This window comes from Mesoplodon densirostris, chromosome 9, assembly GCF_025265405.1.
Source record: "Mesoplodon densirostris isolate mMesDen1 chromosome 9, mMesDen1 primary haplotype, whole genome shotgun sequence".
Lineage (NCBI taxonomy): Eukaryota > Metazoa > Chordata > Mammalia > Artiodactyla > Ziphiidae > Mesoplodon > Mesoplodon densirostris.
The window spans coordinates 7199512-7438155 of NC_082669.1; the positions used below are offsets into that span (position 1 = coordinate 7199512).

General features: G+C 50.2%; 1 protein-coding gene across 4 annotated transcripts; it reads left to right on the forward strand.

Moving 5' to 3' along the window:
* Positions 1-29256: 29256 nt before the first annotated feature.
* GRB10 (growth factor receptor bound protein 10) lies at positions 29257-217779 on the forward strand. Of its 4 annotated transcripts, none has more exons than XM_060108876.1 (19): positions 29257-29273; positions 29841-29916; positions 63393-63548; positions 95723-95820; positions 127628-127718; positions 151000-151201; positions 155319-155460; positions 179334-179490; positions 184978-185093; positions 186124-186192; positions 187789-187926; positions 189312-189422; positions 191131-191229; positions 206243-206320; positions 207287-207403; positions 208220-208286; positions 208499-208586; positions 214911-215004; positions 217276-217779. In XM_060108876.1, the coding sequence occupies exons 4-19, from the start codon at positions 95770-95772 to the stop codon at positions 217420-217422; spliced, it is 1767 nt and encodes a 588-aa protein (XP_059964859.1). In that variant the 5' UTR covers positions 29257-29273; positions 29841-29916; positions 63393-63548; positions 95723-95769; the 3' UTR covers positions 217423-217779. The 4 variants fall into 4 exon arrangements, with proteins under 4 accessions (XP_059964859.1, XP_059964860.1, XP_059964858.1 ...); XM_060108877.1 differs by lacking the exons at positions 29257-29273; positions 29841-29916 and adding exons at positions 30031-30143; positions 91817-91907; XM_060108875.1 differs by lacking the exons at positions 29257-29273; positions 29841-29916 and adding an exon at positions 30031-30143.
* Positions 217780-238644: the final 20865 nt, after the last annotated feature.

Genomic DNA, 238644 nt, shown 5'->3' on the forward strand with positions numbered 1-238644 from the left:
ACCCTGGGTTGTTTCCTGGACCAGAAAAAAGATATTAGTGGGAGGCGTTTTGAAATGTAAATAAGGCTGTAGATTCTTAGTCGTGTTGCATCTGTGTTAATTTCATGATTTTGATAAGCGGTCTGTGGTTCTATAAGGTTTAGGGAAGCTCAGTGAAAAGCATATGGGAATTCTCGATATGATTTTTGGCAACTTTACTGTAAGTCTGTGTTTATTTCAAAATGCGAAGTTGAAATTAATGAAATTGTATGAATTGGTATAAAGAAGGAGGAGGAGGAGGAGGAGTAAGAAAGACCAGTTTGCAAATGTGTTTCCAGAGCAGCAGCCAGGTCCGGAGGACTCTGTCATAGCTCCCGGTGGTGGGTGGAGAAGACCGCCCTCTGCCTACAACAACCTACCCACTGAGGAGAGAAGGACGGGACTGAGAAACAGGTACATCAGGAGTACTTAGCCTGGGCTTCCCTGGTGGCGCAGTGGTTGGGAGTCCGCCTGCCGATGCAGGGGACACGGGTTCGTGCCCCGGTCCGGGAGGATCCCACATGCCGCGGAGAGGCTGGGCCCGTGAGCCATGGCCGCTGAGCCTGCACGTCTGGAGCCTGTGCTCCACAATGGGAGAGGCCACAACGGTGAGAGGCCCGCGTACCGCAAAAAAAAAAAAAAGAAGTACTTAGTCTGGTACAGGACTGTAAGTTCTCTGGTTAAGTCAGCGCCAAGTCTTCTTCCTTATTTCTCTCTAGACTGAAACTCCAGGGTGACACGGTGGGTATGACAGTCACCCAAATAGGCATGTTTGAACCCCCAAACACTGGTGCTATTGGCAGGCTTGAGCAAATGCACTAGTTGGGGAGTTTGTCCAGGGAAGGCTATACATTCCTGCCTGGAGGAAAGCCTGCCTGCGGGCACCACAACCACAACAGCAGCAGGTATGTGGACAGGTGAGCTCATGGCACACCTCCCGGCTGCCTGTGGCTTATTTGGTGCACACAGTGTCCGAGTACCCAAGTGAGAGAGGGAAGTGCTGAAAGTATCAATAGCTTGGCAGGGGCATGGGGTCATGTACAAGGTCACTGCTGATGGACATTTGAAATTGAGGAAAGGATTTCGGCTTCAGGCTAAGATGGAATAGCAGGGGCAAGATTTGCCCTCCCACCTGAAACAAGTAAGAGAATGGACAAGACACACGAAACAGTGGTTTTCCAACACTGGACATCAGGCAGCACGAGACAGGAATCCCAAAGTGGGGAAGGAAGGAGGTGAGCTCCATGGTGGCTGCAGGACCCTCCCTGGAGATCTTCCAGGGGTCAGCGCAGGGAGGGCATCCTCAGGCCAAGCCCAACAGTCCCCCTGAGAGGAGGGGCAGGGGCACCAGGGCAGTTACAGTGCACAGAACGCAGAACCAGAGAGGAGAGTCTGCAGAGAGGGAGGGCAGCTCTGAAGATCAGTTCCTATACACCAGTCAGAACACATGGATAGAAACTGAACCAAAGCTGGAACCACCCAGAGCTGCAGAGGAAACAACACCTCCCGTTGGCACAGAAGCAGGGATAGTTCCTGTTCCCACAAGTCAGAGGGGGACACGTCTTGGGTAGAGTACCCAGAAGATGTCTCAAAAATAAAGCAGCATGAGCTCTAGATAAAGGTTGCTTTGGACCTAACCAAGCTTTCAAGCAAGTCTCAAAAGTATCAAACTCGTTCCAAGTAATTTAATGGCATCACAGAACACAGACTGAAAACGTTTACAGGAATAAAAAAAATATGGAGAACACAAAACCAATATGTAATTCACAATATCTGCATCCAATCAAAAATTATTACTCACACAAAGGATCCTAAAGATACATCCCAAGATGATGATAAAAATCAATTAGTAGAAACAGACCTGTAATGACACAGACAATGTAATTAGTATACAAAACCATTAAAAGAGTTAATAGTTACTAAAACTCATTCTATGTGTTCAAGAAAGTAGAACAAGATTGAGCATGTTAAGGAGAGACATAGAAGATATTTTAAAGAATCAAATCCAATTCTGGAGATGAGAAAACTCTGGAGAGGATTAGACACCACAGAAAAGAAGGCTCATGAATCTGAAAACACAGCAAGAGGACCTATCCAAAATGAAACACAGAGGTGGAGAAAACAGGGAAAGAGCACCCATGAGCTGTAGGACAACGCCACAGGTCTAATGTGTGCATGACTGAAGTCAGTGAAAGGGTGGAGAGGGGGCCGAGGGGAGAAAAAATATTTGAAGAACAAAGGGCTGAACATTTTTCCAAATCTGGTGGAAACTATTGATATAAAACCATAGACCCAAGAGCCTCAAAGAACCCCAAACAAGAAACATGAAGAAAATTATGCTAAGGCATATGTACAAATTAATAAACAGAATCATTAATTGAAATGGAGTCGGGGGGTGGGAAGGGAAAGCCCTCATGCCCCATGATGACAGCAGAGCCCAGCAGGAAGAAGAGAGACTCGTCTTACTGCCTGGCAAGAGCATGGCCAACAAGAGACGGTCACAACACAGCCAATGAGAAGCCTCTCTACTTGGAACTCTTATTTCCTCCAGTGGACTCTATTGACCACAGCCATCCCACCCCCCTCTTCCCCCCTTTTAAAGAGCTCTCCTCTCCTTGCTATGGGGGGACTTGAATGTGTCTCATGACAGTTGTAGATTCCAAATTGCAATTCTTTGTTGATCCTCCAAAAAACCATTTTTCTGGAGAAATAACTGGCAGTCTATCCGATGTAGATGGACATTTTGTGGCTCCTACAGGGATCCAGAGAAGACTGCTGACCGTTCCGAGGCTGGTGAGGGAACAGGTGCATTACCCACATTGAGTCCATTGGTGCTCCCTGCTTTTCTCACCAACCCGGGGGTTTAAAGGTAAGTGTTTTCCCTGAATCTGAGCTTCTGCCCTGGTTGCATTTTGAAGCTCTCCAGGTTTTATCTGGAATCTATTTTTAAATGTTTTTCCTTTCTAGATCAAGGCCTTGTTCCGTATAAGAGTACTCATTGGCACTTGGCCCTGACTCCTCTGAAAACGGGCCATTCCAAGTGGAACTGGCTAGCCTCACCCCATTCCTTTGGGAAGAGGGTCTGATTCATTGGAACTGCACAGATAAGCCTTTGGCCTGACTCCTTCAGGATTGGGCTACCTCGTTAGAGCTGAGCTGAGCATCCTTCAGCCTGGCTCTTTTGGGAGCAGACTCTTCCCTTAGAACTCACTGGTATTAGGTCTAGGGTTGTTTGAGCTGTTTAAGCTGTTTCAGCTGGTTAGACTGTTTTGGAAATTGTTCTTTTACTCTAGAGAAAAACCCTGAGAAATGGGACCCCAGTTATCTAAATATTTTAAGGGCATCCACACACACACAGGAACCCCAGCTGATTTTACACTTAAAAACTGTGGTCCTTCCTCATATGCATTTGTAACTAAACATATTGACTTAACCAAACACAATTCAGAACATCAACAGCCATTATGGGGAACTTTTGAAATCCCTAAACATCTCTTAAAACTGGATAACCATAGCTCTAAAATTTCCAAAATTGAATGGAATATCTATTTTGATTGGTATTTTGAGGTTTCCAAATGTTATCAGGAGCCTAAAATTGCCTCTCTGCAAAATAAGATTTAAAGATTAACTGAGGCATTTTGGTTGCTTCCATGTTTTAGCTATTGTGAATAGCTGCTATGAACATTGGGGTGCATGTGTCTTTTACTTATTTTTTTATTTTATTTTATATTTTTTTGCGGTACACGGGCCTCTCACTGTTGTGGCCTCTCCCGTTGCGGAGCACAGGCTCTGGACGTGCAGGCCCAGCAGCCATGACTCACGGGTCCAGCCGCTCCGCTACATGTGGGATCTTCCTGGACCGGGGCATGAACCTGTGTCCCCTGCATCAGCAGGCGGACTCTCAACCACTGCGCCACCAGGGGAGCCCACATGTGTCTTTTAGAATTAGAGTTTTCTCAGGGTATATGCCCAGGAGTGGGATTGCTGGATCATATGGTAACTCTATGTTTAGTTTTCTGAGGAACCTCCATACTGTTCTCCTTAGTGGCTGCACCAATTTACACTCCTGCCAACAGTGTAGGGTTCCCTTTTCTCCACACCCTCTCCAGCATTTATTGTTTGCAGACCTTTTAATGATGGCCATTCTGACTGGTGTGAGGTGATACCTCATTATAGTTTCAATTTGCATTTCTCTAATAATTAGTGATATAGAGCATCTTCTCATGACCTATTGACCATCTGTAATTCTTCTTTGGAGAAATGTCTATTTAGGTCTTCTGCCCATTATTGGATTGGGTTGTTTTTTTTTTTTTTTTTTGACATTAAGCTGTATGAGCTGTTTGTATATTTTGGAAATTAATCCCTTGTCAGTAGCATTATTTGCAAATATTTTCCCCAGTCCATAGTTTGTCTTTTCATTTCATTTATGGTTTCTGTTGCTGTGCAAAAGCTTTTAAGACATGGAAGCAACCTAAATGTCCAATAACAGATGAAAGGATGAAGAAGATGTGGTGTGTATACACACACACACACACACGCACACGCACACACAATGGAATACTACTCAGCCATAAAAAAGGATGAAATAATGCCATTTGAAGCAACATGGATGGACCTAGAGATTATCATACTAAGTGAAGTAAGTCAGTTAGAGAAAGACAAATACATATGATATCACTTATATGTGAAATCTAAAAAAATGATACAAATGAACTTATTTACAAAACAGAAATAGACTCACAGACATATAAAACAAATTTATGATTACCAAAGGGGAAAGGGGGATAAGGAATAAATTAGGGATTTGGGATTAACAGATACACATTACCATATATAAAATAGATAAACAACAAGGACCTACTGTATAGCACAGGGAACTATATTCAATGTAATAACCTGTAATGAAAAAGAATCTGAAAATGTACAAATAAATAAATAAATAAATAAATAAACAAATAAATATTTATACAGATTAACTGAGGCAAGCAAATGATTAAAGAAAGATAAGGTGGCATCTGAAGCCTCAGGTTCCTCTTGCCTGGCTCCTTTGTCTCAGACTCCATCTCCAGTACCATCTTCCTCCTTCCCTTCTATGCCTCCTACACCTACACTATACTCTCAATTGCCCGACACTAATTCTCTTGCCGAACTTCCTTTCTTCTCTGGAACTCTCCCCACCCCCTTTTCTTCTGAACTTGTCAGAACCTGTCCCTTTAAAGTTAAGCCTTCTGAGGACCCAGAGGCTAAACCCTTAATTTCTTACATTCCCTGGACTAAAACAGAACTGTGAGCCATAGTCAAAGTTTTTCCCAAAGTAACCAGAAATCCTCATTGATTTGCTGAAGAATTTAATATAGTCATTCAAACTTAACAACTTGATTTCTATGACTTATATCTGCTGGTGTACATGCTTGTCAGTGAAGGCCAGGCCCAGCATTGGATAAAAACCACTAACTGGAAAAGTCCTGAAAGGTCTCTAGGATTACAACCGGGAGACCAGCCCACTAACTTATTATACGATCAGGCTCAGGCAATTGCTAGCTGACTTCACTCAGCAATCCCTGGAGATTTTCTAAAACCTCTTGATTGGAACAAAATTCAGTCTTGTGTACAAAAATCTGATGAACCTGTTCATGACTATTATAATCAACTTCAGATTGTTTTTAAGGAAAATTCTAGGGAGTTCCCTGGGGGTCTAGCGGTTAAGATTCCACACTTCCACTGCAGGGGGCACGGGTTCAATCCCTGTTCAGGGAACTAAGATCCCGCGTGCAGTGTGGCCAAAAAAAAAAAAAAAAAAAAAAAAAAAGGAAAGAAAAAGAAAAAGAAAAAGAAAATTCTGGTCTTCCTTCAGATGTTGATCTCACCTGCATAGCTTTTTAACTCTGTGTTTATTAATGGGTTGAACCAAGACCTCTTCACTCTCATAAAAATGACCAGGATGGAAAGGGAAACCATGTCCTCTCCAGGTTTGGTTAATCTGGCAAACCAGCTCTCTCACTCCAGACGAGTCATCTCGAAGGAAGGCCACCGAAGTTCTTAACCTTCAACTCCCTCAAATGAAGGATCCTAAACAAAACTAAAACCCTCCTAGTTTCTGCTATTATTGTAAAGAGCCAGGACATTGGAAAAAAGATGGTTACAAATCTAAACTCTTCAGGTGCCTTCAGCCCTCTAACCAGCCTTTTTCCCAAGTCCTCCCAGTTTTCAAAGATGGGGCTCTGAAGAGCTATGGGAGCTCTTTCTAATCCTGCCTCTTTTTTGAGAAACACTTCTCCAGGTGAGGGATGAATCTCTTCCAGTCCTAACTGACACGAGAGCCACACCCTCAGGGCTCCACCCCACTACTGTAAAGCAGCCCCTGCATCAGAGCACTCAAACAGCTCAAGTCGTGGGGAATCTCCATTGAACCCCAAGAGGTTCCTGTCTCTGAATCTGTTCCTTTTTGTGTAGACGCTTTGAGAGATACACATCCTTTTCTCCTTCGTTCCTCCACCCCTACCCATTTATTAGGCCAAGACTTCTTAGAGAAATATCATGCTAGAATGTATTTCTCCCCAAAGGGGGAAATGATTCTAGAATTTGACAGTAGTCATCAAAGTAACCCACCCCGTGAATTAAATGACACTTTGACATCCTTTATTTCCTCTGTCTCTCATAGTACTAGAGCTAATTCTGGAAGCACTTTATCATTGGTCCCTGTTGAGTCAGCTACCACCCTCCTTATGGACAAATATCAAACTGATGTTGGCAAAATTTAAGTTTAATGCCTTAAAGAGTTTGATGAACCCACCTGCCTTGGGTATCCCAATTATCATATTCCCTTTTTCCTTTTTGTATATGAAAAGGAAGGGAATCCCTTCAGTCCTCACCCAAAACAGGGGGACTGGCCACCATCGACCCATAGGGTATAATAGCCAGCAAAAGGACCCTGTGGCATGGGGATACCCCCTTGCCTTAGAGCCATTATGACCACTGCCTTTTTGGTTAAGGCCACCAAGAAAACCACTGTGAGACCCCCTTAACGATCTTTGTACCTCATGCAATAGAAGCCCTCCTGAATTCTCATCACCCTCAGCATCTCTGTCATCAGCCTCAATTCCTATGAAATCTTTCTGTCAATTGCTCCTCACATAACTCTTTTACATTATAACATAATAACATTGAGTTCTAATAACATTAACCCGGCTGCTCTTTTCCCCTCCATCACTTACGAAGTCCCTCATGGCTTGGCACTGACGGACTACCTCCTGACTCCTCATAATGATCTGCAGGAAATTCCTCTGGGTAATGCCGACTTCTCTTGGTTTCACTGATGGCTCTTATTTAAAAGGTGACGATGGCAAATACTGGGCTGGGTATGCAATTGCAATCCCTTTGGATGTTGTTGAGGCAGCGTTGTTACCTATGGCTACTTCAGCCATCAGGCTGAATCGTACACTCTTACGTGGGCTTGTACTTTATTTAGCAACAAAACTGCTAATATTTACACTGATAGTAGACACACTTTCAGAGTATCTCATGATTTTGGAATGTTGTGTAAGCAACGTGGCTTCCTTACTTCAGTGGAAATAAAATTTAAAATGGTCCCTGTGTTCAGAAATTGGATGTAATACTCTTACCTGACACTTTACCTGTTATTAACATTCCAGGGCATTCTAAACTTGACTCTCTGAGAGCTAAGGGAAATTACTTTGCTAATACTTCTGCGAGGAATATTGCCCTTACAGGGGCCAAGAGCAGCCAAACCTCTATCATGGTCCAAAGGGATATTTCCCCAAATGATAACTTAGAAAAACTGGTTAAAGGAGCCCAAAAACTGGCCTCAGGAAAGAGAAAACACGATTGGAAATTCAGCAATTGTTGGTACAATAAAAAGAGAAAGCTCTGGTTCAGACTAAATAACAACACACTTCTACAGGAGTATCTAAAATTCCCATTCCTCACCACTGTATTTTGCATTAAATCATTAGTCTACTGAAAAAATGATAGTCATCATGTATCAATACTGGTGAGAAACATTAACAAGGCTACAAAATGTGCCTACCTCACTGGTCTCACTTGTCCACCATACAAGCCAGGGAAGCCTATACTGTTCCTGGAGATTTTAAACTGCCTAATGGACCAGTTGAGGTCTGGCAAATGGATTTCACCAGCTTCCTCCATCTCATGGATATAAATATGTTTAGTCATGGTCTGTATGTCTTCTCACTGGACTGAAACTTTCCCTTGCAGACAGGCTACTGCCTTTTCTGTGGCTAAAGTCCTTTTGGGTGGCTTGCTGTGGTTGCAGACCCCAAATTGCAACTCTTTGTTCATCTCAAGTAAACCCATTTATGTTGTAGAAATAACTGTAGTCTATTTGTTTCAGGTCAACAGACATCATAATCAAATTGCTTAAAACCAATAATAAAGAAATCTTAAATGCAGCAAGAGAAGAAAGAACACATCACATACAGGCAAAGCAGACTGTAGACTCTTGCCAGAAACACGCAGAAGTAAATCAGACAGAGAAAGACAAACACAGGCAGATTTCGTTTTTTTGTGCTTCACTTTACTGTGTTTCACAAATATTGCATTTTTTACAAATTAAAGCTTTGTGGCAACCCTGCAACCTTGCACTGAGCAAGTCTATGGGCACCATTTTTCCAACAGAAGATTCACAGTACAAAAAAATGTCCTTCCTTCAGGCAGAAGGAAAATGACACCAAATGGAAATCTGTGTCTACACATCGGTATAAAGGATATCAGACGCAACTGTGTGGGTAAACAAAAGATCTCTTTTTCTGGTTTTTAAACAGTCTTTAAAATATAATTGACTGTTTAAATCACTCCAAATACAGATGTCTTGTGGGGTTCATAACACATGTAGATGTAAAAGGCATGACAATGATGCCCAGAGGCCAGGAGAGGAGCTGGAGAGCCCTGGGGGCAGGTTCGTAGAGTGACACGAGAGGTACCCCACCACCTCATACCCACGTCCTCCTGCCCTTGGACTTGGGGAGCTAGTTGGAAATCCTGGTTTCCTTCTGAGCTTTGAGAGACTATGGGAAGGTCCGCTAACGTTTCTGAACCTTGTTTTTTTCTTCTATCAAAAAGGGATAGAGATGTTTGTCATTGCTATTCATGTGGTTCACAAGAATTTTAGAAATTCAGAATCTCGGGTCCTACCCCAAACCTACTGAACCAGAATTTTCATTTTAACAAGCTTCTCATATGACTCATACACAACAAAGAATCAACGCGGGAGGACCCAGTTGGTGGAGAACAGAAGCAAGCACATTCTTTACATGAACACGCTGCTTCCCTGGACAGTGATACTCCTGCCAGAACACAGGCCCCCAGGCATGCAGCCTGCACTAATGGCCAATGGCCAGCATGATTTCAAGACCAACCGATGATGTCAGAGCCAGTTTTAGACTTTGCTAACAGGCCCTGTAGGTGAGAGGGAAGTGCCGGTTGTGTGTACCACAACTACAGCAGAGGAAAGTGCTGGTGGTGACCAGTGGTCACCTGTGTCCTGCCAGGTCCCACTGTCCCACTGGAATGCCAGTCAAGGCCTTGATGGATGCTTGGCATCATGCGTGTCAAAAGCTCTTTGGTGGACAGTTTTTTGCCTATCTTCTTGTAAACCTGTGGACAGCAACTTCTGTAAATGTATCTGAATGTTTGTCCCCTCATTAGCAGGAGAGTGGATTTCCTGGCAGGGGATCAGGGCAGGGCCTTCCTCTCTGTGGGGGGAGCAAAAGGGGAGGCACCGGCTTCTCTTCTCAGGAGGTACCAGGTCCTTCTCTTGTTTGGGGCCACTGAGTACAGCCCCATAGGGTCTGGAACTTGGCAGTGAGGTGCTGCAAGGCCACAGGTGGGTATTTAAGCATCTCTGTTTCTTTCTGTAGCACAAGACAGAGGCCAGTCCTGTTGTCTTTCCCATCTTGAGAGAAGGACAAGTGGCCCCTGGTCAACTGAGGGCTTAGGCTCAGGGCCAAGGGTTGTGAGTTTCTTAGTAAGTGTATGTGTGGCGGGGGGGACCTGGTCTGGGGTTCCCACTCCCTTATCCTCCTTGAGGTGTAGACAGGCAATCTGGCTCTGGTAGCCAGTTGGAAGTGAGCTCTTTGCAGTTGGATATTTATTCATGTTGTCATCTTCTCAGCCACTGGTTATGGTTCCCTTGCTTCTACAATGAGGGGTCCAATTCCACAGTTTGGGGTGGGGTTCAAGAATCTATTTTTATGGGGGGATCAAGATGGCAGAGTAAGAGGACATGGAGCTCACCTCCCCTCACAAACACATCCAAAATACATCTACACATGGAATAATTCTCACAGAAACCTAACTGGAAACTGGCAGAATGACTCCTGTACAAGCAAGACTGTAAGACAGGTGCACGTAATCTGGTAGAAAGCGCAGAAAAGCATCAAGTCAAGACCTGTGTCCTTGGTAGGGGACCCAGACGAAAAGGGAGATTCCATGGGTGGAGATGCTCCCTGGGGAGTGAATGGCTCAAGCCACAGACTGGACACCCAAGCCCTGTGGTCCTACATGGGGGAGACAAGCCCCCTTGGCTGGTTGGAGGACCACGGGGACAGATAGAAGGGCTGTGGGGAGCCTGGATTCCACTTGTGAGGAGCGGGCATGCTGGCTGACCCCAGAGGCAGGGTGGAGAGAGGTCTGCTCTAGTGGCTGCTGGGTTTAGTGGGTTTAGGTCTGCGCTAGTGGCTGCTTCTGTGACCACCTCGCTGTGTGCCTCAGCCCAAGCCAAGCAAATGCTCTGGCCTACCTCATTCCCCGTCGCAGCATGGCACTGGACCTGGGGCAGCCAGGACAGGGGAAAAGACTCAACAGTGGGACGCAAGGTGACCCAGTCCCAGGATGGAGCCTGGGTGTTGGTGGCCATTGTCAGGTGCAGCCCCAGAAGCTGCCCAGACCTCTGACAGCGGCCCCTGCAACACAGATATGTACGGAGAGTCCATGCAGGTCCCACTTGCCCGGGAGTGTGGTGTCACAACAGGGGGAGAGTGGAAGAGGCTGGGGGCACTGATCAGCTGTGAGGGACAAGGGGGACTTGCACCTGAGGCTGCATCTGAGCGTTGCCTTGGGCTCCTACACAGGGAGTGCATCAGACCTCCGTCTGTGCACGGGCCACACTTGCTTCAACACTCCTCTGGGGCAAAGGTCCTGGTGCAGGAAGAGAGGGAACACGCACACTTCAAAGGAACAGAGCCAGCCTGTGCCTGACCCTCAGGGTTTCTGCTCCAGCAACTTGGGATCAGACCCTGCCCCTGAAAGGGCGGTGACAGCCACTGAGGAGAGAGGGAGTTCCACCTCACACCTGGCTCTAGCTCTAGCCCCTTCATCCCCAACCCCATCCCCTACCAAGGTGAGAGTGGCCAGCTCACCCCGAGGAAGAACATGACTGATGTCCAGGTCAAATCCAGCCCTCCCACCAAAGGCTCTGGGCACATGCAATCTGTATAGGCACACTTCCCCATGAACACACCCCTTCAAGACCGCAATAGGTAACGGTTTCACCTAAATTCATAAAGGCAGAGAGAGTTAAACAAAATGAGGAGACAAAGGAAATAGTCTCACGGGAAAGAGAAAGAGAAAAGATAACCCCTGAAAAAATAAATAATGAAGCAGAAATAAACAATTTACAAGGTAAAGAATTTAAAACTTGGCTAATAAAAATGTTAACTGACCGCTGAGCCTGCGCGTCCAGAGCCTGTGCTCCGCAACGGGAGAGGCCACAACAGTGAGCGGCCCGCGTACCGCAAAAAAAAAAAAAAAAAAAAAAAAAAAGTTAACTGAATTAGGGAAAAGAATTGATGCAAACACTGAACACTTTAGGAAGGACCTAGAAAATATTTTTAAAAAGACCCAATTAGAAATATAAAAAAGACTCCATAAGAAATGAAGAATTCAATAGCTGAAGCAAAAGACACACTGGAAGGAATGAAGAGCAGAATAAATGATACAGAAGGATGCATGAGTGACTGGAAGCTACAATAATGGAAATCACCCAATCAGAACAGCAGACAGAAAGATAAATTTTAAAAATTGAAAGCAATTTAAGAGATCTCTGAGAAAACATTCAGCACGCCAATATTCGCGTGCTAGGGGTCCAAGAAGAAGGGAGAAACCAGCACAAAGATTAAAGACAAAAAATTGTAAGAGCAACTGTAACTACAGTAAACAGTTAAGGGATAAACGTGAAGATGTGAAAAATAATTTCTTTGTATCATCTTCAGAACACTTCCAAATTCATTCTACAAGGCTACCATTACCCTGATACCAAAACCAGACAAAGTACCAAAAATATGAAATGATAGGCCAATACTTTTGATGAATACAGATACAAAAATCCTCAACAAAATATTAGCAAACCAAATCCAATAATATTTAAAAGGATCATAAACCATGATCAAGTTGGATTTATTCCAACTGATCTGATGGTTCAATATCTGCATATCAATCTTTGTGATACACCACCTTAACAAAAGGAAAGATAAAAGTCACATAATCATCTCAATAGAAGCAGAAGAAACATCTGACAAAATTCAACATCTCCTTCATGATAAAAACTCTCATCAAAGTGGGTACAGAGGGAACATATCTCAACCTAAAAAAGGCCATTTATGACAAACCCACAGCTAACATCATACTCAGTGGTGAAAAGTTGAAAGCCTTCCCTCAGGAAAATTCAGAAACAAGACAAGGGTGCCCACTTCACCACTTTTATTTAACATTGTATTGGAAGTCCTACCCACAGCCATCAGACAAGAAAAATAAATAAAAGGCAACCAAAATGGAGGGAAGAAGTAAAGCTGTCACTATTTACAGACAACGTGATACTCTATATAGAAAACCCTAAAGTCTACACCAAAAAACTACTAGAACTCATAAATGAATCAGCAAGGTTGCAGGATACAAGATTAACATAGAGAAACCTGTTGCATTTCTATACACCAGTAATGAATTATCAGAAACAGTAATTTTAAAAATCCCATTTAAAACTGCATCAAAAAGAATAAAACACCTAGGAATAAACTTGACCAAGGAGTGCAAGACCCATACTCTGAAAACTATAAAACACTGATGAAGGAAACCGAAGATGATACAAAGAAATTGAAAGATGTCCCATGCTCTTGGACTGGAACAATTAATATTGTTAAAATGGCCATACTGCCCAAAGGAATCTACAGATTTAATGCAATCCCTATCAAAATGCTCATGACATTTTTCACAGGACTAGAACATATAATCCTAAAATTCATATGGAACCATAAAAGACCCTGAATTGCCAAAGCAATCTTGAGAAAAAAGAACAAAGCTGGATGTATCACCCTCCAAAATTCACCCTTTACCTACAAAGCCACAGTAATCAAAACAGCATGGTAGGCCCAAAAACAGACACATAGATCAATGGAACAGGATAGACAGCCCAGAAATAAACTCACACACCTATGGTCAATTAATCTACAACAAAGGAGGCAAGAATATACAATGGAGAAAAGACGGTCTTTTCAATAAGTGGTGCTGGGAAAACTGTACAGCTACATGTAAAGGAATGAAATTAGAACGATTTCCTCACACCATACACAAAAATAAACTCAAAATGGATTAAAGACCTGAAACCATAAAACTCCTAGAAGAGAATATAGGTAGAACATTCTTTGACATAAATTGTAGCAAATTTTTTTGATCTGTCTCCTAATGCAAAAGAAATAAAAGCAAAAATAAACAAATGGAACCGAATTAAACTTAAAAGCTCTTGCACAGCATAGGAAACCATTGACAAAATGTAAAGACAACCTACAGAATGAGAGAAAATATTTGCAAATGATATGACAAACAAAGAGTTAATATCCAAACTATATAAACAGTTCATACAGCTCAATATAAAAAAAAAACAAACAACCCAATCAAAAAATGGGCAGAAGACCTGATTAGACACTTTTTCAAAGATGACATATGGATGACCAACAGGCACATGGAAAGATGCTCAGCATCTATAATTATTAGAGAAATGCAAACAAAACAACAAGGAAATACCACCTCACACCTGTCAGAATGGCTATCATCAAAAAGCTGATAAATAACAAATGTTGGCGAGGATGTGGAGAAATTGAAACCCTCCTACAGGACTTCCCTGGTGCTGCAGTGGTTAAGAATCCACCTGCCAATGCAGGGGACATGGATTCGAGCCCTGGTCTGGGAAGATTCCACATGACGCAGAGCAACTAAGCCTGTGTGCCACAACTACTGAGCCTGCACTCTAGAGCCTGTGAGCCACAACTACTGAGCCTGCGTGCCACAACTGCTGAAGCCCACACACCTAGAGCCCATGCTCTGCAACAAGAGAAGCCACCGCAATGAGAAGCCCACGTACTGCAACGAAGAGTAGCTCCCGCTCACTGCAACAAAGACCCAACACAGACAAAAATAAAATGTAAATAAATTAATTAATTTAAAGAAAAAAAGAAACCCTTCTACACTGTTGGTGGGAATGTAAATTGGTGTAGTCACTATGGAAAACAATATGGAGTTTCCTCAAAAAAAATGAAACTAGAACTACCATATGATCTAGGAATTCCATTCCTGGGTATATGTCCAGAAAAAAACGAAAATACTCATTTGAAAAGATACATGCATCCAAATGTTCATAGCAACACTATTCACAATAGCCAAGACCCAGAAGCAACCCAAGTGCCCATCCACAGATGAATGGATAAAGAAGGAGTGGTACGTATATACAATGGAATATTACTCAGCCATAAAAAAGAATGAAATAATGCCATTTGCAGCAACATGGATGGACCTAGAGAATATTATACTTAGTGAAGTAAGTCAGACAGAGAAAGGCAAACACTGTATGATAACACTTAGATGTAGAATCTAAAAAATAATACAAACAGATGTGTATAGCAAAATAGAAACAGACTCACAGACATAGAAAACAAGCCAGTGGTTAGCAGTGGGGAGAAGGAAAGGAGGAGGGGAAGTTAGGGGTACGGGATTAAGAGATACAAACTACTATGTATAAAGTAGATAAGCAACAAGGATCTATTGTATAACACAGGGAATTATAGCCATTCTCTTATAATAACTTTAATGGAGTATAATCTGTAAAAATACTGAATCACTATGCCATACACCCGAACCTAACATAATATTGTAAATAATATATGCTTCATTAAAAAAGAACCTATTTTTCACTACTGCCCCAGGTCATATTCACTATCAAGGAAATTGGTGAAATATTTTGTGGAACATTTGAGTCCCACAAAACAAAACCTACAGCTCCTTTTGAAGTCTGGGGAGAGCCGCCATGAGACTCCTGGAGGGCTCCTTAGAGAAAGGTCACTGCCCTGTCCCCAGTCAGGAGGTTCGGGCAGGGCCCAGGCTCCCAAGCACTGCTGATCTTGCTGATCGGAAATCTCACTTTGAAAACACCGACTTAGGCAGTACTTCGCAGCTTACAAAGCCCTTTCACGCATCCTATCTCACTGGACCCAAGCTACTGAAGAATTGCTAAGTCAAAGCTGCTTGGATTTCAGGAGTCCCGTGAGTCACATTGGGGAATTGGGACACAGCTGACAGGGCCAGGACCTCGAAGAGATTTTAACTGAACTCATCTTTGCTCCAGGCACTGGTCACCATTGGTTCAGAGAAGTTAAGTCACTTGTCCAAGGTTGACCAGCTCGAAAGGAGAAGTCAGATTTGAACCCAGGCAGTGGCACTGCCTTTCCTACACATGACAAGAAAATACTTGGTGTTCAGAAATACGTGTGATATGAAGCCTAGGTACCGGATCCTGGGTTAGCCCACTTCCTCTGGTTTTATAGAACGGAGGCTCAGTCAGTGCACTGACCCACACTGGGAAGCCGCCTCACGTCCCCCCCCCTCCGTGTGTCAGCAGGGACTCCTTTCCCTGGGGTACCTTGGCCTCCCAGCAAATCTCCATTTTCCTCTGCCCATCACTTGGCTTCTACGGCTGATTCACGTATGATCCCATGGCCTTGTCTGGCTGTCACCTCGCTGTGAACCGGGTCAGTGGATCCTTATTTCCCAAACAGATGCCCTCAGACGGGAACTGGAGGTGGGTGCTCAGTCGTGCTAGGCTACCTCATCAGTCACCCCTAGCCTCTGATTGGCTACTGGGAGTCAGGTGACCATCTGGGGCCACCCAGCTGGGCAGGGGAGAGAGGCGTGGCCTCATCTCAGGAATCAGAGCCCACGGCGTGAGCAGTGTCTGTCCACTAAATGAGTTAGCATGATGTTGACCTAAGAAAGATGTCGAGAGATGCCAAGAGTATCTAGTTACAGCTAAATCACACAGGTTTCCGCTAAGCCATCTTCTGCTTGCCACAGCACCTTGGGCCGTTTCCGTAGAGCTGGGCACGGGAGAGGCTCCCAGGGACTCTGCCCAGGTAGGGGGGCTGAGGGGCCAGCACCCCAGGCTGAGTGCTGTCACCCGGAGTCATGTCCTCTGGGGCCGAGACAGACTGCACAGCACACCTAAGGTTTTTAAATGGGTGTAAGTGTGGTTTAAATAAATGTCAGAGGCGGTTTTACTCAACAGAATCTGTAGCAGGAAATGCACTGAGCACCCAGGAGGTGAGGGCTGCAGGGAGCCAGCTGACATCTCCTCCCCTCAGCAGTAGCTCCATCAACGGGGGGTCTGGAGAGTGGTCCCATTCTTCTCATCCATCAGGACATCTGTGACACGGAGCTGCTCATGGAATCAATGCCACGGCAGCAGCTCGTTTCAGCAAAACGCACGTGAGCCCTACTCTACGCTGGACACAGAAAGCACAGGTGTAAACAGTGAGAGGAACCAAGGGGTCCCTGTGGTCTGATGGACAGAAAGCAAGGATCCACTGGTAAGAGTACAAACAAGGGGGCCCAGAGCTTTGGAGTCAAGATCCGGAGCGTCTGTATGGAGTCTTCCCGCCTCTAAGCCAGTGGTTCCCTAAGGCCAGCATGCCAGGCTTGCCCACCCTCAGGGTCTGATCCAGTCGGCCCGGGTGAGGCCCAGAATCTGCATTTCTAACAGGCTTGCGGGAGGTGTAGACACTTCTGGCCAGGGGACTACACTCAGAGCTCTGCTCGGCGTACCTGCGGCGGATCCCTCTGCGTCTTGCCAGGCAACTGAGGAGGCAGGGACGGTGCTCCAGGCCGTGAGAAGAACGTGGGGAGCAGGTCGGGTCCCCCGACTCGTAATGGCAAGTTCCATACTGGACCTGCCGAGACAGGTCTGTGGGTTGAGACCGTGAGTCAGCTGAGGACATGCGGCCCTGCAGTCATCGGCCAGTGGGTGAAAAAGGGAAGTCGTGGAGGCGGATGGGAGACTCCGAGAAAAGGAGGATGGAGATGGCCAACGAACACAAGAGAAGATGCTCAACACCGCTAATGATTAGAGAAATGCAAACCCAAACTACAGTGAGGTATCACCTCATTCTAGTCAGAATGGGCATCATCAGAAAATCCACAAACGATAAATGCTGGAGAGGGTGGGGAGAAAAGGGAACCCTCCTGCACTGTTGGGGGGAATGTAAGTTGGTGCAGCCACTGTGGAGAACTGGATGGAGGTTCCTCAGAAAACTAAACATGGAGTTACCATATGATCCTGGAGTCCCACTCCTGGGCATAAACCAGAGAAAACTCTCATTCAAAAAGATACATGCACCCCAGTGTTCATAGCAGTACTATTTACAATAGTCAAGACAAGGAGGGCTTCCCTGGTGGCGCAGTGGTTGAGAGTCCGCCTGCCGATGCAGGGGACACGGGTTTGTGCCCCGGTCCGGGAAGATCCCACATGCCGTGGAGCGGCTGGGCCCGTGAGCCATGGCCGCTGAGCCTGCGCGTCCGGAGCCTGTGCTCCGCAACGGGAGAGGCCACAGCAGTGAGAGGCCCACGTACCGCAAAAAAAAAAAAAAAAAAAAAAAAAGACAAGGAAGCAACCTAAATGTCCATCAACAGAGGAATGGATAAAGAAGATGTGGTACCTATATACAGTGGAATATTACTCAGCCATAAAAAGGAACAAAATAGCGCCATTTGCAGAGACATGGACGGACCTAGAGACTGTCATACAGAGTGAAGTAAGTCAGACAAAGACAAATATCATATAATATCACTTATATGTGGAATCTAGAAAAATAGTCCAGATAAACTTATTCGCAAAGCAGAAATACAGACACAGATGTAGAGAGGAAACTTATGATTATCAAGGGGGGAAGGAGGGTGGGATGAGTTGGGAGATTGGGATTGACATATATACACTATTGATACTATGTATAAAATAGATAACTAATGAGAACCTACTGTAGAGCACAGGGACCTTTACTCAGTGCTCTGTGGTGACCTAAATGGGAAGGAAATCCAGAAAAGAGCAGATATATGTATACGTACAACTGATTCACTTTGCTGTAGAGCAGAAAGTAACACAACACTGTAAAGCAACTAGACTCCAATAAAAATTAATTTAAAGAGAAGAAGAAAAGAAAAGGAGGACGGATGCCCGGAGGGCCAGACCACCTCATGCTCCTGTTCTCCCCTGTTCTCCCCACCTGTGTGCTATTACTCCCCCCAGGTTCCAGGTGGGGAAAGGGGGCCGAGGAAGTGCCCCAGCAAGCGCCAGAGCAGGACGGCACCTGCTTCAGGTGTGGCTGATCGGAGCATCCCCGAGGTGCCTTGCAGGTAACAGTTCTAATGAACGCACTGACCCAGAACACGCCCTGGGTCGGGACCTAGCTGGGGACTCTAGATGCTTTATCTAATCAAGTTTATCCCACTGTAAGTGAGCCCGCCTTATGTCTGAGGACACCGAGACTCAGTGCGATTGGGTGAGCTGCCCAAGGCCCCAATTAAGTGAAATCTGTGCTTTTCACCATAACAGGTCTGGGTGGCTTTTCTGGAAGAAGAAGCTGTCCTCTGTGTTGTTGGAATGGGCACATCGTGCTCGAAAGACCCTAACGTGGGTTCAGCGACAGAGCCAACTCTTGGGTTGGGTGGGGGCCCTGTGTAGGTGTCTTTGAAGTTAGTGAGGGCATTTGGCATGCTCTGGGACATGTGATTTGGATGCCAGCAACAGATGTGGGTGACCTTATTCCCTAGAAAGTGCCCCAAAGCAAAGTGTTATTGTGCGTCCTCTATATCTTGTTCAAAGACGATACAAATAGAGCATAGCAGAATGCCAAGGGCATCTTCTGGAAGCACCCAGGCTCTGTTGTAGCCAGAGTTCTCCCACGGGACCTGGGGGATAAGGTGACAGCCCTGAGTCTCAGGAGAGTGCTGGTCCTTTTCCAGCCCGGCCGGCGTGTGCAGCTTCCCGCGCAATCCCTGGGCAGGGAGTGCGCTCCGTAGGTGATGTGATCCTGGAGCCCTGCCTTATGCGTGAAGGGCTGGAGTGGCCTTGCTGCCAGGACAGAAGAGCAGAGGCTTCTGGGCAGAAAGGTGCCGCTGTGTGGCTGCTTCTCTTTAGTGGGTGTCTTCTCTATCCGTCACGGTGCTTTAAGCTGCAAAGAAAAACAGCAGTCGGAAATCTCCACGGTGAGGACGTGCACTGGCTCTTGGAACCAGAAGCCCAGGGCTGGGTGGTCTAAGACGACTTCACGGGCTGCGTTCCCTCCGCTGCTCTACTGGGAGGTCCACGGGCGGGCTTCGTCCTCAGCCAGCCCCCTGGAGCCAGGAGGGCTGCCAGAGCAATGGGGGCGCCCTGCTTTCCTGTTTACAGCCCATGGCCCACAGAGAAAGGACCCCATGTGGTTCTGTCTAAAGGGCCACCTGAAGAGGCCCCACGGGGGAGCTCAGGACACAGGCCTCGCGTAGATGTGTATCCAGGTTTTCTGGCCTTGGGGCATCTGCATTTTACCGCCCACAGCTCTTGACCCCCCAACTCACTCCCTGCTGGACCGAAGCCCTGTCTTGTCCTTGGCAGGGCACTGAGGACCTGCCATGGACTTCTGCCAGTGACCGCACCTGGCAGCCCCCTCCATCCCCTTGCCCTACGATGGATGCTCACATGCCACCTGGCATCTCATCATCAGGAGGGTCACCTGCTTGCAAGAGTCCTACCCCCTGTGGACTTCCGGGGCTGCTGCCTGGCTGTATTCACTCCGGCCGCCTTCCGTCTTCTCTAGGGATGGCTCCTCCCACTACCTATTTCTGGGTCTGGCCACCTGTGGGTGCCTCTGGTCTCAGAGGGTCAGACTTCTCAAGCTAGCATCCAAGCCAAGTCCTCAAACTCCCTAAAAGCTGGGGGTGGGGGGAGCTTTGCAGGTCAAAATCCCGCATTTGAATAAAAAAAGATGTCATATCTTCCTCCACACTGGACTCAGGGCCACAAAGAAATGAGATCACGTTGTGTGATCCCCAACACAGATGAGAGCCCCTTTCCTGAAGGGGGAGGAGTTCACTATATTGAAATCTCATGGCAGGATTTTGCCCCAAGAAATCTCACTAGTCACACAGTTAAATAACCCATTATGTGGAAAATAATAAAATGATGAGAAATGACAGTGGACACAGCTGGGGAAGGTGGACAGGGGAGGGACTTGGGTGAGACAAGGATGGCTTTCAACCCTAGCGCTGTCATTTACTGGCTAGGTGACCTTGAGAAGTCAGCTAGCTTCCCTGAGTCAGCTCTCCGGACTATAAAATCGGGAGGATAGTGCATGGGAATGTATATTGGTGCGGCCACCATGGGAAACAGTATGGAGGTTCCTTACACAGCTAGAAATAGAGGTATCTTATGATCCAGCAATCCCATTCCTGGGCATATATCCAGAGAAACTCTAATTCTAAAAGATACACGCACCCTAATATTCATAGCAGCACTATCTACAATAGCCAAGACATGGAAGCAACCTAAATGTCCATCAACAGGTGAATGGATAAAGAAGATGTGGTACATATATACTATGGAATATTACTCAGCCATAAAAAAGAATGAAATAATGCCACTTGCAGCAACATGGATGGACCCAGAGATTATTATACTAAGTGAAGTAGGTCAGAAAGAGAAAAACAAATACTATATGATATCGCTTATACGTGGAATCTAAAAACATAATACAAGTGAACTTATTTACAAAACAGAAACAGACTCACAGACATAGAAAACAAACTTATGGTTACCAAAGGGGAAAGGTTGGGGTGGGGAGGGATAAATTAGGAGTTTGGGTTTAACAGATGCAAGCTACTATATAAAACAGATAAACAACAAGGACCTACTGTATAGCACAGGGAACTATATTCAATATCTTGTAATAAACCATAATGGAAAAGAATATGAAAAAGAATATATAGAGAGATATATGTTTAACTAGATCACTTTGCTGTACACGTGAAACATTGTGAATCAACTACACTTCAATAGAAAAAAATAGCACCGTAAAGCACTAAATAAACACTTAATAAATGTGAAAAAAAAAGATTGGAAGGATAATACTTACCTCAAAATGTATTGCTAGGATTCACTGAACTAGGTATATATATATAACGCGTGGTGTACAGTGTGAGGTACGCCTCACAGCTCTCGCCTGCCTGGGGTGAGGCAGCCGCTTAAGAGACGGGGCTTGTTTTGAGGACAAGGAAAAGGAGGAGAAGGTGAAATAAAAGGTAAAGGGAAGAAGAAGAGGAAATACTGAGTTGCTCCTGGAAAAATCTATCATCGAGTCCCTCAATCTTTAAACCTTATGAGTTCTAAACAATAACGGTCCTGGGGGACACTTACCTCTGCACAAAGAAGAAAGACTTTGCACGTTCTCATGAAACACGATTCTCCTCTGTGCAGCTGACACCTTCACACGTGCCCATCAGAAGCACCGGCCCCAGGATAGACGCCCACACTCCCCTGATCCCCGTCCACCTGGACAGGGTTTCTTCTTCAACAACGAGGGCTGGTTGAGGGATGCTTATCGGCTACATCTCCAGGATTAGTTGTTCTATTTTCTGTGAGTCTCACACCACTTGCTGGCCGATTAATCCTCCTAAAGAATGTACGCTGACTAACTGAAGGGGTTTCTGGTTTTAGCAATTTAAACATTAAGATGCTGCCTTAGGGCTTCCCTGGTGGCGCAGTGGTTAAGAATCCGCCTGCCAATGGAGGGGACACGGGCTCGAGCCCTGGTCTGGGAAGATCCCACATGCCACGGAGTAACTAAGCCCGCGAGCCGCAACTACTGCACCTGTGCTCTAGAGCCCGCGAGCCACAGCTACTGAGCCCACGAGCCACAACTACTGAAGCCCGCGCGCTTAGAGCCCGTGCTCCGCAGCAAGAGAAGCCACCGCAGTGAGAAGCCCGCGCACCGCGACGAAGAGTAGCCCCCGCTCACCACAACTAGAGAGAGCCCGTGTGCAGCAATGAAGACCCAACGCAGCCAAAAATAAAATAAATAAATTTATTTAAAAAAAAAGATGCTGCCTTAAAATCACCGTCACTACCCTTCTCACACAGCACACCAGCTACGCTTGTGAATACAAAATCTTCTGTCGCTCTAGATCAATGTCACCAATTCAATAGTTCTGTCCTTATTTTAGATTCTCCTATCAGCTCTTGAACGTTGGTTATTAAAACCATAAAGTGTACTGGGCTGAAAATATATTTCCTTCAGGAAAGTTTGTGCACTATTATTGGTTCATTAACGTCTCATTGAGTCAACGGGCTGACTTGACTTTTGTTTTAAGTAGTTGAAAAGGAGCTCCTGACTTAGAAGCACGAGCTGGCGTACTTGGGGATTCAGAATTGTATGTCATCCCCCAGAGCCTAATTCCCAGGACGCTGCTTCTGCAGGAGGTGGGGTCTTGGCTTTCCCCTACCACAAGGGCCACGCCCTTTTGTCTAGAGGTGGCTGGCTGTCCATTTACCAGCCACCCTTCTGAACCTTCTTTCTTGTTAGGTTAAAGGTGCCCGATGCTCACCATTTTTTTTTTTTTTTTTTTTTTTTGCGGTACGCGGGCCTCTCACTCTTGTGCCCTTTCCCGTTGCGGAGCACAGGCTCCGGACGCGCAGGCTCAGCAGCCATGGCTCAGGGGCCCAGCCACTCCGCAGAATGTGGGATCTTCCCGGACCGGGGCACGAACCCGTGTCCCCTGCATCGGCAGGTGGACTCTCAACCACTGCGCCACCAGGGAAGCCCCCGATGCTCACCTTTTTACCTTTTGCTGCTAGGGCATGGGCCCGAGACCATATTCTGGCCACATGAGAAGAAATCTCCTGGAGCCTTCTGGAAGGAGGCAAGGGAGGAGAAGTGTCCCCGTCCTGCTTGTGAACACAGCTATAAGGGGCACGAATGTCCGGAGCTAGACCTCTACACCTAAGGCACCGTGACCTCTACATCAAGGGTGACCAGGGCCTGGGTCATGGATGACGGTGGCAGGCCCTGCCCTGTTCCCTGCAGCCCAGAGCATCTTGAGGGGCACGGCATGCTTTCAGCTAAGATGGAGATGACTCAGAATGAGCACGGGAGGTGGGGTGCAAAGGCTCCCTGTCCACGCCAGCCACAGGCCACGCTGAGGGAGCAGCAGAGACGCCCTCCCTGCGAGCCGGGCACTGTGCTCACTGCTGCCCGCGGTCTCCACAGCCTCATCCAAGCCTAGAGCCACCAGAGGGGCTGCCTGAGAAACTCAGCCTGGAAGAAATGTGTGGCTCACGGGAGGGCATCTACGGCTTTCTCAAAGTCCACAGCCACGAGACACCGATAGAAGTAGGATTCCCAGGCAGCTCGGTGGACCGCGGCTTTCCGCTCTCCCCGGCGGCAGGACCATGGCCTTGGCAAAGAAGCAAAGCAGCCCGGCGGGGGGGAACCTGCATGCCCCGCAGCCAGGCTGGGTGGCTCCAGAAACGGCTGCCACGTGGGAACAGGGACCGCTTTTGCTGGCTGTGCTGAGTTTTCAAGGGAAGCTAAGACTGTGATTTTAGGCAAAAGATCCAGGCTTTCAACCCTATTCTAAACATTTTAAGCACAGTAGAGACCACCCCCTTTCTCTCTCCTCCCAAGCCCACCAGAAACGCATTGACCATAGTCAGCTCATGCTCTGCTGCCTGTGGGAGTTTCCTGCACTTCCTCTCCCTCCCCAGCTCCCTCTTCCGCTCTGCCAGGAACCTCCAGTCCCACCCACGGCCTTCAAATGCCTGCCTCCAAGAGAACCTCTGGTCCTCTCCATCACAGGCCACCAGCAGAAGCCCCCCACCAGCAGAAGCCCCCCAGCTGGTCTCCTGGCACCACAGTGAAGCCAGGTCGGGCCAGGACACAGCTGGGATCCTCCGAGTCTTGCAAGTCACCCAGTGGAGCAGGTAGACATCTGCGTGCAAAACCAAACCAAACCTTGACCCTCACCTCACGTCATCTATAAAAGTTAACTCATACTGGATTACAGAGCTAAATGTAGACCTTAAAAACTGTAAAACTTCTAGGAGAAAACATAGGAGAAACTTGTTGCAATCCTGGGTTAGGGAAGAATTTCTTAGATGGGATACAAAAAAAAATGCAAAAGGATAAATTGATAAATTTTAACCCACAAAATGAAAAACTTCTGTTCTTTGAAAGATACTGTTAAAAAATGAAAAAGTCTGGGAGAATATATTTGCAAAACACATATCTGCTAAAGTACAGGTATGCAGAATATATAAAGAATGTTCAGAACTCAATGATAAGAAAACAAGCTGTAAAAAAAAAACCGGCCAGAGATCTAAACTTCAGAAAAGAATGTATATGTATAGCAAGTAAGCACATGAAAAAGTGCTCCATGTTATTTGCCGTGAGGAAAACGTGAATTAAAATCAGAATGAGACATCATTACATACCAGCCAGGATGGCTAAAATTAAAAAGGCTGACAACACCAAGTGCTGATCAAGACACAGAACAACTGAAACACATGTTTTTTGGTGCACATGCAAATGGCACAGTCAGCTTGAAAACGGCCTGGCAATTTCTTACAAAGTTAAACACATTTCATTTGACCCCGAGATCTCGCTCCTGCTTACGCTCCCCAAAAAACCCACGTAGCCTTTTTATCCATAATTATCCCAAACTGGGACTAGCCCAAACGTCCATCAGCTAGTGAATGGATGAACAAATTGAGGAACATCCATACACGGAATAGTAATCAGCATTGAAAAGGAACAAGCTGTTGATTCACGGATCGACATGGATGAATCCAAAGGCTGCATACTGTGTGATTCCATTCATGTGACAATCTTGAAAAGGCAAATCATTAGGACAGAAAGCAGCTCAGTGGCTTCGGGGTGTGGGGAAGGGGCACGAGGGAACCTTTGCGGGAGATGAAATTGTTTTACATCTTCACCGATGTCATGGTAACACAACCGTACACCTTTACAAAACGCTGCAAAATATGAATTTTTCTGAAGGCAAATTAAATCTCAAAAAAAACCAGACTTAAGAAACATCCTTCAGGTGACTACCTGGTTGTAAAGTCATCTGATTCAAGCTTCCTCAGGAAAAGGAGAGTTTTATATATTAAGACATCATAAGGAAAATGGGTTTCATGGAAATTGGACACAAGAGGTACAGGAGCCCAGGCTCAGGGAGACAGGAGAAAGAGGGCGTGTGTCTGGGGCTGACTTTCAGCCTCTCCCTTCACAGACTGAGCCTGGAGCAGTCAGTTGTTCCTCACCTGGTCTCCGGGGCCAGACCCCCTGCGGATCCCAGGTGCAGACATCTGGCTGGCCCGTCCGTCCTTCCGTCCTTCCACCCACCAGCAAACACACACCTTGGGCCAAGTGTCATCAATTGCTGTGTAGGGACCAAAGAAGGGTGTGGGTATTGGGGGACTATGGACAGTTCCACATCGGGGGAGACTGTGCTGGTGGACCCCAAACAGGCAGATCGGACCCTCCCACCACCTTTGGGATAAAGTAGAAACGCCGGAGCATGACGGAGAAGTCCCTCCTTATCTTTGCATCCTGGTGTCTCGTCAAGCCCCCTGATGCCCTCGTTTGCTCTGGCCCGGTATTTTATGATGAGATGCAACTACTTGGTAAGTTCTTGCTTGGCTCTGGTAGGCCCGGAAGTCTCCCTCCATTTGAGAGGACTTTTCTTTGGGTCCCGCTTTGTGGAACTGACCATCTTGGATACTCCGGGACTCGCTGGGGCACTGCGGCCTCTAGGAAGCCCTCCTGGAATGCTGCCAGGCTCCCCACCTCTGTATGCCAGGGGCAGCCTGTATTTCTTATCCTGACTGCGGGTGGGTGGGTCCCGCCCCCACCAGTCCTTATCGCTGACCACCGGTTTCCAGCACTGCCTTCCTGGTGCACCCGCCTGTGTCCAGTGGGGCCGTAGGCCTGGCCTCCCCCCGCAGGAGTGGGAGTGAGGTCAGGCCACTCTGGCCAGAGCATTTCACTGTCAGGGTGCCATTCACCTCCTTCTCTTTTCCTTCATCAGGGCTGTTGGCAATGTTTGAGCCGGAGCCCAGGCCCCAGGGCGCAGCATTCCCGTCCTCCGTTCTTTTGCTCTGCTGATGCATTCACTTGCAGGATGTTGCTTCCCAGTGGTGGATGACATTTCCCCAGAGCGCCCACTGGGCGCCAGGCACTCCCCCTGCTGGGATGGCGCTAGTGAGCAGTTTCTAGTTATCCTTGTCCCGTGCCCACCGTCAACAGGGGAGAAGGTATTCATCAATTCATTCCTAATTATAATTAGTCTATCAAATTCTCGACTTCCAGCTGAAGGAACGTCTAGCACATCCTCGGATAATTGGATTCCTCACGATCACGAAATCCCATTTTCTGTCCTGACACCTCACTGCTGCCAGTGCTTTTCCCTAAGTGAAGCTCTTGAGCCCAAAGCCACACCGCCTGGCTGGTTCTCCAGGATAATTTGCATCCTGCGTGGCTGTACTGCACGGTGGCAGCTTCCATCCTACTGAACAGGAGAACGCGGCCCCGGGGGCATTTAGAATCTGCAGCAGGGGAAGGCACTAAGCTGCAGTCTGCCCACAGGATCGGCTGGCCCGGATCGCCACACAGGGGACAGCTGCAGCTTCTACAGCCACAACCAGAGTGACAAGTTCATGAACTTGGATCATGTAGTGGTGCTGAGTGGGCCCTGCCCAGAAGGATCACGCAAGGTCTATGCGGAGCTGGGCAATGTGGGGACTGAGGGCCTGTCCTAGGAATTCTGGGGATTGCTGTTACCACGAAAACACTTGAGGACATTTATTTCCATCGCTTCTCCGTGAAGAGTAATGTTTGAAAACCCATGCGTTTTCAGACAGCTAAATCCGATACCTGACCCTACAGTGGAGGATCTTGGGATGGAGGGGAAAGAAATACTATAAAAGACATAGTCAGACCAACTGGCAAAACTGGAATATGGACCAAGAATAGATACACATATTTTATCAATATAAAGCTACGAATTTGGTAACTGTACTGTGATTACGTAAGATAACATCCCTACTCACTCATAGGAAAGACATATCAAAATATACAGGGGTGAGGGGTTATAATAGGGTATGGAACTTACCTACAAATGATTCAGGAAAAAATGGCTATGTATAAAGTGCTTTTCAAATATCTATTAAAGCCCGCTGAGTATCAGGCTTTCCGGCTGGTGCAGGTTCTCCTTGCTAATTGGAGCCTTTGGCAAAGCTGTTAAGAGTCAAAGCTCATACAACTTTCGAGAAGTGGCCCAACTCTTTTTTCCTCTTCTTTAATTTGCTCTGGATCCTTTGTCTACAGCAGGAGTCTTTATGCTCAGTTTGGTTCTTCCAGGAACTAAGCTCCTTCACATTAGTGTATCTAGATTTTCATCCTGGGGGTTTTCTGAACTTGGACCAGTGGGGAGATATTTTCTGGAGGCTTATTTCAGTTACAAGAAAGGATGAACTTTCATGGATAAATCAGGCCAAAGGTGGGAAAAACAAGAGCTATAAAAAGTGCCCTAAAGGGTTTTGGCAGAATCCTTATTCTGCACTTACCAGCTACTTGACCTTCCGCAAGTTATCTAACCTCTGGGAGATTTGGTTTCCTAGTCTGTGCAGTGGGCATCTCCTAGTGACAAGTTCAGAGGGTTAAATAAGAGGATTAATGAAAGTTGGGCACAAAAGGCATGCTGAGTAAAGGTAAGCTATTCCTGCAGCTGCTTTTATAACATCAAATCCCAGAAAGACATAATTATTATTATCCTATTTGTATTATAATTTTGATTCGGTAGAGAGGTTAATAATCATATTAATGACAATGGCTTCCACGAATTCAGGGGTTCCTTCTTACCAGTCCCTTTATGTTGCAAGTAACACCTCATTTAACCCCCAGGACATCACTCGGAGGCGGGCTTATTAGCCCATTTCAAAGATAAGGACTTTGAGGCCCGGTGGCATTAAGAAAATATGCAGGGCCTCCCACTCCACCCGCGCTCCGGTGCTGGAACTCAGATGGGAAAACCGTGGCTACGAGAGAGTCTAGGCTCCAGACCCGGCTGGCGGCGAGCGGACACTCGAGCCCAGGTTTCCCGGTCCCGGGAGGGACCGCAGCCCACGGCACAGCCCGTGCAGCCACCTCTCCTCCGTCCTGTCCTCTCGCTGCGCCCGGGACGAAGGATCGAGGCCGCACAGTTCCTTCCTGAGTTTCAAAGAAAGCGCTTGCAAATTGCCTTCCAGGACAGGTCCGATGTGTGTTTCGCGGACGCCCCAGCCTGGGTGGTCGGGGTCCCGCGTCCGGGGGTCCCGGGGGCGGGACGAGGCGTCCCGGCGCCCCCGCCCGGCTGCGGGTCCCCAGCTCCCCGCGCCGGCCCCCGGCAGCAGCAGCGGCCTCCGGGAGCTCCGGCCCCGCGCCCCCCGCGCCCCGCCCTGCGCCCAGGCCGCGGCCCCGCCCGCGCTGGCGCCCCCGAGCGGTCCGGGCGGCGGCGGCGGCGGGAGGAGGAGCAGGAAAAGCGACCGGGGGAGGAGGCGGAGGCGGAGGCGGAGGCGGCGGAGGCGGAGGCTGAGGCGGCGGCGGCGGCAGCGGCGGCGGCGGGCGGGGCCGGGCGGGTTTAAAGCCCATCGAGGGGGTGGGGAGGCCGGGAGGAGGCAGGGAGGGACGCGAGCGGCGCGCCGCGGCGGGCTGGGCGCTCGGAGGCCGCGGAGCCCCGCGCGGAGCCCAAAGTTTGCGCGCGGTCCCCGGGCGGCGGCGCGCGGGGGCCGGGACCGCCCTGCGCGCCGCCCTCGCCCCGCGGGACCCGCGCCGCCCCGGCCGCGCCGAGGGTCGCGGGCGGCCAGGCGGAGGCGGCCGGGAGCGGCGCCGCGGCAGGTACGGAGTTGGGCGGCTAGCGCGGCGCCAAGTTACTTTGTGGCCGGCCGGCGGGCGGGCGGCAGCCCCGGCGTCATTGTCTGTGCGCGGGCCGCCCGGGCCGGGGACGCCGGGCGCCGCGGGGGCGCGGCGGGCGGAAGGGCGTCGCCTCGGGCCGGGGTCTGCGGCGCGCGAGGGCGGGGACCGGGCGCGGCGCGCGACGTCGGCGACCCCTGGGAGCCGGGGAGCCCGGGCGGCGCCCGCTGGAGCCCTCCTGTCCGACGCCGGCGGCTCGCGGGCCGGACCGGGACTGGGGCGGGGGTGGGGGCCGCGTCGCCGGGCGGTCAGGGCCAAGGCCGCGCTCCCGGGCCGCCCGGAGAGTGAGCGCCGCGCGCCCCTGCAGCCCCCGGTGCGCCCGCTCCCGGGCGGTGGGGCCGGACCCTCCCGAGCCGGAGCGCGCCCGGGCCTGGGATCTTTCCCTCTGGTTCTGCCGGTGACCCCGCTGCCCGGGCCTAACCCCAAGTCGAGGGCGCGCGGGTTAGCGGCCCTCCAGCCGGGGAAATGTGATAAGAGCCGTGCTGTTCACAGAAGGCAGTTTCTGATGCAACTCTCGGCCTCTGCGATCTCCTCTCCTCACGCCTGCCTGGCGACGGCCCTCGAGCATGTGCGTTATGGAAATGAGGGTATTCTCCACTTTTTATTGTGTTCGTCTTGTCTTGGGGTTGGAAGAAACGCCAACTTTCTGTCGTTTGCATTGACGAGGCGGTGGGTCACGTAGGGGAGCCACAGGTGACTAGGCTCGGGCCCGGACCTTTTCGGCTGCTTTCTTGCAAACGTGGTCCCCAGCTTCATTCAAGAGATGCGAAGAAAAGACCCAAACAAGTAGCGCTCGTGAGTAAACACGCGTTATTGCACAACTTTCTCTCTGCTGCTGTTTACGAGGCCAGGCCCAGGACACTTTGTTTCTGAAAATGCTGATTCAGCCGTTTGGAGCCCCCGAGTTTCAGAAATGGTTCTCTCTCTAACGTTTCGCTGAGTTTTACTAGGAACACATGTTGTTAGCACGGCAACAGGCGTTGACTGGGGTTTACAGCCCCAAGCGGGACGGTTTTCACAAGAGTTGACCTAGAGTTCCCTTCGTGCTCTCCAGGAGGGAAAATGGATAGGATCTAGGTTTCTGTAGCAAAAGAAATTCAGATTTCTGGCGATGGTGGTGTCTTTTACGGTAGTATTTAATTAGGGAGAAAGCTCTGAAACCCATGTGTTTCCAGGAATGATGGTAGAGGACTGCGTTTTTCGGTTAAAAATCAGAACTCTAGGGTTACTGCATGTAATATTTGAGTTTTACTGAGGGCCCTTGAAAGAGAAGGACCACACAGGCCAATCCCAGGATTACAGGCAGAGAATTTGAGGACAGAGAGAGTCACACACCCAGCAAGCTGCTTGCGAAATTGAAAACTGTAGCGAGGGATACTTCTGTAGCATTTCACATTTTGCGAGACACGTTCAAACCCTAACTGCTGTTAATCCTCTGCAGCCTCCTGCTACCCATTTTACAGGCATGGAAACTGAGGCTCATGAGATTAATTGGCATGCCCAGGGTCACGGGGCCAGCAAGTGCCAGAGTTATCACCAGAGCCTAAGCTTTGTTGTTGTTGTTGTTGTTGTTTTTTAAGCTCTGTTAGGTTCATCCTTCTGTACAGGTGCATCTGCCTCTAAAAGAGAAACGGCCCTTCCCCGTGCCCGTCACACACCCAGAGAACCAGGAGGCTCTGTTACCATTCCCGGGGCTCCCAGCCTTCCAGATTTTTGCCCTATCACCAGGATATTATCAATGCCTTCTTTTGTCCACTCACTTTTTGTGCTTAAATCCACATTTATTTTGGGAGGAAACTTTGATACCCACGAACTAATGAGTCTGAAACAGTAGTTACGTTTATTGTAATTAAAATCATGTTTTAATAAAAGCTGTGTCCCGCTAAAGTCATGTATTGCGTATTGCCCATGGTCTCCGCTGCTTTGGGGGCAGCATTGGACTGGGCAAAATGCCTTTCACTGTGGTCCAGGAACGCGGAGCTGGGCATGTTCGTGCCAGCTACTCGTCCGGGGGCTTGTAGGGTGGTGGCTGCCAGGATCGGAACCTAGGGCAGCCCTGGCCCAGTTACAGTGACCGTCTCTGTGGCCACTGACCCTCAAACGCGAGAGAGGAACAAAGCCAGACTCCTAAGAGCTCTTCCCCGAACTTTTGATTTGGATGATGAGGCTGGTCTAAGACGTTCCAACATATAGAAACCAGACTCCTGCTTGAACAAAGCTGTCTACCGTGCCTTCACCTTCATCTGACAGCTTTAGAAATTCTAGGTTGGTGTATTTGATAAAACCTAATGCTTTCAAGGCGACATAATTTAAGAAACTTATTTCCTTGGGGTTCTGTCCAACTCTTAACCACAGGGGAAGAGAACCATGCACAGCGGCTGGCTGGCCTGCCTCTCAGAACTGTGAGACTGCCCGCAGGGAATTCTGTCCTGCTTCATGGGGAGAAGCGTGTGCGTTTGCAGCTCGGGGTGTGATCCCTGTGTCTGTTTCTCAGGCCGTTAAACCAAGGTGGAATCGTGTGGGCCCATAAGGAGAAAACATTTGCTATGCCTTTCTTTTAAGTAATCAGTCATATGTTCAGAATTTAACTAAAACTTTTCCTGCCAATTGAGAATTTATTTCACCTGTCTTTACTTTTTGCTTAACTGTGGATGTATGGGAGATTATGGAAGACGTTAGGGCAATCAAGCGGCTTGGTTGGCAAGGCTTGGCAAACTGGTGTTTTGGGGATCTGGGAACCTCCTACAAGGCCCGTGTGCTAACTTTAGTGTTTATAACTGATCACACCCATTCAGGCGCTGGCTGGTGTTTACTTTGTGTTGGTGTTTTATGGCACATTTCTGGGGAGCTGTCCGTCCCCCCACCGTCTCCGTCCAGCGTCCGCGCTCCTGGTGACCATGGATCTTGTTAGGTGTAAGGAGATGAAAGCAGGTGAAGCTTAAAATCACCAGGCTGCTGGCTTTTCTTTAATAATGTAAGGCACGGTATGACTGTTTCTTGAGCTGGCAACAAGAAAAGCCATGTCCCAGAGTTATCAAAAATCGTCCCAGAGGTAGAAGTGAGTGCTTGTGACTTCCCGCTTTGGGGATATACCAACGCCAGAAAGCTGCCCCTTTCTGCTCGTGTAGTGGGAGAGGTGGGCTTGAGAATGAGAGAAGCCTTGCTTGCCCAAGTGCTCTTTTGTCCATTTGTGAAAGGGATGGGTGTTGAGGTGGAAATAGCTTCTCTGCCCCTTAAGTCAGAGTCTTGCTTTAGAATCCCTGCCCGGAATGCATGGGATGAACTTGGTGGGTAATGACTGGATGTCACTGGGAAAACTAGGATATTGTGCCTAGTTTTTCCACCCTTGAATTTACATATGGATTGGGGGGAGATTAGAAGACTGTTTTGATTGTCACAAATTGCAGTGCCTGAAAATATTCGTGAAGCTGATTGTCTTTAAAAAAAAAAAAAAAAAAAAGACATCTTGCTCCCTTTTGCTTTGCCCGGGTAGACGCCTGGTTCTTCTGTTTACTAGCTGGGTGAGCGGGTTGACTAAGCTTATTGGTAAAATGAGAGTCACGGGTGCTGACCTGTAGGGAGGGTGGGGTGCCTTTGGGATCGTGTGTACCTTGGCATGTGGCACGTGTGAGGGCTCAGAGACACTGCTTCTGTGACACTGAGCCTGTCTCAGAGCAGCTCGTTGGCTTGGTTTTGCTGCTTCCTGTGAACGTGCAAGGTCTGTCTAGTAATCGGATGGGAGACTCTGCTTTTTTTGTAGTTTTGTCTCTGCACCCGTTAGCTGTGCAAAACCTTGTGGCACTGACTGAAACTGGCTTTGAGCGCCAGTCACTGGGAGCGAGAAGCCTCTCCTGGCTGCTGAGCAGCCGACAGTTTGAACTGCCCGCGGGTAGGATGCTAGGCGCAGAGGCGGACAAGTGGGATGGAGACCTCGCCTGGCCGCAGACCACGGGGAAGAGCAGGCGTCAAAAACTGGTTCTTTGTGACCAGGAGCAAGACATGGGCAGTGGCTGAGCTGCACGGGCTCAGACCGGCTGTGGCGCTGGGCGTCTGCGTGGAGACCGCTCGGTGCAGGCACGTGGGGACGCACGGCATCTGTCTCCAGAACCCCGGGGTCTGGAGTCTGCAGAGACGCTTAGCGCAGCTGGGACTGAAATGCACGTGGACTGCCGGTCCTGACGGGCTGCCTTTGCCCCGGGGAGCAGCTCCTGCACCCTGTCCGAGGGCTGTGTGCTGGGCAGCCCTGCCGCTCCCTGAAGTCCGGCTGGGTTTTCGGGCCGGGTCAGTGGGCCCGGGCCCCAGCGGCTGCAGTCTCGCCTAGTAACATGGGCTCAGAAAGCACCTGGCACGGGAGGAGGTGGCTGTGTCTGTCCTTCTTCGCTGTGTTACTGTCGCCACAACTAAAAGCCAGGTGGGCAGCTGGGACCCTCCATTGTCTTCGCGCTGCCCCCGGAACTGCCCGGCGGCCTCCCGTCCGGCCCTGTCTGTGAGCCCTCCGGTGTCTCACTCTGTAAGACCCCTGTCAGGTGGGCGCCAACAGGGAGGGGTCTTCAGCTAGCCTGGGTCACACTTGAGATGCTTCTCAGAGGAGAGAGACACCGAGTACTCACTTCTCCAGCCAGCTGCGCCTTTGGTTTCCTTATTGTTTTGTTTTTTTTTTTGGGAAACTTTCATCCCTGGGAGTGTCTTCTTCCAACCTTTTATGAGTTGCAAACATCCTTTAATCTAAAGACTTTTATTATGCCCCATATCTAATAGTAATCTTAGGGTTCCCTGCTCCAAGAAACTCCTCGTGACCAAAACGCTACTGTGAAGTGAGGGACATTTAAATCCAGGAGTTTGTATGGCAACATCATGCATGTGGGGGGGCTCCCCTGGCCCGAGGGTGATGCCTGCGCTAGAGCCAGGACCCTGCTTAGGAATCTTCCCGTGGGCTGGGAGGCTGAGCTGGGTGATGTCCTGCATGCACCAGCACAGTCTGCTACCCAAGGGCCTCCAAGCTGCTCGTTCTGGAAGGCCGCTGTGCTCCTCTGAACTGTGTAGATCTCACGGAGACCCCTCCAGGATGTTTCTAGATAAAGGAGTGCATGAGACCTTCATGGCATCTCCCTAGCGGAGGAGGGGGAAGGCAGGACAGCCTCTTGCTCCCGAGTCGGGCCGCTCCTTAACTGCAGGCACGTCGTGGCCCTTCTCCCCGCCGCGGGGCCTGCAGGGCCGCGGTGCACACGGCCAGCCTGTGTCCTGTCCTCCTCTCCCCAGGCGGGGCCCCGTCTTCTGCTTTCCTGGCCTTCCCGAGCAAGTTCCGTCCGTTTGAGGGGTCACTGGCTTTCTAATCCCTCAACACCCAGGGCAGACTTTGGAAATTTAGTTTGTTTAATCAGTGATAAATGTCCATAGTTTACAGAGTCCGTTCCCCAGAAGTAACCAGGCTTGGCAGCCGACCTTTTCTGTATTCGCCTCCATGTTTCTAAGCAGACGTATGTACCATGTATTGTCGTTCCTTGTTACCTCCCTTGCTGCCTCTCCACCCTCGCAGACCCCGGCTCCCCTCGGGATTCTTTGACGTCCCTGCTTAGAGGGCGAGGACGCCGACCTGTCCCACATCATCCTGACCTGTACTTCCTGTCTCCCATCGTCTCTATGGTGAGATTGGCTGGACCGGCGCGCAGTGCTGACGCCATGGCAACAGCCCTAAACACTGCTGGTGGAGCCAGGTAGTGTGCTGTGATCACTTTCTCTGTCTTGCAGGACGTCTTGCTTTCTTCTGGAGTTGTATTTGCATTTGCTTAGTAGTTTAGGTACTTATCACTCTTGACCCCCACCTCCACTCCAAGCTGACACAGGTGTGCAAATATTCTCTCAGACACCGTAGTTATCCAGCCAGTTGTGTCTTTGGGAAGCAGCCTCTTGTGTGCCTTTCGTCCCCAGGTGCCTGGCTGCCCTCCAGGCTCCCTGCTCAGCTTTATCCCGGCCGCTTCCTCCTCCCTCATCCTGAGCAGGCCCTTTGTTCTTTTCCTGGCTCTCATGATTCCTCTTTCCTGGTTTCTTCCCACAATTTGATGGAGACCATTCCATAATAGCTTCCAAAAAAGAGGTGCATGCAAGTTTTTTGAGACCTCGCGTGTCTGAAAATGTCCTTATTGTACTCTCCACTCCTCAGTGTTTTTTCTTTTTCCTTCTTTTTTTTTTCATGTCTGGAAGCTTGTAGGATTTTCTCTTTGTGCCTTTATTCAGAAATCCCTTGTAGATGTGCCTGGTTGGGTGTCTACGTCTATCGTGCAGGGTACATCAAGAGCCCCTTCAAGCTGGAAACTCAGATCCTTGGGGCTGGGACCTGTTTTTGAATTAATTCTTTCATTTCTTTTTTTCCCCCATCTTCCTCTTCTTTCTTTCTAGGATTGCTTTTATATGGGTGTCAGCTGCCCAGACTGGTTCTCTAATTACCTTTTGTCTCCTATCTGAATCTGTTGTGTTCTTTTAGGTTGTGGAGTATATCACCTAGACTTTTTAACCTTTTTACTGGATTTTAAATTTCTGTTTTCATTTTTAATTTCTAAGGACCTCTTTATTTCTTTTTTGATGAGTATTTGTATGTCGACTTTAATTTTTGGAGCAGTTTTAGATCCACTGCAAAACTGAGCAGAAAATGGAGAGATTTAACCCCCTGCCCTTAAGCCTGTCCACTGTCAACACCCTCCACCACAATGGGACGTTTGGTACAGTCAGTGAGTCTATAACACAGCACCGTTACCCTGAATAATTATTCTTCTTTTAATGGCGCAATATTCTGATTTCATAGATGCATTATATTTTTAAACCTCTTTCTGGATATATTAGTTACCTGTTTTTTTTTTTTTTTTTTCCTTACATAGTTTCTTCTCTCCAATTTTTACGTTATTTATTTTCCTGCACGTTTGGGCCTGGCGTACCCAGAAAGCAGAGCCTATGGCAGGCAAGAACTTGCGGGTGTGTTTTATGTTTTATTTGGACGTGCAGGGCTAGGGAGGCAGCGGTGAGGGAAGGGGGTCCCTGGGGCTGGTCCCCAGGCGGCTGCCTGGGCAAGTGAGAGGAGTCCGTGGTCCATATTGTGATTCCCCAGACGGTCCTGGGGGTGGCAGGGGGGAGGGGAAGAGCTTCCAGTCGGTGCTCATTCCCTCCATGGAGCCCTGGGCGCGAGCCTGCAGGTGCTGGGTGCAGGCCACGTGGGCAGGCCGTCCCAGGCCTTGGGGCTTGTCGCGCCTGAGCCCCAGTGGTCGCCCCAGCAGTGGCCAGACAGAGACCCAGACAGGCGAGGCTGATGGGGTGGTGTCTGACCCATTGCGCTTGTCCCTCATCTTTCGGACTCAAGGCTTTGCTTAGATGTCTGGGGCCCTGCTGTGCCGTCCACGTTCAGAGGCGTCCCTGGGAGGCTGATGGTGGGCCTCGGGGTACGGCTGTCTGGTTGCCCCATTGTGTGGGGAGCCCCCGGTGCTCCAGTCTTGGGTCTTTTCTCCTCGGAAGGGGCCAGACTGTCTGAAGAAGCCTCTTTTCATGCCCACGATTTGGGCCTGGGAGCCCTGGAGCCGTCAGCCGTCCCATCAGAATCAGCAGCACTGACCACCTGTGCTCAGTGTGGTACCAGGGGCCACAGCCCTGTTGCTGCTTCAGGAGAGAAACCCACTTGCTGGTGGTGAGAGCGGGGCACCCGAGGGGTCCAGCCGAGCCTTGGACTTTCTGTGAACCCTCTTGCTTCCTTGCTCCTGACGCTTGGGCCTTGTGCTGTGTGGGGCTCCGTCTCCTCTTCTGGCCTGGCGTTCAGCGCACGCCATCCAGCCTTTATGCCTTTTAAAAGACTCCCTTTGGAGGCCCTCTGTTCCCAAACCAGAGGCTGCGGGGCGCGTGTGACCAGGCCAAGGAGCTCATGTCCAGGTTGAGAGCAGCGGGGTGGGGGAGGCCGGCACACCTAAGCCACCACCTCGAGGAGCAGCAGACAGACCTCAGGTCTGGATCCCGAAGGAGAGCTGGGTCTCCACTGGCAGTGCCTGGCTCTGGGACCGTAGGAGAGTTAATCTCTGAGCGCGGTGATTTCCTCTGGATCCTCGGGGTTGCGTCCTGTGCCTCGGTTCCCTCCGTACCATGTCCACCTCCCGCAGAGGCCAGGCCGGGCTGGTGGCCTTGCACCTGGGGTTGGATACCCTGTCTCAGCTGCTCTCAGAACTGGCCTCCATGGCTGTCATTTGATTGACTTTAAAATATTAAAGTAACGTGGCCCTGCTCCCCGTGGAGCCCTTCCTCCCCGTGGAGCCCCTCCTCTGGCCACTTTGTCCTGGGAGCTGCACATTGGTGGCTCCTCTGTGCGTCTGAACATGGCACCTCGATGCCACTGCCCCCCCCAGCCCAGTCCCCCGCTCCCCAGTCCCCGTACCTGTGAACGCGGTTCAGCCTCCAAGTTCACTGTTCTGAGTGCCATCCAGCCCTTCCCGCCATGCACCTCGGGAGGGAGGACTGTGGTATCCTTACTAGCTCGGTCGCCTTGTGCAAGTCATTTACTCCAAGCCTTCTTTTTTCCTTCGTTTGTTTCAGGGTTGTGTTCACATTTGTGTATATATAGTTGTATGTGTGTGATGAATTTAAAGTGACTAGCACAGTGCCTGCTGCACAGGCAGTACTGTTATTTCCTTTGTATTGTTTTAAATGGAGCCCCGCTTTCTGCATGACATCCAATAGCTTTGCACTTGCGGCTTTAAGAAATAGCCTTTCCCTTCCTTGCTGTTCTTGCTCGGACATTTTGGGGAGGGCTATGAGAGGATTCTGACCCTGGAAAACCAGAACCGGCTGGCCTTGGTGGGCACACGACACCCCGCCCCCAGGTGAGGGGAGCGAGTGGAGTGCCCAGTCACGTGTCTGACTGATGTTGCGTCTGAGATCCCCCCCACCCGGGGCTCTGCATGGTTTCACGGGTGGGTCAGGAGGATTTCGGCACCTGACAGTGGCCAGTGCGTCCTTGTCCATCAGGGCGGAGGTAGCCCTGGGGGTTGTGGGTGGGATAACGGAGGGAGGAAGGGGTCCTTTGGAATTGCCCTGAGAACCAGGGATCCAGGGGATGCGGGGCCTTGGGGCACGGCCTTGTCACGTGGGGCTTGGTCCTGGGGTTCCTGTCGGGCGCCTCGACCAGGCTGTGTCTGCCCCGTCCTTAGAAGTGCCGGCCTCTGGCAGTGGAGGAGTGCGGTCCTAGGACGGGGGCCGGGGTTCGGCCGCAGGGCCCTGTGTGCACGTCATGGGGTGATGGGGTGAGTCCTGTCGGGCACGTTTGGGAGGCAGGGTGGTGCCCACTCTTGCGGGGTTGGCTTTCCCCCTTCTCCGCGTTAGAGCACATTAGGCTGTGTCTAGGGGTGCTCGGGACCCCAGGATCCGTTTTTCTATTCTGAGCCGCGCGGACCCTGGTCGCGCTCCGGCCCTGCGCACTGCGCCCGACTCCTTAGTACCGGAGCCCTGGCTGCGGGAGCGCAGCGACCCCGTGCGGCGGCTCCAGCACAACCCGTAGCGGGCCGGAGTCCAGCCCACGGTGGGCTCTGTTCCGGTCCACGCCCCGGCCGGGAGGGGCCAGCCCGGGGTCACCCGCACAGGCCCTGGCGGTCAGCGGCGCACCTCCTCGCTGCGCCTTTTGGTGACGGAGGGTCTCCGAGGGGCGCGCGTTCTTGGAAGAGCGACTCCTGGACGGGTCTCAGGCCGTGCCACCGCCGGAATCCAGGCTCCCACGGCCTGTGTGGACGTTAGCCAGGGGACGGTGTTATGTAACCATTTGTAATCTTCATTGTTTAATGTGTAACAAGTAGTAACTGCACCCAGATAAGCCCGTGCACTATCTCTTAGCCGAGTGGAGGGCAGTGGGTGTGGGAACCAGCTGGGGAAACGAACAGATGGGGCTTCTGGGAGGATGGGACTTTTTTCTCTGCTGAAAATGGGATGCCAAGGCCTGGCTGGGCTTCTTTTTTTCTTTTTTTTTTTTAAACATCTTTATGGAAGTATAATTGCTTTACAATCCTGTGTTAGTTTCTGCTGTATAACAGTGAATCAGCTATACATATACATATATCCCCATATCCCCTCCCTCTTGCGTCTCCCCCCCACCCTCCCTATCCCACCCCTCTAGGTGGTCACAAAGCACCCAGCTGATCTCCCTGTGTTATGCGGCTGCTTCCCACTAGCTCTCTGTTTTACATTTGGTAGGGTATATATGTCCATGCCTGGCTGGACTTCCTTTAACCTCGATGGCGGGTGTTATCTGGCATCAAAGCCTCGGATAAACACATCTGGTCGGGTTGCGGCTTTGCTCGTGAGCCTACGCTCTCATTGGGGGGCACCTCTTGGACCATTAAGGTCAAGTGAGGCAGATGTCGGGGAGACCTCCCCCTCTTGATGGGGTCCAACTGATTGCTTCAGACGCAGGTGGGACTTCCTTGCCCGCCCACTTCAGAAAACAATCAGATCACCTGTTAACACGTGGATTGTCCCTTTGATCAGCTGCCATCTGTCGGTTGGTGGCAGGAGTCCCCGCCAGGGTGTTGATCGAGGTCTCACTGGAGGCACCGCGCACAGGTAGCTATTGCCCTGCTGTCTGTGCTGCCAAAGGCCTCCCTCCCGGTGAGCGAGCAGGAAGCGGGCGCCTTTGCTCTTTGGTCTCTGTAAGGATGAAAGGCCACCAGCGACCGATCAGGGATTTTGATGATGCCCCAAAGTGCTGAGCTTCAGGTCCAGTTAGAAGTGGCCCCCTGGGGACCAGGCCACTGCCTTGACTCTGGTGCACGTCTCTGCTCCTGGGCCTTCAGTGGCGTCTGCGGGGCTGTCCCTGTGTGCAGTGGAAGCAGGTCATGACCCCTCTTTAGCTGGGACCCACGAGCTCCATGTGTTGGGTGGGGATGCAGGTGGCTTTTGGGGATTTTGCTTTCCTCTGGTACTCCAGAGCATCGGGTGGCGAAGACCCACAGAAGAACACTTACTTAACATTTGGGGTACTCGGCTACCATATGCTGAGGTGCGTTCTCCTTGTGGGGTGCCGTGGGCGTCAGGGTGAAGCAGGGACCACGGGTACTGCCCTGGAGGGTTGCTCAGGATGTGCACTCGCTGCTGAAACGTGCACTCGATAGAATTAATGGGCCTTCCACTATCTGTTCGTTTTCACTGGGGGTTCGAGGAATTCCTGAATGGAATTTCCTTGGCTGCGTCTGGGAGCTGGCTTCTGAGTGCAGTGCTGCTGGCACCGTGGCTGTTGGTCTGTCTGTCAATCACATTTGGCGCCAGTGGCCATGGAAGACCCAGTGGAGGGTCTGTTCTCAGGTTGGGAGAGGGTTTTGAAGACTGCTCCAGATGGCTGAGGACCTGCTCCATCCATCCTTGGACAGGTGCTGGAGGAGCCTGTCTGCCTCCTTCGTCTGGGCCCGCCCCACTTAGCCTGAAAGCGGGGCCTCCTCTGGAGGAAGGGGAACCGCAGCAGAGGGGGTGGCGTGCATTCACCCAGCAAAAGAAGTGATATAAATAAGCTTCAAGGATATATTGTGCAGCGCAGGGAATATAGCCAATATTTTATAGTAAGTATACGTGGAGAATAATCTATAAAGATGTTGAATCACTGTGTTGTACACCTGAAACTAATAAAATATGGTAAATCAAGTATACCTCAATTAAAAAAAAAAGTGATGTGTGTTTTTCACTTATTTTCCTGGAGGGCACTGGCAAATTTCGGTATGGACACAGGTTAGATATTAACAGTGTCTGAAAACAGCACTTCTTCAACTTCAGTATACCCCGAATCTCCTGGGGATGCTGTTAAATGCAGGTTCCAGTTCAGTGAGGTGGGTGGGGCCTGACCACCCACATCTCTGTCCAGCTCCCAGGCCGCACACCTGCCGCTGGTCAGGGCCTTGTTTTGTGTACTAAAGTCGATGCATTTCCTCTCCCTTTATCTTCAGTTTCTTTTTCTCTAGAAATTCTCTGAAAAGGACACTTTACCTTCCTTGTAAGAGCTGTTATTACTGATGCTATTACTTTAGTCTGAGAATTTTGCTGAGAACTTTTAGTGATTAGCTCTACGTTGTTCTATGTGGCATTCTGTTTTGTTTTATTTATTTTGTGCCCTTTTTAAGATGAACTTAAACAGTTTTTAATATAATTTGTAAAGGTTACACTCCATTTACAATTATTACAAAGTATTGGCTATGTTCCCCATGTTGTACAATACACCTTACACCCAGTAGGTTGTACCTCCCCCTCTCCCCACCCCTGTATTGCCCCTTTCCCCCCACAGGTAGCCACTGGCTTGTTCTCTGTATCTGTGAGTCTTCTTCCCTTGTTATATTCACTAGTTTGTTGTATTTGTTAGATTTCACGGATAAGTGATATCAAACAGTATTTGTCTTTCTCTGTCTGACTCATTTCACTTAGCATAATACCCTCCAAGTCCTTCCATGTTGCTGCAAATGCCACTATATCCTTTTTTATGGCTGAGTAGTATTCCACTTATACGTGGCATTTGTGAATGTGTCCATACTTTATTCCATTTGTAAATATGGGCACAGAGTCCTGCTTTGACATTTACTTGGGTTGCCATGGGTTTTATTCCGTGGTTTCTCTTTTGTTGATGATGAGAGAGAACTTTGAGAAAGGTTTGCAGCCTTTTGGATCTTGAATGGTCTAGACGCCCTGCCTGCTTTCATTTAGGAATGTAGGATTTGTGGCCCCACTGTGGCCTTACTGCTGTTGAGGCCCTGCTTAGCACCTTGACATCTCAGCATCAGGTGAAAACGCCGGGTGACCTCAAGTGGTGGAGAGAGACAAGTTCTGGGTCCCTAGGAGACTCCCTGTCCAGTCTTCTGTCAGCCTGAGCTTTGCCCTCTACTGGATCCCGGGGCCAGGTGGTCTTTCCCATTAGGGGAGGTGGCCTTACAGCAGCTTCGGTCTTACTTGCATCTGTGAGCCTGTGTTCTCTGTGTCAGGCTCCACTCTGCAGTGTCATCTCTTCTACCTTTTGAAAACTTCTGCCACCAACATCCTTACTTCGATAATGGGCCCTTGGGGATTTGTGTGTTCTTGCCCCCTCGTTGGTCAACACGTGCATTGAAGGACCCCCTGGGGCTTTGGACTTCGCTCCTTTGTCATCTTTTATCAGACATTGTGGTGATGTTGAACAACTTAGTGCTTCTTGAAGGTGAACACGTGCCACAAGAGCTAATATTCTTGGCCAAACAGCCAGACTCTTTTCCGCAGGGGCTGCACCATTCTGCATTCCCATCAGCTGTGCACAAGTGTTTCGATTTCTCCCAACTCCACACTAATACTCGGTAATTTCCAATTTTTCTTTGTCATTTTCCTTCCTCCCTCCCTCCCTCCCTCCCTTCCTTCCTTATAGCTGTCCTAATAGGTATGAAGTGGTATCTCAGTGTGGTCTAGATTTTCTTCTTCAGTTGTAGGCACTCTCCGTCTATCCTGGATATTAATCCCTATCAGATATTTGACTTGTAACTATTTTGTCCCTTTCTGTGGGTTATCTTTTCACTCTCTTGTCTTATAGTACACAAAAGTTTGTAATTTTGATGAGGTTCAATTTATCTATTTTTTAAAATTATTTTTGGAGTATAGTTGATTTACAATGTTGTGTTAGTTTCTGCTGTACAGCAAAGTGAATCAGTTATACATATATCCACTCTTTTTTAGACGGTTCTCATATAGGTTATTACAGAGTGTTGAGTAGAGTTCCCTGTACTATACAGTAGCTTCTTATTAGTTATCTATTTTATATATGTGTGTATATGTCAATCCCAACCTTCCAATTTATTCCTCCCTCCCTCCCCCCTTGGTAACTATACATTTGTTTTCTACATCTGTGACTCAGAATATTTCTGTTTTGTAGATAGGTTCATTTGTACCATTTTTTTAGATTCCACATATAAACGATGACATAAGATATTATCTTTGTCTGACTGACTTCACTCAGTATGACAATCTTTAGGTCCATCCATGTCACTGAAAATGGCATTATTTCCTTCTTTTCTATGGCCGAGTAATATATACATTGTATATATGTGCCACATCTTCTTTATCCATTCATCTGTTGATGGACACTTAGGTTGCTTCCATGTCCTGGCTATTGTAAATAGTGCTGCAGTGAAGTACACGTATCTTTTTTTTTTTTTTTTTTTTTCACGGTACGCGGGCCTCTCACTGCTGTGGCCTCTCCCGTTGCGGAGCACAGGCTCCGGACGCGCAGGCTCAGCGGCCATGGCTCACGGGCCCAGCCGCTCCACGGCATGTGGGATCTTCCCAGACCGGGGCACGAACCCGTGTCCCCTGCATCGGCAGGCGGACTCTCAACCAGTGCGCCACCAGGGAAGCCCCACGTATCTTTTTGAATTATGATTTTCTCTGGATATATGCCCAGGAGTGGGATCATATGGTAGCTCTATTTTTAGTTTTTTAAGGAACCTCCATACAGTTCTCCATAGTGGGTGCACCAGTTTACATTCCCACCAACGGTGTAAGAGGGTTCCCTTTTCTCCACACCCTCTTCAGCATTTATTGTTTCTAGATTTTTTTGATGATGGCCGTTCTGACCTGTGTGAGGTGATACCTCATTGTAGTTTTTTTATTTTTTTAATTCATTTATTTTTTTTTTATTATTTTTGGCTGTGTTGGGTCTTCATTGCTGCACGTGGGCTCTCTCTGGTTGTGGTGAGCAGGGGCTACTCTTCGTTGCGGTGCGTGTGCTTCTCATTGCAGTGGCTTCTCTTTGTGGAGCATGGGCTCTAGGCACGCAGGCTTCAGTAGTTGTGGCTCGCTGGCTCTAGAGCGCAAGCTCAGTAGTTGTGGCGCACGGGCTTAGTTGCTCCGCTGCATGTGGGATTTTCCCGGACCAGGGCTCGAACCCACGTCCCCTGCATTGGCAGGCAATTCTTAACCACTGCGCCACCAGGGGAGTCCCTCACTGTAGTTTTGATTTGCATTTCTCTAATAATTAGTGACGATCGTCTCTTCATGTGCTTTTTAGCCATCTGTATGGCGTCTTTGGAGAAATGTCTATCTAGATCTTCTGCCCATTTTTTTGACTGGGTTGTTTGTTTCTTTGGTATTGAGCTGCATGAGCTGCTTTGTATATTATGGAGATTAATCCCTTGTCGGTTGATTCGTTGGCAAATACTTTCTCCCATTCTGTGGGTGGTCTTTTCATTTTGTTTATGGTTTCCTTTGCTTTGCAAAAGCCTTTAAATTTAATTAGGTCTCATTTGTTTATGTTTGTTTTTATTTCCATTCCTCTAGACCAAAAACGATCTTGCTGCGATTTCTGTCAGAGAGTGTTCTTCCTGTTGTGCCCTTTACTTTTTTTTTTGCGGTATGCGGGCCTCTCACTGTTGTGGCCTCCCCCGTTGCGGAGCACAGGCTCCGGACGCGCAGGCTCAGCGGCCATGGCTCACGGGCCCAGCCGCTCCGCGGCATATGGGATCCTCCCAGACCGGGGCACGAACCCGTATCCCCTGCATCGGCAGGCGGACTCTCAACCACTTGCGCCACCAGGGAGGCCCGTGCCCTTTACTTTTGGTGTCGTATCCATGAAGTCATTTCTAAATCCAGTGTCACGAAGATCTTCCCCTCTGTGTTCTAAGAGTTCTAGTTTTAGCTCTTATGTTTAGGTCTGATCCACTTTGAGTTAGTTTTTGTTTATGGGTAATGTAAGGGTTTACTTCATTTTGTTGCATGTGGATATCCAGTTTCCCCAGAATCATTTGTTGAAAATACTGTCCTTTCCCCATTGAATGGTTTTGGCATCTTGTTGAAAGTTTACCCACCATATGTGTGAGGGTTTATTTCTGGGCTCTCTGTTCTATTCCATTAGTCTATGTTTGTTCTCATGCCAATACTACACTGTCTTGATTACTTGGTAGTAAGTTCTGAAATCAGGAAATGTGAGTTTTTTTGTTCTTCTTTTTCAAGATTGTTTTGGCTATTCAGGGTCCCTTGAGAACCCATATAAATTTTAGGATGGCTTTTTCTATTTCTGTAAAAATGCCAGTGGGATTTTGATAGGGATTGCTTTGAGTCTGTAGATTGTTTTAACATTTGATATTTGATCTTGAGTTTTCCAGTCCATGATTTAGAGATGTCTCTTCTTATTTATGTCTTCTTTACATTCATATAGAAATGTTTTATAGTTTTTCAGTGTACAAGTGTTTTGCCTCTTGGTTTAAATTTACTCTTAATTATTTTATTATTCTTGATGCTCTTGTAAATGAAATTGTTTTCTTAATTTCCTTTTCAGATTGCTCATTGCTGGGACATAGAAACGTAACTGATTTTTGCATGTTGATTTTCTATTCTGTAAATTTGATATATTTATTAACTAATACTTTCCTGTGAGTATGTGTCATTTTTAAGGTTTTCGACATATAAGATTATGTCATCTGCAAACAAATAATGTTAGTTCTTCCTTTCCATTTTGGATACCTTTTATTTCTTTTTCTTGCCTGCTCTGGCTAGAACTTCTAATACTATGTTAAATAGAAGTGTTGGACGTGGACATCCTTGTCTTGTTCCGGATCTTAGAAGAAAACTTTCACTCTTTCACCACTGAGTATGATGTTGGCTGTGGGTTTTCATATATGAAAAGCTTCTTCTGTGGCTGAACGTATGGTCTGTCCTTGAGGAGGTTCCATGTACACTTCGGAAAAATGTGTATTCTCCTGTGGTTCGGGGGAGTGTTCCGTGTGCGTCTGTGATGTTCAGGTTTACAGGTTTTCAGGTTCTCTGTTTCTTGCTGACCTGTCTGGTTGTTGCCTCCATTACTGAGAGTGGAGCGTCACAGTCTCCAGCTAGTAGTATTGTACGTCAGTCTGTTTCTCCCTTCAGGTGTGTCAGTGTTTACTTCATATATTTTGAGGCTCTTTTCTCAATGTATAATGTCCTCCTTTGTCTTCTTTAGTAGTTTTGACTTACAGTATATTTTGTTTGATGTTGGTATAGTGACCCCAGGTTTCTCTCTCTCTTTTTTTAAGATTAACATGTAATATCTTTTCCTATCTTTTTACTTTCAACCTGATTGTGTCTTTAGATCTAAAGTGAGTCTCAGCATATGGCTGGATTATGTGGGGTTTTTTTTTTTTCTTTCTGCATTCTGTCAATATCTGCCTTTTGACTGGAAGGTTTAATCTATTTACATTTAAAGTCATTACTGATAAGGAAGAACATCTGCCATTTTTCCATTTTTTGGTTTGTGCATCTCTTATAGCTTTCTTTTTTTTCTTTATTTCTCTAGAATCCATTCTTCTTAGAATGATCCTTATGTTTTAAGAAAGACTGCTAAGGTGTGAACAGTCAGAGAGTAAATTACATCTAGGAGAACGTTTTACAAAACACCCAAACTTGAGTTGGTTTTTATGGGGCCCTTGCTATCTGGTCCCAGTGCCACGGGGCTGGGGTGATGGAGAGGTGTCTGCAGAACTCCAGAGCTGCTGGGCCGAGATCCCGTGCTGCTGTTTGGGAAGGAACAGAACGAGAACTTGACTGGCTGGGGGTGGATTCCTTCGTCTGCGTCGCTCTGAGTTTACAGGGTTGCATGTAATCCTCAGGACAACCCTGCAAGGGAGAGAGAGAGAGAGTCTTCCTTCTGCAGATGGGGAAATGGGAGCCCTCACAGTCAGATGCCTTGTTCAGGGTCAAGCGAGCCTCAGTGGGAGAGTTAGAATTGCCCTCTCAGGTCTTTGGATGCCAACTCCCTCATTCTCTGTATCCCCGGATGCCACCACGGAAGGAGGAGGTGGTGTGTTTCCACCAACGAATGCATAGGGATGTGTGTGGCAGTGTAACCTAGCAGGACCCCATGGGGCCTTCCCGGGACAGGCCCCTCCCCCACATCCTCCGCTTTAGCCCCTCTCTGAATTTCCTAGATAATAGTATTTGATGCACATTTCCTGAGTTTTGCAGATGTGAAAACTATCCCCACCCAATGGAAGAACTCCTTGATGACCATGAGCACAGAGTCCCCGGCCTCCTGGAGCCTCAGGACGGATAACGTGCAGCCCTGTGACCTTGCCCTATTCCCTCACCATCAGCCAGTCAGAGAATCATGTGCAGGCTGATCACATACCCTACGACCCGCCCCTCGCTTTGCCGAAACCCTCTGGGGAGCTCGAGGCTTTTCGGGGCGTGAGCCACCACGTCTCCCTGCGTGGCCCTGCGGTAAACCTTCCCCTGCCCCAAACTCCGACGTTTCCGTTGCTTGGCCTCGCTGTGCGTCGGGCACACAAACTTGCATTAACAGTAAAAGGAACGACCGTGTCCAAGATGCGTCGTATTCTTTGCTCTCAGGAGGTGTAAACATTAAAGGAAAACGTAAGTAAATTCACTGCACAGTGCCTGACACACAGCAGGTCTTCGTTCATTTCCCTTTCCCTTGGGGAATTTTTCAGGAAAGATTCTGTGTTCTTGAGAAGCCCGGGACTCTTGGGTTCAGGATGGTCTAGGAGCTATTAAATCTAGAGGCAGGGGTGCGTTTTGCCCTGTATTGTTACGTAACATCGTTTCACCTTTGTTTCCAGGCCAGGTGGCCACCTCGTAGCTTTGCATGTTGCAGCAAAGGCCTCGGGTTTTGAGGCCTTATGGAGGCTGGCACCCCTCTCGCCCCACTACGCTCACAGTTGTGTCCTTTCTTTATTTCTCACAACACTGGAGATCGTTGGGGGTGATTCCGAGGGTGAAGGAGGCCTCCTGCGTGGACCTCCATCCCCGAGGCAATCTCACTTAGGCTCCGGTACGTTAGTGCTGGCTTTCAGGGCCCACAGATGCCATTTGAGTTCATTGGACTTTTTAAAGCCTGGCAGGGTCACTTGGGGCCTTCCCGAGGTGAGGACGTGCACGCAGGCACTGGTCCTCTTGGGTCTGTGCAGGGTAGGACTCCTGAGGCTGGAGATAACAGGTATTACAGAGGCTCTTGCCCTATTTAGAAGAGTCAATCTCATGTTCTCAGGTCAGCAATAGATCCTCTTTCCCCTTCTTAAGCGGGGTGCAGCCCCGGGAGTGGTAATCCTCCCACGGGAGCCCGGAGGGGGGAGACACCGTGGTCCCAGGGCTGTGGGCTCCCTGGTCGGGGGAAGGAAGCGCCCCCGGGATCAGCGCTGTTGGGGACGGAGCTGCCCTGCACTCTGGGTCTGCACCCGGCTTCCCGGGGGAGGGGAGGGCCCCGCCCGGCCTGCGGCTGTTCTAGAACTCCGCTTGAAAACTGGAAATACTGGACGTGTGACATTTCCCTCTGCTGCAGCCCATTTGGTGGCTTATTTGGGGTGGGGGTGGGGGAGGGACGAAGGTGCTGCGTGACTCAGAGCCTTGCATCTTGCCGGAATCAGCAAGGGACCAGCCACAGTCAGAGGGGATGAGCCGGGTCCCCCTGTGCACCTGGAGTACAGTGCCCTCCACACGGGTTCTGGCTGGGGACTCTTTACAGGGCCACGTCCGGGGTGCGGAATTCTGAAGTTCAGTCTCATTTCGATGAGAAGGGAGGAGGAAGTCTCTGTGGTCTTGTCCCATGAGAGACAGGCTCTCTCTGCAGAGCCGGGGGCCTCAGCATTGGGGTGGGACTGTCCCCCTGTGGGCAGGGCCTGGCCTGGGCGTGGTGGCTGCTTTCAGGAACGCTTGATGCTCTTACAGGTGACAGAAGACCTCGAAGAGCTTCTGTTCACGTGGCCCTGTGTGTTGCTGTTTATCATTTTAGAAATGAAGATAGAAATTTAAAAAATATTGTTCTATAAAAAGAATAATAAACTCACCATATGTAAACCTAAGCAACATCTTTTAAGAAAAAATAACTATGTTTTTCAAACAACAGAAGTTTAATGAAACTGACAGCATTTGACATTTTGTAAATCCCTTTCCCGTCTGGCAGGGGGTCCTGGGATCAGCTCTGCATCAGTCACATGTCATGTGGCCTCCAGGAAGCTCTGGGATGCAGTCGGGAGAGACCAAGAGGGAAGGGACCGGTCGCATCGTGCTGTCTTGCAGGAGGTTTTGTAACAGGCTCAAGCTGCTGGGGTCCCCGCCCCCTGGGGAAGGTGGAGGAGTGCCCGGCAGGGACACCAGCAGTCCCTTTGATTGGTTGCTTGTTTCTGTTGTGTCACCTGTAGGTCAGAGAGGCCTGAAGCCTCCAGGTCCAGAGTTATTGAGGCCACATAAAGGGGAGCCTGGGTCTTCAGTCTCCTGGCATTCTCAGGCTCTTTGGGGGGTTAAATTAAGTATGGATGCCAAGTGGAAGTGATGGTGCCAGGAGCCACGTGTCAGCCGAGGTGACCTGCGCCGCTCAGATGGGTCTGGGGAGTGGGTGCGGGCGTCAGCCTCCACGGGGTGGCAGGAAGCTTTGCACGACGGTCCAGGCTGCGAAGCGCGGGCAGTTCCGACGTCAGGTCCAGCTGCGTTTGCTGAGCGCATCCTGCCCGCGTGTCACCCGGTGTGGGCTGCCCTGTCCTAGGTCACGGTTACAGGTGGGGAGTCTAAAGAGTCTCAGGTGCCTCCAAGAGCACTTTGGGGCCAAGGAAATTTCACCAGCAGAGACCAGGAAGGCAGAGGAGGGTGGCGCTTTTTATCGGATGCGGGAAGCGCGCGCTGTGATGAAGCACAGGGCCCGGCGTTCTCTTCCTCCTGCCCCCTTCCTGCTGGGGGATCTGAAGGCCCGGGATGCCCGCAGCCTGGGGGGCGTGAAGGGCCCCCATGTGCTGCTTGGAGACCTCAGAACCTGTGGGGTGAGGGTAGGAGCCACGGGCCAGGGCCTGAGCGCCTGCAGGGTTGGGGGCAGGGCAGCCTTGGCCACGGGGCCTGTTTTTCCTCTCTTGGGTTGAGCTGTTTTTTTATATATATTGAAAATTATTTGTTGGTTTTTTTTTTTTACAACTTTATTGGAGTATAATTGCTTCACAATGGTTATTAGTTTCTGCTTTATAACAAAGTGAATCAGTTATACATATACATCTGTTCCCATATCTCTTCCCTCTTGCGTCTCCCTCCCTCCCACCCTCCCTATCCCACTGTTTCTACTCACAACACTTCTGACACCAAATGTCAGGTTTTGTCCTCCTGACGTCAGTTCTCTGACTCTCCGGGCCCCAGTTAGGTGTCCTACAACTCAGCTCAGCTCTGACACCGTCTGCCTGGAGGGAGAATTGGATCTCATAGGTTAAAGGGCCTGAAACTACCCCCGGGGGATTGTAAGGGATACAGCTGGGGAACAGCCAAACGCGAGCAATGCATGAGGTGAGGTATGGGGGTGGGGTGCACCCCTCCCAGCCCCCCAACGTGTTCACCAACTGGGGATCTCCCCGATCCCTGTCCTTGAGAGGTTTCAGTGGAGGTTCCAGTCGGCAGGTATGATTGATTATCTCATTGGCCGTTGAATGAATTAAGTTCATTGAGGCTGAGATTAATTCAGTCTCCAGCCCCTCTCCCCAACTGGAGGTCATAGGATGAGGCTGCAAGTTCCAACCCTCGAACTATGCCTCCGCCTTTCGTGACCAGCCCCGATCCTGAAGCTGTTTAGGGGCCCCCAGCTGCCTGTCACCTCATCAGCGTACAAAAGACACTCACCACTCTGGAGATCCCCGGAGTTTCAGGGGCTGAGACCAGATGCTCGTTTATTCCTTTAGTATCCAGGTAACCTGTGAGAGCCTCAGAGCACATCCTCGGGGTGTCGACACCCAGTGAGCTTGGGAAGCGTGGAGGGGAGGGCAAGGGCCGGGAGGAGCCCGGGATCTGCATTTGCACAGAAGCCTGTTCCAGCAGCTAACGCGAGTGGTTTTGGTCACAATGAGAGATTCCTTCTGGAGTCTTGATACTGTCTTTCCTCCCATGAAGCCCCCTGTATGGCGCGATGGCTGATCTTTTCTGAGCATTTGGCATCACGGCCACGGCAGACAATAGAATTCTAACAAGGTTTAGTAATCTTCCTAGGAGACCCTTTGAAGTTAGTCTGTTGTGACTATTTTCATAGTTCACATCGCCGGGAGAAAGAGAATGAGATGCAGAGTGTGAATTTTGATGCTGGAATAGAAGTCTGAATTAGCTTTGCAGTGGGAGAGCCGGCCTCAGCCCTCAGACTCTGTGCACGTGAGGAACAGTAAATATTCTGAGGTGCACTCACCTGAATGCAGAGGTGGGCTTCAGCGTGATGTGCTTGGGACGCCAGGCCCCCAGTCGCCATCTCACTGGTGGATAAGCTCCCCCCCTTCCCTTTGCCTCTGTTCCGAGGGGCAGACTTTCCCAGACAGGAAGTGGGGACCTGATCTTTGGTCAGCGATGTGTGAATGGCCAGGATTCCTAAAGAAGTTAGCGCTTGTTTAGGGCTGGTCCCCGTGGGGATTATCCACAGCTGAGGGTCCCCTGCTGGATACCTGAGAACAAGTTCATTTAGAAGGTGTTTCAGCCCGTGAGTGCTGTGTTTGCAGAATTGATAAAGGCAACCATCGGCACGTGTGCCGCAAGCTGTTTCTCTTCCCACGTTATTGTGCCAGGGTCTTGACGGTGATTTGGCCACACACCTGTATCTTGCATGGATCGCCCTAAAAACAAGGTTAGGGACCATATTCTGATGGTTCTGTAACTCTCAGTGCTAAGGTTGAGAACATAGCCCTCCATACACGTTGGGGGAGTTGGATTCAGGAGAATTCAGGAGAAAAATCACGAATTTCAGGGCCCAGGGCGCACGTGAAAAGGTGGATAAGGAAGCTGGCACCAAGCGTTCGGCGGTCGGCTGTGAACTCCTGGGTTGATGAGAGACGGGGTGGTGCGCCGTCTTTGACAGAACTGGCATAGAACTGGCATAGCTCTTCCTTCAGGGGAATCGATTCTAAACAGATCTATTTGGGGGTCGAGGCAGCAATGTGAGTCTTCACCCTTTCTACACAAATGACTGCAGCCGGGTAAGGACAGAATTAACTGCCTGAGCTAGGATTTCCAGCCCCCGCCCCCCCCCCCAACATTGGCTTTTCGTGCTACAGACCGTTCGTACTATTGCAGGTTGTCTCCTTCACTTGCGTGAAGGGGAAGGGCCCCAGCTTCACTCCGTGCCTGCGTGGTCCTGGCACAGCCATTCCTAAGTCGCCGGGAGCAAGTGCCGGGCGAGGAGAGGATGCAGGCTGGGCGTGTGTGATGTGGCCGCCGTGGCTGCAGTTTGACCCCAAACCCTTTTTGACCCCAATAAACCCTCACTCCACAGGTGCGTGTCTGAGGCCCTCGTCACACAGGGCAGGGGCCTGAGGTTCAGAATGCCCCAGGGATTCTGCTGCTCACGGGCCAGTCTCCCCAGTCGCAGGCACACGGAACGGGGTCACTGGTACGTGACAAGGATGCAGAACGTGGATGGACAAGGATGGAAAGGTGCAGGAGGGCCAGGAGGGTCTGCTCTGCCCGGTGCCCCCGTTGGTCAAGGCTGCAGCCTCGCCGCAGGCTACATTGTGAACAGGTTGATGACTTGACCTGAGGACCGGGCCGGAGCAGGGTGGTCAGGCCCCATCGGGGTGAGCTCACCGGTAGGTAGGATCTGGGAGATGACTTTGATAGAACCGTGCACGAGCTGTTCCTGGGGGCCTGAGCCGTGCCTCGGCGTGGCCGAGGGCTGCGGGGTCAGCGGGAGGGGCTGTTTGTGGTGACCGCCACGCCGTGACGTCCATGGTACCGGTGGACGTGGACCCAGAAGACCGGAGGCCGGCTCACGTGCCAGGCCAGAACATTCTGCTTGCCGGGGAACGGCCCGAGTGTCCCGAGTGAGGGGCCCCATGGGAGAGGAGAGCCTGTGGCCCGTGGGCGGTGCCTGGGGGAGCCTGGGCCAGGGCGAGGGCTGGGGAGCAGCAGCTGTGCTGGGGGACGTGGGCAGGGTGTGTCCCCTGCCTGGTCTGGGGGTCTGCTGTGGCAGCGCTGGGGCTTAAACAACACCCCCCCCCACAGCGTTGGAGGCTGGACGGCCAAGGTCACGGCACCGGCAGACGCGGTGTCTGGCGAGGGCCTCTTTCTGGTTTGCGGACGCTGTCTTCTCCGTCTCCTCCCGTGGCGGACGTGGCGGACGTACGGTACACGCCGGCTCTCTGGGCTCTTCTTTGCTTCCTTCTAGTTTTACTGAGATGTAATTGACATGCGGCACCGTAGACGCGTGAGGTGTAGCGCGTAATGATCTGGCCGACGGCCATCGTGAAATGACCACAACGTGTTTAGTGAACATCCAGTCGTCTCATATAAAGACAGAGTAAAAGGGAAAAAAAAGTACTTTTCCCTTATCATGAGAACCCTTAGGGTTTACTCTGTCAACCTTGTACATAACATGAGCAATGCTGATGTTGTTAACCATGTTGTAGGTTACATCTGGGCTCTTCCTCCAAGGGCCCTAATCCCATTATGGAGACCCCACCCTCATGACCTCATCTCACCCAGTGAACTCCCAAAGCCCCCCCCCCTCCTAACACCATCACATTGGAGGTTTGGGGTTCAACCATGTGGATTTGGGGGCACACAGCGATGCAACCAATAACAGCCTTTCGGGGGTCCCATTCCTGCCTGTACCATCCCTTCAGGATTCAGGTGTCCTTGTGGCTGGAGCATTGGGAGCTGGCTGGGCTGCGCTGTTTTCTGGCCACTGGGAGGGCGGACTGGCCAGTGGGAAGCTGCTGATGACAGGGCTGAGCAGGGACAAAGAGGACTCATCACACAGAGACAATGAGAAGTCATTAAGGATTCATGCTGTTAGATTTTATAAAAGTAGTAACAGTAGATGAAATTGTTAAACACGGTAGTTTCGAATATGCCTACAACTGGGTCAGTGTTCAGCCCCACCAGATCTGCCCAGCACGTGTAATAGTGCATTTCAGAGCCCCTGGTCATCGTTTGCCGAGCATTTCTGCTTTGGGTAAATCCTAGGTGTCTGTGATCCTTCCTCAAATCTCGACTTCTGAGCTGAGGGACCAGCTTGTAATACCTTATCCTGGAAACCTAGAACCCACAGTCATGACTTACTGCATGTACTGAACGATCCAGAGGAAGAAAAGATGTTTCTCTTTGAAAATAGAAAGTCTCAAGCTGGGGGGATAGTGGACTTCGGGGTGCACCCTGTGACTTGGCGAATGTTGATAACGGGCTGTTTGCAGAGTAGTGATAAAGCTTCCGAACCAGATTGACTCTGTTTCCTGTCAATTTATTCAGTGAGGAGGGGGGAAATCCTAACCAGCTGTTGGCCGAGCCTTCTTCATGTAAAACGATTGCTTGCCTGAACAATAAATCATGTGCTTTCTCCACGAGCTATAGCGTTTTCACTTACTTTCCTGTTATCCTGGGTTTTTTTTTTAACCTCTCAAGGGAAGAAAGAAAGTGCAAAAGAAAGAAAAAGAAAAGAAAATAGAGGCAAATACTTTGCATTTCTAGAAACAGCATGTACAGAGGACCCGAGGAAGCACGTAACAGCCTCATTGTTGGAGGGAGGGGTCAGGAATCCTCTGGAATTCCTAGAATGGGCGGGAGAAGCGCCGCCCGGAGCAGAGGGAGGGAGACCCGCTAGGAGAGCTGGGGTGCGGGGCAGGGAGCGAGGAGAACAGGCAGGACCACTGGTCTGAACCTTGACTACAGTTCTTCCTAGAAAGATCAATGTTAATTCTGCGTAAGGAATTCGCATTCCTCATTGTGAAAACTCCAACCCAGGAGTCTGCAGAGTAGTTTCTCTCGCTCTCTATTCCTCCTGGAGGCCTCGCGCCGGTCAGAGTTGTTCAGGGTTCTTCTGGGTCTTTTTCGGTCAAATTCCTGGACAGGCCCATGTATGTTTGTTACTTTCCTCCTTTTGACAGGAGCACTGCCTTAGCTCTTAGCCCTTTCCCTCCTGCACCTGCTAGTCACCCTTTGTCAAGTGCCGCCGCCTCTGCCTTGTGACTGTTTCATTCTCATCACAGGGTTGAGAAGTTGAGGCCTTGGAAGAGGCGGGCTGCTCTCCAGGGCTGAGCCAGGCCCTCGCTTTGTGGGGTTCGCCTACCAGCCCAGAGAATCCCTGCCCTGGAAGACCGTCACCAGGCTCCCACTGGGATGTGTTTTCATGTGCTCAACCAAGCTTTGAACCCTTGGCCTTTGCTGAGAGCTGAGGATGTTACAGTGTCCAGGACAGATGTGGTCCCCGGCTGCCGAGTGGCTCCTTGGTGGGGACACAGACGCAGTGTCAGTAGCAGGAAAGCAGCCCCAGCACCCCTGGATGTGTTTGCAGGACCAGCGGGGTCCCAGGGTGGAGAGGATGTGGGGAGGGTGTTACCAAACTGAACACAGGCCCGCTTGCCTGAGTGCAGCAAAACCCATCAACAGACAGTGGGTTGTGGTGAAGGAAAGGACAGCGTTTGTATTGCAGGCGCCAAGTAAGGAGAACGGGCAGCTCGCACTCAAAAGATCCTAACTCCCGGATGGCTTTCAGGGAACGCGTTTTCAAGGGCACCATTTGGGGTGAGGGTTGCAGCTTCTGATTCGTTGGTGGTGAGGTGACAGGAATCTTCAGCACCAGCCTTCTGGTTCCAGCCAGTCTGGGGTCTACGCTTGCTTTTGCTCAGCATGTACTCACCATCCTCCACCTGGGGGGTGAGGGAGGGTCTTAGTTTCTGCAGAACAACTCAAAGATACACATCAGATTGTTACGTTTATCTCTTGAGAAGGAGCTAGGATTCTGTTTTATTGATAAACTGTTGTCATTACTTTTCTCGCTGGACTGCTTTTCCTTTGTTTCTGTATCTCCTCCCTTCCCTAATTAGTAACTGCTTGAGTCTGCTCTTTGGAACACAGGGAAGCCCTAGGAGACTAAAGCTTTTTTCTACAAACAAGGAACAGGGACATAGAGGGGCTTTTGTACCCAGGAGGTACAAAAGGGGCTTTTGTACCCCCGAAGGGTCCTGCTCGGTTTCAGTCCCCCCTTTTCTTTCTTAAGTCCTCAATCTTGAGGGGAACAGGTGCACAGCAAGAAAGGGAATAACGTTTTGAATAGAGAGGTTAATCAATAACTTGGCAAGGGAATTTGGTTTTATTGGGACTCAGTTTCAAGGGGAGGAGGAAGAAAGGTGGGGTCACCCCTGACAGAGGACACAGGACCTGCAAGGGCCACGAGGAGGGGAGCGGCAGGACTTGGGGAGGCCCGTGGGCAGGGTGGATCTTGGGTCAGCGCTCCCTGGGAGCCTGAAGGGGACGCAGGGCCCCCGGGTCCGGGCTGGCGGCTGTTGGTGGGTGTTGGGGTGTGTCCGAAGCCCACTGCTAGCTTGAGAGGGCGTGAAGATGCAGCGGGTGCTGGGAGCCGGGTCCAGGTGAGATGGGCGTGGTGGCCTGGTGTTGGAAGGCAGTGGATGGATTTCAGATGCTTCTCCTGACAACATTAAGTGGCCTGGTGGGCTGCAGGGGCGGGAGGTGTGAGAGGACGGAAGGCCGGAGGCCCCCCGGGTTCTGCGCGCGTGCCTGGTGGGAGCCCTTGCTGGGAGCTGCAGGGGGTGGTATTGAGCAGGTGTGTCTGGGTGGTTTCCAGCTCTCCCGTGGCACATGTGCGGGTGAGGATCAGTTTCGAGAAGTGGGATTCCTGCTCCCAAGACTGAAGTTTAGGGGATGCTGCCCAGTTGTCCCCCCATAGCCTGTTCAGGGAACCCCACCTACGGCTCAGGAGAGCCCCCCTGCTCCCAGGCCATCCCCAGCTCTCGGGGATCATCCCAGTTTTAAAATTTTTCAGCAATCAGCTGCACCAAAATTTGTGGCTCATCTGTTGCTGTTATAATGTATGTTTCCATGGTTACCTGTGAAGTTGAGTGTGTTTCACGTGTGTACTTGGTGGATTGTTTGCTTCCGTCCTCGCCCTGTGCTTACGCTGGGCTGCTCATCCTATGTTATTTTAATAAACAAGAGATTCACTGGGTGCAGGTTGCTGCCCGCGTTGATGGTAGTTTCTCCTGAGCCTTTTTGCACGTCTTTGGACTTTGCACACAGGGTCTTCTGCTGTAAAGGAGCTGATTTCTCCTTCCTGGCCTCCCGGTGAAGAATCTGGCTTAAAAGCTCTTCCTCGCCCAGGTTTTGTAACATTATTCTTCCAGATTTCCTCTTAGGCTGTTTATCCTGTTTGCCGTTAATCCCTCAGGACTGGGGGCAGTGAGGACTCCCCTGGGTCCTGTTGAGTGTGGATGATCCTGGTTCTCATTCTTAGGATGTCATTCACCTCATCCAGACTCCTTCCTGGGCTCCAGACCTGTGTCTGCTGCTGCCTGTGGGTCACCGGCCAACTGGGGTGTCATTAGTTTCGGGGGGCGGTCCTGGTCTGCTGTTCACTGGCGGGGGAGTGGGCTTCCCTACCCAGAAAGTGGTGCGTTTCTACCTTCATGTCCTCCCGCAGGTGTCTCTCAGGTTCCTCAATCAGCCTTTTGCTTTCTTCCAAGGGTCTGGTGTGTATTTTTTCTTTTCTTTTTTTTTTAATTTTTATTTTATATTGGAGTCTAGTTGATGAACAGTGTTGTGTTAGTTTCAGGTGTACAACAAAGTGATTCAGTGATAGAAATAAATACATGTATCTATTCTTTTTCAAATTCTTTTCCCATTTAGGTTGTTACAGAGTATTGAGCAGCGTTCCCTGTGCTCTACAGTAGGGCTTTGTTGCTTATCCATTTTAAATATAGCAGCGTGCACACATCAGTCCTAAACTCCCAGTCTATCCCCCCTATCCTTCCCCCACCCCCGACCCCATAACCATAAGTTCGTTCTCTGTTTCTGTTTTGTAAGTTCGTTTGCATCATTTTTTTTAAACATTCCGCATGTAAGTGATATCCTGTGATATTTGTCTTTCTCTGTCTGACTTCCTTCGCTTAGTAGGTTAATCTCTGGGTCCATCCATGTGGCTGCAAATGGCATTATTTCATTATTTTTTTATGACTAATATTCCACTGTGTATATATGTATACTACATCTTCTTTATCCATTTCTCCGTTGATGGACCTTTAGGTTGCTTCCATGTCTTGGCTGTTGTACACAGCCCTGCAGTGAGCATTGGGGTGCATGTATCCTTTCGGACCATGGCTTTCTCCGGATGGTACATACTTCGTAAGTAGGTGGCTTCTGTTGCGTCTGTGGGTAACACTGTTCTCCCATTAGAAGTTCTCATTGTCTTGGAGCCTCATCCAGAAGAGCCGTGGACGTGTGGGCTCTGGGATCGCCACCTTATTAGATGCTCATGTGAGCGCTAACACTTTCCAGCCAGTTGTCCAACATTTTGTCTGTAAATAAAGCCAGGCTTACTATCTTTTTCTAGTCAACGTTTACACCGCATTTCTGTTCCTTACCTCGCTGTAGTGTCTGGAACCTCCGAACAGTTGTGGCTAATGCTGTAACCGTGGGCTTCCTGCCCTAATTTCATGGGGAGGGTGTTGGTGCCACTTCCTCGTGTTGGCCACCTGCCCGCAGGGGGTGCCTGTTATCAGGTTAAAAGGGCTCCTTGTTTTACGCCTCGTCACTGAAATCTCAGTTACCTGCAAGCAGGGTATCCCCTACGCCCACCCCCTCCAGTTATCCTCTATGCTTTGAATTTCAGGCTCTTCCTTTTGGCTGTTTTTTTCTCTAAAAGAAAAAAAACCCCAACTGTGCTCCAAACAATGGAATTGAAAGACACAAAATGAAGAGCAGCCTTACAAATAAGTGCAAAAGGTGTCTGTTCTCTATTCTTATCACACATGATATTTTATCCACAAGATACTAAAGCAGGTGGGGTGGATTCAAATACCTGTGGATATAAATCTCGGCTCTTCCGTGTGACCTAGGTGTGGGTACAACGTTGTCTCCTGGGCTTGGTTTCTCCATCCGTCAAATGGGGTGATAATTCCGCCTTAAAGAATTGACGATATTTAGTCACTCTTCGTTAAGAACCACTCATTTACCTGTGTCTCATTATGTGTCCCACATGTATTTACTCCTCATCTTTGGGAGCCTCTGACATGGGAGGTCAGGTATCTGATATGTATGCGGTGGTAGGTCAAGGGTCATGGCCATCTCTGCCGTCATCACAGTGTTACCTTCATCTTGGGTGACCTCGTCAGAGGAGTCAGGGAACAGGGGGAGCCCAGGGATTCCAGTGCCCCGGGTCCTGTGTGTGCCAGTAGTGGAAGCTTGGTGATTTGGACCCAGTCTCCAGTTAGGATAGCGTGTGCTGCTCTAATGAAATTGTAACACTCCTATTCATGAGCCCAGCCCTTTGTGATGGATGCTAGCACGGATTTCTCTGCCGGCACTGCACTGTTTTAATTACTTGTGCTTTACAGTGTCTTTCTCTGGGATGGGAGTACTTCTCCCTCAATGCTCTGTAATGGGCTGTCTTACCATTTATTTTGTCAGTTTTCATGACTTCAGATGGATACTGCCTTTCATTGACAAAATTAATTTTAACTTTTAAATTAATTACTTGGAAGAGAATCAGAATCTGTGATGCTTTTTATCTTCCCATTTAGGAACTTAGTATGTTTCCATTCACCCAGGCATTTTATTTCTCTCACGGAGGGGTGGTGATATTCTTTAGTTTATGTTATAGGGCTGTTCGAAGGACTGAACTAATGCACGCGTGTATACATGTCAGCTATGGAGAGTGAGTATTTTCCGTCTGTCATCTGGTCCGTTACCGTGTGTGTGTGTGTGTGTGTGTGTGTGTGTGTGTGTGTGTGTGTGTGTGTGTGTGTGTGTGTCCTGCCCCTCACTGCCCTGCGACTCTGGGCTAGTTCTGGGAGAAGTGTCCTGCCTTTTCCAGGGAGGCAGTCCCTTCATGCAGCTGCATTTCCATCCTGTGTGGCCTTGGGCAGGCTTCCTCTGGATAACCCATCTTTGGGGTTGCTTGGCGTCCCCTGGAAGCCCCATGGTGAGGACTGGTGGTAGGCCCCTTGCTTCTGCTTGACCCTGGACTTGAGCACCGGGTGGGGTCTGGGCCCATTCATATGTTTTGGATAAGTTTTGTCGGTGTTCGTGGTGGCGTCCAGTTGGGAAGCTCTTTCTGAGACCTGAGTGCCCCGTCCTGGGCCACGCTCTCCGTCCTCTGGAGCCCCGAGGGTCTGCTGGTGGACAGGCTACCGCAGGAGATGCCTTCCTGGCTGGGGCCAGGGTGTCACGGCTGAGCTGTCGCCAGACCTTTGCTGTGTGTCTGTGGTTTGAAAGCCTGATGTCGGCACTGGGGTGGGAACGTCCCTGTGTTTTAACTTCCTTGTGTTGCCAGCATCCTTCCTCCTCAACGTTCTTTCGTCTCTGCCCGGGAAGCATCTGTGGCATCGCTGGGATGCAGGTCCCGTCCCGGTGCACGTCCTCCGCTTTAACTGTGATTCTCCTTTAAGCTGAGCACAGGGTCTGGCAACAGCATTCTGAAACGTTCTAATTACTTACAGAACTTTGCCTTTTCTTCGATTCCCTTTCATTCATGTAGGTCTCCGTTTGTCTTCATAAGCGCCTTCTTACTCTGTGAAAACAGTGGCCTGTGAGATCAGTAAAATACTGAATTTAAGTTTTTTGATGAAAGGTATTCTCTCCCCTTTTGTGAGAGGCCCCAGACTTCATGCCAAACAGGCTGAATAGCCTCATCATGAAACTTGGGATTTGTTGAGTGTCTAAATAGTCACTGTTATGACTCTAAATATTTAGTGTGAGAAAGCTAGACAGAAGGAAAACTTTGTATTAACTCAGGAATTTCTGGAAGATATCAGAGCCACTCAACAGACATCAAGAGGTCCTTTGTTCCTGAAATATTTTCAAAGTAAGTTAAGACATTTCTTTTTGCCCAAGTTCGTATATTCTTTAAGATTTCAAGTTTATGTCGTGTGTGCCTGTGAAACTGCGTGAGAAGCGCTGTTTTGCCTGATCAGCAATCAGCGCCCAGAGAGTTCCATCACTTCTGTGGGTGTGGGTGCAGCCGGCCAGGTCCCCGCAGGACGCCTTTGGGGCTGTGCTTGGCGGGAGGTGTGGGAGGCGGAGGTCCCAGCTGTGGGTGCCGGATGGGGCCACGGGAACAGCCCCTAGAGGTTTGTTCCTGATGAGGTGCTATACCTCAGTAACTCTTTTCAGTTCATCAGGTTCAAGAATCACGTTGCCTTTTTTTTGTCTGCTGTAAAGTGCAATATCCACTTTCTTAAAAGTAGACAAAAATGGTTGAAGTGGTGAGCAGCTTGACAGGCAACTATATGTCATTTTTCTTTAATTGTGGATTAACTTATTTTGCCCATTATAAAAAATAAACCTCCCAAACGTATGTTGTCAGTTGGAAGGCGTAGGCCTGAAAGATGCTTTTGGAGCTGGTCCTGGGGTATTTGGATGGGCCTCCAGGCAAAGGTTAGTTCTCTGGAGACGAGGGAGACCTCTCAGAATGAGATGGTTAGAGGTGATGGCAGGCATGTATGATACACTGTTGTTATGTGACCTGGTGACCTTGCCGGACACACCAGCGCGTTGTCGTTCAAAGACCCTCACACCTGTGTGACCATGAGCCTTTTTTTTTTTTTTTTTGTAAAACTTGTGGTCAGCTTAGCTACTCGAATTTAGAGATGTTCCACTCGACATAAACCTTATAACACTTTCCAGACTTACAAAGTCTTGGAGGACCTTTCATTCAGTGCCTTTGCTTGTACAGGTGATATTCAGCTTTGAGCAGTCAAATAATCTTGTGTCAGGTGTCTCCCCTTTTGACCCTAAAAGGTCAGCATCACCTCTCAACATCAGCCTTTGCAACTTGCAGGTAGCTGACATGTTTAGCACCTGGCAGTGGGAGCCTTGTTTGACATGTCCTAGTCACGTTAACTAGCATTTGTCTCACTTTTACTATGTGTTGGATCCTAAGTCTTTACATGCATGCCTTCACTTCATCCTCATAAAAGCCCTGGAGGGATATACTATCTTGGTGCCGATTTTGTAGCCGGGAACCCTGAGGCTTAGGGAGTTCGGTGATCCACCCACAGGTCACCCGCTGAGATGGGGTGAGGTCAGGAGGCGGCCCAGGCTCTCTGGCTCCCATGCCTGATTCTTAGCCGGTGTGCCCAGCAGGACCTTCTGCAGTGGTTTTCTACATTCTGGACCCATGACGTCTTCCGTGTCAGGTCGGAGGCAGGGTGGGTTTTGCTTCCACTTGTTGAATGATCAGGGTTAGTTTGACTTCCCTGAGTGATGTGTTCTCCACCCAAGGACACCATATCACAAGCAGTGACCGTCTCAGATAAACAGGCACAGCGGTGCTCAGGACTCCCGTCCACGGAGCCTTTGCTCTGTGCCGATCTCCCTGCTAAGTCCTCGGGTGAGCGCGTTTCATTTGGGCTTGGGGAGGCTCAGCGGTGCTCCAGGGCCGTGAGCTAAAATCCTCCGGGTGGCGGGCTGTCTGCCCTCTGCCCTGTGGCGGTGCCTGGGTGAGCAGACACCCCCCTGCAGCAGGGCGAGCTTTTGTCTTGGTCTCCACTGTCTCCTCCACCCCTAGAACACTGCCTTGGCCCCCAGAAATAGCAGTTGGATCCTTGGATCGAAGGAAATAGACAGGATTCGAACTCCCTCCCTTGGAACATGCAGGGGCCACGTGCAGAGCCTTCCAGAACTGTGGGCCGGAACCTGGTCTGAGATGAGGATGGTCCCTGTGGGGTGGTGTGAGGGCTGCAGCCTGGGAGGACCTGGGAAGGACGTGGGCTGTGATCTGGGCCCTAAGCGTGCCTGACAGGTAAACTTGGCCTTGCAAGTGGGTGGAGGCCTGCCCGTTCCCTACCCGCCTGCTTCGGGGGGTAAGGGGGGGGTTGGAGGGGAAACTCGAGGGCAGTGACCTGGGACCAGTGGCCTCGCGTGGCTCTTCTGGCGTCTGTGGGCGTTTGTCCCTGCAGTCAGTTGACGGGGCATCTAGAAACCTGCTTCTTGTGGACTTCTTTCAAATCAAAGAGCCTGTCTTTTAGACGGTTTCCTCGAAAAAAAACAACTTCTGGAGGCCTTTTTAAAAACTTGTATTCCTGGGTGCAGGGCATATACAGTTCACATTTGTGCAAGTTCAGCGCATTCAGTGACAGCCTCTTTGCCTTTCAGCTTTGGAGCTGGGCACCATGCTGAGCCCGAGGAGGGGGCTGCGGGGGGTGATGGCCCCGTGACCGTGACCGTGACCAGCCGCCGCTTCTCACCTGGGTCCTCTCGGTCCAGCCAGGCGGCCACCAGACACCCAGAGCCCCAGAAAACCCCCGACAGGTAAGCTCTGTTTGGTTTCTTTGCAGGGGACGGGTCTGTTCACTGTTGATTAAGGGGAGATCGGTAAATGCATCTTATTGCATCAGTAAATGCAGGCAGAGGCATTTCACTAGGCGCTTCCTTTCAGGGTTTCTGCAGGGAGCCTCCCCCTGCTCTGTGGCTTCCCCCCTTTCCCGTCTTTGAGCTGAGGTGGGTGTGGGTGGGAGGTCTCGAGGGGGTTGGTCCAGGCCCTGCAGACCCCGCTCTGTGCCGCCTGCCCTTCTGCTCGCTCACTCCAGCCCCCTTGCTTTCCGCAAAGTGGGTGATGGTCTGCTCCCAGGTTATTCTGAGATGAGCCCTCGAGAGTTGGCAGCTGGTAGTTTTAGAGCTGGGCCAGAACAGAACCGGGATGAGGGCCGTACTCAGACTGTTTTCCAGCCCTGTGTTTGGGGGTCTGTCTACTTCTAGCATTGCACTGGGGGCACATATATCATGAAGGTCTCAGGCAGGTGCCGGCCCCCCTGCCCCCCTGCTTCCGGAGGTGGCCGCTCTGTGGACGGACCTTCTCTCTGAGCCCAGCCCGGGCGGCTGGATTCTTATGTTGCTGTTGGTGGGTCTGAGATGGTAGTTAGAGAACTGAGGCTGGAATGGTCTTCCAGCAAAGGCACCTGCGGGAGCCTTTGCTCCGGGGAGCATGGCGGCTACTGGAGAGTGTATCAGTCAGCTCAGCCGCCATAACAAATACCACATTCTGGCTCACAATCCTGGAGGCCAGAAGTCCAAACTCCAGGTGTGGGCAGGGCTGGTTTCTTCTGAGTTCTCTGTCCTGGGTGTGTGGATGGCCATCATCTCCCTGTGTCCTTACATCTCTTATAAGGACACCGGTCATATATGGGATCAGGGCCCCTGTGAAGACCGCGTTTTACCTTAATTACATCTTTAAAGATCCTGTCTTCAAGCACAGTCGCATTCTGAGGTCCCAGATGTTAGGACTTTTAACATGGTGCTTTTTGAATTTGCCCCCTGACAGAGGGGAACCGCAGACCAAGTGGCTGACGGGGCTGGGGAATTGGGGCCCACGGTGCTGGTGTGAAGGCTGTGGCTCTGTCCATCTTGCCTCCCTCTCCCTTTTTTTTTTTTTTTTTTTTTTTTTGTGGTACGCGGGCCTCTCACTGTTGTGGCCTCTCCCGCTGCGGAGCACAGGCTCCGGACGCACCCGCTCAGCAGCCATGGCTCACGGGCCCAGCCGCTCCGCGGCATGTGGGATCCTCCCAGACCGGGGCACGAACCCGTGTCCCCTGCATCGGCAGGCAGACTCTCAACCACTGCGCCACCAGGGAAGCCCTCTCCCTCTCCCTTTTGCATCTCATTTCTTCACCTCTCCCTTTCTGTTACCTGCCTTCTGACCTTTTACTCCCCTCGGGGTTTCCTTTACTGTCCACAGAGCAGAAAAGAAGGGTTTTTAATCCTTTGTGTTCACTGGCTTCATTCAGCAGATGCTTCCTGAAGAGTCAGCCTTATCTTAGAGGCTGAATAACATTGTACATAACCTGTTCCAAGTTCAAAAAGTGCACATGTGAACTTTCCGTGTTTCTCTCCAGATGGTGGTCAGGACAGTTGATTTTTTCCTGGGGTGTGACATTCTTAGTCAGTGAGGCTTCTCGAATTTCTCAAACTTTCATGGCCCTTGTGGTGAACAGCTTGTGCCTTCAGACAGGCTGCTTTTTGTGAAACAGGGGGCTTTACCCTCTTCTCCCAGCAGAGGTGAACAGAGGTCACAGAAGCGCCCAGTCTCCCAGGAGAATGAATTATAGTGAACACACGCGCTTCGTGGCTGATGACAGCGCCACCTCTTTGGTGTCCAAGGCCCAGGGTGCGGGTGCTGGCCACCGGGGGCTTTGTCTTGGCTCTGCGTGGACTGCATGGTGCGCAGGGAAGATCCCTGCGGCGTGGGGTCTGGGTGATGCTCTAGCGCTGGCTGTCTGCTGCTTTATGCTGCTTTCCCTTCATCTGTGACCCTGAGCCCTTCTGAGTGGTCCTGAGATGCCTGGAGGGTGGGGACTGTGTTTGTTTCTGGCGAGCCTTCACAGTGTCAGAGAGACACGTCTGAAAAAGGCCAGAAACACCCCTGAGCACCCTGAGACCCCACTTCTTGGAGCACCTGACCAGCCTACACCTCCTATCCTTCTTCTGGTCGGATCAGTCAAATGCAAAGACGTGAGCCTGTGGGTTCTGACGGCCTGGCCAGGGACCTCTCGGCATGGACACAACATTGAAATGAAGCCTCGTTTCACAGTTAATCCTGTTTGGGGCTTGAAATCTAATTATCAACGCAGTTTAAGCAGTGGTGTCTGCTGGTGTGGAAGGCATCGCGCGGGGCTTCTCTCGCTGACCCCCAAGGGTGGGGAGCTGCGTCTGTGGCCGCCCCGGTCCCCAGAGGGATCAACAGGTGCAGTGACTAAAGGGTGGCCCCAAAGATTGCCCTGGGGTGGGGAGTGGATTTCCAAAACTTTTTCAGCCCCAGAACACTTCCTTGAATTGGACTCTCTCCCCGCGTGAGTGTGCCCCTGTTTCTTCCCTGTGTCACCATGACACCTCTCGTGATGGGCTTCCCCAGGGATGAGAAAGTCTTCAACTTTTTAAAGCCAGTTTGTATTATTCTGTGGCTGCACACTGCACCCTTAGACCTGGCCAGACAGAGAGTTGGGGGGCAGGGTGGGCTCCACGCTCAGGCCATTGCTATTGGCCATCTGAAATGTGCATCTCCTCCAAGGCAGTGCCAGCCTCTGGGGGGCAGGGTGGAGCCCCTTGGCATCCTTGATGAGCCCCTGCAGTAAAGGGAGCACATTGGACCAAAGTTAGACTCTGCTTACCTGAGCACATTAAATAATGTGTTTGATTGAAACCACTAGTAGATTTGTTCTCACTTCCCTGACTTTTTTCTGCTCATTCTGTAAGTTCCTCGTTAGCACCCATGTGGTTGGTACCAGGTCTGACTAGGCGCCGGGGCCACCTTGGTGTGCAGACACGGAACACACCTTAGTAGCAAGACTCCATTAAGAACTCATGTTCTGGGGGCTTCCCTGGTGGCGCAGTGGTTAAGAATCCGCCTGCCAATACAGGGGACACAGGCTCGAACCCTGGTCTGGGAAGATCCCACATGCCGTGGAGCAACTAAGCCCGTGCGCCACAACTACCGAAGCCCGTGTGCCTCAACTACTGAAGCCCGCGCACCTAGAGCCCGTGCTGCGCAACAGGAGAAGCCACTGCAATGAGAAGCCTGTGCACCGCAACAAAGCGTAGCCCCTGCTCTCCACAACTAGAGCGAGCCGCGTGCAGCAACGAAGACCCAACGCAGCCAAAAATAAAATAAGTGAAAAGAAATAAATGTGTTCAAAACAAAACAAAACAGAACAACACTCACGTTCTGTTGGATCTGTGAGTTGGGTGGAACCTGGTCCCCTGGAGTGTCAGAAAGATGCTGCATCGCAAACTAAGAGGGTCCGAGAGGGACCATTTGGAGGCTAATTAGAGAAGTGGTTATTGTCACCACAGGCTTGTTACGCAGTGTCCGGCCAGGGCACCCAGCGCCTGGACGTAGCTGAGCCCACCATGGGAATCACGGGTCCGGGGGTGGTGACGTGGGGAGGGGGATCTGACGGCAGCAGGGTTCACGGCATGTCAGGAGACCCGCGTGATTTGGGGTCATGGGGTGCGATTTCCGTTTTCCCACCTCGTGTCCCAAAGAGGCTTCTGAGTGTTTCCTTCAGGGCTGCGGCCCCCTGGGACCCCGGCTTTGCCGTCCTCTGGCCCCATGTTTTGGTTGCTTGTTTTGTTCTCACTGGAGAACTTCTAGGGTTTGTCTTGGGTCAGAGCATCGCATCTCCAAGCTAGGCGTCCCTGCAGCGGCCCCGCCAAGGGCCCAGCCTCTGGTGAGCACCCTCCCGCCGTGGCCAGCAGAGGTGGTCCTGCCCCCAGCAGTGCGGACAGCAGGAGGGCGCCCCTCTCGGTGGCCCTATTGCCCTTGAGATGCAGTCAGAGGAGGGCTAGTTATTGTTGCAGTTATTTTAACTGATTTAGCAAGACAGGGTTTAGCCAAGGGTAGAAACCATTTCTCTGCCCATTTGCACTGATCAGTCATTCCTTCCCATTTACAGTATCGTTTACGCCAGAACATTCTCAGAATCTAACTAAAAATGGAATGGCCTCTGCCGTCCTCTTTTCAAGGGCAGAAAATCCCAGTGTGCCGTACCGCTGTTGCGGTCCTTGCGTCAGCTCACCGTGAACAGATCTTTAAGAGACTCTCGTGCACTTTGGCGTTGTGCTTTCTTTCCTTCCTTTCTCGGCATCCTCTTGTATTTTGGCTTCTGAATCAACACGCTCCCCTGACACTTGTATTTCTGCTTCTCTGTTTCCCATCCCTCATTTCTCCCGTTCACTGTGTGTCTGCTGTCTACACCGTACCCGTGTTCTTTGGAGCACCCATATTGTTTTCTTTCTGTCTCATTTTGGGTATTTAACCCCTCTTGCCCTGAGCTGGTGATGTTGCCTGTGCCTCTCCGCATCGCTGGGTTGAACCAGAGAGCAAGGCTCGCGAGGCGTCTCCGTGACCCTGCTCAGCCAGTGCAACCTTGCACGTGGCAGGATCTCAGTAAATGTCTGATTTGCTCTGTTGGGTCCAGATATGTTGGGGTCTTATCTTAGCACATTATTCTCTGATGGAAAGAATCTAAAAGTCGCTAAGATTGAAGGAAGAGAAATAATCAGTTTCTCCCTGCTTTGGAGTCGCCTGGAGATGTAGCCCTTCAGCTTGCTTTGTTTTCGAGAGTGTTTGTGATTCTCGTGGAAGCATGTTTATGAAAGCTGCTCTGAGGTCCTCCCAGGGCTGCTTCTCTCGACTGTCTTTTCTCACGTGAGTTGCAGTTACCCGTGTTCTTGGTACGACAGGTGGGTTTCACTCGTGTCCCGGGCACCCTGGGTTTCCGCGGGGTGACTGGAGCCTGTGTAACCTTGCCGGGGAGCTTCCCTGTTGACGTGCAGACACGGGCCTTGCAGGGTCTCAGGGCCCTGGGTGCCCCCTGCTGACCACGCCCCTCACCGCTCCTGGGTGTGAGTCCAGCTCCTCAGCCCCCCTGACGCCTCCCCAGAGCACCGCGCCCCTGGGCCCCCGAGAGCGGGTGCAGGTGCTCGGGTGCAACGCAGTTCCCAACGGACCCTGCTGGCCCAGAAGACGGGGAAGGGGGAAGAAATGCCAGTTGGCCCCTCCTCTCACCCCCTGTTCCCCTGGCGTGGGCAGGGCTGGAGGCAAAGCTGGCACTGCCCCTGCAGGGGAGTTGGGTGTCTGCTTCCTCCAGGTGGGAGGTAGATCAGCCTCTACCCGGCCGGCTGGCATCACGCAGAGGATCTGAGTGTGGCCGCCTGCTTCCTCCAAGCCAGGGCGGGGAGGGGAGGGCGGTTGGCTCCTGCCTCCTGCTGAGACGGGGGTGGGTGGGAGCACTTCTTTGCCCTGTGGTTGGAGTAGTGTGGGTGTCATTGAAAAGATTCTGGTTCTGGGGCTTCCCTGGTGGCGCAGTGGTTGAGAGCCCGCCTGCCGATGCAGGGGACGCGGGTTCGTGCCCCGGTCCGGGAAGATCCCACATGCCGCAGAGCGGCTGGGCCCGTGAGCCATGACCGCTGGGCCTGTGCGTCCGGAGCCTGAGCTCCGCAACGGGAGAGGCCACAGTAGTGAGAGGCCCGCGTACTGCAAAAAAAAAGAAAAGGTTCTGGTTCTGTTGGGCATCCTTTTCTAGGTTCTTTAGTGGTGGGAACAGGCTTTCTTGAAGCTTTTCTTTTTTAAAAAATATACATATAAATATATTCTTTTTCATATTCTTTTCTGTTATGGTTTTTTAAAAAATAAATTTATTTATTCGTTTATTTTTGGCTGCGTTGGGTCTTCATTGCTGTGCACGGGCTTTCTCTAGTTGTGGCGAGCGGGGGCTACCCTTCCTTGCGGTGCACAGGCTTCTCATTGTGTTGGCTTCTCTTGTTGCGGAGCATGGGCTTCAGTGGTTGTGGCACACAGGCTCAATAGTTGTGGCTCGTGAGCTCTAGAGCGCAGGCTCCATAGTTGTGGCACACGGGCTTAGTTGCTCCACGGCCTGTGGGCTCTTCCCAGACCAGGGCTTGAACCCGTGTCCCCTGCATTGGCAGGAGGATTCTTTTTTTTTTTTTGCTGTACGCGGGCCTCTCACTGCTGTGGCCTCTCCCGCTGCGGAGCACAGGCTCCGGACACACAGGCCCCGCGGCCATGGCTCGCGGGCCCAGCCGCTCCGCGGCATGTGGGATCCTCCGGGATCGGGGCACGAACCCGTGTCCCCTGCATCGGCAGGCGGACTCTCAACCACTGCACCACCAGGGAGGCCCGGCAGGAGGATTCTTAACCACTGCGCCACCAGGGAAGCCCTCCATTATGGTTTGTTCCAGGATATTGAATATAGTTCCCTGTGCTCTACAGTAGGACCTTGTTGTTTATCCATCCTATATATAATAGTTTGCATCTGCTCATCCCAAGCTCCCAATCCTTCCTTCCCCCACCCCCTCTCCCTCTTGGCAACCACAAATCTGTTCTCTATGTCTGTGGGTCTGTTTCTGTTTCGTGGATAAGTTCGTGTGTATCATATTTTAGATTCCACATATAAGCGATATCATATGATATTTGTCTTTTTCTGACTTACTTCACTTAGTATGACAATCTCTAGTCCATCCACGTTGCTGCAAATGGCATTATTTCATTCCTTTTTTATGGCTGAGTAATATTCCGTTGTATATATGTGCCACATCTTCTTTACCCATTCATCTGTCGATGGACATTTAGGTTGTTTCCATGTCTTGGCTACTGTAAATAGTGCTGCTGTGAACATAGGGGTGGATGTATCTTTTTGAATTAGTGTTTTGTCTTGGCACTTCTGTTGACTGAGCCTGTGGGTGGTTCCTGGCTGGAGACTCCTCACACGTGCTGTCCTGGGGGTGATAAAGAAGCCCAGGCCCTCACCGCTGGGCTCTTCCTCGTGTCCTGAGGCCCCCAGGCTGCTGTTCCCTCCACCCCTTGCAGACTTCCTCTGCTGGTAGCAGTGCTGTGTCCATCCTTTCTGGGATTGGATCTCTCCACTTTGGCTTTCAAGGTTTCCTCTTCAGAATCTCTTATCCCCACACAGTGGTTGAGTTTCAGGAGGAGGGTCAGAGATGAGTCATTGGCTGCTTGGGAGGTTCAGCTGAAAGATGAAGCTAAATGTCAGAATTCTGCCAATACCTGTTAGAAGCCCAGTGTTTGTAAAGTGGGCAGTTTTTAATCCTCAGGACTCAGACTGGAATAACGGCTGATAACTCATCAGGCTCGCATTTCTTTTCGAGCTGCGAGTTCATTGCTGCCGCCGTTCCCCGGCTCAAAGCCAGAAGCTATTTCTTGCCAGTGTTTCCGTTCATTAGAGTTGGGAGAAGACCTGATCGCCACTCAGGAAACCTCGGTGTCCTTATTTTGGCGACGACCAGTATAGCTACAAAGCAAGAGCTTCTCAAGACAACTCAACGTGTCCTCTAAAATATTAAGTATTGATAAATTGCTGAGAATGCTGGCTCTTTGAGTATTTAAGTGTAAGGTAACAGGCATTATTTCTTGAAGCTTCGTGCTTTTAAGCAGTGACAGTCAATGTCAAAGTTAAATTTGGGGCTTCCCTGATGGCGCAGTGGTTGAGAGTCCGCCTGCCGATGCAGGGGACATGGGTTCGTGCCCCGGTCCGGGAAGATCCCACGTGCCGTGGAGCGGCTGGGCCCGTGAGCCATGGCCGCTGAGCCTGCGCGTCCGGAGCCTGTGCTCCGCAACGGGAGAGGCCACAGCAGTGAGAGGCCCGCGTACCGCAAAATAGAAACAAAAGTTAAATTTGGACAAAGTGTGCTACAGGCAAAAAGCAGTTGATGTGTTATTTGCGATAAGTAATAGGGATCTAAACCCAGTGTTCTCAGCTCAGGTTCGGCCTCTCTGGGGCGCCCCTGATGTCACCGGACGTGGTGGAGTCATGCCTGGCCTGGTCCTTGCACTGTCCACAGATAGTGGGGGCTGCAGGCAGTAGATAGCCGTGCAGAGCATGTGCTCTATGCAGAGACCAGATGACAGTGACACAAAGGACCACAGCAGGAATACAGTGCCCTGTGCACACGTGTATCGGGGCTCTCGCGGGGGGTTCTGTAGCTTAACGCGTGGGGTCTTCACAGCAGCCTTTGAAGTGGGTATAAACTCTACCCATTTTATAGACGAGGACACCGAGGCACCAATAAAACTAGATACAGCCCATCCCCACTATTCACTGATCTCGTATTGCTAAAATGTATTTGTAACCGAAAACTGATACAATAGATGAGTTTGCATTTTCTAGAATGTTACATAAAGGCGACTGATTTATTTTGTCTGGCCTCTCTCACTCAGCATCATTATTTTGAGATGCATCTCTGTTGTAGCAAAAACGTGTTCCTTTTTATTGCTGAGCAGTGTTCCTTTGTGTGACTCCATCACAATGGTTTTATCCATCCACCTGTCAGTAGACCTTTGCACCGTTTCCGGGTCTTTTGCGGTTCCGATACAGCTGCACTCTTCACCGCGCGGGTCCTTCCTTCTGGGCGCGTAGGAGGCCCCGCCCTCCTTCCATCCTCCCTTCTGGACCTCGTCTCCTCCTGCCGAGGTCTGGGCTGTCTGGTTTGGGGCATGGCTGTGGGTCTGCCGGCTCGGTCGTCTGCCTTCTGGTCAGGGAGAGAGCAGGGGTAGGACTGGTCAGGAAGACGATGTCCAAGGCCGGCTGAGGCAGGGACGAGGCACCAAGACAGAGAGGTCCCCTCAGTTACAGCTCTAGACATGTGTGGACCTCCACCTCTCTCATTCTTTTTTTTTTTTAAATTTTATTTATTTATCTATTTATTTAATTTTGGCTGTGTTGGGTCTTCGTTGCTGCTCGTGGGCTTTTCTCTAGTTGCGATGAGCAGGGGCTACTCTTCGTTGCCGTGTGCGGGCTTCCCATTGCGGTGGCTTCTCTTATTGCGGAGCACAGGCTCTAGGCACGTGGGCTTCTGTAGTTGTGGCGCACGGGCTCAGTAGTTGTGGCTTGCAGTCTCTAGAGCGCAGGGTCAGTAGTTGTGGCGCACGTGCTTAGTTGCTCCACGGCATGTGGGATCTTCCTGGACCAGGACTCAAACCCATGTCCCCTGCGTTGGCAGGTGGACTCTTCACCACTGCACCACCAGGGAAGCCCCACCTCTCTAATTCTTGCCGAGTCTGACTGTAGTGTTAGGGGCCAAAGCACTGTGGATGCCCTGAATCGACCCTTATTTTGTTGACTTTACTCATGTTTCAGGTGGTTAGAGATGATTCCTGGGAGCATAGAGAACTTATCTTAGCTTTCTTTTCAGATAGCCCAGACTGTGGTCTGGGAGGGCCCGTCCCCATCAGCAGCAAATTATCACGGGACGGGACACGGAGGTCCGTGCAGGCAGAGTCTGCGGCCTGGAGAGATCCATCATCTCGGGTGTCTGCTGTCTTTGTCCTCCTAGGAAAGCGGCCAGCAACATTAGACTGGGGACTTGTGGGTCTTTGTGTTATAAAAACTTAGCCCTGGGCTTCCCTGGTGGCACAGTGGTTGAGAGTCCGCCTGCCGATGCAGGGGACACGGGTTCGTGCCCCTGTCTGGGAAGATCCCACGTGCCGCGGAGCGGCTGGGCCCGTGAGCCATGACTGCTGAGCCTGCGCGTCCGGAGCCTGTGCTCCGCAACGGGAGAGGCCACAGTAGTGAGAGGCCCGCGTACCGCAAAAAAAAAAAAACTTAGCCCTTCTGGCCTTGACAGTGGGCTTGACTTGGCTCCACATGTTGGGGAGTGGACCGACCCTAAGCCTGAGAACTACCTGTGTATTTCTGCCTGTGGTTGGTTATTTGGAATTAAGGCAAGCATACCCTAGCCCTGCTCGATGTCTCAATATCTCGACCTGTTTGTAACCATGGAAGCTTCTGCTGAACAGGGCTGCCCGGCAGTGGAGGCTTGAAGAAGAATGGCAGTGGGAACCTTCACGTGTGCACCTGCTCAGGTAGAAACGAGAAGAGACGCAGTAAGGAAGCTTCCTGTTTTTGATCTTTGGTCCTTATCCAATGATGGTCATGCATTCAGCTTTCCAAATAGGTTTGACATATGAGTGGTCAGAGCCACATTTCCCAAGATGTTGCTCATGGTCATCTTCGAAGTTTTGCAATGGCCTTTCTGCTGTGGTACCTCCTGGGGGAGCTTGGCTCCCTGGGTAGCAGAGGAGGGGGCTCCTTCTAGGGAGCTTCCCCATGGAGAGCGGCCACCGGCCTCCCGGGTAGTCTGCAGGCCAGACAGTCCAGCTGTTTTCCAGAAACAGATTTTCCTTTTTTTCTTCCTGCGAGTGGGGGAGCCGGGTGGCAATATTAGTCACAAGTCCCGGGGTCCACAGGCCTTTACAGTCCATTCTTAGTTGAAAGGAGGATTGGTTTATTTCAGGTTAGAGTCTCAATCAAAGGAAGATGGAGGAATGTAATCACATGCAATGAGGTTTGTGATAAGTACAAACTGATAAAAGAGCTCCATTTAAAGGCACTTCATGCTTTCAGAAATAACAGCACTGTGGCCCGAAGATGGGATGGAGGAGGGCAGAGGGAGCATTTCAAAGGTGCTGTTTCTTTGTACTGTTGAGGGCTATTTTGACGAATTACTCCTTAGACACACGAGTTGGTGTGTGAGGCCCAGAGGGCACATGATGGATTTGGGTGACTTCATCAGGAGAGTATTACTTTCTTAGCTATTGCAGTTCTTAGAACCAATGGAGGAAAATATTGCCTTGAAAATGACAGATCCTGCGAATTATGCGAACCCCAGAAGAAAAATTCCTTGTGCCTATTTTTAGTGACTCTGATAATGTGGGCGTGGCATGACCAGAGTAGATACAAATCTTTTTTTGTTTTGAAACAAAACAATTTAAAATTCCATTTCGTAATTATACAATAAAGGATTTTGTAATCCAAAGCCAAATTTCATACAAAATAGATGAATATGTTTGTCAATATCTAGAACGTTGGAGTTTGAAGAATTTTTAGCTTCATCTAGGTGGTAGAGTGTGAACCCATTCCACCTATTCTGAGGGAGAAAACAAGAGGTTTTTCAAATATGTATTTTAATTTAGCACTGCTTCCTAAAGCGGAAGTTGTGGTTTTGCAGGATGTTTTTGAAAGAAGTGCCCCAGCAGCTTTTCCCCTTTTGCCTTGTCCGTGAAAGCAGCATTGTTTGACCTCAGAGCCTGTGGCTGGAATGGATGCCGTTGTGTTTTCCCTGGACCGGCCTCGACCGTCGGTGCTCCATCCTCTGCCTGTCTACCTCTCCCCAGTTTCTTCCACTTGCCCAAACTCAACCCGCGCAGCCACCAGGCAGCCTTCCCTGCACACCGCAGTCCTTATTCGTGTCCATCCCGACCTCGTGGGATGATGTGCAGGTCGGCGTGTACCGTCCATGTCGCACCGCTGCCCGGGGCGCCTGCACAGGGCTCGGGGGCCGGGAAGCGTGTGGTGTCAAGTGTCTGCCGAGTGAGTCTGGGCAGGGGCCTGGGCAGGCTTCCTGGAGCCCTCGGGTGTCCCCTCCTGGTTGTGCACCCCCCGTCCCCCAGACACTGTGCTACTCCAGGCAGCCCCACCTGCCACCCGCCCACCTGCCTGCCCGGGACTTCGTTAACTACCCAGCTCCCCGGGACCTCCGAGGATGGGGAGGGCGATGTGTTTATTGTTAATGGGGGTCTGCTTCTGCCCTGCACCCCTCCCCCTGCACCCCCCCCCCCCTGCCCAGGTAGCAGGTTATTCACATCTGCACACAGAGGCCAGAGGACCTCTCCTGGGTCCTGTTTTCTGTGAGTTGGGTACATACATTTAGCTCATCTCTTGCAGATGAAACCCTTCGGATAAATTTTCCTCTAACATTTGGGGCTAGTTTGTATCTAAACTGGGAAGACTTTACCTGGGGTAAATATAGGCTGCGTTTTAAAATAGCTGGAAATGGTGTGAGGAAGCAGTGAGTGATCCGGTCTTTCACATGGATTTGAAGCGCAGGGCAGTGGTGGTGACAGCCCCGCCCCGTGTCAGCGGTCCGTCACTCAGGGTGGCACGACGGAGAGCGGGACCGGAATCTCCTCCGGGTCATGGGCGGGGGGCACGACTCTGCCCACTTGTCCTTGCTCTTCACAGGGCAGCATGCCCGCCGCCCATGTCCCTTTACCGTGAAAAGACCTCACAGTGGACTCAGTGGGTTTTATGCGAAGCCAAGTGGTGTTCTTTTCCTCCTGCACTCCTCTGAGGCTTTGATCCAGCAGAGCTGTTCTCCTGAGTAGAAGTGGGAAGGCATACTTCTCATACCTGGTCTGACCTCTTCTGTGGTCCTCTGGTCAGTCCTTCTCCCCGACCCTCCTCCGTGCCTTCCCCTCCTCCCCTCCCACGTCATCCCAGCGGAGGCTGGTGGGGATGCAGAGCCTATCTTGAGGACATCACTCTAACTCTGAGAGAGATGCGGGTCCCTGGAAGCGCGCCGAGAAGCCCAGCAGCAGGATGGTGTGCTTGGACCAGACACCGTCGGGGGAAGTGGTTGGCGTCTGGATCCATTGCAGGGGTTTGTGGAAGAAGGTGGAATCAGGGTGGCATCCCAGTCTGGCCGAGCAAGCAGACGGAGGCGTTTCTGCTGGGATGCAGAAGTGGTGACTGCCGGAGGACCGGGACTTTGACTTTGAACACTTGGGTCTGAGAGGCCGGCGCACAGCTGAGTGGTGGGGGGCAGGGCAGTTGTGTACGTGGCCGTAGAATTCAGGGCGAGTTGGCGGTGGAGGCCTGGCGAGAGCGCCCATGGCTTCCGATGGATTTACGGTGGTGAAGATGGGTGAGCCCAGGGAGGGAGGGAGGAGGTCTGAGCCATGGGTGCTGGAACCCCCGCTATTTAGAGGACTTGGGAGTCACCCGCTAAGGAGATGGGGGCAGGGGCCGGTGGGGGAGGAGGGCAGCAGTGGACGTGACCTCCTGGGGTCCCAGGAGGCAGGGGCTGCGGCGATGTGGGTGGGACCGGGGCCTGACCTGTTTCCCTGGCCCGGCAGAGCCCGTTCAGGAGCAGAGGTCTGGCAGGTGGATTTGGGAAAGCAAGGAGGAGAACGGGCCTGCAGGATAGAAAGGATAACCTTGGGGGTTCGGGGTTTTCCCACAGAGTAGAAACGTCCAAGCAGCATCCTGTTCGTGGCCACCACCCCGTGTACATCAACTCCCACAGGTACCCCGATGGCATGTGCGCACGTAAGTGGGGTCCGTGTACTTACACGCACACATACTGACCTGCGCACATGTCCCTAGAGCCAGGCATTTAGGTTGTTTCCAGCCATATTGGAATAAAAAAGTACCCCACCCTCCGCCCCCCGCCCCACCTGCCCCGCACCCAGTCCTTCCTAAAGCGGGAAAAGCACAGGCACACTTGTTGGCCCCTTGGCCTGAGGCCAGGAGCACAGAGGGGCGGGGGGCCTGGAGGGAGCAGCGGGCTGGCTGGCCCCCTGACCGCCCTGGAGGGGTTTACATTCTCTGCCCGGGGAGGGGGCGGGCATCAGGACATGTCGGGGGAGCTTCAGGGTACTAGAAGAACAGTCAGTGTGGCTGTCGTGGGAAACGTGAAGACCCAGGTTGAATGAAAGATCCCAAGTGCAGGGAGGTCCCTTGGTGGCTGACGTTTTCCTTTTTACTGCCTGGGAAAGGCCCTCCGAGCATCGTCCTGTGGCGTGGTCTCGGTTGTCTTGTGACCCGGCAGTGTGGACTCTTCCCTTAGTTCACTGGAATCTGGGTCCTTGGAATAGAAGAAAATAGATGCTTCCTCAGAGGGAGCAACGTCTCTCCCTCCGTGGGGAGTTAGCAAGTTACACCAAGAAGAAAACGTTGCAATTCTTTATCAGGGAAGACTTTTTATTCATTTATTTTTGGCTGCACTGGGTCTTCGTTGCTGTGCGTGGGCTCTCTCTAGTTGCGGCGAGCGGGGGCTACTCTTCATTCCGGTGCACGGGCTTCTCATTGCGGTGGCTTCTCTTGTTGCGGATCATGGGCTCTAGGCGTGTGGGCTTCAGTGGTTGTGGCTCGTGGGCTCAGTAGCTGTGGCTCGCGGGCTCTAGAGCACAGGCTCAGTAGCTGTGGCGCATGGGCTTAGTTGCTCTGCAGCATGTGGGATCTTCCTGGACCGGGGCTCGAACCCATGTCCCCTGCATCAGCAGGCGGACTCTCAACCACTGTGCCACCAGGAAAGCCCCTGAAGACTTTATTTTTTAATTAAAACTGATGTATTTAAAGTTAATTTATTTGGGTTATTTTGAAGCTATGGACACTTCCTGTAACTAAACTAGATACAATAAACCCAATCTAATCCCCTGCCCCGGGACCCTTAAGGCAACAAAAAGGCGCACATCTTCAAGAAGCTTAAAATTCCAAGGTTGCTTTTACCAGATCCAGCCTTAGGCAGTCAGAGCCCTGGAATTAGAGGGTCTCCTAGCAGCGTGACATTAAGTTAACCTAGATGGCGGTCACTGTTCAGTTGTGTGGTCGTGTAACCTGGTCACCTTTCACCTTGTGCTACTGGCCAAGAATAACATGAGAAGGTTTGCAGCCCTGACTGTGTATTCATCGCAGGCACTGTGGGTGGAAGATTACTTGAAGCTCCGGCCCTGGTCCCAGGGGAGGGATGCACAGTGGCCTCCTGGAGCATCTCCTCTTTTCCAGCCCCCGTGGCCTGATGGTCACCATTAGATGAACCCTTGTCATCTCCCATGGGAATGAGAGTGAACACCTAATAACACCACCCTGGAGAGTGACTTAGGATGTGTGAATCCTGGGTTTGCTGGATCGGCGTGTGGAGGACTCTGGAAGGGGGGAATACAGCTCAGAAATAGATCTTCCACAGGAGGATCACTTAGGGTCTCCAGGCTGAGCTGGGACTGAGAGCTCCCCCGAGACATTTCTAGGCCGAGACGACACCTCCCCGGCAAGCGCTTAGAAGGGCTTCACATGTCAGGGCTTTTTGCTAAGTGTGAACTGATGGAGCACTGAATTAAAAGACTTAAAAATAAGATTATTTGTTTGCCCCCAAATTGTCAAGGCGGTGGACAAGGCAGGGCTTGGGGGTAGGGTTAGACTGATGTATTGAAAGGGCCGTGACATCTAAGAGTAAGCTCAGCGTCTATGCTGGTCAGAACTGGCGGAATCATCCCAACACAGGACACGCTGCCAGTTGGCAGCATTACAGCTATTGTCCCCAGTGTCACTCGGGGTGGCCTTGTGTGCTGTGACCGGATTCCAGGCCCCTCTCTGAAATGCACTTCAGATCCTGAGCCCTGCACCTTTCTGCTCTGTAGACCAAGCAGAAGCAAGGCTTGCTCTTCTGACCCGTAGTTTATATGAATCTGATGCTATGACAGTCAAAAAAAAAAAATGATATACTTTGCTGGATTCGCTAACACTCATGGCAAAGTTTCAGAAGCTCGAGCTGCATCAGTTCTTTTAAGAATTAAAATACAGCTATCGGGCTCACTTATTTTGGGGGGTAGGTGATTCGGGGACTTAGTGCAACATTTTACGGGTCCAAAGGGCCTTGTGGGGGAAAGTAAGCCCCTGCCCCCAAGGGCAGCCCTGCTGCTGGCTGTCAGTACTCTCCTGAGAGGTCTCTGTTACCCCGGTGGCAGGAGTGCTGACCCTCTGTTTTCTCTTCTCTGCTCTGCGTCGCCCCCGATACCTTGGGGCACCTGCCTAGGGAACCATCTTGTTTATTTGTTTGTTATTTATTTTTAATTGCAGTATAGTTGATTTACAATGTTGTGTTAGTTTCAGGTGTACAGCAGAGTAATTCAGTTATATATATATATATATATATATATATTCTTTTTCAGATTCTTTTTCATTATAATTATAAGATATTGAATATAGTTCCCTGTGCTATACAATAGGTCCTTGTTGTTTATCTGTTTTATATACAGTAGTGTGTATCTGTTAATCCCAAACTCCTAATTTATCCCTCCCCGCCTCTCTTCCCATTGATAACCATAAGTTTGTTTTCTATATCTGTGAGTCTATTCCTGTTTTGTAAATAAGTTCGTTTGTACCTTTTTTCATATTCCACCTATAAGCGATATCATATGATGTTTGTCTTTCTCTGTCTGACTTACTTCATTTAGTATGATAATCTCTAGATCCATCCATGTTGCTGCAAAGGGCATTATTTCGTTCTTTTTAATGACTAATATTCCATTATATATATGTACCACATCTTCTTTATCCATTCATCCGTCGATGGACATTTAGGTTGCTTCCATGTTTCGGCTATTGTGAATAGTGCTGCAATGAACATTGGGGTGCATGCATCTTTCTGAAGTATGGTTTTCTCCAGATAAATGCCCAGAAGTAGTATTGCTGGATCATATGGTAGCTCTATTTTTAGTTTTTTGAGGAACCTCCATTCTGTTCTCCATAGTGGCTGTATCAGTTCACATTCCCACCAACAGTGTAGGAGGGTTCCCTTTTCTCCACACCCTCTCCAGCATTTATCGTTTGTAGGTTTTTTGATGATGGCCATTCTGACCAGTGTGAGGTGATACCTCATTGTAGTTTTGACTTGCATTTCTCTAATAATGAGTGATGTTGAACATCTTTTCATGAGCCTTTGGCCATCTGTATGTCTTCTTTGGAAAAATGTCTCTTTAGATCTTCTGCCCATTTTTTGATTGGGTTGTTTGTTTTTTGATATTGAGCTGTATGACTTGTTTGTATACTTTGGAGATTAATCCCTTGTAAGTCTCATCTTTGACAAATGCTTTCTCCCAGTCCGTAGGTTGTCTTTTCATTTGTTTATAGCTTCCTTGGCTGTGCAAAAGCTTTTAAGTGAAGAGCATTTTACTGCACCTTGTTTCTTGTTGCCACATTAGTATTTGTAATCCAAGCAGCTTACCTGCGAGGTTGTTTCCAGCATTTTGCCATCATGGGTAGCTCTGCGGTGCAGCCGCTCGTTTGCTCCCATGGGGCGTGTGGGTGCAGGTGCCCACGTCCGTCCTCAAGGCACCTGACGCTCTTCCAGCTCCAGCACTGGGCTCGGGGCTGGCTGGGAAGAGAGGGAAGCTCAGGCCTTTTATGAGATTCATTGAAAGAATGAAATTAAGAAGATCTGCTGCCACCATCTTCAGTATTTTGTAATTTAACGAGAGACCTCCGTCCAGAATCTGGGAAGTGTGCTTTAGATATAACCTCTTGGGGCTTTTTTTCAAGTTTTCTTTAGGAGAAAAGAAGTCTAGTCAGTGGTCTGTGTTTTATTATAGTGACAGTGCTTTCCTCTTAGGTGTTGATTGGGGGGATTTTGGAGTATATATATTTTGTAGAGTATGAAATCCAAGGGCTGTTTTATAGAGCATCCTGGGGTTTTCTGATGAAGTTTGAACCACTTTCTCAAAAATTACGGAATCAGGTTTATAGACGGTAAGGCCACATCTAAGTGTTCTGGTTCCCTCTGGTGTTAATGTCCCTTATTCCCACGTGAAGATTGTGCTTCTGGGACGGTGGGTGGTGTGGCTGGCAGTGGGGGTGGCATCTTGGTCGTGCCCCCTCCTTTTTTTTTTTTTTTTTTGTCTGTGCTGCGAGGCTTGCAGGATCTTAGTTCCCCGACCAGGGATTGAAACTGGGGCCACGGCAGTGAAAAGCACCGAGTCCTAACCACAGGACTGCCGGGGAAGTCCTTCCCCTTTTTGACTTAATTGATTTAGTCTCTTAATTTCTGTTTCCTGTTTTATAATTTTTTTTCTCGTTTTATAATTTTAATATGCAAAGATCTGTCCCTTGGAAGTTACCCAGAGGCAGTCAGTAATTTATAGTGATTCATGGACCTCAAGAATCAAGGATTATAAGTGATGATGTCAATAGTGAAAACAAAACATTAATGAATTAAAAAATATATATATATAAGAGAAGAGAAGTTCTTTTCAAAGGACCCCAATTTTAGATCTGTATGTAAGTTACCTACATTAAAAAAAATTTTTTTTTAACTTTTTATTTTATATTGGAGTGTAGTTGATTTACAATGTTGTGTTAGTTTCAGGTGTACAGCAAAGTGATTCAGTTATACACATACATGTATCTCTTCTTTTTCAAATTCTTTTCCCATTTAGGTTGTTACATAATACTGAGCAGAGTTCCTTGTGCTATACAGTAGGTCCTTGTTGGTTATTCATTTTAATTATAGCAGTGTGTACATGTCATTCCCAAACTATCTGGAGAAAAACATGGTCCGAAAAGATACGTGCACCCCAGTGTTCATTGCAGCACTATTTACAATAGTCAGGACATGGTAGCAACCTAAATGTCCATCGACAGAGGAATGGATAAAGAAGATGTGGTACATATGTGTATATTGTATACGATGGAGTATTACTCAGCCATTAAAAAGAATGAAATGATGCCATTTGCAGCAACATGGATGGACCTAGAGATTGTCATACTGAGTGAAGTAAGTCAGACAGAGAGAGTTAGGGAGTAACCCACATTTTAAATTATAATGGCTTTTCTTCTTGCCCCACCCTCCCTCCTCCGAGGTCCCCTGATCGTGCAGGGCAGGGTCCCCTAATGTTGGGGGGCACCCCATCCGTCCTTTGCTCTGACTCTCAGGCCCGCAGTGGTTCCCCGTCCATGAGGTCCTGTGTCACTGTGTGGCCCTGGGCAGGTCACCCAGCATCTCAGAGCCTGTGCCCTCATCTGCGACACCGGGATGGCCACACTCACAGGTGTCAGAATCGTCTAGGTTTCACTGCGCCCGTGTGGGTTTCACCTTGTCCAGGGCACACATTTACCCAAGGCAGGCGGGTGTCCTCCTTGTCTGTGCAGACGTGAGCGTGAGCAGGGCAGTGTGTGGTGTGCGTGCTGGTCCCCCGTGATTCTGTGTCCAGTGCTGTCCCCAGGTCTTCTGCCCTGTGCAGCCTGCCCATCCTCTGTGGCTGTCCTCCCTCCGTTGTCTCCTGACTTCATCCAGTGATGCCACCTTGTCTGAGCGTCGGCTTAGCAATCCCGTCTTGTGCCCGACGCACGACCTCCATGCCCGCACGCTCCTGCTGCAGAGGTAGGGACATGTCTCAAAAGTCCAGTGCCCTGGTTGAGGGTATGTATTGGCTTTATTCCCCGTGTGGTACAATGCATCCTTGTAGCTTACTTATTTTATACTCAGTAGTTTGTGTCTCTTAATCCCCTACCCCTACCTTGCCCCCTGACCCCACTGGTAACCACTAGTTCGTTCCCTGAATCTGTGAGTCTGCTTGTGTTTTGTTACAGTCACTAGCTTGTTGTGTTTTTTAGAGTCTAGGTGTAAGTGAGATCATACAGTTCAAATAGCATATTTCAAACAAGTCTCTCAAAGTGCTGAGACGTGCAGTCCTAGGTCCTGCTCGCACACATGGTCAGAGTTAGACCCTGGTCCCTAAGGACACACAGTTTGCAATGATGGGGTCATTCTTTTTTTTTTTTTTTTTTTTTTGCGGTACGCGGGCCTCTCACTGTTGTGGCCTCTCCGTTGCGGAGCACAGGCTCCGGACGCGCAGGCTCAGCGGCCATGGCTCACGAGCCCAGCCGCTCCGCGGCATGTGGGATCTTCCCGGACCGGGGCACGAACCCGTGTCCCCTGCATCGGCAGGCGGACTCCCAACCACTGCACCACCAGGGAAGCCCACTGGGGTCATTCTTTGCTGCAGGTAGTTCTGATGGCTGTTTAACCTGCCCCTTCCCCCTGCCCTTCCACCAATGCCTGATGGAGAAAGGTGAAAACTGGCCTTCTAAAAGGGATTCCTTCTATTTGCATAAGAAAACATAATAGATTTTTTTTTTTTCTTTTTTTTTCTTTTGCAGTACGCGGGCCTCTCACTGTTGTGGCCTCTCCCGTTGCGGAGCACAGGCTCCAGACGCGCAGGCTCAGCAGCCATGGCTCACGGGCCCAGCCGCTCCGCGGCACGTGGGATCCTCCCGGACCGGGGCACGAACCCGTGTCCCCTGCATCGGCAGGCGGACTCTCAACCACTGCGCCACCAGGGAAGCCCAAAACATAATAGATTTTTCAAAGGCAAAAACATACGGGGCACAAGCTTCCAGTTGGGAATTTAGCCCTTAGCGTTCAGTTATGGCCATTTTGAAAGCTGAGTGTATTTTTCACTTCAAACAGCTTCGTAGTTGTAGGGTCCCCCCCACCCAACCCCCAGAAAGAGAGGTGTGGTTCTTCAAAGCTTTGTGGCAGTTTTCTCCCATTTTTTCCCCTTGCCAACATCATAAAAAAAAAAAAGGAATAATAATTGTAAAAGAAAAAGATGAGAGCAGTGGTCCTCAACATCAGAAACGCCCAAGGAGCTTAAAACAACGCCCCTTCTCCCAATTCGAGATCTTGTTTTCACTGGTCTGGGGTCCAGCCCAGGTAATTGGAGTTTTAAAAACTCCCGGAATGGATTTGCTGTGCAGCCCAGTGGAGGGCGCCGGGTCGGCCCGAGTGTACCTCCTGACAGTCCTGAAAAACATGTTGCTTTGCAGGCCTCATTCCCAAAGTCTCTGATTTAGTAGGCCCAGGTCTGGGCTGACATTTGTATTTTAACAAGTTCCCAGGTGATACCTGTGCTGTCTGTTCATAATCTGAAAACCACAGGGCTGTTGGGTTCTGGTCAAGGGATTGGACTTGTGGACTGAGCTCTCTTACCTTCCTCAGTCCTTCCCATCTCACTGGCCCTGGGACCTTGACCATCCTGCGTCATTTCCTCTTGTAAACAGTGGGAATCATACACACACAAATCCATAGACGCAGTTAGCCCAGGGCCTGGTCCAAACAAGTACATGGTTTTCTTTATATTGGAAATATATAGGCGGAAGGAGGGTGGGTTTTACTCAATTTGATCATAAGATTTATTTTTTAGTTTCTTCTGATTTGGGTATATATTTCTAATGAAAGTTATAATTTCATTGAAATTACCAGATTTCTTTCTTTACTAATGCCCATAACATTACCGTATAATGAAAAAAAAATCATTATATTCGTTTTTTCATTAAAATTTTGTGTATTGGTGGGTTTTTAAATTGTATTTTAAAGAATTTTGTCTTTCATTATCTTTCTTGGATTTTCATAAATTTTGTCATGTTTTGCTTTCTGGTTTGTTTTTGACCAGATTTCCTTCCTTCTGGTTCAAGGCTGGATTCACATTGTTTATATAATTTCTTTTCTCCTCTGTAGACGGGGCAGGAGTCACGGCCGTGTTAGTTCTCCTGTCATTCCTCTTGCTTTGTGTTACCTCTCTCCACGAGAGATGGTGCTCATTGACCTAACTGTCCAGAGACCGTTATTGTATTAATTTTCTCCTTGGACCAGCTATTTAGGCCAGTGCTTGTTTTTAATTTTCAAGTGGCTGACTTGTTGCTTTTTACACATATGTCTTTAATTTCTAGCTGTGTTGTGTTTGGCTCTCGCTCAGGGCGGGTTGGCACGGTGGCCGGCTGTCCCTGTGTCCACCCTGGCACCCGTGGCATCGGGTCTGTGCCTTCATGGCACAGGGGAGAGGGGGCTCAGCACAGATGTTTCTTAGCTCAGAGATCTTTATGTGTTAGCAAGATGCGCTAATACTCTTTGCGGCTTGGTAGTTTTTAAAACCATTTCACAGGTGTTTGTAAATATTTGCACATGTGCACTTTTCATGCATATTCATTAATTCTGTCTCATCATTGCAGGGTGCTGTGCATTCTTTTTATCCCAGTTGGTTTCCTCCCTTTGCCCTCAGTGATGAGCACAAGTGTCCAACAACAAACGCTTTTTCTCACTTTCTCCTTGGAGGTCTTAGGGTTTTGGTTGGTTGGTTTGCTTTTAGTGTAAACTTTTTACTGAAGCATAGCACCCATTTTTATAATTCAAGATTCGTTTATAGTGTTGATTTGTTATTTGGAGGGTGAAGACCTAATACTGCTTTTGCTCATTAATAATTACACTTTTATCTGTGTGGATTAGTGTTTCTTTGTTTTAATGATGCTTTTCTATCATTGCCGCCACTGTTATTGTTGTGTTTGAGTGTGTGTTCTTGTATCTTTGCCTGTTCTGTCTCTGTCTCTCCCTTTTCTAGCTCTCTTTTTAAAGCTTTTCTATTTCACTTTGCTTTGGGTATTTTGTTTTACATCGGCATTTTTTTTTGTTGTTTGTTTTTGTTTTTTTGCGGTACGCGGGCCTCTCACTGCTGTGGCCTCTCCCGTTGCGGAGCACAGGCTCCGGACGCGCAGGCTCAGCGGCCATGGCTCACGGGCCCAGCCGCTCCATGGCATGTGGGATCTTCCCGGACTGGGGCATGAACCCGCATCCCCTGCATCAGCAGGCAGACTCTCAACCACTTGCGCCGCCAGGGAAGCCCATCGGCATATTTTGAATATGATTTTCAGAAGAAGGGAATTGGACAGTTGACATTTATTGCTCCATATGTCATCCATCTTCTGAACCAGTTTTTTCTGCTTTGAATGCTTCTTCATCTGCCTGTTTTCTATTTTCCCTTTGATGTTTCAAGTATTACTAGTTTATTTTTATCCTCTTATTATGATTGAAAAGACAAGTATTCTGCTTTCAATTCTGCAAGTGATTATCTTAAACTATCGTGAACATTGCAGTTATATTTTCCCTAGGAAGGGGCACGATCTCTGCCTTTTATGAAAGGCACAGATTTCTGTTTAACAAATGCTACAGGGATTCATTTTAAGATTTGAAACTTCTCTGTTCGATTTTAATTTTTTTGTTTTTTCTTTTAAAAATTCTTTGTTAATTTTTTCCAGTTTTATTGAGATATAATTGACGTACAAAACTGTATAAGTTTAAGTTGTGCAGTGTAATGATTTAAGTTTATTATGAAATGACCACAATATTTAATTTTTAAACTAAATCTTATTATTTAACCTGTCCACCAACAATTGTACTATTTAGTTTGATGCTATTATACATTATATGTTATACATTATTTATTATACACTGTATATTATACTGTGATACCGTTTAGCCTTATTAGTTGGTAGATGCTTCTTGAGACCCTACTACGTGCTGTCTGGGCGTGGCAGGCGTCAGGGCTGAGTTTTTGAATGAGGAGGGGTTTAGTAACTGCCCACAGTGAGCTTGGATTGATGTCCGGTGCTGGCTGTGGCTATGGCCAGAGACGACAGGACCATAAGCTCACAGTGTGTGCTGCAGGGTCAGAAGAGGCAGGCGTGTGGGTGCTGAGCACCTGAGGGTGCTGCAGGGTGGGCAGCATGTGCGGGGAGAGAAGAGAAAGAATGAAACAGACGCTCTGGGGAGCACAGAGAACGTTTCCTGGGGAAGTGGAGCGGAGTTTCCCAGCAGTATTAAATGCACATTCTGGATGTGTGGTTACCTGAAAACAGAAAGGGCCCGTTCACACAGTCTGGAATTCAGGGGGTCCTGGGCGTGGCTGGTTGCCTTAAGCAGAGGCGTCGTGTTTTTCTAGGAGTGGGTCAGAGATGGAGGTGGCCACAGGGACCAGTCTGGAAAAGGTGCCTGGAAAGCAGGGGGCAGTGTGGCGATGGACAGGCCAGTGGGCAGCAGCCTCCAGGCTGCAGGAGGACAGCCCATGAACCTGGAGGTAGGCGTGGACTGCAGGCCCCAGCCTGACCCCGTTTTCACACTGTGGGTTGCAGCCATGGTTGTTCCTGGAAATCAAGTCCGTAGGTCACGAAAAGCACCTTTAACGAGGAGAACAGAGCAGAGCGGGGGATGGATGGGGGCGGGCTGCGTGCAGCCTTCGCACTCGCCGAGCCGGGGTTGCGGGGAGGCTGCAGGAGCCACCCGGGCACCCGCCGCTTCCACCACAGTCAACCTTCTCATCAGGGCCCCCCTCACGGCGGGCGGAGCGCTGAAGAGCTGAAATCCACCCTGAGTGTCCTCTGTAGCTGGTGGTGACGTGAAAGGCACGAATAAGCACGTCATCTGCGTCAGCCTGAGTCCGCAGGGCTCCAGGGAGGAACGCCCCGTGTACTTTTCAAAAAAAGCGTTGTTGAGTGCAGGACTTTTCAAGTTTGTGACAATTGTACCGTTTTAATTGAGTACACATTGCCCTTCAAGTGGAAAAAACCCCACATAAACATGAAAAGAACAAAGCCATGTTCAAGTTCAGCTGCTGGGTCCAGAAGTGTAAATATTGACCGTGTTAAGAAAAATGTTGACTCTAGAATCAGCAAACTTTTGACTTTGCCTGAACTGTGTTTCTGAACTACAGTCCGTAAGGAAAACAGGGCAAACGTTCTGAAGAAGATTATTTACATTTTTATCACAAGTTCAAAACTCAGTTGAAATGGGACATACATTATTGAGATTGGAATTCACGCCCAGGAGGACTGAACCTTCAGAAGTAAAGGGACGTATGGAAACAAGACAGCAAGCGGACTTAGCGATGAGCCCCTTGAATCGAAGGAATGAAAAAGACAGTAGTGATTGGTACAATTTCTTCGTCCTTCTACGCGTGTTAATGAGAATGCCTTTTATCACCGTACATAGAAAGTTGCAATACTGACCTGCTTTGGAAACTGTTCCTCGGTATCTGTATGGAGCACACCATTTTTGTTAAATCCAGGGATGATTTAAAATTTAACCTCTTTAAAGTAGCACAGTGTATCATTACCTCTGTACTGTTGTAGGGCATTTAGAAGTAAGGTTTCCTCAGACTCACAGACATAGAGAACAGACTGGTGGTTGCTACAGGGGAGGGGGCTGGGAGAGGGAAATGGGTTGAGAGTTTGGGGTTAGCAGATGCCAACTGTTACATAGATAAACAACAAGGTCCTACTGTATATAGCACAGGGAAGTATATTCAATATCCTGTGATAAACCCTAATGGAAAAGTATATGAAATAGAATGTATATATGTATATAACTGAGTCACTTTGCTGTACAGCAGAAATTTAACACAATATTGTAAATCAACTATATTTCAATTAAAAAAAAGAAGTGAGGTTTTCTGTCCAGAGTGGGTACAGGTTTTTTAGTCTCCATGAGAACAGGATAATGATAGAGTTTTTAGTCTTTGTCAGGTATGGGTGGCAAATTATGAGATAATTTTTATGCAGGACTTGATGGATGGGTTCAATTTCACCTCCTAGACAAGTGGGTTACACAGAGTCACAGAACAGAGAAAGGGTCAAGATACATCAAAATGGAAAAGCTTGAATAAACAAAAGCTATATTTGGAATCACTGCTTTATGCGTCTCTGAGCTTTAGCATCCTAAGAAATTCTGCCAGCTCTCATGGTTGTATTATAAAAATTAGTGAAAGTTGTTAATTTTATTAAAGGAAGCTCACTGAATAGCCAACTTACCAATAATTTTTTTAAACATGCGGATAAAATACACAAAACATAAAATTTGCCATTTTAACCATTTTAAGTGTGCAGCTCAGTGGAATTATGTTCATAAAGCTGTGTAAACATCACTGCTATCTATTTCCAGAACTGCTTCATCATCCCAAATGGAAATTCTGTGCCCATTCAACAAACCCCCCACCTCCCAGACCCTGGTAACCTTTATTCTACTTTTTGTCTCTAAACTAGGTACCTCATACCAGTAAGATCATACAGTATTTGTCCTTTTGTGATTGGTTTATTTCACTTAGCATAGTGTCTTTAAGGTCCATCCATGTTGTAGCGTGTATCAAAATTCCATTCCTTTTCAAGGCTGAATAATAGCCATTGTTTGTTTATAGTACGTGTTGCTTATCCATTCATCTGTCAGTGGACACTTGGTTTAGTTCCACCTTTCGGCTATCGTAAACAGTGCAGCTATGAACACACGTATACAGGTACTTGTTTGAGTTCTTGCTTCCGATTCTTTTGGGTGTATACCCAGAAATAGAATTGCTGGAACTTGTGTTAATTCTGTGTTTAATTCTTTGAGGAATTGTCATGCCAGTTTTTATAGAGGCTGCACCTTACATCCTCACCAGTAGTGCAGAAGGGTTCCAGTTTCTCTGCATCCTCACCATACGTATTATTTTCCTGGTATCTCATTGTGATTCGATTTGCATTTCCCTAATGACTAGTGATATTGAGCGTCTTTTCATGCTTGTTGATCAGCTGTGTATCTTCTTTGGAGAAGTGTCAAGTCCTTTGCCCATTTTTGAATTTGGTTTTTTGCTTTTTTTGTTGTTGAGTTGCAGGAGTTCTTTATTTATTCCGGCTATTAAGCCCTTATCAGATATATGATTTGTAACTATTTTGTCCCTTTCTGTGGGTCTTTTCACTCTCTTGAGAGTGTCCTTTGATGCTCAAATTTTTTAAGTTTGATGAAGTTCAGTTTATATGTTTTTCTCTTTTGTTGCCTGTGTTTTTGGTGTCATATCCTGGAAATCATTGTCAAATCCAGTATCATGAAAAATTTTCCATATGTTTTATAGTTTTAACTCTACATTTAGGTCTTTAATCCATCTTTAATTAATTTTTGTTTGTAGGGTAAAGTAAGAGTCCAGCTTTATTCTTTTGCATGTGGATATCCAGTTTCCCAGAACCACTTGTCGAAAAGACTGTCCTGTTGCCCAGTGAATGGTCTTGGGACCTTTGTTAAATATCAGTCCGCCATGTGTGAGGGTTTATTTCTGGGCTCTCTGTTCTATTCCATTAGTCTACGTCTGTCCTTATGCCAATATCACACTGTCTTGATTACCATAGTCTTGTAGTAAGTTCTGAAATCAAGAAATGTGAGTCCTCCAACTTTGCTTTTCTTTTTCAAGATGTTTTTGGCTATTAGGGGTCCCATGAGAATCCTTATGAATTTTAGAAACATTATATCGATTTCTGCAAAAAATGCCAGTGGGTCTTTGATAGGGATTACATGGAATCTATAAATTGCTTTGGATAGTATTAATCATCTTAACAATATTAAATATTTCAACTCATGAATATATAATGTTTGCCTTATAGCTTATTTACGTTCTTATAGCAACATTTGGTAATTGGTGCACAAGTCTTTTGCTGCCTTGGTTAAATTTATTCTTTTTTTTTTTTCCTTTTTGTGGTACGCGGGCCTCTCACCGTTGTGGCCTTCTCCCGTTGCGGAGCACAGGCTCCGGACGCGCAGGCTCAGCGGCCATGACTCACGGACCCAGCCGCTCCGCGGCATGTGGGATCCTCCCGGACCGGGGCACGAACCCGTGTCCCCTGCATCGGCAGGTGGACTCTCAACCACTGCGCCACCAGGGAAGCCCCTACATTTATTTTTAATTATTATTTTTGATGCTATTTTGAATGGAGTTGTTTTCTTTTTTTTTGTTTTTTTGTTTGTTTTTTGGTGGTGTGCGGGCCTCTCACTGTTGTGGCCTCTCCCGTTGTGGAGCACAGGCTCCGGACGCACAGGCTCAGTGGCCATGGCTCACGGGCCCAGCCGCTCTGCGGCATGTGGGATCTTCCGGTACGTGGCATCTTCCCGGACGGGGGCACGAACCCATGTCCCCTGCATTGGCAGGCGGACTCTCAACTACTGTGCCACCAGGGAAGCCCCTGGAGTTGTTTTCTTAATTTCCTTTTCAGATTTTTCATTGTTAGTATTTGGAAACACACCTGATTTTTGCATGTTGACTTTTGTATCCTATAGATTTGATGAATTTATTTATTAAGCTCTAGGGTGTGTGTGTGTGTGTGTGTGTTTGTAAATTTTAGGGTTTTCTACACGTAGGATCATGTCATCTGTGAACAGAGATGACGTCAGTTCTTCTTTTCCCACGTGGATGTTGTTTATTTCATTTTCTTGCTCGATTCCTCTGGCTAGAACTTCCTGTACTTTGTTCAGTAGAAGTGGTGAAAGGAGCATCCTCACCTTCCTTGTTTGTGATCTTAGAGGGAAAAGCTTTCCATCTTTCATCATTGAATGTGATGTTAGCTTTGGGTTTGATATATCTTATTAGAGACCAATTAATCCAAACCTTTTGCTGTGTCTAACTATAGTTTTCTTTTCCCAAAGAACCTACTCAACAGGGCTTATGGGATATGTATTTTTCTGGCTGGGAAGCAATCACATCTGGCAAATATTGGCTCGGCCAAAAAGTTCATTCGGGATTTTCTGTAACAGCAGAAAAACCCGAGCGAACTTTTTGGCCAACCCAGTACTTTCAAAGGTGATATTTAGGTGATAAAACTGGCACATTTAAATCTTTTCGGCACTCTTAACCCCCATTAAATTTGCAGCTTCCAGGGGAAAATAACAGTACGTCTCCATATGTCGCCTACGCCCAGGAGTTCCTGAGAGCGTGCGAGATAGGGCAAGCAGGATGCACGGGTGAGCGGGGCACAGGGCCGTGACAGCAGGGGAGGTGGGGACGTGGGACAGCCTGATGGGAGGGGCACAGAGAGGGTCCTGAGGGGCCAGGAGGGCTGTCCTCTGTGCAGAAAGGAGGCGCCCGGAGGACACTGAGCCCTCCCCCAGGCCACTGGGAGTGAGGTGAAGGGGAGAAAAGCAGTGCCCCCAGGACAGCGCGGCCGCAGTGAGGGGGGAAGGCAGAAGGCGTGGTTTTGGGGTTTTTTTTTTGCGGTACGCGGGCCTCTCACTGCTGTGGCCTCTCCCGTTGCGGAGCACAGGCTCCGGACGCGCAGGCTCAGCGGCCACGGCTCACGGGCCCAGCCGCTCCGCGGCATGTGGGATCCTCCCGGACCGGGGCACGAACCCATGTCCCCTGCATCGGCAGGCGGACTGTCAACCACTGCGCCACCAGGGAAGCCCGGAGGTGTGTTTGTTGAAAGGGGTGGGGGTTGGGGAGGACGTGGCAGGTGCCGGGCAGTGGCCCATAGAATCGTCAGACCCACGCGGCCGTGTGTTTGCGGTGGGGAGGCCTACGGGGGCATCGTGGCCTGACCCTGGGATCTTACAGCTAGTGGTTGGGGTGTTATGTGTGTGTGTTCGGAGATTTATTTTAAGGAATTGGCTCCGGTGAGGGTGAGGCCGGCAAGTCTGGGATCCGTGAGCAGGAGTTTGCTACATCCTCGAGGCCAGATTCCTTCTCCTCCAGGAAACCTCCATCTTCGCTCTTAAGGCCTCCAGCTGATGGCACGAGGCCCACACCCACCGTGGAGGGGACTTGCTTCAAGTCCAGTGTCTGCAGATGTTTCCACTTCTACCGAATGCCTTCGGAGCAACCCCCCATTGGTGTCTGGTTAAGGGGCTGGGTGGTGGAGTGTGGACAGAAGGACACAGGAGACTAAACTGCCACGGGGGCGAGTGGCCTCAGGGCTGGAGGAGCCTGAAGGCCTGGGGGCTGCCGGTCCTGCGAAGGCTGCAGGGAGGCCACCAGCCTCACCAGTCCTGCCGTGGGGACAAAGCACCTCCGCCATCTCGTTACCATTGCCAGGTCTCTCCAGCCCAGCGGCCTCTCGCGGGCCGTCCTTGTGTTTCTGTGCTGGTGATTTAAAGAGTCCCAGAGACCTAGCAGAAGACGTAACTGAGTGACTGCAAATGCTTCTTCTTTTAGCTGTGAGGACAGTTTGGTAGTGTTTTAATAATTTTGGGTCTGTATTAGTTTTCCAGGACTCCCATTATAAAGTATCATAGACTAGACGGCTTAAACAACAGAAATTTATTTTCCCATAGCTCTGGAGGCCAGAAGTCTGAGGTCAAGGTGTGGGCAGGGCTGGTCCCTCCTGAGGCCTCTCTCCCGGGCGTGTGGATGGCCGTCTTCTCCCCGGGTCCTCACGTGGTCGTCCCTCTGTGTGTGTCTGTGTCTTCATCCCTTACGTGCGATCAGGACCCATGGTAATGTCTCATTTTGCCTTGATTACCGCTTTGAAGACCCTACCTTCAAATATGGCCACATTCGGAGGTCCTGGAGGTTAGGGCTTCAACATATGAGTTTGGGGCGGGGTGCGGGGGACACAGTTCAGCCCATAACTGGATCTGACCTTGATTATTTTCGCCATCATGCTTGGTGGAATTAGTATCCCTAATTTTATGCCCTACCGAAGTCTTTCAGTTTTCCTCTGGGAAGCTTCTGTGAGTCCTTTATTTCTGAGTTCTAGAACACGGAGCCTGTGATGTGAGTTGAGGGAGAACTCTGAAATGTGAAGAGCCCTGTCCCGTGACGATCTCTGGTCTTTCCCGGTCTGTCCTCTGCGTCCCGCATGTCACCTTGTGCCGTTGTGCTTTAGCTCATCTCCTCTGTGGGCTGTTTGCGGTGCTTCTGGAGTTTCTCTCCCGTGGATTTAGTGCCCTGCAGTGTTGGTTCTGCTGGAACCAGCATCGGTTCATCTTGTCCTGAGCAGGTCCTTGTCTGTAGTGTTTCTTCCAGTCCCCTTTTTCCTGGGTTTTCTATTCTTTCATTGAGAGAAGCAAACCATTTTCTCAATTTTTCTCATAGTAAAGCTACTTCAGGGAAATAAACCTTTACAGGCCCCGGAGGGTAAGATTGGGAAACACCTTCTCAGCTGTGTTTCCCGGTTCACGCATCATCGAGGCTCTGGTTACTGTTCACTGAAACGCAGCCTCGGGGGTGAGCCGTCCCCTTGGAGGGGACACTGGGCGCCTGCCTGTCCCCGTAGGGGCGGAGGGTGACCCTCCAGGTAGCCCTGGACGTGGCGGGTGGCCCTTGTTGCTGTCTGGGTTCCTCCCCTCCGACAGGGTGATGTTGGTGGCCCCCTGAGCCCCCTGTGTGAGCCCTGCCTGCGTGGACACAGGCCCTGAAGAGCCAGGCAGTGTCTCTCTGCCGGTGCTTCCTGAGAGGGAGGCTGGGGGCTGCCCTGGAGAGAGTTCTGTTCCCAGGGAGCACAGGGTTCATCTGTGGGGAGTGAGACCCAGAAGGGGCATCTGCAGCTCCGTGTGGCAGATGGAGGGACGGGTGTGAGCCCAGAGTGGACACTGACTGAGCTATCGTGGGTGGTGGTGATCGGTGAGGGGCAATTCAGGGGGGCTTCCTGGAGGAGGTGATCCCTGAGCTCAGTCCTACAGGGTAGCAGGACTTAGCTGCTGATAGTGTTGAGAACAAAGCCTATGGGTGCAGAGGCTGGAGAAAGCCTCGCATGCTCAGGAGTTATGAATTGCTCAGGACCGAGGGTCCAGGATGCCTCTGGGGTGGATTGTGACAGAGAATGTTAATGGCTGTTGCCACTGTGCCTGAGAATGTTCTTAATTCCGGTGATTTCTGAGAGAGAGGAATGGTGTGTGCGTGTGTGCGTGTGCGTGTGTGTGTGTGTGTAGCACACGAGGGGGCCCTTCATGACCACAGCACTGGTTCCTTTCTCTGCCTGGAATCCCCCCGCTGCGGTCCAGAGTGTGACTTCTAACCGTCTCCTGTCCTCGTGGAAAGACATCTCCTGGAGAAGGTCACATCATAGGTGGCCTCTTGTCTGTGAGTGTCAGGCGTGGCGTTTTTTTGTGTCCAGAAACAAAGGGGTGATGGGTCCCCAGTCCGGACCAGGATGCTGTGCGACCCACCCCTGCCCCCGTCCTCTGCATTTTGCGGGAGGTGGGGTTTGTTGGGTCGGCTCTGAAACTCTCACTGACTGCCTCGTACAGATCAGGTGTGTGGTTGTACCCCAGGAGATTCAGGAGGAAGACAGGACCTCCCTTCCCTGCCTGTCGGGGGCTCCTTGCAGGAGCTGAGTGTGCATCTTCGTGGAGCTGATGTCGCTCTAGCCCTCCCGGGAGTCCGCGGCGGGTCTTAACGTCCATTCCAGAGGCCCCGCCCATGAGTGCTGTTCCCAGGATGGTGCCTGTGGTGCGGCGTCCACCGACGGTGGTTCCTTCCAGGCTGTGGCTGGTGGGGGCGGCATGTGCACGCGTGGTGCTCAGAGGACGCCGGCCACGCCCCACCACCCCGCGGTGCTTCTCTGGACTCAGGCGGTCTGCGTTGCCCAAAGTCTCAGAAAGTCTTCGGGACGTTGACAACTGTGGATGGCCGTCCCCCTCGCCCCTCTGAGTGCCTCTGCCCCACGGGCCCTGTGACCACAGGTGGCTGCTCGAGGTTCTGGGGTTGGTGCCGGCCCCCTGGCGCCCCCAAAATCCGAGTGCTGTCCGGCGTCCCCTGTGCAGGCGCGTGGCCTGGGAGCCGCCGGCGAGCGGCGGGCTCTCCCTCTGGCCGGACTTCTCACGGTCTGTCTTCATTCCAGGTGCCGCGGCCCCGTCCACGCGATTTGAAGACGTCAGGAAGGAACCGATGGCTTTAGCGGGCGGCCCAGATTCCTTTCTGCACCATCCATACTACCAGGTATGAGTGAGTGTGGCAGCGGATTCTGGCAGTGGCCTGGCCAAGGGCCGGGGCACAAATGTAGCTCATCAGCTGACCACCCATCACTAGCAGGTCAAGGAGGAAGTGCTGAGTGGGGCTGTGGACGCGCCCTTCAGTGCAAAGACCAGGCACTTTCACATGGCCTTCCTTGCTTTGCTTGGAAGAGCTCATCATCACTGTGACCGCAGCATCCTTTTCTACAAGATTTGCATTGTAGTGCACACTTCCCTGCAGTGAAGCGGGCCCCGTGTTGTCCCCCGCTGGGCCCTGAAGCTCCAGATGGTGGGTGGGAAGGCTGGCGAATGTTGGGATTTCGAGCAGAGGCGTAGGGAGGAGAAGGTCCTCGGCCCCGCGGTGACCCGCCTGTCACAGGTGGAGCCCTTCCCACCCCTGTAGCATCAGGCAGGCGTTGTGGGACCGCAGGTTCACCTCCAGCCCTTCTGCATGGGCTGTTGGACGAGTTTCATCTGTAAGTGTCCTTTATCTCCTGGGGCAGGTTTTCGTTTGAGCTTTTTGCTTTACGGTGTAGACAGATGCGTTGGATCCTGAGATCTTTGGATTTGACAAGTGAATCTTGGTTTCTCCTTCTCGGCCTGTCAGCGTGTGAAGCACTTGAACCACCTCTCTCTCGGCCTCTGTTTTTCCAGCAGGAGTCTTAGGTTTTGAAGTCCCTTGATCTGATATTTGCACTTCTCTGAGCTTGCTTTTCTCTCCCTTCGTCTGTGACGTCTGTGCTTAGCTGCAGTGATGATAATTGGCCCGTAGCATAGGGGCTGCAGAGAGGGGTCTTTTTAATTTTTTTGGTGTCAGAGAGAAAGAGGTCTTGGAAGAAAGCCTGGAGATTAGGAATAGCATTCACTGTGATTACTGGATTTCAGACCAAGGCACAGTCAGTTTCAAGCGAGACAAGGGGGCTAAAGCCTTCGCAGAGCCATGAAGTTTGCTGGTGGCCCCCAGCCTGTTCAGTGGGTGAGCGTTCTCCAGGTCCTGCCCTCTGCCTCCTGTGTGATCATTCTCTGGGTCTTAAAGAGGCCGTGGTTGCCTTACCCTGTCGATTGAAACTCTGTGATGCCGCTATGGGTCATGGGTTCAGCTCTCACTTGACCGCTTAGCTTCGGCTGGTTGTCACCCCAGCCTGCCAGCCTTACACTTGGCACCAGTGCTCCCAGGGAACTGCAGGGAGAACCTTCCCCAGGGAAGTGTGTCTGTAAGTTAGCTGAGCAGCGTCCTCTTTGCTGGGCACAGAGTGAACCGTAAGGGCCAGATAGGACGTAGGGAAGGTTCCACCCCGAGGCCCTCTTAGCTCAACCCACTGGCATCTCAGATTTCCTCTGGTCCAGGCCGGGATGGCAGGAGTGCCAGCCATAGCCAGTGCCTGGCTTCGCGGACATGTCAGGTGTTTGTAGTCGCCGTCCCAGTTGCCCAAGGCTCTTCCCAGGAGCCAGGAGGCCGTGGACACACGGTGGGCCCTGCCAGCGGAGCCTGTCACCCCAGGAGGAAGGGCTCCGTCATGCCGTGCCGCGGCTTTTGCAGGCACTGTTGCACTCCTGCGGGAGTCCAGCAGGCGGGCTTGGCAGCTCTTACCCTCTGTTCCTGGAAAAATCAGCCGACAGTTCCAGAATTTCTCAGAACATGGGATGATTTACAATGCGTTCGGTCTTGAGTAATCTGCAGTTACAGCAAATAGATACATCTCCAAGTTTTTAGAGAGAAGAATTTCTTTGTAAGGTCGTCAGCCTGCAAATAATGTTCTCATTCTAGCTGCTCACTCATCGCTGTGGCTTGGATTAGGGTTCAGTCAGTGAGTCGCTGCTCAGTCGAGTTTGTTCTGGACATAGAAGCACCAGAAGGATTTTGTACATTTAATCACCCTGCTTCCTGCTTCAGGGTCAGAGGTAGCAGGTTGGTGGGGGGCACGGGGTGGGGGGCTGGGGGGGGTGTTGAACTACTTCACTGTTTGACTTAGGCTGTTCCTTTAAACTGTGATATTGTCCTGGTTCTGTGGCCTCGGGGGAAACCATGGGATGCCTCAGTGTCCCTGCTGGTGAACAAGGGTGCACGGTGTTGTCAGGGTGCCGTGGGGATTGGGAGAAGGGTGTGGAAGTTACCCGGCACTGGGCCAGCCTGGTCTCAATCGCCCACCCAGAGTCGTTCCCTGTAATTCCTTGTTTTTTTTTGTTATTTGTTTGTTTGTTTGTTTTGTTCTGTTCTGTTTCTTTTTGGCTGTGCGGTGCAGCTTGTGGGATCTTAGTTCTCCGACCAGGGATCGAACCCGGGCCCTCAGCTGTGAAAGTGTGGAGTCCTAACCGCTGGACCGCCAGGGAGTTCCTCCTTAATTCCTTGGATGTTGATTGAACCCCAGCCAGGTGCCACCTGCAGCGTGAGCGCTGGGTGGCAGCTCTTCTCCAGCCAGCTGCTTTCCTGGGGCTCCTGACTCCTAGTCGGGGAGAGGGTCATGGGGAAACTGGCACATGAGATAGTTGTGAGTAATGATCATGATTCTCAAGCAAAGAAAATCTGACAGTGGGAGAGAGAGAGGCCAGGAAGTCAGGGAGACCCCCACCCCCGGAGGGAGTGCCCAGAGCTGGGGGGCAGCACCCGGGCCGGGCTGGGACACAGCCTTTTCTGGGCCAGAGGCCAGCACACCTGGCCTGAAGAGCCAGGGAGGGGTCTGGATTTCAGTTACTTAGGAAGGAGAGGTCTTTGGGGGTTTATAAATAGAGGCCTACAGCCCACTGTCTGCAGTTCTCAAACCCCCAAAGCTATGAACCAAGAAGTTTCTTCATGGCTCACATCTTGCAGAATCTGACTCAACCTGTCGAACTGGGTCCCTCAGGTACATGGGGTTGGGGGGGGGCGCTCGGTGACTGGGCCGCCCTGGACCCTGGGTCATCTTTCTCAAGTCAAGAACATTTTTATTTCCTAGCCATATCCTCCAGGGTTCTGATTATGCACCTATTATGAGGTACATCTTGTTTCTTTATTATACATAAAATAACATTCGCTATCCTTCAGACACACACACACACACAGAAAATAAAAATGAGTTCAGGTACAGACATTTGAGTAAAGTGTTGAACTGTGATGTAGAAACGAGATGCTTGAATGTAGGTTTGAGATTCAAACCTGTAGGTTTGAAACTTGAGATCGGTTGGTAAGGTTCCTGTCAGTCCTTAAAGATCTTGGGGGAGAAGGTGTCCGACATCCCACTGACAAGAGGCAGTGGGTCTGAGATCCCGCGCGGCCCCTCGTGGCGTATGGAGAGGGGACGGCCCTCGGTGACAGCCTGCACACCCAGCCTCTTCGAGCCTAGCCTCCCCAAGAGAAGGCCGCTGTCCTGGCCTTCCTTGTGCAGGAGTGCAGTGGCTCCACCCTTGGCGTCGGTGACACTGACAAGAGTCTGGAGGGTATGTCCCACTACAGGAAAAAACAAGTGGATTGTTGAAGGCCGGCTCCGGAGACTGCAAACTGCTCTGGCCAAGCGAACCGGGCGACCTGAGGTAGACCTCAGGGGCCAGGGGAAGGCCTGGGCCGGAGGCGTGGCCTTCCTCGGATCATGGAGGAGACCAGTGGCGTGGAAGGAGAGGAAAAGGGGGAGACTGCAGCTGCCATCCGTGGCCGTGGGGGTCGAAGTGATGGAGAGGTTGATACCACAGCTTCTAGCATCCCAGAGCTGCAGCGCCAGAAAGGAAAACTCGGCAAGCGTCGACTCTTCTCTCACACAACGCGGCTTCGCTCATCCTCATCCCAGATGCTTCGGGCAGTCTCCTTGGGTTAGGACCGCTGCAGCCGCCGATCCTGGGTGTTGAGCTATTTGACTGGTATCTTTGTGGAAGGAACCGAGGGGAGCTTAGTTCCTGAGGATGTGATAACGCAGGGGACGGATTCCTTGAAGGTGGCAACACCCAGCCCAGCCTCCTTCCCTCTGAAGGGTGAGTTAGCTGGCTCCAGCACCTTTGCCACTTCTCTTACCCAGGCCCGAGGCCAACCTCGGGAAACTAAGCCTGGGTCTATGCAGTCTGGGCACCTGGAATCTCCTATCAAGGGTCCAGTTTCAGAACAGCCTCAGGCCCAGCTTCAGCCGGAGGCTCAGCCCCATCCTCATCTTCCGGCTCATGAATGCAGTTTTTTGTGAATTTAAATTTATTTCTACCTATATTTTTAGGACCAGTCTCATTTTTTTTTTTTTTTTCGGTACGCGGGCCTCTCACTGCTGTGGCCTCTCCCGCTGCGGAGCACAGGCTCCGGACGCGCAGGCTCAGCGGCCATGGCTCACAGGCCCAGCCGCTCCGCGGCACGTGGGATCCTCCCAGACCGGGGCACGAACCCGTGTCGCCTGCATCAGCAGGCGGACTCTCAACCACTGCGCCACCAGGGAAGCCCCAGTCTCATTCTTAATAAGGGGAAAAAAAAGTCTACAGAAAAAAAAACTCCTGTTTCTGCCATGTGAGGTTCCACAAGGTGCAGCTATAGAAAAGTGCTTGTCCGTTGAATAAAAACCACATTTGATAGAGGGGAAAAAAAGAAGATGACTGGCGAATCTTCAGATATTTAATCCAAATATTTATTTCTACTCTTATAGTTTTTCCCCTGATTTCTGATTTGAAGATGCATCCGCTTGTATTAGAATCAAGCGTCGTAGACACTGTGCTGGCGATCCTGCCCCTCTGCAGCTCCATTGGCCAGCACAGGGCGACACGGCAGCCGTCCTGCGACAGCCCCTCGTCCCCTACATCCGCGTCTGTAACTTCATAAACCCTGTCTCAGCCCCACGTCTCTGCAGGTTGCTTCCTTTGGCCCCATTTCAGTTGTGCATTCCTGAGCCTTCAGGCCAGGAGCCTCCCCTCGCAGGGCAGGGGTTGGCAAACCACAGCCTGGGGGCCAAATCCGGCCCCTGCCTGCTTTTGTAAATAAAGTTTTATTGGAACACAGCCATGTTCCTTCAGTTAACATCTCGTCTGTGGCTGCTTTGGGGCCTCACCAGCAGAGTTGAGCAGTGGCTGGCCCTCTGCAGACCACCTCCTGCTTTAGGACACCTGTTAGTGCAGTGAGTGTTCTGGGTGGACAGAGGCCTAAGTGGGCCTCCTTGTGTCCGCTTCTCTCCTCCCTCATCGTGGGGACAGCAGGGACAAGACTCGGGGACAAGACAAGACCCGTGAGACCTCATGCCAGTCGCACACAGCTTTGGGTCTTCGGTTGGGTTCACGTCTGGTTCCTCCATCTCAGCAGCGTCTGAAGGAGCTGGGTGCTCTCATCCCTTACGGTCTGGACTTGGGCTCATTCTTTGGAATCGAATTCCATTCCCAGAGTTGGTCACGGTCATTTATCTTTTAGCCAAAGAGCCGTCCTGTGGCTTCTCCGTTTCTCATCTTATTCACCCATACTTCGGCAGAGAGACATTTTCACTGGGCTTCGTTTTCTTCAAGAAATTTGTGGACAGTTCCTCCCACTCGTCATGGTAGGGGGAGACGGATGCCAAGATCACTTGAAACATCACTTATTTATTTTTATTTTTATCTTTTTATTGAAGTGTAGTTGACTTACAATGTTGAGTTAATTTATGCTGTACAGCAAAGTGACTCAGTTATACATATATATGCATTCTTTTTTTTTAAGTATTCTTTCCCATTACGGTTGATCACAGGATATTGAATATGGTTCCCTGTGCTGTACAGTAGGACCTTGTTGTTTATCCATTCTATATGTAATAGTTTGCATTTGCTAACCCCAGACTCCCAGTCCATCCCTCCCCCACCCCCTTCCCCCTTGGCAACCACAAGTCTGTTCTCTATGAGACATCACTTACTTTTATGAGACTCTTCCAGTGCATAGGATCTTCACCTGAAGCAGTTTCGCAAATCGTTCAAGATTATTTCTGAATTTAGTAACAACCACTATTTAATAGAGGTGTTTTGCACAGTGAAGCTGGCAATTGATGAATGCACTGAGAACACGTTCTTCGTGACTGGACGCCTTTTAGGTTCTCTGTACGTGCCTTGCTTACAGTGTCACTGTGAGAATGAAAGTCACTTATGTAGAGCCCCTGGCCTTGTCTTGGCACATAAACAAACCTCATTAAATGGGGACTGTTATTTTGATACATGACGTGAGCTGCTGATTTGTTAGAGTGTAGATTCTTTTTTAGCAGTAGAATTCGTAAGTGATTTTTTTGTGATGCCTCTGTCACTTCAAGGTTATAATCTTTTCAAGTCTTTGAAATCACTGTAGAAAATTCACTTCAAAAGGAGGGCTTCCCTGGTGACACAGGGGTTAAGAATCCGCCTACCAATGCAGGGGACACGGGTTTGAACTCTGGCCCGGGAGGATCCCATGTTCCGCGGAGCAACGAAGCCCATGCGCCACAACTGCTGAGCCTGCGCTCTAGAGCCTGCGAGCCACAACTGCTGAGCCCGTGTGCCACAACTACTGAAACCCACGTGCCTGGAGCCCGTGCTCCACAACAAGAGAAGCCACCGCAGTGAGAAGCCCGCGCACTGCAACGAAGAGTAGCCCCTGCTCACCGCAATGAGAGAAAGCCCACACGCAGCAACGAAGACCCAACGCAGACAAAAATAAATAATTAAAATAAAAATTAGAAAAAAGTAGATGATACTTGGTTTGGGTAAACATTTTCTCCCTGATGTGACAAACTGTAGTCATTTGGTTTTATTTATTGGAATCCTGGATGGTCAGTGATGTGTCAGGAAACAGTACATGAGTTTACATTTTCTGTCACTTGTGGAATCAGTTGAACGCCCTTTTCTTTAAACACTGGGCGTCACGTGGCTGATTTGTTCATTCCCTTCGTGTTCTGGGAATGATGGGCCGACCGTGGCTGGATGTTGGGATCAAGATGCAGGAGGAGGGAGCCCTGCCTTGGGAGACTCCCAGCCCTGGTGGGACAGACAAGCAGAGGAAACACAGACCATCAGCCTCAGCCGTGAGCTTGGTGAGGGGGGGGCCAGCGGGGACCCCACATCATTTCCTGATGGAACCTGTCGCTCCCCACTCAGTGGAGATCGGCTGGTGGGGAGAAGATTCAGCACTTCTGGGATCCTCAACTTGGGTTCTCCGATTTTACCCTCCACCAACCCTCAGAGTTGGGACCTTCATACCTTTGTGATACCCATTTTACAGGTGAGAAAACCAAGCCGCTAACTACGTGCTGGTTGGCATGCCAGGGACTTCACTTGGATTTCCTAAGTAGGAATCTTCCCACAACCCTTCATGTTCTCCCCTTTTTAGATGAGAATAGCAAGGCAGACCAAGCCCATTTCCCCTACCGGGTGCCAGGTGTGTTTTTCTTAACGTTTGTATTTGTGGAGGATGTGAGGGTTTACATTGTCGCGACCACATGGGTCCTGCTCTCCTCAGAGCCTTGCGATGAAGCATTGTGCTTGTGTCCTGGGATTCTGCACTCACGGAATTTCCTTGATCCTAAAGTGCCATGGGATAAAGGGTCAGTTTTAGTTTTATTTTATTTTATTTTTCTTTGCAGTACGCGGCCCTCTCACTGTTGTGGCCTCTCCCGTTGCGGAGCACAGGCTCCGGACGCGCAGGCTCAGCGTCCATGGCTCACAGGCCCAGCCGCTCCGCGGCATGTGGGATCTTCCTGGACCAGGGCACGAACCCATGTCCCCCTCATCGGCAGGTGGACTCTCAACCACTGTGCCACCAGGGAAGCCCCAGAAGGGTCAATTTTAATGACAACTTTTCATTCAAAATAAAGATTATCATGTATAATCCTTAAACGTGGATAGGTTGGAAAGTGTTTAAATTTCAAAATTGTTAAAATGGGGGCGTGTCTTAGAATCAGTGAAATACTACAAGTAAGTACATGTAAATGAAAATTTTAAAAGTATACATTTCTTATTAGAGAGGGAAAGACTTGCTCTATCCTGAATGCTTTTGTTTGTATTGACTAAATACTTCTGGAAGAGTGTGGGCTTGAGGTCTTGGATTTCTTCTGAAGTATCACAGTTATATTTATTGAGTTCCTTCTATGTGTTCTGTTCGTAGGTTAGGCATCTGTCTCTTTTAGGGGGACCAAGGCTTGCAGGTGCTGGTAACTCCCAGGTCACGCGGCTGGTACCCGGTAGCGCAGGCTGGGGCCTGTGGGCCGGGTCTCCCCATCCTGTCTCTTGGCTTCTCCTGGGCGCCCTGTGCTTGGCCGGGCAGGTGTGTGATGCCGGCCAGCAGACCGATCAGTCAATTGGGGACCAGACTTAATTAATGCTCTGTCCAGTAAGGTTTCATTGCTGCAGCGGGGGCAGGACTTGGGGCCAGCCGAGTGAGAGCGGGGGCAGGGAGAGGGCAGGATCCGCTTGTGGAATGGTGACTCGGGCCCTGGGTTCCTGGTGGGCTGCTCAGCGTCCTGGCGGCCTGGCTTCTGTTGACAGCCACTCCCCTGACTCATGTTTATTGCTGTCATGTGACAGGGCCTGCAGACCTGCGCTTGCCCTTTCTGGTGTCAGCTGAGTTCTGAGTGTCATCTACGTCATCCCTTGGGGCCTGGGCGGTCCTGCGTGGTCCGGCCGCTGGCCGTCGGGGCCCCTGTGCACCCTACCTTCTGCACACGTCCAGGCGGGCCCCCGGGTCTCAGGTTAACGCTCCCGCTTTGCAGGCAAGGAGGCCGGACCTTCTAAGGGAGGTGGGCGGGGCTCGTGGTTTGCCCGTCACAGACCTGAGCGCCACCTGCTGTGCTGTCCTCATCGTCTTCTGCCCACGCGACCTCCACGCTCAGCCCTGAGTTGTGTCTCACCTGGGCCCGGCCCGCGTGGAGGCTCTGCCGCGTTTCCCAGAAGCAGGGTGGCCCTGTTGGAAGCTGGGGTGCCCAGGGCTTGCCCGTGCCTTCGGCTCTGGGTTTGAAAGTGCGCTCTGGCTGTTGCGGGGAGACCCCGCTCCCCCCGTCTCCCCAGGGGTGTCCTTCCCGGGGCCACAGGTCAGAGGCTGTGCTTGTCTCCTGTTTGTGGGCCTGTTGGGTGGACGGCGGCTGGTGTGGGGGCCAAGGCTGCAGGCGCAGAGCCTCTGGGGTGATTTCTGTGCTCTCTGAAGACGGGGTCACGGGCGGGGCCCTGTCACCGTGTTGTAATACCTGATGATGGCCCGTCGTGCACGCGGTGGTCCTCTTAACGACTGGTTAGATTTGGAGATGAAGCAGGATGTGTCTTGGAGGTGATGGGGTGACGTGGCGCTTTCTTGGCTGCACTGGGCGCTGGAGAACTTCCTTTTCACTCGGCTGCAAAGGGATGAATAAGCTGGATCCTTTCTGCAGGTGTGCACTGGACGGGCAGCTGGAGGACAGGGGCAGGTCGTGATCACGCAGAAAATGTTTCGATGGACGGAAACTTCGCAGCTGCAACTGTTTTTCAAAAATGGTACATTTTTGGAGGAGGAGGACCTGAAAATGACTCCTTTTATTAAAGCATATGGAGTAATTTCAACACGAGCTTCTTGACTCTAATTTCCTGTTTAAGCGTTTGGTCTTTATAGTAGCAGCTAGGTTTCAGTGATATTCGGTGCCGTATTTAGCTCATACTGAGTCTCACAGTGGCCTGCCTGGGTCCTTGTACTGTTTCTGGCTACTTCTTCCTCTTTGGGCAAAGTGTCCTCGGCTCCCTGGGCCTCCCCTGCAGTTATTAACCCAGCAACGACCTTCATATACAGTAAACACTCACTTTGGCACTTTCCCCAGAACATGCTAAATACTTATGCATGTTCGAGGGAGACCATGAGAATGTGACCACTGGTCCTTTAAAAATTATTATTATTTTTTTTATTAACTAGGCAGAAATCAAAAGAAAAGTGTTTCTGAAGTTACTATAATTGAAGGCTACCATTATTATCAACATCTATGAGATTCTCCTCTAATTGATCTTTTTTTTTTTTTTGCGGTACGCAGGCCTCTCACTGCTGTGGCCTCTCCCGCTGCGGAGCACAGGCTCCGGACGCACAGGCTCAGCGGCCATGGCTCACGGGCCCAGCCGCGCCACAGCACGTGGGATCTTCCTGGACCGGGGCAGGAACCCGTGTCCCCTGCATCGGCAGGCAGACTCTCAACCACTGCGCCACCAGGGAAGCCCTCCTCTAATTGATCTTTAAGGAAAGGTCTTACTGAATTTTCTGTCACTGTGCTTTAGTTTTCTGGAAAGGTGGTGGACATCTGACATTTCTTTTTCTGGCCTTCAGCCTTTGGGGAGTTCTGGGCTTGCTGAGATGTAGGAAGTTCTGTGAAGGTTTTCAGTCCTGCCCTGGCTGCTGGAGGTGGGGAGGGGAAGGCTGTCTCCACCAGCTGCTTCCAGGTGCCTGGGAGCCCGCTCAGGAGAAAGGGACTGGGCTTAAAAAGCAAATTTTAAAAAACCGTAAAAGGAGCATAAGCTCGTAGGAAAAACACGTCATTATTTTTGGTAGAAACTTCCAAAGTAGGACGGAAATGTAAGAAGCTGCATCTGACATTTATTTCACAGGGAAAGCGGCATCTACTGTGGTTGTTAAGGATGGTCACGATCAAGATGAAGATATGGAACGCACTTTGCCCAGGCTGCTACCAGTACCTGGGCAGAGGTCCTTGGTCCATATTGCCCTTGACACCTGGGCCTTCCGCCCTCCAGTCTTTGCTCGAGGCCCCTTTTCAGAGAGCGAGGTCCTTTAAATCGCAGTTTCCTCTCCTGCTTACCCTGCTGCAGGCTAACCTTCTTTTATTATTCCACGGCCCCGTCCTCTTAAATTATAAATAAATAAATTGCATAGTATGTTTAGTGCTTACTATCTGTTTTCTGCAGACAAAAGGACGGGATCTCTGCTGTAAGCACTAATGTGCCCGCCTTATACTAGAAGCTTGGTGCGTTTATGTTGAATGGGTGAGTCTCTTTGAAGATCAGCTATATTTCTCTGATCCGTAGGTGACCCGGTGGTGGGGCACCCCCCCTCTGAAGCACTGTGATTGCTGGCCTGGTCACTGTGTCACCCTGGGGAGGATTCTCTCGTCCCGCGTGAGCCTAAAGACATTGATCACTAATTGTAGGCTTCTTTTCTTTGGTTTGGCAAGCTTTCTTGTACGGAGAGCTCTGAAAGGCAGTTTCTGCTTTCAGGGTTTCCAGGGCTGATCGTCAGGGTGGGTGTGTTATGTTTCGGGGTCCCAGTGGAGTGGGTGTTGATGCATTTACGAAAACTTCTTAAGGAGCAAGTTCTCGGACTGAACTAGGGGCACAGTGCGAGGACTGAGGGCGCAGTCTCGGGGTCCCTGGGCTTGTCCTCTGTCTCCCATCCTGGGGTGTGACATGTGCAGGACTCTCACGTCTTGGCTTCTCCCCGAGCCGGCGGTTCAGGGTGAGCTGTGGCACGGCCTGGGTTCGTATGCTGCTGTGGCCACACGGAGAGCGTGGGTGGACGTGGGGTTAGGAGGCTGGTCTCCGGGCTGGGGGCTGGTTAGAGTGTGGATTAGGAAGGGTCTGAGGCTTCCTCTTGTGTCTGGCGTAGGCACTGAGCTGAAGGGTGGCTGACTGGCCTTCACTAAAGTGTTTCTGGGTTTCCATTGCTGTATCTTCATGGGGGCTCTGCTACCCCAGACCACCCCAGCCCTCGGTGGGAGGGAGTTTCCCAGTGTGTCCTTGGAGATCAGACCTCGGGATGGAGGGAGGGCGGGGGAGGGGTGCAGCATCTGATCTGCTGTTGATCCCATTGGTGTATGTCTCCTCTCCAGAGGCTGGATCTGGTCACTGTGTATCTTTCATTTTTTTTTACTTATTAGGTCATGCTTTCCTTTCCCTTCCTGAACACGTGGAAAATATATATATTTTTTTAAAATAAATATTTATTTTATTTATTTATTTTTGGCTGCATTGGGTCTTTGTTGCTGTGCACAGGCTTTCTCTAGTTGCGGCGAGCGGGGGCTACTCTTCGTTGCAGTGTGGGCTTCTTGTTGCGGTGGCTTCTCTTGTTGCAGAGCACGGGCTCTAGGTGCACTGGCTTCAGTAGTTGTGGCGCGCGGGCTCAGTAGTTGTGGCGCGTGGGCTGATTTGCTCTGCGGCATGTGGGATCTTCCAGGGCCAGGGCTCAAACCCATGTCGCCTGCATTGACAGGCAGATTCTCAACCACGGCGCCACCAGAGAAGCCCACATGGAATATGTTTATCCCAGGTGTTTTAACACACCTGTCTTCTTGTTTTATTTTCTTTGACATTTCTAGGTCTGTTTCTCTTGGTTGATTTCTCTTATCATTATGGGTCTGATTTTCATTTCATGCCTGGCAGTTTTTGATTGGATGCTAGATGTGAATTTTACATGCTTGAGAGCTGGCTTTTTTTTCTTTTTCTTTTTGTGGGTGTTCCTTTAAATATTTGGGAGATTTGTTACAGGAACAGTTAGGCTTCTTGGAAACAGTTTGCTCCTTTTGAAGCCTGCTTTTAAACTTTGTGAGCTGGGCCTAGAACAACTTTAGATCTAGGCCTAATTTGCTCTCACTATTAAGGCAAGACCCTTCTGAGGACTCGATTCAGCGTCTCGTGTGTAAGGCGGTTTCCCACGTGGCTGCTATGAATGCAGCCTTCGTCCTGCCCTGTGCGAGCCCTGGGGCTTGTTCTGCCTGCTTCTTTCTGGTGGTTCTTTCCTGGCCTTGGTAGCTTCCTCGTGTGCCTGCACTAGGGCACCCCCTGCATGTCTCTAAGGCCCTCCTCCATGCCACATCCCCCTCTCTGCCCCAGCCTCCCTGAACTTTGAATTCCACCTCCTTAGAAGGACCCCCAGATGCTGCCTGAGACCCCTTCCTTGCACTGCAGATTGGAAACTCTCTGGAGCCCTCGATGGGGGGGCCCTGTAAGATCTCCCCGCATCTGTTTCCCCTCTCTCGGGAGTGCTGTCCTGTGCTGCCTGGTGTCCAGTGTATGAAAACCACTTCAATTTTTGGTTATTTAAGAAGAGAGGGTACATGCAATCCCTGGTATTCTATCTTGGCTGGAAGCACAGAAGTCCCCATAATATTATTTCAACCATGGTTCTAAATTAGCCTCAGAACATTTGTATGTAATATATAGAATGAGCTTTGGAGCTGAAAAGAAGTACAGAGGTCATGTGGTACAAAGACCTCACATCATAGATGATGAAACAGGCACAGTGAGTGCAGTTATTTGCTCAGGATCAGAGAGTTTGTCACAGCGGCGATTTATGTGTTTGGCTCGTGTCACAATAAGGTTTTTCATACGCGAAGGACACGATGCACAGCTTCTTGGAGCCCGTGCTGAGGTTGGGACCCCGAAGTCCCACAGGGGCAAGCAGACCTTCGACGGAGAACCGAGTGTGCTGTGCCCTGGGATCTGAGCTGCTGCTCTTTCCACGCCCCCCCCCCCCCCGCTTTTTTTTTTCCACGAAAGTGTAGTTGATTTACGATCTTGTGTTCGTTTCAGTTGTATGGCAAAGTGGTTTAGTTACACATGCTTTTATGTATATATATGTGTGTGTATATATATATATATATATATATATATATATATATATATATACTTTTTCAGATTCTTTTCCATTATAGATTATTACAAGATATTGAGTATAGTTCCCCGTGCTATACAGTAGGTCCTTGTTGCTTTGTCTTGGCCACTTGCTTTGCACAAAGCTCCAAGGAACATGGCCTCAAGGGAACATCACCTGACCTGTCAGCGATGGGGTGGGGGGACCCTTCACCATGCTTCTGGAAGCTCATACCTGCCCTCTGAGGAGCTATCACACCTGGTCCAGGTGCTGTGTGGGGACCCAGGTGGGATGCGCTGGGGACCCAGCTTCCCTCGGTCTGACTCCAGATTCTCGGCCGGGGGCTGCCGGTCACCCCTGGCCTCGTGCCCTCTGCTCGCCAGAGGGACGTGGAAACAAGGAAGAGCCACCCCGGGGTTACATCATATTAAACCCTGGGGCCCTTTCCTAGTCCACCAGGGCAGTGAGAACCCTTTCCAAGTTCTGAGATGGTTGTTGAGAAAGTTCAGGGAAGCGACGCCTGTCCTCACCCTGCTGACTGGGGGCAGGGAGTCCGGGGCCGGCGCTCTGCTGGGAGGGTGGCCCCGCCGCGGCTGATCCCTGAAGCACCCGGTGCCCGGTGCGTGCCTGCGGGGCTGGTAGACGCGGGGGTAGGGCTGGGGTGCCGCGGGAGCAAGCGGGGAGCTTTGTGCTGAAGGACCCCGGCTCTCCTAACCGACTGCCCTGTGTGCCCCACCGGGGGTGGTGTCTCAGGACTGGCTCCCCACTTTAGACGAGGAAGCTGAGGCTCGGGGTGTAGGGGGTTGTCGCCCGGCCAGTGCGCCTGGATGTTGAACCCCCCTCCCCGACTTCCACGCTGGGCTCTCATCAGCTTGTGCCTCTGCCTTGTCAGCCAGCCTCAGTACTCGGCCCTTTTCTGTTGAGGTCCTCGTGTAGCTGGGTGACCGGACTCCCTTCGCCTCCTGGAGGCATTCAGCCCGTGGCTGGCGTTTGGCCTGGTCCTTGAGGCTCCCTGAGACTCAGTGCGGGCAGTCCCCTTCTGTGATGGGGGAGGGTCCAGGGAGGGGGGACCAAGATCCACTTCCAGAAGGTGGAGTCCTGGTTGGCCAGAGTGCCCCGGGGACAGAGTCAGAGCACATTTGACTCCGTTCGGAAGTGTGCTGTTTGCTTCTCAGATTGCTCTGACACCCTGTGCTGCGTTTTGTCCAGGGTGCTTTAGAGGGCGGACGTCCTCTCGTTTCCCAGACAAGTCCCTCTAGAGCCTGAAGCTGACCCAGGCGCTGTGTGCTGGCCCAGCTGACAAGTGGACGTTGTGTTAGTCCATTAGTTGTATTAGTGGATGTTTGGTCTGTATTCATTTTCCTCTTCTCAAGGGAGGAGGGTCCCAGGGAGCACACCGAGCGGGCGGTGGGACGAGCGGGCCCTCCCGGCCTGTCTGCCTCTGCTGCTCACGCGTTTGTTCCGCTACCAGCGTCCCCTCCCCCGGCCGTCTCGTCGAGGGCTGCAGTGCGTGCCCAGCCGGGGGGCGGGGCCTTCGGTACTTGATGGGCCAGGCCACGCCCACAGCCGTGCTCCGTGCTTCGTCTGGGCTGAACCCCTGCTGTCCTGTCACGTGGGCTGAGTGACCAGGTCATTCGGAAAGGGCTGCCTCGCCCTGACTCACTGGTCCCTCCCGAGGGGGGAGAGAAGAGGCCAGGATGCAGACGGCCGGGTGTTGCTGAGAACCAGTGACCCAGCCGAGGGTTTTCTTCCGGGAGAGCCTGACGTATCTCACATGGCCTCTGGCTTCTAGTCTGCATCGAGAGAGTTCCGTGGGCCCCCGCGGGCAGCTGGTACACCCACGGCAGGGTTTGTGACGGGACCCACCAGCTCGGCTTAAGATCAGTAAGTTAGTAACGTGGGAAAACCTTCAACCTCGCAGGAAAGCAAGAACATGGAAGTAGAGTGAGTGGCACAGGGACCCCTGTGCTGTCGTTACTAAGCGGGCTGTTTGTGACGCCACGTTTCTGGTTAGTTACTACTTCACCGGCTTGAGATGTTTGGCTGCTTCTCTGAGCCACGGTAATTGTTTTGGCAGGAATTCCCACCTTTCCCTAGCTCCTAAGACACAGACCCCTTGTAAAAGTGTACGGTCGTGAGACTGGTGGTGTTTGCCGGCCACCGGCCTTCCCTTCCCACCTCCGAGTGACAGCTGCCCCGTCTGTGAAGCGAAACCTGGTCCTTTGCTGTTAGTCACCCGGCCCTCGTTTGAGTTGTACGCACTGTGTTACCCCCCCTTGTGTTAGTTACAGGTTAACTTACATCCATACTTAAGGACTGAGGTATAGTCAGAAGCCCACAAATACTGTAAGAGTTGCTTTTTCCTTTGAGGGCCAGAGAGGAGATGGGCGGGGTCCTGGATCAGGGTGTAGTCAGGTGGGCAGAGACCCACTGTGACTGATGTGAGGAGGGGGTTCACGGGGGGCAACTTCCTCTTTTGGGGAAAAGTTTCTTGTACTTAGAGATTGTCCATGTGTTTGCAAGTCAGAGTCCATAGCCTGTATTCATACAACATAACTAGAATGTATTCTTACCCTCACTCCTTGATCCGGGAGGGCTGGCGTGGTAAGTTTTCCTTTCTCTTGATGAAGTAAAATTCATATCTTATGGCAAGGGAAGAAAAATTTAAACATAAAGCTTCCTTTGCCCGTTTGGTCCTCGTCCCCCATGTTTAGTGTGGGTTGTGCATCTGCAGTAACCAGACCTCCTTAGGAGATGATACTCCTTCATCTCCTCAAGGGTCACTACTCTTTAGGAGATAACCTTCTTTCTTCATCTTGTGAGGGGCCGCGAAGACCCATGACCCACTACTCACTTCGTACGTGTAGATCTGGGTCGTGTACACTGTCAGTAACAGGCCATTTGACGGGTAACCCTTTGTCCAAAAACGTATGTAACCTTGCTTTGACCTCTGACAGGCGGCACAGTCCTCAGGGCTTTCTGAAGGACCGTCTCCCGGGTTACAGTCCTCAGGTTGGCTCAAATAAAAGTTTCCATTTCTTTCTTAGATCGACTGTTGATTAATTTTTTTGGTGGATACTCTCATCACAGGTTCCTGGACCCAGGTGAAGCCAAGTGTGTGATTTGGTTTTAGGGTTACTTGGGTGAATACCTCTTGTTGTCTGTGCTCTTCCATAGAATAAACAGGCTGAGTGTCACCTGGGGCAAAACATGGCTCTAGGTCATTTATTATGAGTGTTATTTCCATTGGGGGCAGGGGCTAATTTTGCAGACCTTGCACCTGGCAAAATGTGGAGTGCTGATACTGCAGATTTTGTCAAGTTCTCTGATGTTTCGGGACTTTGCGTGGTTGGTTAGTAGCGTAACAGCTTGTGTAGCACCCGTAGCTCAGTACTGGTGAGAATGCCTTCTCCTACGGGGTCACACAGTATCTAGCCATGGTGCTGGGGGCCAGTCCCCTTCCGTCTCGTCTGTAAGAATGGGGGTAAAACAGTACCCTGTGAAAGAAAGGATGGAAGTGAGAATGCATGTAATTGTGTAGCACCACGCCGGGTCTCCAGGATTGTAATAGAAACCTTCTGTTTCTGCATGTTTTTAACCCTTTCTTGACCCCCTTCACCCATTTCTCCCAGCCCTCACCCCCGTCTCTGGCAACCAGCAATCTGTTCTTTGTATCTATGAGCTTTATTTTTAAATTCTTTTTATTTTATTGAAGTATAGTTGATTTACAGTGTTGTGTTAATTTCTGCTGTACAGCAAAGTGATTCAGTTATACATATGCATACTCTTTTTTTATATTCTTTTCCATTATGGTTTATCACAGGATGTTGAACGTAGTTCCCTGTGCTATAGTATGTTTATCCATCCTATATATAATAGTTTACATCTGCTAATCTCAAACTCCCAGTCTTTCTTTTTTTAATTTTTTAGATTCCACTTACACGAGAGACCAAGAGATCAGATAGTATTTATCTTTCTCTGTCTGACCTATTTCACTTAGCATAATGCCCTCAAGGTCTACCCTGGTTGTCACAAATGGCAAGATTTTATTCCTTTTTATGTCTGGATAATATTCTGTTTATATGCCATATCTTCTTTATCCATTCATCCGTCAGTGGACATGTAGGTTGCTTCCGTATCTTGGTTATTGTAAAGAATGCTGCAGTGAACATGGGGGCGCATGTATCATTTCGAATTCGTGTTTTTGTTTTCTTTAGATACCCAGAAATAGAATTGCTGGATCATATGGTGGCTCTGTTTTTCATACTCTGAGGAGCCTCCATCCTGTTTTCCATAGTAGCTGTGCCCTTTTACATTGCTGTCAATGCACAGTTTCCTTTCACCACATCCTCTCCAACCCTTCTCGTTTCTTGTCTTTTTGATACTACATCCTGACAGGTGTACAGTGATCTCTCATTGCTTTGATTTGCATTTCCCTGATGATTAGTGATGTTGAGCATCTTTTCATGTGCCTGTTGGCCATCTGTGTATCTTCTTTGGGAAAATGTCTATTCAGGTTTTCTGCCCATTTTTTTAATAGGATTTTTTTTTTTTTTTTTTGGTATTGAGTTACATAAGTTCTTTATACATTTTGGGTGTTAGCCCCTTATATACAATTTGCAAATATTTTCTCCCATTTACTAGGGTGCCTTCTTATTTTGTTGATGGTTTCCTTTGCTGTACAAAAGCTTTTTAATATGATATAGTCCTACTTTTTACTTTTGCTTTTGTTTCTTTTGCTTTGGTGTCAGATTGAAAAAATCATCACCAAGACATCCTTAACATAAGTCAAGGGGCTTACCACCTATGTTTTCTTCTAGGAGTTTTATGATTTCACTTATGTTCAAGTCTTTAATCCATTTTGAGTTAATTTTTTGGTATGGTATAAGATAGTAGTTGAGTTTCATTCTTTTGCATGTAGCGGTCCAGCTTTCCCAACATCATTTATTGAAAAGACTATTCTTTCCCCATTGTATATTCTTGGCTTCTTTGTCATAAATAATTGACCATATATGTATGGGTTTATTTCTGGGCTCTCTATTCTGTTCCTTTGATCTATGTGTCTGTTTTTGTGCCATTATCATATTGTTTTAATTACTATAGCTTTGTAGTATACAGTTGTCCCTTGGTGTCCACGGACAATTGGTTCCAGGACCCCTCTCAGATACCAAAATCTGCAGATGCTTACGTGCCTTATATAAAATGGTGTAGTATTTGTGTATAACCTGTGCACATCCTTCCATATACTTTAAATGATCTCTAAATCACTTATAATACCCAGTACAATGTAAACACTATCTAAACCATTGGAAATACAACATAAATGTATTGCATTGCTGGTGTGCAGCAATTCAAGTTTGCTGTTTGGAATTTCCTGGAATTTTTTTTTCAAATATTTTCAATCCGCAGTTGGTTGAATTCTCACGTGTAGGACCCACGGATATGGAGAGCCAACTGTGGTTTGAAATCAGGGAACATGATGCCTCCAGCTTTGCTGTTCTTTCTCAAGACGGCTTTGGCTATTTGGGGTTTTCGTGGTTCCATACAAATTTTAAGACTATTTGTACTATTTCTTTGAAAAATGACATTGGAATTTTGATAGGGATTGCATTGAATCTGTAGATTGCTTTGGATAATATGGACAGTTTAACAATATTGGTTCCTCTAATCCATGAGCATGGAATATCTTCCATTTATGTGCATCTTCAGTTTCTCCCATTAATGTCTTATTGTTTTCAGTGTACAGGCCTTTCATCTCCTTGGTTAGATTTATTCTTAGGTACTTTATTCTTTTTGATGTAATTGTAAATGAGATTATTTTATTTCTCATTGTTAGTATATATAAATGCAATTGATTTTGTGTCCTGCAACTTTACTGAGTTCATTTATTATTAACTCTAACAGTTTTTTGATGGAGCCTGTAGGGTTTTCTATATACAATTTCATGGCATCTCCAAACAGTGAGTTTCACTTTTTGCTTTCCAATTTGGATAACTTTTACTTCTTTTTCTTGCCTAATTGCTCTGGCTACTGCTTCCAATACTATGTTGAATAAGAGTGGCAGGAGTAGGCATCCTTGTCTTGTTCCTGATCTTAGAGGAAATGCTTCCAGCTTTTCACCACTGAGTATGATGTTAGCTGTGGGCATATCATATATGACCTTTATTATGTTGAGGTATATTCCCTCTCTACCCACTTTGTTGAAAGTTTTTATCAAAAATGATACTGAATTTTGTCAAATGCTTTTTCTGCATCTGTTGAGATCATGATTTTTTAAGCCTTCATTTTGTTAATTTGGTGTATCATATTGACTGATCTGCATATGTTCAATCATCCTTGCATCCCTGGAATAAATCCCACTTGATCATGGTATAGGATCATTTTAATGTATTGTTGAATTTGGTTTGCTAATATTTTGTTGAGGATTTTTACATCTATGTTCATTAGGGATATTAGCTTATAATTTTCTTTTCTTGTGGCATCTTTGTTTGGTATTAGGGTAATGCTGTCCTTATAAAATGAGTTTGGAAGCGTTCCCTCCTCTTCTGTTTTTTGGAAGAATTTGAGAAGGATTGGTATTGATTCTTCTTGGAAAGTTTGGTAGCATCCACCAGTGAAGCCATCTGGTCCTGGACTTTGATTTGTTGGGAGGATTTTTGTTACTGATTAAATCTCCTTACTAGTAATAAGTTTGTTCAGGTTTTCTGTTTCATCATGATTCAGTCTTAGTAGGTTGTATGTTTCTAGATATTTATCCATTTCTTCTAGGTTGTCCAGTTTGTTGGTGTGTAATTGTTCATGGTAGATTCTTATGTTTCTTTGTATTTCTGTGATATCAGTTATAAAGTCTCCTTTTTCATTTCTGGTTTTATTTATTTATGTCCTCTTTTTGTCCTGCGGAGTCTAGCTAACGGTTTGTCAGTGTTGTTTATTTTTTTCAAAGAATGGGATCTTAGTTTCATTGATCTTCTCTATCGCCTTTTTAGTCTCCATTTCATTTATTTCTGTCCTAAATTTTATTTCCTCCCTTCTACTATCTTTGGGCTTTGTTTGTTCTTCTTTATCTAGTTCCTTGAGGTGTAAAGTTAGGTTGTTTACTTGAGACTTTTCTTGTTTCTTGAAGTAGGCCTGTGTCACTGTGAGCTTTCCTCTTAGAACTGCTTTTGCTGTATCGCACAAATTTTGGTTTGCTATATCCATTTTCATTTGTCTCAAGGTATTTTTTATTTTTTTATTTCTTCTTTGAACCATTGGCTGTTCAGTAGCATATTGTTTAATCTCCACTTATTTACCAGTTTTACAGTTTTCTTCATGTAATTAATTTCTAGTTTCATATTATCATGATCAGAAAATAGCACTTGATCTGATTTCTGTTGTAAATTTATTAAGACTTGTGTTATGGACTAACATAAGACCTAGCTTGGGAAATGTTCCATGGGTACTTGAGAAGATTGTGTATTCTGCTGCCTTCAGGTGGAATGTTCTGTACATATCTGTACAAGCCATGTATTCTAATGTATCTTTTAAGGCTGATGTTTCCTTATTGATTTTCTGTCTGGATGATCTAGTCATTGATGTAAGTGGGGTATTAAAGTCCCTACTATTACTGTATTGCTGCCTATTTCTCCTTTTAGGTCTAGTAATATTTGCTTTATATAGTTAGGCACTCCTGTGTTGAGTGCATAGATATTTACAAATGTTATATCGTCTTGTTGGGTTGACCTCTTTATCATTATGTGATGCCTTTCTTTGTCTCTTATTGCAGTCTTTGTTTCCAGGTCTTTTGTCTGATATAAGTATAGTTACTCCAGCTTTCTTTTGGTTTCCATTTGTATGAAATGTCTTTTTCCATCCCTTCACTTTCAGTCAGTGTGTGGTCTTATATGTGAATTAAGTCTCTTGTAGGCAGCCTATAGATTGGTCTTATATTTTTATCCATTCAGCCACCCCATGTCTTCTGATAGGAGGGTTTAGTCCATTTATATTTAAATTAATTATTGATAGGTGTGAATTTACCACCCTTTTTTTTTTCCGGGCTGTTTCTGTAGTTCCTCTCTGTTCTTTTCTTCTCTTCCTTTATGATTTATGACTTTCTTTAGTGCTTATATAATGCTTATATTCCTTTCTCTTTTTCTTTTGTATATTTTCTATATAGGTTTTTGCTCTGTGGTTACTGTGAGGCTTAATAAGTTGCATCTATAACAGTCTATTTTAAGTTGATAAGAACTTAAGTTTGATCCCATTCTAAATAAAGCTCAGCATTTTTACTCTCCCCCTCCACCACGTTTTATGTTTTTGATGTCATATTTTACATCTTTTGATCTTGTTATCCCTTAACTAATTATTTATAAGTGCCTAATTTATATCTATACTATATAATTACCTTTCAGTGAGATTTATTATTATTTCATACATTTTCTTGTCAACCCTACCCCAGCTCTTGGTCATCACTCAAACCTTTGTGCTTCTCTCTGGAGCCCATTGTATTTTTGATGTCTCCCAGTCATTGATGATGTACCACAACCTGTCAGTGTGTTTAAGGGGAGGATCTCAGCACCTCAATACAGGCTGCTTGGAAGCCAGACCCTCAGGCATTAGCTTTTAAAAGTGTATAAATATATACAGTCGTGTGGGGCCCCAAAAGTAAGCCCCGTTGGACAGACTATCTGATGGTGTCCCCTGGGTGGCCGTCATAAATACTGGGGCTCCATCTGCTCTCTGTGTAGTGCCCTAGGGTGCATCTTTGCACGAACCATCTCTCTGATTGCCAGAGTCCTGTGAATCCCAGGAATGCAGACCCTCTGGCCGCCAGAGCCAGGTGATCAGGTGGCATCCCCTGAGCAGCAACTGCTGAAACCAGGGCACCAGACCTGGAAACAGGGTACCTGTAGTATGTGAAGCTCCCCTCCAGGAATGCTGGTGCTCTGGAGTGCAGCAGAGAGAGGTTGTGAAGATGGCACCGACCTCTGAGCTGGGCTCTTGGGCAGATGAGTCCAAGCACGTGGGCCCTTCCAGATCACTGCAGTCCTGTGCATCTTGGGACATGAGCCCCTTTGGTTTTCAAAATTAGATGTTTTTTCAGGCTTGCCTCTCAGGTGCAGACCCTAAACATTGAGGTACTGATGTGGAGTTTGAACCTTTGCTCCTCGGGAGAAGCTCCAGATTTCGAGTTTTCTCCCAGCTGTGGGTCACTGAGCCAGAGGTGGGGTTTATGGCCAGGTCGTGTCCCAGCCCCTCCCTCCTGCCTTGATATGGTTTCCTTCTTGTTTGCCTGATGTGCGGGCATCACTCAGCCAGCCGTAGGCTTTTTAGGAGCAGACTGTTCCCTGTGTAGCTGTAGGGTCAGTGTGTCCGTAGGAACAGGTGAGTGCAGGATCTTCCTATGTCACCATCTTGAACTGGAATCTTCACATCCATTTTTAATAAAAATTAGTAATTGTCTGTGGCTCAGGGGAGGGTACATAAGGAATCTGGACCACACCTCCGCACCTGTATATGTTTGAAAGTTCTACAGTGAGACATACATGCCGTTGACAGAAGCGGGCTTTGGGCCATTTAGTTGCCTGTTCTTCACTAGGACAGCAGTCTCATAGCTTAGTGGATTTCCATTTTGATTTGTTTTACAGCTTTAACTGCACCTTGTGTGAAATGATAGAAGCCATGGCACTTGTATTTCCCATGTTGATTTTCAGAAGCGTTGGCTTGTTGTGCCTTAGCTGGGGGTCAGCAGTTTCTCCAGGCAGCAAGGTCAGGGGGCAGGAGGGCTACCTGGTGGGAGAGGCCTGGGGGAGGCCCAAGAGCTGCCGGGAGCTGGAGCGGGGATCCCTTGTCAGTATATCTTTTCCCTGCTCAGCAAAGGGGCAGCTGTCGGTAGGGCTGTGGGTGGCTGGGAGCCACTCTGGCTTTGTCTTAGCCGCCGCCTGGGGCTGCTGTCCTGGGACTGCCCGTTCCCCTACACCATTCTCGTGCACTGTTGGCTGGTTGGCGGGTTGGTTTTGGGTCCTGTAGTGTTTAAGTTTATTCACGTTAGATTTCTGCTTGTAGATTCTGATTGAGCATTCTCGCTTGTCGAGGACATTTCAGTTCCTCTTGTTCTGTTTTCTGTGGTGTCGATCTTTGCTCAACTTAGCAGGGTAACTAAGGGCACCTACTGTGTCTTTATTCAGGTCCCTGAGAGATTGTATACAGGCAGGTGTGAGGACAAATCCCTGGGATGCCCACTAGAGAGAGATCTTGTTTACGGACTTCTTGTCCCTGTTGCTTACTGACCATCACTGGACACCTGGTAGCGTTAGTCACTCGACAGACCCTTTGTTTACATCATTTTAACTTAATCATCCCAACCGACCTGTGAGGTCCCCATTCTGCCCCAAGGAAGCACAGAGATGCAGGAAGTTGCCCAATGTCACAGGACTAACCAGCAGGTGGGAAACTGGGATTTGATCCCAGAGTCTGGCCTCACCTGTTCATTCCCATTTGTTACCCGGCAGATGCTGTGCTGACTGTTACACTCCGGTCTCATCAAATTCTCCTAGCTGCTCTCTGAGGCATATGTGACCCCAGAACCACTCACCTGCCCAGTGAACGTTTTCTGGTCCCTGGAGCAGTGTTCTTCTTGAGCATCTTGTACTGTTCCACAGCAGCTTAGGCCAGGGTTTATTAGACGTGAGTGCCAGCTGACAGTTGGCCTCTTGCCTTTTCTGCGCCCAGGCTGCATTGTCAAGGTTTTTGCTGAAACACAGGTCGTTCTGCTGGCCTCCAGCAGGGGATGGTGTGTCCCAGGACAGCGTTCCGAGGCCTTGCTTCCATCCTGGGGCCTCCACCTTCACCGCCTCCCTGGGAAGCTGTCGGCGGTGAGGCTGGGGTCGGGCTGGGGGTGGGAGGAGGGGACAGTGTGGACGGTGCTCTAGGGGAGGAGGGGTGCACCCTCCTTACTTCTCACTTTAATTGAAGCAGGGCAGCGGGGTGAGGGGTAAGTGACCTCGGTCCTCTGGGCTGTCACAGAAAGCTCCAGAAGGGGGTGCCTTTTGGGCTGGACCTGGAGGATGAGCAGACGGTGTGTATGGAGGGCAGAGGATATTCCAGACAGTGAGGACTCCACAGAGAGCAGGAGGGGGAGGCACACGACTGTGGCCCCTGGAATGTCCCAGTGAGTGAATCAACTAAGGTAAGGAGCTCAGACTCCAGCTCAGACTCAGGACTGAGCAGGGCCCTGGAGTCTGCATTTCTCACTTGTTTTTCCAGGTGAGATGCGCATGATGCTCCGGGAATGACAGGGAGGGGCCCAAGCCCTGTCGCCAGGCCCCGTGGGGTCCTGACCCCAGCTTGAGGCACTTTTTAGATGTAATCTTTAAACCTGCAGGTTCCCCCCTGCAGCCCCTCCATGGGCAGAGGCCTCAGCAGTGGGCAGTGGGCGCTCCTGGGGGGCGAGGAGGACAGGTCCAGGGTGGGACTGGAGGGTCCAGAGGAGCTGGCCAGGTTGGTGCCCCAGCCTGGAGCCAGCAAGAGGCCCGAAGGAGCAAGCCTGGGGGCATTCATGTGACCCCAGAAGTGGGGCTCACTAAGGAACTTTCTAGAGGAATCGCACGGCCGTGCTGGAGAATCGGCCCATGTCTGGCCTCTCCTGCCTGCCCCTCCGCGCCCTGTGGCTCACCCCCCACCAGCTCCCAGGGCTCAGTGAGGCTTGAACGAGATCACTTAGCACGAGGTCACCCTGCAGGAGGAAGGTGTCTAGGCCTTGCTCGCTTCCGACTTTGGAAAATGTTTCTAAAGCACGTGGGTTTGGGGATCCAGCACTAAATGGTGAAGTGACCCATATGCAGCTTTAGTGAAGGGACTCCCAGCCTCCCACCTCTCCGAGGGGTAAACAGCACTGTGACCAAGGACTGTGCTTTAGAGAAGCATCGTCGGCCAGTGGCCACCTTCAGAGAAGAACCCTCGCCTTCCTCTGCAGGCCCTGGGCCTCCTGCAGACAAGGAGGCTGTGTAGTGCTGGCCCTGGGCCCCGGCCTGGCCACTCTGACCTCCTCACCCAAGAGGGAGGCCCACCGACCTGAGACGGGAGAACCCCCCCAGGCAGACCAAACTAGCCCTGGAGGAGACCAGGCCAGCCCAGCGAGAAGACGTTACCCTCGTTCCAGTTTGTAGTATTGTGCACTTCCTCTGCACTTGACCTTCCGGCACTGTGGGAGTTTCTGTTCTACGCCGCGGTGGTTAACTTCTCCCGCCCAGCGGCCTTCATGCTCTGGCTTTAGTTTACAAACACCATCATTTCCCACACTATTTCATTTCTCTTGGCTTTGCAAGAGAATAGAATTCTCGTCTGAAGCTTCTATATGCTGACTTCGACCTGGGAGTTTTATATACGAACAAATGAGGCAATTGTCGAGATTGTGTTCTTACTGCTGTAATTTGTCAGGCAAGCCCGTCAGATTTCGAACGGTACTTTAGGTGTAGAGTTTGCCGGATAAACTAGAACGTGCCAAGTTAAATTCAGATAAACCACAACATTTTTTTAGGATGAGCCCCATGCAACATTTGGGACATACACCAGAAAAACTATGAGTTGTTTGTCAGAAATTCAAGTTTCACTGAACGTTCTGTATTTTTAGTTGCTAAATCTGGTCACACTATTTAGACAAGGTTGCCTTAAATTAGGTTAGAAGGTTACTTGTCTTCTGAACAGAGGTCTCGGTGGGGTCTGCTGTGGACATCACTGAAAAGAGGTGTTCTCAGGAGGGCAGCATGTTGGGTGACTGGCTCTCAGGATGGCATGTGCACGGGAAACACCGAGGTGTTTGTTTACCTGTCAGGCCACGCCCAGCCCCAGAAACGCCTTGAGCAGGGCCTCGGGTCAGCTGGACCCCCAAACCCTTTGAAATATGTGGGGTATCACAGCTTCTTGGTTTATACTTTCGATGCTTGTGTGGTCTGATTTCAGTCAGATGGTCCACTCCCAACATTCGTGTTAGTAATGGGTAGTAATTACTTAAATATAAGGAAATATTCCAGATGAGAAGTTTAAATAATCTAAGCAGACTTTTGTTACCAAACGCAGGTCCATGTGCCCGACGCACAGTGAGGCCAAACTACACTGAAATATTGGAGTTTGGAGCAGAGAGGTTTATTGCAGGTCCACGCAAGGAGGTGGGTGGCTTATGCCCCCCAAAAACCCCGAACTACCCTAAAGGGTTTCAGCAAAGCATTTGTAAAGGCCAGGTGAGGGAGGGGCATGGTTGGTTTAGTTTATCTGGCGTTAGATAGTTTATCAGGGTTAGTTTATCTGGCAGGCTTCTTGGTGTCAGGATCCTTTGATCTTGCAGCTGTCCACATATGTCAGTTCACAATGTTCCTGTAAACCTTCAGCAAGGTGAATGTTACTCTCTGTTCTGCAACTTTTTATTTCTATATGAATGGAAAAGTGTTATATCCTTAAGGGTCAGAGCCTTGAGAATGGGCTGTCCTGTATATTTCAGGCTCTAGGCAACATTCTTAACTGGAAGCAAAAGCAATAGAGGACAAAGGTTAAAGTCAAAGAAACAGATCCAACATGGAGTCAGATTTGTTCTTCCCTATGACACTTTGATGCTACTTGTTTAGAAGAAAGTGGCTGAGGAACTCAGGTAAAAGCAGCAAAGGGGGAAACGTATGCTGATGATAAAGGCTCCCAGCAGCAGGGAGCATGGGAACCTGGGAGCTAGCCCAGGAAGGAGCAGGTCTGTGGCACCAATGAGGAACGTAGACCCCTGTGTGCGTGGATTGTAACGTGTGATGTGAAAGTGACCTTCCAGACCAGGCACGAGGGTGATAAGTGGGCCTGCGTGGACTGGCCAGTTTTTGGCCTCACCTCTTCCTGCCCTCCAAAATAGACGGCAGAGGGATGAAAGAGGATGCCCCCAGTCGGGGAAGAAGCCAGGACAACACCTAAATGGATGCTTCAGTGTAAGATAATGAGCCCCAAAGAAAAGTTCAATAAACTTGACTGCATTGACTTAAACTCTGAGAATCAAAACATAGAGTTAAATCTCAGACAAGGTGGGAAAAGTATTTGCTACAAAGAGGACCAACCTTTGTTTCTTAGCACATAAAGAGCTCATCCTGGGAGATTAAGAAACAGACCGACATTTCTGGGGAGTCCAGGGCCTCAGGGCTGGTGCCCTCCCAGCGGTCCCGCAGGCGGCGTGCAGCCCATTTGACAGATTTTGCCAACTGACTCAGCGAGTCCAGACGCTGGTCCCAAACCCTCAGCTGGGTGATGGGGGCTGAGGTTCCTTCACAGAGGCTCCTGGGAGCCCTTGCACTGGTCCAGCTGGCCTGTCAAAAAAAGGGTAGTCCAAAAGGAGAAACACAAAGGCCTGATAAGCATATGAAAAAAATGTCCAACTTCAGGATTTAAGACCTGCTTGTGAAAACCACAGGATTAGGCCACTGCCTGCCTCTGGGCCTGACTGGCAAGATAAAAATTCCAGAACAGTCACCATCACAGTGTTAGCTGCCTGGGGTGCTGGGGAGAGGGCAGGTCTCTGTTTCAGGTGGAAGCAGGGTGAGCGAGAGCTTGGCAGCGTGAGTCTAGACTCAAAACAAAGCACCTAACTCTTGACCTAGACCGTCTGCCTCTGGGGATCCTAAGCGAATAATCAGAAATGTGGACAAGGTTTTATGCACACAAGTATTTGTTTGATTGTATTTATGTTATCTGAAATTTGCAAATGGCTGAAAGTGTTTCCCAGAGTAGTTTAGAATCTGTAAAAATGATATTTACCAAGGTTTTAAAATAACCTCTTGTGATGTAAATTGGGGAAAAACCACAAAGTTGTTTATACCATGTGATTTCCGCAGTGTCCAGCTATGCATAGTAAAGCTGCAAAGTCCAGGAGAATGCTACCTTACCCCGCTGTCATGGGATTTAGGCTAATTTTTGTGTCTGCTTTGTAGTTCCAAAATTTTATATGGGTGGTTTTAAGATGTAGAAAAGAAGGAAAAAATATTTCTCTCAGATGGTAAAGAGCCGATTGGATGGAGAAACACTGGGCTGTGGAGGTGCTGAAAATAGGTGGGGTGACCCCGGACGGGGAGACTGCTGAACCTCTTGGGCTGGGGGACCACCCTGTACTCTAACCTTGACCGCCCAGCCCCGCCTCAGCACCTTGCGGGCGGGGGAGGGGGGCAGTCTGAGTGGCACCACTCTTGCCTCCCAGACGCCATGTTCTCCAAACTAATCCCTCTCCTCTCTCCCAATCAAAACCTTACTTTCCTCTCCCGTTGCGGAGCACAGGCTCCGGACGCGCAGGCTCAGCGGCCATGGCTCACGGGCCCAGCCTCTCCGCGGCATGTGGGATCTTCCCGGACCGGGGCACGAACCCGTGTCCCCTGCATCGGCAGGCGGACTCTCAACCACTGCGCCACCAGGGAAGCCCTAAACCTTACTTTCTTAACAAAACTCTACGTTCGCCAGTTGGGTATTAATGAAAGAAATCGTGTTACACAGCTACTTAATGGGGTACGCTAGAATGATGAAAGGGTTGATGGGGAACGTTTGTCGCCATGGAAAATTTCAGAAAGCTACGTTAAATATAACAGTAGGTGTCATGACTGTGATTCCGTTTTTTATCAGAATCATTTGTAACCCCCATGTGATTCAAATAAAACGTATACGCTATCCATAAATAATTCAAACATTGCATCTGTACACACTCTCCGTGTGTGCATTTTTTTTTTCTCTGAAAGAACAGCCCAGAAACTGCTGATAGGATAACATCCTTGGGTGAGAGAAGAGAGGTTCATTTTCACTTTTGTCTTTATAGTTTTCTTTAGCGTCTAGAATTTCCTAACTAGCAAGCATTATGTCTGTGATTAAAAAAGCCAAAAGAGGGCTTCCCTGGTGGCGCAGTGGTTGAGAGTCCGCCTGCCGATGCAGGGGACACGGGTTCGTGCCCCGGTCCAGGAGGATCCCACATGCCGCGGAGTGGCTGGGCCCGTGAGCCATGGCCGCTGAGCCTGTGTGTCCGGAGCCTGTGCTCCGCAACGGGAGAGGCCACAACAGTGAGAGGCCCGCGTACCGCAAAAAGAAAATAAATAAATAAATAAATAAATAAGCCAAAAGAGAGCTATTCCTTTTGAAGGGGGAGTGCAGAGAGAGAGAAGCAGGTGAAAATCTCTCCCTTACCAGAGGTCTTCGTTCAGTGTTCCCAGGTTTTCTGGAGGAAGGTGTGAAGGCGGCTGTGCTCCCCGGAGAGCAAGCATCTTCTCTCCCTTCTGGACTCTCTCTGTGCAGCTCCCCACTCTGCCCTCCCTCTTGGGAGTGGCCCCAGCGGAGTGTGGACCAGACCCACCCCTGTGGGCACACAGTGGGGTTATCACCCATCCTCTCCTACACCCGGGCAGGCCAAGACTCTGGATGCAGAAGCCACTGGCCAGGGGGTGGGGGGACCACTCAGGCCATAAAGTGTCTTGTCAGAATAATGTGCTTTTCTGGAGTTTCTTGTGTGAGCAGCTTGGGCTGGAAGGCACTTGGGTTCTGGAGCCCAGCTGTCTGGGGTCCAGTCCCAGGGCTGCCCCTGACCACGGGGTGATAGTGGGTGGATGCTCCTTCCCTGCCTCAGCTTCCTCATCTATGAAATGGGAGTTCGCTGGCAGCATAAGCTCCACGCCATGCCGGCACCCAGGGTGTGGTGGGGGGGGACTTTGCACGTGCAGAGCTTTGTGGTACAAGGATGCTGAAGGTAGCTACTTGTACTGGTGTCCATTTTTATTAATATTAATAGATTTTCCATGCAGATCTTATACTTTCTGACACAGTTCTAAAACCTTTCCAATTACAGAGGCAGTATATGTGCATTTATAAAAATTACAAAAGCTTCTTAAATCTACCAGAGAAGTCTGTCATCTCTCCACCCCAAGTTAATCACTGCTAATACTTTATTTTAAGCATGTAAATATTTCACAGGCCCATTTTCTTTGTCCATGTTTTAATGTATCTTTCATTGACTTGATTATAATCCCATGAAGATGTTTTTCTGGAGTTGTGGGTTTGGTTTTTTGTGTGTGTGTGTGTGTGTGTGGTACGCGGGCCTCTCACTGTTGTGGCCTCTCCCGTTGCGGAGCACAGGCTCCGGACGCGCAGGCTCAGCAGCCATGGCTCACGGGCCCAGCCGCTCCGCAGCATGTGGGATCCTCCCGGACCGGGGCTCGAACCCGTGTCCCCTGCATTGGCAGGCAGACTCTCAACCAATGCGCCACCAGGGAAGCCCTGGAGTTGTGGGCTTGGTTTTAATGTTGCTGTTTTAACTTTTGCCAAAAATTTTTCTCACCTGAGGTCTAAAAAATGCCACTGAATATACACACTACTATGTATAAAATAGGTAACCAGCAAAGACCTGCTGTACAGCACAGGGAACTCTACTCAGCGTTCTGTAATAACCTACAAGGGGAAAGAATCTGTAAAACAATGAATGTATGTATATATATATACTGAATCACTGTGCTGTACACCTGAAACTAACACAATATTGTAAATCAACTAGACTCCAATAAAATTAGAAAAAAAAAAGAAAGAGAAAAAATAGAAATAGAAACAAAATACAATAGAGAGGGTAAAAAAAAACTAAAAAATTATTCTTTGAAAATATCAATAAAATGTATTTCCCATCAATCAGTGAAACAAATCAAGAAACATCCCACCAGCAACCAGTAACAGGAAAATTAGTGACATCTCTTCAGATAGTAAAATAAAATCAGAGGATGTTATGAATAATATGCCAATAAATTTGGAATTTTAGATTAGACAAGCGCCTATAAAAATATAACTTATTAAAACTGATATAGGAAAATTTTAATCTGAATAAATCTATACTATTAGGAAAATTTCTTTTTGCAGTGCCACTGAGCTCTGGACACTCTGTGGAGGGTCCAGTTATAAAACAGTCGCTGGGCATTTCCTTGCCAGGTAACAGACCACCTAGGGCTTGATCACCAGTAATTGTTACAGAAGATGCCTGTGCTCCATGGAATGCTAATTCTTTACATTCATGGCTTAAACCCTGCAGTTGACAGTAATTCTTTTTGAATTGCTATTCAGGGAAAGCAATTTAAGCCAAAAAGAAGGAGTCACTTTTTCTTCCAGCTCCCTAGCCAGCAGGCTGTCCCTTTTTATGATGAACTTTCCTTTTACTGCGTATTTTAAACGACTGTCGTTCAAAACTAAAAAAGTAAATAAATTGAGAAAGTAAGAAATGGAGGAAGAAAGAAAAGAAATGCTGGGGGCGGGTGGATGTGACCCCTGTGAAGTGCTTCTTTTGACCAGAGCCTTTCCGCACCTGTCTTTCCAGGACCAGGTGGAACAGACATCTCCTCGCCGTCCTGGAAATCTGGCAGGACCCGGCTTCCCAGCGCCGCCTGACCGGCTGGCGAATCACCAAGGTAAGGACGGAGTCACAAAAGCTCCCTGACACAGATGCCCTGACTCTCTCACTACAGCTTTGCAGCGATGCTAGGCTTTGTATTCTAAGAAACTGTTCCTGACTCTGCTATAAGAAGATGCTGACCTTAGCTCTTCTCTTCCCCTTTAAGGAAAATAAATTCTATAAAAGAGAGAAATACTCGGTTATGACATCTTCCTATAGTTTCTTTCAATGAACCAACTTCAGTGAGCAAAACTTCCAAATAGATTTCATGTGAATTTTCCCAGGATTCAACTTCAAGGCAACCTTAGAGGCCCCTCCATGGTGGGACCCTCTTGATTTTGGTGTTTTTATTTGCACTTAAGCTAGTTTTGCGTGTAGGTACCCTTGGCAGTTCTCTACTTTCCTAGGATTCCTTCTGTTTCTTCTGGTTAATTTCTGACGGGATCACCGTGGGGAAGAAGGGAATGTCTTAAATGGTTACAAGGTCTGGTAACTTAGGTCTAATAAACCCCAGCTTTCATGTAGGACAGGACTTAGGAAGAGAATTGGTCTGGTCATGAGGTGGGACAGGAAAAGCACACATGGCTGGTGGTGGAGAGTTTAAGTATCAGAAATTGGAGGGTTCCGAGCTGGTAGGAATTCGAATAATCAGATTTTCTTAATTGCCTAAGGAGAAAGAGGATGACATTTAGCAAAAATAAAGTCTGGGAGCTGGCCATGAAGTCAGAAGGATGTTTTCTCGAGCATTAGAAGATTTATAAAAGCTGTCGGGATTTCCTGTGTCAAGCGTAATTTTAGGTGCCCTTTTAGAAAGCTCTCACGCAAAGTGATGTGAGGGGAGTGCCAATTTGATCACATCGGCTTTGAAACTCAGGGAAGTCTTAACTTATTACATTTCACTGCTTACAGTGAGTGACCTGGGGTCTGCGTGTCTCGGCAGCTGCGGCTGGGCCCGAGGGAGTGAGCGGACGTGACTCCAGGCTGAACTCAGCTCCCCAGACAGTTCAGGCTTTTAAGCCATCATGACATTGACCACCTTTCCCTCTAGTCATCAGTAATTCTGCACACACGGCACATAAAACAGGCAAATCAAAAGGACTCAGCCTGGCCCTGACACGGGACGGAGATGCCCCCAGAGCAGTGAGCAGTGCTGACTCCCGTGCCCACCAGGCTGCAGGTCCCAAAGCCACCACCGACGGCAGCGGTTCAGGTCCCAGGGAATAGTAGGGGCCGAGCTCCTGCAGCTCGCTGGGAGCTGGCGTGGGGCACGCCCCCTCCTGAAAGACCCTGGAAAACAGTGCATGTGGACCTACGGCCAGGCAGCTGGCATGGCCCTGCAGCACTGCAGCCTTCCCTGAGGAGGTCCCTGAGCGTCCCAGTACCCCACCCAGCACACGGGAGGGTGGGCAGGGGGCGCACAAGCACAGCCCAGCCCAGGTACCACTGCACGCCGGTGTTCCCGGCACGGGAAGCAGTCTGCTACTAGGCAGCGCCGCTCCCGGGATCGAGAGATTGCCACTTTACACGTGCAGATAAGTGGCTTTGTAATGCCCTGGAGATGAAAACAAGAATAACATCCACCAGAGAGGACAAGAAACTCTGAAACACAATGGGAAGAAATGAAGCAAGAAGGGGGGGTGTGAGAGAGAGTCCCTGAGAAGTTTTGGAAATGAGATGAATAGCCATTGGCATTTCCAAAATGCTGAATTTGGTCTAAAGAGAATGGATGAGCTGGAGCCACCTCCCTCTAGCCCAGAGTCACGGGAAAACGTGGACGGGCCATTGGACACGGTCATTTAGACGTGCATGAGGACAGGAGAGTGGAGGGAATGGGGGTGGGGTGTGAAGAGATGCTGGCCAAGAACGGGCCAGAAATGAGAAGACGGAGCCCCCCGACTGCACTCAGAGAACTAAGGGGAAAAATGACGGTTCATCCACATCTAAAAGCATTTAGCATTATTCCAGAAAATGGAAAACAAGGGAAAATCCAAAGGGAAGCAGCAGATTTCACAACCCAGGAATGGCCACTGGATGGATGGCCGACTTGGGCCCAGGAGGAGACAGAAGACAATGCAGGAGATTTGTAAGGTGTTGAGGGAAAAAGAACTGTCCGCCTAAGATTTTATACCAACATCTTGTGAAGGCAAAACAGAGCTTTCAGATGAAGGTTGAGACAGTTTATTACTGGCAGTCCTCACTAAAAGAATGAGTAAAAGTTGTACTTCCAGAAGAAGAAATGTGGGTGGCGAGGAAGGCCTGGAGCGTGAAAAGAGTAACGGGCCGAGAAAGAAATGCTGTGTCGTAAGTTGAATTCTATGTGAATTGTTAGAACTAGGTTAAACTAAAACTTTGGTGAATTAGCCATTGGGAATGAGTGTTAAATGTGTGATGGAATCATAATAAGACCCTAGTTAGGATAAAAGGAATGTAAAATGACTTGAGACTACATTAGAAAAAAAGATAGTTATGTATTTTAAAATATTAGGTGCAACTAAAATATTGACTGTAATTACTCAAAGAATATGTGTATAGTCTGTAGTTTCTAACCTAGCAGAAAAAAATATAAGGGAATCTACAGTTTATAAAAACAACCAACATCAAGCAGAAAAGGATGAAAAACCAGATGTGAACAAAAAAGGATGTCAAACAGGAAATATAAAATACGAGGATTATTATTTATATATAATTATGGTATATAATTATAGTATTATTTATATATAATTATAGTAGTGTTATTGTATTATTTATATATAATACTGTTAGGATATCTCTAATAGTATTAACAGGTTCAAATTAGTAGAAATACGTAGAACCCTGCACCCAACAGACAGACACTTGATTCTTCTCTAAAATCCATATAACTTTTTAAAAAGTTGACCATATATGGAAAGTTGAACTGAATTGTAAACATTCTGTTTCATGCATGCCACGGTCTTTGACCCAGTGTGATTAAATCAGAAGTCAACAGAAAAAGTTCAAAACAAAACATGTAAACATATTGTGGAAACATTACAAAACCTCCTTACTTCACTCATGGTTAGGAGATCACAATGAAAATATCAGTCGTTTAGAACTGAATGAAAACGGCACGTACTACAGTTTGGAAATTATAAAATGCTGCAAAATGGTATTCAAGACTAAATTTCTAATCTTTAAAAGGAGGAAAAATTGAAATTAGAAGAATGAAAATGGAATAACTCTAAGGAATGTAAAGGAAGTCATTATAAAAGTTAAGATCAGAAATCATTGAAATGATGAAGAAAATATCAGTAGACAGAAACAGAACTAAAGCCGGTGTTTCCTAAAATCTACCAAAATCACAGACGCTCAGGAGGAGGAAGGACGTGCAAGAAAATCATATGAAGAGCACGTCACAGATAAAAGAGTGTCGTGAAATGAGAAAACCATGAACAACTTTATGCCAATAAATGTGAATGTATGAGGGAAATGGATAATTAATGTATTGCAAAAATATACAGACAAAATTGCAACACCAAATGCTGGAGAGCCTGTGGAGCAACAGGAAGTCTAATCATTGCTGGTGGGGATACAAAATGGTGCAGCCACTTTGGAAGATGGTTTGATAGTTTCTTACAAAACTAACCATCCTCTTACCATAGGAGACAGCCATTCATGTTCCTTGGTATTTGCTCAAATGAGTTTTGAAAATTTATGTCCACCTGAAAACTTGCACACAGATATTTATAGCAGCTTCAATCATAATTGCCAAAAGGTGGAAGCGACCAAGGTGTCCTTCAGTAGGTGATGGGTAAATAAACTGTGGTGTAATATTATTCAGTGTTAGAGAGAAATGAGCTATCAAGCCATGACAGGACACAGAAAATCTTAAATGCATATTACTAAGTAAAAGAACCAGTTTGAAAAGGCTACATACTGTATGAGTCCTACTGTATGACATTCTGGAGAAGGGAAAGCTATGGAGACAGAGGCAACAGTGGGGAAAGATGAACAGGCAGAACAGAGAGGGTTTTAGGGCAGTGAAAATACCATGTGTGATGTTAGAATGCTCGACGTCACTACGGATACGTTTGTCCAAACCCATGGAATGTACCAAGTTTCACCAAAGGTGAACCCTAAAGTCTGCTGTGGACTTTGTGTGATTTTGATGTGTCAGTGTTGGTTCATCCTTGGTAAAAAGAAAACAATGTACCATTCTAGTGAGTGATGGTGCTCGTGGGCAGCTATGCATATGTAGGGAGTACAGGATAAATGGGAAACTCTGCAACCCCCTCTCAATTTTGTTGTATACCAAAAACTGCTCTAAAAAAAAGGCTTTAAAAAAAAAAAAACAAAAAAAACCTGATTGCATCTGAAAGAAGAAATAGCCTAGAGATTACCTAAGAAAACCAAGAATGTTTTTCTTCTGTGCCATGTGAATTAAACATTATGTGACCTGATGGAAAATATAGCTCTGTGAGTACAGACAGCACTCAAAAGTTTTAGGTGGAGAATCCTGAAGGAATAAAGAATAGTTGAAAGGGAGAAACGAAACATAGTTGACACTGGGAGAAATACCAAATTTTAATAAAGAACTCTGGCAGAATGGAGTCAGAAAATAATACCACCTCCTCAGAGATGCTCAGGGAATTCTGCAAATGAGTGTCATGGAGCCTTCAAAAAACAAATAATTTCTCTTTTTATGCCAGTGGCTGGAGAGAGAGAGGAGAAAAGCTCCCCCACTCATTTTATAACGTTCTGTAGTTTTGTAAGAGACAGTCCAAGAAAGCCAAGTACAGGCCTATTTCACATTTTAACATACAACCAAAAAGTCTGTGGAAAGCACTGAGGAATCACATTTAACAGTTTATCTTAAATAAAACACGGAACAAACAAATGTTATGACCAAATTGGATTTATTATAATAATGCAAGGATGCTTTCCCATCATTAGACTATGAACACATTTAACACGTGAAAAGATTAAAGGAAAGAAAATGGTCATTGGACCGGAGACAGTTATTTAATACAGTTCTCCACTCATATAACACAAAACAAACAGTAACAACCAAACTCTTACTCAACCAGTACAGATCTTCCTTGACTTACATGCCTATAAACTGATTGCAATTTGATAATATCGTTAAGTCAAAAATGCATTTAATACACCTAACTCACTATAGCTTGGCCTTGCCCACCTTAAATGTTTTCAGAATGGTTTCATTAGCCTACAGTTGGGCAAAATCTAACACAAACCTATTTTACAATAAAATGTCGACTATCTCTCGTAATCTATTGAATGCTGTACTGAAGTGGAAGGCAGAATGGTGGTCTGGGTCCAGACTGGTTGCAAGTGTATCAGTGGTTTGCCCCCGTGAGCTGGGCTGCTTGCTCGGACCCTGAGGCTCCCTGCCCAGCGTCACGAGAGAGGATCGGACAGCATGTCACGAACCCGGGAAACGATCAAAATGCAAACTTCGAAGTACGATTCCTACTGAATGCGAATCACGTTCTCACCATGTTAAAGTCAAAAAATCCTAAGTGGAAGTACCATTAAGTCAGGGACTGTCTGTAGTAAAAAGAAACCTCTGTAACCGGTTGAAAGTCTGTTTGTTGAAGATACACAGCATCCAGCATCCACGGTGGAGAAGTATGAGAGTCATGTCCGTGAAAGTCAGGAATGACACAGAAAGGCCTGCTGTGACAAGAGGTCTTCACCAGTGTCGTAAAACAAACACAGAACCAGAAATGCAGACACCAAAAGGAAGAAATGGAATTGGTGCCTCTCTGCAAATACTATCTTACAGAAAAACCCGAACAAACTTTTTGGCCAACCCAATAGTATCCAAATAGAAAATTCATTTAAAGTAAATGAGTTCTGCAAGATGGTAGATAGGTGAGATCAACAGACAAAATGTAAAAATACCTTGTGCAACGGTAGAAAACAATCAGGAAGTGTAATGCAAATAGAAATCCCACCTACATAATTACAAAAATGATAAGGTATTCTAGAAATAAATTCAACTAGATTACTTGACGTTCTAAGATGTTTTTCAAGGACATAAAAAAGACCTATATAAGTGGAGAGTTATCCTGTGATCACAAATGAGAAGACTTAAATAGTGAAGATGGTAATGTCTTCCCGAGTTTATGTTTAAATTGAATGCAGTTGCGAGCAAGTTTCGAAGCGTTTGGTGTGACCTGATAGATGGTTCCTACCTCTAATGTGGATGTGTGAAAACTCCATAACAGCAAAGAGAAATTTGAAGATGAGCAAAGCATACGTAGGCAGGAAGGGGTGATTTGCACCATCAGGTAGCAAGGCTGCTTATGAGACCTTACAGTTAGGAAAGCATGTTGTTGATTCAAGGACAGACAAATAGACATCCCATAGAGACCCACACAGTTACGGAAACTCAGTACAGCACAGAGAAGTTGTGGTAGAGCCCTGAGGACAGGGGGCCCGTGACTCCTCCAGGGGTGGTGGGCATGGAGGTTGGGGGGAAAACTGGATCCCTACCACGTATGATCCACAGCCATCGATTCTAGGGGGGCAAACTGGATCCCTACCATATGTGATCCACAACCATCAATTTCAGGTGAGTGACTGACTAAAAGTGGAAAACAAAATGTTTTTTTATTTTGTCTAATAATAAGAATTAGTGATTTCAAGATCTGTGAGTCTGTTTCTGTTTTGTGAATAAGCTCATTTGTATCATTTTTTATTAGATTCCACATATAAGTGATATCATATGACATTTGTCTTTCTCTGTCTGACTTGCTTCACTTAGTATGATCATCTCTAGGTCCATCCATGTTGCTGCAAATGGCATGATTTCATCCTTTTTCATGGCTGAGTAATATTCCATTGTATATATGTACCACATCTTTATCCATTCATCTATCGATGGACATTTACACAGATCTTGAAATCAAACTTACGGTTACCAAAGGGGAAACGTGGGGGGAAGGGATAAATTAGGAGATTGGGGTTGTCATATACACACTGCTATATATAAAATAGATAACTAATAAGGAGCTACTGTATATCACAGGGAACTCTACTCAATATTCTCTAGTAACCTAGGGAAAAGAATCTGAAAAATCATGGAAATATGTATGTGTATAACTGAATCACTGTACTGTACACCAGAAACTAACACAACATTGTAAATCAACTATACTCCAATAAAAATTTTAAAAAAAAAGAATTAGTGAGTAGTGAGAATCTTCATACACTCAGGCTGAGAAAAGACTTCCTAAGTAAGACTTAGCACAACCATAAAGGAAAGATGTTTGAGTCCATAACACACAAATTGCTGTACAAACCTAACAGCATCTAAAACACTGACAGGCACACTTTGGCCTGGGAAAAATATTTGCAGTGCGTATAACGTGCAAAGTATTAGTATCCTCAGTTTACTGTGAAAAATCCTATACATGAGAGAAACAATCAAATAGAAAAACTGGCAAAAAGCAGGAGCAGGCAGTTTGCAAAAGAGGCAAGCATGCTGTGTGTATGTGATGCTGCACGGTCATTTCACATGGAAACGTGGAAGTGGCTGGTCTGCGGCTGGAGGGAGCCCTGTGCTCCCAGGTCTGTGACGTGGGGCAGAAAAGCGCAGGTCTCTCTCTCTTTCAAGTGCATCCAGGTCCCGCATGCTCAGCCTTCCTTTGGCGCCCCTGCGGCCCCGCGTGTCCCTGTGCCTGTTTGTGTGCGTGGGCTGGGCTTTGCGGCGCCCAGCTGTGCAGCACAGAGGCCAGTGCCTTCCCGAGCCGGGGTCTGCACAGCCTGCAGGAGCCTGCAGCCTGTCCTGCCCATGGTGGAGGGGGCCCTCCTGCAGCCTGTCCTGCCCGCGGTGGAGGGGGCCCTCCTGCAGCCTGTCCTGCCCGCGGTGGAGGGGGCCCTCCTGCAGCCTGTCCTGCCCGCGGTGGAGGGGGCCCTCCTGCAGCCTGTCCTGCCCGCGGTGGAGGGGGCCCTCCTGCAGCCTGTCCTGCTCGCGGTGGAGGGGGCCCTCCTGCAGCCTCTCCTGCCCGCGGTTGTGGGGGGGGCCCTCCTGCAGCCTGTCCTGCCCGCGGTGGGGGGGGGCCCTCCTGCAGCCTGTCCTGCCCGCGGTGGTGGGGGGGGGCCCTCCTGCAGCCTGTCCTGCCCGCGGTGGAGGGGGCCCTCCTGCAGCCCTGAGCCATCCCTCCTCTCCTTACCACCTCCGCGCCGAAGTTCTTCCTAACGAGACAGCTGGGGATTCGGGACAGCACTTGACAGGGACACAGCGCTGTTCTTTCTTGCTTCCTTAATCTGCAAGGCATCCAGGTGCTCCAGCTCTCGGCCTTAGGTGTCTGCGAGGTGTTTGATCTGGTCCTTTGCAAGGGACCTGATGTTTAGAATAAAAGATCTGCCATGACGTTCCTTGACCCGTTCCTTCTCTCTGCAAAGAGGATTGAATGCCCTGGTTTCTGTTAGCTCGTTCCTACACTAAGCAGCTTCTTTTTGTGTGACGGTTGTTAAAAACGCTTCAGACATTTCCTAGCAGCGATCTGCAAAAGGGATGTGTCTTCTTTGGAAAGCGGGAGGTTTTGCAATAGCTGGAATTAATTACCCTTGATAGTATTTTAAAAATATATTTTTTTAATGAGGGTAAAATATATATACCATAAAATTTACCATTTTAACCATTTTTAAGTGTGTTTCAATAGCATTCAGTACATTCACGGTGTTGTACAATTCTCACCACTATCTATTTGAAAAATGTTTTATCATCCCAAACAGAAACTCTGTACCCATTAAGCAAGAATTCCCCCAGCTCCTGGTAACCTCTCTTCTACTGTCTTCTGTCTCTGTGAGTTTGCCTTTTCTAGGTACCTCGTGTGCGTGGACTCATACACTATTTGTCCCTTTGTGCCTGGCTTGGTTTACTTGGTATAGTGTTTTGAAGGTTCATCTTGGTTGTAGCACGTATGAGAGTTTCATTCTTTTGGTAGCTGAATTATGTTTTGTTGTCTGTAGACCACATTTGTTTATCACTTCATCTGTCCGTCTACCCTGTCTGCCTTCACCTTTTGGCTGTTGTGACTAATGCTGCAATGAACACGGGTGTGCACATACCTGTTTGAGTCTCTGCTTTCAGTTCCTCTGGGCATATACTTAGGAGTGGAATTGATTACTAGTATGGGAATTCAATGCTTAGCTTTTTCTTGACAATATTTTTTGAGATGTGAGGTTTCAGAGAATTGTGGTTTTTGGAAGTTCGGCCTTTTCTCGTTTTAAACAACTTGTGTCTGATTGTTATTCTTGCTCAGCACTGAAGCTGAGTGGTCCAGCCCTCTCCTGCTCTACTCAGAAGACCACAACTGAGCAGAGATGCCCCGAGGAGCGGAGAGGTTTGAAATCCACACAGGAAAGTCCCTGCACATGAGCTGGGACTGTGTTCCCTCTGGAGACGGGGCCATGTGTGCACACAGCCAAGCCTCCTGAGATGTGATCAAAGCATCGCCCACGATCCCTGGGGTTGTGAAGCCCAGAAATGGAGTCAGTCCCCAGTTCAGAAGGAGACTCGGAAACCCAGCAACTCAGCTCCCTGAATCGAGGGATGCCTTCCGGGCTCCAGCCTCCCATCGTCCTGTCACCCCGTCACAGATCTTTTCTGCTTTGGTTGCTTCTCTTGGTTTTCTTTAGACCAAAAATTTTGGTTATTAGGGTGCAGTTTTAATGTGCACAATTGTATTTGGTGGAGTGCTTTTTTTCCCCTAGGAACCTATACATCAAAGCTACCTTCTAAGTGTTCCTTTATGTATTGTATTTTTCCCCTTTCTCCTGAGATGATACATGTCTTGAGGGCAGGAACCATGTCTTCCTCATCTCGAAGGTTCTGCTATAGTGCCTTGTCCATAGTTGGGTTTTATAGAGATTTGTTTAACAGATTTCTGAACTCACGTGCCATATATATACCTGTGGGTTCCAGAAAGGGCCTGAGGTCCTGCCTCTGCCTTCCATGGGTTCGGATGATTCCAGGCGAGCAAAGACAAGACCAGTTAGCAGAGCCCTTCCCTTCTTGCGGTGCCACTGATGAGGTGTCCGGAACACTTGGATGAGGGGGCGATCCATGAGAAAGTGTAAGTCAGCTGAGAAGATGAGGTTGCTTTCTTTAAAATTATTTAAAAAAAATTTTTTAATAGCCAGAGTAAAATAAAATGTATTCTTTTTTTTTTTTTTTGCGGTACGCGGGCCTCTCACCGTTGTGGCCTCTCCCGTTGTGGAGCACAGGCTCCGGACGCGCAGGCTCAGTGGCCATGGCTCACAGGCCCAGCCACTCTGCGGCATGTGGGATCTTCCTGGACCGGGGCACGAACCTGTGTCCCCTGCATCGGCAGGTGGACTCTCAACCGCCACGCCACCAGGGAAGCCCTGTATTCTTTAACTGAGGCCTAGTTGATTTACCATGTTGTGTTCATGTAAGATGAGGTTGCTTTTGAACCGAGCTTGCGTCCTGGCTCATGGATACCCTTTTACCCAGTTCACCCTTTACTGTATGATGGAGAACATCTCCAATGCTTTACTTACCCCCCCCCCCCCCGCCACACACACACACGCGTAACTTTTATTTTCTTACTATCATTTCCTTATAGTGAAACTAGCCTGTCTTCCAAAGGTCATGTTCAGAAAGAAAAGCTCGGCCAAATCCTGAATCGTCATGAGTATCAGCCTCTGGTCGGGTGTTGCTGCCGGAGCTGATGTCGTTTTGATTCCCTTTGCCCCTTCCCTGTGCCTGAACACCTCTGACTGGGTTAAGATGCAGAAAAGCCCTTAAGGGTGCTCCTGCAGCATCCTTTCAAGGGATGATATCATAGCCCGTCAGAAAGGTGTCATGCCCTCTGTTTCTTCCATGTGTACCTGACTTCCCTGTTATAAAAATAGGTTCTTCACCTGCTAAGAACTTGTGTTTCATATCTTAACTCACCGAATGCACTTAATTGTCCTGAGGTGGGCACTGTCATGACCCCATATTTACAGGGAAGGAAATTGAGGCACAGGCATTAGAAAAGTCACCCCCCAAAGGAGTGGCGGGGCTGGGCCCGAACCCAGCTGGGCCGGGGGCTCTGGCATCTGCACTTCTCACCACCTTGCTGCTCTCTGCCTCGGGGTTCCTCCTCCGTCCTCATCGGAGTCCATGCATATCTTCCTTTCTTTTTGACTACTCACATTTTTCAGGTCCTCAAACTGAGATTTTGTTGGCTGTAGCGACTGGATTTTCCTTGTTCTTGAAAGCAGCCAAGTGGGTAGGGTCCACGGTCCCCATCCCCCATCCTGGACGGTGGTCTCCTTTCTGTTACACTTCTTCCAGCTTTCCACTGGGACAATCCTTTGTGTCCATAAGGAAGAGGTAACGGAAAGGCATCAAGGCGCCAGCTCTCACGCTTGTCTTTCCCAGCGTCAGGCAAGCGGCGGACCTCGCCCTTCCTGGTTCTCACGTGGAGCAGGATTGAAACACCCGCCGTCATCCTGTGTCATTTCTCAAGTCTCGGCTGTTCCGGGCCTTCGCTTCCCTGAGGCTCTGGCAGCTCACATCACTCTTGCCTGTTTCCTCTGAGCGGATAATTGGACTCCACTCATGTTTCTTGTTTTCTCTGGCTGTCGGGATGCCCGCCCTCCACTAGAGGCTTTATCCCCACAAGGCCTTCTGTGCTGGGGCCTTTGCTTTTCATGCTCTTCGCTGTCGTTGTCCTGTTTCTCTGATTCATTTCATTCGTTCAACAAATATCTGTTGTTTGTCCAGGCCACACCAGGCGTGGGGCCCAGGCCCTAGGGATGCAACAGGAAGCAGTGGGTCCTTTTTAATTTATTGGTCCCATAACACATGGACCTTTTTGCCCAAGGAGCTATCAATCTCTTTTAGAAGCGACGGGGCACAACGTAGATATAATTCCTTCATTATTAAGATCCGTGATGAATGAATATCTTTAGATTGCTCTTAGGCAGGAAACTAGAATATCCTAGCTCCTGAAATCTAACAATATATGTCTTCCTTTATATTACACTTTATCTAAATTACTTTATTTTTTTTAACTGCAATGAACCAGCCATTTCAGGTAAAAAAAAGTTTTTTTTGGAATGAGTTATTTTTCTTTTGTAATTTTAAGGTCTATCCCCAAAGGGAGATCTCAGGCTAGAGATTTTCCTTTAGGAAAAGTGACCCTCCGATCTTCGGGACACAGCGTACCGCTGCCTTCAGAAGCGCTTCAGCAAGGTTACAGCACCACTTGTTCACGTGTCTAACATTCGCTCACGTTTCTGAACCCCAGTGCGCGTTCATCTGTCTCCAGGAAGGCCCTCAAAGATCTCAGCTCCTTACCTGGGGGCAGGCCCTGCAGGTACATGACGAGTTGACCCTTTCGGAGGATCCTGGGAAGAGCAGGTGTTTCCGCAGAATTAAGTAACCGGGCGCCGGCCCCGGAGCCAGGAGCCTGCCTGGTGGTTCCCACCGCCCTTTGCTGCTCCCTTAGAACTGGGCCCCTGCCAGGGGCGGGTAGCCAACACTTGCTCAACCCTGGGCCCCGTTCTGACTGAGAGAGACTTTAATAACAGTCCTGACCTTTTCAGGAGTGGAGGCAGGGACTAGAGGAGATGGGGGCACAGGTTGTTAATCCTTCCACGTCCAAGGGTACATCTGAGATATATTTTGAAAAAGAATCCCAGTGGACTCCATCTGCTTGTGTGTCAGATGGCTAAAAGCACCTTTGCCTCACGAATGCTTCCTGTTTGGGGGGCTCAGCGTAGTGAGCCCCAGGGGCTGCTGACGCAAGGCCAGCTAGAGGTCTGGGTCATAGGGAGATGGTTTCCACCTTCCTTGCAGCTAATGGACTGACTCTCCGTGACACCCGTTGCTGTGTTTTCTCACTGATCGTGCCCTCTGGCTCTGCACTGTGTGGCTGCCGGTGCCTGTGCATCCTGAATGGACACAGAATCCTTCTGTGGTCCCTGCGACCTTGGGGGTAGCCAGGTGGGCCTGACGTGGTCAGGGGTGCTCACAGGGACAGCCGGAGGCCTGGCCTGCCAGGTGATGCTTCCTGCAGGAGACCCCTGGGCCTCAGACAGTCCTCCATCCCTGCTGGAATTAGAACCTCTGGCATTTATTCACTTGGTGGCCTGGGTGTGACTTGTCCGGTGGGCCTTTTTCCAGGGAACTAACAGACAGGGGACTCAGCAGCCCCAAGAGAGTTTGGGAACTCTGCCTGGCTGTCTGACCTTCTGGAAAATTCTACAGCTTGATTTATGGAGGCTGGTGGCTCCATTTTCCACATACTCAGCTGACATTTACTGACCACCTACTGTGTGCCAGCTGTGAAGTTAGGTAGGGAGGAAGAGGCCCAAGCCTCTGGAAACGCACGGTTAATGACAAAGAACGATGTGTACATAAACTAAAGTTTAGTGAGAAAAACTGGGGAAACTTAAAATTATAATTATACCAGGGAGGCAGGATGTCCACCCTTGGAGTTGGCTTTGACCTCCATCTTCATCTTGGGAGAGCTGAGTCACCCTGTGTCTTGGCTTTTTTATCTGAAATCTTAAAAATGCCTACTTGGCTGGTTTGGTAGGAAGATTAGAAACTGCTTGACCTACAAGATAGGCCTGGCATAAGACCCGGTGCCAGAAACGGTTGCTACTGTGTGTCTTCATCATTAATAAATGCAATGTTACGTATGTAGAGAGGGTGGAAATCAAAACACTCTCTCATGGACCCAGCACGTGCAGCCTCTCCCTCTGGGCTTTGCTCCTTCAGAATCCGGGTCCATCGAGGCCCAGATTCTGAGAAAGACTGTCATGGGTTTTCCTTCTGCTGGGGTGTTATTCAGAAGGTGCCGCTTATATGTGTGCTGTTCTTTCCCTTGCTTGACGAATCCTTTTCATAAGAATCGTAAGCCCTTGCTTAGGAACTCTGTTCATTCTTGACCCGACTCTGGAGATTTGGATTCAGAATGAATCCAAGCGAGTCCCAGGAACCTGTTTTCACAAGCGAGCCTCCCAGGGGGTCCTGCTCATCAGACAGATTCCCGAGGGAGGGAGGGATGGGTCTCCCATCATCCCAGCCCCACTGGCCCCCTCCTGAACGTTGCATCTTTCCACTTCAGCCCGATTTCCATCACATCCTGCAAAGACAGCTCCTCCCTCCTGGGCATTGCAGTTCCGGGAGAAATGTGCCATTTCTTGGAATTGCCTGGTACGTTCTCCTGGAAGGAGTTTCCCCATCCTGATGCCTGAGAAATTGGGCTCTTCGTAGAGCTGAGTGCCCTCTGCTTCATCGCCTTGCCTTACATAACAGATCTTGTAAAGTCCTCGTCTTTTGCCAGGTCCTGAGCACAGCCGTCCTGGGAGAGTGTCTGTCCTGTAGGATCCTTTTCTGGTTTGGGCAGTTCATTAACTCTACCAAGGCTGTTGCCGTCTGAGGACACAAAGTGTCCTCTGTGCGACTTCTGCTGCCCACGTGCCCCTAACCTCTCCTGTAAGACGCTCAGTTGGGGTTGAGGTCCCCCCTTTCCGCGAGGGGTCCGGTCTCTATTTAGAATATCTCCATCTCCTCCTCTCGTACACTGGAGTGGGTTTTAGCTTCTTCACAGAGGGAATTATTTTCCCAGAGGTGGTGGAAGAAGTTTCACCTCCTTCCTTGCACCTTTGCCTTTAGCACCATAATCCTTTTCCGGAGTGTGATGCCTAGGACTTCATTACCTTTAGGTGGTGGGGTTCTTTTCTCTTTTGTGAATGTCTGTATTTCCAGTAGCTGGACCAATGTCAGAGAGATAGTTGGTGTTCAGTCAGTATCTGTTGAATGAAGAAAAACATGGGTTACATGAAGGAATTTTACATTTATGGAGGTAAATACACAGAATCACGGAGAGTTAATGTTGAATGGGGTAGTGAAGATAATTTACCTTTAAAAAACTTGCCTGTTTGCAATCACAGTGCCCGTGAGTGACAGGCTTTTGGCCTGTGTCCTGGATCTTCCCTGTTCAACTGCAGTGTTCTTGGATATATATTTCTAAGATTAATGGAAAATGGGAACCTTCCAGAATGACAAGTTATTTGCCTAGTTTCTTGCACCCAGGTTTCTGCCCTGATTTATGATGCAATAGAAGAATTGGGAATCAAAATCAGAAGGTTGAGGAGAAAAAAGATTAAATTGCTAAGGATGACTTGAGAAAGCGGCAATGAATCTTTTGCCCCTTTTGAGCGATGTTTTGTATGTTTCTGTTCTCCCCGCTCCTCCAAGCTGTCCTCTAATTGTACAAATAGAGATTACACAACAGAGTCTGTAGTTTTTTCTGCAATTTGTAGCTCGGATCCTTGGTCCTTGGTTGGCAGTTTTTAACTTTTTGTGCGTGGAAAATTGTGCTCCAAGGTGCAGAAAACAAACGGTCTTAAAGACCTGAAAGAAACTTATGTGATATCCAGGTCTTTCCTGGCAACAGTGTGACAGGATAAAACTCCAAGAAAGGGGGAAACTTATGCTCTTTTCTCTTGTGCCAGTTCTTGAATTTCAGTGAATGGGATCACTGAGTGGAATGCGTAGCTTTCCTCGTTTTCCTTATTTGTTTTTTGGATAGAATTATTCTTCAGCTCTCTCTCAAGACGTAGATTGAACAAGTACCTCTCACGGGAATCAGAGTCCAGAGTGATTCATCATTCCTCACTGTTCTGCTTGTCTGCTGTGGTGGTGGGGCTGGGCTCCTCGGGCTGCTAGGATGTCTGCATTTGACTCTGATCTGCCCGGGAGGTCGTGCCGCGTCCTGCCCTCCGTGTGTTGCAGCCTCCTGGGCTGTCCCAGACCTGGTGGTGACACCCTCAGCTTCCTCCCTGAGGGTCACTGCAGTCAGCATCCGGGCCCTTCCAGCTGCTCCGGGGAGACGGGGGAAGGGCGGTTGGCAGGGCTGGGAGAGGATGCCGGCTGCCTGGGTTTCTGCGGGTCCGTTCGTTCAGCCTCCGCTGACGGCCAGGCCCTGCACAAGCCGTCGAAACATGAACCCCTTACGGGAGGATGCACACAGGTGTGGTCGAATACCTACCTGTTGCCTTCCACGGCGTTGGTGCAGAAGCATACACGTGTGTACTAAAAGTTCGTGTTCGCTGGGAAGAGGAATTCATGTCTCGTGTAACTCGGGAGTCCTGGGCCTTCACGAGCCAGTCTGCCTGGGTGTCCTTGGCCGGTCACCCAAGAAGCCAGCCCCAAGGGTCCCCCCGTGGCCCTCAGCCTCCACGGCCTAGGCACCTCCTGAATCTTGTTTTACCTCTTGTCTAGGTTCTTGCACCCATTGCTTTTCTGGGAAGGACCCTTGACTCTTTTCCACACTAAACTCCTGTCCCCACTTGTCACCCTGGACCACCTGCACTGACCCCAGGAGCCCAACCCTGGGATGACTGACAGGAGTGACGTCTATACTGTTTCTTTCTGCTGGTGGAGGGAGCCACACGTGTGCAGGCAGAGAGCAGTGGCGGGGGGCTGGTGCTCGTGCTGGGGATGATTGAGGACCCCAGGTGTGCAGACTCTGCGGGGGGCACCTGTCCGCCAGAGGGATGGGGCTTGAGGCCGACGGGTGGGCAGGGCGTCCCCTGGAGTGGGCTCCGGGGAGGGTGGGGCAGCCCAGGACGCCCTGCCCGTGAGGTCCAAGCCCGTGGCATTGGTTCCAGGCAGGCAGGTTTAGGGTTGAGGGCTTCTTAAAGGCACCCAAGTAGATGAGCCAGGAGAGGACCTTACGTGAATGTACTTGAGGATGTTAAACATTCCAGTTTAAAAAAATGCTCTCACTATTATTATTATTTTTTTAATTGTGGTACAACAACCCTAACATAAAATGCACAAACCTCTAAGCAGTGCCCACAGCCTTTCTCATCTGTGTGGTTGTAGACAAGGGTTTGCGTCTAAATCCTGTCGTGATTGTGCTCAGTCACAGCTGTAGACCCTTAAGCAGTCATACGGGGTGGTGCTTCTTTAGACAGAACATGTAGACCCAGATGTGGCCCTGAGGAGCACAGGTTGCAGATGTCGTGAAGGCAGAACGTCAGTGCTCTGCGTACTCTGTGTTATCGACAGGGCTGCCTGGTAGGATGCTGGTTCTGTTACTTGCTGTGGGATATGCTCCAGGGAGGGGTTCTGGATGCAGTTCCTAAAGAACAGAAGGAAGTACCAGAGCCGTCCAGGAACTGGACACACGACTAACTGAACACACACGTGCCCTGTCTGAGGGCACAGTCCTGCATCTGGATTAGCAGAAGGAAAGGCATTCCAAGAAAAATCATCACGCTACCAGCCATTGACACAAAGCAAGGCACAGATTGCCCAGAATCAGCAGATTGGGAGGGTTGTTTGAATGTTCACTTTGTCTATCTGGATTGGTCCCAGGGTGTGTGTGTGTATTTGGCCAGTTTCATGTCACCAGCTGACCCTGACTGTGCTCTGGGCGGTGGTTCCACCCACACATGGCCTGTGGGTCCTGGGAGCAGGGCGGGTGGGGGGGGGGTCCTCTGAGCACCACAGCTGCCGAAAAAGTGTAGGCAGCACTTTTTCAAATGTATATATGGTCCTAATGAAAACAAAAACCAAAACACGGAAATTCTTACAGGTTGCTTAATTAATCATTTTGTTGACCTGTATTTCTCAACTTAATAGACATTGAACTTGGCAATTACTGTTGTCTGTGGTGGTAGACGGGAAAGGACGCTAGTTTTCCCGCATGTTGGGAGAACATTTCTCTTGTAAACATGGAAAACATCAGGAGTTGTGAATCTCTCCAATGCTGTGTATGTACTTCTGTGCATATGCCAGACAGACTAATTCTGAGGGTTTTTATGTCCTGCCTGCCCAGGTAACCACTGAAATAAAGCATTGGTTTTGTTTGTTTGTTTAATGACAGGATTTGGGGGTTGCATTTGTGTTTTTATTTGGGGTTGGGGTTAGGCGATTTGCTTTTATATTGGCTGAGTATCTTTAAATATCATGAATCAGAACAGAAAAGACTACTCTAATGGTGTAATACTTCATTTTCTTATTCTGCTTACTTATGTCCAAGCACCTCTACATACTAAAAATTAAATACACGTGACTAGAATACATGAGGATTGAAGATGAACTGGTGTGCTGCAAAAAGGTATTTCAGTAGCGTGTTGAGTTATATTCGTACAAGGTTTTAACTGCTTAGAGAGGTCAACAAAAAAAGCTTGCCCAGGGAACATGGTTTAGGTTGAAAGTGCTTTTGCAGGCTCGGCCTTTAGTTCCTGTCCAGGTAGAAATGTGTGAGAACTTTGGCCTTTGCACACGTGCTGGGGAATTTTCAGGTCTTGTGCTGTCAAGAAAACTCCCTGAATACTTTTGTTCTTAGAATTACTCCAAGCAATTCTCCCACCCCAGCTAGCTGTCCTACAATTTAGTTCAATTCTGATGCTACGTACCTGGTTTGATCATTTATTGGAGCAGCCCACAGAACTCAGCAAGACGGTTTACTCACTAGATTACCAGTTTGTTGTCAAGGGTACAACTCAAGAACAGCCAGACAAAGAGATGCAGAGGGCAAGGTACCCGGGGAGGCGGAGTGGAGCTTCCTGCCCTCGGGGTCACCCTCCCAGCACCCGCACCTGCTCACCGACCTGGAAGCTCTCAAGGCCCAGTCTTTTAGGGTTTATAGAGGCTTCATCATACAGGCATGATGGATGAAATCACTGGCCATTTGCAGTTGGCCTCCCTGGAGCTCGGGGGTGGGGCTCAAAGTCCCAGCCTCTGATCACACCGCTGGTTCCCCTGGCAGCCGGTCTCTATCAAGTGCTTATCTGGGGGCTTTCCAGAAATCACCTCATTCCCATAAATTCAGACCCAGTCGCAAGGGGCTTGTTATGATGAACAAAACACACTTCTTTCACCTTTACTGGTAGCTCGGGAGCTATTTCAGGAACAGCAACAGAAAAGGGCCAGATATTATAACGAAGATGGTCCCCTTAACTCGTGTCAGGAAGTGACAAGGATTTTAGGAGCCCTGTGCCAGGGGCCATGGAGGAAGATGAAAATATATACTTGTTCTCTTACCACAGCCTTACAAATGCCATCTATTTTTTTCTTCTCAGGGACAAATCTCCTCTTACTTAAGACTTTATCACCCTCTAGGGTTTGAGCCTTGTAAGGAAGTCGGTGTCCTGCCCTGCCAGCTGTCTGTTACTTCAGCGTGCGCCTCATACGTGAAAATGGGGGGAGACGGGGGAGAGGCTTCCGTGGGTCCGTAAAGAAAGGACAGGAAGGATGCATCTGGCGCACACGTGGTGCAAGTAGCGTTTCTTTAAGGTGCCAAAATAGTTTCATAAAGCGGATCCGGTGTCATCTTTACTATCTAATTAAAGAAGCCACTAGAGGGCGCCGTGAACCAAGCAGGGGGCAGTGGAGCTAGTGGGGTCCGGCGCTGGGGGCGGGGTGCCAGTCAGGCCCTCCTGTGACTCACTCTCTCTTCTCTGCCTGTAGCCTGCCCTCTTCCTGGCTTGGCTTCTGGAAGACATTCTCCCGGATTAATCCAAACATGAATGTGTTTCACTGAATTTGTCCTCATTTTAGACCTCAGCAAGCCTCCTTTGCTAAAGATGACAGTGAGACCAGATACACCTGTGATTTGGGGATCCTATGAACGACTCAGGCGTTTGGGACACAAGTCTCTGACCACCTTAGGACTGGGTTATTTAAGGAAGGAAAATAACTATTAATAACTTGATTTACAACCGTGTTGTTTGACCTACATTTGTCCAGTAAATATACCCTCCCAAATCTGTCTGGAGTGGAACGTCACGTATAGAATTGTTTCCCTTCCCCCTTGCAAGGACTCCTTTCAGAGGTACCGGCTCACGGCAGATACTTTGGCCTCAAGGTAGCAGCTATAGACACTTAAACTTAACAGTCCTTTCCAGAAGCCTCTGCTTTGTTAATGCCCTGGTGTTTGATTCTGCCACTTGCACGACGCTGCAGGGAGGCTTCCTCACATGGGTGAGCACCGATCCACGTGGATTCGTGCAGACGGCCACACGTGTAGGAGAGACACAGGGCAGCCTTGCTCCACAGTGGACTGGCTCATGGAACATTTGAAACAACTGAATGTCATTCCAGCAAAATCTCAGTGTAGTAATCTTTTTTAAAGTGCCATTGCACGTGGAGAAGCATCCTCTTTAGAATCAACCCTTTAAAACCCTGGTTAGGAAGATTTAATTATCAGTCTTTTTTTTTTTTTTTGCAGTACACAGGCCTCTCACTGTTGTGGCCTCTCCCGTTGCGGAGCACAGGCTCCGGACGCGCAGGCTCAGCGGCCATGGCTCACGGGCCCAGCCGCTTCGCGGCATGTGGGATCTTCCCGGACCGGGGCACGAACCCGTGTCCCCTGCATCGGCAGGCGGACTCTCAACCACTGCGCCACCAGGGGAGCCCCTAATTATCAGTCTTCATTAGAATTTAACAAAGTTTAAGTAAAATCAGACAATGCTAAGTGATGTTATTATCCAAACAGACAAAATGCTAACTGACCCCCCAGGAAGTTTTTTAAGTTTCTCCTAGATTAGGATATTTTAGTCTCTATTCTTGCCCTAAGGGCTGTGGAAAATAGGCAAGTTTGAAACATGCCAATGTAGTGGTTGGAGTTGATTTATGAAAATTCTAACCTACCAAGTGAATGTTAAATGACTAACGTGGCTCTAACAGGTTCACCATTAAATGTATTAGCGTAGAAAGTGATTTTATCAATAACCCACCTCAGAGGAGCGTTAAAGTACTTCAGGGTGTGCATTGCACCTACAGCTTTTACCTTTATATTTACCAGCTTACGTCCAGTTTGCCTTTGTATTTACTTTGAATGATGTCAGAATCACTCTGTGTTCCTGAAAGCACAGTGACCTGAGTGCAGCGCGGGGTGGCCCAGGAAGGACCTGGCTGGCGGGAGAAGGAACAGAAAGAAAAGGACAGGAGACACAGAGGCCTGCCCCCGTGGGCACAGCCAAGGGCTTTCAGAGGTGCGTAGGGAAGAAATGACTGGAAGGAAAATCCACCTGAGGCGATAGGACCTTTTATTTTCTTGGCTGAAATCTGTCAGAGAGCGAGAGCGAGAGCGAGAGCGCTATTCCTGTTTGGTTTCTAAAGCCGGGGGAAAGCCAGGAAGACAGTGGCCTTTGTGTTCTGCAAATGTTAATGTTAATCAAGTTAATTAAGTTTACTTAATACTGGACAACGCGGAACCTGAGCGGTAGCAGCATCTTTCGGCTCCTTCTCCCCCCGAGACCTGGAGGTGCGGGGCTCTGCCCTCTCCCCCGTTGCCGGGGTCTCTGCACAACACCGCCCCCCAGACACCCCGCGTCTTCCCGGGTTCCGCCCCACCCACCCTGCCTGGGCCTCTGTCCTTGGCTCCAGCAGGACTGCACTCTCATCGCTGCGATTTCAGCAGCCGCCCGTCCTTCTCCACCTCCCCCCTCCCCCCCCCCACCCCGGGCCATCCGTGTGTCTGTCTGTCCATCCTCCTCAGGGCCTGCCTGCAGACTGTAACGTCTCTCGTCTGGTCCAGACGCTCCCCAGACCTCTCTTTTGGGCACCACTGCCTGGAGGGTAAAGGGGCCTTGGGGGAGGGGTGTTCTGGGGTCTTCCTGCCTCTTCCTGGATCTCTCCGTACCTGCACTCCACCCCCCGCACCCGACCAGAGACTCCCTGATCCTAAACACTGCCGCGACCCGCCCCCTGCCCCCTGCGGCTTCCGAGCCTTCTCCGCTGGCTTTTGTTGTTCTTCTGTTTTGTTTCCTTCTGCCTCTTGAGACAGGGAGGCTGAACAAAGCAGAGGCATCGGAGACACTTGTGGGGGGAGCGGGAGGGGCAGGGAGGTCAGTGTTCCAGAAAGTTCCGTGAGCTCACTGAGGGAGTGCGTACCTGGTGAGCTCACGTTGGCAGCTGCAAAACTTGTTTTCAGATGCCAGGTTCTCTGCTGACTGCTGGTGTGACCTGGGGCCAGTTACCTGACTACCCTGGACCGACTTCCTTGGCTGTTAAACCAGGTTAATAGGCATCACTCTGCATTGTTTTGTCAGGAATAAATGAAATAGAGCAAATAAATAACATCGACCAAGTGTGTGCCTTGCGCCAGGCTCTATTACAGAGAAGGTGGGGACTCACTGATTGCTCACGCCCACCTGCTGGCCTGGCACCCCTGTGAGCTCCAGCGAAAGCTGCAGACCCGGAGGGATGGAGACCCGGGCCTGTGGCTTGGACCCCGAACCGGCAGGCGCAGGACAGGGGTGGGTGGGGGCGGGAAGCAGGTGCTCTCCTGCCCGTCAGGGGCCGCTCACCCCGGGTGGGGCGAGGCCTGGCTGTCTTGGGCGCTAAGCTCTGGTTTGTCCCCTGGGTGTCCCCTGGGCTCCGGGAGAGCAGATAGACTGAATTGGGTGACACGTGACCTACTCGTGAGAGGCAGCCTCAGTCGCGTCGGCCGTGTTGTGAGAAAGGGACGGATCTCCAGAACTGAGCCCACGGGAGGTGCCTGTGTGTGTGTTTGGGGCTGGCTATTGTGAGGAGTCAACTCGCACAGTCATGAGTCCACGTCCACGTCTGCGGGGCCGCAGGCTGCAGACCCGGGAACGGCTGCCGCCCCCCTTCCCGGGGCCCCCGTTGTTCCCGTCTCTCTTGGACTCTCGTCCAAGAATAGCTTCACGGAAACATCTAGAATGGTGGTTGACCGGCTTCAGCCACACCGACACATAAACCTACCCATCTCTCTGGCATTTCCTGTCCTCTCTCTGCCTCGGCCTCGGGCCTTCTCGTGTGAAGGCAGCCTCCCTCTGGCTCGTGGGCACCCAGCGGCCTGCAGGTGTGGATCTCACCAGCAGCAACCCTCGGGGTTGCCGTCTGCCGCGGCTGCGGCCCATCTCGTGGCCTTCGCAGACGAGTGAGGCTGGGATCAGGGTCGGGTGCTGCTCCGTTCCTGTCTCTCTGCTTCTCTTCTGGAATTTCGGGGAAGGGAGAAGGCCTGACTGGCCTCCTTAGGGCTCCTTGGGCCCCTGCGATGGGCCAGCTGAGGTCAGGGCTCAGGCTGTGCGTGGCCCCCTGCACCCCAGCAGATGCCCTGAGAGGGTCTCCCGTACAGATGGGAAAGGCAGATGGGCTGTGATGACTGGATTGCTTCTGGAGTATCGACAGATAGCAATACATAGGACACAGATGGTTCCTCATAGAAATGGGTGCTTGTTTCAGTTACCATCCTCCACCCTCACGTCGTATTCAAGACGGTGTGAGTCTTGGAACCTGGCCACGGCCCCTCGCTGCTGCTGACGTTTGTCTTTCTCTCCCTTTCGACGCACAGAGGACGACGTGGACCTGGAGACGCTGGTGAACGACATGGATGCATCCCTGGAGAGCCTGTGCGCGGCCGCGGAGACGGCGCCCCTCCTGCATAATGGCCAGCATCCCCGCGGCCGGCCCCCCGGAGCAAGGCCCCTGCAGGGGCAGGTGGCCCCGCGGCAGAGGCTGCAACGGTCCCAGCCCATGCACATCCTCGCCGTCAGGTGGGCCCTGGCCTCCCCCTCAGGAGCGAGGGGTGGGTCTCGGGGCCACGGTGCCGGGCTCAGCTTGGTGGGCGCCTTCCTTCCCCCTGTCTAGCAGGGCCACCGGGGTACCTGCTGGTACCTGGTTCAGTTCAGGGCACTTATATGATATGAGCACCTGCTCTGTGCCAGGTTGGTGGGATGTGCAGAAACCCCGTCAGAGGAGACCGCCCTGGAATAAATGAGCGGATGGCTAGGCAGTCCACGGAGGGCTCCCCGGCCTCACTGCCCAGAGTGGGGCTGGGGACCAGGGGCTGGTCAGAAACGTGCAGCCTCAGACACCGGATCCCGTTCCCCCGGGGGCCAGGTGGAGGAGGCTCAGCCTCCGTGGAGAGGCCGGGAGTAGGGGAGGGCTCCCTGGAGGAAGCAGACCTCTGAACTGGGTGTTGAAGGGTGAGAGGAGCTGAAGGATGGGGGAAGGGACTTCGTGAGCAGGAGAGATGAGCCCTGGTGTCGGAAGTGGCCGGATCCCCTTTTTTACGGCTGAGTGTGTGTATGCACGAGCCACGTGTACGTAGCACATTTTCTCCATCCGTTCACCCATTGCCGGACAGCACGGACAGTGTGCTGAGTAAATAGGACCCACGGAGAAGGACAGTGACTACGTGATTCCACTTCCACGAGGAACCTGAAAGCGTCAGGAGCATGGAGGCGGGGAGTGGAGAGGGTTGCTGGGGGCCGGGGGCCGGATGGGAGGGTCAGTTTAACCTGGTGGACGAGGCCTGCCGGCGTGCCGTGCAGCGTGGCCCGAGTTGGCTGCGCTGCGTGTTGAGGACCTTGCTACAGGGCCAGGGCTCGTGTGACGTGTTCTCATCACGCACACGCACACAAAATAACAATAATAAATAAGTGAGGAGGGTGGGCGTGAACAGTGGAGGATGTTTACGGCCAGACTGTGGTGACGGGTCACAGCGTGTTCTTCTCGCTAAGCTCGTCCAGTTGTGGACGTTGAATACGCACGGCTTTGTGTGTCTGTCAGACCTCCACACAGAGGGTTAGAAAAGAGATCCCAACAGGTAGGGCCAGATCCAGAGGCCTTTGGGAGCCGCTCCAAGGGGAGAGACGGGGGGAGGGTTTGAGCAGGTGAGTGAGGCTTGGATTTGGTTTCGGTGGGTCGTTCTGGCAGCCTGGGGTCGGGGTGGGGGCATTTGGAAGCTGTTTCAGGGACCAGCCTGGAGTGGCACTGTCCTGACCGGGGATGGAGGGTGGATGGGACTTGCCGGCTCGTGGATTTGGGGGGTGGGGGACAGGGTGTGGGGGCACTTCGGCTCTATCTCTGCCTGGGGGTGGGGGAAGTCGGGGCAGTGGTTGTGAATGGCGGCGATGGGAGACCTTCTGGGTGGAGGCCTTTGTGAAATCCAGCAGACGGGCTCTCTGCGGTCCCCACGCCGGGCCCGCGTTGGCTCTGGCAGGTTTTCAGGTGAGGGAGGCTGAGGGGGTGACCGACACCTGCCTCCCTGGGCTTTCTTGGCGGAGGGTGTGCAGTGTGCTGTGGCTGGGACGTCTGTCGGGCTGGAGCGTCTTCTTGGGAATCTCCTTTCCTTGTGGGGATGGAGTGTTCGCTGTGCTTCTGGAAACTTCTGTGAGCCTTCTTTCCAGCCTGACATCCTATGTCTCCTGCAGCCAGATGACCCTCTTGCCAGCTCTGCCTTGGGGGGTGGGGACCGAGTGTCTGCAGGTGGGGTGCAGCAGCCGCGGTGGCCTGGGGTCACTGCTTCTCGGCATCCCGCCCTTTGTCACATCCATCCTCCAGTGTATGTACCACTTTGCTCCCTAGACCGTCACCCCTGTGTTCTGAGCTCCTGCAAGCTTCTCTGGGTCTGGAGTGTGTTGGCCACCCATCCGTGGTGGCCTCGGGGAGGCCCCGTGGGGATGGAATGGCAGCCGCAGTGACGGTGCATGAGGCTGGACCAGGCAGAGAACGGGGGTGCAGGAAGGCCTGGTTCCCTGCCAGTTAGTTGTCCAGGACCCTTGAGTCTGGAGTCCTGGCCGTACTTGTCCCTCTGCCCAGGGGCTGCGGGTACTGAATCCGGGGTTTGATGGGCAGAGGGCAGGAGGCTCGCTGCCTCCAGAGAGCGGACACCGGTCCCGGGCCCAGCCTCTTCTCAGAGACGTTCTCTCACGTTGTCATATCGTTTCTCATCTTCAGGTGCGTTTAAAAAAAATGGGACAACCAATATAGGATCCCCAAAGACTCATTTTGTAAATGGGTCTGCTGAGGATTTCCTGTGTTTGCTGAGCACCTCCTGTGTATAAGTCTGTTGGGTCCTCATATAGTAGCTGATGGAACGGTCACTGCAGCCTTACTAGGTGCTGGCGTGGTGACCCTCAGTTCCCAGGTAAGGAAACAGGCACTGGGGGTGGTGACTTGGCCCATACCTGGTGAGTGGGGACCCCAGATGCAGACCCAGGTGAGGGGCCCAAGGAGCAGGTCTGCCCTGCCGAGGACTCCCCAGAGATTGTCCCACGTCTGAAGAGAGCAGGTTCAGAGCAGCAACTGGACCAGTAGAGGGGCGACAGGTGAAGGGGGCGTGCTCGCACCTGGACAGGTGGAGGAGTGTGGCCCCACCCTCCCGGTCCCTGACCCCGCCTCCCGTGTCTCTTGTGGAGGGAAGTTCCCTTTGGCCACGGGCCTCTCCCATGGGGCTCTTCGGCTTTGTCTGATATACCTTCGTTTGGCTTTGGGTGATACTTGTGAACTGCTAAAAGCACTTTGTTTTTCAGTGTTTAAAATAATGTATTGAAATTTGCACAGCGTAGATGAGTCACTTCACAGTGTGTGTTGGGTGGTGGGTAGGACACTCCCAGGGCTGTGCAGCACCCCCCTCACCCTGTCTAGTTCCTGAGCACCCCCACCTACAGCCAGAGGAACCTCCCACCCACTGAGCAGCCCCCCCCCGCTTTCCCCTCCCCACAGACCTTGGCAACCATCCATCTGTGTTCTGTGCTGTGGATTGATCTGGTCTGCATGTTTCTGACAAATGGAATCCTATCATCTGTGACCTTCTGTGTCTGGCCTCTTTCAATTAGCACCTTTTTTTTTAAAAAAGATTTTATTTTTCAGAGCCGTTTTGGGTTCATAGCAAACTCGAGAGGCAGGTGCAGAGGTTTCCCACGTGCTCCCCACCGCCTCCATCAACACCCCGCCGGGGCGGCACCCTTGTTGTAACCGATGACCCGCAGCACCATCGTTAAAACCCAGAGCCCCTGCTGCACACTGGGGCTGGGTCGTGATGGTGTGTGTTCTGTGGTTTGGACACGTGTGTGATGACGTGCATCCAGCCTCATAGTATTGTATGGAGTCATTTCACTGCCCTAAACACCAGGACTTTTAAAATGCTCAAGACTGCCTCCTAAATAGAGAAGCTTTGTGAACTTCTGTGAAGCTAGGATATCAGAAAGTCAGCCTCTTGTGCAGTAATTCAGAAGAAAGTCAAACATTCTCCGGTGAGTCACTGCTTAGCAGTCCTTTGGGGCCAGGAGGTCCCATGGCTGCACCTCCTCCCCTCTCGCTGTTTGACAAAGGACTCATGCGTCCCCTGGGTTTTCTGTTACCAGGAGGCTGTTACGGAGTGGGGTCTGTTAACAGTCCAAGTAAGCTCCTGGGCACGTGGCCCAGCGGTTATAGGAAGGGCCCTCCTCTCTTTCCTCTCTGTCTTATGTCTGCAGGACTTGCACATCTTGCACATCTGAAACCCTATCCCCACTGGACAGTGGCCCCCTGTCCCCGACCCCGGCCCTGCACTCTGTTTCTGTCTCTGGGTGTGACCGCTGCAGGTGCCCCGCGGCAGTACCGTCCTCTCGGTTCATCCGTGTCGTAGCTCGAGTCAGAGCCCCCTTCCCCGTGCAGGCTGAGTGATGCCCCGCTGCATGTTCACACCACACGCTGTCATCGTGCCTGGGACAGTGGGCCATTGGTTGCTCCCACCTTTGGACGGTTGTGAGCCGTGCGGTGTGGACACAGGTGTCCAGACGTTCATCCAAGTCCCTCCCTCGGGTTTCCAGGCCGATTCCCAGACGTGGGACGCCTGGGTCCTGAGCGGACGGCGGCTTCTGACGGGCGTTGTCTCTCCTGCAGGCGCCTGCACCAGGGGGACCAGCAGTTGAGGACGTCGTCTCTGCCGGCCATCCCCAACCCCTTCCCCGAGCTCTGCGGCCCCGGGAGCCCCCCTGCGCTCACGCCGGGCTCCGTACCTCCCGGCCCAGCGGCCGCGAAGCAGGTAAGCCACCCCTGGTTGGAGCGCCAGGCTGCCCGCGTGCGGAGTTAGGACAGACGAGCTGGCTCGCGGCCGTGGGAAGGAGGGAGGGAAACCGGGGGGTCTTTTCTCTTTGCTCCTGTCGCTACCAGCCTTGCTGCCTGGCAAGGCTTCTCACTTCACTGGCCAAAATGCCACTTAGGAATGATTTAGGAACAGCATTTAGGGTGTTTTAGATGTTTATATGTTATGGAAAGAGTCTTATAAACATGGTAAAAGAATAATACTGCTGATCATTTGATGCTGAAAGATGAATTTTAGTTCTCTGAAAAAAATGTCACCACCGTCATCTTTGTCTGGATCGATGAGGCATTAAACCCGGGCTTCCCCCGGGCACCTGGATGAGAGGGTAATTGACCAGTGTGTAACGGTCCTGACTTGGAATAGGATGTGCTCAGGGCAGAAGGATCTTGACTTGACCCAGAAGGTGACAGCCAACTTTTAAACCAGCAGTTCCTGCCTTAAAGTAAGACCGTGAGGTGCCTGTGATGCACACATTGTCCCCAGGGGAGGAGGCCGGCAGAGCGTCACTGAGTCATCCGTGGTCCAATCGCCAGTCATCCCCTTGTCAGAAGGGTGGGCTGGCAGTTCCGTCCCTCCTGGCTGGCAGGGCCTGGCCCGGGGTGGGCTGCAGGCTTGGGAGGGGGACCCGGTGATGTCCACAGTGGGGTGTAGCTGGTGGGGGTTCCTGGTGTGGGCGGTGGAGCTGGTGGGGTTCCCGGTGTGGGCGGTGGAGCTGGTGGGGGTCCCGGTGTGGGCGGTGGAGCTGGTGGGGGTCCCGGTGTGGGCGGTGGAGCTGGTGGGTGTTCCGGTGTGGGCGGTGGAGCTGGTGGGGGTCCCGGTGTGGGCGGTGGAGCTGGGGGGGGTCCCGGTGTGGGCGGTGGAGCTGGGGGGGGTCCCGGTGTGGGCGGTGGAGCTGGGGGGGGGTCCCGGTGTGGGCGGTGGAGCTGGTGGGGGTCCCGGTGTGGGCGGTGGAGCTGGTGGGGGTCCCGGTGTGGGCGGTGGAGCTGGTGGGGGTTCCTGGTGTGGGCGGTGGAGCTGGTGGGGGTCCCGGTGTGGGCGGTGGAGCTGGTGGGGGTTCCGGTGTGGGCGGTGGAGCTGGTGGGGTCCCGGTGTGGGCGGTGGAGCTGGTGTGTGTTCCAGTGTGGCTGGTGGAGCTGGGGGGGGTCCTGGTGTGGGCGGTGGAGCTGGGGGGGGTCCCGGTGTGGGCGGTGGAGCTGGGGGGGGGTCCCGGTGTGGGCGGTGGAGCTGGGAGGGGTCCCGGTGTGGGCGGTGGAGCTGGTGGGGGTCCCGGTGTGGGCGGTGGAGCTGGTGGGGGTTCCTGGTGTGGGCGGTGGAGCTGGTGGGGGTCCCGGTGTGGGCGGTGGAGCTGGCCCCTCTGATCTTAAGCCACTAAACTGGGTCTTCCTGGGCCCTTGGCGTTCTTCCTTTTCAGTGAGTGTATCTCAGAAGCCTCCTTGCCTTTTCTGGCAGAGCCACTGTCCTCTGCACTTTTCCACCCTTGCTGTCCTCAACATCCTCTTTCTCTGCATACCCGTCCCCTGCACCACGCGGGGTCTGCACTCTTATGGCGGAGTCGCTTCTCCCGAGGCTCGCCCGCCCCCGAGAGCTGCTGCCTTCTGACCTCATGCCTCGCAAGCGGGCTGCGCAGTCTCCGTGTCAGCACTCGGAGGTGAGGTCAGGGTCCCTTTCCGCGGCCAGCGCCTGCCGGGCTACAGCCCTCATCACATGCCTGCAGTCCGTCTGGGATGTCTGCCTGCCTGGTGACCTTCTGCTTCAAATCAGGGTCTAGACAAGCTGTCTGTGGGTTGGGCACCGAGGTTGTTTACAGCATTACCCGTCCTAAAATAAGCCCATGAACATATTATCCGGCTCTCGCGGCGGCTGGCAAGAAACCCGGCCTCCACCCCGTGGACTGTACAACTCTGTAAGCAGAATCAGGAAACCCAGGGATTTTGCCTGCTGTTTTTCTTGGGATCAGAGCTAGTTCCCCCACAAGAACGTTGCATTGGTGCCTGAATTTCTGTCACCAAGATTCCCCCGCCCTCTGGGACCAGTGACCAGGAAGGATGTTCCACAGTTAGCCCTAGGCGTACAAACTTCGTGGTTTTTGTTGTTTGCTAACTGGCTCAAAGGGATGTTTCTTGACCACACTGGGTTCTGAGCTCCTGAATGCATGTTTTGTTGGTGCTGCTGGTAGCGATGCCTGGCAGCCTCAAAGCTGCCCGTCCGGTCTCAGTGACTGTGACGGGGGCGGGGGCCCCTCCTTTGCCACTTACCTGAGGGCAAGAGAAACCTGCTCTTCCTGCAAAGTCAGAGGAAGCAGTGGGAACAGCGTCCAGTCAGGAGCTCTGGCAGGGAATAAACATGGACACAGTGTGCTGGACACATGGGGCCCACCTAATGCCGCCTCGTGCACTGGAAGGACGAGGCCAAGTGGGAAAGAGGAAAGCGTAAGCCGTCTGGAAGGAACTGGGCGCAGGGGGGCATCGGAAGCCTCTGTATTCACTAGTCAGGGCGGTGGAAGGCGTGAAAGATTCAAGCAGCCACTTGAAAGGAAGAACCCTTGTTGCCCAAAGTGGTCTAGATCCCCTCAGATGAGTCAGGGCCTCCTCCACTGTGCTCTGGTTTTCTTTCTCTGTGACCACTTGACAGCTGCTCAGTGGGCAGGTGTGGTCAGGCATGGGCAGGCGTGAGCCGGAGTGGGCAGGAGTGGGCAGTTGTGAGTGGGTGTGAGCAGGAGTTGGCAGGTGTGAGCAGGAGTCATCAGGTGTGGGTGGGAGTGGGCAGGTGTGAGAGGGAGTGGTCAGGTGTGAGCGGGAGTGGTCAGGAGTCGGCAGGTGTGAGCAGCTGTGGGCAGGTGTGAGTTTGCAGCCGCTGTGATGTGATGTGACGGTGCCATCCGTCTTCCCGCGTCCTCCACATGAGGCATCCAGAGGGTGCAGATGCCTCTGGGCAGGCCATGCCAAGTCTGCCTTGGGTTTGTGTCCACCCTGTGGCCATGTCCTTGCCAAATGCTATGGGAGAGGCATCCTGGGCTCGTTTGAGCCTACCAAGTCTGCGTGGTCTGGGTGACCTGTGGGCTGCACGCCTGTGTCCCTGGAGAATTCCTCTGTTCAAGCCCTGACCCCACTGTGATGGCCTTAGGTTCGGGCCTAGGGAGGTGGGTGGGTTTAAATGAGGTGATGGGGTGGGGTGCCCGTGGTGGGATTAGTGCCCTCAGAAGAGCGCAGAAGAGACCAAAGCTCTTCCACACCTGTGAGGACACGGCAAGAACACGGCTGCAGACAAGTCAGCAAGGGTCCTCTCCAGAACCCGACCTTGTGGGACTTTGACCCTGGACTCCCAGCTTCCAGAACCATGAGAAGTAAGCGTCTGTTTGAGCCACGAGCCTGAGCTCTTATATTATGGGAGACTGGGCCATGGGGCTGGGAATAGCTGCGTTTTGTACAAGCATCCTGGTTCTCCAGCTTAAACCCAGCGTGGGAGAATGGAATGGTGGGGGACACTGTGCTGACCTTTGCCCACCTTGCCCTTGACCTTCTCAGGCCTCCCGCACTCTGCATCCGCCCACCCCTGGAGCTGGGGTCCTGCCTCTGCCACCGAGTGGGTCCCGGCTGTCACCTTTGGCACCCGCCCTGCCTCCTCCTCTGTGGGTCCCCCTGGAGGGGTGGGTGGTCACTGGCCTTGTGTGAGGTCCAAGGGTCTCTCTCTTAGACACGGGCTTCTTGGGTTTCCTGTTTCTTTTATTGTATTATATGAATTTTAAAACAGCCACATTTGGTTCATTTGATAATTTTTTTTTTTTTTTGCGGTACGCGGGCCTCTCACTGTTGTGGCCTCTCCCGTTGCGGAGCACAGGCTCCAGACGCGCAGGCTCAGCGGCCATGGCTCACGGGCCCAGCCGCTCCGCGGCATGTGGGATCTTCCCGGACCGGGGCACGAAATCGTATCCCCTGCATCGGCAGGCGGACTCTCAACCACTGCGCCACCAGGGAAGCCCCATATCTTTTTAAATATAAATTCTTTAAACTTGGGATCCTTTGTGACAGCATTGAGTATCTCTTGGTATCTGTAGCTGTCAGGAGTGCTGGAAAAGTGGGCACTTACATTATCTATGTCCTTCACGGGAAGAATCCCCATACTTTTACCAGAAATCTAAGTGTGTGTCTTGACCAGCGTGGGCGTCTGTGATCAGGTCCTGCTGCAGAATCGGGCCGGGGCAGTGCACAGTCTCAGAAAGGGCTGCCTAGTTTGCTGGATCAAGAAAAATGAGTTCCCTTGGCAAACTAATCTGCTGTTGCTTTGACTTGAAATGTCTTTAGGAAAATGAACTTTTGGCCTGATTACCCTCCCCGACGGTTCCGACATGAATGCACATGATTAAACCCCCTCATTTCCGACGGACACAGTTCATCCCTGTGCAGAAGGTGTCGTGTGCGTGGAGCGTGAACACCTTTGCTTTAGTAAAAGCCTGTGGACGGTCACAGAGGGACTTTGCTTCCATTCTGTGGTCTCTATAAATATGTCATTTTTTGTCAGTTTAAGATAAAGTGTTTCATGAAATCACAAGGTTGAAAAGCATCTGTCAGACTTTTGGGTCTTGTTTGAAGGGGTTCCGTGCTTTGGTGAAATCCCTGCCACCTGCTGGGTCCAAGCTGAGTCCGTGCCTTTCCAGGATCACAAAGAACGCTAACTAGAACCTTCCACATATGTGTCCCCGCGGCTGGCTGTGGCCTTTCTGTGTCTCTGTGCTGCTCCCGGCCGGCCTGCCCGTGCCCTGGCCCAATGGGGCAGTCCCGTTGTAACCCTTCCTGTGTGGCCCAGTGCCTGCATGGAGTCTGGCCTCCTCTTTCTCTCCATAGCTTTTCTATCTTTCTTTTCTTGGCCTCTCACCTCGCTGTCTTAGGAAGCATGATGGAAAAGCAATTTGAGTAATAAAAAATGTTTAAAGAAACATTGGAAGAAACACTGGAGGAAACCAAGTGCAGGCGTTTTGAGTGTCTTCAGAGAGAGACTTCAGTTAACATCCACCCACATCCCCTCCTTTCACTGCTGTGCAGCCAAGTCTCGGCATTTCTAGGAAAAGAGAACACAGAGGTGACCCCGTTTAGAAAGGTTCTGGGTGAACGACCTCTGCTGGCAAATTTATTTTAGAACCCAATGCTCATGATGAGTGCAGTTTATTTTCTCCTCACCCCAGAATAGCTTCCTCGTTGTAATCCCACTGCAGAGATGCTCGTGAATCAAAGCAGCAGTATTTCTCGCTGCCCTCTTTCTGGAATCCTGGATTCTTGGGGTTCATTTGTATCAGGAAACCCTGCACAGACACAGATGGAAGTGTCACGTGTAGCGGCTCCATGGGGACGGCAGGGGGTGACAGCCGCCCCGCGGTGGGGACGTCACCCCCTCGAGGCGGCGACAGTGCTGTTGTGACGGGACCTTGGATGTTAGGGCCACTGGCTTCGTGCAGACCACGGTCAGTGACAGGGACAGAGACAGTGCCATCCCCATTCCGGTCCCTGGCTCTCTTTTTTTCTTTCATATTCTTTTCCATTAGGGTTTACCACAGGACATTGAAGAGAGTTCCCTGTGCTCTGCAGTTGGACCTTCTTGTTTCTCCATCCTGTAGAGAAAAGCTTACATCAAAGCAGGTAGAACTACATAAATGTTTTTGTTTGTTGAATATCCGGCAAGTGTTTTGTGTGCCTCTTCTCCGTGGTCTTTGCAAAGAGCATTCGTAATTGCTGAAAACCCTGTTAACGAGTGTGTATTTGGGCCACACTCGGACCCTTGGCCGTGGCTGGCTCTTTGCGTGGGTTCCAGTTGGCTGTGCTGTAGGTATCGCTTCCCAGAGCCACTGCGAGGTAGATAGGTTGTGTCACGTTTTCAGTGCTTTCCTGGAAGCCAGCTTTCTAGCCACAGCCCGTGCGTGTCGCTGTGTGTGTGCGAAGGCCGCTTTACTGTCGTCACCCGGTTCAGGGGCGCGTGAGTTTCAGAACTTCTGAGCGCTGATCCCTCACCTGTGGCCTCTGCGAGGTAGATAGGTTTTGTCACGTTTTCAGTGCTTTCCTGGAAGCCAGCTTCCTAGCCACAGCCCGTGCGTGTCGCTGTGTGTGTGCGAAGGCCGCTTTACTGTCATCACCCGGTTCAGGGGCGCGTGAGTTTCAGAACTTCTGAGCGCTGATCCCTCACCAGCGGCCTCCCACATTCTCTCTGTGACAGTGGCCTGGGGGCCCCCGTGGCGGCACACGCTGGCTGTGGAAACCTGCTGTCCCCCAGCTGGGGTGGCCCTCCCTACGCAGGTGGGCAGCTGCTGGCTGCAGGGACCGCAGGGGCCGGGGTTGTGGTAGGGACAAGAAGGAACCGCCTGTCCTGTCCGTCCTATCCGTCCTGTCCTGTCCATCCTGTCCTGTCCGTCCTGTCCTGCCCTGTCCTGTCCCAGTGGTTGAACATGCCGCGTCTCGGGCCTTCAGACCCTACGGCAGCCTTAGCCCGTCTCTGGCTGTTCTGCGGCGCTTTCCAGGAGTATAGATAGCAGTGTGTGGCCTTGCAGCGCCCACAGAATGGAGGAGGAGACGCTTCGGGTCCATGTGCTGTGAGGAAGGCCCCCTGTGCTGGTCTCCGTGCAGTGCTGTGGGGGTGGATCACTGCGTGGACCTAGGTGTGGAGAACGGGATCAGATGATCCCGTCCTGACTCAGGCCGCTGGGCTCGGGTGCACCTCGTCTCCTCAGCCCTGCAGCACAGCCCCCCTTACCTCCCCGACATGGTCTCCAGTCTGGGAGGATGGCCCCAGGAGGGAGCATCTGAGTGACAGTGACCGGCAGGGTCCCGAGCACCCGTCTCCAAACCCCGCACCTGGAGGCTGGCTGCTGCCCGCCTTGTCCCCGGTACGGGGCCAGCAAGGAAATGAAGCCTCCGCCGCCTGTGTCCATCTCACGGGCCCGCTGCCCGGTGCGATTTGAGCGGCTTCCCCATGTGGACACTGCCCTTGGGGGCCCAGGAACTGGTGGGAGAGACAAGTGCCGGCCAGTCCTCGGGGGCATGGAATCGCCAGCAGGTCAGACGTGGGGCATTCCAGCTGCGGGAAAGGCACCAGCCAGCCAACCAGCAGGGACTGGAGGACGATGAGCCGTTCGTTGGGTTGGAAGCAGAGAGTGTTCCAGAAATAGGGAGGGAAGCCGGTCGGGAAGGACACGGGGTGGACTGGGGACCCTGGGCTCAGGGCCTGGAGGTGTGGTGAGGACCCATCTCTGCAAAGCTAACCTGCCAGGCGTCGCTACAGTAAGGCAAGGCACGTTTGCTTTTTTGTTTTTTTATTGAAGTACAGTTGATGTAGAATTTTGTGTTCATTACTGGTGTGCAGCAAAGTGATTCAGCTCTATACGTATATACATTCTTTTTCATGTTCTTTTCCATGAGGGTGTATCACAGGATGTTGAATAGAGTTCCCTGGGCTCTGCGGTAGGACCCTGTTGTGTATCCATCCTGTATGTAATCGTTTGCACCTGCTCACCCCAAACTCCCAGCCCTTCCCTCCCTCAACCACCTCCCCCCACCGGCATCCTTAAAAAGTCCACAGGTTGCGTTTTTATGGGCTGGACAGGCAGGCGTGGGGACAGCCAGGTAGGCTGCGGACACAGCAGGAGCTGAGATGGGTGGGTGTGGGTGTGGGTGCTGGATGGATCTGAGCAGGTCAGCAGCGCCCGGCGATTTCTTGCCCTCCTGTAGCTTCCGTGTCTCTCTGACAGCGTGAAGCTCTGCTGCCCTCCTTTAAACATATGTTCACCCCTGGCCTCGGGTCTTAGTTCCTGAATTCCATTCTCAGAGGGGGCAGGGCCGCCTAGGAGATGCTTGAAGCGTGGCGGGGGCCCGTCACCAGGACCCAGGAGCCACTCGAAGAGCAAAGGCAAGGGAGTAACAGGGTTGTGGAGAGACCGGCAGGGGTCACCTTACCAGTCAAGGGTCCCCAGATGACATCACCGGAATGGGGCATCCCGAGAAGGACACGACCCACTTCTGTGGCGCCGGCAGGACCGAGGACCTTCCGCCAAATGTCAGGACTCCTCAAAGGTGTTGAGGTCATGGAAGACCCCAGAATGCAAAACCACCGGGACAGCCAAATCTGAGGACCTGTCCAGCTGACGGAGACCAAGGAGACCCAGCAGCTGAGGGCGGCCTGTGGGCCCGGCTGGGATCCTGAATCAGCTAACGGTAGGGTATTGATGTGGTTTCCTGATGTCCATCCTTGAACTGTGTTTCCCTCATAATGGCAAACGGCTCCTATAGACACTGAAGTTGTTACCCTAGGTGGACTGTTTCTGTCAGAGACCAGAACAGCTACGCACCTGCTGTGACCAAGACCCTGGTGGCATCCTGGGGCCCCTCTGCCCAGAGGGCCAGGTCTCAGGTACCTGACAGCGGCCTACAGAACTAGCCAGCTGTGTGCTCTTGTTTTCTCTGTCGTAGATACTAGGCCACTTTCACAGGTGGAGCGTTGGTTTTAATCTAGTTTTATATTGTCTTAGCCACCAAATCAGCCAGAACCCCGATCTGCAACTAGGAGTGCGCGTAAGATTCACAAAATTTGAAATACAAACTCCTACCTCAGAATTCCAGAGGAGGCGGGGGCCCTCTAAGGGGTGACTTACGCAGAACCCCGAGGTAAAGCAGTCAGGGCAAGGACAGCCTCAGAGGGCCTGGGGTCTCCGGCAGCGAGGGGCCATCCGTGGGTCCCAGGCTGCTGAGAGGTTGAGTTCTATGTGAACCTAGAAGAGGCCCTCTGGGCCTCTGGGTGCGACTGGTTTCCTCCTGCAAAAGGGTGGTTTTGACCTTATAAAGCTGCTGTCGTGAAATCCACGTGATTTTGATTTAACAGCGGAGACTTCCGTGCTCTGGAGCAGGTACCCAGAGAGAGACCCCAGCACCTACGAGCATCAGACATCATAAGCAGGACATCATGATCTAATTCATTGTGCTGCAGTTTATCAGCTATTTGGAGGAAGAGCTGACTTAAGGTCTTACAGTTTATCGCGTGTTGTTATGGACGGAATTGTACCCCCCTCCGCAATTCAGCTGTGGAAGTCCCAAAGCCCCCAGGACCTCAGGCTGTGACTCTGTTTGGAAATGGAGTAGTTGCAGGTGTCATTTGTTAAGTTTAGATACAGTCATGCTGGAGTAGGTGGGCCAACCTGGTAGGACTGGTGTCCTCATAGAGAGGGCACATTTGGACCCACACAGGGAGAAAGCCCTAAAGGTGCAGGCAGCGATCGGGGTGATGCTTATATGCCAGAGGCAGCCAGCAGACCCCCAGGAGCTGGGAGGGACGCGTAGAATGGAGTCCCCCTCACAGCTCTCGAAAGGGACCAGCCCTGGGATCACGGACACCCTGTCTCTGACTTCCAGTGTCCAGAACTGGACACATCCAGAATCGCGGGACATTGCACTTCTGTTGGTTAAGCCACCCCGTTTGTGTACACGTAGACTGAAGTAAGTTCTAGGTGGCGTAAACTGTTAATAAAAATTCAGCGGCCGGTGGCAGCTCCCTGGGCTTGGGACCCGGGATTGGACTTTGGGTCTTTATTCTGGTTCATCCCAGAGCCCTCCACCTCCATGGGAGATAAAGCCTGCGCTGAAGTGAGAGCACTGGAGGCTGGCTTCCCTCCCCTGCAGGTCTTCACGCGGGTGCGGTCCCTCCCCCTCGTCCCCATCCTTCCAGAGAAGCTGGTCCGTTCAGGAAGACCAGACAGTTGGCAAAGTGTGGGCACTGAAAGCGGAAGTAGGAGTTGGGATTGCAGCAAGCGTGACCTGTTACCACATCATCTGTGCTCAACCAGGGGCCAAACAAGCAAAAAGGAAATAGTTTTAAATTATAAAAGTGATAAATGAAAAAAAGTAATACATGCTCGTAGTAAAAGCAAAAAGTGAAACTTCAATAGCACAGGAAGGTTTATGATAAAAAGTAAGGTTCCCTTTCTCTCGGTTCCCAACTCTTGTCTCGTGCTGCAGACGTGAGCGGTGTGGACGGACGTTGTCTATCTTGTCCAGAATTTACCTGCGTTATCGCATTTTCCCCAAAAGCTTCATGGTGTGCGTCGCGTGGGGACGATAGTTGGTTTAACCAAACCCTCTTTGGACACACACTGTTATTGTGTGCAGTTCTTTCTTATTGTAAACAAAGCTGAAATGGATGTTCTTGTACATAGGTCTCTGGTCACTTAATGGTGGAGAGCTGGGTGCATAGATAGATACATAGATGATAGATAGATAGATAGGTGGATGATAGATAGGTGATAGGTAGATATAGACTAGATAGATAGATAGATAGATAGATAGATAGGTGGTAGGTAGATAGAGACAGACTAGATAGATAGATAGGTAGATATTCTCAGCATTGTAACTGCTGGTTAAAGGATTTGTGTGTTTATGGCTATGTATGCGTGTGTGTATGAAGTTCCTTTTGACACCTGTCGTCTAAGTGCCGTGTACCCCATACAGTACAGTGTAGAGGCACTGGAGCCTGGCTGACCCCGCGTTCGAAGAGCACAGCAACCCGGGATGGGTGTCTTGTGTCTCATTCCCCTGGCCCCCGAGTGCCAGCAAAGTCACTCCCCCAGTGATGAAGCAGGCTCATTTTCATTGGCTGTGTCTGCAGCTTCTAGAAACTCTGTAAGGTATTTACTGAGCCCATCTGGTAGCAGAGGGTCAGACCTGCAGGGAGGTTTGCGGAGGGCATTTGCTCACGAGTCGCCCTGGAAACCTCTGAGTTGGAGACTCCAGCGGCCGGAAGGCGGGGTAAGGTGCGCGCTGTCACGTTCAGGTACTTACTCTGTTTGGTGTTGGACTTTCCGAGCTCGCATTTGGTAGAACCTGGTGCTTTCCTAGTTTTTGAGGAGTTGTGCCTGACTGTGGTGTTTGGCCTACATTTCTCCCCTCCGGATCCGTGGTCTAATGTGAGCAGAACTGAGAAGCCCTGCTTATCCGACAGACAGACAGACAGATGGCGCGGCAGGCTCGGGGTCCGGCTGTCGCCCTCAGCAAGGGGTTTTGCTTCCGTTTGTAGATTTTAGTTCTGAAAGTGCACCAAACGGAGATGCTCACTGATACCAGTGAATAAGTTCTGCTTTTTAAGAGAATTCTCAGTAATTCCTGTCACAAACCCTTGGTCGTGGTCAGTATTTTTGAATCATATTGAATGTCTCACCATAGTGGTAGATAAGCTTACTTTCCCAAAGAGAAGGTGTTATGGGCAGTACAAAGGTTATTAGTATAAACTGCATTCCTGGCAGATGTATCTTGGAGAACTGGGATTTTGAGAGGGAAAGACTCTATCTACAGATACCTGTTCTTGACTCTAGTAATAGAATAAAAAGGTAGCCCTATGTGGCAGCCCCGTCTGAGATTTGTACGGCACTCACTGTCTGCGTTGTCCGGACCCAGAGGAAGTTCTGGAGGCTGTTGCCCTTTCGTAATCTAGCAACTCAGGACTCTCTCAGCTCCTTGAATTTCCCTTTTTTCTAAACTTCCAGTAAATCTGCCAGTCTCCCCAGGTTTCCTGTGTTCTTTGCATCTGTGCCCCCCGCCCCCCGCCCCTCCCAGCAGCATCAGCACAGTGGTGGGGCTTTAGCAGGTGGGACACCTGTGTTGGCTGGGTGGGCGCTGGCATGTCCTGCCCTTGCGGATGGAGAGCTGATGCTTCGGGGCACAGCTGCAGGCCCCTCTGCCCCCACAGAACCGTTAAGGCCTTCCCTGCCCCTGTCTCAAGCCAGACGTTCGCTGAAACTGGATGCCAGTACGTACATCACGCAGTCTGAGATAAAGATAGTACATTGGCCTGAGGGCAGACCCATGATACTCGATGCGGTGCAGACGGTCTGGGGGCAGTGCTTTGACGGGTGGCCTGTCCTCTGCCGTTACACGACAGAGGGACAGGCAGTGGCAGGGGGGTGCCGTGTCACCGCCCTGTCTGGTGGTCCCGTCGTGCAGCCACCTCGCAGAGTGCAGGCGTGCACGTGGGCCCTCCCCGGGCAGGGCCAGCTGCGCACCTGTGTGGGCCTGACCTCCCCAAACGCCGTCTTTGCGTTTCGGACATTTTACTGACTCCAGCCGTGATTGAGCTGCCTGGTGCCTGCGGATTTGGGATCTTAAGAGCCCTGCACAGTGAAGACAGAGGCTTGATGGAGAAGGTGGAGGGGCCTCCTGATAAAGGGAGCAACCAAGCAGGAGTCCCCTCATGTCATCTTTGTGACCTCGCCTCTGTGGGTGATAGGACACCGGTGAGATGCTGAGTGACAGAGGGGACCCCCGTGTCGTTATTTTCGCACAATGTGTCCTTTAAACTTTTACACTGAAATAACTTCAGACCTATAGAGCAGTTGCAGTAATGATACAAAGACCTGTCCTACATCCTTTACTCGGATTACCTGGTGGCTAACACGCTGCCCCATTTTAAATCGTTTTCCCTGGTCCCATATGCGTGTATGTAGACACACATCTGTATGCACATGTGTATAACTAGTGTGTGCTACGCTCCCTGTAATACAGCAGTTTCCAAAATCGGGGCATGCAGGGATCCAGACCTTATTCACAGTTCATTAGTTGTTCTGCTAATGTGTCTTATGGCTTCTTTTTTTCTGGTTCATGAACCAACACAGGAGCACCCTCTGCACTGGTTTTAAGGTCTCCCATTCCCTTTCGCATGGGGACACTTCCTGGCTGCTCCGCGTCCTTCGTCACGTAAGCGGTTACCGGAGCCCCCTCTTTGGTTTGTGGGGCGTTTCCTTGGGGCCCCGTCAGGTTGTACGTGGCGGAGAGGCCACAGACCAGCTGCGTCCTTCTCGGGGCAGGAGTCCAGGACGCTGCGGTGCTGGTTTCCCCATCATCACCCATGTGGATGTTTACTGCCCACGTCTGTTACGTTCCTCCACTGTGAAGGTGCCATCATTCCCTTGGTAATTGAAAAGTACTTTAAAGGAAGGTGACTTGAAACCAGGTTAATATGCTTCCTCCCTCCGACTTCCACTGACTGGTTTTGTCACGTGTGGGTGATCCTGTCTGGCGATTCCGACTCTCATTCTGCATCTGTGAGTTGGCCTTGGGCAGTGAGGAAGAGGAGCCCTCTCTCCCAGTTATTTACCTGTGTGTTCCGTTATTTGTCAGTAAGGACACATTATTATTTGATTACAGCCATCGCTTTGACGCTCACATTGTCCCAGTGGGGCTGGTTCCTATTTCCTTGTGACACACCCTCGTCAAAGTACTACGTTGCTTCCTAGCACGAGATTCCCCTTGCTGTGCACTCAGCACGTTTGACGTCTGGGCCTGGGGAGTCCTTTGATGTGAAGCCATCTTGTGCCCTGGAGGGTGCTGAGCAGCATCCGTGGCCTCTGCCCACGGACAGCGGTAGTCTCTCTCTCTCTCTCTCTCTCTCTCTCTCTCTCTCTCTCTCTCTCTCTCTCTCTCTCTTTCTGTCTCTCACACACACACACACACACACACACACAGTTGTGACAAGCAGAAATAAATGTCTCAGGCGTTGCCAAATGTCCCTCAAGGGGCAAAATCCACCCCTACCCTGACCCCCCATCAGGAACCACCGAGGGAGTGAAGGGTGCTGCCTTCTCTACCCAGAGGTACTGGGTTCGATTCTTCAGACGGATTAGGCAGGAAAAGGTTTCAAATATGCTTGATTTCCTCTGGCAGCACAAGGCTAAAGGGTCCGAAGGCATGTTTAGCTTTTGTTGATGAAGAATTTAGAGCCTGCACAAAAGTAGAATAGTGGGGTGAACACCGCGTACCCCCCAGCCAGACCCCACAACTGTGAAGCCACATCCCCCATATACCGTGTTGACGCAGATTCCAGCCATCATGTCATTTACCTATAAATTTTTTAGCATGTTTCTGTAAAAGATTGACACTTTTTTTTTTTTTTTTTTTTGCTGTACGCGGGCCCCTCACTGTTGTGGCCTCTCCCATTGCGGAGCACAGGCTCCGGACGCGCAGGCTCAGCGGCCATGGCTCACGGGCCCAGCCACTCCGCGTCATGTGGGATCTTCCCGGACCGGGGCAAGAACCCGTGTCGCCTGCATCGGCAAGCGGACTCTCAACCACTGCGCCACCAGGGAAGCCCGACACTTTTTTTTTTAACAGGACCATTAATACCGTTGAGACACCCACTTCCTTAATCTCATTTAAAAAAATTCCATATTCAAACAGGAATTGCATTTACACTGCACGTTTGCAGCCCTAGTGCCGTGAGTTCCCCTGGAAGACATTGCCCAGAAGACAAAGCCTAACCCAGGAAGGGCTTGGCTTTGGGAGTTTGCTCCCACTGAGGGCTCTATCTGGATGGAAAGACCCCGCCTGTGCTGCCCTGCAGGCTTCAGCCCGAATTCATGTTGCAGGGGTACCTGCCCACCGGAAGCTGCCACCTGCCACCGGCAGAGCCGTAGATGGACCCAAGTTATCAGGTCTCTTAGGGGTCATCTGGTCAACCCCTGCTGTAGGTGGACAGCTCTCCACGGCCCCCACCCCACCAGGATGGACAGGCCGTGATGGGGGCCTCTCTTTCTGAGGACCATCCCTGCCTCTCGTTGGGGGCTTCAGCTGCTTGAAATACAAAGCAGACTCCTCTAATACCTGGCTTTTCAACTACATACTAAGGCCAGCAACAGCTAAAAGCCCCATAGAAGTCTTGGAGCGGAAGCCCAGGGTGAGCTTCCTGCCAAGTGCTCCCTCTTCCTGGGTGACGCCGCAGGGGTCTTGGTCCTGCAGTGCATGGGGAGGGGGTCTTTTAAGGCACATGATGCCCGCAGGAGGAGGAGACAAGTGGAGTGTGTCTGGAATGATCATCTGCGGAGCGTTTGCTGTGGGACGGGACTTGCATGCATTTCTCTGAGTGACACTCACCGTCAGCCTGTGTGACAGTCCCTCCCTGTCACATAGGCTGGGGATTGAGGGTTGTCGAAGGGCAGAGCAGGTAACTCGTGCAGCGACTGGCGAGCAGGAGCTTGAACCCAGGGCCGGCAGGCTCCGTAATGGATGCACTTGGACAATGGCTAGGGGCGCCCTGGGACATCCGGGAGATTGGGGCCAGCACGGAGAGTGTGCTTGGTGAGTTCTTGCTAAGTGGGAGGCTGGAGGTTTGGGGATACCCAGAGGATGCCCGTGGGTCCACCGTGCCCCTGAAATCCTGTTTTAAGGAATAGAACGCATTCTGCCAAACACCCGGCATCCCCATTCTTGGAAACGTTTCCCTTATTAGAGGTGGCACTTTAGGAAAGTTGACATCTGGCCATTTATCCTGAGAAAATAATTCAACCCACACACCGAGGCTCATGTACAAAGGTGTGCCAGGGAGCACTTGAGGAGAATGAAAGTCTAGAAGCCGCCGGAAGGCAGCATGACGTTCATGTTGATACAACATGACATGTGAAGAAATCCCTCGCAGGCATTAAAGCACCAGAGAGACTTAAAGACCCGGTGGATGTTTATGGTGTAACGTGAAGCTCCTCGGCCTGATTGCAAAACCGCGTCTGCCGTCTGAGCCCAGTCATGGCAGTGCATCTATTTATAAACACCTGTGCAAGAGAATACTGGAAGGGCACACTCCAGAGCTGTAACGGCAAATCCGGGAGTTGTCAGTGATTGTCAAGTTCTTTCCTTTGTCCCTTAGGCATTTTCCAAATGTGTTACAATGAAAACCTGTAAGAAAAAATGAATGTATCTGTGTACCCTTGAACAGCTTGGGTTTGATTTGGGCTGTGTGCCCTGAGTCTGGCCCGTGAGTGCCAGGCAGTGAGGGTGTCCACAGAGGGGCTCCGGATCCGCAGTTGACGTTCAGGAACTACTGTGAGTTCTTTCTAGAACTTTAACTCCTTTGGAAAGGATTGCGAGGACTTAAAATATCTTTATCAGTAATTCTTTCTGAAACATGAAATCAATCGATTATAACTCAGATGCTTATTTCTTTTAAGTCAGTTTGGGTCCCTGTAATGGAACAGGATGCTACTGATATTCTTCACTATGGTGAATAGAACCACGTACTTACGTGGAGCAACTTCAGTTATCATTCCCTGTGGCTCAGAAGAACATCACTGATTTAGACCAGAACTGGAAAAAAATGGGTAGAATTACCTTCTTTTCACTACAGTGAACCCATCCCGGCCCTGCCCTAGCCTGAAGTACATCTAATTTCATCCATACTTGCTCGGCCTGCCCCGTTTGGGGGCTTCAGGGCCCCCCAGAACCAACAGCCTCGTGCAGCTCCTGGGAAGCGTCTTGCTGACAGAAAGGCGAACAGCAGATGCCCTGGTTCAGACCTGGGCCCCCATGGGCCCATCTCCTCCATCTGGGCGAGCTGTTTTGCTCTCCCGAGGCTTCCACCCCGCGCCTGGTCAGGAGATGGTTCCACCAGCCTTGGAGGGCGTGAACTTGGGGCTCTGGGGTGGCCACTGGGCTCTCTCGCCACGTGCCTGGGCTCAGCTGGCTTTCCTGCTTTCCCTCCCCATGACCCCGGCGGGACCAGGAGCCCCTCAGCCCTTCCCACCTCCCGTCTTCCACAGCCTTGCCTCCCTCTATATATATATATGTATATATATATATATGTATATATATACATATATATATATGTATATATATATATATATATATATATACATATATATATATATATATATTCCCATCTTTATTGGAGTATAATTGCTTTACAATGGTGTGTTAGTTTCTGCTGTATAACAAAGTGAATCAGCTATACATACACATATATCCCCATATCCCCTCCCGCTTGCGTCTCCCTCCCTCCCACCCTCCCTATCCCACCCCTCTAGGTGGTCACAAAGCACCGAGCTGATCTCTCTGTGCTATGCGGCTGCTTCCCACTAGCTCTCTATTTTACATTTGGTAGTGTATATATGTCCATGCCACTCTCTCACTTCCTCCCAGCCTCCCCTTTCCCCCTGTGTCCTCAAGTCCCTTTTGATATTTTTTTTAAATTGAAGTATAGTTAATTCACAGTGTTGTGTCAGGTATACACGAAACTGATTCACTTCTACATATGTGTGTGTGTGTGTATATATATATATATACACATACATATATGTATGTATATATGTGTGTTTGTATATATATCCTTTTTCAGATTGTTTTCCATTATAGTTTATTACAACATATTGAATATAGTTCCCTGTGCTATATAATAGGACCTTGTTGTTTATATATAGTACTTTGTATCTGCTAATCTGAAACTCCTAATTAATCCACCCCTCCCTTTCCCCTTTGATAACCATAAGTTCTCTGTGTCTGTGAGTCTGTTTCTGATTCGTAGATAAGTTCACTTGTGTCATATTTTAGATTCAACATATATATAAGTGATGTCATATGATATTTGTCTTTCTCTGTCTGGCTTACTTCACTTAGTATGGTAATCTCTAGGCCCATCCATGTTGCTGCAAATGGCATTATTTCATTCTTTTTAATGGCTGAGTAATATTCCACTGTATATATGAACCACATCTTCTTTATCCATTCATCTGTCGTTGGACATCTAGGTTGCTTCCATGTCTTGGCTATTGTAAATAGTGCTATTATGAACATTGGGGTGCGGGTATCCTTTCAGACCATGTTTTTCTCCAGATATATGCCCGGGAATGGGATTGCAGGTTCATATGGTAGTGCTGTTTTTAGTTTCTTAAGGAACCTTCATACTGTTCTCCATAATGGCTGTACCAATTTACATTCCCACCAACAGTGTAGGAGGGTTTCCTTTTCTCCACATCCTTTCTAGCATTTATGATTTGTAGACTTTTTGATGATGGCCATTCTGACTGGTATAAGGTGGTACCTCATTGTAGTTTTGACTCGTGTTTCTCTAATAATTAGCCGTGTGGAACACCTTTTCATGTGCCTCCCTTTCGATATTGACCCTACCACCGTGGACGCCCCCTCATGGCCCTTGGATACAGCCTGGCTTCTTCCTAAGTGTTTACCCCCAGCATTTACAGGGGGCTTCGGGAGTTACTGAAAAGCCCAGCTTACATCCTCACTTAGAAAAATGCATTTAAACAGGACCCAGGGAGCTTTGGAACTAAGAAGTAAGTTGGATGACGAAGAGCTGAGACAAAGCCGCTCGAACGCCCCGGCTCAGACCCTGCAGACCCTCTGGGTTTCTCTGCAGGGTTGGGGGCCCTCTGCTCTGCTCAGCCCAGGCACCGGGAGGCTGTTGTCCCCTTCGGGACATCCTGCACCTGGGACAGGTCTGGGGCAAAGGGCTGAGAATCCTCCATTTGCTGTTTTCACGGGTTGATCTCAGCCAAAGTCAAGTCTGTGGAATTCAGACAAGATCCCAAGCCTGCACGTGCCCAGCAGGGAGTGTCCGGGGCCCGAAGCAGGAGTGCGGGTGACAGCTGGGAGGAGGCCGCAGCGTCCGTCCGCCCGCTGGGGACCACGACCGTGGATACGACGTACCTTCAACCCTAACCGTTCTTAAACTCCCTCCTGCAAGTTTGCCAAGTTGCAGGCTTCTACTGCCCTCTCCGTACGATGAATGCATAAAAGGCGTCAGCAGAGCTCCAGGAGGGGCTGAATCTTCTGTTACCACTTCGGGGCTTTTCAGACGGGCCCTGGTGCCAAGCCAGTCAGAGGGCCAGGTAGCCTGCCTCCCGCTGCTCACCCTGAAACGAAAGGACCTCAGGCGGGTGGCATAATTATGCCCTCTTTAATATTACTTCTTTATTTTTACCATTATCATTTTATCATTTATACAACAAAAGCAGTACGGTCAAGGAATTTATTACAAATTTCAGAATCAGAATTGTGCCATGCAGATGGCATATGTTCTCATATTTTATAAGTATTTAAGTGGCTGTGGCCTTCAACTTGATTTGGTCTTTTCTTTGTTTCTTTTTTAATTTTTATTTTATATTAGAGTGGAGTTGATTTACGATGTTGTGTTAGTTTCAGGTGTACTAACAAAGTGATTCAGTTATACATATACATACACAATACGTCCCCTACATACAAACCTTCAGGTTGTAAGCTTTCAAAGATGCGAACGTGCATTTGCATGTCCAGTCATGTAAGTTAGTTCACGTGTCTGGTATACGTTGTCACGTGCGTGCATCCTCTACAGGGGGTTGTGCGTTCGTGTACTTTACTGTACAGTCCTGTATAACAGAGTACAGTAGTACAGTGTCTTCATTTCAAGCTAGATCTGCACGTGGACGACTTCATTGAACTCCTTGCTGTGCACCATGAGGAGGTTACTAATGAAGACCTGATGGAATCGGAGGCCCAGAGGAAGAACAAACAGAAACAAGAGGAAGAAGAAGTAACTGAAGAACGGAAGAGGTTCACGACGCACGAAACGGCAAGGGGGTTTTCTTTATCTGAGGAGGCGCTGTTAGTTTCTGAGGCACAGGACCCGAACGTTGAACGGTACGCAAAGGTTGCAGCCGTTCAGAATGCAATCCAGGGCTACCGTGTCATCTATGATGAGAAAAAAACAGCTACTGTTCAGATACCACTGGCTCGTTCTTTGAAGAGGGTAGATGGCATTGAATCCAGCAAGGAACCAGAACCTCAGGTGTGAGTGACGTTGCAGGTCGCCCTCCGTCTCCTGTTGCTGGCGATCCCTCAGCTGTACCATCTCCCACCTCCTCTCCCTCCTCCAGTCAGTAAGTCTTCTTGCCTGTTCACCGGATGCCAGCCCCTGTGCGCCAGCTGTTGTACTGGACTACTGTACTTTTCAAGGTACTGTACTGTAAGATTAAAAATGTTTTCTTTATGTTTTGTGTGTTCTTTTATGTATTATTTGTGTGAAAAGTATTGTAAACCTATCACAGTACAGTACTGTACAGCCGGCTGTGTTCGTTGGGTACCTAGGCTAATCTGTTGGACTTGCGAACAAATTGGACGTACGAACGTGTTCTCAGAACGGAACCCTCCTATGTAGGGGACTCACCGTATCTATTCTTTTTCAGATTCTTTTCCCATATAGGTTATTCTTAATAAATTATTGTTTTATTTTTTTTATTTTTTTTTTTTTTTTGCTGTACGCGGGCCTCTCACTGCTGTGGCCTCTCCCGTTGCGGAGCACAGGCTCCGGACACACAGGCCCCGCGGCCATGGCTCGCGGGCCCAGCCGCTCCGCGGCACGTGGGATCCTCCGGGATCGGGGCACGAACCCGTGTCCCCTGCATCGGCAGGCGGACTCTCAACCACTGCGCCACCAGGGAGGCCCCTATTGTTTTATTTTTAAAAGCCATTAGCTACTTAATTTCCTTTGTGGTGCAGAAACAGAAGCTGGAGTTTCAGTGGTGGGTTTTTCCAGTTGAATTGTTCCCGCTGCACCTTACCCCTCATGAGGTTTGCGTTCTCAGAACTGCAAACCTGAGCCGGTCGTGGCTGTCAGGCTCCCGCCATCCCCACCCGCTGCTGCTGTGTCTCAGGCCTTCAGTGGGAACCTGCCTTGTCCCCAGGTCCTTGGTCCATCCGAGGGCTCCCCGGAGGCAGGCACAGGTGGCTGGGAGCTTTTCAGGAGAGGCTCCCATTAGCGCAAGGCAGGCTGACCCTGTAAGGCTGGTGCTGCTGACAGATTCCCCATTTTACAGATGAGAAGGGTGAGGCACAGAGAGGCTGGGCCACTAAGCAAAGTTCCCAGAGCTAGTCGGTGACGAGGCCGGATTGCAGAGGGTCTGATGCTAGAACATCTCCCCTGAAGCCCCACCTGGGCCAAGGGGGTCGTGAGTGATGTTTCACCTTCCATCACTGGGGTCACAGAGCCAGGGAGGGGCTGGGCCAGGCTGGCTCTGCGGGTCTGTGCTCTGAGTTCTCCCCGATCCTGGCAGGACCCAGATCCACCCGTGGGTTCCCTGGAAGTCTTCCCCCGATACATATGTGCCCTCGGCATTGATCTCCTGGCTGAACTGCGACAGAGGCCTCGGCCAGCTCGCAGGGAGGCGCATCTGCATCCCGCCCTCACAGGATGGTCTGTGAGGTCCTTGTGGTGCAGAAACAGAAGCTGAAGTTCCACTGGTTGGTTTTTCCAGTTTTCAGCCTGCTGCTCCCTGGCGTCCTTTGGCCCAGGCCTGTCGCGCTGAAGGTTGAGATGGAAACCCTCGTTTCCTTCCAGGATGAGCCCCAGCACCGCCCAGGAGCTGACTGCAGGGCCAGTGGGCACAGTGCAGAATGCTCCTTCCGGAGCTGCCGGCTTTAGAGGCACAGCGGGGACAGCTTCCTTTGTGCGTGTGTATTCGTTACAGGTACTATCACCTGGAGCTCCAGACGTGCTCCCGGTGTGAAATCGCAGGGGTGTGTGGTGGCTTTCTTGTCGGTCTGTCTTGGGACCTGTTTCGCCTGTGGTCAGCAGTCCCTGGTGAGTTGGGGGAGGTAGCTGGACAGAGCAGAGCGGGCAGCGCAGGATTCGAGGTCCTGTCCTGGAGCCTGTGTCCCTTTGTGTCTGTTCCTGTCTCAGGCCTGCAGCCCAGACCCAGCTTCCCCTCCTGGCCCTCCCCCAGCCGGCTCTGGGGATCTGAAAGCCGGGGACGTGGCCATATGACAAAGCACGTCTTAGATTTTAATACTCGGACTATATATAGACCTTTGGGGGCATGGCCTTGGAGCAACAGAGAAGTGAGGGAGAGAGTTTAAAGAAAAGCGCAGTAGGGCTGAAAAGAAGATTTAAAAGCTGGTGCTATGGATGACTTGGGCAGGAAAAGACTTGGAGAGAGAGATGGGAAACACACTTCAACCTAATTTAAGTTTCCTAGGGAAAATAATGTTCATTGTCATCACAGATAAGGTCACTTAGAAACTTAGGAAAGACGGAGAATTAGGATAGTTGATGTGGGTGGTTGTGTGCACGACGCACTGCTGTAGCTACGTTATATATGTATGTAATTATGTATAATTAGCATCTATATAAGGAATTGTGTGAATTCATTGCTTTTTTAAAATTTGTTTTTCTTTTATGTTAATGCATTTGTCCTTACAAAGTGTTTACCTATAGACCAGAGACATTTTCTCTGTTGAAGTTAAATTTTATTCTCATATACTTCGTCATGACAGCTGTATGTCCCTATTTAATTGGTTTTGGAGAAGTGGAGCTGTCACTGAGTGCAACGTCAATTCCAGAAAAGACAGGGGGTGGATTTCTTTAAAGATAAATGTGAGCTGGAAGCAGACGCCTCAGTTCTGATCCAGCCCGGGTTGAGGGGCTGGCAGAGAGGTGGCGGGAACAGCGGGGGCGGTGACCCTGCCCTGCTGAAGGGCTCTGTGCCCCGGGCTAGTCCTGCCTCCCCTCCGGCTGAGTGAGCCCTAAGTCGGCTGGGACGGTCCTTGTGGGAACGTGCCATCCGCGTGGGACTGCATCCCAGCGGGACTGCATCCCAGCAACCCGCTGCCCTGCCAGACTCCGCGCTGTGGAAAGAAACGTTCAAAGTCTGCACTTGATCAAAAACACGAGAAAAAGGACGGAGAAAGAGAGAGACAGACAGACAGAGAGCTGCGTCCAGTTCTTTAAGACCAGCTGACACTCAGACCACAGAAAGCTCCGCAAGTGACAGCGTGGGTTGCAGGGATCAAGGTTGCCGAGCGATGTGGCAGACAGGTCTGAGTTCAGGGCACACACGTGCTCAGGCCGAGTGTCCTGCCTGTTAGTTCCCTGCCACGGGAAAGAATGCGCAGGGATCTTTCTGGAGTGTTGGTCGTCATCACCTCCACCTCGGGCGGGGGCTCCGCAGTGGGAGTGGGGACGATTGCATCAGGCCCGGCCAGGGACCTGATTGGCCTGCCCCTCGTGGCTTGATTCCCGAGCTAGAGGACCGAGCCCGAGGCAGCCTCATAGCCGCTTCCCCGCTGCCCAGAGACAGCCTGCCCGCCGGGGCTCCGTCCCCACCATCGGTGCCCGGAGAGGGGTCCCTGCCTGCCAGGGACAGTGGGAAAAGGCTGGGACACTCTCCCCTTCAAGGGACAGTCTCGATTTAAAATGCCATCTTGTTCCTCTGACTGCCTTTTTCATGCTGTTGAGGTAAGATTTTTTGAAGCATCTCACGTTTCCCCTAAAGGCGGCACCCCGTCAGTTTTGCAGCTGGGGCAGGGTAGGTTTTTCATCCTCTGGATTTCTGCTTGGCCACCCCCTTGCCTGGGAGCTGTTCGTAGGTCATGGCTTTGAACAACACTGGGAAAACTAAGCTGGCTTGTCATTTTGTGGGGGGTGGGGCCAGAGGGTTTTGTGACTGCGCTTACTATGCCCTTCTTTTTAGTATTTTCAGTTGCAGCACATTCACATTACTTCTCGCCTTCTCCCCGCACCTCAGTGAGCACAAGGTGAGCGGCGGTGACAGCGGAGGCATTGGGTGCCGTCTGCTGCACTGAGGACCCTGGAAACGGAGAACAGCTGGACTCGCTGGGAAGTTAGGATTTCTGCGGGCCTTCTGTTGCTTTGTTTGTTCTCACAATTGGTTCAAGTGGAAAATGTACAATTCCAAGACCGCCAGCGGTATTTTAAAGGAATTCTGTCGCTTCCCAAGACAGGTGGCAGAGAAGTAGCTCACACACTCTGGTTTGGCCGTGTGTCCCCGAGGTGTTCTGGGCGCGTTGTAAGAACCTGTGTTGTGATCCCGCGTGCCCTGCGCACCCGCGGGGGGCGGGAGAAGGGAAGGGGAGTGTCGCCGGGCGTGGCCTGCAGACCCACAGCCTCTGGTCACCTGCTGCCTGGAAGAACAATTATACATGTGTTGGAGCGCTGCTGTCCATACATTTCCTGTTTCCTTTGTTTCAGTGTTTATTTCTGAAAACCCAAGGTTGTTCATCTGTAAGTGTCACCGCCTTGTGTTGCAGGATGTTAAAGTCTTTAGCGAAGACGGGACGAGCAAAGTGGTGGAGATTCTGGCGGACACGACAGCCAGGGACCTGTGCCAGTTGCTGGTTTACAGAAGTCACTGTGTGGACGACAACAGCTGGACGCTGGTGGAGCACCACCCGCACCTGGGATTAGGTAGGGAGCAGCTCCGGGTGGGGGGAGCAGCTCCGGGTGGGGGACAGCAGTGGGGTGCTCGGTGGGCCTTCAGGTGAAGACCTCTGCCGCCAGATGCCAGACTGTCACTGCAGTGTCCCCTGCCAGCCAGCGTAGCAGGCGGTCTGTGCGTTGTCCTCCATGCTCCTGCCTCTTTGTCCTAAAATCTCACCTTCCTCCCTCCCAGGCCTCTCTCCCCTGGTGCTTTCAGAATCTCACTCTTGCACAGTTTTTTGTGGGTTTTTTTTTTTTTTTTTTTTTTTTTTTTTTTTTTTTTTTTGCGGTACGCGGGCCTCTCACTGCCGTGGCCTCTCCCGCTGCGGAGCACAGGCTCCGGACGCGCAGGCTCAGCGGCCATGGCTCACGGGCCCAGCCGCTCCGTGGCATGTGGGATCCTCCCAGACCGGGGCACGAGCCCGTGTCCCCTGCATCGGCAGGCGGACTCCCAACCACTGCGCCACCAGGGAAGCCCCAAGCCTATTATTTAATATTGTTTTTGATCCATTAAGTTGTTATTTAGGTGAAAATCCTCTTCCTTCCATTATCCACCAGCATCTAACGGTCAGATGTCCAGTTCCCTGTTTCACGCCTCCCGTGGGGCAGGGCTGTGGGAGTGCCTTCACAGCTCCCTGTGGTGGTTCAGCATAAACCCCCTTGGGTGGGGTGTGCAGCGTTCTCTGTGGTTGACAGCGTCCTGGGCGTGTTCCTGGGTCCCCTGGCACATGAGTCCGCCGCCCCCATCCTCAGAGCAGAGCCACCAGCCCTTCATCCCCAGTCACCGATTGTCCCTTTAGAAGGTCACTGTCTCATGGGGTGCACGTTGGGGATGCTCCTGGGACCTGCACATACACGAGGCTGGCGGCTCAGGCCGAAGGGAGATGATGCTTGCAGAGCCCTGAGGCCGGTGGTTCCACCGGTCCCCGGTAATGGAGGGGTGAGCAGGCCACTCTTCCGGCACTGAGCTGATGTGCAGCCTTAGGAATTGAGGCTTTCCAAGCACAGTTACTATGCCGACCTTTGCAGCTAAGATATCCCATCCTTAACAGTATGAAACCTTTTTGCGCTCGGAAACGAGCGATGATTTAGGAGACATGGGGCAGTTTCCAGGACAGCCATTCGAGGTGGCTTCCTTTCCACTAGCAGGAGACCACGTGCGTGTGTGAGGTCTGCAGCCCCCGAGGGTCCCCGCGGGGCCAGAGCATCAGGCTCGCGGAGGGGCAGGAACCGTGGCAGCTGCCGGCATGGGTAGCACCTCTTGCTGGTGGGACCCTCTCTGCCGTCTCTCTGAACTGGGCTTGTTGCCAGAGCCGGGTCCAAGGGCCCCTCCTGGTCCCCACTGAGGGCTCCTGCACCACTTGCTGGTTTGAAAACTCGGGGCAGAGCCCTGAGTGTCAGTGGTCGTAGGTGACCGTGTCCTGTGTTTCCTGATTTCCCGGGAACTCATGCCTTTCCTGATCTCTCCAACCGTTAGTGGCCCCAAAAGTCCAGCCTGGATGGGATGTTTCGGCTCCAGTATTTTGGGTAGAGCTCAGACGTGGAACCACTGTCCCCAGCCAGTGCCACCGGACAGCCCCCGAGTCCAGCCAGCAGGGGCTGGGATGGGGCCGTTGCCTTGGGAAGCGTTGCCCTCCTGTCTGCAGGTGAGCAGCCAGGCTCACTTCAGCCAGGACACCTTAATAGGCAGAGGACGTAGGGATGTTACACAGCCGGCCTGCAGCTGTATCAAGTACACAAACTATACTTTAAAGCAATATCGAAAACCAGGAACTTTGGCATGAAAAATAGCATCTTGGTGCCCCCCGTGAACTTGAAAATGGGCCCACCTGTAAACTCCATCCCCCTGGGAGTGCAGGGGCTCCCACAGACGGGCCCTGAGTGACCACGGGCGTCAGAGTGGGTCAGCGGGAGAGGCTAGGACTTAATTTTAAGCCTGGAGCACCGTCGACCGAGGAGGGTCACAGTCAGGTCCTGTGCATCTCAAGGATTTGGCGGGGGGTGGGGTGGGGGTTCTGCTGTCGTGTGAATCAGGATGAAACATCTCAGGAAGAAGCAGGAACCCTTCCTCGGGCTGTTCGCTGCTCTGGGTTCCTGGTCAGATGAGAAGGGCGTGACGCCCGCCCTGTCGCATGACCGGCGCATCCAGATGCTGACATCTGCACAGACAGGGGCCCGGGAGAAGCAGCCGCCTTGCCTTCAGCCTTGGGGCTCAGAGTGGCCTTTGCAGGCTGATCTTTGTCCATCTCTGCCTCTGTGTCTGTTACCTCTGAAAGGCACAAAATGACACCCTTTCCCCACTAAAATACACAACTAGCAGGAAGGCTGCTTACGGGGCAGATCCAGATGTCGGGATGTGTTCTGTGGGCGTGTCATGCTGCGCACGGCTCCCCACAGCCCGGGAAGCCCTGGGCAGCTGTTCAGCGCTCCCGCCTCTGTTACGTGGGCTGCGCCGGGTGGTGAGGGGCTTCAGGGGGCAGCGAGGTGAGATGCCGACACCTCCCAGTGCCGTCGGCCGGGCGCTGGGTCTGCCAGCCCCACCTCACCCCTCAGGACCACCCAGGTTTCTGCTGAGGACTCTTGTGTCTGCTGCACGGCCCCAGAAGTGAGATGCGCTGCTTTTTTTAGTTGAAGTGTAGTTGATTTACAGTGTTGTGTTAATTTCTGCTGTACAGCAAAGCGACTCCATTATACACGTATGTGCATCATTTTTTATGTTCTTTTCCATTATGGTTTATCATAGGCTACTGTATATAGTTCCCTGTGCTGTACAGTAGGACCTTGTTGTTTATCCATCCTATATATACTAGTTTGCATCTGCTGACCCCAAACTCCCGATCCTTCCCTCTCTCTCCCCCACTCCCCCTTTGGCACCACAAGTCTGATCTCTGTGTTTGTGAGTCTGTTTCTGTTTCATAGATAGGTTCATTTGTGCCATACTTTAGATTCCACATATAAGCGATATTGTATGGTATTTGTTTTTCTCTTTCTGACTTCACTCAGTATGATCATCTCTGGTTGCATCCACGTTCATTATTTCATTCTTTTTTATGGCTGAGTAATATTCCATTGTCTATATGTACCACATCTTCTTTATCCGTTCCTCTGTGGATGGACATTTAGGTTGCTTCCATGTCTTGGCTGTTGTGAATAGTGCTGCAATGGACATAGGGGTGCGTGTATCTTTTTGAATTAGAGTTTTGTACAGGTATATGCCCAGGAGTGGGATGGCCATCATTGAAAAGTCTACAAAATATGCTTTTTTTTTTTGAGTTGTCTGAGTTTCCAGTGTCTCTCATGTGGAGTATGGTGGCGGTATAGATGGTGGCCTTAGTTCCGGAAATCAGAAAACTACAAATACCCTTTGAGGAACGTCTTCCTCTCCCATTTGTACAAAAAGTCCTTTTGGATGAAAAGTCCCATGGCCGTTTTACTTAAGGCCATTGTGATCATATGACATTTGTAGCTGGTGATGTGATCGTTTAACACTGTTGCCTGAGGTCATCTGAAAATACGTGTCTTTAGAATCATAGAGAAAATCAGAACTGGACAAAAAGAGCTTTGAGCTGAGGTTGTCCCGGTGGCCTTTTAAAAGCTGTGAGCACAGGTCCCGGGCCTTCAGTGGGAGGCCAGGCCGACAGGTCTGGCATCCCTGAGGAGCTCAGTCCTGGTCCCACCACTGGCCACAGAGGGTGCAGCGGCCTTGCTTTCCACCTGTAGGTCTCCCAGGCCTCGTGGGGTCAGCGGAGTGGCCTGGGGCAGAGAAGCACCTCCTGTCGGGACCGCCCACAGTCCATTCACGCTGCTGTATGTGGCTGTGCCAGGTAGCTAGGCCTGGGAGGAGAGGGGCCTGCCCAGGATGTAGCATCCTGGGGCCCCATCGAGCCAGTGGCTCCCGCTGGGAGGGCCCTGTGCCCCTGAAACCCGACATCTGCCTTGTCCTCACTTAGGTCCACCCGCTCTTTTCTTACTCCTTATTGTACCTGGTAAAAAATTTTAATTCTATAAACCAACCATCAGCAGGTTATTGGGCCATAGTTGTTTTTTTTCCCCATAACCACAGAAATGTTTTCTCTGAGCAGAAATCTCAAGGAAAGTCACGGGTTTGTTTTAAATGAATGACACGGTGCTGAGCCCTATCTTGGCAGCAGACGTAGCCGTTGGAACCGTGCTCAGGCTGCCCCTGGTTCCTCCGCTCTGTCCTGGGGGCGTCATCAGGCAGGGGGTGCGGTTCCTGAATTGCCTGCCAGGTCCCGCCTCATCCGGGGACCAGTGGGCCTGTCTGTGGCTCACTGGGGGTGCCAGGTCTGGCCCTTCCTGAGGTGCCTGAGCTTCCTGTTCATCCTGGGGAGGAAATTCAGGCTCTAACTGTGTCTCTACTGAGGACAACCTGTCCTCGTGCGCTCTGTGTGCCAGCGGGGCCCGGCTCAGACCAGTGGCCTGGTGACCGTGTCCTTCATGGGCAGGAGTTCTCCCACGTTCTGGGATGGCTTTGACTCGGGAACGCTTTCACCCTACACCTCATCCTTCCTGGAAGACGGGACTCTCTGGGGATGTCGCGCTGGCCGTGTGCAAGGAAGCGCGGGACCTGGGAAGGGCCGACGGGGCGTTTGTGTCGATTTCGTGGCATCTCCCACTCCGCCGTTTGGGCCTCAGTTCACACGTCGAAGCCGCCCTGGGCTCGTTTGCTCCTGTCCCATGTCCCGTTATTGGACGTGGTTGGTTCCCTGCCACCCGGTCAGCAGGCTGTGCAGGGACACGTGAGGGCGTCAGGCCACGTGCCTCTCGTGCCCCGCGTGGAGCCAGAGTGCTCAGACTGTGAGGGAAACGCCGCCCCAGGGTGATGCCGCTGCCGAGTCGGGCACTGAAGCACGTGTGTCCGTGCACGCTCCCCCGAGTGCTGTGCGACGTGTGTGTCCTTCCCGGCGGCACAGTCCCGCCGTGAGAACAGCTCCGGGGTGTGCGTGATTAGCGTGGGCTCCGGCGGGCAGCCAGGCGTGGGGACGGGCTCCTGCTGGTAGCCCGCTCTCTCCCGTGTTACGCCCTAAGTTTCACGAAATCAAAGCCGTCCTGCTTCTGCGCGCCCCGCCCGTGCGTCCTCCTGGCTCAGAGCCTTCCCACTATTCTGTGACTTGGGACATTTTCCCAGTCATTAAGAGTCCCTGTTCTTTCCAAGAGTTGACATTTCTTAATTTAAAGGCAAAATCATCTGCGCAGAGCCTTCTGTTGATGCCAACTTGAGAAGTATATGAAAGTAAGGACTGACCTGAGTTGCGCATACTCTGTGTCCTAAGACCTCCTATGCGTTGGAGATGACACATTAGAGAGAGGCTTCGATTTACTTTTGGTTCTTGACCTCGTCTTGGCTCACGATGTTTGAAGAGGAACAGAAAAGTCAAGCAGGTTTTGTAATGGGTTGTGAGGCTGCCTTGAAGGTTCTGCCTGTTTATCTCACACAATACTTTTCCTCTGCAGAAAGGTGCTTGGAAGACCATGAGCTGGTGGTCCAGGTAGAGAGCACCATGGCAAGTGAAAGTAAATTCTTATTCAGGAAGAATTATGCAAAATACGAGTTTTTCAAAAATCCCACGGTGAGTCTTATCTCTTTGAGTCTGGGGTTTGGAACCCTTGAAATCTTGCAGTTTGTACTTGAGCTTCATAGTAGCAGGTCACAAGATAACTGAGGTATAGCGGGTGGCGGTTGGGTTTGAGAATCTGACTTGCTAGTTAACTAAGCGATCCTGGCTTGAAACTCTCTCTCTGATGCTTAACTAAATGCCTCTGTTCTGGCCGGAGGTAACCATCACCTTCTCCCAGTAGCTGGAGTGGGAGAGGGGGGCTTAGTCTCTAAATGAAGAGAGAGAGGTGGGGTGGGCTTCTTCAGTTATTTTGAAAGTTCTTAGTTCAGTTGGAGTCACGTAGTCAAATACTCAGCAAAATAAAAAGCATTATTCTCTGCAAATAGCAAGTATTACTTTGGGATTATTGGGGGAAGAATCAGTGGAGAAATCAAAATCCAGATGGGTTGAGCTACTCTCCTTGATTTTTCTTTTCTATTTTTTTGTGGGGTGGGGCCCTTGCCTTTTGGGATGTCAGGATGGGAGCCTCATACGTGCCGTGGTATGAGCGCCAGTCCTAATTCTGAGGCACGGCAGCAGCAACGGGGGGAGAGGTCCCAGCATCAGCTTCTGGTTCTGATAGTTTAGCTGCTTTTTTATTGAAAGGAAGAAATTTGGTAACTGCTTTTGGGTAACGCAGCAGAGAAGGCCTCTTCACATCTCTGTGCGCATCTCCTAGTTTCAGGGGTTCTTTATCTCGTGCCACGCATCTGTGCCCCTGAGTTAGGACACGTGGCAGCCCTCTGCCTTGGTGCACTGCCAGACGTGGGTCATAGTGGGCATCACAGACACTCCAAGCTTGGCGCAGCGTTGAAGGGAAAATGTAGCCTTTTGAAGTCAGTGTTTTACATTGTGTGATAAAGGAACAAAAAGGATGGTCATTTAAAATACAAATTGTACATAATTTTACCTGGAGGAAAGTTTTCAGTACTGGCATACCTGTAAGTGTGCTTTTCCCCACTCTTAAGCTAACCTCTGACATCTTTGTTTTTCCACGGCCTAGAATTTCTTCCCAGAACAGATGGTTACCTGGTGCCAGCAGTCCAACGGCAGTCAGACCCAGCTTTTGCAGGTACTGGGCAAGAAGGGGCTTCTGCTGGAGTCTCTAAGTAGAAGCTCTCAGGCTGTCCTGGGGGCCTGGTAGAAACTTGGAGCGGTTGCGTTCTTACTCACGTACGAGCCTTGGCCCCTCGTGGAATTTAGAGTAACCAGAAATAAGTGTTTCCCTGGGAAAGCTGCATGTAGCCAGGCTCCTTCAAAGCAAAACAAACACTTAGAAACAGGATACACTGACTTAGAGGCCATCGGAGCGGGAGGGCCGGGTGGAGGAGCCGCAGGTCCTGTGTTCTCTGCAAACCGCTCCCCTTGTCTCCGAGCACCACTCCCTGGAAATCTCTACGAAAATCCTGGGTCCACCTGGTAGTGAAAAATGATTGGGTTGCCATAAAAATCTTGTCAAAGGAACTTCTTATACTCTAAAAACAAGCACACCTGTCTTCACTGTCTCCTTGCTTCCTGAGGTCTCTTCCAAGTAAACCTGGCCTTCCCCTCCCCTCCCCCGCCCCCGCAGCGGAGGGGCCATCGGATGCCTCTCCACACTTGCCTTTGCCTCCTGCTCTACCAGGAAGTCGGGATATTCCTCTGCAACCCTAAAGACGTCTCTCTTAACAGCACGTTAAGTAGTAAGGGAATAAACCATTCACTAAGGCAACCAGCACTCTCCAGGTGGCACTGAATATACGAGAAAGTACTAGACTGTAGTTCCTACAGAATTCCGCCCTGAGCCCTCCTTTTCCTGCTTTGTTTCCGCCTCTGGAAGCTGAAAGCCTCTGTGCTGTGTCCTGGGCCCTCCAACCAGAGCATCTGTCTGCCCTGGGTGAGAGTTGTCATACTAAGTTATCGTGGCCTGTGCACAAGGAGGGTAAAGTGGTTTCCTGCTTTTTCGTTGCCTGATCCGAGATGGCTTGATGCTTGGTGAGCGTGCACGGTGATGTCTTGAGGTGCCAGAAGCACTGCCCGGGGGCGCCAGGACCTGCCCAGGTGGCCTGTACCATCTGCAGGAAGAGCTGGGTCCCTCTCAGTCAGTGTAGGGGACCCACCAGGGTCACCCCAGATCTGACCTCTCCTCCCTGAAGAAAGAGGTGTGGCTGGTGGGAGGACTTGGCGGGAGAGCAGGCTGTCACGAGGGTGTTCATTCCAGGAGCTGGACAGACACTGGATACACAGCTTTCCCTGGAGGGCACGCGGTCAAAGTGACGGCCGGATGCTTGCTCCCAGCCCACCTGCTCGTAATCAGTGCTCCTGGCACTTCTGTTGCCCCAGCTCTGGGGATCAGACTGGGATTTTTATGGGAAACCAGAATAAAGGGCAGGATGCTTAAACACACTGTCCATTAGGAGATTTATGACTTTGTGTTTTCCGTCAGAGTTAGAAAAGTCCATTTGCTTGTGTATGTTTAAACACTTAATTATGTTTTAGGCAACCCCAATTTAGATGGGAATTTTAAGACTTTTGAAAGGAAAACTATCACTTGAAAACACTCAGTTTAACCCAAAAAGAGTATTTTAGTAACTCGTAAAATGTTCCGGTGTCAGCGATGCTGGTAATATGTCTGCTTCCGTATTTTCATGTCGGCGTTATCTGACTTTTAAAATTGGCTCTTCAACAGAGTTTTTTAAACTCCAGTAGTTGTCCTGAGATTCAAGGGTTTTTGCACGTGAAGGAGCTGGGAAGGAAGTCGTGGAAGAAGCTGCACGTGTGTCTGCGGCGGTCCGGCCTCTATTGCTCCACGAAGGGAGCTTCAAAGGTGAGTATTCAAGCCGTGACCGCCGGTCGCACCAGGCTGGGAGGGTCCCAAGTAAACGTGGCCTTCAGTTTAAATTGCACCCTGGGCTCCGCCCAGCTTGTGACTTATTAAGCTGATTGTGTAGCAGCTAAACTCAGATTTCCTGGTGCACAGCCCCACCTGGGAAACCAGGTGAAGACACAGACCTAGGGATCCCGGGGCTGTGTCACTCCCCCACCCCCGAGCTGGCGGGCCCCTTCTGTGGGCTGGGAGGAGAGCCTCCTGCCTGCCTGAGTCCCTTGAAAGATGCTTACTTAGTTTCTATAATTTGGAAGTTGGCATCCAAGCTCGCCGCAGGATATTTGATTGATTATTGCCGCCCTAATGGCAATCTAATACATGTTATTGTAGGTATGTCGTGGAATAAATTACGGTTTTGTGTGCATCCCCAGTGGGAAGAGGAGGTGAGGGGTGGAAGACGGCTGCCCGACTCCGAGGACAGTTGGGGTGTTGCGGGCTGGCCTTGCCAGGGTCTCCTTTGGTGTCTTTGCACCTCTGACCTACTCTTCCCTGTAACATCCGAGGACGCCTGCCGTGGGAACGAACCCAGCTGACCTTGGCCTTGCTTTTACACCCGAGAGCTGCGGTCTGTTCTGTTCTCGAAGGAAAGAGGGTGGAGGAGCCGGGGACCCCAGGGGAAAGTGCTGAGCCAGTATCAGGCCACAGTCCTGCCGCTCCGGGAAGTCAGGAGAGCAGCGGGTGGCCTTTGGAGAGGGGGCGTGGCCTCTGGGGAGGAGGGACGTGGTCACCAGGGAGGGGCATAGCCGCAGGAGAGAAGGGGCGTGGCCGGCCACCCTTCCCTCTGCAGACAGGGTCTTCATCAGATGCAGTGGGGAGGGTAACTTCCTGATTTCCCAGCTCTGATGTGTGGCTTATGCATCATCCTCATGAGTGCTGAGCCCAGGGACGTGTGTAGCCTAGAGCAGGTCACAGACGCGGGGTGGGGAGTTCAGGAGGAGGTGGGACGGTTGCGGACGCAGCTGGACTCTGATCACACAGCGTAGCAGAGGTGCCTTGGGTCCTGCATTTGAGTGTGTGCTCCTAACCTTGACCTTAGCTTCCAGATCTTCTGGTTTTCACTTTTTGCTTTGATTTGGCAGAGTGTCAAATAACATTGTAACCGTTTTCTGTCTGAGAATTGGGAGGGTGGGTTTTTTTCGACGGGGGCTGCGGGATGTGGTTTTAATTTAGCACTTATTCTACACGATGGCTATAATCTGTAGACCCTCAGAGGGGAGAGGTGCTGAGAGCACGCACCGACTGCCCTCTATTGACGGGGGCGTGAAACACTGGCTCTTGTCTGTGCTGAGAAGTTCTCCCCCGTAAGTCTGACCGCCTTCCTGCAGGAGCCCAGACACTTGCAGCTGCTGGCCGACCTGGAGGACAGCCGCATCTTCTCCCTGATGGCCGGCAGGAAGCAGTACGGTGCCCCCACGGACTACGGCTTCTGCATAAAGGTACCCCATCTTCAGGCCTTCCGAGACCCCCAGACAGCATCCCACTGGGCACTTCGGAATTAAACCAGGGACCTCCTTTCTTGGGCGCTGTTTTTTGTCTGTTTGTTTGTTTTTAACAGAAACGTAGTTTCACACTAGATTTATTCATTCATATAAAAATATTTCTTGTGTGCTTATGACGTGTCCGTCCTTGAGTCCCTCAGGTGCTCAGAGAGAAGCATAGTCTGTGATGGGCAATGCCCGTCGACGGGCCCAGTGGCTCAGGGACCGCCAGCCTATCACTGGGTGGCCTCCAGGGTACTGAGTGAGCTGACACCTTCTGTGCTGGCTTGGCGTCCCCAGGACATTAAACTAGGGGTGACCACAGCTCTGCCCTTTCTCTGTGCACGTGTGTGAGGACACAAACTCACACATACGCTCACATGTGCACTCGTGCATGTGCATGTACACACCTGCACACTATGTGAACGAGCACATGCACACATGTAGACATACGTGTGCATGCCTGTGTGTGCGCGCACACACACACTTTGGGGGGCCCACTCCTCCCCCCTCGGAGAAGCTGTGGTGATGCTGGTCGTCGCACCAGTAGATACTTACTGAACACCCGCTGTGCACGAGACCCTCTACTGAGGCTTCTATCCCCGTCGTCTTCCTGGGTCTTCGCAGGTGCTCACAGGGTGGGCACTGACCCGGCCCCACTACCCACATCGGGTAGCCAGTGAGCGAGCCCGAGTCCCCAGCCAGGCTGCCTTCTGAGCCCGAGGAGGAGACGGGGCACAAGGGGCCCGTTCCATCCGAAAGTGCCGTCTTCTCTTCACTTGGTGAAACTTCTTTGGTTACAAGTGATACGAACTGACTGCAAGCCAGCTAAAGTCCCAGGTGCATGAGAGGCTGGTGGGAAGCGGCCTCGGGAGGGGCTGGAGCCGTCGGGGCCCAGGCGGCCGGTGCTCCCTTCCCCCGGCCCACGTGCCGGGCATCGTGGCCTCTGCTTCGCCCGCAGCGTCAGCGGACTCGGGCTGTCGTTCCGACCCCCCTCCCCCTCCAGATTCCCGAGGCGGAGAGCTGGGCCAGTGTCCCCGCCAGCACTGCCCCCCGGGCCTGCGGTCGGACGGTTCCTGTGGACACCCGCCAAGCTTATGCCTGCAGGCTTTCCTCCGTCACAGCCCGGCCCCGCCTCTGAGTGGGACCACCTGCCTCCGCTGCCTGCCCTGCTCCGCTCCCCTGCTCTGGGGCGACATTGGTCTCACCCCCTGGGCCTTTCCACGAGTCCATCCTTGGGGCCACTCAGATGCCCCAGAAGCCCTGAGCCCCGGGGGCTTCTCCCCACACCGGCTCACCCAGCAGGCCCTTCCCACAGCTGCGTCCTCCGTCTTCCTGGGAGGCAACTGAAGACACCTCCTTCTGAGACCCCAGAGCAGGTCCCCCTCCCAGGAATCAGCATTCTCTGCACGGAGCTAGATGCCCCGTCGGCCTCCCCTGGCTGGCGGTTTCTTTCCTGTTTGTCTCCCCCAGGATCTCCCGTGGGAGGACAGCTGACCACTCAGCTAAGTACTAAGTGGCCACAACCGCCCAGAGCCGGTCCGTGCCCGGCAGAGTATGAGTGATGCTTGGCAGGTCCTGCCGTGTATGGGCTCAGCCCTGCCTGATGGGAGCTGTGTGTCCGATTCTCGGTGACGCTCATGGGGTCTTCCTTCGTCTCCTTTAGCCAAACAGAGTCAGGAACGAGGCCAAGGAGCTGCGGCTGCTCTGTGCCGAGGACGAGCAGAGCCGGACGTGCTGGATGACGGCCTTCAGGCTCCTCAAGGTGGGTCCCCTGCAGTCACAGAGAGAGAGAGAGAGAGAGAGAGAGAGAGAGAGAGAGTGTGTGTGTGTGTGTGTGTGTGTGTGTGTGCGTGTGCGTGTGCGCGTGCGTGCGCGCGCCACTCGTCACAGTGTGTGTACGTCAGCCCTGTGGTCACAGCATCTGTCAGCGCACCCCTCCCCGTGGACAGTGCCTGTCACCCTCCCACATTCCGTCACCAGCTCTAGGAATCAAGGGTCCTCACACGTTTTTTCAGAGTCTCAGAAGCTGCCCACAGAGCCTTAACGTTAGAGGAACCAGAGCCAGTTCCCAGCCTCGGCGCTGTTGGCATTTGGGGCCAGGCAATGGGCCGTCCTGTCCTTTGCGGGACATTTAGCAGCCCCCTGGTCTCTCCCCAAGATGCCAGTAGCACCCCAAGCAGCTGAGACAACCCCAAATGTCTCCAGATGTTACCGAGTGCACCCTGGGTGTGGGGCGGGGGTTGAGAACCAATAGGAAGGAAAAGGTCAAGACCAGGGAGTCGGGTCGGGGAGGGTGCACGTAGGTCATCAGGAGGTTAATGGTTTTCCTGACGGAGCGTCAGACTCCCGAATTCTCAGAAAGCCAGGGCCATGAGGGAAACATAACGAATCATATGGCCCACCGTAGAGTCTCAAGGGAAACGGTGTCTCCTGACAGTAATTCTAAAAGAGGTGCCTTGCACGGACCCTCACGTGGGATCGCACCCGACAGTGATTTCACAGAAATTGCCAAGATGACTTCACACGCCCTTTAGTACAAGTTCAGTGCACAGCAGGCGCGTCTCACTTGGATGTCCCACAAAATGTTCCTTTGCACCTACACCACGTGTCTGGAATTCCTTAGGTACATAAAGTCCTCATGAGTTACAGGTTAATTGACAAGACGAACTTGGCCGAAGTCAAGGGGCCTGTGGGGGAAGTGTGTTTGCTCAGCTGTGGCCACCACATGCAGTGGTCTGGGTGTCTCTTGACAAAAGTCCCCAACCCTCACTGAGGGTCCAGCTGGTCCAGGATTCTTGGCAGAGTCACTTAGATCAAGAGACGGTGGGAGGCTGAGCTCGGAGTACTCCTTGGAGATGCCACGGGCTCCCTGGAGAGGCAACCAGTGTTCCCCTCTCCCAGAATCTTCCTTTGTTTTTTTTTTGTCTTGTCACTGGTAAAACAAAAAAAGGTGTACACGGGACTTTCCTGGTGGTGCAGTGGTTAAAAATCCGCCTGCGCATGCAGGGGACATGGGTTCGAGCCCTGGTCTGGGAAGATCCCACATGCTGCGGAGCAACTAAGCCCGTGCACCACAAGTACTGAGCCTGTGCTCTAGAGCCCACGAGCCACAACTACTGAGCCCACGAGCCACAACTACTGAAGCCCGTGTGCCTAGAGCCCGTGCTCTGCAACAAGAGAAGCCACCCCAATGAGAAGCCTGCGCACCACAACTACACTCGCCACAACTGGAGAAAAGCCCGTGCGAATCAGCAAAGACCCAACACAGCTTAATTACTTATAGAAGAAGAAATGCCCTGTTGCTGTAAGATACCGTATGTCGTCAGCTGTGCCCTGACAAGCTGGTGTTAAATCCAAGTGCCGGGCCTCCCTGGTGGCGCAGTGGTTGAGAGTCCGCCTGCCGATGCAGGGGATACGGGTTCGTGCCCCGGTCTGGGAGGATCCCATATGCCGCGGAGCGGCTGGGCCCGTGAGCCATGGCCGCTGGGCCTGCGCATTCGGAGCCTGTGCTCCGCAACGGGAGAGGCCACAACAGTGAGAGGCCCGCATACCGCAAAAAAAAAAAAAAAAAAAAAAATCCAAGTGCCCCTCAACAGGGGGCTGGTTCCCTGGCTTACGGGACGTGCACACAGCGGAGCCCCCTGCGGCTGGAACGGAACCGCTCCTCTCTGGGTCCCGTTGTGGGAAATTTTCCAGGATGTATTATTAACAATTAACAAGCAAAGTGCAGAATGTCGTATAAAGAGGTCAGTGCACTGGTGGGGAGAGAATGGAAATGCGTGTTTAGATTCACTGGCACGTATGTAAACACGACACTGCAGGGGAACACACAGGTCGCTCTCGGGAGCCTGGAGGCTGCGGTGTAGACGGGACAGACGTGGAGGGAGACCTTCAAGGTTTTATATATTTGTGTGCTTGCTTTTCGTTTTTTCTTTTGCTCTGCAAAAACTATTACCTGTTTTGGAAAAAACAAAAAGGAGATGAAAAAGGAACTGGTACCAACGCGTTCTGTCCGTGGGTGACACGTGGCGGTGTGTCAGCACCTCTGATGCCGTCCCACAGGGGCAGAGGGCGGGGGCCTCTTTGGCGCCATCGTAATGTGACTGGGTGGCCGGGCGCTGGAAGGAAGCGGGCCGAGCTCACAGTGGCAGCGATGCCGGTACTGTTAGTGCTAACGATGCGTGCCCTGCGTATGTTGACACAACGTGATGGACGTTTTGGAGCAGCCGCTGTGGGCCAGGCAGCGCCTCACATCGCTGACCTCATGTGCTGCTCCTGGCAGCTCTGTACATACACGTGTGACCGGTACAGGTGATAGTCTTGAAGCCCAGGGCACTGTGTTCCACGTGGCCGCTGGCGTGTGGCAGAGTCGGCCCAGGACCCCGATGTTTCAGCCCCAGAAGTCCATCGCTAACCAGCACGCTTGCTACCCACCCCACCACTGGGAGCCTCCGGGAAAGCTGAAGATCCATCCAGTTCCAGCCATGGCCCCGTTGTCCCAGCCACCTTGCCCTGAGTGAGCAGCTCCCTGCATATCCCACAGCGCCATCCTGTATGAGGGCGGGGCCTGGCTGGTCACGCCCTGGGGCCTCCTGCCTCCACCAAATGGCCAGCACCAGCCCCTGAAATGAGGGACCCTTCCACACATCTAGGTCTCCTCCCTCCCTGCGCCCCCAGCCGCCCCTGGCTCCAGTCACCTTGCTCTGGGGGGAAGCGTAATCAGAAGACCAGGTTCTGTGTGATGCACCCACACGTTGCCTCCAGAACGGCGTGTACTTTGCTCCGGGGACTTAACGCCCTTTGAAGCAGCGGGGAACCTTCTCAAAAGCCTGCTGTTTCCCTGGCTCTGCTGCGTCACGAGCTTCTTGGATTGTGAGCGCTGGCTCAGTCCGCGCTCTCTCTTCTCCTCCACGGGGAGACCGGTCCGCAGGCCGCGGGGACCCGGCCGGGAGAGGCTCCCTCTCTTCACCTCCCAGCGCTGGGCCTCTGCATGTTCTCGTGCCTGGGCGTCATCCTGCTTGGCTCCCCCCAGATCCCCAGAGCTGGGACAGCCTAGCGCTCAGAACAGAAAAGACGCTCAGAAAAGTTGAGTTGCATGAAAGTGGCAACCGACCCAAACTCCCGTTATCTGCGTTGGCCTCCCCCCTCTTTTGAAACCGTTTCTCCCCCTTGCCTGCCGGATGTCATGGGCAGCGCCAGAGTCAGCCCGAGACGGCGCCCCTGCCAGGTTGGCAGAGTCGGCAGAGGGGGCTTTGGACTAGGGACCTGCACCATCTCCAGAGGCCGGTTCTTGGGCCTCCAAGGGGCGTCTTGCTGCCACAGACCGAGGAAACGCTGGGTTGCCTCTTTTCGTGGTTGATGGGAAGATCTTGTCTGTAGTGAGTGGTGAGAGGTCCCTTCCCCAGATTTAACCCTCCGACACCCTTGCTCCCCAATAGTGGGTTGGATGTGCCACGTCCCCGTGTGGAGGACGCACGTCGGAGACCTCGGGGCCTGAAGCTGAAGTGTAAAGCCCTGCCCTCCCACTGTCTCCAACTCTGGCCAGGAAGCAGGTCTGTGGTGGCTGATATTGGACAATTTGGACGGTATTGAAATCCCAGGGCGTTTTTGAGAGGAAGGCCTTCTTTTGAATTAACCTAGACCGTCCTGTGCCTTTACATACCAACACTGGTGTACTTTCTTTAAAACAAATTACAGCTCGAGCCTCCGGAGGAGAAAACTGGCCAATACCTGCTTCTGTTCCTTTACCTGCTATTCCACTGTTTCCTAAATGATTTCATAAAGACTCCAGGGACAGCACAAGGAGTAGGAAAACGGTGTTAGTTACCTACCGGCTCCTTCCCACCCCCTCCACCTTCTAGATGTTTCTTAAGCTGCCCTAGAGATTCTTCCCCAAGAGTGAGGTTTTGCTTCATCAATACAGGTTTCTGTAGGGAACTCCCTCGTGGCCCAGTGGTTAGAACTCAGCGCTTTCACTGCCGGGGCCCTGGTTCAATTCCTGGTTGAGGAACTAAGATCCTGCAAGCCGCCCAAAAAAATAAATAAAAATTTTTAAAAAGTCTAAGCCTCTTAAAGAAGCTTAAAAAAAAAAAAAAAGCACACAGGATTCTGAAATGAATTACTTGACATGGAGAAGACGGTTACAGTGGATGTTGGCCACGACAGCAGCCGAGGAGCCTCAGCCCTGGCACACAGGCGTTGTGGAGTCTGGAGCCAAGAGGAGGCGTCCAGCACCCAGAAGCAGCGCAAACTCAGAACGGTTCGCGGGGGGCACGGGGGCGTGCCGACCAGCTGTACAGAGCAGAGGCAAAGCATCCCGGCTCTGGTGATAACACCGTGATGTTTGCTGTCTGCTCGCACCTGCCCTGAGAGAGCTTCACATCACCCCGTTTAATCATCCTGAGAACCTAGGGGAAGGCGGCCCTCGCAGTACAGGTGAGGCGAGAGCGCCTGGAAATGGGCCAGCTGAGACTCCATGCCCCACCCCGCCCCACGGGGGGCTTCTTAGGAAGCCCAGGTAGAACTTGGGAAATGGCTCAGGTGTGTACCGCCCTCCCGTCTGATGGGGCCACCTGCCTTCACGCTCACAGCCAAACTCATGGCCTCTCTGGATCCCAGAGTCCAGACCTGTGGTCCCCAAAAGCCAGTCTTCTGACTACTGAGAAGTTGGGGAGACATCTTCTCTAGTGCCTAGCAAAACAGAACAAATACGGACAGTGCGGTCAGCTTCCCACGAAGCTAATTGTGCTCATGGTAACAGGTTTATTCTTTAATCTGAGACTGTGTCCTTTTTACTTAGTTAACCTTAAACTTTACAGAAGTCTGATGGTCTGATCTACCATTCTATCAACAATATATATATATATTTTTTTCTGTACACGGGCCTCTCACTGTTGTGGCCTCTCCCGTTGCGGAGCACAGGCTCCGGACACGCAGGCTCAGCGGCCATGGCTCACGGGCCCAGCTGCTCCGCGGCATGTGGGATCCTCCCGGACCGGGGCGCGAACCCGTGTCCCCTGCATCGGCAGGCGGACTCTCAACCACTGCGCCACCAGGGAAGCCCCATCAACAATACGTTGTAAACTATTGTTGATAATTGTTGATGTAGTGGTAGATCAGTGGTTAATTTTTGGTATGTGTGCTGTCTTATTTGGCAAATTAGTTGCCAAACCTTAAGACAGTCACAGATTTTGTTCCCCCAAATTTGATTGCTTTGTGAAATCTAAGAGAATGAAAGTCCCTGATATAGACCTTCCCTCTCACCCTCTTCCCTGCAAGATGATCTCTCAAGTCCAGTGGTTCCCAAATTTTATTTTTATGTAGCAGAACCCTTTCCCCCTTCAGGCAAAATTTTGGATAATTCCTCAATATGTGAAATAGGCAAAAAGACTGAATTACATGGCATCTCAGGTTATTGGTAAATGGCAAAAAAAATCCGATCTCAGCAGCTCTAACAGCAAAGACGGATCCAGCTCAGACATGGCAGGTGGCGTGGCCCCGTCATGACCTCAGCCGGGGAAAGGAAGGCAGAGCCAGGGGGTCTCCCGTCCACAGAAGGGACACGTGTCACTCCCACTCACAGGCTCAGGTCCAGACTGCTCGCCTGGTCTCCCCCAGCCCCAGGCCCCAGGGAGAGTAAGCCCACCGCTTGACTCCAAAGCAGAGTCAGAAACTCCTGGCAGGCAGGCCAGTTCCTAGCACACGGGTGCAGCTTCAATGTTTGTTCAGGAACAGCGGCCGTTCTCAGCATCCCCGAAGCGCATCTCCCCCTGCAGCCTTTTGGAGACCCGCCTGCCCCATCTCGCTTTCTGTCTCCCACCCACCCGCTGTGCCGCGTGGTGTGTGAGCGACCCCCGGCCACCCTGTGGGAACTGCAAGCACAGACACCCGTCTTTTCTACACAGACAGACAGAAACAAGGGGGAGTTGAAGTACATGGAGAGTAGAAATGAAGGAAGGCATGTAAAACCCAGTCATTTTTAAAATGGGAAAAGTGAAGACATGCTGTGCATATCCACCTACTATTGTATTTTAAATCAAGATGAAATGGACATTCTTTGCAAAAACAGAAAAACCTTAAAATTGACTGAAAAACCCAGAAGGAGAAATTGAGCTACATTTAAAAAAAAAAACTGTCTCTAAGCTTTGAGGAATATTCAGGCTCAGTGCTGTGTAAACTGTAACAGAACCAGGACTAACACCATATGCTGAGGTTTTGGTCACCTTCACACTTCAGGGGTTGTGCTGTCCTTTCGAATCCTGGTCGGACATGGCATCTTAAGTAGACACTGCAATTTGTTCTTTTTTTTTTTAACATCTTTATTGGAGTGTAATTGCTTTACAATGGTGTGTTAGTTTCTGCTGTATAACAAAGTGAATCAGCTATACATATACATATATCCCCATATCTCCTCCCTCTTGCGTCTCCCTCCCACCCTCCCTATCCCACCCCTTTAGGTGGTCACAAAGCACCAAGCTGATCTCCCTGTGCTACGCGGCTGCTTCCCACTAGCTATCTATTTTACATTTGGTAGTGTATATATGTCCATGCCACTCTCTCACATTGTCCCAGCTTATGCTTCCCCCTCCCCGTGTCCTCAGGTCCATTCTCTATGTCTGCGTCTTTATTCCGTCCTGCCCCTAGGTTCTTCAGAACCATTTTTTTTTTTAGATTCCATATGTATGTGTTAGCATATGGTGTTTGTTTTTTCTCTTTCTGACTTACTTCACTCTGTATGAGAGATTCTAGGTCCATCCACCTCACTACAAATAACTCAATTTTTTTTCCTTTTATGGCTGAGTAATATTCTACTGTATATATGTGCCACATCTTCTTTATCCATTCATCTGTCGATGGACAATTAGGTTGCTTCCATGTTCTGGCTATTGTAAATAGTGCTGCAATGAACATTTTGGTACATGACTCTTTTTGAATTATGGTTTTCTCAGGGTATATGCCCAGTAGTGGGATTGCTGGGTCATATGGTAGTTCTATTTTTAGCTTTTTAAGGAACCTCCATACTGTTCTCCATAGTGGCTGTACCAATTTACATTCCCACCAGCAGTGCAAGAGGGTTCCCTTTTCTGCGCACCCTCTCCAGCATTTATTGTTTGTACACTTTTTGATGATGGCCATTCTGACTGGTGTGAGGTGATACCTCATTGTAGTTTAGATTTTCATTTCTCTAATGATAAGTGATGTTGAGCATTCTTTCATGTGTTTGCTGGCTATCTGTATATCTTCTTTGGAGAAATGTCTATTTAGGTCTTCTGCCTATTTTTCGATTGGGTTGTTTGTGTTTTTGATATTGAGCTTCATGAGCTGCTTGTAAATTTTGGAGATTAATCCTTTGTCAGTTGCTTCATTTGCAAATATTTTCTCCCATTCTGAGGGTCATCTTTTCATCTTGTTTATGGTTTCCTTTGTTGTGCAAAAGCTTTTAAGTTTCATTAGGTCCCATTTGTTTATCTTTGTTTTTATTTCCATTTCTCTAGGAGGTGGGTCAAAAAGGATCTTGCTGTGATTTATGTCATAGAGTGTTCTGCCTGTGTTCTCCTCTAAGAGTTTTATAGTGTCTGGCCTTATTACATTTAGATCTTTAATCCATTTTGAGTTTATTTTTGTGTATGGTGTTAGGGAGCGTTCTAATTTCATTCTTTTACATGTAGCGTCCAATTTTCCCAACACCACTTATTGAAGAGGCTGTCTTTTCTCCATTGTATATTCTTGCCTTCTTCATCAAAAATAAGGTGACCATATGTGTGTGGGTTTATCTCTGGGCTTTCTATCCTGTTCCATTGATCTGTGTTTCTGTTTTTGTGCCAGTACCATACTGTCTTGATTACTGTAGCTTTGTAGCATAGTCTGAAGTCAGGGAGCCTGATTCCTCCAGCTCCTTTTTTCTTTCTCAAGATTGCTTTGGCTCCTCGGTGTCTTTTATGTTTCCATGCAAATTGTGAATTTTTTTGTTGAGTTCTATGAAAAATGCCATTGGTGGTTTGATAGGGATTGCATTGAATCTGTAGATTGCTTTGGGTAGTATAGTCATTTTCACAATGTTGATTCTTCCAATCCAAGAACATGGTATATCTCTCCATCTGTTTGTATCATCTTTAATTTCTTTAATCAGTGTCTTATAGTTTTCTGCATACAGGTCTTTGGTTTCCGTAGGTAGGTTTATTCCTAGGTATTTTATTCTTTTTTTTTGCAGTGGTAAATGGAAGTGTTTCCTTAATTTCTCTTTCAAATTTTTCATCATTAGTGTATAGGAATGCAAAAGATTTCTGTGCATTAATTTTGTATCCTGCTACTTTACTAAATTCATTGATTAGCTCTAGTACTTTTCTGGTAGTATCTTTAGGATTCTCTATGTATAGTATCATGTCATCTGCAAACAGTGACAGCTTTACTTCTTCTTTTCCTATTTGGATTCCTTTTATTTCTTCTTCTTCTCTATGGCTGTGGCTAAAACTTCCACAACTATGTTGAATAATAGTGGTGGGAGTGGGCAACCTTGTCTTGTTCCTGATCTTAGTGGAAGTGTTTTCAGTTTTTCACCATTGGGAACAGTGTTGGCTGTGGGTTTGTCATATATCTCCTTTATTATGTTGAGGTAAGTTCCCTCTATGCCTACTTTCCAGAGGGTTTTTATTATAAATAGTTGTTGAATTTTGTCGAAAGCTTTTTCTGCATCTATTGAGATGATCTTATGGTTTTTGTCCTTCAATTTGTTAAAATGGTGTATCACATTGATTGATTTGCATATATTGAAGAATCCTTGCATTCCTGGGATAAATCCCACTTGATCATGGTGTATGATCCTTTTAATGTGCTTTTGGATTCTGTTTGCTAGTATTTTGTAGAGGATTTTAACATCTATGTTCATCAGTGATACTGGCTTGTAGATTTCTTTCTTTGTGACATCCTTGTCTGGTTTTGGTATCAAGGTGATGGTGGCCTCGTAGAATGAGTTTGGGAGTGTTCCTCCCTCTGCTATATTTTGGAAGAGTTTGAGAAGGATAGGTGTTAGCTCTTCTCTAAATGCGTGATAGAATTCGCCTGTGAAGCCATCTGGTCCTGGGCTTTTGTTTGTTGGAAGATTTTTAATCACAGTTTCAATTTCAGTGCTTGTGATTGGTCTATTCATATTTTCTGTTTCTTCCTGATTCAGTCTTGGCAGGTTGTGCATTTCTGAGAATTTGTGCATTTCTTCCAGGTTGTCCATTTTATTGGCATAGAGTTGCCTGTAGTAATCTCATGATCCTTTGTATTTCTGCAGTGTCAGTTGTTACTTCTCCTTTTTCATTTCTAATTCTATTGATTTGAGTCTTCTCCCTTTTTTTCTTGATGAGACTTGCTAATGGTTTGTCTATTTTGTTTATCTTCTCAAAGAACCAGCTTTTAGTTTTATTGATCTTTGCTATTGTTTCCTTCATTCCTGTTTCATTCATTTCTGATCTGATCTTTATGATTTCTTTCCTTCTCCTAACTTTGGGGTTTTTTGGTTCTTCTTTCTCTAATTGCTTTAGGTGCAAGGTTAGGTTGTTTATTTGAGATTTTTCTTGTTTCTTGAGATAGGATTGTATTGTTATAAACTTCCCTCTTAGAACTGCTTTTGCTGCATGCCATAGGTTTTGGGTCATCATGTTTTCTTTGTCATTTGTTTCTAGGTATTTTTTGATTTCCTCTTTGATTTCTTCAGTGATCTCTTTGTTCTTAAGTAGTGTATTGTGTAGCCTCCATGTATTTGTATTTTTTACAGATTTTTTCCTGTAATTGATATCTATTTTCACAACATTGTGGTTGAAAAGATACTTGATACAATTTCAATTTTCTTAAATTTACCAAAGCTTGATTTGTGACCCAAGATATGATCTCTCCTGGAGAATGTTCCATAAGCACTTGAGAAGAAAGTGTATTCTGTTTTTGGATGTAGTGTCCTATAATTATCAGTTAAGTCCATCTTGTTTAATGTATCATTTAAAGCTTGTGTTTCCTTATTTATTTTCATTTTGGATCATCTGTCCATTGGTGAAAGTGGGGTGTTAAAGTCCCCTACTATGATTGTGTTACTGTCGATTTCCCCTTTTATGGCTGTTAGCATTTGCCTTATGTATTGAGGTGGTCCTATGTTTGGTGAATAAATATTTACAATTGTTATATCTTCTTCTTGGATTGATCCCTTGATCATTATGTAGTGTCTTTCTTTGTCTCTTGTAGTAGTCTTTGTTTTAAAGTCTATTTTGTCTGATATGAGAGTTGCTACTCCAGCTTTCTTTTGGTTTCCATTTGCATGGAATATCTTTTTCCATCCCCTCACTTTCGGTCTGTATGTGTCCCTAGGTCTGAAGTGGGTCTCTTGTAGACAGCATGTGTACGGGTCTTGTTTTTGTATCCATTCAGCCAGTCTGTGTCTTTTGGTTGGAGCATTTAGTCCATTTACATTTAAGGTAATTATTGATATGTATGTTCCTACTACCATTTTCTTAATTGTTTTGGGTTAGTTATTATAGTTGTTTTCCTTCTCTTGTGTTTCCTGCCTAGAAAAGTTCCTTTAGCATTTACTGTAAAGCTGGTTTGGTGGTGCTGAATTCTCTTAGCTTTTGCTTGTCTGTAAAGGTTTTGATTTCTCCATCGAATCTAAATGAGATCCTTGCTGTGTAGAGTAATCTTGGTTGCAGGTTTTTCCCTTTTATCACTTTAAATATGTTCTGCCAGTCCCTTCTGGCTTGCAGAGTTTCTGCTGAAAGATCAGCTATTAACCTTATGGGGATTCCCTTGTCTGTTATTTGTTGTTTTTCCTTTGCTGCTTTTAATATTTGTTCTTTGTATTTAATTTTTGATACTTTGATTAATATGTGTCTTGGCGTGTTTCTCCTTGGATTTATCCTGTGTGGGACTCTCTGCACTTTCTGGACTTGATTAACTATTTCCTTTCCCATATTAGGGAAGTTTTCAACTATAATCTCTTCACATATTTTCTCAGTCCCCTTTTTTTTCTCTTCTACTTCTGGGACGCTTATAATTCAAATGTTGGTGCGTTTAATGTTGTCCCAGAGGTCTCTGAGACTGTCCTCAGTTCTTTTCATTCTTTTTTCTTTATTCTGCTCTGCAGTAGTTATTTCCACTATTTTATCTTCCAGGTCACTTATCCGTTCTTCTGCCTCAGTTATTCTGCTATTGATCCCTTCTAGAGTGTTTTTAATTTCATTTATTGTGTTGTTCATCGTTGCTTGTTTCATCTTTAGTTCTTCTAGGTCCTTGTTAAATGTTTCTTGCATTTTCTCCATTCTATTTCCACAATTTTGAATCATCTTCACTATCATTATTCTGAATTCTTTTTCAGGTAGACTGCCTATTACCTCTTCATTTGTTAAGTCTGGTGGGTGTTTACCTTGCTCCTTCATCTGCTGTGTGTTTTTCTGTCTTCTCATTTTGCTTAACTTACTGTGTTTGGGGTCTCTTTTTCGCAGGCTGCAGTTTCGTAGTTCTTGTTGTTTTCACTGTCTGCCCCCAGTGGCTAAGGTTGGTTCAGTGGGTTGTGTAGGCTTCCTGGTGGAGGGGACCAGTGCCTATGTTCTGGTGGATGAGGCTGGATCTTGTCTTTCTGGTGGGCAGGACCATGTCCGGTGTTGTGTTTTGGGGTGTCTGTGACCTTACTATGATTTTAGGCAGCCTCTCTGCTAATGGGTGGGTTTCTGTTCCTGTCTTGCTAATTGTTTGGCATAGGTTGTCCAGCACTGTAGCTTGCTGGTCGTTGAGTGGATCTGGGTCGTAGCCCTGAGATGGAGATCTCTGGGAGAGCTTTCACTGTTTGGTATTATGTGGAGCCAGGAGGTCTCTAGTGGACCAATATCCTGAACTCAGCTCTCCCACCTCAGAGGCACAGGCCTGATACCCAACCAGAGCACCAAGACCCTGTCAGCCACACAGCTCAGAAGAAAAGAAAGAAAGAAAGAAAATAAAGTTATTAAAATAAAAAAAAATAGTTATTAAAAATAAAAAAAAAGTTTTAAGTAATTAAAAAAAGCAAGGAAGAAAGAAGAGAGCAACCAAACCAAAAAACAAATCCACCAATGATAACAAGCACTAAAAACTATACTAAGAAAAAAAAAAAAAAAACAGACAGAGCCCTAGGACAAATGGTAAAGGCAAAGCTATACAGACAAAGTCACACAAAGAAGCATACACATACACACTCACAAAAAGAGAAAAAGGGAAACACATATATATATATCATTGCTCGCAAAGTTCACCGCCTCAATTTTGGGATAATTCATTGTCTATTCGGGTATTCCACAGATGCAGGGTACATCAAGTTGATTGCGGAGCTTTAATCCGCTGCTCCTGAGGCTGCTGGGAGAGATTCCCCTTTCTCTTCTTTGTTCACACAGCTCCTGGGGCTCAGCTTTGGATTCGGCCCCGCCTCTGCGTGTAGGTCGCCGGAGGACGTCTGTTCTTCGCTCAGACAGGACGGGGTTAAAGTAGCAGCTGATTAGGGAGCTTTGGCTCACTCAGGCGGGGGGCGTGGGAGGGAGTGTATGGAATGCAGGGTGAGCCTGCGGTGGCAGAGGCCGGCGTGACGTTGCTACAGCCTGAGGCGCGCTGTGTGTTCGTTCTCCTGTGGAAGTTGTCCCTGTATCCCAGGACCCTGGCAGTGGTGGGCTGCACAGGCTCCCGGGAGGGGCAGTGTGGATAGTGACATGTTCTTGCACACAGGCTTCTTCGTGGCTGCAGCAGCAGCCTTAGCGTTTCATGACCGTCTCTAGTGTCCACGCTGATAGCCGTGGCTCATGCCTGTCTCTGGAGCTCGTTTAGGTGGTGCTCGGAATCCCCTCTCCTCACACACCCTGACAAAATGGTCTCTTGACTCTTAGGCAGTTCCAGACTTTTTCCCAGACTCCCTCCCTGCTAGCTGTGGTGCACTAGCCCCCTTCAGGCTGTGTTCATGCAGCCAACCCCAGTCCTCTCCCTGCGCTCCGACCTCCGAAGTCCGAGCCTCAGCTCCCAGCCCCCACCTGTCCCGGCAGATGAGCAGACAAGCCTCTCGGGCTGGTGAGTGCCGGTCGGCACCGATCCTCTGTGCAAGAATCTCTCCACTTTGCCCTCCGCACCCCTGTTGCTGTGCTCTCCTCTGTGGCTCTGAAGCTTCCCCGTCTGCCACCCGCAGTCCCTGCCCACGAAGGGGCTCCTAGTGTGTGGAAACTTTTCCTCCTTCACGGCTCCCTCCCAGAGGTGCAGGTCCTGTCCCTATTCTTTTGTCTCTGTGCTTTTTTTTTTCTTTTGCCCTCCCCAGGTACATGGGGACTTTCTTGCCTTTTGGGAAGTCTGAGGTCTTCTGCCAGCATTCAGTAGGTGTTCTGTAGGAGTTGTTCCACATGTAGATGTATTTCTTATGTATTTGTGGGGAGGAAGGCGATCTCCAAATCTCACTCCTCCACCATCTTGAAGGTCTCCCCTGCAGTTTGTTGTTCCCTGAGTCTATATTCTTCTCTCTGGGACCAGAATTCCACTCAGCAGCTGTTTGTGTATGGGCCTGTTGGCAACAAAAATCTCTCCATTTTTGTTTGGTATATTTTTTCTCTTATTTTCATTATTGAAGGAACTTTTTACTGATGGTCGAATCCTCGGTTAGAGGTTATTTTCTCCTGCATTTCACCTATCCCATTGTCTTCTAACTCCCATTATTCAAGTTAAAAAGTCAGCTCTTCCTCCTCTCATAGCTTCCGTGAAAGTAAAATGTGTCTTCCTCCAGTTGCTTTCAATGTTTTCTCTTTGTCTCTGTTTTCCATGATGTTCCTGGGTGGTTTTGTTTATTTGTTTGTTCGTTTTTGTTTCGTTTTTATCCCACTCCTAAATTCTGTAGTTTGGTGGGGTTTTTTTTAGTTTTGGAAAATTCTTGGTCCTTATCTTAAACATTTCTTCTAACCCATTCTCTCTCTTCCCCTCTCATGGGAGTGCAGTTGTACCTGTGTTAGACCTTTTCATCGTGTTCCAAATGTGTTAACTTCAGAAATGACTACTGCAGGGCCTCAAGCTGGAAATGAGCTTACCTCCATAAAGGACAGTGAAGAGGAAGCTGCAGCCCACTTGATACCAGAGTTTTCTCTTCCTGACCTTTTTCCTTTTCTGTGTGGTTTGAGCGGGTAATTGGGGAGCGTAGGTTGGGATGTTGGGAGTGTACGAGACTTTGCAGGACCCGTAGTGCTTATTTCCTGGGGAAATAAAGCATGAGACACTGAGCTGGTTGGGCAGGGCGGCTGGTGGTTAGGAAGAGCGCTGGTTTGGGAACAGGCTTGTACATTCAGATCCTGAATCCCTACTTTACCATGACCTTGAGCAACTTGCTTCACTTCTTTGTATTCTGTTATTTGTACCATGGGGATAAAGTACATATTTCATAAAATGGAGAAGATTAAATAAAAGAGCAGCATAAAGCACTTAGAAGAGAACTTTGCCTGTAGCAACATTCAGTCAGGTTAGTTGTTGTTCTTCTCTCATCACTGTTACCTTGTTATTGCCCTGCTTACTTCCTGCCCACCCAGGATCCCAAGACAGTCAGCGGTAACTGTCTGTGGAGTGTTGGCGGTGGCAGGCCTCAGAGACAGTGCTCTGTTGGGTGTTTGTTCTTGAGTTCACCAGGCTGTTGGCAGGGGTTGCTCACTGTTCTGTATGACTGTTGCCCCCCACCCACGGCCACGGGTTTGCCACGTTTGGGGCTTTGGGGGCTCCCGGGCCCCCCCGGTGGCTGACCCTGGCCTTCCTTTCCCCTGCAGTATGGAATGCTCCTTTACCAGAACTACAGGATCCCTCAGCAGAGGAAGGCCGTGCTGTCCGCCTTCTCAACTCCAGTGGTAAGTAAAGCTGCCAGCCCCCAACCAGGTTCCTTCTCAGCTGCTGCGTCAGCGTGTGCTGTGGACATCTCGTTTCCCACGAGGCTGACCAGAGAAGCTGCAGAACGAGCTAGTGCGTTTCAGAGAAGGCAGAATATCTCACCACCTTGCGTTCCCCAGAAGGTGGACTTGGTCGTCCCCACAGTGTGCCTGCCGGGAGCACATTCCTCTGCCACCCTCACCCTGTCCCCACATCTCCCCGCAGGGTTGCCTCAGTAGATGGCACCATTTAAGGGCTCTCTGTTCACGTGCTCAGAAATGTCGACAGCAACTCTCAGCTCCACTGAGCACCTGCCTTCCCACCTTTGCTTTTGTCCATTTCAGCTGTGGGACCCGCGGTGCTGTTGACCATGATGCTTAAGTCTTTCTCTGTGAGAATTGAGACTGTAGTGAGTCATCTTGTGTTCTCAGGATGGATTTTAGTTCCCAGAGGTGCAGAAATGCTTCATCCTCTCTAACTACGAACTTAACAGTCCCTTGATGTCCGTTCCTAGATGTCAAACTAGCCCACAGAAAGAGTCCCTGTGTTTCCCTGAACTAACTTACCCGAGGAAGGACTTGGCTGATGGTGAGGACTGGCTTGCACTTGACGTTTCCATTTCTTTGACGGGTTTTAGTGCACGTTTGGGACCCCGTGAAAGACCACACAGTCCCAATCCTGTGGGTTCCAGCAGCCTCACCAGTGGCCTTCGAATACCCCGAGAGGATTGGAACGTTTCTTCTTCTTGAGAAAAACCCAAGCCATTTTTAGTCCAGGGGCACTTCAGGCACTGAATGTTCCATCTGATCCTTAGAGAGTTGAGATGTGGAGGGGCCTGCCTGTCCTCTCCTGCCCCTCCCCAGGCACGGCTGTTCTGTGCCAAGGTTCCCACCTGCTGCCCTGGCTGTTTCCCTGCATCTTAAGAACTCACGGCCTCTCGTTTCCAGCGCAGTGTCTCTGAGAACTCCCTTGTGGCCATGGATTTTTCTGGGCAAACGGGAAGAGTGATCGAGAACCCGGCTGAGGCCCAGAGTGCAGCCCTGGAAGAAGGCCACGCCTGGAGGGTAAGGCCATGGCCCTGTCCCGCCAGGACGGGCTCCCTCACGGTGGCCACTCCACCCCTCATCTGCCCCCAGAGGAATGGCTGTGTGCTGGCGTCAGGGGGTGAGAGGCTGGGAGGGTGGGTGGCTGTGAGTTCTCAGCTGCAGGAAGCCTTGGCCCTCCTGGGCTCCCGTGGGGGGAGGGGCAAGGAGCAGAACCCTGGGGTCCCTCGACTCGCAGCCCCGTTCCTGCCGATGAGTCTCCCGGGCAGGCACAGCGTGAGGCCCAGTGTTCCCAGTGTGGCCCGACCTCTAACTAGCTCCACAGCCTTGAACGGTCTTTTTACTCTGAGGCCCAAGTTCCTAATCTCCAGATGGACAAATATCTCCCAACTTCCAAGCTTTTCTGAGCTTTAAAGACAGTGTACAGAACACGAGCCCACAGCTCTGGCTCCGAAAGCGTCGCCCTCCTTCAGCCTCAGATTGCGCAGCAAAGGAGAATGCACCCAAAGCCACGAGCAGTGTTCGGACCTGCCTGAGTTCCCTGGAAAATCTCGTGCTTTTCTCCTAAGATGTATTGGGAATTTCACTTCCTGTCTTCTGTGTGACAAACACGTCTCTGCTTCCATACTGGAATCCTTAGAAATATACCAGGATGGGGATGCTTCTGGTTTTGTTTTTAACAACTGCCACCTGTAAGCTGTCTGTCCTTGTGGTCACATGGGGCTGAGGTGTCTGTCATTCCATGGTCGAGGGCCCTGTCCCCTCGCCAGCTCCCCACCCCAGCTGTGTCCCAGGTGGCTTGCTGTCTGAGTGCTAACGCCAGGATTTCTTTTGCAGAAGCGAAGCACACGGATGAATATCCTCGGGAGCCAAAGCCCCCTCCACCCTTCCACCCTAAGTACAGGTAAACGCCGGCATCTTGGCCTGATATTTTTGTACATAAATAAAATAAAAGAGCTCCCAGCCCTCCCCGAGCTTCACAGCGTTGTCCAGGCCCAGAGCGCAGCACGAAAGCTGCGGCCACGGAGATCCGGGCCCCATGTGGACCTGAGTGAACTCGCAGGGCAGCCGCTGTGCGCGGGCCCCAGGCGACCCACCTGTCTCTGTCTCCCACAGTGATTCACAGGACGCAGCACTGGTTTCACGGCAGGATCTCCAGGGAGGAGTCACACCGGATCATCAAGCAGCAGGGGCTCGTGGACGGGTAAGGGACGCGGTGGACGGGGCGGGCATCTGCTGGGGGTCTGCCGGGCTCAGCCCCTCAGAGCATCCTGCCGTCGGGTGCGGGGCTGGGCAGCGTTTGCAGCCTCGTTCTGAAGAGGAGCTGTGTGCTCAGGGGAACGAGGATGCTGCAGGGTTTGCACAGGTACGAAGCGGAGAGAGGGATTGCAGTCCATTTCTGTCCAGACGCTAAAATCGTCCTCTACCTCCTTGATGAAATTCGAACAGATGAAGAACGCGTGTTGCTTCTTTTTGATTAACAAGGCAGTGGGCTGGTGGAAAGTCGTATCTTCTTGCCCGCACCTTTTGCTTTATGCCTTATGTCATTGGCCTTTGCCCCAGCCACCCCGGATCTTAGTGACGCAAAGCAGCAAAGCTGTATCATTTCTTACTGTGAGGGCTGCTTGGGTGGCTTTTCCCACCGGGGCCAGCAGAACTCACGTGCCTGGTGGCCAGTGCTGGCCGTGGCTGGGTGCCGAGGTGCCTGGGCACAGGTCTCTGGCAGGCTAGCCTGGGTCCATCTTGGCCATCACGGGGATCCCAAGGATAAGAGGTCAACCCCAGTGCACAAGCACTTGTCAAGCTGATGCCCCCATGGTCAAGGCAAACCCGGTGGCCAGGCTGGGCATCACTGTGAATGAGAGGAAGCTGCCCCGGGTGTGGCTGCAGACACGTGAGTGACCGTGACCGGGGCATGGTCCCTCCCGAGCTCAGCCCGAGGCCTGCCTCCACCCCCCAGCCCCACCCCAGAAGGAGACCCAGGCGAGTTAGTTGGGTGCCCTGGCCCACCCTTGTTGTGGCCGCCTCTCCCTGGGTCTACTCAAAAGACAGGCTCTCGGAAGCTGCTCGGCTCACAGCGGTCCTTTTGTTCTTCAAATCCTTCATCTTTAAAAAGTTTTGCTATGGAACTCTAAAACTTCACATGAGAGAGGAGAGGGTAAGTAAGGAACCCGTCTGCCTCTTGCTCAGCTGCAGGATTTGCTCCCCTGAGCTCATCTCTTCCCCGTCCCACACGTTTATTATCTTTTTCTCCTCTTTGCCTTCCTCTTCGTCCTTCTAACTTTTCCCACTTTTCTTCCTCTACTTTTTCCTTCTTCTGAGCTATTTTAAAGGAAATCCCCGACGTTCGTAATTTTGACCAGTAACTGTATTTCAGTGAGTGTCTGAAAAATAAGGACCCTTTGCTTCCGAGACAACCGCGCTATCGTCGTTGCATCTAAAATAAACAAGAATTTCTTAGTGTCCTCAGAAGTCCCATCATGTTCACACACACGAAAGTCCTTTAAATGTAGTTGGTCTAAAGCAGGATCCACCCATGGCGTCCGATGGAAATGTCTCTGTCTTCCTAAGTGTATAGTAGTCTCCGCACCGCTCCATTTTCTTTCCTTTTTTTTTTTTTTTTTTTTTTTTTTCATATCTTTCCTTTGTTGAAGAAGTAAGTCATTTGCTAACTGTGTACTTGGGGTTTCTTTGACTGTGTTCCTCTCTCTCCCTCGTTTCCTGTAAAGTGTGGGCAGAGGCTTGCTTAGACTCAGAGCCTCCTTCCGGGACCGAGCTTCGGGGCTGCATGTCTGTACTGCCCACCCCAAGTTGTCCTGCTCCCTCAGCCCGGGCTGGGCGGGGGTCTGGCGTTGTCAGCCCGAGCCCCCAGTCCAGCTCCCAGCCCCCTACACCGAATGGAACCCGCCAGGTTTATTGTTTCATTAGAGGTCACAGAGTCATTGTTTTCTAAGTCTATTATTCCTTCATCATTCCTTAGCTAAAATCCTTTTCCTTATCCCATATTTGTTTTTCTGGGAAAGGTAGCTACATGCTTGCTTTTTCTCTTTGTCAGTTTTCAGCATCACTGACTTGGCGTTGTGCCATCTTCCAGTGCTTACAAGTGAGGTGTGCTGTTCTGTTTTTTAACTCTCATGATGAACTTAGATACTATGTGTTTGATTTGTTTCGGTCCAAGCTTAATGTTCTTGATGTTGCCTAGGCCCTCTTTTTGTCCCATGGGGCAGGCCTCTTTCAGGTTGGTTCCTGAGTTCTTTTGACCCAACGCCAATAGGGTTTGCTTTTTGGTGTGACACATTCTCTTAGGGGCCCTAATTCTTTGTAGTGGAAAATGGTGTCTGGAAACCAAATCGGTAGGTCTTTTCCAAGTAGATTCCAGGTTCACAGTGATGTTGCCAGTTCACGTGGAAAGTTACAGGGCGTGTGCGCCTGTGGTTTTATTGTCTCTCTCTTCTCTTCCTCTGAAAAATCTTACTAATGACAGTCGCTTACTTATTTGTTTTACCTCACTCTGTACTTGTCTGCTGTATCCCATGTCACATCATGAAAATATTGATAACATTACTTCAGCACTACTGAATTCGCACTTCTTTGCAGCCCTTTTAATCCTTAAGGAATAGTCCAGGCAGGTCATGTTAACGTACCAGCCTTAAGGTAATTCTTCTCCGTGATTCCACCACCAAACTGCCATGTCTTCAGGTTCATTCCTCTGTTTGTTTCTGATTTTTGTTAAGTGGATCTGATTTATTTCCTCTTCAGTTTAATGCTGCTTTTAAAACTATGTAAAACATTGCCTTGGTTCCAAAGTCAAAAGTTATAAAACCAGGTCCTTTGCCTGGTGACTCTCCTCTGCCCCCAGCTCCACAGCGGGTAAACATTTTCATCATTGTTTGTTTGTTAATCCTTCTGTTGTTGTTTCCTTTTAAAAATATAAGCAAAACACATTTGTTTTCGTAGTCTGCCTCATCTTAACAAGGGCGTGTACTGGCCACGGAGGTCCCACCCTGAGCTTAGCTGCGGCCTGAGGAGGCTGGGGTGGGATGGCCAGGAGGTGGAAGGCAACGTCTTTGTCAAGACTTGAGTTCTTTGCGGCTCTCCCTCCCCTGGGGCAGGGCGGGGTGCCGTCCCAGGGCTAACACAGCCACCTGGGAAAAGCTTAGGGTGCTCACGGGCCACGGAGGACCACGGAGGAACCACCTGCGCACTTGCTCCTGCTGGGCCGGGGCTCCGCCCTGGTTTCTGCTGACTGTGTGACCTTGGAGAATTTGCCTGACTTCTCTGGGCCCCGCTTCCCTCACTGTAAACTGGGGACAGTGACAGGGCCTCTGTGAGTCCTGAGCGAGGCAGTGTGTGCGATGCCAGGACCACCACACACCCGAGCTGTGTTGTCACCCTGATCTCCCTCGGCCCCTTTGTGCTTTCGTGAATGGACGCGTGAGCCTTGACTTCAGTCCCAACAGTCCTCAGCACTTTCATTCCATGCTCCATTCCGATGACCTAAGCAGAGGCGTCCGTGGCATGTGAGCTCCCAGCCTGGTCTCTGCAGTAGCCACCCCCCGGCCTGCCCCGAAATCCCCGAGCCTGTGGTTTGCTGGTGGCGATCACCAATGCCTCCAGTGTCCACACTGACCACACAACAGCCCTGAGTGTGTAGATGGTCCTGCAGGAGAGGCTGGCAAGGCAGCGGCCCAGGATCGGAAGCTCGCTGACTCCTAGACCCTACCCCCTTTCCTCCGTGTAGACGACCATTAGGCACGACCTGTAAACCCAAGCCGGCGGGGCAGCCTCAGGATCTCCCGGGTCACACCCCAAACTGGAAGGCAGGCGGGCAGCGTCCTCCTCGGGGCTCAGAAGGAAGCATCAGGGGATTCATTGAGGGCTTAGCTGAGGAAGCACAGCCCCAGCCTCTCCTCCGGGAAGACTGAGCCCTGCCAACCCCCAGGTTTCTGCTAGTGAAGCACTCGGAAAAAAGGGCACAGGCTGGGAGGCGCAGACGCGCAGCCCTGCCCGGGAGAGGCGTTGGCCCTCTCGTCTTCCTGTCCTCGGGCTCCGCCGGCACCGAGCGCATCACGCAGGGGCCCGGCTCCAGCTCCGAGGCCCCGTCCCGCCCGCCTGGCCTAACACTGCAGTTGCAACCCGGTTCACGTCTCCGAGGTGTGTCCTGCAGAACACGTGTCCTGCAAAGTGCTCTCAAAGAGGGGCTGGTATGTAATAAAAGATGCTGTAAAGAGTCAGGTAAGATAGGAAGACTCATGCTGGGGCCCTGAGGGAGTCGGGATGAATATCTACATTCTAAAGCCTCCAAGACGTCCTGTAGTAAAATAAACCGTTTTTACCTTTTATAACATGGGATTTCCCAGGCTTATGTAACTGCCTTCCCTCTGACATTACAATCTAGAAACTGATGGTTTAGCTGATTACCGCCATTTGGTGTCTAATACCTTTCAAGTATGTTTCCTCTCAGGCCATTTCTACTTCGTCACTGGGATTAGGGCCTCTTCCTTTCTAAAGAATAACTTGGTCTTCCCGTCTGATTCCAGATTTGTTCTGGAATCATTGTAAAAGCAATGACTTATGCTTCTTGGTGCTATACTAAGTTTTAAAGTATTTTTTTAGTTAAAGTATAATTGATTTACAATATTGTGTTGGGTTCAGCTGTACAGCATAGTGATATCGGTATTTTTGCAGATTGTACTCCATTGTAGGCTATCACAAGATAATGGGAATAATTCCCTGTGTTACACAGTGCATCCCTGTCACTTATCTATTTTATACATAGTAGTTTGTATCTGCTAATCCCAGACCCCACATTTGTCCCTCCTCCTTCCCTCTCCCCTTTTGGTAACCACGAGTTTGTTCTCTGTATCTGTGAGTCTGTTTCTGCTTTGCATATATATTCATTTGTATTATTTTTTTAGATTCCACATACGTGATATCGTACAACACTTGTCTTTCTCTGTCTGATGTATTTCACCGAGCATAATACTCTAGGTCCATCCATGTTTCTGCAAATGGCAGAATTTCATCCTTTATTGTGGCTGAGTAACACTGCATTGTATATATGTGTACATGTACCACATCTTCTTAATCCAGTCATCTGTTGATGGGCACTTGGGCTGCTTCCATATCTTGGCTATTGTAAATACTGCTGCAGTGAACATTGGGATGCATGTATCTTTTCAAATTAGTGTTTTCACTTTTTCCATTTATATGTGTCCAGGAGTAGAATTGCTAGAGCATATGGTCGTTCTATTTTTAGTATTTGAGGAACCTCCATCCTGCTCTGCGCAGCGGCTGCACCAGTTTCCATTCCCACCAGCAGTGCAGGAGGCTCCCCTTCTCTCCACGTCCTGGCCATCACTTGTTATTTTTAGACTTTTCGATGTAATTTCAAAATGTAGAAAATTTGCAAGAATCATATCATGGATTCTCCTGTGTACGTGTTACCCAGGCACCTGAGTCGTGAACATTGTAGCACCTTTGTTTTCCCATGTTCTCTCTCTCATTTTTTTTTATCAGAACCATTTAGGAGTCAGTTGTAATCATTTCAATATAAAATTTCTAAAAACAAGGACTTCTCTTAGGCAGCCACAGTATCATTATAAAAACTTAGGAAATTACCGCGGACGTGGTTCGGTCACCTGACATGCCACTTGGATTTTCTCAGGGGTCCTTGCTGTATCCTTCATCACCAAGGAAAAGGACTTCTCGGCCTCAGCACCGCCCTGGGCCAGCATGTGCCTTGTCTTCCTTTGTGTCTTGACACTTGGAGGCGCCAGTGAGGGCAGAACCTGCCGGGTTTGGCCGTCTGCTCACTCCCTGGAGGTGATGCTGGCTCACCTTCAGTGCATCCCGTCAAGAGGTGCTGGGGTGGATTGTCTCATTCCTGGTGGTGGTAACTCGAATACCTGAAGGTGGTATCCACCGGGTTTCTCTATTGGAAGGTTACTGTGTGTCCCTCTGTCATAAATGTTAGGCGGTAGATGCTGAGACTATGAAAGTATTCTGTTTCTCATCAAACTTTGATGCTGGTTTCAGCATCTATTGAAGATCTCCTTAATCAAATGGCCAAATAGTGGTTTTCTAATTCATCATCCTTCTCTATGTATTTAGCTGGCTTTCTGCTCTTAGGAAGAGCTTTTTTTCCTCCCCTATGGTTTATTTATCACACCAGTGCGGACTCATGGATTCTTGGTTATAATCCATCCCTTCTGTTAATGTACTTGGGTGCCCAGATTGGGCCACACTGCCTCTTGGGCCAGCTTTCTTATTTTCTGGCACAAAGTATACCAGCGTCACCTTGTACCTTCGCTGCCTCAGCCCTAGAGGTGCCATGTCCCCAAGGAGCCCTGGTTCCTTTCAGTGGAGAGTGACAGAAAACACAGTCTGGGTGTGGAGGGTGGTCCTGCTCTACAGCTCGCTCAGCTCCCAAAGCCTCCTGAAGCACCATGTATATATGTATGTATTCATACACGTGTTCAGTCTGGACTTTCTAAATTAACAATCAATTGGCTGTTTCCATTCCCAGGCTTTTTCTCCTCCGTGACAGCCAGAGTAATCCAAAGGCATTTGTCCTCACATTGTGTCATCATCAGAAAATTAAAAATTTCCAGATCTTACCTGTAAGTATGGATGTTTTTCCACACTAATTCTTATTCTTCTGTGTGCCGGTTTTGTTCTTAATGCAATTTTCAAGGTCTCAACTAAGCAGACTGTGAAACAGTAAACATCAGACAGTTTCAAGCTCACCGGTGAGATCCTTTCAGGAGTTTCTTGAGAGGTTGGTTCTTTGAACTTGGGAACAGTGTTTGCCTAGAAGAACACTGAAAATGGTGGCATTGTTCTGTGGCCCCGACACGCCTGTGTAGCTCACAGGTGCCCCCGAGCCAGCACCCGAATGGAAGAGCAAGTTCAGATGACGGGCAGACACAGAGCGGAGCTGTCAGCCCCGGACCTGGCGCGGGAAGGAGCACGTGTGGTTGTGCAGACGCGCGCTGTTGGCCGCTTAATCTCAGGATTTGTCTGATTTGTGCTGGTGTGGACCAGGGGGACTCAGGAAGCCTGTAGAAAGCTGACCCGTGACCCCCAAAGAGAAGTGTTAATCCTTCCACCGGGTCCTCGGATCAGAAAACAGATTCTCCCTTTGAACAATTCGAAAAGCCTCATTATGGAATATGGTGTATTTGTCAGCACCGCTCTCTTTAAGGATGACGGTTAGATTTGCCGCAGGTAACTGACCTCTTCCATGTGCCCAGTTCAGATTCTGGTTCACGATTTGGGTGTTGTGTGGGAGACAGTTGTCAGCACCCCCGAGAATGCGTAGCCCCGTTGGGGCTGAGATACACGAAATGAATACCAAGTGTGTTATGTACGTTGTACGTATAGATGTAGTTGTATAGAAGTGGTCAATTCTGCAGGTAATAACAACTGTCGTGAAATGTTTCCTCTGGAACCCGGACCTGAGAAATATGCTGCTGAAAGAGGGTGGCCAGTTATAACTCTGTCCTTTACAAAGTGAAGCCCTGAGAAGGCTTGAAGTAACCAAATGCATCCGTTTCACATAGTGGGACCTGGCGTTTTTCAAGGGTGCTTGAGCCCAGGACTTTATACCGACTGTCTGGAGAGTCATGCAGGCACAGGAAGCATGAACGGGAGTGGGGAGGGCTGGCTTTTGTGACCTGGGGGGAAGCAGCCTCCCTGGCACTCTCTGTTGAAGTCGCTTCCTGCTGTGCCCGATGCCCTCACTGTGTAAATGAGGAAAATGAGACCCTCCCAGCTCTCAGTGGCCTGTCCTGGACCACCAGGGAGGGAAAGACTGTGGGTTGCAGCCCAGGCTTCACAGATTCCACAAAACATGGTAATAAGCAAACCTGGGGACTGTTCTTCACGGGAAAGTGCCTCATCCACAGTCCTTTTTGTTTTCCTGCTGCGTTATGTTATTGACCAGATGTTATTCTCTTAGCCTCAAATATGAAATAAAATGAAAAAGTACTGGCCAGCAGAATATGTAATACCATTGTCCCAAATAACCCCAAATCCTAGAATTATCAGACAGACAGGAACTTGAGAAGTGTAACAACGAGATTGCAACCTCAGGGCTTAAACACAGGCTGTGGATGTGCTTGGGGCTCCAGAGTTTGTGGATTAAGAAGTGGTTCTTAGTTTACGCATCGACACAGGTTTAAGGCTAACTTCCTCTGTGTGAACAGTACAGGGCAGCTTTCCTGACCGCACTGTATTGCAGTCACTGATCTCAAAATTCATTCAATTAAAATCGGTGTGAGGAATATAGTTATTTCTGGGAGATATTGTAGATGTCCTCCATTTTAAGAGAAATAGCTACCAAATATTCCATGACCTGGGCAAGGTTCTTCCCCTACATGATCTCATTAATCCCTTAGAGTAATCCAACATTTGCTTTGTAATAGAGCAAAGTGAACGTCAGAGGGGTGAAGGAGGTTGCCTGGGGTCCTACTGTGAGAGCCCAGGGCTGTGTACTCTTACAGGAGCATGCTGTATGCATGGACACTCACAGGTTAACTGGTCAACCTCACCCTCCTCCATGGGGTGTGCTGAGTGCATGGACACTCACGGGTTAACTGGTCAACCTCACCCTCATGAGCACGTGAGCCAGAAGGAGCTTGGGGCTCTTGCCCATGACCAGCTCAGGAGCAGGGGACCTTCTCTGCCCGGCAGCTTAGGGACCCGGCAGCACCCAGCACAAAGCCCTTGCCCCCGACCTGCTGCCCTGACGTTTTCTAGCTCACCTCGCCAGCTCCACGTGTGTCCCTTAGAGCCTCAGTACGGGTGGACGGCACTAATCCTGGCGTTGGGGCCTGTTTTGTCCCCGAGCTGTGGCCTCTGACTTGGCAGGTCTTCTTGTGTCTCTCTAGTGCGAGGACGATGGGCAGACCTTCTTCAGCCTCGACGACGGGAACACCAAATTCTCTGACCTGATCCAGCTCGTTGACTTTTACCAGCTGAACAAAGGGGTCCTGCCTTGCAGACTGAAGCACCACTGCATCCGCGTAGCCTTATGACCTCAGGTCTCCCCTGGCTGCAGGCTGGAGGACGCTGACACTGGAGTGAAGAGGTCTGTGCATCGTTCAGAACACACGGCTGTCTGCACCTTGGGGCTCGGAGCAAGATGGGTGCGTTGGGCGCCGACCGACCACGATCGACTGGTTTGTTGGACTTGACGATGATTTGCTGCTGCAGATCCAGCAGGGCCGCGCCCCTCTCACTGGCCTCAGCGGGAAGGTCGGAAGACAGCAGACTCGAGAATAAACTGGAATGATGGTCTTGGCTGGGCCATGGAGGAACACAAGCTGGAGAGAAGTGATTGGAAATGAACTCTCGCCCTGGAATAATCTTGACAATTAAAACTGCTATGTTTACTTTTTTGTATTGATCCCTTTTTTGCACTCCTTGTTTTCAATATTGTATTCAGCTTATGGCAAGAGGGGCCGTGGCTTTCCAGTCTGTGCAAGAGGCAAAGACAGTTGCAACGGGGCGGCCCCCAGAGGCTCTTGGCAGAGGGTGGTGCCCACCTTCTGCAGGTCACTCCCAGGCGACCGGCACCCCAGCCCTCCCCAGTTTCCTTGGAAGCTTTTTTGATATAAAAGGTGTTCCCTGGTAGGCACGTGGCATGCTCTGTGACCAGGCAGGCGGTGTGCTCTGCGCACGTGCCCCCTCCAGTGCTGTCACCTGACTGCACGTGCTGTGCCCTCCGCACTGCGGGTGGCTTGTTCCTTGGAAAACACGCAGGGCTGAGTGGCTGCCCATAGTTGGCCGCAGGCCCGCCTGCCTGAGACACAGTGGGTACCCACCACCCACCCATGGGGGACACCAGTCCCCCTGGCCCAGCCGCAGCCCTTCCAGCCTGTTCTAGGTCCGTCACCGCCTCACCCCCTCTGCAGTGGGGGCCGGCCTGGCAGGGCTGCCCTCCCTCCTCCCGTGGATCCGAGGACCTAAGAGGAAGTGGCACCTGCTCGGTCTGCTTCCCTGTCCAGTGGGTTTCCATGGTGACAGAGATGGAGGCATTGGAGAGGGCAGCCCCGCAGCCCGGAGGGGAAGGTCTTGCTTGGTGGCCTCCATCCTGCCGACGGCCCCGAGCCAGCCCGTGCAAGGCGGTGGGTGGCCCGTCGGCCGGCCCAGGTCAGGAATTCCTCACAGCAGCATCGGCTGAGGACAGGTTACCAAGACAACTCTGCATCCCACTTCAGGAGCTGAGTCAGACGGTGGCTTGCGTTGTCCCCGCCTCCGCCCCGTCCCCTTAGCCGAGTCTTCCGATGTGAGGGTAGCCTTGTCTCTGCAGAGCAGGAAAGGCTCCCCTTACAGGCAGGCAAACTACTTGGTGAAGGTTTCTTTCCCCAGATCACGGTTGCCACGCTTCCCTGGCCCCTCTGGCCTGCTGGCCACTGGATCCCCCGGACCCTGCCCGCTGCAGCACTTCCCAAGGGACACACATGGTTTCGGACACAGTGACACATACCCGCTGTACCTCAGTCTGTGGTATAGACACTGTACGTTAGTCGACTAGCCACACACTAGTTGTTTTCCACGAAGTGTCTACTTAGATGAAGCATTTTCAGTAAAACATGTTTTTAACCATGAATGCTCAATTGCGTTGTTGCTTCGGTTTTTTGCTTTGTGGGGGTTTTCTGTAGCCTGTTAATCTTTCCAACCGTTGACAGGTCATTCTCCAAGTCATACCTGGCAGCCTGCTACCATTGGAGGACTGATGTTCCAGTTGCACCATTAGACATTTTTCTCTTCACCGGTTGGAGGTAAAACCTTTAAAAAACAAAAATCAAGCACACAAAAAAAGAAAACAAAAGAAACACCTCTCCAGTTTCTCTTTTCTGTTTACGTAGACCAGTCTCCACCAGTGAGATGAGTCACTCCCCCCTCCAGTAGACAGCTAGTATCGGCGGTTTTGCATATTTATAAATAGACGTTTTATTTAAAAGCAGAACTAAAGCTTGACTCGATGACGCACAGTTCTGTGTGTACTTCCTGGCCGCAGTGAACTGTCACAGAGAGTGACCCTCCCGGGGCCCCAGCCACCTCCCTTGTACCGGGCAGCTGGGGATCCACCTGCAAACAGGCAGCCCTTGCAAGAAGCAGGCGTCCAGCCGGGCCAGCCAGGGGCTGAAGGACCTTCGACTTTTATTTTTGTATTTAAATGACATGAATGTAAACGGGACAGCTCAGGGTCGTTTTGGAGCCTGTTGACTTTTTATCTCTGCCTGTGATTTTCTGTTCTAAATGGAAACTCCGTGTAGCAACGTGGTCTGAATTGAGAGGGAAAACGCCAAATGCTTTGGGGATTCGCGCTAAGTAGGAGAGTTCTGTGACCTTACGCGTTAGAGTTCCAGAATGTTCTTCCGTCTGCTAAACCTTGAAGAAGTATGTGCCTCAGTCTAGATGTTTTGTCTTCTCTTTTCTGCACTTAACACCTGAGGGTTTGACCCATTGGCACACCTTTGAGGGAGTGGGACTGGCTCGCCGGGGGCTGTGATGTCGCAGTGCCACCTGCAGTGACCATAGCGTGGCCTGATGTGTCGGCGTTTTCAGGGATTGCAGAAGGGATTAACTGAAGAGACAAAACCTTTATTCCGTGTGCTTTGCTCCTTTGTGTACATAGCTCTTCAGCTCATGAACCTAATTGTAAACGTTCAGGTATTTTTGTACAAATAAGGGACTGATGTTCTGTTTCTTGTCATTAGAAATAAACATTAATACAGTGTTCTTCATTTTCTATTGCTTGTAATGTCTGTTTCTGTACTTAAAAGCCCTCGGGCTGGTCAGCCAACGAAACTCTTGGGAAATGATTTAGGATATGTTAGCAACGTACTTCTAACCTGGCTGAAAACCGGTTACAGAGGAACGGATGGGATGTGCAGGCTGGCGTGGCCCTGCAGGGCGGGCCCCTGCTCGCATCTCCTCTGCAAGGACAGAGCCCTCTGAGCGCCCCAGGAGAACTCGGCTCCCCATTCAGGTGTAGCAAACACGTCAAGGAACTCGTAGGAGCTCACGTGTGTTCACTCCCACGGCACGTTTCCCAGCGCACTCAGGCAGTGACGGTTCCAGAGCCTGGGTTTTGCGGTCCCACGAGAAATGCGCGGAGACGGTGAGAGAGTGGGTGCCCTGCAGCTCTGCTCCCGCGGGGCCTCACCTGGGGTCCGAGGGCATCGTCACGTAAGCCGTCCTGGGGCCTGACTCGCCTCCTGGCATCCCACCCCAGGCAGAGAGTCTCTCGGCACGAGCCAGCCTATGGCATTTTGAACTCTCCCATCACTTGTTTTCAGAATGTGGGTCCTCGGTTTCGGGGAGCTCGTCCCTCTAAGGCAGGCCGCCCCTAGAGCGAGAACGATCATTCGTAACTCCGTCCTCCTCGTGAGAAGTGTGTGTTGGGGGGGGACTGGTGTGTGAATGTGTGTAGGGTGTGTGGCAAGGGCTGTGTGTGTCCGCGGCGTGGGAGAGGAGAAGCAAGCGTGCCGTGTGGGGTGCAGGTGGAGGGGCGTGAGGAAGGCTGGACATCGGCAGGGCAGGTGCAGAGGCCTGTGAGGGTCTGTGTGGCCAGAGAGTGCACGGTGGCGGGACGTGCAGTGTCCAGAGATGCATGACAAGGAAGCGTTTCCGTCCTCCCCGGGGAGGAAACGCTGGGCCAGGGTCCAAAACGTAGCAAAGGCACGACTTTAAACTTGATCTCGCTGCCTTGATCACATTTTGTATTGTTTTTCGAGAACCCATTTTGAGTGATTTGTAAAATTATTAAGAAGAATTTTTTATGATAAAAGCGTTCACTTGTGAAATGTAAACAGGAAAATAACCTACCGCCTTGGATTTTAGAACGGTAGACTCATAGCAACCCTTCTCATCTTGGGCATTATACAGCATTAACAAGAAGGACAGGAAACAAGTGGGAAATCCATCCTTGGCAGAACTGGGAACATGGAAGAGAGGCTGCTCACCAAGGCGGGTTGAGACCAACCCCGGGCAGGAGATGCTGGTGGAAAATCTGTGACTGCAGAACTCAGCCAGGCCCGCAGGGGGCACTCCAAGAGGAAGGACACACCTGCAAGGGGCGATACAGACCCTTTTGGGAAACAGCGAGACAGGCATGGGGTCCATGTTGAGTTACTGGTGACATTCCCTCCTCCACCACCCCGAGGATGCTGTGTGTACTTTCAGTCTATAAATAGATCCAAGTCTTGTGTGATCTCTGAAAGGTTTCTTGAATTACATCTAAATATATTTGTGTTACATCACTGCAGGTCTTTTTTGGAAAGACAGCGATTATATGTGTGTTAGGTCTCTCTCCCCTGCCTTTCATAAGCTTTCCCTTTCCTCAAAACTTCTAATTCTCTTTTCCGTTTGGTGTGCATGTCCATCTGTCCCGTCGTCCAGGTCACTCACAGTGTCCAGGCAGGAGGGTTCCTCCCGGAGCTGCTTCCAGCATGGACCCACTACCAGGGTGTTTCTTTCTCTCTCCCATGTCTCTTCGGAGCCATGCTGGCTTTCCTTGCATATATTCCTTCATCTCCTGTATCACTGCTTTGAGCTTTGGTGAACTGATTGTTGTTTTTTTTTCTTTTAATTCATGATGCTAGGTTTGGTTGCCATTTTAATCTATTCCATGGCAATATATTTCTACTGAATGCTCTTTACCATTTTTTTTTCCTACTCTTTTCTCCTTTTGTCTTGGGCAGCTTCACAGAAGATCAGTGCTGTTTCCTTGAGGAAGGTGAGTTCTTCTTGGCCGAGTCATTTATAGGAAGTTTGTGTGGGAAAGAAGACAGGGGTCGTGTCTGATGCTAGCAGGACAGAAATAAATAAACGCTATTTATTTATAAATAAACACAAAGGGTCACGGATGTGAACTCCAAGACCTTGACAACAAAAGCCAACAAGATTGGGCTTCCCTGGTGGCGCAGTGGTTGAGAGTCCGCCTGCCGATGCAGGGGACACGGGTTCGTGCCCCGGTCCGGGAAGATCCCACATGCCACGGAGCGGCTGGGCCTGTGAGCCATGGCCGCTGAACCTGCGTGTCCGGAGCCTGTGCTCCACAACAAGAGAGGCCGCGATAGTGAGAGGCCCGCACACCGCGATGAAGAGTGGACCCCGCTCGCCACAACTAGAGAAAGCCCTCGCACAGAAACGAAGACCCAACACAGCAAAAAAATAAATTACTTAATAAAACTCCTACCCCCAACATCAAATATATATATATATATATTATATATATATATATATATAATATATAGAAGAGTCAAATGCGGTAGTTAAGGAAGATATAGTTAAAAAAAAAAAAAAAAAACTCAAGGATGTCAGCTTAGCCCTCCACCACACAGCTCCCCTGGGAAAAAACACACGTCCCAATTTGATATCAACCTATTCCATGGGCAGATTCCCTGGAGTGACCCAGAGGTAGGAAATGCACCTTTTTTATTTCCCAGATTAGTCACCATTACTGTGAGCATCTCCCCAGACTGAATGTAGTTTTAGGGTCTACAGTGTGTGTGTTCGCACACGGACCCTAAATGTAAGCAGGACTGTATTGCTTTGCATTGAAGAAACGATCACCTCCGACTCTGCAGGAACAAGCTGTGTGGGGCCTCTTGGGAGATACCTTTGTCCAGATGCAATTACCCGGGAGACAGGGTTGGTTCTTGACGCTTTGACTGATTTCACAACCAACCTGGACAAAGAATGCGGAGTTTCTGTGGCTGAGCCAAAGCACGGTGCAGGGTTCATCCAGCCAACCAGCTCCAAAAATACACAATTCTTGGCATATTTTTTAACTGGAAGGAGGAGACGTACATTATTTTTTATGTTGTACAAAAAGTGAAATGATATTAATATTTTAATATTGCACTATTTCTATTGGACATAAAATACGACTGCACTGCACTTTCTGGGATGATCGAGGTATTTTCTCGGGTCATTTGGAACATTGACAGTTTTCTGCTGCAGGGCTGAGTTGACAGCTGAGCCCTGCTGTAAGGGTGGACCGCACGGGCTGTACCAAACCTGTGTTTCTGACACTTCCTCTCCAGAATGGACACCTTCAAGCTGATGCAGGGCAGGTGTACTCCTGACCTTACTCCCCGGGGTCCTGACTCGGAAGGTTGGGTAGGAGACAGAAACATGCCTCTGTACCAGGCCCAGCATGATTCGATGCAGCTCCCACCAGGAAGGAGAATTCCAGAAGCTGCCCAGAGAACCAGGTGTGCCTTGTGCCTGCTCTTAGCAACGTGTCCTAGGGAATCGCTTAACACACCTGTAAACGGACAGTACTGGCTCAGAGCCATGGATTTCACCCCATCCATTCATCAGAGTCCTCTGTGGGGCTTTGAACCTGCATATCTTCAGGCCCCTCATAACGCTACAGAATTAAAATCTCTGACTTGGCAATAAAAACATTTGCCTGTAGACAAGCACAGGTGGACGAGACAGTCCCCAACTTACCATGAGCCCCGGGAATTTAGGGTCCATGCACCTGCTGCGTTTTCATCCCTCCCAAGCCACCAGGGACTTTTTAGCTTCTAAGGTAGTGGTCTTGGTAGAATGTGGTGGGAAAGGCTGGGGAGTACATTCAAAAAGGCCTGAGCTGTCCCGTGGAGCACCCGGTGAGCACAGGGCCAGCAAACCCGGGAAGGTTGTGGCGGACTCTGGCCCTGGGAGGACTCCGGCGCCTCTGGCCCCTCACCGCCCGCTGACAGGCTCTGTTTGGCCTCCCATGGTGGAGGTGATGCAGCCCCCGCTGTGCCCTTTCCCTGCACCCCACATGCCAGCCCGATCGCCGCCCAGGTGGGCTTGTTCAGGTGTACACGGCTGGTCCCGGCAGGGCCAGGCCTGGCCTCCCATCTCTTGATTCTCTGACTGGGGTTCCTCTGGCGCCCTCCACCACTCTCTTTGTATTGAGTCACTCCAGAGCCTGGCAATGGCCTTCATTACATTGCACGGAATCCACGGCTGGGTCTGTGGTCAGGTAACTGGGCAAAGACAGGGCTTCTTGAAAGGCTGAGCTGTGCTCTCTCCCACCTGCCCACCTGTGCGCCCAGCAGGAGCCTCTTCTGGCCTCTACCCGCCCCTCTCCTCCTTTGCCAAACCAGGCCACTAACACCACGTCCGCCCCCCTCCTAGGTGAGGCTCAAAAAGACAATGCAAGTGGTTAAGAATCCGCCTGACAATGCAGGAGACACGGGTTCGAGCCCTGGTCCGGGAAATCCCACATGCCGCAGAGCAACTAAGCCTGTGCACCACAACTACTGAGCCTGCACTCTAGAGCCCACGTGCCACAACTACTGAAGCCCACGTGCCTAGAGTCCGTGCTCCGCAACAAGAGAAGCCACCACAACGAGAAGCCTGTGCACTGCAACGAAGAGTAACCCCTGCTCGCCGCAACTAGAGAAAGCCCGTGCGCAGCAACAAAGACCCAACACAGCCAAAAATAACAAATTTGAAAAAAAAAAAAAAAAAAAGACAATGCGATAGGGAATTCCCTGGCAGTCTAGTGGTTAGGACTCAGCACTGTCACTGCCGGGCCCAGGCTCGATCCCTGATCTGGGAACTAAGATCCTGCAAGATCCTGCAAGCTGCACAGCTCAGCCAAAAAAAAAAAAAAAAAAAAAGGCAACACAATGAAACCCACTGGACTGCATTAGCTTAATTATAATTAGAGCAGCTGAACTGGTGGCTTTGTCTCCGATCAGCCAAGCTGACTGGCCCCCACAGAGGGCTCCGCCATGGGCCTCAGGTCCCACCGGCACGCCAGCCCTGGCCCCCTCCTGCCCAGTCCTGGTCACTCCCGAGCTACAAATAATACAGTAAACGGAAGCCCAGAATTCACAGAAGAAGACTGCAAATAGCTAAGGAACCTATGAGCATCAATTTTTAAGTGAAACGAGCAACAATTACAGGAATAGCTGCTTCCTCCAGCTTGTGTGGTCACTGTTGAATCCTCACCTGCACATATTTTACAAATCTCAGTCTCCTTTATTTCTCTAGAGAGAGCGTATGATCCTTAGTGGCGTCTGCCATCTTTGATCATAACCTACAGTAAGAAACGCTGTCATCTTGCAGCCCGGCGCACATACGCCCATACATCATCAAAACAGAAATTTCAGGAAACACGATTTCTCTTGTTAGGTGCAATGGCCCCTCTTTCCTAGTCTATTCTGTTCTGTTTGCTTTCCTTTTTAAAAATGCTGGTCACGAGATCTCTAAACTGGTTTCATGACCCAGCGACAGGTTGATCCCAGTGATTTGAAAAACATATGAATTGGAGAAGAAGTAGGCTGGAGGTGTGACACCCCCGATTTCAGATCTCCTCTGAAGCTGCAGTAACCACGGCCGAGTGGAGCTGATGGAAGCAGAGAGAAATGGATCCGTGGAACAGAGTGGAGAGGCCAGGAACAGACCCACACAAATAGAGTCAAGTCTCTCTGACAAAGGAGCAAACGCAAGACAACCGAGCAGAGACAGTCTTTCCAACAAACGGTGCTGAAACAACTGACATCCCCACGCAGAAGGCAAATCTAGACACAGACCTCACACCTGCACAAAAACTAGCTCAAAATGGATCACAGACCTGAACGTAAATGCAAAACTATAAAACCCCCAGAATATGACACAGGAGACAATCTAGATGAATAGAGGGTTTGGTGACGACTTCTTAGCTGCAACACCGAAGGCACGAGGCACAGAAGGAAAAATAAGCTGGACTTCATTAAAATGTCAAAACACCGCTCTGAAAATAGTATGGAATTGACTTCTCATCTGCGCCTAAGCAAAATGGCTTTTCCAAGAAAATTTGATTCCGAGGACATTTCTCCTCTGCAGATCCGGTCACGAGGCAGGCCTAAGCAGGTGTGTGCCTCATGGCTTTTCACCCCCGACTTCACTGGAGTCTCCGGGGCCCCGCTTTGCTCCAGTCTCCACAGAAGTGGGAAGACTGAAGTCCCTACACCTGCCTCCAGACCAGATGATGTGGCTTTGACACTGTAGAGAGTTGCTCAGTGTAACCGAGGCGTACAACTCACTGGGAGAGGAAGAGGCTTCCTAAGACCCATGGGGTGGGGCAGCTTCACTGGCTGTGCCCACCAGACAGACCCAGATCCTCCTCCCCAGGGAGGCCTGGGTGTCCACATGTGACATCGCTAGGAGGGGTTCTTTAACTCCAAGCTGCATTCAGTTGAAAATGTGTTCTGTTGAAAAGCTCGAGTCCACATGGTATAGTGAAAAGTACCTAGAACTTCCACTCTTGCGTCAACAAGCCTCCAATGCAGACCTGCAGACGCAGGACTTGGTTAAGTGGCCTCGGCTGATGCCATCCACGATCCATTGTTTCTGTGCACCAGCCGCGGGGTCTGGTGACTCTGCCCGCAGCTGTCCCCGGGCACCAGAGCTTGCTGTGTCCGAGAGAGGGGTGTGAGGGGGAATTACCAGCCCTCTCGGGTGGACCTACCATCCCAGCTCCCAAAGTCCTGACGCAGGGTCCCTGCCCACCAGGCCACCAGGGGGGTAACTGGCTTGGAAACAAGCCTGGTACTGCCTAACAAAATAAAAACTAACAAAATAAGCAACTGGCACGTGAGTCTTTGTCTCGGGGGCAGCTTTGGGGGAACCCAAACTAAGACGAGGACATGACCAGAGTTAAACAGTGGGGTTGTAGACGGGAAAACTCACTTCCCAAGAGGTCAGCTCCCCACAGCTTAACTCTGCATCAGTGTGCTTGCAACCCAGACCTCAGCAGAATTTTTGAATGTAGGAACAAATGATTTTAAAGTTCCTCTTGAAAGAGAAACATGTGAAAGCAGCAAGGATTTTTATTAGAAGAAAACTGATAAGGGAACCCTTGCCCTTCCCAGTACCCCAATGCATTAGAAAGTGATCAAAGTTTACAGTTTGCTGTACACCTGAAACTAACACAACATTGTAAGTCAATTTTACTTCAATAAGAAAATAAAAAAGAACAAAAATATGTTTTTAAAAAAAGGAAAGAGATAAAGGTTAAATGCTGTAGCCCTGGCACAGAAATGAAAGAACAATTCCCCAGGACCACAACAAGCTCAAGAAACAGAAATATTTTTCAAAGATACTGTTGGAAGAATTACCTTACTCTATGGGGAAAAACTGAGAACTTTACCCTAAAATAAATTTCAGATGGAGGAAAGCTCTAAAGGTAAATATCTCCAAGTATAAAATGCTAAAAGGAAATAGAAGTCAATGTGTATACATTTTGAGTAGAGGATAGTTTCCTAAATTCCCCAGAGATGAGCTGTTCTCTGTAGGTTTCTCAAGATTTCCTCGACCTTTATCACCATTAGAAATTAATATTTAACCAGCATATGTGGCTGAACAAGCTAGGCCTTGTGGATCTGAAGGGGCAAGAAGTGTGCAGGGCTGCAGCCCGATTCCTGAGCTGCTCCCCCACGTTCTCCTCAAACCCCAGAGCTGGCAAATTCCCGAAAGGACCCGAGACCCAGCGGGGCCTGAGTTCCCAGCAGGTAAGTCCTGGCTTTCTGCTTAATCGGTTATGATTGTTGGAAACGGCACCGCCTGGACCTTGACTCTGCTGCCCTAGTGCCGAATGTTGGCGTCAAGGTCAGCTCGCTTGGAGACTGGAGAAAACAGGGTCTATCTACCTGCCGTGTGTGGGGCCACAGGCACCACGCTGTGGGGAGGGATGCTGGCGCTCACAGGTGCTCACACTCACCCATGTGTGATAAGGCGGGGGCGGGGGACCATCTCGGGGCTGCCGCCAACACAGCAAGCACGGGACACACGTGTGGATTCCTTTGCTCTCTACCACTTGCCTCCCACGTGGGGGGGGGGCCTCTGAGCCTGTTTCTTCCTCTCTAAAATGGGGATTTTAATAGTACCCACCTTGTCAGGTTCCGGTGAGCCCCGACTCTCATAACATATGGAAAATACCCGGCACATGGGAGACGCTGAGTAAATATCAACCCTTCCCTTCTTAACATCTGTGACTCTGCACAGGTTCTCCCTTCATGACACATGGTGTAGTCTCCCCACGGGTAAATTCAGAGTCTACCTGTGCAGTGGGATTTGAGAGAATTAAAGGATCTCCCCTGCCAATTTAGCAGGCTCATTACAGTCCCATCAGAAGATACAATTCTTGAGAAGGAACCTTTGCTTCTCCATCAGGCTGGAGTTAAAGCAATACCTTTTGTTTGTTTGCTGTTGGGATTCACATGCTTGGCCTCTATGGTATCCTCATCTCACAAGGGAGAAAACTGGGACACAGGAGGTGAGGAAGGTGGTCCAAGACCTCACAGCTCGTGACCACGGAGGTAGAACTTGGATCGTTCTTGCTGTAGCACCTGGCGCTCTCCGCCCGGCCCTTCTGGGAAAGTGGTGCCTATTGCAAGCACTTACCATGTCCCTGGCCCTGTAGTGAGCACCACAGGAAGGGTTAATCCGAGCCCCTTGGAGGTCAGGGAGCACGATGTGGATGGACCAGACAGGAGGTGCAGGGCAGTTGATGGGATCGAGGGGGGATGGAGAGGGTGGGAGGTGGAAAGTGCAGGGCTGCACACAGGGTGGGGGGCTCTGGGCTCCCGGGGTGGGTGAGGGCACAGAGGGCGTGGTCTTCTAGGAAAGCCTGCCCACGCTCCACCTGGGGGAGTCCGGTGGTCAGTTCTGAGGGCCTCTCAGTAGCGCAGGCAAGCCCCTGATGGCCTCCTGCCCTGAGGACCTCGGATGGCTCCTGGTCAGCCGAGCAACACAGTGTGATGGGGCCAGATGACAGGTCTGGAAGAGTTCATCCCTGGATGAAGGTGTGGGACAGAGATGCCCCAGAGAACAGTCACTCTGCACGTCCTCAGAGTGGATTTATGACGTTTGAAACCAGGAAAATGTTGGTGCTGCTGAAAATTTAAATCATGACTTCCAGACTTTTGAAAATTCCTAAATAACGTGCAAAGAAATAGAGCCCTGAGCTTCACTGCACCCCCAGCCTCCAACAGCTGGGGGAGAGCGGGGGTGATTCACACTGTAACAAGGGCACTAACAAGTAATCTGTTACGTAACATTACTTTATAAAATGATAAAAGGTTCAGTCCACCAAGAAGCAATACAGTTCTAAACACATACAGACCTAACAGAAAAGCCTTAAGTGTATAAAGCAAACCTTGGTACGGCTATGGGGAGAAATTGCCAAATTCACCACCATAATAAAAGATTTCAACACATCTTCAGCAATGGCAGTAAGCTGGGCGATAGAGCAAGCTAACAGAAACATTAGTGAAGATTTAAAGCATTTCAACAAGTGACAATCTCGGTTTATTGGATGTATATGGAACCCTCCACCTAGTAATTAGAAAATATACTTTCTTCTCAAGAGCACATGAAATGTTTATAAAAATTCAGGATGTAGCAGGCTGTAATGCAAGTCTCAGTGTCAATCAGAGAACTGCTATAATACTAGCTGCTCTCTGACCACAATTCAATTCAATTAATTAAATTATAATTCAAGAAAAAGATAAGTAAAAATTGTTATATGTGTCTGGAAATTTTTGGAAAGATACTACACAACTCATGAATCAATTAAAAAATGTAATAGAAGTTAAATAATACTTAGAAAAAAAGACAATGAAATATGCTAATTTAAAAACGAGCTATGTATTGAAAGAAGTACATAGAAGAAAGTAAATAGTTTTAAATGTTTATATTAGAAAGTAAAAAAGGCCAAAAAGTAATGAGAAAAATCACTCAACTAAAGATGTTAGGAAAAGAACAACAGGATAAAGATCACTGAATGCAGTCAATAATAAAGACAAAGAGGATAAATTAGTGAAAAAGAAAATAAAGGTAGATAAGGGAGGATCAACGAAGCTCAAGGGCTATTTTTTTTTAAGACTAATAAAATAGACACAGTTCTGGCAATATTAACTAAAGACAAAAAGAGAGCAGAACAGGTAAAAAAAATGATAATAAAAGGGGATATAATTATAGATCCAACAAACTAAAAAGGTAATGAGTATATCATAAAAAAAACACTCTTGTCATTAAATCTAAAAAAATTGATGAAATAATATCAAATTGGTTTCCAGGAGAAATAGAAATCTTAAATAGTCCTATAGTAATAAAAAATTGATTTGTTAGTATCAAATATTCCCTCAAAAATGAAAGGAAGGGACAAATGATTTTATGTATGATTTTTTATACTCTTTTAGTGACCGGACAATTCCAAATTTCAAAATTATATGACTGTTTCAGAGAATCAAAAAAGAAGAAATTACCCTCAGAGCAGTCTATGATACCATAGAATCTGACACTAAAACCAGAGAAAAAATTCTATGCAAAATGTTAATACACCATAGTTTTATCCCAAGAATAAAAGGATACTTGAAAATTAGAAAATTTAATGTGATTCATCACATTAACAGTTCAGAGGAGGAAAACCATAAGATTTTCTCTTCTGATGAAGAAAATCTTTCAACAAAATTGAACATCTATTTATTATACAAATAGGAATAGAAGAAATTTTTAAATAAAGAATACCCAATAAAACCCTGTTGTGAATAGTGAATGTTGGAAGATCCCTTCTACAGTCAATGAGATGCGACTTTCACTACCTCCATCACCACTGTCCCAGAGGCCCTGGAACAGTGCCGGGCATGTACAGAATTTTAAATGCTAAGTTTTCTAGCAGTCACGTTAACAAAATCAAAAATACATGTGCACTGCAATAGCCTATATTATGTAATACAACAAAGCAAAATGTAGTCCTGCACTCAAATTGTGTAATGGGGGAAATTTCCACACTGCTTCAGTTTTTAGATTTAAATTTAAATTATTAAATAACCTTAACTGACGTATTCATTTCCTCAGTAGCACTGGCTGTATTTCAAGGGCTCAATAGTCAGATGTGGTTGGTTCATGGCTCTGATGCTAGACAGCACAGTCCTAGACAGTGCAATAAGGCAAGAAAAATAAATAAGTAAAGGGACTAGAAAGACAACGTTTTCACAATTCACTAAGGATACTACTCTTTACGTTGAAACCCACCTGAATTAACAGACAAGTTTTTAAAAGTTCTAAGAGAATGTAGGTAGGTGGCCAGAAAAAAAGATCAAACCTACAAAATCCATTGCAATTTCATATGTTGGCAATAAACAGTTATCTTCTTTGATTGCTAAGGAGGAAAATCACTTTTTCACGTATTTATGAGACTCCTTTCCATTTCTGATAAATGCTTGTATTTCTACTGAATTATCTTTTTCTTATTGAAAAGGTCTTTTTATATTATAGAGCCTAACTCATAATTAGCAATATGCATTTCAAATCCCTTCCTCTACCCTGGAAGTTGTCTTTCTAGTTTCCACAGTTGGAAGAACAGATATTCTTAACAATAATGTAGTCAGATTTGTCAGTCTCTTATGGTTGGCTGATTAAGTGAATCATTTAAGAAATCCTTCCTCTCCACAGTAATAAAAATATACTTCTCTGTTGTCCTAAGAAGCTTGCCTTTCACAGTTAAGGATTTAATCTATCCTTAACTTTTTGGTATATGGGGTGAGAAACAGATTCAAGATCATGTTTTTTCCAAGTAGCCAACCAGTTGTTCTAGCACCATTCAATAGTTTATTCTTTCTCACTCGTTCTGTGATTCCACATATGTCCATCTTCCAAATCTTTTGTGGGATTTTTTTCTGGGCTATCTATTCTGTTGGACTGGCCAGATGTCTATCCTTACATCAAAACTGTTACATTTTTACAGCTTCATCTGTCTCATAAGTATAGAGCAAGACTGCAATATTCTTCCTTCTCAAGCGTATGCTGGTTGTTCTCAGACTTTGGCTTCTCCGTTCATATTTTAGAGTCAAATATCTATGTGGGATTTTGATTAAAATACTACTGAATCTGTTCATCAGTTTGAGGAAAATGGAAATGTTTATGGTACTGGGTGTTCTTTATCCATGACTGGGCATTTATTTCCATTTATTCAGGTCTTCTTTAATGTCCTCCCATGGGCTTTTATAAAAGTCTTGCAGACCTTTTGTAAGGTTTTGTTAGGTCCATTCCTGGTGTCCTGTTCCTAAGTCAGAGCTTGTCACTGTCCCTGGGATGGTGAAGCAGCTGTCCACAGTCACACAGCAGGTCCGGGAGGCAGGTCCACGCCGGAATCTGCAGGCTGATGTCTCAGCCCTGTGCTGTGTCTTCAGACCGCTTCACATCTCCTTGTTTCTACTTCCGGATACATCTCAAATCTATCTGTTCTCTCCCCTGCAATTTGCTCTCCAAGCAACAGCTGGCGTGACTTTTAAGCCCTCAGGCACATCCGTGCTCCGCCCCAGACCCCTCAAGAACTGGATGTCCCCCCAAGGGCAGTCGGACCCTGAGCTGCGGGCTCCCCCCTGGGCTGCTTCCTCTTCACAGGCTTGGCTCGGCAGCCCTGCTCACAGCTGACCGGTGGCTTTCTCTCTGCGTATTCTTTCACCATCTGCCTCCGACCCTGGATGCCACACAGCAAGCTCACCTGGCAGTGGGGCATGGGGGCCAGCTGGCCTGGTGAGGGACTCCCTGCTCAGCCATGTGCTAGCTGTGTGACCTTGGGCAAACCTCTCTGGGCCTTCGTTTCCTCATCTGTAAACTGCGGATGATGATAATCTACCTTGTGATGCGCGTTTTGAGGGTCTGAGTGATCCTGTGGTAAAAATGCCGGGAAAAGAACCGTGATAAATGCTAATTATTATCACTGTCACTCTTTACAGAACGGAAAGCGCCATCCTTTTCTCACAGCCCCCTCGCGCAGAGTTCCATCATCACACCTCTACCCCCCGGCACAGCCTCCACGAAAGATGCAGGGTTCCCCTAGGGTCTGCGCTGGGCCGGGCGCTGTGCTGGGTCAGGGGCCCCGCACCGAGGGCACCGCGTCCAGAGCCCGCCGGAGCCCTGCGCCGGCACAGCGCCCGGCCCAGCTCCGGCCATCCCTTCAGCCTCGCCCCCTCCCTCCCCGGCCTCTCGTCCAGCAGAGCGGTGCTGGGGGGTGAGCGGTCCTCTGCGGCCCCCGGCGACGTGGTTCGGAGCTCGGTCGGCCCCGCGCGGAAGGGCCTGATCCCCGCAGCAGCCTGCGGTTGTCGCCGGGTGGAGGGAGGGAAGAGCTGCGCGAGGGGCGCGCCCGGGTCCCCGCAGACCCCGCCCACCCGCCCCACCGGCCCCGCCCAGCCGTCGCGGAGGCCTCGGCCCCTGCCAGCTCCACAGATGCTTCAAAGGGCAGATGCTCCCTTGAAGAGATGCCGCTTCGTTAAAGCCAGGGGGGAATGGCTTTCCGTGGGAAGTTCCCAGCTCGTGGCTGTGCTACAGGCCCTGAAACTGTGTTGTGTGTCTGTGTGTGCCTTGTGTGTACGTGTACGTGTACGTTTACGATGGTGTGTGCACCTGTGCATGTGCACATGGCTGTGTGCGTGGGTGTGTGCACGTGCATATGGCGTGTGTGTGTGTGCCCTGTGTGGTGTGTGTGTGTATATGTGTCCAGGGTGAGTGTGAGTGTTGCTGGAAGCAGGGGAATCTACGTGCCCTGCTGGCCCGGGGGGGCTCTCCTGCAGGTCTCCTTTCCAGGCTCTGAGCCCACCTTAACTGAGGAAGGAGCACTGCCGCAGAAGGCCCGGGCCAGCCTGCCCAGCCAGGTGGGTGAGGAGGGAAGCCCAAGTCCAGGTTTGAGGACATCTGTGTTTTGAATGCTGGTCAGCTTCAGGGCTAAAAGAACAGGACTCTGAATCCGGTGAACCCGGTTTCAAATCCTTGCCCGCCTCTGCTTCTCTCTTTGCCTGGGCTCGTGGGCTTGGCACTCGGTGCCTCCTGCGGTCAGGTCAGCCTCCTGCACGGCACAGCAGGTCCCAGGGGCCCCGAGCAGGTACGGGTACAACGTTCGTGGCCCAGCGCTGGCACAGAGCGAGTCTCCTCGCTTGCCTTGCCCAGGCCAGCCCTTCTCCAGCCCTTGAAAGAGCCTGGAGCCTTCCGCTGCTCCGAGGTTACCAGGAGAGACCCCAGGAGAAGTGGCCCCAGCCTGGGTGTCGCACAGGGCACTGGGACACGGAGCCCCTTTCCCTTGTCTTGTAGGCCCGCAGCCCCTGCCGGCTCCACCGTCTCTGGGCCCTGCTCTGCCCGGCCCGACCCTCACGTCCTGTGGAGGATGGGAAGCAGAAGGGCGGGGGTGGGATGTGCTGCCGGGTAAATAGGCAGAGCAAGCCGCTCTGATTGGCTTTGGCGAGGCGGACACTCTGTCTACATAAATGGCAATCGCAGCCTCTGTGCCTTTTAACTGTCACCGAGGAGGAGAGAGAGAGAGACAGACAGAGAACGAGCACCCCGGGCTGCCTGTGAGTACCGCTCTTTGTCCTCAGAGCCTGGGGGACCAGACTCTCGGGGGAAGCCAGCTCCTGGTGGCAGCGCCCCTCCGGTGTGGGGACTTTGGGGACAGGAGGTTCACCTGTTGATTGCAGCCGGGTGGGTCTCCTCAGGCCAGCTGGGAGGGCGAGCATCCAGCGGTGTGCAGGTATGGCACACCGGAGGAGCTTTCTGAGAAAAGAGGGGTCAACCTAAACCACCTGCCTTTGTGTGTGTCGTGTCTCAGTGACAAGTCAGATAAAGAATCAGAAACTTCTGAGGGTTTTTTAGCCCATGATCTCTGAGCCATAATAGCAACATAACAGAGCGCGTGGAAATTCTTTTCCAGGCTGGTTCATGGTGCATCTGGAGCCCACAGAGGCCGGGAGATGGCGGGGGTGGGGGAAGCAGGTGGACCCCTCTGGTCCTCTGCCGAGAAGGACAGCCTCCCGCACGATGCTTGTAAAAACCAATTGGGTCTGATGTTTACGAAGGCTGAGCACGCAGTAGGTGGTCACGGATGGGACCTATATTATTAATAAGCAAGTAAACTGCAGGTGGGAAAGTGGGAGAGGGGTCCATCTGCCCTGAGTACGTTGTTTTCTCCGGTTTCCAAGGGAAATTCAAGCAGGTGGCTCGGGTTTTCCCCTTCACCCTATTTCTCTGAAAGGCTCCAACACTTGGGTCTTTACAGTTGGTTTCTCATTTAAATCAGCAGTAGTTTCCTTCTGAGACAGAACCAAAACAAAGGGGACAATTGCGGCATAAAAACTGGCCAGGGCAGTGGTCACCCTGGTACAGTTAACACGTAGGCAAGATGAGGGGCATCTGGGTGTATCTGAAAGAGAAAAAAATCATGACGCTCACAGCAGGCTTTTCTGTCTCTCCTGGGCCCACGGCAGGTGGGCTGCTGCACAACGCCAGTTAGCTTAAAATAATGAAAATAAGAGAAAACCCATTTAAACCTCCACAGATTCAACTAAATAGCTGGGGGGTTTATTCACATATTTCGCCCTCTTCAAGCTGTTGTTTATTCTGAAGGTTTTACCCTGTTAACTCTCCATCTGAGTCTGGTGGTAAGTTTGGGGAGAGACCCCAGGAAAATTAGACTCCCTCGATATTTTAAAAGAGTCGTCCCGAGGTTTCTCTGGGTCTCGTCGGCATTTCTGGAGGAAGATGCTCGGGGCGTACAGGGGCAGCGAATTGGCACACGGCCTCCGAGGAGAAGCTCAAATCCCCCTGCATTCTCCGAGGGGCTAGGCTCCCTGCAAGCAAGGGTCATGGGGGACCCGAGGCCAAAGGGAAGTGGTCCGGTCTTCTGAGTGCACAGACCCATGTGGAAACCGTTCATGAGCTGAGTGGCTTAGTCCAGCGCCTGCTTCCCTGAGCCTGTCTCCTTATCGCTAGAGTGGGGATAAGTTCGCTTCTTTGCAGAGCGGCTGTGAAGCCAGAGAGAACAGAGATGAAGGGTTACCCCGGGCCCTGTGGACGGTCACCATCCGGCATTTGTCAGGGTTTGGGGGAACTGGGCCGGCAGCCCTGCTCCTGGGTCGTTCAGCTTCTGCCCGTTGCCATTTGCGTGGGGACCAGCCCAGGCGGGGGCCTGGTGCCTGCAACCTGGAGCATCCTCTTCTGGTGTGGTGATCGGGAGGGACCCCGACCACACTCTGGGTGCCAGGCACTGCCTCCCCAGCCCAGGCAGGGGCCCTGGGGTCTGTGGGCTCTGACCCCTTGGGCCGTGTGAGGGCACAGGGGGCAGGCAGACCGGGTGTGCCCCGGATGCCCGGCCACGGGGGTTAGGGAGAGGCTGGCTTCAGAGTCAGAAATGCCGGCACCGCTGTTCGCATGACTGGTTCTCTGGTCTCCTTTGGGGCACCAGCCCCTCAGAGCCTTGGTGAAACAGCAGTAATAATACTGGCAGGGGTGATGAGAGTGTGAAGGGCCTAAGGCCTACGGCAAGCTTAGCAGAAGGTCAGGCGACACGGATTCGTTTGGTTTCTTGGACCGTCGGATGTGGCCACCAAAGTCCAAGTGTTCTCGGGATTTGGCTTGTTGGGGGGGAGCCTCAGATGCAGGCTTCTTAGCCATGCGGGTGACAGGCCTGCAGCCATGCCCAAGGGGTAAGTGTTCACAGTGAATCCAGGAGTCAGTATTTACTGCTGACCTGACTGGTGAAGAAAAGCGGAGACTCCCCAAAGCATGTGCTGGAGAGGTTGCCTAGATGCACAGCGGCAGGTGTCCCGTGTTTACTCTCGCTGGGTCCTAGTCACGGGGCATCCCGGCTGTCGTGGAAAGAAGCAACCAACAGGCATCATTTAATGGTCTCAAGTCTATAGAAGAGGCAGGGTGGTTGTGACCTTTGATCCACGATGAACGTGACTTCAGTGAGAGAAAGGGGGGAAAGGATTGAGGAAAAGAAAGAGGAAAAAAAGTAAGGGGGTGGAGGTCTAGTCTGACACCAAATTAAAATGGAAACAGGGGAGGAAAGGTCAAATTAAAATGACTGCTCATTCTTATGTAAATGGTTTAGGAGAGCGAACATGAGTGAAAATGATAAACGTGATAACATTTTAAGCTTAAATGGAAACTGTGAGTGAATGATAAAAGCTGGCAGAGAGGGGGTGTTCGTCATGCCTACCCAGCCTGGCGGTGGGTGACATTTTTGTATCATTCTGGTTTTTCTGGAAAGAAATTTGGCAACAGGCAAAAGAACTGTGAAACTCACACCTCTGGATTCCATTGGGGACTTAGTAATATTTGAGAGACAAAGTCAATAGGGGGATAAAGTGACAAGCGCCGTGATGGGTAGCACACGGCCACTTTCCCCACGGCAGTGCTGTTTGCAACAGTCAATGGTCCTCAGTCCAATGTGGGAAGTGACACTGCAAAATGGGCAGGTATTGATAAGGGTACATATGTGCACGATATTAACGTAATTATGCACAGTGTAATTAGGCTTATGGGGAAAATAAGTGAAAAGAGGCCACTGGATGATACACATAGCCTGATGCCAGCTGTTGGAATGGCCTGAGCTCAGGGGTAAATTGGAATAATATCAACTAGTTTAATGTCACTGATATTTATCAACTTCTGAAATTGCTTAAGTTGTGAATTTTTCAGCCAGCTTTATAATCCATCACAATCCGTTTGCAGGGATGTGAGTGGAAATAGTAGTATCTTCCCATGAGAGTAAAATCGAAAATCATGGTATAAACTTCTTCATGGCTCCATCCCACGGAGACCTGTTGGCCAGGAAAATACTGAGATGGCGATTGTTTATTAATCAGGGACCGGATCGGAAACAGACGCAAAGTTCCTCTCACGTCAGAGGAGCAAGGCTTTGCCCTTGAAGTTTGATCTGGGTCCAGGGTGGGCCTCCACCCTCCCCATCCCCCGATTCTCTCCTGCTGTCCCGATGCTCTGTCTGACCTCATGATGATCCGACCTGCTTCTTTCCTAACCTCAGGATCCACAAATGCCAGACACAGACAGCTTTACAGTCCTGAGTGGCTCCTGCCTGCAGCATCTCGCTGCCCCGTTACAAGGGGCTAAACTGAGACTCCAGAGGCCACGGAGTCAGCTGACAGCAGCCCAGCCTCTTGCAGCAGGGCCAGGGCTCGAGCCTGTTCGCTCTGACCTTACCCCCTGTTCTTTCCAGGCTGCTGGGAGGAGGAGCACTGGCTGAGGAGTGCAGTGTGGAAGAATCTCTTTCTGAAAGGGTAGCAGGGAACCTCTGTAATCCAGACCCAGCTGGCCAGAGAGGAGGAGCTTCCTGGGTGTCCGACCCTGACCGGGGAAAATCCACTGCCTGTCTGCTCAGGCTTCCGTGAGATTTCCCCTCTGACAGCAAACTCCCTAGAGATGCTGCCGTGGCATGGACCACCAACCATACAAGT

Excerpts from the sequence above, each read along its gene's own strand:
- GRB10 (XM_060108876.1), top strand. The coding sequence starts at position 95,770 with ATGGCTTTAGCGGGCGGCCCAGATTCCTTTCTGCACCATCCATACTAC. Across the intron at positions 189,423-191,130 it reads ACTACGGCTTCTGCATAAAG|CCAAACAGAGTCAGGAACGA; the intron begins GTACCCCATCTT and ends CGTCTCCTTTAG. Across the intron at positions 206,321-207,286 it reads CCGCCTTCTCAACTCCAGTG|CGCAGTGTCTCTGAGAACTC; the intron begins GTAAGTAAAGCT and ends TCTCGTTTCCAG.